At 38.5% G+C, this 288358-nt stretch overlaps 1 protein-coding gene across 3 annotated transcripts; it reads right to left on the reverse strand.

The window, feature by feature from the left end:
• Nucleotides 1-83259: 83259 nt before the first annotated feature.
• HNF4G (hepatocyte nuclear factor 4 gamma) lies at nt 83260-173498 on the reverse strand. 3 transcript variants are annotated; one of them, XM_070392118.1, is made up of 11 exons: nt 173431-173498; nt 137337-137391; nt 104416-104587; nt 100818-100912; nt 97658-97764; nt 95967-96122; nt 92664-92751; nt 91023-91175; nt 90658-90894; nt 89200-89322; nt 83260-85320 (listed from the first exon to the last, which is right to left on the reverse strand). In XM_070392118.1, exons 3-11 carry the CDS (start codon nt 104559-104561, stop codon nt 85199-85201), a joined length of 1227 nt encoding a protein of 408 aa, XP_070248219.1. In that variant the 5' UTR covers nt 104562-104587; nt 137337-137391; nt 173431-173498; the 3' UTR covers nt 83260-85198. The 3 variants fall into 3 exon arrangements, with proteins under 3 accessions (XP_070248219.1, XP_070248217.1, XP_070248218.1); XM_070392116.1 differs by lacking the exons at nt 137337-137391; nt 173431-173498 and adding an exon at nt 108397-108555; XM_070392117.1 differs by lacking the exons at nt 83260-85320; nt 137337-137391; nt 173431-173498 and adding exons at nt 90426-90552; nt 108397-108555 and having other exon boundaries at nt 89212-89322.
• Nucleotides 173499-288358: the final 114860 nt, after the last annotated feature.

The raw sequence follows: 288358 nt of genomic DNA on the forward strand, positions 1-288358 counted from the left end.
CCCTATATGACGACCTGCAATCGTTTCCCATCCCAGAACACTGCCCGTCTAACAGTGAAACACAATCAAAGTGTAAATACAACCATGAGGTAAATGATGATTGAATGAGTGGCATCTAGACAAATGGGTAACCCTAATTTTTAAGATTCCTGCCTTTCTTTCCAAAACAAATATACACACAATTATACATAAAATCTGGAACCTTTGGCCTTAGAAATGTCGATAAAAATAATATCACATATTTCTTTTTTATACGAATTATCTCTCAGTTTAAGTAAGTGACTGCATTAGTATTCAATTTTTAAGCCATCCAAGCTTATGAACATCATGATGCTTAACAATATTTAAAACTTGGTTAATGAAACAAGGATATCTTAGATTGGGTTTTAATGTATTCTAGTACTGGCTTTTTCTGGTGTTGTTAAGACTTATTCCCTAGTGTCCAAAGAATTCATAAATCCAATTATTTTCATCATCAATTTTAAATTGTCACTCTCGAAATATACCCCCAAGATGATTCCATCATTTTGGGGCTAGCATGCTAAATAAACCCATACTTAAAAATATGAAAGACGGATGAAATAAAGAAAATACATATTTTATGTATTTAAATATATGTACACATTTTCTATCACCTGCAGGGATTTTCCATTGCAATCTGATCAAAGATCACTCACCAAAGCAACACCAGTCCCCAGAGAACTTTCAGTGTTGTCTTTGAAATATGTTTTAAGCCATGAGGAAAAGTAGAACTAGGTAACAAGGAAAAAAAAGGTAGCAACCAAAACAACTTCTTTTAAATGCAAAATGCAAGGAAATGGGAGAGGTGCATGTGTTTAATTGAAAATGAATCCCCCAAATAAACATTTTTGCCTCAAGTTGATTTGAAGTTAAAGATTCACAGGATTTCCTGCCTCCCAGAAAAGTACAGCGAATCTCTCACTTGTAAAAAAATAATGCCAGTTCTGAAAAATCTGTTCAGTCCTTGTCCTTAAACTTTTTAATCACATGATGCCTGCTGCATTAGAATAAATTTAAGTAGTAGCTATCAACGTATAGTTTTGAAACTTGCTTATTGTAATTTACCTTTTTATTCAGCTTCTATTGTATATGCTATCTGGTTAAAGTTTTAATTACTGTCTTTATCGAGGTATTATATGCAAAGGGAAAACAACATTACAATTTTTATGGAGTAAAGCAATGTGTACTTTATGTCAGAGGCTGAGAGTTCCACAAAGAAATATTTCTAAATCATTTCTTTTCTCTGACAGATTCAGCAAAGCCAACTGGATTATCTAAAACTACACAGGAAGGTGTAGAGTATAGAAGAGTTTAAAAGGATTCAAATATAATATAGCAAAAACATAAGCAAAGAGAGAAGTCACTAACATGCAAATTGATGCCTAGGAATCATATGTTCCATGCCTAGTGAATAGATACAGTGATCTTTGAGTAGCTGGGATACAATGCAAAGAAGATTAAAGAAATGAAAAGGAAGAAAAGGTATAAAAATGGAGTTTCAAATACTGGGTCTCTAAAGAATTGAGAAACATATATGAAATAGTTATTATTGAAGTTGATAAAATTTGAAACAATTCTGGTAAGCGGTCAAATTTGGCACTATAACATTACTGGCATATTTGTAACAATTTTAACATTTTTATTCTAGTAATACATTTGATTTTTAAGGTATTTCAGCATCTCCCTCCCCCCCCCCCCAAAAAAAAATGATGTCACTGCAAATATCTACTGCTTAAAGGGAAAGTCTTCTAAGAATAACAGTGCTCCTAGTAAAGCAAACCCCATTTCAGGGAGAAGTCTGCACGAAGCTGCCTGCCTCCAGCACTAAGTAAACTGCCCTCCGGCACTGTGTTCCTGCCTCTGAGTCAGTCCTTATAGAGGAGTATCTGGAATCCTATTTCAACCAATAAAACTGAGAAACTAAGACTTCTCCCATCCAATTGGAGATGCCCAGCACCCTATTAGCATCTTCACTGACTAAATAAGGTGGCCCCATTCTGACCAATCAAGACAGTGCCTTTTGAACCAATCAAACTGTGAGGATTTGAAGTCCTCATTTGCATGAGGACAAACCAACTAGGAACTAGCTTGGGCACTTTTGCCTGCATAAAAGTCAACTCCCCTCTCACTGGAGAGAGCACGTTACTCAGAAGACTGTGTCCCCTGGTTGAAGCTGAAACACCACCGGTGGTTCATCTGATCAGAGAAAGGCAGAGCAGGACAGAGCAGAGCAGACACGAGCTCGTAGAGCAGAGCAGAGCTCTTTAGCCCAAGGGCCACCTCACAGCCATGCTGTTCCACAGCCACGCTACTTCATAATCGAGCTGTGACACTACTGAGCTGCTCTCACAGCCCTGCTGTACTCACAGTCCTGCTGTATCACAGTTGAGCTGTTTGCATTGAACACTAGTAAAGTTTTCTCCTTTATTCCACCCCAAATTGGGGATTTCTGTTGGCACTGAAATGGTGCTAAAGACCACTGGTTGATGGGATGTAAGTCTGCTCTGCTTGTTAATGCATCCCCATGCTTCCTTCTCAAGCTTGGGCCTAACAGGAGCATTTCAGGAGAGACGGTCAAACTAACCTTGGCATCTCCCATTGGAGAAAGACTCTAGGTGCATTTTTGTCTCTAGAGCAGAAGGCCAGTGCCCTTTTTCTGGGCCCTGGGCCTGGGAGAGCCCCTCACTCATCTTTCTTCATAGCGCCACTAACAGTGCGGCAGCTTAATGTGGTGCAAAGCACAGAGGCTTAGCAGGTCCGTAAATGTGGGTTCTGCCGTTAACTGCTTTTATAACCAGCAACAGGTCACTTTCTATTACCTGCCTTTAGTTTCTTTATTTTTAAATTAAGATTTTAAGGTTCCTCTGAGTTTAAAAATAATATAACCTTCAATATAACATTGGCATAGCTGCTGCTGTCTTTTTCAGTCTTTATTTCCTTAGCTGGTACCAAGGGTGACATTGGTAACTAGAGCTTCTATCCATCCCAGGTTTCTCTTGACCTCTGCCAACACCTTGACTCATCTGTGTTTTTTGTGTGTTTTTTTTAAATATATTTTATTGATTTTTTACAGAGAGGAAGGGAGAGGGATAGAGAGTTAGAAACATCGATGAGAGAGGAACATCGATCAGCTGCCTCCTGCACACTCCCCATTGGGAATGTGCCCGCAACCAAGGTACATGCCCTTGACCAGAATCGAACCTGGGACCCTTGAGTCTGCAGGCCGACGCTCTATCCACTGAGCCAAACTGGTCAGGGCTCATCTGTGTTTTTTTACTTGATGGTGTGACCCACATTTTTATTTCCAAAGGTTCGGAAGCCTCATTCATTCTTTCATTTGTTATTGAATTAGCACCTTTTCTGTTCATGTTAATCAGCAAATAATAGAAATGTTCAATATTCTATTAAAATTAATCAATAGAATAATCTGATTCTAAATAACTAGAAACTTACCTAGTGATTTAAGTAGGTCAATTACTTAGTAATTTGGACTTAGACCGACTTAGAAACACTTTTCTCTTTTTGATTTATAGGCATGAACTGCTACAAATGGCCAGGAGGCAGCCTCCGCTTCCGATTTAATGGCATTACGGCCATTGCCTGGGTGGAAGCACCCTCCTTTGGAAACAAGGGTCTCTGTTAAGATTTAACTTTTAAGTGGATCAAAAGTGATATTAACTGTTAAGTGGATCAGAGGTGATAGTAAGTACAAGAATCTATAAGAATTAGCCACCTATCTCTTATCACAGTTTTATCAAGGGCATTTAACAAAGTGTTTTGTCCAATCAGATATCTAAGTTATTTTCAGGTTGAATTTATCAATGGGTAATCATATAAAACCTACTTGGGAGGTTCAGACTACTATTTCACAAAAACACATCATTAGAAACAATTCCATTTAGATAACATTTTGATGCCAAACTTTATTTTTTGTTTTGATGATGAAGTATCTTGCTTGAATTCCATTAATAACAAGGAATTCCTGGGCCAGTTACTTGGTAATAAAATAATCTCTCTGACAATAATCACATAACTTTTAAACCTAGCATTTTCAAATAATCCCTTGAGAAAGAATAAAAGAGTTTTTGGAAAATATTTCTACTCTTTATATTTTGGGGAGTTAATATTTATATGTCTTCTGGCACATCCTTTCTCTAATGCTCCCTGATATATTTGGAGATTTTCCCACTAAGAAAGACCCTTATGTCATACTCTTAAATTCCATACTTCATTGCCTCCCATTGTAGAAATTATTTAAATGGAATGAGGAAGCAGAGAAATTATGATTGTAAACTAAGTATAGAAGTAGGAGAGATATTTCCTTAGAGCAGTTCCTGATATTCCACAAGGACTTAAACTTCACTTTTCTTAGCTTCCCTTACCTATTCCTCTCCCCTGGAACGATACACTTTCTACCTTATTTCTCAACATGTCTATCTCCTTCAGTAAACTTTATCCTTAAAGAAGGGACACGATGATTTGTTCTTCAGATGTTTATTTTAGCACTACATACAAGGTAGATGGTAACGAAATGTTTACCCATGAAGTAAGCAATGGTTATGAGTCAATGAAAGGGAGATACAGCCACAACAAAAGTGCTCATTCTGATGGAATCCAATCATGACGATCATGAATCAGAATAATCTACTGGATAATATTCTAATTATTCATAATCTACCCCCCTTCCTGAGAATCAAAAACTGGATTCATGGGCCTTTTAAGCGATTTTATGTTTTAGCGTCACACATCTAAGACCTTAGTTGGAAACATACTGTCTGGTGCCGTTTGACTCTAATGTGAGAGGGACTCAACTGGTTATTGCATTCCTTTTCCAAGCATAGTCCAACACAAAAGGGCCTGTCTTGCCATTGATGGAAAATCTGTTTTTCTTTGCAGCAACAGGGTCAAACATCAATACAACTGATGGTATGACCATACATTTTTGAGGAACTGAAAATACGGTAGATTAAAAGTAAAAAGAAAAAAAAAATGAAGGCAAATGTTTGAATTAAAAACCTCCAAAATTCCAAATAATTTATTAAAATCTTTATATAAGTGATCTAATATTATTAGAAATGCTATTTTCCTCATGCTTCAAATATTCAAATAAGCACATAAATAGCAGGCACCATATTATTTCCACTCATCTTTTAGAAGACATGGAATTGTATCTATTTCTTCAGATATTTCAGAGAATTTCTTTCATCTTTTAGTTTATGAATGTAAAATCTAGACTGCACACTGCAATTATGAATAACGTCCCAATGTATTGCCTATCACCTGTGTGTGTATGTGTTCTGTTTAATGAGAGATAAACTGTATTGCAGTAGAGCCCCGTGGTTGACTACTCCAAGTCAATCCCCCTTCTCTGTAGACTTGATTTGGTCCAGGAATCTGCCCCATCCATGGAGTCACGTCCTCAGGGAATGTCCTCATTCTCAATCTTGTGTTAATTAACACTACGGTGTCCGGTGAATTTCCCGCCAAAATATAAGATGGCGCGGGCAATTATTTAGGTTTCCCGCGCAAAATCAGAGTTAGTTTAAAATGCCTATATCTTTTGAAGTATGGGTTCGATTGAAATGAAATTTTCGGTTTCTTGTGTAAAAAATGAAAATTTATTCAATCACAGACATTTTTTTATCTATTCAGTACATAAATAATTCGATATATATAAACTAAATACGAAAAACCCAAAAAATACTTATTACCTAAAAATATACACATATTTTTAAAGTTTAAAATAAAATTTTCATAATAAATCAAAACAAATAGAAATTAATAGTTTTTTAGCGTATGATATTTTTCAAAACACGCCCCTTTATGTAGAGGTATGTTGCAAAATTTGCACATGTAGCGTGTCTCACTGCGCAATTTATGAACGGAACATACGCGACACCTTCTCAAAATGTTTTTCTTTTTTCCACTTCCGACAATTGCCTGTAACGTATGCTTTCTCATGTCCATCGATAGCCTGCATGGTGGATCAGATGTAGGTGGTTTAGCCCGCATTCCAGAAGTAGACGGTACTGGTTGAAGGTCTGGAACAATGTCCATGTCCTCTGGAATATCATCCGTCAACCAGTGGATAGCTGTTTGTTTCAAAAACATTTTAAAACCCATTTTTCTTTGCCTCACTGATTTGTAAACTGCATAAGAATTAAATAATGCGCAATTTATCATATACATTGCCAACCTTTTTGTCCATTTGACCGTCCTCCGCAATATCGAATAATATGAAAGGTATTGGTCGGCCCGGTCAACACCTTTCATATGTTTATTGTAGTCAATGAGTGCATTCGGTTTGACAATTTTCTTTTTTGATGTTCTGTCAATATTCTGACTTTCTTCCATCTCCGCAGAATGAATCGAAGAAATCAGGTATACAGGCTTTTTTGATTGCCACACTTGTAACAATATATCATTTTTTCTTATAAATTTTGTTTCACCTTTTTTCAAAGAAATTGTTTGAAAATCTTTAGGTATACCTCGATTTTTCCGGATTGTTCCACATATTCTGAATTAGTTTTTCATAAGTGCTTCACAATTTGCGACGCTATTATAATAATTGTCCATATATATATGGTACCACGAATCAGTGTATGGAGACACTACTGTTTGTATCGTTTCCAATAATCGCTTTCCTTCGCCGCAATAAATTTCCATGTTACAGATATATCCTGTATCACTTTCGCACAACAAACGAACCAATATTCCATATTTAACGATCTTGCCAGCATTATATACCCTAAAGAATAATCTTCCCCTCCAAGGTACGATCCCTTCATCTAGTGATAATTGCTGATGAGGTTTGTAAATATTTATAAATTTAGGCACAAAATAATCTAGTACTGGTCTCACTTTGCAAAGTCTATCTGATTCATTTACGATATCCGCATTATTATTGAAGTGCCAAGCTTTCCATATCTGTCGGAACCTGTCTCTCGTCATCGTTTTACCAAAATATGGCGTCTCCGTCCATGGCTCTGTGGTCCAATAGTCATCTCTTCTATCTTTGCGCACCTGTCCCATGAGAACAATTAACCCTAAAAACTTCTTCATCTCTTGAGGGGTTATATCTTTCCACTTTAGGCTTTTTTTTGAAAGTTTGAAATTATTCCTATTTTGATTATAATACCTGTTTGACTCCTCTACAAGAAATTCAAAAAAATCATCTCCGATAAATAATTTCACGGCATCTTCTATATTATTTATAACAGCATCTGTGTTTAATCCTTGATGCCCTAAAAAATCTTCTAAGACCGGTGGATTATCAACATGCGACCATTCTTCTCTCCCACCTTCTATATCTGACTCTGAGTCAGAGCTGGAGCTCGAAATTCTTCATCGCCTCAATGTCCTGGGACGCACCATTACTTCATCATCACTAGAATCTTCATCACTTGTACTCACATTTTCAAGATCGCTATCACAAGAATAATTGGACAACTTGTCTGCACAAAACTCATCATCACTATAGTCTGAATGCTGCGACATTCTAGGTTAAAGCAAATAAAAATAATACTAACTGAAAATAGCGGTACTCCGATAGATATCTGATATAAAAAAATAATTATTATGCGAACACTTTGCGGAACGATTTTATTTTATTTGGTTAAAAAATTCTATATGAATGTCTTTATCACAATATATTTAAATATTTAAACACGTAATAATATTCACAAAACTCAAAACTAAAGACGTCCGGACACAAGAAGTATTTCTCAATAACTATTCTCTTTGCATGGTGAGATATCCAGGGATATCGGTTATAAAATGAGAAAACAATACATTGGTACCCTAACGGTATTGTACTCGACCAGCGCCATAAAGTGTTCTCTACTTACAAGGGATTTTTATGATACCTATTATCCCAATGGGTATGAAACGGTTCGCATACGCAGGTAGGTATCTTTGTGAACGGCAAACAAACAAATATTTGGTAATACGCAGTTACAATCGGCCCGAGTTTACACGTTTCCCGCACTCCACCGCAAATCTATATGAACCGAGTTAAGACGGCTCCCGCGGAGTACGCGCAATTCACGCGAGCCGACTTAACTCATTTCCCGCAATCCAAGTGTTAACAATGACTGGGACTCCATGCTAATTGTGATTGTCCCCTTTGCCTTATCGGAGATTAGTTTAGTCACAGGAATTTAATGAGATTTTGGTCAATGAGGCAGGAGGAAAAATAATCTAGAGCAGTGGTTCTCAACCTTCCTAATTCCTCGGCCCTTTAATACAGTTCCTCATGTTGTGGTGACCCCCAACCATAAAATTATTTTCGTTGCTACTTCACAACTGTAATTTTGCTACTGTTATGAATCGTCATGTAAATATCTGATATGCAGGATGTATTTAGGCGACCCCTGTGAAAGGGTCGTTTGACCCCCAAAGGGGTGGCGACCCACAGGTTGAGAACCGCTGATCTAGAGGCTTCTGGGAGAGTCTTCCATTCTCTTAAACAGAGATAAGAAGGAAGAAGTGGTCCTTTCCCTCCAATGAGAATTTTTGTGTTCAAATGTGGACCTGAAGACAAAACTGACACACTGAAGAGAGCAAAGCAAAAAGTTAAAAACAACAAACAGAAAAATGAAACCACGTGTGGGTGAGTCACTAAATTAACTGAACCAGGAGCTGCCTCAATTTGTTACCTTTTTCTTACAGTTTATGAGATATTTTTTGTTGTGATTTTCCCTGATCACAGACAAAACTGAAATCTCCCCCACATGAAATCTCTCTTTATATATTTTTTTCTCTAATGTTATCTACCAACTAAAAATATGATATTTAGGGCTGACTGTGAGAAGAAAAGATACAATGTCCTGAATTTATTTAAATTGTAGACTATCAGTCCTGTTATCAAATATTTCAAAACCAGTTTCCTCTTATTCTGATTAATGTGAATTTTAATATATCCACTTAAGGAATCATAAAATTACATTTTAAAATACTTGATGTGTGCCATAAAACTACAAAGCATATTTGTTTTATTCTTATATACAAAAAAATAATTTTATCACATTTTTAGTAGTCTTTGTAACATATTTTTATGTAGTCAATACTCATAAGGTTCTAATATGTAATATTATCAGAGTTTCTTTTTCTGTTTTTGATACAAAAATCTTCTGGTTTTTGTATCAAAGTTTAATTTACTAAAATATAATAAATATACATCTAACTTTAACCCCAACTGATGAAAATTAGATAGGCTGTTTGACATTTTTAGCACTAGGCTTCACAAGTTTTAGATTTAAAATGTAAAAATGTACATACTTAAGAAAAATCCATTTATCATCTCCTATATAATGAATATGCTTTACTTTAAAGAGATAGGTATATGTAATTTTAATGTCAACCCCAGAATCACCAAAAAGTACCCTGGCAATCAGTGGAAAGGTTTAATAGGTTTTCTGTCTTGTTCTTAATTTGCTGAAATTACAAAATCAATACTTTCAGTTGTAGCTGCAGTTACCTGTTTTACTGCTTTAAGATAAAGTCTACAAGAAAGTAACCTTCACTTTCAATTTGTAGCTCAGGATGTCAGGGTGTTCTCGGCCACTAGTTAAATAGCCTGTTCTCTGCCATCCTATATAAGATATTCCAAATGTGTGGTGTTCCACTCCCAAGGAGATACATACTAAAAGGAACTGTGATTAATACAGAACAAGCAGAAATTCAGAGTTTTATACTTCCCCTCTTTCTTTTCTCTTCACAACATACTTATGTCCTTTTATTTCTTATAAATATGTATGCATGTTTTATTTTGATTTCAGAGAGGAAGGGAGAGGGAGAGATAGAAGCATCAATGATGACAGAGAATCATTGATCGGCTGCCTACTGTACACCCCACATTGGGGATGGAGCCCACAACCTGGGAATGTTCCCTGACTGGGAATCAAACTGTGACCTCCTGGTTTATAGGTTGATGCTCAACCATTGAGCCATGCTGGCTGGGCCCTCTTATTTCTTTAGCTTGACCTCATCTGAAGTCTTACTATAACCTACAACTCTGCATCTCAGATTGGCATCAAATGTCCACAACACTCCACCCAAATAAGAAATAGTCTCATTCTGTCTGAACTTTGTCTTACCTCTAAGATTCTTGTTATAAGAGCACACCCCAGCCTCTTTTAGGATAAGGAAATTCTCCCAGGTAGACTCGGGTTAACACAAAGTAGACAAGTAAGTACATTTCTATGATTTTAGTTTGGGGAAAAATATGATAAATCTAAGAGTCGCTTTAAAATGTCAAAGATATTAGAAGAGAAAAGGGGATTTTGAGTATGAGAGCTATACATATTTTTCATTGTGATAAGTAACAATAAACACGGGCAAAATCGCTACTGAGACTTCAGTTTTATAATTGTTATTACATAGTCTTCCATGTGTACACTGTTGTTCATAGTAAGGAAAACACTCTATGTGCAAGAAAAGGCATGAAAACGTGGGTTTCTTAATGGAAACAATTCTTTTTCAGTCCCAAAATTCAGTGTTCTGCTCCAGGAAATTAGCAGACAAGGAAAAAATTCCAGATAGAAGCAAAGATTCCTTCAACTTTGCTTCTATGATCCCTTAGATGTTTTACTATCAATATTTTCTTTGGCTGCAAAGACATGAAGTTTTGGTGTATGATCACCTTATGACCACTATGTCTGAGCTACAACAGAAATAATCACATTCTATTTTAATTTATCTGTTTACATGCCTGTCTATTTCAACAGCCTATAGCTTTTTGAGGGAAATAATTTCTTATTCACCTAGCACAAAACCTATTAACATAAGGCACTCAGTATGTTCTCTAGAATACAAGAAAAAATTAAATAAAACTCGAATTGGAATTATAATAAATTGTTGATAAGCTGAACATATGAGAAGTAATGTCAATGTTAAGATTGCTATGTCTAAAGATCCCAACAATGCTATGACAGGAAAAAGAAAAATGCCCAAGCCAAAAAAAAATCTGCAATGTATAAAGAAGTAAATGTTATACTTACAAATAGAAATTAATATTTACTAACTATAATTAAAAGCTTTAGCCAACTCTTTCAGAAATGAGCACATTTGGAAGACAGAATAAATGTTTGAATTAAAATTGTAGGAGAAAATGCTTACATAACCTGAGGAGTATACAAAGCCTTCTGAAGTAACATAGAAAAGAGAATCTTTAAAAAGGAATACTGTTGATTGCATATTTTAAATTTCTCTATACTAAAAGATAGCATTAAAAGTTTAGACTCACCATTAAAAAAACCCTCCTTTTTAAAGAACATAATTATTCCTTACAACACAAATACTTTAGCAAATAGTCACAAATTCTCATAAAGAAGTTTACAGATGTCCACTGAAGTTTTATTTATAATAGTGATAAAATAAAATGTCCATTAATATGAAAACAGCTAATTTGATTATGATTTGTCTACATTACAGATAATAAGCTTCTTTTAGGAGGAGGCAGAGCTATGAACACTAAAAGGAAAAATCTCCAAATTATGCTCTCAAGTAAAAAAGTTTCAAAATAATAAATGTAAAGGAGTACATTTATTTGTCAACAAAGATTTATATGCATTTCTCTTCCAATCTCTATCTCCTTACCCCTATATATTTATTACATTTGTGTAGTCTACATTCTAGAAAAAATCTGAATACACACACATACTAATCCTATCTAATAATAGACAAACATGGTAATTAACTGTACCTTCGACAGGCTTCCCATTGGCTAAACAGGGTGATATGCAAATTAACTGCTAACCAAGATGGCGGCCGGCAGCCAGGCAGCTGAAGCAAACAGGAGGCTTGCTTGCTCCAGTGATGGAGGAAGCCAAGGTTCCCCGCCTGCCGCTGCCAGCCTCTGAGCTGCACTCTAAGAAACAATGTTGCAATTATAGAAGCTAAACAAACCCCAGAAACCTGCTTTCAGCCAGCCGGCCTCAGAGCTGGAGCTGCAACAGTGTTTCAATTATAGAAGCCAAACAAACCCAGATACCTGCTTTCAGCAGCTGAGGTCTCAGAGCTGGAGCTGAGCCTCAGGAGCTAAAGCCAGCTCTCAGTTCCAGTGACAGCCATAGAAGGTAAATAAATCCCAGAATTAAAAAAGAAAAAAGAAAAAAAGGAGAGGTTGGGAGCTTCAGTCACCCGCCAGCCTGAAAACAGCCCTCAGCCCCTCACCCAAACTGGCCAGGCACCCCAGTGGGGACTCCCACCCTGAAGGGGGTGTGGCCAGATGCAAACAGCCATCATCCCCTCATCCAGGCTGGCCAGGCACCCAAGCGGGACCCCCACCCTGATCCGGGATACCCTTCAGGGCAAACCAGCCGGCTCCCACCCGTGCACCAGGCCTCTATCCTATATAGTAAAAGGGTAATATGCAAACTGACCCTAACAGCAGAAGGACTGGGAATGACTAGTCACTATGACACACACTGACCACCAGGGGGCAGACGCTCAATGCAGGAGCTGCCCTCTGGTGGTCAGGTTGCTCTCACATGGGAGGAGCTCTGCTCAGCCACAAGCCAGGCTGATGTCTGCCAGTACAGCGGTGGTGGTGGGAGCCTCTCCTGCCTCCTCAGCAGCGCTAAGAATGTCCGACTGCAGTTTAGGCCTGCTCCCCGCTGGCAAGTGGACATCCCCTGAGGGCTGCTGGGCTGCCAGAGGGATGTCTGATTGCCATCTTAGGCCAAATCCCCTGGGAAGCAGGCCTAAGCCAGCAGGTGGTCATCCCCTGAGGGGTCCCAGACTGCGAGAGGGCACAGGCCGGGCTCAGGGACCCCCCCCCCCCTCCGAGTGCACAAATTTTTGTGCACCGGGCCTCTAGTTAGTTAATATTTAACAGCAGTTATAACTGCAGCAATGAGTTGAATCTGGGAAGAAGGAAAACTAACCTTTATATTTTTATTATATAAATTTTAAATAAAAAATATCTACAAATTATTCTGCAAATGAAGGCAAATACCAAGACTCACATCTCCCCACCTGCTAAAACAGCATTCAGTGGAGAAGACTACCAAGACCAGGTGAGTAGCAGGTAAGTAGGTCCCCAATTCCCTTTTATTCTTACACAACACATACAGCTCCATTAAGGCTGTCCATCAGACTCCAGGTGAGGCAACCTAATTCTTGGGGTGTGTAACTTGCTAGTTTTAGGATTAAAGAAACCCTAGCCCTGGACCTGGTCACTCAAGGGCTGGAATAAAATAGAAATATAATCTTGCAGATTCTTCATTCCAGCACTAGCCTGGGAGTTAATCGATTGCAATTTGGGATACCACTGGCCCCTTCTTGTTCTGCTTAAAGGCTGTTGCAGCTAATGACAGAGCAAACTGGCTTCTGAGTTTGCTTATCAACATCCCTGCTTTGGGAAGCAGCAGCTCCTTCCCTGGTATGATTAAGGGGTATAAACCTTGAGGTGGGTCAAGGTTGACTCCCTTACACACTGAAATGTAACTAGTTTCTATGGTTTTGGTACCCAGTCATATTCTTTTGTTAAAACTAATCTGCAGGAAATTAATCTTGAACAATTGCATCACTTTTCACATCTATGACTTAGTAATTAACAATTATAAAAATATGATTTAAAGATAAGAAAAAATAAATACCTGTTGAATTTAGGGATGGCAATCCTGGAGAAGGTAGTAGTGTTTGAGGTCACAGATTGAAGTCCTGAGAGAAGAGACTGTATAATGAGTGTACAAAACTATTTGAGAACTATGACTTTGAAGGAGAGGTAAGAAGCGGAGGATTAACTGCAAGATAGGTGAGTGCATGAGAACAGATCCTGAAAGACAATTTAAACTGTGTGTGGTACGGGTGGTGGAGAAGCTGCAGGGTGCTTGAGTGAGAGTAAACTGAGAAGAGATGAGATACATGGAAGAGATGACATGACAAAGAGTGGGGAAGGAGCACAAACCTAGCATGTAGCTGGAAGGACTGTCCCCGGATGGGAGAATGAGTCCCCTTTTCACTGGAGCAGGAGGAAAGGGCAGAAGCTAGCATTTTCGTAGACATTTATGATGAAAAGTCAAGGGAGGTCCTACCTGACAGCTTCCATTTGATCTAAAAAGTCAAAAGGAATTAAATGTTTTCTCTGAGAATCAAAGGGAGAATACTGTGAAAGAAGAAGATATTTGAAACAGTTGCCATGGAAGAGTTGGATCTTCCCAGCAATGTGACATGTGAAAACAACTTGCACTATTGTGTTAGTTCCCCAATAGCGCTAAGCAGACTGAATGCAGATGTGGAAAAGATAGATATGCGAATTGATTCACTATTGGAAAATTTTCCAGTTTTATGTGAAGGGGAAATCATGAGCTAATTCTCTCCAAAGGGCCCAGGACATACAAAATCCTCAACATATCTTAGCTATTATAGCAATCTATGGATTCTAGATGCCCAAACAATCTAAAAACCAGTGTGGTGGGAGTACAAGCTAGAAGCTTAGAAAGTGGGATGTGTGGTTTCAAGTAAGGGCAGAGTGAGTTTGTCATCAGATAGATAGCAAAGTCAAGCGGGGCTGAAAAACATTGATGAGGTGCATTCTCAGCTCTCCTAGAATTTCACTGTGGTGCCCACCAGTGGTTTTGGTGTGACTAGTTTCTATTCTTCTAGGTCTTGGGAACTGGGGACAGAGGATAGCAATTTGCAGAGCAGTGAGCAGATCCCCATAGTCCTGGCATTCTGGGATTGTTTGGGGGCTCTGGGTGTGGAGAGGCAGCGTTCTATTTGCACTCTCGTAATTTTTATGATCTGTACTCTAACTTTGGTTACTTCCAAGAACATTCGATAGAGAGGAGTTATGCCAGAATATGACTGTCATTTCAAGAGGTAGCGCCTTGTCTCTGAAGAGATACAAATACCTGCCTTCTGCCCTCAAAGAATTTTAGGCCTAGTCACCTGATGTAATAGCCTTACAAGTAAAACAACTTTATTAGCGTTAATAAATTATTTTTCTGTATTCTCAAGGCATTTTATTTGCACATCCATTACTAAGTTGTAATGGTATCAGTTTGGGGGGCCATACTTCAAAACATCTCTACTGTAAAATAAGTTCATCATAGATGGGACCATGTCTTTTCATATTTACGTATTTAAATTTAATGAAGGACTAGATAAAATTATGGCTCTATGAGATATGTGTGCTTGACAAAGAAGGGCTACAAGGGGAAAAAGTGCTTTAAATTTAAAGGTGTTGAAGCAAAATAGGCTGAATTATTCTGTCAAAAATGTACAGGTATGTAGATATGACAAAATTCAGTGTGTCCTTCAGGCATATAAAACTAGAATCTCTAAGCACATAGTCCAGGCAAACCCTAAAGTTTTGATGGACATCTTTAAAGACTGAAAGTAGTTGCATAAACTGACAAAATTTGTTTTGGACTTGGAGATGACAACACTAAAAATAGATAGAATATAGCTTGGTTTATTGTGCTACTGAATTCCAGAGGAAAAACAAGTTGCAATGACAAAATTTATTTTAATGTCACTTTAATTGTAACTTTAATGGAACCCAAGAATTGACTTGCCTTAAATTTAGACTCTGACTAAATAAGTGCACTGGCACAGAGCGGCCAGGGTGAGGCGGGGTGGGACTCCCGCCCCCAGCCACTCAGCACCTGTGCACAGGTGCGCTGCCCACAGGCCCGCCATCTTTGTTGGGTTAATTTGCATATTCATCCTGATTGGCTGGTGAGTGTAGCAGAGGGGATGGTCAATTTGCATGTTTCTCTTTTATTAGATAGGATTTCCTTTACTCCACTGGATTATGGAAAATTGGTGCAGATACATCCTCTGCTCCATGCAGTCAGTTCTCCTTACTGTTTCTAAATAGGCATGTTGTTTTTTCCAATTTGTTTCAGACACCAAAATTGGGCAATTGCTGTTTAATATTTATAATCTATAACAGTGGTTCTCAACCTTCCTAATGCCGCGACCCTTTAATACAGTTCCTCATGTTGTGGTGACCCCCAATTTCATTGTTACAAATTGAACTAATTAAAGCATAGTGATTAATCACAAAAACATATGTAATTATATATGTGTTTTCCGATGGTCTTAGGCGACCCCTGTGAAAGGGTCGTTCGACCCCTAAAGGGGTCGCGACCCACAGGTTGAGAACCTCTGATCTATAAAGTTAAAATGTATTTGTGAACACGCTGCAAGCATTTGGAATTAAGGTAAGTGTTAAGGTGCAATGAAAAGGTGAAACACGTTGGGTCATAATCTCCTTTCAAGGAGTTCATAGGCCCCCTAGCTGGTATGGGTCAGTTGATTGGACATTGCCCTGTGCAATGACAGGTCACTGATTCAATTCCAGGTCAGGGCACATGCCTGAGTTGTGGGCTAGATCCCTGGTCAAGGTGCGGTGGGAGGTAGCCAATTGATGTTTCTCTCTCACATCGATGTTTGTCTCTCCCTTTCTCTCTCTCAAATCAGTTTTTAAAAAATTCATAGTCTAGTTGGGGAAAGAAAACATGCAAAGTAAATAATTTTATAATTTGCAACCCAAGACAGTGACGGAAAGATTATCAACAGGTCCAGCACAGTAATCTATTCAATAAATTAAAGAATAGCAGTCCAGACAGTTAGATAAGCACAGCTGATAAGTAGGCTGGGAAGAGAATGTTCTAATGCAGCGGTCCTCAAACTACGGCCCCCGGGCCACATGCGGCCCGCCGAAAACATTCATCCCGCCCGCCAGGTGTTTTTGCCGCCGCTGCCAGTCCTGCTTAGCAGCCGACTCGTCCCGGGCCCTCAGTGCGCATGTGTGGAATGTCTGAGGGACAGTGAACTGGCCCCCCGTTTAAAAAGTTTGAGGACCTCTGTTCTAATGCATGCAATACTGCAAGGTTGGTAATAAGACAGGTGAGCAAAGGAATCACACTGAGTAAAGTTTTTACTAAAGAAAATAATAAGAAAGAGCATGGGCAAGGCTAGAAAGAAGGCAGGGGGCAAATGTGGGATTTAAATGATCCAGGGCCATAAATAACAGGCTGAGTCATTTAGAAACTAGTAATACCTTGAAAGTGAATAGTAATATGTTCATTTGTCTAGTGACGGGGAGCAGAAAATGAACAGGAAGAAGAATTGAGAGGCTATTGCAGCAGGTCCTATTGTGCAATGATAACTTCCAGGATCAACAAAGTCACAGCGGGGAGAGAAAGAAGAGCTATTGTGAACAAATAGTAGACACTAATTTAATTTAACTACTAGGAAAGAGGAAGAAAAGGGGGAGTCAAAGATGATGCTGAGGCTTTTGCATTGTGAAGGTTAGTGCTCTTCAATGGCAGTTTCGGAGAATCATTTTGGTCTACAGAGACATGAATTCAGTCTTAAATGAAGACACTCAGTGATACATATGCATGCTACTCTGAAGTGAAGTCTGAAGATTTAGAGGGGAGCAGTGTCTAGAGCAGTGATGGCGAACCTTTTGAGCTCGGCGTGTCAGCATTTTGAAAAACCCTAACTTAACTCTGGTGCCGTGTCACATATAGAAATTTTTTGATATTTGCAACCATAGTAAAACAAAGATTTATATTTTTGATATTTATTTTATACATTTAAATGCCATTTAACAAAGAAAAATCAACCAAAAAAATGAGTTCAGAGGTGACACGCGTGTCATAGGTTCGCCATCACTGGTCTAGAGGTACACAGTTTGTGCGGACAGCACAGGCGTGCTGTGTGAAACTACAAGATGACAAGCTGGAAACTCTGAGAGGAGGCATGTAGAAAGATGAGTGCTAATGTTGCCATCAGGGACAAGCAATACTTCATACATGTTATCTGACAATGAGGAAGCAACATGCCAGGCTGACCGCTCAGTAGTTTACCTGACAGAATCCTGATCCCGGCGAGAACACACACTGCTCCCGGAGAAGACCACGGGCGACCTACCCTAGCATCTATGACGTTGCCACATTAGTATCAGTACACATTCCAGCAGTGAATTTGGGGCTTCGGATGAAAACGTGATTGTTTACCAAACTTAAAAAGATCATGTGTGCTTTCATATCTGAGGCAGATGAACTCATATCATAACCATAGTTGTGAACTATGTAATTGAAATATGTATTATATTGATTTCCAAAGAAAAGCTACATTTTTGTAAATATATCATGACAATGGTATTAATATTCCGATATGCTAACTTGAATCATGTGAAAATTGAAGACCACAAATCATCAAATACTGGCAATTTTATATATTCCACCTATAATTTATATTCTACCTCTAACAGATTTATGAATTTTTAAATTAAATTTTAAAATGTTCTAATCATCCAGTAGTAATTTTCTGGTTTTATTTTTTTTTTTACTTACAAGTATTCTTTTTTCAACTCTTTAAATTTCATTTAAAATATTACCTAAAACAGATTACATTTGATTTGTAAAAATACGAAAAAGTCAGACAATGACTATTCTACTATTGAACAAAATGGTCAATGAAGATCTGGTAATTATTTGACAACTTGGACAAAATACACAATTTACTGAGTAGTAAAAACAAAGAGATACAACTTTGTCCACTTAACGTTGTGTCTACATTGATTCTGTTAACAAGATAATTGCCAAACTCTATTTTACTTTGTACTCTGTGGACACAAAGCCAGTTTACTTAAATGTATTGAAATGCTTAGCAAAGGACACAAAAATTACTTCTAAAATATCGATCTATTTTTAGAGTAGATTGGACAGTTCAGCATCAGGACACCTTGAAGCTCAGTACAAAAGAGATTTTCTTTTTGCAAGGCCAACACTATCATAATGTACTTGCTAAATGCATGCATTTGATATAAGAAAATTATGGTAATGTGACATTCCCACTACATGATGGAATACTCTTTTAGATAGTGAAACATATTAATAACACACATGATAGAGTTCTTTTGGGTTCTTGACATTTAGAACCAAATTTTTCAAAGGTTGTCCTTATTATATATGTAGACAGTAAGTATAAACCACACCACACAAATAAACAAATGCCTCCTACTCTTTGCTCCAGTAGACTTTTGCACAAATTAACAGGTACCATAATTTCCCAGTTCCTTGAACTACAAAGTCTTTAAAGGAAACTAAATGAAACATTTCTTGAGAAATAACTTGCACTGACACAACCTTTTGCGATAAGTCCTCCCTTTTGATAAAAGTGTTTGGGACGAAGGGAAGGTTCAAGAGCTACTCAAAATACAATACAATGCTATCTAATGCTTAAAAATGTGCAAAATAACATTTACTAGGAATCTGCATGCTGTATATATTTACATTTTTTGTGTGCATTTACACAGACTTAGCTAACACACACACACACACACACACACACACACACACACATACACATACATGCCGGTATGGGTATATATACACATATATGTCTTTGTGACTAGAATTCAGTGACGTACTAAGGAAGTCATCCCAGAAGTTTTTGTGTCACCAATCTGATCTGTTCGAGATAGTTATGAATTCTGTGAACCCACTCCCCACAAATGAGCTCCTGCAGCATTGTGCATGCCGTTTCAGGGGTTCAGCCCAGCTCCGGAGCCTAACCACAGAATTCTGCAGGGCTGCCTTCAACTCTATGAGTCAGCAAACTTGCTGTCTTTGCAGATTTTTATTAGATGGTATTGTTACTTTTTTAAGGTAAAAACGTCTCATGCAAATAATTTTTATGGGCCCATCATTAATATTTATTAGGAAGTACCACGAGGCAATTATAGTACAATAACACAGAACCCCCATTCAGAAGTTGGGCCGCCCAGATATCTGAATCTCATCCCCCCAGTATTGGGTTCGTTGGTAAGTCTCTTGACTTCTCTGTTCCTCAGTTACCTCATCTTCCAACCATAAATAAAAACAATCAGCCCCGCCAGTGTGGCTCTGTGGTTGAGTGGCCACCTATGGACCAGGAGGTCAGAGTTCGATTCCCTGTCAGGGCACATGCCTGGAGTGTAGGCTCGATCCCCAGTAGAAGGTGTGCAGGAGACCTGATTGATGATTCTCACTTATCATTGATGTTCCCATCTCTCTCTCTCCCTCTCTCTTTCACTCTGAAATCATATATTTTTTAAAAAATCATAAAACATATATAAGTGTCCATAAAATACTTTAGATTGAAAATATCAAATTTAAACAGCTACAATTATTTTCTAAGATCTATCTCTAAGGTATCCACCTAGCCACTGCTCTGTGTCTTCTTTGGCCATCTTCTAAACTATCATTTTTCATATTTTATTCTATCCCATTGCCATAATTTATAGACTATTAAAAATTTCCCTTGTAGTGACTGGAAAATTGGGCACTGTTTGTTTGCTTTGCTTTGCTCTGTCATGGATCATGCCTCCAGGAAGTGAACATCGTGAACCAAGTACAACCAGGATAGTAGCTGGCATTACTGTAAGGGATAGTCAACTGCAAAATGTGGCAAGGTGAATTAGAGGTCACATGCCCACTATTATATATTATTTTCCCTATACAAAAAGGTAAATATATTTTTATTATTAAAAACATAAGAAGCTCTCAGTCATAAAACTGTGACACTTGAATGTTTTTTCTGCTGCTTAAATGTAACAAATCATTAGAAATTTTAATAAGGCCTAATGCCAACATTTGATGAAAACGTGTCACTGGCTACTGGTTTTTGATAACTGGCTTACTATTATACGAATTTAGACAAAAGCTACCTTAATAAATCTATTAACTTGACTTTGTTGTAGATTCCACATGATTAACCAGTACAATATGAAATAGAAAGATTCCGTAGCGAAACAATTTGGCTTAAACCATACACATCTAGGAACACAGTACAATAAAAATCAATTTAAAAACTGGCTCAAATTTTCATTAAAAAAAGAATTTTGGTAATTCAGTAGATCAATGACACAGGAGCGCAAATATTTGTCCAGAGAACGGTATAATAAGAAGAGAACTGAACTGGCAGATCAGATATCACAGCCAGTCATGTTCCTTTTCTAGAAAAGGGTTTTCATTTCTCTGAAGCTCAGTTGAGCACCTTCTACTATAAGGTAATATAATTTGGCTAGATATGGAGAGCAAATAGAGTCCAATGTCAACGTTTACCAATGAATGATCACTCCTGGGAGTCCTGTGCTGAGACTCTTTGTTAGACTCCGTTTCCGACTGGTTACAGGGAGAAGGATGCCCCGACAAAGGAGGGCAGCTGTAGCCACATGTCGCCTTTCTACTACTACAGGATTATATAGATAAATAAGATTATTTTAGCTCTAAAAAGTATTAATTGCTTATGGTTGCTATTAAAATTATTAATAATAATATTCTCTGGTGCATCTTTTTTAAAAAATAAATTTTCGTACCTAGCGATGACATCTACTAAAATGTATTTGACCTAATAAAGGAATAAGTGCAATATAATTGTTTTTTAAATAGAAATCTTGTTTTTGCCCCAAACCCAAATTATCCAGTGTGACTTGGTTTCTATCATATGAAAAAGGTCTTATGCTTGGAAAATTGTTTGCACTACACGGTTGACACCTGAGTCTCCCTAAATAGCAGCCTGAACATGGGTTGTGAACAGACTAGAAATGATGCTGATCCAGAAGCTTCTTGAAAACAGAGCCTACATCTTAGTTAACCTTGTGTCCCTGCCTGGAGTATGACATAGACGCTATGCAAGAAACATGGACAAAATTACACGGTTCAACTGTATGCTGTGGGCAGTCAGTACAACATTCTGTGCAAACATTCATTGAGTACTCATGGAATCTAGTGCTGAGCGATGTTCAGTGCTGGTTTGAGAGTTTTTATTTTTTTCTTCAATAGACATTCACCCTTTAAGGTTATTTTTATGGTCAAAAACACATTTACTTATTTGTATTTTATTTTATTGTTGGCAGTATTACAGATGTCTTCCATTTTCTGCCTTTTTGCCCAACCCCTGCCCCACCCCAGGCATTCTCCATGCTATTGTCTGTGTCCTTGGGTTATGCGTATATGCAGATGTTCTTTGATTAATCTCATCCTGTCCCCTCCCACCCTCACACCCTCCAATAGGAGCTGTTATTTGGTTTCGAGCATCCATACATACCTCTGGACCTATTTTGTTTGTCAGCTTATTTTGTTCATTAGCTTTCACATATAAGTGACATCGTGTGATATTTGTCTTCCTCTAACTGGTTTATTTCACTTAGCATAATAGTCTCCAGGTCCATCCATGCTGTCTCACAGGGTAAGAGCTCCTTCATTACATCAAAAACTCACTGATGAAGTGCCTTACCACTGTTGTGACCTCGTTTCTGGCTGCAGAGCAAAGGGAGAGAAACCTCTGGCCTCCAGGTCAGTTTGCACCCTTTCATAGAGGAGGCCACAGATTGGATTCCCCAGTGAGCACGCTCAAGTGCAAGAGGGTGATCAGCGGATGTCCAAAGAATGAGCTCCATGAAAGGGAAAGTGTAAAAGCAGCAGGGGCCAAGTTGGAAACTGAACTGAGACGCAGCCTCCATGGTCTGAAGATGCTGTTGTCTGTGGGATGCTCTGGAGCTGGGATGAACCTTACGAGTTGTCTCAAGATGAGGCTAAGGTGCCCCCATGTTTTTCACTGGGAAGGTGGCGCTGGGCCAGAAGCTTCTGCTCAGCAGCTGAGACTTGCCTCAGGGAGCATTTGCAGCAGGGAAGGAAGCAGGTCCTTCATTTCTGATGGGGGTTTGCATCCTGCATCACACTCTCCTCCACAGAGCTGTGGTTCTCTCTTAAGATAGCAGCAATTGTCTAAGCACAAGACAGCACCATCATGAAGACCACTGCATCATATGCTTAGCCATAATTTCTGAGAATTCTGAGAGAAGGAATGTCAGCCATCAGTTGGTGAACCATTAATTAATTCGCAAGGCACAGTGCCCACTGTGGCTTGTATTGGGCCACAGCTCCAAGGTAGTGGGAGGTACAGGGGCCAAATCTAGCCTACCCCTGACTTTGCAAGCCTTGTCCTGGTGATGGTTGTGTCTGCCCAGAGGAAGAAATTGTCTTATTGCAATCTGCCTGCCCAGGGTCAACATTTCCAGCTTTTAAAGAGGTGCTGTGTGTTTTAGTAAGAGGCTTTGTCTTTATTGCTGTTCTTACTTCCACATAAAAATTGTGAGCACATATATAGCCTGTTTTATTCCTTTCTTTTTCACTTTCAGATGTTAACAATGACTATGTTGGCTGTGGTGAAAGAATTCCATTTCTGAACTCTAAGTCTAATGGGTTGCACATTATCCAGAATCACTATGTTAATATACACACACCACATGATGGGCTCTAACTTATACACTACACAAAACATTGCCAAAAGAAACATGGCAATATCAAGTCAATTTTAGTCATCAACTTAAGCATTCGGAATGGCTGGTTTTTAGAACACCTGAAAATTTCTAATCCTAAAGTCCATAGGATTAGGAATTGATAAAGCAAAATTTTGTAGAAAAAATATTAAGTGGTTTCATTTTATTTGTACTGAAAAGTTAATATGTTCATAAATTATAGGAAATGTGTAAGTCTTTAATCATATTAATTGTCATAAAATTTAATCGGCACTTCTACTATTTGACATACTGCTGGTTGAATAAATAAAAGTAATTCTAAGTAATAATGATAACAAAATATCCCCAGATTTTTAAAGTTTGACATCTGTGTTCTCATTTGTTTACATACATGAAATTATATTTAGAGACAACCCATTTCGACTGCTCTTCAATTCCAATCAGAGTATTTAGGTAACAGTGCCACCTATTGCTGTAAAGTTAAAGTAACTGTATTTGTTCTTCCCTTAGTGTTTAGTACTACAATTCTTATTTTTCTGTTTGTTATCCTGTTTTCATTTCAATTTTAAAGCAATAGATAATTTCAATTAATTTAAATATATGAACTCTTCCAGGAAAACTACAGTTATAAAGAGAGATTCATTTGAAAGTTTAAATATATAATAGGTCACGATGCATTATAAAAAATAATTTAGGATTGATACTTTTTCTGTGTTTGAAAATCATCATTATAGTAAAGTATGGCAGAAACATATAGTTTCATTAAATTTTGTATCACTATCAAGCACAAATAATGATCTTTGATTTCAACTCTGACAAAATACAGGAAAATATATCTAAAATAGATCATTGAAAAAAGGAAATTGAGTTGTCATTGTTGTGGTAAAAAATGTGAATTTCTATTCAGAAAATAGTTCATAGCATTAATTTGGACTTATATTACAATATGTAAACTGTAATAGTTTGGACATTTTATTTCATTGTTTCTATATTATAATAACAAAGTTCAAAATTCACAGCAAATACACATTCATGTAATTAATATCAATCACCTATTTCCAATATCATGTATATAAATATATTTTAATATAACTACAATTTCAATATGTGTAAAAATAAAATCTTTATTTGCTTAACTACTGCTGAAAGACTCTGTGCTCACTTAACTATATGGTGATATTTTATACTTCTTTGCTTGTATTAAAAATAACTGGTTAGGGAATTGTAAATGATGAGACTATCAAAAAATGTAAAGGAAAGATCTTGAATCTTCCAGTAGCAAATTCATCAATGTAAATAAAGAAAAGCAGAATTTTCTTTATCTCTCCAAATGGGTTGTGGTATGAAGTGGTATTTGTGGAATCTGAAATTTAAAGATACTCTAGATAAGCAAAAGAATGGTTGATGTTTAATATATGCTTCTCAGTCTTTAGGGAATATCATAAATCACATGTTTCTAAAACCTAATTATGTGGATTATATGGCTTTCAAAATTATACTTCCTGTCATTTGTGTATAATTTTTGTAATTTAAACACAAAAATTATTTCAATCTTTAAATTATATCTTTTAATTTTTATATTCCATTAAACTATTTTGTTAATGTATATATTTGTCTGAAAAACAGTAATATTCTTGAATCATCTCAAATTGCACCTTTTAAATTCAAAATAAACTTTATGAATGCTACATAAAGTCTGAATATGCTGAAATATTGAATTGGTTTAATATCACTGAGTGACTGAGTGCCTGTACAGTTATGTATATGTTAAGAAGATATTCAAATTTAGTGAAAATATATCCAATTACATATCTAGGAGAGCAGGAAATATATTTTTATTTTCTGGATTCTTAAATAATTTAAGCTATGGGTAAAATGTAATCAAGCATCTTCAAAGTCAGACATTTTGTTCACAAGAGCTAGCACATTTATTGGCAAATAGTAGTTGTTAAATAACTAAAGGCTAAATTAATAAATACTGTCACCATTTGGTCTTCTAAGGATCATTTTTTTCCTCAATTTCAAAACAAGTTGTCTTTTTTTCAATATCTCTTATGTATAATTGCTCTTACTAGTATTTGATTCAACTGATTATCTTAAACACAATTCCATTCAAATATAGATTGTTTTCAGAAATATGTTAACTCTACCTTACAAAACAATATATTCTGAGGTCAAGGAAAAACTTTTGGAAGATACTTTACTGTTTAAAAATCCTTGTATTACACAATATTTTTTTAAAAGACTTTGAAAATTATTGTCAATTAATGTCTTCACAAACTTTTTAAAATTCCGCACCTTTCGAATATTTACTTATGTTTCAACTAGGAAAATATAAACAAACAGCATAAAATATAAAGGATGGGCTAGGGGGACCGTGAAAATGTCCCAAACGATTATTTTGAATCATCCAAATCTAACTCTGTAATATAAGGCGGCAAGAAACACGCTTATGTAAAACATTTGTTATTGTTCATAAAAGAACACTGGTAATATATATTAAAAACAAAACCATGCTTGCACTACCCTGTGAAGACTAAACTTGGCAATTCTTGGAGTCTGCATGGTTTGGTTTATTTTGTACTGCTGGAATTAAAACAAGTATTTTACATAAAGGTTGTCAAAAGTATTGAACTTAAATTTGGGGGTCACGGTCCTTTATGTCATCAGGGCATAATTCAACCTGGGATAAGAATGAGGAGGGGTGGCTAATTATGTCTGATGTTTAATTATTTGTCTTAGCTTCCCCACGTAACTTTATGAGAATTCAGACTAGAAAGGCAGAAATAAGATGGTTCTAACCCAACACTTAACATCCTCATTGCTTTATGTCTTGGCTTCACTAGCTCCTTGCTGTAAATAAGCATCACAAAACCAATGGAGCTGTAGTCTCTGCATTTCCTTCTCCTCATAACCATTTTCAATTCACTTTTTTTCTTGCATGTCATCATTTTAATGTAAATCTTTTTCTTTTCAATAAAATGAAATGATTAAGTAATTCTGCCTGTGCGTGATTAAAGATGACGGATAAGCTTGGGTGGATAAATATCAAGGCTCCTAACAGAATTGGTGCACCTCACATGTCAGAATCCTCCCAGCTTGCTCACGGGTAATGACAGGAAAAATTAGCATGTCTGTGGACAGCCCAGGGAAAATCCGAAGATAAGAAAACGATATCATTTTTTCTTACTAAAATTTAAATCATTTTCTTTTTTTTTTCTTTTGCTGTAATTAATCTCTAGCAAAAAGAGTGGAAATTAAATTATAGGTAAGTCCTAACCACAATGCAGGCTCATATAAAACTAAAAAGTCATTTTTAATAATGGCTTAGTAAGTACATTGGTATAAGCAAATATAAGATCGAGAGAAAAATATTAGTGCAAGGACATTTACAGAATCATTAATGATAAGAAACATTGGTTACTCTAATAGCTACATTTTGGTCTTTTTGTCATAATGATTTAAGGGGTAAACACAAATAAAAGTAATGATATTTACCACTTTATTTTTCACAAGTCCTTTATCTTTCATCTTTTCACAGTTTATTCAGATCTAAATACCAGAAAGAAACCACTACAAGAGAGCACGTATTACACTGTCATTGCTTCTAGATATAGGAACTAAAATGATGCTAAAAATTCGGTTCTGGGCCTCGGATTAATTCAAAGTTTTTATATGTAAGGCCAAAAACCAAGGTGATTTTTTTATTTTTAACATTTTGAAGGACTCTTTCAAATTTTCCTCAGTCAGTCTTAGTTTTATAAAATGAAAATCTTTGGTGTAAACAGGGGCAGTGATAACAGTAAAGCACCTAACATTTGCTTAGCCCACCAGGACCACACTACAGCGCTTCCTGATCTAGGTTATGGAGACATCTGTATGGTGGGAGCCCTGTGTTCCTTTTTTGACTTAAGAAACCACTATTCTCTGATTTTATTTATTTATTTAGTTAGTTAGTTAGATGATTGATAGATAGATTGATAGATAGATAGATAGATAGATAGATTGCTCTGGATGGCAAAATTTGGGCCACAAAATGCTAATTTCTAACCTAACACCATGACAGCAATCCCAGCCATCACAGGGTGGAATAAAGAGAGCAATCTAACATCCAGGGGTATGAGTTTCTCATCAGTGGCTGGCAGACTGCCGTGCAGGCTTACAGTAATCCCATTGGACAGCCCTGGTTGATGAAGCCTGGGAACAGGCAGCCACAATGTAGGGAGTTCACAATTGCAAGCATTTGTCCGTAATTTAAAGCTATAGAAGTATAGAATGTGCATGTGAACAACAAGCTATAATTTCACTGGAGTAACATTTACACAGTTTTTAACCCATTAACTTCTTCTTCGCTAATGCACTGACTTTGTTGTTGTTTTTTGTGTGTTTTTTTTAAATGCCTCTCTAAAAGGCCACGTGCAAACACCTAACACAAGCTTATCGGTTAAGCCAGGAAAACCTGCCACAAGAATAAAAGCTTTTTGTTTGGAAACAGCATCGGTGAGTGGCATTTCTAAATCTCAAGCTTGGCAGTTTTTTGATAGTTTCCTCTTCTGCGGTGCTTGGAATACTTGAAATTCATGTTTAGCATATCACAAGCATATCTAGGCTGGTATTTAGTTTCCTGGGTTTTTTTTTTGTTTCTTCCTCATGTGTGCTGGGTCTGTGTACTAGTCCAGCCTGAGATGTTAGCAAATGCAATTCTTCGAATAACTCCTATTTTATCATTCACAGGGCACTGTGTGAGCGTGTGTGTGCCTGTGTGCGGGGGAGTGGGTTCCCCCTGCTCTTTAATGGAAATGATGCAGACCTTTGTAACTTATGCCTCATTTGTTTCTCTTATTACCTTAAAATTGGGCATCGCTTCAAGAAAAAGAAACAATGTGTTTTGTTATATAAAAAATATAGAATGATAGTTCTTAACTGTACAAAGCATTCTCCTTTCACGAGTGCCAGTGGTTAGATTATCTAATAGGTCTATTAAATGGAAGAGTTTGCCATCGCCTCAAGCTCAGCATTGGAAAGTTGGCATTGCTCACTCTTTCTTCTACACACTCGACCTGTTTCCTCTTTCCTTTCATACTTTCTTCGTAATATCCTCATATTGCACATATTATCCTCAGACTACATTTCTCTTGTTCTCCTAGCTAAAACAACAAGAAAAAAGGCATTTACATATTGTGATATTATCGGAAATATCCATCCTACACCCAGTGTTTAATGAGCATCTGTTTTTATCTCTATATCAATGGCTACTTCTTCCCATCAATGTTCCTTACTCTCACCCTTTAAAACCACAGGGAAGTCCTATGATAACTCATATTACAATCTTTAATACTTTGGTCTTCTGGTCCCAGTTACTTTCTTACTCAATAAATTGATTGAAGGCTACAGGAATTTTGCTTGCCTACTAATCCAATCATTTTAAGGACATCACACCTCCCATTTCAAATCAAGGTCATTACCTACTATTGTTGAAGAAGCAACAAACAGAAAGAAGATTCGTTAATTCTCTTAAAAAACAGATATTGGGACAAAGATCACATTCTCTACCATCTTTCGTTACAATATACATGTTCAAGAAGCCAAAAGGCACACTAGCTTTGAACCACAGCATGCCTGGTACCCATAGACCAGCCCTCTTTCCTGAGCCAGCTTCCTCTAGTTGTGAGCCTGCCGCAGGTACACTGTAGTTACTACAAAATGTCTGAGGTGTCTGAAGAACAGTTTCTTCTTCAAATTTGATCTAGAATTCTCAAGAATAGTCAAGTGTTATTGCCAGGTGGTCCTAAATGTGGTGTTTCTATTCACCTAGCTCAGTGGTCGGCAAACTGCGGCTCGGCAAACTGTGGCTCGCGAGCCACATGTGGCTCTTTGGCCCCTTCAGTGTGGCTCTTCCACAAAATACCGACTTCTGCCCATGGGCCACGAAGTTTCAATCGCACTGTACGTGTGCGCCCGCACTTGGTATTTTGTGGAAGAGCCACACTCAAGGGGCCAAAGAGCCGCATGTGGCTCGCGAGCCGCGGTTTGCCGACCACGAACCTAGTTAATCTCAAAAGTACCCATTCAGATTCAGAGGTAAGCCTGTATTTCTCCAAAGATCTGTTCATTATACTAAAGATAATCAATAAATAATTGCACATTATCAAATTCAAGTCAGACTATTTGTCATAGCATTCAAGGCCTCAGCCTCTCGTTCTAACCTTTGAAAAGTTTTCATCGTAAGAGAAAACACATGGAAAACCACTCGGACTCAAATGATATTGCCTAGTGAAATAGTATAAGGCAAGACACTCAACCCCACGCAGGTTAATACATAGACCTTTGTCTGCCACCCCAGAATACCCTCCACACTCCTTCCCCAGGGGAGCCCACTCTTTGCATGTGTGTATGGTCTCACCCGCTATGTGTGTGCGCAGCCCTCGTCACTATAATACTATCCTGACAAAATTTTGACTCATATCTTTTAAGTCTTAAAGAATCTGTATTCCCCTTCTCTATCCCTTTCGTTTCTATACAACTTTTGAGGTGAAGAAAATGCAACGGACAGTATCTTAAAGAACCTACAAACATGTGACCTGAGTTTGTCAGTCTAGACTTGTTGACTGCATACTCATGAAGCAATTTTACATGTTCCTCTGTCCTTTGGACTTCCTGAAAATTGGCAGTTGTATCCAGAGATTCAATCAAGCTCAGGACTGATTGTTTTGAGGGTGTGTTCTTTCATGGGGAGGCACAGAATGCCTTCCCTCTCTTTGTGATGTTTGCAGCTGGAATGAAAATGCGTAGGTCCATTCATTCATTAAGACTTGCAGAAAAAGAAAATTTGCCCAGCAGCCGGCATGACTCACTCAGTGGTTGAGTGTCAACCTATGAACCAGGAGGTTACAATTCGATTCCCAGTTGTGGCACATGCCTGGGTTGCGGACTCAATCCCCAGTGTGAGGCTTGTGGGAAGCAGCCAATCAATGATTCTCTCTCATCATTGATGTTTCTATCTCTCTCTCCCTCTCCCTTCCTCTCTGAAATCAATAAGATATATATTTGCAAAATGGTAATATTCTAATTCTACTACTTTGTTTTTGCTTATTAGGTGGGATGATTTCACAAGGAGCTTTGTAGGATAGAGTTAATGTGCAGCTGACCTTGAAAAGCTCTGTCTCCAGGGTGGCTTGGATGTCTGTCTTTGACCCCTGACCAAGATAAGTGTGATGAAATATACAATGCTGGTGACCCCCAAGCCCCAGAGCAAGTTTGTTTAGTGATAGTCTTCCACTGACATAGCTGGTTAGAGAGCCTGGGTGATTATGTGAACAGAGGGGCACAGAAGGCCTTCTGGAAATTTCTACATTGATTTCTTCTGAAGCAAAAATTCATTGCACAGATTAATTCAAAGACGGAGTGCAGCTGTCTGCAAGTGAGAACCACGGGGAGCCTGAACATTGCCGGACCCCCTATGCCTGCCTTCACCCCCTCTCTTTTGATGTGCCATCCTCTCTTCTTTGACTTTAGATATTGGCCTGAAATGAGCATGTTCTGTTGAGTCTTATGAGTCTTTTCAAATATCAAAAACTAAGAAATATTTCCAGAGGCAACTCTCCTCACCTACTAATTTTTCTTAATCTAATGGTTTACTTCATATAGACAAGACAGGATAATGTTTACTTCTAGCCTCTGATTTAACCAGTTTTCAAGATTATAAATCGGTTCCCTGTTATTCCCCTTATGTTTCTTTAATTTTTTTTACTTGTTTGTTTAAACATATTTAACAAGTTTAGATCAATTTTGATGTTTATCCTTTGTGAAGGTCTAATTGCCCCATTTGTCTCAGTCACCACTGTCACTATGCCTGAGTCACCTTTTACACACACCCCCTCCCCAACTTGGTATCATCCATTGCTCCAAAGGCATAGCCTGCATCCGGGGATGCTCACTGCTGCTGGGTCAGGCACTGTGTCTAGGCCTTTCTAGTTCTACACTAACATTTTGTGTTCAATAGAAGATCTTACCACTGATTGGAATTGAATCCTTATTTTATGTGAAATTGCTTATGTAAACATGTGTATAATTTAAGACTTTCTATTATTTCACTCATTTGCATAGAGCTTTCTTACACATGTGAATATATAGTAAGGTAAGGATACCTTTGTTAACTCTTATTTTGAAGTTTACTTGAACATTTTGTAAAACAATGTATTTTAAACATAAGTGGGTCATAAACCAGTTAAGGTCCTGGGAATTAATTTGTTAGAAGTCACCAACATTTCATAGCTAATAAACAATATAGAAAATATTAAACTTTATTAAACATATTGGGGCAATTATTATATGAAACTTTTATTGCTCTTGTTTGTGTGTGTGTGTGTGTGTGCACGTGCGCGTGCATGTGCGGATTGAGGCACAATTCTAAATATGCTTCATACCGTAGGTTACAATAAAAAGGAAAGTCACTACCATAACCTAAATTCTTTCTGATAATATTAGAATAATTTTTTCAAGTTGCAATCTCCCCAGCAAATTTTTCCATGGGGATATTTACTAGCATTATATTAAGCAGCAACATCTTTACTTTCCATTTTAAAAGGTAATTTTATCCAAAGCAGTCTGCAAGATTAATCCATTCCCATTACATTTTAGTATTTTTCAATGTGTTAAAGAAATCTAATTTGGGACTAATATGGATTTGTCTTCTGTAATTTCCTCTCTGCATATCTCTGAATTTTATTCACTACTTGGGAATGTAACATTTACTCATATATAATTTACAACATCTCTTTGCATCCAGAAAACCTTATTCCATTGGCATGTAGGTGAGAGCTATTTTCCATGTCAAATGGTTGTGCAGCAAGCCCAATCCTGGCCCATTTTTATCCTAAAGTTGGAAAAGCAATTGATATATCACCAAGATGTACAGGTAGCAAAGAAACATTTGTCTACACTAAGAAATTGAAGGAGTAAAGATTTTACATGATACCTAGTGTTATATGAGCTTGCGATAGGAAAACAATGATGAGATTACAACCTTTTATAGGCAAAGTGAGCATTCATAAATTAATTGCCCAAATGTAGTAGATGACAGATAAATAATCTGTGTATATCTCCATACAGATCATTCTTGATCGTACCCTAATAGCACATATGTTCATACTGGCATGTGACTTGTGCCCAGTATTACACTAACAGCTCTACGTGGGCTATCTCATTTAAACCTATACTGTGAGTTTACATCTTCCTGATACAATGATGAAACTGACACACATTTAAAAACTCACCCAAGAACAAAACACTAGTATGTGGCAGATCCAGGCCTGGAAGTTGGAGGTGCTCATTCTTAAGCACCACAACATGGGCAGAAAATGAGCTCTGATGGGCTCTATTGTTTTGTAAACCAAGACACAGAGAGAAGTGTTGTCCAAGTCCAGAGTCCCTTGCGGCACATGAGATCCTCCCTGGGTGGAGGGTCCTGATTCCCCCTGTCCATCCAGCCATTACCCCGGCTCTCTTCACCCTCAGCCGTGGGCAAACTACGGCCCGCGGGCCGGATCCGGCCCGTCTGAAATGAATAAAACTAAAAAAAAAAAAAGACCGTACCCTTTTATGTAATGATGTTTACTTTGAATTTATATTAGTTCACACAAACACTCCATCCATGCTTTTGTTCCGGCCCTCCGGTCCAGTTTAAGAACCCATTGTGGCCCTTGAGTCAAAAAGTTTGCCCATCTCTGCCCTAGATACTCTAACTCCCCTCTCCCCCACACTCCTTTTCTTGAATCACCATTTTTCATTCATTTAACTTTTTGAAAGAATAAATGATTCCTCTAATTGAACTTCATATACAGAACAAAGCAAGACAAGTTGAATGTTTTCATTTTTCACTTTGGGGAAAAAAAAGAAGCTTTTAGTCAAATCAACTTACGAAACAGCTTGGATTGCGAGATAATGCTGCTCCTATAAGTAATTGCTTATGTGCTTGTCCTATTCATAGTGGAAGAGCTATGATTTATGAACATTTTTATTTAAAGTATAATCTTGGATTTATTCCAAATAATTGTCATCTTTGAAATGTTGTCAACCTGGGCTAGCCACAGGGATGCCAGAATTAAAGTATTATATCAGCTCACCACATGGTCCGCCCGTCGGGCTCAAGTAGGTTTTTATCTGCCTCTCTTTTATCACATATTTCCTTACTTCCCATTTATATTTAATCCATCGACTTCCAGGATTTCTTTTGTACCAGAGAGCATGTAGAACACAGGAGAGAATGAGGAGACATACACTTAGCAGAAGCTTCCTTCTTGGACGTCTCTCTCCCTCTCTGGCTGAAACTCCATTAGGCAAAAGTGTCCCTGGTATTAATCTAAGATGATTAACTGTGAAGTGAACACAGAGGCCAGCGTGGGGTGGAGCCATCTGAGGGTGGGAAGACGCTTTAGAGCAACAGGATCAAGAAGAACATGCGTTTAAGAGGCAAACTTTCAAATAAGATGAGGCACAGGAAATCATGTTAGCTACAGCTGCAAACCAAATGGAAAAATATATTTGCCAGTGTAGAGATTATTGCTGGCTTTGTGTAGAGCCCAGAGAGCAATGTCAGTATATCCCAGTGTTTCTCTCTCTTTCCCCCTCTCTCACTCTCTCTTTCTCTCTCTCTCTTTCTCTCTCTCTCTCTCTCTCTCTTCTTTTTATTTTAAATATATTTTTATTGATTTTAGAAAGAGGAAGGGAGAGGAGGAGAGATAGAAACATCAATGATGAGAGAGAAACATCCATCAGCTGCCTCCTGTATGCCCGCTACTAGGGATCGAGCCTACAACCTGGGCATATGCCCTAGACCAAAACTGAACCCAGGACCCTTCAGTTCACAGGCCGACACTCTATCCACTGAGCCAAATTGGCTAGGGCTCTCTCTTCTTTTTTAATTGTGATAATCTGACCTCTTTTCTCCTACACCCCTCCACATCTTATTCCTATAAGTGGCCCAACTTGCCATTATTATTCTGCTTACCAAATATATCAGGTGCACCCCTAAATAACCCAGCCTCCCCTGCCATTACATTAGGCCATGAGACTGATTTCAGCCAGTACTAATTGATCACAGGTGACTTGTTTCACTTTCAGCCCAACATTAAAAGCTAGTGTGCCTCCTCCCTGGGGAGGGCATAGCATCACATGTGGGGCCAGGACCCCTGAGTCACCTGGGATTGGAGAGCAGCTCCACTGACTGGCATCAGACTTCCCATGAATCATTATTAAATAATTATTATCTAATTATTATTTCATTATTAAAGAAGTATTACCCTATTATTATATCATTATTATCCTATAGCATAATCTAGTTTATACATTTTAAACTAATGTATACATTGATATGCATTACTAATATACTCATTGAGTGAAAAGAATACAAAAGCTATACATTATGAGACTGAGATTTTACTGCTACTCATTCTCTAACCCTTCAATGTGTAGAGTTTCTACAGTATTTTATTTTATTTTTATTTTTAAAATATATTTTATTGATTTTTTACAGAGAGGAAGGGAGCTGGATAGAGAATTAGAAACATTGATGAGAGAGAAACATCGATCAGCTTCCTCCTGCACACTCCCTACTGGGGATGTGCCCACAACCAAGGTACATGTCCTTGACCGGAATTGAACCTGGGACCCTTGAGTCTGCAGGCCGACGCTCTATCCACTGAGCCAAATCGGTTAGGGCTCTACAGTATTTTAATCATCCCCAGAAGTAGTAAATAAGATAAATGAGATCCCTGTTCTCAGAAAAAGGGGTCAGACAAAAAATTAAGTAAACAACGAATTTAGGTAATTCAGAGATTGATAAGCCCTATCAGAGACAACAGCAATATTGTGTGAGAAGGGTGACTGGGGAGACTATTCCGTGGAATAGTTAAGGAAGCCCTTGCTGTGTTGTAGTTAGCACACGGATGGAATAAAGGAGCTGGTTCAAATATTCCAGGGAGAGGTCCTTGGGTGTAAATGATCTTAATACATCAAGGAAAAGAAAATCCAAGCTGATTGAATCATCACAGCACAGGGAACCTGGAGAGACAAGTATTACATGAGGCCAAGGAATGATACCCGGCAAATGGGGTCTCTGGGAAGGATTTGCCGTTTTATTCTAAATTCTGTGAGAATATATTGGAGAAATTTAAGTAGGAAAATCTCTTAATCATGTCTACATTTTTACAAGTTGATTCTGGGCATGGTACAGAAATGGATATATGTTTAATGCAGAAATGACCAGACCCACCAATAAACTGGATGTTCCAGGTGAAGAAATAAACAGCAACGGCGCCCAGGGCCCAGACTTGCACAACTGGGCGCACAGTGATACCTGTGGCTACGATGAAGGAAGCTGGAGGAGAAACTTGCCTTCAGATGGGTTTATGATGCTGATTACACATCCAAGAAGAGTTGCTCAGTAGGCGATTAGATATAAAATACTAGAGCCCTTGGGAAAGCTAGAGTGATATAAAATTTGGAAACATTTTTACACAAATTTCACTTCATGACACTGGATGGGTTAAGGTCACTAAGGGCAAATCACAGGAGAAGTCATCTGAAGATAGTCCTATTTCAGCGTTCGGTTATTCAGAGCCTTAATTTCTCAATCTCTTACTCCCCTTCAAAGCAGATTAGTCCAACTTGCTAACAGCTTTGTCTTGAGGGGACCCATAAGGAGTGATTCTAGAAAAAATTTTCCAGTATGGTGGTAAGCCATTGGGAGAAATCAAATCAGTAAGAGAGCACTTTTGAAAAAAAAATCTATAAAATCACACTGTTTAGGTGGTTGCTTATTCTATCTGCCGCCCTAACTTAATTATCAAATAGTCATCTAACTCAGAGAATTCTCCTCATAGGGCTCTACACAGGAAAAATAAGGGCAAAGTACTTCCTTTAATATATACTGGAAATACAGTCATAAATTTGAAATAAATTATCACCCTGCCACAAATCTTGATTGGTTTTCCACGAATAGCCCACTAGTGAAATATTCACTTGGTTGGTCAAGGAAGTGATGAGGGGGCCACAGGAGTGAGTAATTGTTTCATGAGTGGTCTGACCTAGTTTCTTACAAGGCTTGGGAACATCACTCAAATTTCCTGTGTGTGTTTTGAAGCAAGTGCTTTGAAATGGCCAGCAGCAGAAGTTCCATTTGCCATCTTTGTGGCCTCTTTCCACAGGCAAACCACAGCCATTGCTCACCGGGTAGCACAGGTATAGTTTTTATCGGTAACAAAAGAGACATAAGGGACAGGTGCAAAGGATGTCTCCATGAGTAATGATGTGCAGCTCTTGCAAAAGCACCGATGAATTCCAGAATGCCAGCAAAAGGCCTTCTCTACAGTACAGAGACCACTCTACCCGAACCGGAGGAAGAGGTTAAATACCGGGCCTGCATCACAGTCTTAATGAGCACGCTCATGAAAGATCTTAACAAGGAGGAATTATCTGGGGAGGAGAAAAATTCTTCACTCCCTCTGTTTTGGTGATTCCCTGCGTACAATTAGTACATCTCATACTGAGTGAGAGTAGACAAACAGGATGGGCACCGATTGGTTTGACTTGGCAGGAGCTTAGTGCCACAGAGTTCACGTTGCTTACGTTGGTTGGCTGTATAGTTACAGTGGCTATGATAAATTTGAGGAGGGGTAAAATCAAAGAGGGAAGGGAGAAAATGAAATATTATAAAGGGAGAGAGTACTCTCCACCTGATAGGAAGCCTTGGTTCCAGTGATCCAGCACCCTTGGTTGCATATCACATGTGGCATTTTTTTTTACACACTGTCCCTTCTCCAAAGCTTCTCTCATCCCCAAACATGCCCAATTTACTTACTGATTAACTTTCAGGATATCTACCATGTTCCTCCTTCATTTTCCAGTTATATTCCTGACACTCTTCATTCCCCTCTATTTTTCCAGCATGAATTAAACTGGTTAAGAATTGGGTGATTTTTGGCCCTAGCTGGTTTGGCTCTGTGGATGAGAGAGCATCAGCCTGCAGACTGAAGGATCCTAGGTTCAATTCCAGTCCAGGGAGCATGGCCAGGTTGTGGGCTCGATCCCCAGTTGGGGGCATGCAGGAGGCAGCGGATCGATGATTCTCTCTCACCATTGATGTTTCTCTCTCTCTCCCTCTCCCTTCCTCCCTCAATAAAAATATATTTTAAAAAAGAAAAGAACTGGGTGATATTTGCATACATCAAAGTTTATGTTTGTTACCAGTGGAAATTCTGGGGTTAGCCTGAGGAATATGGTATATCCAGTCATCATACCTTGAATTTATGTTTAGATTTTTGCTTAACTTTGCTTGAACTTGCATATATTAAGCAGCTTCAGATAGTCATCCAATTGATTTAATTATTTATTAACTATTTATTGAGCATTTATTCTATACAGGGCTCCCCTTATGATATACTAGATATAAAGAAGTAGCAAGACAGACAGAGTCTATGCCCTCAACATGTGGTCGATCATAGAAGCAGGCATTACATTAAAAAATTTACAATGAAATTTGATGCCAGTTATGTACAGATTGATTCTGGAGCTCATTATAACTATCATCAGGAGTACCAAATAAATCATGTCCCATTTTAATCTGTGGGAGATCTGAGCCAGGACTCTTCCCAGACCTTCTCCTGAATTCTGATTCACACTGGGCTACTTCCAAATAAATTAGTCTGATCAAACTCTTTGTCTTCGCGGCAACCAACCGAGGCATTTTTCCTGGCACACCTAACATGTGCATCCTTTGTTCCCTGTCCATGTAAATCCTGAATGCATAACCTCAGACAAGGTAGAAATATCACAAATGAGAACCGTCCACTTAATCACAGGCAGAAAAGTAGTTCCGCCTCAAATGCTCATTTGCACTTTGTTGAGAAAGATTTTGGAGTCACATTTGACATCAGCAAGAAAAGGGGCCGATAAAAATATTTGTGACATGAACATAAAAGGAGGAGGAATGACTCCCACCTATTTGTCACCCCTGTGCTAGGTTGAGCTCACCCCCTGTTGACTAGACAGAAACAAGAGCACCTTTCTAAGACTGAATTCCCTACAGGCTAGACAGTGTCCTATTCATTCTTCATGTATTTAGGGGCTTAATCATTATAAATGAGAGAACAATTTTATATAGCCTCCTTCCACTGAGAAAAATTTTTTGCAATTTAAATCCATCTCACATTATTGAGACAAATGGAAGAGAATTTGGTGAGGATTTTCTTGGAAAATGACCCTCACCTCACTCTTCATTACTACATGATCAAACTGTGCCTTACTAATTCATATGATGTTCTTCACATACTCATGTTGATGTTATTATTTTCTAAATTCATACCCCATCCAGAAAGAATGGAACTGCCACATACAAGAAAGTTATATCAAATTGGCAAGGTATGACATAACATGCAAGTAAAAGGGGATATTTTAGCCTGGCCATGTGACTCATTTGGTTGGAGCATTGTCCGAAAACCAAAAAGATCAAGGGTTCTATTATCAGTCAAAGCACGTACCCATGTTATGAGTTTGATCCCCGGTTGGGGCTAGTTACAGGAAGCATCCAATCAATGTTTCTCCCTCACTCTCTCCCTTCCTCTCTCCAAACTCAATGAAAACATATCTTCTGGGGAGGATTAAAAACAAACAAACAAATGAAAGAGGGATATTTTCCCACTATTTTTACTATATTTTTCAAAAAATTGAAGTACATATAGGATAAAAATTCATGGAGTAGAGAGAAAGGAGAAAAAATACATTTGTGTTCTAATAGACCATGTGTAACTCCTTATAAAATCACCAAATTCAGAATAGTTTTCTCTCCAGTAAGAAATATTTTATTGGTAGGGATGTATAATAATTGAATTTTTCATCTGAACAAAATGGCAAATGGTTGTGATGTTTGTTCTCAGAGGATTTTTCCTTTGTTTCTTAAAGAAAAGGTGTTTTTACAATTTTCTTTTTACCAGCACATTTCCTGGGTCTTTCTCCCCTAGCGTACTGTTTGTTTTGAGCAACTTGTCATTTCACATGCTTATTTGGCACTTCCCTAAGTGCTTATAAAAAGCCTTTCAAATAATCATTCAACCAGATTAAAATTTTAGAAGAGAATCCTATTGGTGCTTTTGTCAGGCAATAGGGTGGGCGACATTCAAAGAAAATTGTTGATGTTGTCTATGCCACTTACATTGATTCATGGTGAAAAATGTTTCTCAGTTTATTGCCTCCATCCGAACAGCAAATCTATGTAGAAAAATCTGATCAAAGCACAGTCTTTAATAATGCAGCATGCCTCCCTATTGACATTCTTAAGTTGTGTTGACTTTTACAACACCGGTAATGGTCGGAGAGGCCTAACATTAATAAGTCAACTGATATTTAAAAAATATATGCTCCATCTGAGTATTTGGAAAGTCACTGGGATGCTGTCTGAGGTCAAGTATAAGGTAGAGAGAGACAGAAAAAACCTCTCCCAATAGCTTATGGAATAAATGCAAATAAACGTAGACCAGTGTTTGTCTCTGTTCTAGTAGAAACTTGCTGCTGAGTATTAGGGCTGTGCTCCAGCGACTGGGTATCCCGCAGATTGGTCATGTAGTGGCTGATTTATGAGTGGTGAGTTCCCTGATTTCAACACTCTCGAAGGTGTTCCATGAGTGTTGTCTCCTCAGTCGGTATTCTAATGACCTTTCTGCGCTGAATTGAGACAAAGCAATGCCGCTGCTAATAGGATTTGCTGCCGGGAAGCCCGTGGTGGATTGCTGACTTCACCCTGAACTCCAGGGCTACAGAACACGAAAACAACGCCATGGTGAAGGGAAGAAACGTGCACGGGGCATAAAGGGGAAATAATTTTTTTAAAAAATTGATGTGAACATTCAGAAATGGTGTAAAACATTATGTGATTTAACACACAATAATTTTGTTTGTTAAATCTGAAACCAGGCCAGTGTCTTCGGGGGTTAAATGAGCACATGGCAATACACTTGCTCGCACGCTGCTTTGCCTTCCTGAGGGTGGTATTTTACATGATAATAAACAAAATACAGGCGTGTCACAGTTGGCTAACTTCCTATCAATTATGAACTTAATTTTTACACACATTTAATACTTGCCTCATTTCAGACTTGGCTATACTGAGAAATTTTCTTTTAAAGAAAAATGGTTTGTACAGTTCACTTCCCGCCATAATCAAGGTCTTTCTAACCTGATATCTGAAGGTTATGCTTCAGTGAATAATTCAGTAGGTTAGTGAAACTCCAGCAGCAAAGAAAGTGCTAATCTTAGATGGAAGCTGTGAGGGATATTAAGAAACAATTGCAAAAAGTGACATATTTAATAGAGAAAGATTACGGAGTGCTACATCTATTTAATTTGAATTGAATAAATTTTATGAGATGCAGACTGGAAATTATGTGAAACTTCACAGTGTCACTTTAATCTAGGGAAGAGAATAAGGTCCTTAAAAAATATTTTATTGTGATTTTTCAAGACTTCTCTGTCATTGGATCTGGAAGAAACTGAAAAAAAGATTTGCCGCAGGACTTTATTCATTTGATTTAAAAAATAAAGGATAGCAGAAGGTGATTTATCAAGAGATTTTTTAAATGTGGAATTAAAAGGAAATGGTGTCATGTGAGTCCCTGAAATCAGGGAATTCCTTCTGGACTGTGTTCCTTCTCCATTCTTCAAGAGAAATTTAGGTGATATGGCTGAGACAAGTCTGAAATTATGAACAATTGCAGGTGTGAAAGTGAGAGGGGGCAGGCTGGGGCCTTGATCACTAAATAGATCCTTATATAAACCTACCTCCAACACAATTATCTTTTGCAATGTGCTCACCTGATATAATTTCTAAAAAGAAAACAAATACTTCTAATGCTTACCCTAGCGTTACTTAATTTAGGAACTTTAAAATGGCAAATTTATCAACTAATTAGCTTGAATTGCATTTCTCTGTGGGGGAGATTATCTAGTGTGAAATAGCTCAGAATCCACCCTTTCTCCCCAGAATGTGTTCCAGCAGAAGGACGAATTCACATCAGATAATCTGGGGCAAAAATACATACTTGACCTTCTTGGCTAATTCACAATATAACTTAGCATACTAAAAAAAAAAAATCTGGTGTCCCACAGGAAAACAGACTAAAATTTTTTAAATATGTGTTCACCAAAATCATAATATTAACCTCACATTTCCCTACTTTGTGTGACTTCCATAGTCTATCCTCTTCCATATGATACCTATGGACATTCTGCAAAATATGTTTGGGGAAGTTGTTCCTTATATCGCTGTGATGGACTGAAGGTCAGTGTCTTCCCACAACTCAGGTATTGAAGCCCTAACCCGCAAAGTTATGGTGTTTGGAAGTGACACTTTTGGGAGGTAATTAGATTTAAATGAAACCCAGAGAGCAGACCCCAACAATGTGGTTAGTGCCCTCGTAAGGAGAGAGACCCCAGAGTTCCCTCTCTACAAGCAAATGCCCCTGGAAAAGGCCAGCTGAGCCCACTGTGAGAAGGTGGACACCCACAAGCCAGGAAGAGCAAGCTCACCCGAACCCAACCATCCTGGCCCCCTGATCTTGGACTTCCAGCCTCCAGAACCGTGAGAAAATAAATGCCTCTTGTTTAAGCCACACTATGTTATGTTGTTATAGCAGCCCAGACAGACTGAGACAATTGCTTTATCATTTCCCATTTCATTCATATTTTATCCATATCCTATCCTTGGATCACCAAAAGTTTTTCTGTCCTTAACCCACATAGAAACATACATCTTAGTCTTTTAAAAGGTAGTGTGTGGCCTTTGAAAAATGAAAAAGCAAAACAAAACAAAACAAACAAACAAAAAAACAACAATGGCCATCTGTCTTCACCACCAAATTTTGCTGCGATGTATCCTGGAGTAATTTCCCCACTGAGCATTTGTCTTCTCACTAAACTTTGACTGTGTTGATAGGATATGATTAAGGAGGTCGAAGGATTAAATAAGTCACCGCATGTAAAAGTTTAGGCCAGCTCCTATGCCTGGTAGACACTAGTGTTTGCAAGGATATCACTGGGATGATTATGAAAGAAAGTCTAAACCAAACTAACTAGACTTCTACTAGCTTGCACATGTGTACATGCTAATTATTAGTATCCCATAGTAATACCACAACTTCACAGCCCCGTGTTAGGGGAGGGGCCTTAGGAAAGGAGTCGCTGGTTTTCTGGCCTCTTCGCTCTTAGCGCTGCCGCAGACAGAGAGGAAGCCTTGCCTGTTTAGCTACTGGGGCGGATGCTGCAGGTTCCTTTGCTCACATCCTGCGGACTTGACTCACTGCGTGTACTGCTGCCAACATCCAAGTGCCAGCCTGCTGCCTGGGGGCTGAGTGTGCCCGAGAGGGCTCTTCAACCGGCCACTTGGCTCACATGAAGCAGGATGGACATACAGGGGAAACGGATATCAAACCGCCCACCCCTTCGAGAGGTGATTCTGGAAAGTTGGGTACAAATCCCAGCTCATTGGATGGGATATTCTGAGAAGAGTGCATTTCTCAAAGTTTCCTTGAGGGACCGAACTCACTTCCTTACTTTCCTTTGGTGTTTCCTGGACTTTCCAAATAAACTGTTTGCACTTGAAACTTTGTCTCAAAATCTGCTTCTAGAAGAACCCAACCGAAGACAACGGTGACCCCTCTGAGGGGGCAGGAGGAAGTGGGTGCAGGGTGGGGGGCGCCCAAGAAGCTTCTTTGGGGATGCGAAGTTTTGATCAATCTCCTCTGATGTCTAGGCTTCACCTACAATTGTGAGTTCCAACTGACTCCATTGCCTTTTCCTAAAAACCTTAAAGGCTGAAGATCTGGAAACACTATAAACACAAACAAGAACCAAAGTGCACTTACTGAGAACTGAAGCCACACTTTTGTACTAGAAGCACAAACTGCAATACTTGACCCATGAGTCTGAAATGCTCTCATATGCCTGAATTCCCCACTGAGTCCAGAGTCCCTCTCAAATATCTTGACATTCCCTGGGAAGAATGCAAATTCTCAGTCACCTTGGCCTCCGGGACCATGCCTCAAGGTCAGCCTCTGGGACTACAACACCACCCCCTCCCCCCACTCACAACAATAAGCAGTGTTGCAAATTTATCAAAAATCAGGAGAGGGCGGAAAATGAGAAATAGATTGTATTGTAACAATGAGTACAGCCACTGTTTTGTTTTGTTTTTTATTGATTTCAGAGAGGAAGGGAGATGGGTGGGGGGAGGGGAAGGGAGGGAGATAGAGAGAGAGGGAGAGAGAGAGAGAGAAACATCAATGATGACAGATAATCACTGATCAGTTGCCTCCTGCACGCCCCCTACTGGGGATCAAGCCACCACCAGCTATGTACCCTGACAGGAATCAAACCATGACCTCCTAGTTCATAGGTCTGCGCTCAGTCACAGTGCCACACAGGCAGGGCCAATCACTGTTCTTTCATAAAACATTAGCCAACCCATTGTCAAAATATTACCTGGCTACCATATTCCCTGAACTGTTAAAACATTTTCTTCCCTACAACAGATTCCACAGTGGCCTGAGACTAAAGCCATCCCCGGAAGCACGCCGTCTGCCTGTCATGTCTGCATCCATCTTACTTTGGCCTGGGATCATCTCAAAGACCAACGTGCTTGTTGCCTAGTCCTCCGAGTTTCACTGTCTCCCCAAAGTCACTGCAGGTATTGTCTTCTCAAAGAAGAATTCTGGTGCTACCTCATTACACACATATATAATGTTTATTGTTTAAATAGATCAGTAACAGCCAAAGTAATGTGTTGGGTTTTTTTTGTACTTGTCTACTCTCACTATGCTAAAGTTAATAAATGTGGTTAAAGTAGAGTGTTCAACACAATTTTCAATGACAAACAGGTGAATACTGTTTACTAGTTATAAATGTATTTCATCTGTATTAGAAGCAACATAAGTATAATATCAAACTCAATGTTTCATAGAAATAGTTGTGTAAGAAAAGACGACTTTCAAAGATTCTAATTCAAATTAAAGTTGATATAAAACAGAAATATTATCAAGAAGTCAGTAACAATTCTGACATGGTCAACCAATATGACAATAATTGTGAACGTGGTGTTCGACTAGCTGAATACAATTTTTGAAATATTTCCCTAGGGTAATGGTGAGGTATTTAATAAAAAATGGCCAGGAAAATGTTTATCATTATTCAGGTCCTGTTTTATTTATTTCAAATTTTATTTATTGCCTGAAAATATATGCTACTCCCAATTGAACTGTTAAATTTATTTTGCAGAGCTGAGATACTCATTTCAATTAGTAGTGACTCTCCATCAATTGTTAAAATTTAATACTGACTTATTAGGGAAAGTTATATTGCTCTTGTTACTTTTATTTATTGACTCATACACACATGCACATACATGCATAGATAGATAGGTAGGCAGGTAGGTAGGTAGGTAAGTAGATAGAAGTGGAGACAGTGGTATCTTCAACTGTGGTTCTCTTTTAATGCATTTTCTTCAATATTTTCACTTTTAAAATATTGCCTTCTATGTTCTTTAATCCAAGATTCCTATTCCCTGCCTCTGAAATTTCAAAAACCGTGACTAAAAGCGTCCTTTATGCCACTGTACTGGGATTTCATTATTTGAAGAGTTTTTGTATAACTTTTCAGTTACATTTAGATCGGTCTCTAAAATTTGAGACAAGAGAGGGTGAAGGTTGTAGTAACCTTCTAGAATGCCTCTGATGATCAGTATCCATTCATTCACCAAATATGTATCCAATATTATGCTCAGGTTAACATAAATGAAAACAAACCGCAATGTACCATCAAATTAAATTTTATATTTCACTTGCCCATCTTTAGAGTAAATGCAGTCAAGTGTCCGCATTTATACTAAATATTATACTATCTTATTAGGACTACATAAACAGCCAAATTTCAAAATTTGGCCATCGGTACAATTAATTTCAAAGCAGAGACTAGAATAATTGACCAAAATATTCTTCATCTGCAGTTCTTTTCTACCTTGTCTTTGAATAATATTTTATACCTTTTTTTCCAAGATATTGTCTATATACTACCTGATTTATCCTCACAACAAACGAACCAACTGGATAGGCTATGTCATTGCACCCATCCATCAGGGAAGTAACAGATGTGGCCCTTAAACAGGCAAACATGCTTGCTTCTAAGCCAGACCCTCACCCTGATGATATCTCCCATCTCCTGCTTGGCCATGGGCAGCAGTTCTATTGAAAAAGGAGCGTCTAGGAAAGCAGTCACTCAATGATAGGCCTCAACCGCCCACCCATTACCTTAAAGCAACTGTGCCTTCACCTCTCTATCAGGTCAAGCACTCGGTCCACACATTTCCCTAATCGCTGCTATCGATTCAAAAACAAGTAGGGGAGGCTGGGGGAAGGTCAAGGGGGGGGAAAAAAGGAGACAAATGTACTACTCTTTGTAATATTTTAAGCAATAAAAAAAAAGAAGTAACCTGTTCCCCAACTAAAAAAACAGCAACAAAAAACAAAAACAAGCAAAAGAACGCCCCCTCCGCTTTTGTCCAAAATATGCGATCCAGTGGTCTGTTTAGACATCTCATGGAAAGGGCATTTGTCTTCTCAGCTACCCGCCTTTCCACTTTTGCCCTAAATCCTATAATTTTCACTTACCTTCTGTTCCATTTCCTCTCGATCCATCCATCTCCTCACTGCTGCCTTGGAGCGCACCCAGGACATTTACTATTAAAAGAAAAAAAAATTTCAACGCTGTAGATTTTATTTTTTCCTTCCACTGTATTTTCAAAAACTTACCTTTCCCCAATCTGTCTCTAGGAAACTTTCAGCAATATATATAAGTTCTTGGGGATCCGTAAAAATGGAAGGGTGTCCCATGGAAAACACCCCTTCCTCCCAAGCCCCACTAGCAGCCCTGCTCCGTTTCCCAGAGGCAAGCTCTCCAACCACTGAGCCATCTACGGGAGGCAGGCTTCACATCTTTAACCAAGTATGTTTCTAGCCTGCTTGACTTCTGCACAATTGGTTAGCACAGTGCACGTGGCTGCGGGGAGGGGGCGGAGGCAGGAGGTTTCACCTGATGGTAACATAACCTGGAGGCTATCAATCCTGGGATGAGGCCTGGGCTCATTTTTGTTGTTCTTCTGCTTGCCTGTCTGTTTCAAGAGCTTCTCCTAGTCACCGCATGGGAGTGACATGATTTTTCACCTGTTCCTGAACACTTAGGTGTCTCAAATGTTTGAGACTTCGATGGTCCCGCAATGGATAGCCTCTATATACGTCACTGCTCAGGGTAAGTACATACAGTACATGTAAGATAAATGCCCACAAACCGCTCATTTAAAAACAGAATTAAACTAGCCAACGAAACAGAAACAGACTCATAGATCCATAGAACAGACTGGCAGCTGTCAGAGGGGAGGAGAGTGGGGGTGCAGGGGGAGCTGGGTGAAAAGGTGAAGGGATTAAGGAGAAAAGCAAAACCTCATAGACACAGACAACATTATGGTAATTGCCAGGGAAAGGGGGGTGGGGGGGTTAGGAGATGGTAAAGAGGAGATAAGTGGTGACAGGTGACTTTGGGTGGTGAACACAATACAATATCCTGATGATGTATTATAGCAGCGGTTCTCAACATGTGGGTCGAGACCCCTTTGGGGGTCGAATGACCCTTTCACAGGGGTCGCCTAAGACCATCAGAAAACACATATTGTTTTTGTGATTAATCACTATGCTTTAATTATGTTCAATTTGTAACAATGAAAATACATCCTGCATATCAGATATTTACATTACGATTCATAACAGTAGCAAAAGTACAGTTATGCAGTAGCAACGAAAACAATTTTATGGTTGGGGGTCACCACAACCTGAGGAACTATATTAAAGGGTCGCGGCATTAGGAAGGTTGAGAACCACTGTATTATAGGCTCATACACCTGAAACGTATATAATTTTATTAACCAATGTCACCCAATAAGTGAAATAAACATGTTAAAAAAAAGAATTTTTGAAAACTTACAATCTTTTCTCCTCCTCCTCGCCCACTTATTTGCCTCCTTTCTGCTGACAGTACTTTTGTGCCCTTTTCGCCAAGGCCCGGCCCTCACCTCCACTAACTCAAGCTGTCTTCTCAGTTAACCCAAGTCCACCTCCTTCAGGAGCCACCCCCCAACTGTCCTCCTGCGAGGACACGTCCCTGTTTCTTTTTACCTCCGGCCTTTCATACCCTTCGCAGTGAATTCTCGGGACGCAGGGCTCCCGCTTTGTAACAGGCCCGCCGAACAAGACAGGTGTGAACTGCGGGCTCCACTTACACGCACGAGTTTCAACCAACACAGTCCAGTCGGCAATTCGTATCCCTGAGTTTCGCATCCGCAGATTCCACCTTCCCTGGGTCTTGGATTGAAAACAGTGTTTTTGCATTCGCAAATGCAGATTCTGACTTGCATGGAAAATACTGTTTGGGATCTGTGGTGGGTTGAATCCTCGGATTCCAAGGGCTGTAGGTAAGTGTTGGGGAAGTCACAAATTATAGCGAATTTTCAGCTGTGCAAGGTTCGGCGCCCCTAGCCCCTACATTGTTCAAGATTCAAGTGCATTGGTAGTAATACTTTCGTTCCCACCGAATTTCTTAGAGGATAAACTATACCTTTTGTGTTTGCTCTTAGTGGCTCTTAGCACAGACCTGTATATTTAGTTGACTCAATAAATATCTGTCACATGAATATATTATTAAATGAATGAATGAAAATGAGTGAATAAATGAGCAAATGACCGGAATCTAAATTCTGCAGAGAACCACATTTAATTCAGTCTGAGAGGACCACATGATTCCTTCTGGACCTTCCTTTGTATCCACTTGAAAATTTTTTATCTTCAAGGCCTTTGTTAAATGAGTAGTCTTAGGGCGCTTCACATCCCAAACAAACTGAGATAAAGTGCAGTCCCTTTAAGTTCAGTGTTTTCCAGATCCCTTTGACATTCAAAAGAAGATACTGTTAGGAAAATGTGATTCCACTCTCATTAATCCCCATGTACTCATTGAGAACAATGCGTGGTTTGTGGAGAAGGGTCCTCTCTATGCATCACTGCTTGAGGAAGTTTGTCTTCTTTGCAAGGCCTCTGTTGTTTTCTTTCAATTCTACGGGGTCTGGAAAAAAACCCTGGGCTTCTCATAGAGCAAACTAGAGTTTCGTGAGAGATACACAATCAAGAGAGAGCTGCTAGCATAAGGCACTGCTAATAACCACTGCTGCTCACCCCATTGCATAAGTAACAAATTTCAGGATCTTAGGTAATAGAGCTCTGACTTTATCATGAGGGCAAACAGTGGAAACCTTTATCTTGTCTCTGAATCAGAAGATTGGGCCAATTGTATAATTTATCATTAATATTGAAATTTTTTAAAAAATTTAGACATTCTCACATTTGATAGTTAAAAAAAAAACTGTGTAAAAGATTCTGGGACATTGTGGTATAGGGGGGAAAAAAGACTAATAAGTTAAAACTTACCATGAAGGGCCTCATCCTAACACTCCCTCTCTGTCATGTTGCCCAGGTCCCTTTTCTCTCTGTCCTCCATCTTCTCATTGAATAAATAACAATTTAGACTAGAAAATGTGAAGGCCCATTTAAGTCCTAATGATCTATTTAGGAGTGGGAGCTCTGGAGATAGAAAACCTGCCTCCCAGACACAGTTCCATGATTTTGTGCTAAGTGAGTCTTGGCAAGTTATTTAAGTCTCTGAGCCTCCATTGTCTTATTATTAGTATTTTACTTCGAACTAATGATGCCTAGTCAATAGACAAAGTAAGGAAAAAAATTTTAATTCAATGTCACTCCATACAAATAATAATTACAATAGTAATCTTATTTCTTTCTTAATTAGGAATAGAGACGATTCTCATTCTTATTGCGCAGTGGTGAATGAGTGTGGTGTGGCACACACTGGTCTCCATCGCCTAAGCTCTATTTTTTTTTGCATAAGGTTCAAAACTTTGGGAAACTCACGTTGAATAATAAGCTTTCAATACTCCTAAGAAAACAATAAATAAATAAATAAATAAATAAATAAAACCTTTGTCTTTTAGGGGAAGGAAACACCTCTATTAAAATAGAGGGCCAAATACCACACGGGGATATTAGGAAATGAGCCAATACTAAAAAATGTTTAAGCATATCCAGACTCAATATATTCATCATAATAATAGGTAACATTTTACATTTGAGTCCCAGACACTTTTCTAAGGACTTTGCATGCATTAACTCAGTCAATAGTAATATCATTTTAATTTTATAGGTGAGATTAATTGAGAATAGTTTAAATAATTTGCCCCAAGTCAGATTAGTGAGTCATGTAGTCATTATTTCAGATCACACAGCCAGATCACATAATCAGAGATTATGGATGTAAACTACCAAGCTCATAAAAGGTGTCTAATAACAAAAGAATGTAACTTAATAACAAGAATTCCTCCTGGCTCAGGCATCCTACAGAGTCACAGAAATAAAATTTTGTATTGAAACCTTTTCATTACTCCTGTGCAAGTGAATATAATATTTAAAAAAATGGAAAGAGAGTCTGCATGAGATGGGTGGTCAGTATGTAGCAAAAGGAAGAACTGGGAGGAAATTATTTGAAATTCATGTGATTTTTATAAGTTTGGAGCCAGAATGATTAACTGCAGCAGTGGCATCAGGGTAAATACAATAGTTAGCATTAATATATTAAAGTTATTCCTGAATATCAAAAGTATAAAGAAAAATTTACTATCTAGTTAATTTCTTTGTTGTTGTTTTTTTTTCTTTGATTACTTGCATGTCTTAAAAAGATTCCTCAAAATAGAGGGAGTTATGGGAAAGAAATTCCTATTATTAAGTCTATGTGCCTGCCCTTTGCAACAGCAATAGCATGTTGTTATTGTTTTTTTATTTCTTTATACACATGTGAAGATTGACTCTGTCTTTTTTATGATTTATGTTGCTTGGTTATAGAATGCAACATTTCCATAATCAGTAACATTCGTCTCTATTCCAATTAGGAACTAAATGAAAAGTCTAAACCCATCAAACATTATCATTGCAATAATGCTACCAACTGGAAGCAATTGGAGATTTTGAGAAACAAACTTGACTAAAATGCTTCAGGCTTAAAAAGCTTTTAGAATCTAAGGGCAATTATACCACTGATTTTCACATCAGAGGTTGGTCAAAGACTCAAATTGGAAAAGGTTGTGTTTCACAGAGAGTGATTTATTTGCTTTCCATATACAAAATGTTATTTTATTTTAAAAATAACAGGCTTCTTTAAAATGGCTGGCTGAAGTTACTGTGAGCATGGCAACAGAATCAAAGGGCCGTAGGCACAGAGGACCACAGAGATGAGAGGGGAATAATGTTCCCGCAAACCTTAAAAACCTTAAAGGCATTTATTGTGATGAAATGTAGTTAATGCGCTTAAACAATTTACCAAAGCAGAGCGATCCAGAGTTCCCTTACGTGTGAGTGTGTGTGTGTGTGTGTATTGTGTGTGTCTGCACATTTGTCTGCATGTGTGCATGTGTGTGCATGTGTGTGTGTGTGTGTGTGTGTGTGTGTTCAAACACATTTTTTATAGGAGCTGTCATTTACAAATGCCCTTTTGTGTGATTATGTCACCAGGTGGGATGTGGTCTTGTCAAAAACATCCTTGCGCATTAGGATTATATTTCTTGGGAAGTGAGATGTGCTGTCCTCCAAGCCAGCGGTCGCCAACCTTTCGCACCTCCCGGACGGGCCAGGCTGCAGTCATTATGCTTGGTGACTCAGACACTCACCTGCAGCCAGCACTTGAAACTTTGCCACCCCTGGATGTAAGACCGTCATGATAGGTCCTTTGTTTTCAATCTGGTTTGTTCTTAACTAGGGAAGAGCATCCTTCTGCCTTCTGCCTGAAGAGTTTGAAGTCCCTGGTTCCCAGGAGGCACAGGAACAAGGAAACATTGTCACTTCTTGCAAATAACTAAAAGAGGAGGGAAGATATGGCTTACATTTCTGGTAATATGTAATTAACAAGTAGTTTTCCTTAAAACAAGCACCCACACGCTTAAAACAGGCAACCAAGACAGAAACAAATGGGGTATGTTCGATACCTCTTTTAATTCTTACATTTAAAAATAAAGCCCTTAACTGTGTATGTGTATAGGCTATGGATATGCAATGTAAATTGCACCATATAAAAATATAACATATCTGTATCCATTTGTCTAGATAAAGAAAGAGAGTGAGAGAGAAAAAGAAAATGAGACGAGAACGCAGAGAGGAAGAAAAAGAGAGAAGAACCAGCTTTTTATGACAAGAGGATCTCGAGGGCCTGGGAAACACTTCATTTGCTTCGATGCTCTCTGTCTCCTGGCAGCAGAGAGTTGAGCGGAGCCTTCCTACCTGGCTTAGAGAGAAAAGACAATCTCTTCACCTCTTCTTTTCTGACCCCTTCAATTAAATCCCTGCCAGCAACCTACGCTTAGTCTCCAAGCATCTCTACAAAATGCCGGGGATTACATTGAACTATACTCAGAAATTGAGAATAATCATCCAGTTGTCTATTCCCATATAGAGAAGGAAATTATAGAAATGAAATCAACTCAATTCATAGTCTATATTTTAGAATCTAACACATTGAAGCAAAAATAAATAAATAAATGTAAATGGATTTAAAAAAATATTCAGGCAAAATATTAAATTGGAATTAAAGTATTTGTAAGACACCAATTAAAAGGTATGTGTTCAAATTGTGAAGATGAATATTCCTTTCATAGAGCATCATAAATGTTCAAGTTGTCCTAACCCTAAGAAAAATATAATTATATCTCCACCTAGTGGACATTTATGGCAAAGCGGGTGTAAGAGGTAAAATCTGAGAAATTCCCACCATCTAATAAAAAAGCAGCAAACCAGGCTTGCCATAAAAATCTTGGAAATGAACCCCATATTGGTTAATGATGTCTTGAGGGAGTCGAAGTAATTCTAGGGTACTCTTGTTTTCTTTTCTTTTTTTCATCTCGGACCGGATTATTCTCATTCTAAATGTTAGAAAATGGTCCCTGCCCCTTCTTGCCGGGTATGGTGCCTTCCCTGAGCAGTGTTAGCCCAACTTTATATTTACACATTTACTGCACATTACTGAGGGTCTTATATAGAAAAATGTAAATTTTAAATGGAATTTGGGATTGATTTATTAGATTTGACGGATTGTTTGGATAGATATTTACTCTTAAATTTTTGTTAAAAGAAAATAGCAAGCTTGATGATTATCATTGAAAGCCAAAGAGAATTCAGATAAAACAAAAGTAAAAGATATAAAGAGGTCCTTGGATTGTATTGAGTATTTGCCCCTCCGCAGTTATTTTGATGCTAATGGAAGAAAAGCTGGACACTTGGGTAATTTAATTTCTTAAAGAGAACCCTAGTATTTTTTTTTTAATCAGCACGAGCTTTTTTACTCCACTAGCAAAAGCAAATGAAAAATTTTATTTTGGCTTTCTCCCTTAAGTGTTCAAGGGAATGTTATAAATATTTAAAAGCTGTGATTTACGGCTATAAGACCTAGGAGCAGTGGACTGAGGTAATCTGCACCATGTAATATATTTAGCACAATAATGTTCATCTCTAAGATGGAGATCTGGAGGTGGGGGAGGGGGAAATGCATTTTCTGAAAGCCCAAGAATACCTGGCATTAAAATACCATGATTTCTCATCTCAAATTTACATTAAAATAAATCCTTTGATAGGAATCTAAGACCATTGATAGATTTTTATTGTTAGACCCAGACTAAGGGTGACTAAAAAAATCATACATTCATTTTTTTAAAAGAATATAGAAAATATATATAGAAAACTACTTCTTACTGTTTAGAATTAACCAGTGAGAGGTAGCAGAACCCATAGTAGACAAGAATGGAAACTTTTAATTTATGGACTAAATATGTACATCATATCTAGAAAGGTATATTAATACTAGCAAAAACAGATTCAATAATAAGAACATAATACTAACAATAATTTTGGTTGCAAGTCAGAAGTAAAGCAAAGGAACAGTAGAAAAATAAAATAAAATTCCAAAATAATCCATCAATTTTGCAGAGATTTATTTTGCTTGTGCTTTTATTGCGTTTTAAAAAATATTTCTCTTTTGTTTTTAATTACTCAGACATATGAAATATGACATTTTTCCAAACCTTTCATTTAGAAATTTTGTGATATATTAGTTATTTCATAGGTCAGGTTTTTAAAACTACAATTTAAATTGATAGTTTCAAATACAATTTAAATAAAATTTCCTATCCAATTTTATTTATTGTTAGAAGATTAAAAGTTAACTTATAGCTCTACTATTCACATCCTGTTTATTTATTTTTTTTTTTATTTCTCACAATCTTTTACTGGCCTTATATTTGGAAAAGATTTTCAATGACATTTTCATAATGTTAGCACATTTAATTTTCTGCTACCTAATTCTAGCATTTTCAAAAATTGGCATTAAAGACAATTTATGATTTAACAACAACCTTTTAAAAATAACAAAAACTTATAAAAAACCTTCCTAAAGATTCCTCTTCTAAAACATTGTGATCAGCAAGTTATCTGAAGATCAAAAAATTGAATTATGCATATTAGTATTTAGAATAATTTTTAGGCCTGAGTCACCATAACTGAGAAAGCTAATTTAGTCAGATATATGGGTCCAATATTTAATAACAGCAATAAAACTCTTTTCTATAAGTCTTTACACATGTTTTTGAAATTTTTTCCTAGGCCTTCTTCTCATTTATGAAACTAAACATAGATACCGTGCCTGCTGTTGTCCTCCTGCTAAAGGTTTAAATTTGAGAAATAATAGCTCCCTGTCTAGGCAACCCTAAAATTGTTTTAGTTACTGATGTATGGATGACTGATAAATGTCATCTCTTCTGCCTGCAGTGCATTTTGAATCTAGTCGACTGACATTTCCCTACAGCTGACCTGTGTCTGCATTTTAGATTTACATGAAACACTTAAGTTTTACAACTATAACCCTTTCGATTTCATTGTTCGTACTCTACATCCAGTACAATAAAACAATTAGATCCTCTCCCATGTTTCTTTGTCCTCACATGGATGTTTTTAATTAAACCAGCAGGGAAGATTGTAATCAAACGAAAGGCAATGGAATTTACTTCATCCCTTACCTAGTGAAACAATTATTAAATTCCCTAGCTTCATATTTCTCATACCGATAAAATTAAATCTGCAGCTTGGCTAGGCAGGGTGGAAGAAAGCAGTCCCAAGTTATCAAAGCCTATAGGTCTTCAGAGCAATAATGCAAAATATATAACTCTGTTGTCTGGGAAATTGTTAGCTTCTCGTGCAGATATCATATCAGTTTTCCTCATTTTCACTTTATTGGGAAGTGGTCCTATATTTTACACATAATAACAGAGCAGTAGCCCTTAGAAATGTGGTTATAAGGCTTAATTAGGTTATTTCTGAACAATGTTCTTAAAGGATAATGGCTTACCTTGAGTTGACCCACGATTCTACTGAAAGAGTGTTCTTTGCTTATGTTATGTGATAAACATGAAATTACCAAGAACATGAATACGAAGAAGTGTTTTTCAGACTGCATGTCTGTGGGTCTTTGTTAGACATCTCATTACCCTGATACGCTGTGACATGTGACATTTCCACTTTTCACCTTTTACACTATCTACGATGCTTGGACAAGTTTAAAAATTTATGTAAAAAACATTCGCCCTCCATTTTAAACATATGGGGAAAACAATTTACATAATTCCGAGCCAGTAATGAAACAAAGAAGGTGAGCAGCTATAGCAGCAGTAACTTCATCACATGAACGATGATCCCTGACAGCCCCCCATCCGAGGCAGGTTTCCTCTTGCCGTTTAACAGGCCGTGCCCAGGGAAGATGTGCTGCCCACGTACATACTCCGTTACCAGCCCTTACATCAAATAGGCCCGTATTTGTCACCATCACTTGGCTGTGAGATTAAGAGCAGAAAACACAGCATTTGTCTCCATCAGCTCCCTGACTCATTAGGCACTCAATGGATGTGCAATGAATTAATTAATATGATGAGAGTGAATAAATATGGTCAGAATTGAAATGCTGATATTATGTTACCACCTCCAGAGTGCATCCTTTTTAACAGAGCAATATCGAAAACATTTGTGAACCTTCTGCAGGATCCAACAAGGAAACACCCTGAAAGTCAGGAGTGAAGTTGAGCCACAGGTGAAAACACACAGGCTGAAAGAGAAGGAGGAGAAGCCAGTAAGCAGTATGTCTGGATGAGCTGCAGGAAGAAGAAAAATAAAGCCACTGAGATCTATATACTTTTACAATATTTTGGTGATGAATTTGGAGCTTTAGGTTACATTAATTGAAGGGACTTTGTGGGAATGAGACTGCAAGCCTAACTTCAGGACTCTATGATTTATTTTGTCTGGATTCAAAAATAAAGCCATGTTCTGCGAGGAATGCAGACTCTAATTTCTGAAGTGATTTATATGGGCAGATGCAGACGACTTAGCTGAAACTGGTGTTTGGTCAGGGATCCAGGAAATGGAGTGATAGCTGTGGTAAATGTGACTATAGTCAATGCAAATTTTGCAGACAATATAATTAGTAGAATGATAATGATTTTTGAAAGCAATTTACAAAGATAAATTATGCTATCGTGCACTGTTTTGGGCATGGATATGAATATAGGAAATTAAGAATAGAGTACAGGAAAAATAAAAGGAAGTTCTCTCAGAAAAAAGAAATAAAGATTATTCCCCAAAGGGGAATAATGAGTGAAATAAAACAAAATGTAGGTGACTCCATTCTTACTCTTCTTAAAAGGATTATTATTATCTTCATTAATGTCCTTAGTTACTATTTTTCATCAATTTCTTATTTATTCTCAATTAGTTAACATAAGTGGAAAGTAAGAAAAGTGAATTCCTTTAACTTACAACCAGAATGGATCATTTATAAATTAGAACGTAGATTTAATAAATTTACTCAGAATGCTCAATATATAAATGGGCACTAAAAAGTATTAGAGGCTGAGGAGAGGTATAAGTAGTGTCAATGCTTAAAAAAGAAAGTTAAGCTTGTTACGCAGGGTGGGGCAAAAGTAAGTTTACAGTTGTGAGTATGTGAAACACAGAATTAATTCTTGTATTATCATTTATTAATTGTTGTATATTTTCCATACGAACAACTGTCAGCCTACTTTTGTCCCACCCTGTATTCATCATATTGTCAGAGGTCTCTCTCTCTCTCTCTCTATTTCCCCTCATTTCTCTTTTAGCAATCCTCTTCGTTTTTTTTTCTTACACAAAGTCCCATATCAGAACCTTCTTTCCTGGTTTGATTTCTACATGTTAATGTGCTCAGCTAGTATTTGTCGCAGTCTTACCTACTCTCTTGAAACTTACCTTTGACACCACGTGCCCCGGAATAGTGACCATAGATCTGATGAAGTGACACATGGGATGCAGATAAGTTCCTTGGTAATTTGTTTGATTATTGAATTAATTGACAGAAATTTTAGGCAAGGCCAGTGCCAGTAACCAATTCCAGCATGACAGCAGGGCTGAATCTGGAGTGGCTGAAGGGCATTTCCCCAAACCTGAAAAGGGATGATTGCTTGCTTCCAGACAGCTCAGGGCATCTTAATCTACCTATTATTGCCTCCTACTGGCCAAACACCTGAACAGCCATAGGCAAATTCTTCCAATCTGACAATGGGCTCTGTAAATGAAACCTGACCCTTAGGTGTGGATATCTCTGCCTCGCCTCAGGACAATTTGTGTTAATAAAAAGCATGGGGTCCTGAGACGAGGAGATCTTAGTTTCTTTAGCTAGGCTCCTCTGACCCTCCAAGTGCCTTCCGAAATTATGCTACGTCTCTGGACTCTTTATTAAGTTACACACAGCCCTTCTCCAGGTTGCTGAGCCCTTCTTAATGCTGGAACAAGAACCCCGGCAGGCCAGCAGTGAGTTCTAATTTTTAAATTCCTTAAGTAGTATCAGGTAGGAAAATTACCAATTATTTAGGTATTGAAATTAAACACCTGCCAACACAGCGCTATGTAAATTCAGGTAGGCCATGATTCACAATCACCTGGAAAATAGAGATATTAATAGTTCTGAATTCACACAAGGGTTTGAGAGTCAAATGGAAAAAAAATACACATCAAGTACTTTGTACCGTATGTGGGAAATAGAAGCCAAGAAATAAATATTACCTACTATTGTTGGTGTAATTTATCCCAAGTAATCATTAAAACAATTCATATCCTTTGTTTAATGGCTTAATTTAACGTATTCTGTATTCAAATATTACAGAATATGAAATAAAGCCATTTAAAATGACATCATCTTTAAAGTATCTTCAAACTTTGGAGTGTAATGACTCTGTGATTCATACAACTATGAATTAAACTTTTGAATATGTGTGCAGTCGAATACAGTCTTAAATACAGTATTATTGTTGTATTTTTATAGATTCGTATTTTGTAGATTTATTTTAGAGTATGATTCCATTTTATTAAATTTATTGTATATTTTTAATAGCAAACTGGTGGAACTCAAAAGCAGTGAGAGTCCAGTGTCAGTTTCCTTACTTTGACTTGAATAGCCAATAAAATAAGCATGGGGGTGACTGTTTTATTGATGTTGAGAAAGAGAAACTGAAATCACCACGGAAACATATGGAGGTTGAGGACGTCCCCATCACCACAGATGGCGTGATTGTTAAAGATCATTTCTTTGGGGATATGCTGGCTGTCGATCCCATCAGTGACGATGCCTTCATTACCTGGTGGCCCTGACTGCATGCTTTGCCACGAACCACAACAATCTGATGACTGTAATGCTTTTGCTCTTTCAAATCTCAGATTTTTTTTTTCTTAAATCGCCAAAGGCAGTCATGCCAGACAGGCTGTCTGATTATTTGGTTTAAAAATCAAACTAAACTCTTAAGTCCAGTTATCATCTTTTTGACAGATTTTGAAACAGACCACCAGAGCTACACTACAAACTGCCGGAAAAAAAAACAACTTTGTGTTTCAATTCCATGTCTTCCCCAAGGCCTGGTTACCATTTGGTATTCTTAACTTACTTATTGAATTTTCACTCAAGCAGTCTGGGCTTCTGAGATTGTCAAGCTCTTTTGTTAGAAAGAAAAGCTCATCTACCGCAGAGCAGGGCAAACATGGCTTAAACCAAATCATGTCCATTCATTCATCCCCACCCCTTCCGTGAACACAACTGTCACTGCACTCAGAGTGATCAGTTTCTGCAGAGGTCTCGGTGCAATGAGTACAGAGGAAGGAGGGCTGGGGTTGAATTGTATGTCCAATTATACATATTGATTTGAAACAAGATATTTCAAAATCAATAAAATTTTTGAAATATCTTGTTTCAAATCAATATGTATAATTGCAAAATATTCTTACAGGTTGTGTTAATAAGTGGTAGTCGTTTTCTAAACAGAGACACTTTTTAGAATACATTTTTTTCTTAAGAAAATGAATGACAGCAGTGATTTTATTTTACACATTCTTGACATATTTCATTTTCAGGGCATTATTTATAGTTACTTATATTCCCTGCACGATGAAAACTTTATGGAACTACCAATTATGAATGGCTGCAGAAGTTCAAGTAATTTATAAATTAAGAAGAGTCTTGATATAAATGAGAGAAAACAAGCCAAGATTCCATGTATGTGGCATTTGCTTAAAAATGAGCGAGTTTTTTAAAAAAGTAAAACAGAAAATCAGGTAGGTTTTTAGAAGCACATTCTAGAATAATCTGCCCATTTTACAGATATGAGGAAAGAGGACCAAAAGAGGGTAAGTAACTCACTCATAGTCATATCTCTAGCATCAAAGCCACAAAAGGTGAAGGGACTAAGAAGTACAGAGTGGTAGTTACAGATGTAAGTTAGAGCACCGGGAATGCAGTCAATAATACTGTGATAACTATGAATGGGGCCAGGCGGGTGCTTGAAGCAGCGGGGGCCCACTCTCAAGTACATAATTCTCTATCTGCTGTGCTGTACATCTGAAACTAACACAGAGGGAATACTGAACGTAAACAGCAATTGAAACAAATAAGAGAGAGCCACAGCTATCTTGACGCCCAGTTCTGTATGGCTTGCCATGTGCTCATGCTCTGAGCTTTGGTGCCAATGAATAATTTGTGAATTCCAATTTTGTCCACAAACACTGACGTATGCACGAATCACGCTTTTCTAAGATTCTCCCTGTATTTTGAAATTTCTTGCCAAACATAGAAAGGCAATGTAAAACAGATCTTGAATCTGAAAATTTCTTTCTCTGAGATAGAAAGATTACTGTAGAAACAAATTAATGTGCAAGTATGCTTTTCTTTTGTTTTAAGAAAATTTTGTGATAAACGAGGAAAGGAAGATGTCTTGTACTTTCAGAATGGGAAGTTGGATTTTGGTAGACATGACCTGCCTCTTCATCTTGACCTCAAATTCACACCAGGCTGCTGGCAGCTTCATAACATAACATTTTTAATATATTTGCATATGTGAATACATGCATAGCGGGACACCTACAAAAAGTGCCAAAACAAAACAGAAGGAGAGCCCTGACCGGTTTGGCTCAGTGGATAGAGCATCGGCCTGCGGACTGAAAGGTCCCAGGTTCTATTCCGGTCAAGGGCATGTACCTTGGTTTCAGGCACATCCCCAGTGGGAGGTGTGCAGGAGGCAGCTGATCGATGTTTCTCTCTCATTGATGTTTCTAACTCTCTATCCCTCTCCCTTCCTCTCTGTAAAAAATCAATAAAATATGTTTTAAAAAATAGAAGGAGAAAAAGATTGGTCACAGGAAGTTTCATCTTTGTTCTGTAGGTAATTCATTCCTCATAGCATTTCTTTGTTAATTCCTGACTTCAAAGTTGTTTTTTTAAAGATCGTGAACTCAATACCTTTATTGTTCTCTTTCCCTCTTAGTGTTTAGACATCTCTTTAAAAATCCACAACTTCACACTGTGGCCCCTGGCAATAAATGCAGTAATAGGAAAAACAAATTATCTGGGTGCTCTGTGGTTACACATTAATATTCCCTGTCATTTTTATGCAAGTGCATGGATGATGTACTGTGTTGAGTATCTGATAGTCAATGATAATCTGACTAGTCTAATTAAAATGAATCAGTCCAAATAAACATTATGGAACATATAGTAATTTTAAATGCAAATTGAATAAGGAGATTGCTTTTATACCATTTGCTAAGGTATATATTATTATTTTGAATTTTTTTTTTTTAAAAAGCTTTTGCTATGTTGTGATGGTTTGGTGTGAATTAGTTACAGCAGTAGCCCTTTTATAAAATTCTCCAGAATCTCCTTGACTAGTTTTGGCCATTCTGTCAGGAAATGAATGCAAAAGACAGAGCAGAGGAAGAGCATTTTCTTGATATTTTATTCCAGGTCCCGCAGGCTAATTTGAAAATTTCAAAGTCCAACATTTCCTGTCTGCCACATGTTCGTAGAACTATGGCATATACGGCATATATCCTAATTCCAGAAATTTGGGATCAAAATTAATTTTCTTTCATCCGTCTTTCTTAAAACATAGCAATAAAATACAGTGATAACATAGTGTCATGCACGTTTTAAACTTATAACAAAATTCGGTTTTTATCAGTTTCTCCTCATTTGTCATGATCTCGCCGGTCAGATTGTTGAACAATGTCATGACACTATTAAATCACTTAGTTGTGTTTGCCACATAAAACCAATATCCGAAATGCCCAGGAACTCAAGCTTGGATAATATAACTGGTTTCAAAGAGCTTCGCTGTGTAAAATGTGCTTTCTCCTCTGTAGTTGCTCTCAGCCTTGTTCTCTCTCTCTTCCTCGCTCTTTGGATCAGCAACAGGGGCACTGCAACAGTTTCAGACAGCAACCGTTTGAAAAAGTAAACTATTTTTCATTATACCTGGGCAGTGTCTATAACTCCTGATTATTTAAACCCCTAACCTTTTGACACAAACGTGTCTCCTGCTCATGACCATGTGGAAGGCGATATAATTCTCCTCACTCTCCTCTCCTCCTTTATTCCAACAGGGCCTGAGAGCCGGGCGGCGGCAGCTCTGCTCCCTGACTAGGCTACGGCAGAGTCTGGAACCTGCTCCATGGCGTGCGTTCCCTGCAGCAGTTCCCATTTATTTCACTTGAAAAGACAAAATGCACGCTCGAAAGTTGTGCCAAATATGAAGCCTAAAACAAGAAGAAGCTGACATGCTTTGAAAAATGCAAAGCAAAAGCAAACATTGGGAAATTCTCTGCAGAGGCACGTGCTGGTTGGATGCAGCCGGAACGTGGGGGAGGAATACCTAAGGGGGCAGAGGACCTTTCCATCCTTTAGAAAAAGAGCTGGGATGAGGTCGGACTGTTTTGCACTGAGGAGAGTTGTGTTCAGGCAGCAGCCAGGGCGGCAAGACAGACAACAGTGAATTCCCGACACCTGGCGACTGTGCTTGAGGGGATGATTGACAGCAAGGTGGGCACACAGCTCTAGAGAAAGCAGCAATATGGCTACCAGGCAGTATTTTCGAACATGTGCAACAAGAAGTGCAAAGCTGTAAGGCTCACTAAAAGAACTTGTATAAATCTGGGTTTGTCATGGGAGTTCGTGGAATTAATAGCAGGGTTTTTTTCTGCAGAGATTGGATAAGGGTAGGTGAGGATGGAACAGCTAGCTGAGATGGTGGGTCATATATTGAGCGGGAACAAAAGCTTTTCACTTGTTTAGATACCAAAATTACTGTCTTGGTTCCTTATACGGGCCGAGGATAGTCACAGGAGGCTGCCTGTGTAATGGTTGGCTGACTTCTTCCACCTGCACATGGAGCTCGTTTGTCCTTCCCAGGTTCTGTCCAGAAACATGCCTTGCATTTAGTTCACTTCACTTTAAGCTCCTTTCATTAGCTCATAAGCTTGAGATGATGGTCCGGGTCCTCAAGGGTCAACCTTCTCGACATTAGCCAAAAGGCTTATGTATATCCACACATGGTTTGGGACCATAAAACGTTTGTAATAGAAAATGGAAAAATGTGCCCTGACTGGTTTGGCTCAGTGGATAGAGCGTTGGCCTACAGACTGAAGGGTCCCAGGTTCGATTCCGGTCAGGGGCATGTACCTTGGTGGCGGGCACATCTCCAGTGGGAGGTGTGCGGGAGGTGGCTGATCTATGTTTCTCTCTCATCGAAGTTTCTGACTCTCTGTCCCTCTCCCTTTCTCTCTGTAAAAAATCAATAAAATATATTTTTTTAAAAAAGAAAGAAAGAAAATGGGAAAAATGGAATAGGAATTCGCGTCCCCCCTCCCCGCCCCACAAAGAACATCAATTTTGACCATCACCCATGGGCAAGATGACTTTGTGGAAGTCCAGGAGTCAAGTAGAGAAGTTCCAAGAAAACCACTGGAGCAAAATATCTGAGATTGGACTAATTGATAAGATTAAAAGGAACAGTTTCGCTTTACCTATGTCACCCACCCCCAGCCTCCCCCCCACCCCAATACAGCAGAACCTAATACCAAGAGTGGTCTCCCAACAAAGAAGAGTGCAGGATCTGATTGTTTTACTGGTGAATTCTGCCAAACATTTAAAGGAGCATTAATGCCAAGCATTCCAAAAAGTTGAATAGGAGGGAACAATAGTAAATTCATTTTATGAGGCCGGCATTTTTCTTATACCAAAGCCAGACAAGGATACCACAAGAAGAAAAAATAGAAGCCAATATCGCTGATGAACATAAATGCAAAAATCCTCAACAAAATACTAGCAAACAGAATATAACAGCACATTAAAATGATCATACACAATGATCAAGTGGGATTTATCAAGTAGGATTCATCCTTGGACTGCAAGCACTGTTCAACATACACAAATCAACCAATGTGAGACACCAACATTAATAAAATGAGGGATAAATCATATGTCATCTCAATTGATGCAGAAAACGCATTTGACAAAATTCAACATCCTCCCCTGTTAAAAACTCTCACCAAATTAAGTAGAGGAGGAATATATTCTCAATACTATAAAGACAATATTTAACAATCCCATAACTAATGTCCTACTAAGATCAGAAAAAAAGACAAGGGTACCCACTCTTGCCACTTCTATTCAACATTTTACTGGGACACCTAATTCAATCAATTAGTCAAGAAAAAGAAGTAAAGGTATCTAAATTGGAAAGAAAGAAGTAAAATAGTCTCTGTTTGCATATGACATGAATTTATACATAGAAAACCCAAAAGATTCTACCAGAAAAACTGTCAAAACTAATAAGTAAATTCAGGAAAGTTACAGGACACAAACTATATTACAAAGCTCTAGTAATCAAAACAGTGTGGTACTAGCATAACAACAAACACACAGACTAATAGAACAGACTAGAGAGTCCAGATATAAACCCATATATACAGTTAACTAAGTTTTGACAAGGGCACTAAGAACACAATAGGAAAGGAAAGTCTCTTCAAATGGTGTTGAAAACTGGATAGCCACATGCAAAAGAATAAAACTGGACCCTTGTCTGATTCACTCACAAAAATTAACTTGAAATGGATTAAAGCTTAAATGTAAGACCTGAACCATAAAACCCCTAAAAGGAATCATAGGGAAGATGCTCCTTGCCAGTCTTGGCAGTGAATTTTTGGACATGACACCAAAAACACAGGCAACAAAATAAAAAATGAATAAGTGGACCTACATCAAACAAGAAGTTGTCTGCACAGCAAAGGAAATAATCAACAAAATGAAAAGGCAATCTATGGTATAGAAGAAAAATATTTGCAAATCACATATCTGATAAGACATTAATATCCAAAACATATTAGGAAATTAACAGCAACACAAAACAACACCAAAACACAAATCCTAGTTAAAAATGGCCAAAGAACCTAAATAGACACCCTATATAATAAAAGACTAATATGCAAATTGTCCCCTTGGGCAGTCATTGACTTGGAGTTTGACCGCTTTCTATGATGTGTGCTGACCACCAGGGGGCGGCACGGGACATGGCGGGCATTGGCAACATGACACTGGCAGCAGGCGGCAGTGGAGGCGCTGCCGGCCCCAATGGGCCCTGATGACACCAGGACCGCGGCGGGATAGTGGAGCAGGCGAGTGGGTGGCACCAGGCCAAGTCGGGTTGCCAGGTGGGGCTGTGGGGCTGCAAGGATGAGGGCACAAGCTGGGGCTGCGATGCTGGGGGTGCAAGCTAGGGCCCAATCTCCGCAGGCTACCCCCAGGGACCCCACCTATTCACAAATTTCGTGCACCAGGACTCTAGTTTTTTCATAAAAGATATACAAATGATCAACAGGTACATGAAAACATTCTCCACATCACGAATTATCAGGGAAATGCAAATTAAACTACAAGGAGGTATCACCCCACAATGAATAACAAGTGCTGGCAAGGATGTGGAGAAAAGGAAACCTTTGTATACTAGTGGGTGGTAATGTAGAATGGTGCAGCCACTACAGAAAACAATATGGAGTTTTCTCAAAAAATTAAAATTAAACTACCATATGATCAGCAATTTCTGGGTATATATATCCAAATAAACAAAATCAGTGTACTGAGGAGATATCTGCACCCTATGTTCAGTGGAGCATCATTCACAATAACCAAGATATGGAAACAACCTTGATAAATGATTAGATAATGAAGAGAAAATTATATATACTAGAAGCCCAGTGCATGAATTCAAGCATGGGTGGGGTCCCTCAGCCTGGCTGGTGATCAGGGCCGATCAGGGCCATCTTGCCCAGTCTGTGGGGAGGGATTGTGGGAGGTTGGCCAGCCAGGGGAAGGGAGAGCACTGACCACCAGGGGGCAGTTCCTGCATTTAGCGTCTGCCCCCTGGTGGTCAGTGCGCATCATAGCGACCGGTCAACTGGTCGTTTGGTTGTCCCGAAGTAACAGTCATTTCAGCTTTTATATATATAGAAATACTTATTTCTATATATATTGCATTTTATTATTGCATGTAATATTGTATATTATTCATCCATGAAAAAGAAGGAAATCCTGCCATTTGCAACAACATGGATGAACCTAGAGCAGTGGTTCTCAACCTGTGGTTCGCGACTCCTTTGGCGGTTGAACGACCCTTTCACAGGGGTCGCCTAAGACCATCCTGCATATCAGATATTTACATTACGATTCATAACAGTAGCAACATTAAGTTATGAAGTAGCAACGAAAACAATTTTTTGTTTAGGTCACAACATGAGGAACTGTATTTAAAGGGTCAGAAGGTTGAGAACCACTGACCTAGAGAATATCATGCTAACTGAAATTAGCCAGATAGAGAAAGACAAAAACTGTATGATCTCATTTATATGTGGAACCTAAAAAAAAAAGAAAAGTAGAACTCATAGAAATAGAGAGTACAAGGGTGGTTACCAGGAGCTGGGGGTGGGGGTGGGGGTGGGGGGTGGGGAGGTGTAGGAGATGGCAGATGCTACCCAAAGGGTTCAAGCCTTCAGTTACCAAATGAATATTCCCTGGGGATCTAGGCACCACACAGTGACTATAGTTAATGATAGTGTGTGGTACATATACTTGACATTTGCTGAGAGTACACAGTAAGCCACACACAAAAAGAGGTAAGTATGGGAGGTGATGGATGTGCTAAGGAACCTGATTGTGGTCATTTCACAAAGGATATATAAGTAAAATTTTCACATTATGCCCTTTAAGTATGTGCAATTTTGTCAATTATGCCTCAATAAAGCTAAAAATGAAAACTATCTGATTAACATTCCCATGCAAAGCATTTGGGGAAAAGAGGGGGGGGATAAAGCAATGGGAGAACACAGAAGAGTAGCAGTTATTGGGCACAACGCTTCAGAGTCCAGGAAAAGTTATCTTTATAGATATTTTTGAAAAGCAAAGATTGGGATGTTTAGTCACAAATAAGAGCCTTTTAGCTAGTTGTATTGTGATTATCTTACATAACAGGCAGAAACAATTTAAAATATTATGTACTGAAATACCCCTTAGTTAGCCTATTAATCACACACTGAATCTAAACATTTTCATCATTGACACCCTGCCAACAGAATAACACAACAATTATTCTAACATGCAAATTAACTTCCCATTTCTTCTAATTGATTTTGTTTCCACCTACAAATTTTAGTTAAGCTCTCAGTAAGTCACTGAATATTCCTAGTACATTTACTCCTCCAAGGATATGCAGCTACTAAGAGGAAATTTTTTGTTGGCTTGGATTTTGTTTTTATTTTATTTTGTTTTCAGCAAAGGTTGGGAACATCTGTGAGTTATATTTAGGGAGTTAAGCACCTCTTTTGCAAGCTAATATGAAAAACAACATTTACATCTCCAAGGTTCCAGGAAGACTATACCTAACTCAGAAATACATGGCATGTTAGAGTGTCCAAGGCTTAAATGACTAACTTAAAATGCTCTGTGTTTCTCAAGGAGTATTCTAAAAGTTCCAAATATTTATTACATTTCTTTGGTTGGTGCTCACCATGATGTTCTTCAAGAGATGTTTTAATAAGATCTAATGATTGTGAATGGACAGAAATCTTTACAATGGAAAATCAGAATCAAATCCAGTAGCGCTTACCCATTAAGATTGGAGACTGAGTTAACTCTTCTATTTCTCATGCTTGAATTGTTACCATACTTGTTTTCATTGATATGCCCATTAATTTACTGAACTGCTTCAAAAGACACAGTAACACTATTCTAGAGTTGATGCATATCTCAAGTCCCCAAATAAATATTTTATGGAGTAGGATTGAAAATAATTTTCTAATATGCAATTTTCCATTGTCTGTATTTTCTTATTAGGCAGTATTACGCATTCGCTTTCCTTCTCTTTGTGAAGGTCTGTTCACTCTCCCTCCCCATCTTACCTTATCTCCCTCTCATAAAATAATCACGATTACCATTTATAAACGAACAAAACTGAATTCATTTCTAAATATCAACCTGTTCCTTTAAGTCCTCGTGCCTTTTTCTGTGCTAGGATCAGTTGACATAATCTGCATTTTGATGGAACTAAAATTTAACTCTACCTTTCATCCTATTGTTATCATTCCCTCTAGTTACTTAATTATTACTCTCTAGTTTAAATTAGGGGTTTTAAATCTATTTTCAAAACTTTGATCACATGAATTTTGTACAAAATTCGGGGGTGGGTATGGTCATGTGTAGGTTATTATGGGTCCATTGATTTCATGGGATTTTCAGAATTTTTAGTTGGTTAATCTTTTATAAATATCTTAAATAACAGGGGCAATTAGCAAAATTATGAACTAAAATGTCCCTTTATTAGCCGTCTGATAACACACTGAATCTAACAATTTTATCATATACGTGTACTCAGAACCCCCACAAATGATTAACTTAACATGCAAATTAGCTTCATGTTTCTTTTTATTGATACTTTTTGTTTTAAAAAGTTGAAAATCACAGGTTAATACTCAATGCAACAAGTATTACTAAGAATGATATTGAGCACATAAGAAATAATTGAGAATATGAATAGTGAAGATGACAGTGAACAGAAGGAAACAAATATTTCTCTACTTGATTTTGCTGAAAACTTTTTAACGATTTATACACCACCATATAAGCTTTTTTTGGTCCACATATGAACTATTAATGGTTGCCACATTTTTTAAAAATACGACAATCTCGTGGAGAATGTTATTTTTTCCATTAGAACTCAAGCCATTAAATCCATTATCCATTTTTGTTTCCTTGTCAACGCGATCTGTCTCTTTGCTTTGCCCCTATTAACGCCATATTGAAAAATTGAATCTATTCCTTAAGTTAGTCTCTAATCTCTTTTATTATTTGAAAGAGAGTTTAGTGCTTGGAAACTTGCTCAGGGAAATAGAAATCCCTTCCTAAAATTTTCCACAGCACAAACATCAGTAGTGCAAGGGTGTACACCAGTGAGCCCCTGGCGTGCTTTTGAAGAATTGTGGAGCAAAATGACTGAGGTCAATACAAGGCCTCTCAGAGGCTCAGCTAATTCACGTGTTACAGTTGATGCTGATCCCTTAGACTACAAGGAAAAGCCATTGCTGTCTAAGACCCACCGCACGCACAATTACGGTATCTGGGAGGTTGTTTGTCTGTTCTATTCACTTTCTAGACCCGAAGAGAAAAAGCTTAATAAACTCAATGAGAGTTTCAGATACCTTAAAACACATTTCCTTTTTAGTCCAAGGTAGATTCCGTCTTCCCATATTAAATCATGTTAGTTATTGCTTGACAACATTAATGAACATCATTATACATAATTTTTACATATTGGATAAACTAGAATAATTTGAATGCTCAATATGGAACATGTATTGTGGATGAGGTAATCGAAATAACAATTGAAGTTTCCCCCACAGCTGTATGGGAAGACTAATGAGCAAATTTCAGTCACCTCAGCCGCCTTGAATTCTGTTCTGTCTCCTGAACTCAACTCAGGGAAAGCACATGTGTCTGTTTCAAATTCCTCTCCCCACACCACTGCCTACAGACTTAGACTGTCCCCAAGGAAGGAGTCAAGGAGATTGTAGGACTCACATCATTTTCCCCCTAAGGAATCTGCTCTGAAACCAGTCGTTTCATTTATTTTGTCCAGTTTTCTGTCTTACTGTGGGAGAGTAAGTCCATTTTCTCAGAGTCCCTCGTGACAAGATGTGGCAACCCCTTCATTCATTTAAGAAGTACAGCAGGTCCTGGAATAATTAAAATGTTGATGAGATGGCTAGGAACTTATCTGTATCAATGAGCCCTTTGGTGAAATTGGTTTTATTATATATCATTTTACTTAAATTTGCAGAATCTATCAGCAACGTTAAGTGAGGACTTTCTATATAAACCTTCTAGTTACATATAGCTCACATACACAAAGGTGTGCAAACCATAAACACAAAGACTAATTTTCATAAAAGAAAATGTACCAGATATAGCATCCAGATAAAACATATCAGCGCCAAGCCTGGCCTGCACCTCTCCAACCACTGTAGCCACTATTTGTCCTTGAACACCACTGATGACCTGTGCTTGTTTTTATTTTATTTATTTGTTTGTTTATTTAAAATATATTTATATTGATTTCAGAGAGGAAGGAAGAGGAAAGAGAGAGAGAAACATCAATGATGAGAGAGGATCATTGATCAGCTGACTGCTGCACGTTCCTTATTGGAGATCGAGCCAGCAACTCGGGCATATGCCCTTGACCGGAATCAAACCTGGGACCCTTCAGTCCGCAGGCCGATGCTCTATCCACTGAGCCAAACGAGCTAGGGCTGTGCTTGTTTTTAAACTGACGTGCAGTACATGCTCTTTTACACCTGAGTTCTTTTGCTCGGCATATTTTTGTGATTAACTGTGATGCTGCATGTGGCTCATTCACCTTATTGTTGCAGGATATTCTACTCTGTTCTGTTGTGTATCTACATCACAGCTGGGCAGTCTGTGCTTTGGAGCTCTCATAAAGGTCCCCGTGCCACTATAACCATTCCTCAAGGGTTTGTTTCCACAGCATCTGTAGCCATGGTGTTAGGAATGGACCTAGAAATTAAATTGTTGGGTCACAAGGTAGATATTTATTTAACACAACTATATACTGGAAAATAATTTTACAAAGTAAATTGTTTACAAGTTCATTAACAGTGTATACTATTTCCTCAAAAACACCCTCAAAATTTGATCCACACCCTCAAACACACCAAGTATTTCCCGTCTGTTTCATTGAGCTACCTGGGTCGGTGTGCATGGGTACTGCAGGGTGGTTTTAAATTCCTTTTCCTGGTGCCTGCTCAAGTTGACACCTTCCCATGTTTCCTGGCCAGGTGGGTATTCCCTTCTGTGAGATCTTGTGTAAGTCTTTTGCACATTTTATAGTGGCTTGCTTCCTGTTTTTGAATATTGATTTGTTGGAATTCCGTATATATTCTTCTTTGAATCATTTGGAAGGTATATGGATGGCAGATATTCCATTCTATAGCTTGTTCCCCCCCCCCCCACACACACACACTATTTTAATGTTCTTTTGATGAAAATATTTTTTTTTATTTTAACTCAGTGTAAGTTGCTCTTTTTCTCCTACTAGTTGGATTTTATATCTTTTTTTTTAAAGTTTTGCTTAAACTAAATCATTATTGTTACTCTCATTTTATTTTCCTAAAAAAGTTTTGTTGCTTTACCTTAAACATTCTGATTTTGATTTTTCATGCGGGTGAAGTCAGGCTCTTGATTCACGTCGTTCACATGAATATCCAATTACACAACACAAGTTATTGAAGACATCATTTCCTCACCATTCTGAATGTTACCTTGTGATAATATACATGCTTTAGTCTGTTTCTAGACTCTATTCTGTCCATTGTTTTATTTTTCCATCTTTTCAGCCATCTCTGCACTCTTAATTTTTTGACCTTTAAAATGGGTTGGTATCCTGGTGGTAGTATAATCCCCAAAAGTAAGAAGCTTAGTTGTACCAAATCCAAGCAAATTAGACTTCAAGGCAACAAGCATTGGGAGAGGTGAACAAGGTATTTTCCAAAGATGAAAGGTGGGCAGCTGGGAAAGGCATTTGGCAGAGAAAGGTCTCTCATTTTGTGCTTTAAGTTTGTCTTGCTTGTTGTTGATCTTTTGCATTCTTGAGAGCATGTTCGGAGGTTCTAGCAGGGGAGTGTAACTACTCTTATACCCTTGACCCTTGACCAAAGACCGGTCCTCTCCTCTGGGGGGAAGTTCCTCTTCTTTGACCAAACTCGCAGCCTGGGGAGGGATGCGCATGGATCAGTAAGGGAGGAGGCGGACACTCACCTAGCCAGCCAGATCAGCCCTGGCTTCAATGGGGTGACAGATGTCACAGCCAGATCACCCTCACAGCCCGTTTGCATTTTTTTTAAAATATATTTTATTGATTTTTTACAGAGAGGAAGGGAGAGAGATAGAGAGTTAGGAAGATCGATGAGAGAGAAACATCGACCAGCTTCCTCCTGCACATCTCCCACTGGGGATGTGCCCGCAACCCAGGTACATGCCCTTGACCGGAATCGAACCCGGGACCCTTGAGTCCGCAGGCCGACGCTCTATCCACTGAGCCAAACAGGTTTCGGCACGTTTGCATTTTTGTATAAATTTTAGATTCATCTTATCCAGTGCCAGAAAAATATTTTGTGGGGATTTTTATTAGAATTGAATTGAGCCTAAACATATTTTGGGGGAAACTGATTTCAATATTTATAATATTGAATCTTCTTGTTAGTGTACTCAGTATAGGTTAAGTTTTTCATTTCTATTTATATTTTATGGTTTTCTATATGTGAATACAAATTAATCCATGTGTAGGAAAGCACCCAAATCTTGGGTAATACCATAACCCAAGTGATATTATTTTTACAATCACTTGCATCAGCAAATAAATTGTTAACTTGTAAAATGGATTATATATGGTAAGCTTTGTCTTCTATGAACTTTGAGACAGTTTTAAGTTTTTAAATTGATATGACAATATGAAACCCCATTTACTCATGTGTGTGGTTTCAAGCTGACAGGCTTAACTTCTCTCTACCCTTCCTTGAAAGATGCAAAATTACAAGTTTGTTGAAGTCATTGTTTGGAGGTCAGTAATGGGGCTGGAGGGTTAGCACAGGAGTGAGGAATCTCACAAAGCTGTAACACCGTATTTTGATGTGCAAAAGTAAAAAGAAGGTTTTGTCACATAGTGATGTTGAAAGTGTGATGAATACGTGGCTGTTTTTGCACCGTCTGCTTTCAGTCGCCTTCCCTTTATGTGACTCACGGGAACAGACGGAGCTGAGCACTGGTACAAAGCTTAAATATTAACTGGGCCGCACGATTGTTTCAGTGGATCTAATTGGCCAACAGGGATTATGGAAGAAAATGTTCAGAAAGTTGAATGTGATCAATCCAGGTCTCTATTTGGAGATCACTTCTGTTCCTTAAACTCTTCCCCTACTCCACACTATCCAAGACCCAGACCACTTCTCTCTGTCACTTTGCTTTTTGTGTATAGATATTGCCTCAGTGTTTTGCAGTACCATCTATGCAGTTGCTAGGTAAATGATGATATATGGCTATATAATTATATTTATAAAATTATGTAAATAAAATAATATAAATATATAGCTATGTATATAATCATATATGACTTAAGGATAACTCCGATATTCTGTGTCATAAATAAAACCTTAATTGAACCCTATAACCCACAGGTTTCTGATTGCACATTCCCAAGCCCAAAGTCCAATCCGACAAATGAGTTATAACTAACTACCAAGAAATACTGTTGAAAGTTTCTATATAAACAAATTAGTGCTCCTATTTTTACTGTAAAATTGCCAATTCACCCTAAAGATGGTCCTGTTTATACACTAAGTAAACTAAGGAAAATATCTGCTTGGTAAAGGAAAAATGCTTTTCATGTATTGGTGTAGATGTTTTCAAAATCTATTACAAGGTTGAATTGCCATGGTGATTATCTAGGTTTTCTAATCGGTTTACCTAATTAGACATCCAGTTCCTACTCTGGCCTCCTCTCACCTATCTCAGATCACTCCCCTTCCTGTTCTTGGTTCTTACTATGACTTATATTTTCACTCTCAGATTGGGAAATCTCCTCTTAGGAATTAGATTGTAATTAGAATTTTTCAGCATAATGTAATACAAGTAAAAGTATTGACATCTCACTTGGTCAGACTCTTGCTATGAAAGGTTTAGCCTCAAGCACAAAGTAAGAGATGATTACAAATGTATGTACCTTGGAGTCTCATGAAGGTTCTTATTTGAGAGGTTGGCAACATCTCACTGGAGCTACAGAAGAGCTAGGTCACCAGGACCTAGTGTAGGTCATTAGGGTCCCAGGGTAAGACTCTGTACCTCAGTTCTTGGTGAAAATACAGATGGATCTGGAAGTGAACACTGGACTTCAAAAAAGAGAAAATTGTCAATTGAAGAAACAGTCATGGAAAATCAAAAGGATAATATTAAGCAAATTTTAAATTACCTGAAAAATATTTCTACTAGACAGTAACGTCAGGAATTATATTTAGAATACAGTTTTAAGAATAAATTTTCTTTCTTTTGTTAAAATATTTTTATGGAAAAACCTTCAAACTATTCTTTTGAAAATTTTAGTTTTCTTTTTCTTCTCTTTTTAAATTTAATTATAGTTGGTATGCAATCTTATATTAGTTACATTAGTTTCTGTTGTATAATATATGATTTTGACATTTTTATACCTTACAATGTATATAATCACATAGTCAGAATTCTATTGGCTTTATTTTTATTATTTCATTTGCTTTTCCTTTCCTATTTCTTGTAATTTTTATGAATGATATATATCTTTGTCTTTACCACTCGTTGCTTCTCTCCCTCCTCCTCCTCCTCCTCCTCTTTGTCTTTCTCTTTTTTCTCATCCTTTCCTTCTCTTCCTCTTCCTTTCCTTTTTTGACTAGTATTGCATACAATCTATATAGCAGTATAGGGAGAATTAAAATTCTAACACTATTGAATATTCCAGTTTTCAACTTGGTATATTTTCCTCTCTACTTTTTCTCAGAAAATATTTTGTAGCACTCATTATAGAGGTCTTGCATGACTTTTTTTTCTTTTCTCTCTTTATTGATTAAGGTATTACATATGTGTCCTTATACCCCCCATTCCTCCTCACACCCCACATTCATGCCCTCACCCCCCTGTTGTCTGTGTCCATTGGTTAGGCTTATATGCATGCATACAAGTCCTTTGGTTGATCTCTCCCCCTTACCCCCACCCTCCCCTACCTTCCCTCTGAGGTTTGACGTTCTGATTGATGCTTCTCTGTCTCTGGATCTATTTTTGTTCATCAGTTTATGTTGTTCACTATATTCCACAAATGAGTGAGATCATATGATATTTATCTTTCTCTGATTGGCTTATTTCACTTAGCATAATGCTCTCCAGTTCAGAAAACTTCCTTGATGTGGGGAAGAAAAAAGTCACACAAGCACAGAGAGTCCCAAACAAGATGAACCCGAAAAAACTCACACCAAGACACATAGTAATTATAATGGCAAATGTTCAGGACAAAGAGAGAATCTTAAAGGCTGCAAGAGAGGAACAGAAAGTTATGTACAAGGGATCTCCCATTAGATTATCAAGTGATTTCTCAACAGAAACACATCAGGCCATAAAGGAATAGAAGGAAATTTATCAAGTGATGCAATGCAAGGGGCTGAATCCAAGAATACTCTATCCAGCAAGGCTATCATTCTTGTACGACTTTTGTTTGATTTATGTTTCATTAAGTTTTGATGCTATCATAAATCATATTTTTATTTCATTTCCCAACTGTTACTTGATTATTATATAAAAGTAAATTTTTTGTCTATATTTAGACACCTGTGAATAATGACAGTTTTCTTTCTTTACCATCTTCATGTCATTTATTATGGACTAGAGGCCCGGTGCATGACATTCATGCCATGGGGGAGTGGTGGTCCCTCAGCCTGGCCTGCACCCCTCTCACAGTCCAGGACCACTCGAGGGATGTCTGACTGCTGGCTTAGGCCCGCACCTCGGGGAGCAGGCCTAAGCTGGTAGTTGGACATCCCCCGAGGGGTCCTTAGCGCTCCTGCCACTGCCACTGTGCTTGCCAGCCACGTGCCTGGCTTCTGGCTGAGCAGCACTCCCGCTGTGGGAGCATACTGATCACTAGGGGGCAGCTCCTGTGTTGAGCATCTGCCCCCTGGTGGTCAGTGTGCATCATAGTAACTGGTTGTTCTGCCATTCGGTTGATTTGCATATTAGCCTTTTATTCTAGGATTTAACTTCCAATGCAATTTTGAATAGAAGTGGTGAGTGGATATTTTTAACTAGCTTCTTCTTTCAAGAGGAGAGTGACTGATATTTTATCTTTTTAGATTGAACAAGTATTACTTTTTCTGAGATTTTAAGAATAAATTTTATTAGTTTTTTTTCTGTACGATTGAGATTATCAAAGGAATTCCTTCTTTATTCTGTTAATGTGCTTAATTACATTTAATGAATGTTGAAACAACCTTGCATTCCTGGGATAAATTGCAAATAAACAAATAAAATAACAAAATAATAGTTATAAATAATAAACTAGTTGAGACACATTTTTAAAGGCATTTATTGTAGTGATGGGAGAAAAGATAACTCTGAAAAGGTGGCATAAGAGCTGAGAGTGGTCTGTTAGCAACATGTTAACATGAGAAAAGTATTCTGAATAGAGAAAACAGCATGGTCAAAAGCCCTAAGTTCCACTATCCAAAATGATGATGATGACGATAATGATGATGATGATGATGATGATGATGATGATGATGCCAGACCAGTCTAGTGAGTCAAGAGGGTCCAATGTTAAGTGATTAGGTTAGAGAGACAAAATGTATACATTAAATAGGGTCTGGGGGCATATAACGGAATTTAAATTTTATTCAGAGAGTAATGGGAAGCTATTAAAGCAGTGGTTCTCAACTTTCCTAATTCCGCGACCCTTTAATACAGTTTCTTATGTTGTGGTGACCCCCAACCATAAAATTATTTTCGTTGCTACCTCATAACTGTAATTTTGCTACTGTTATGAATCGTCATGTAAATATCTGATATGCAGGATGTATTTTCATTGTTACAAATTGAACATAATTAAAGCATAGTGATTAATCACAAAAACAATATGTAATTATATATGTGTTTTCAGATGGTCTTAGGCGACCCCTGTGAAAGGGTCATTCGACCCCCAAAGGGTTCGCGACCCACATGTTGAGAACCGCTGTATTAAAGAGTTTTTAAAAAGGAGGTGGGGCATGATCATTTATATTTGATTATGACATGCGAATACAAATTTCCAACAGAACTCCTTTTCTCATTCTACTTTAACATCTTAGTCCAGTTTTATGGTTTACCAAGGCATCTTTCTGAGCCAAATAATTTAAAAAATGACTACCTCTTTCAAACGATATTTTTAAAAAACCAAAATATTTTCACTTGCATGAACAGTAATTTCATTGATTAAAATGTAAATTTAAGTAAATATCTTCTTTTTATACTTACTACTACTGAAATGCCATGCTTTTTTAGCTGGGAAAATATAGAAGTTGAAGAATCACTTTGCAGTTTTTCCAAAGTTTTCCTAAGAAAGACTATGTATGCTGTGTGTCTGCTTTTATCTGAATCCACTTGGGAGTCAGGAAATGGTCACGGCCCCAGAGTGAATTGCTGTAAATACTTGGCCAGATCTCAAAAGCCATGTGTGACAAGCACTTTGAGCTTGCTGTGATTACAGAAAATTCTCAACCTTTAGGAATTAGCTTAGAGTGATTCTCATTTATAGCACTCTTGCAATTCCACCTGTGTAATTATTTACGGGACTTAGAGCAGCAAGAGCACAGGCTATGTCACTCAGACTGTCTGGATCTTAAGTATTGCCACATAAAACCTGAACCCCCGAGCTCTGCCTCAGGGTCACTCCCACTACCTGTTTCAGGTGCATCACCAATTCCAGGATGAGAGTTAACCATTTCTTTGCATATCTATCATTCCCTTTTCAGCCAGGTATTTTTTAAATAGTAATAAAAGTATGTATTAAAGATATATATATATATATATATATATATATATATATATATATATATATATATAATTTATAAATTTAAAACACTTTTTGGTATATAATATATAGATGTTTGTTTGTCATTTTATATTTCAATAATGATGTTTCCAGTCATATTTATAAAATGTTGGTCAGTAGGTCCTTGGGGAGTATAGGTAGCTAACTGCAATGCTTTATCAGAATATAAAAATAGCATTGTCATCTTAGAGTACCATCTAAAGAAGTAATAAGCAATATGTTTAAAAATTCCTATGTATATTCAAGTTATAATCAATACCAGATTATGTGGATTACTTTTAGAAGGTGGAATGTAACCCGAGAATTTATTTAACTGTTTAAAAAGCCTGGCAGGCATGGCTCAGTGGTTGAGCATTGACCTGTGAACCAGGAGGTCATGGTTTGATTCCTGGCCGGGGCACATTCCTGGGTTGCGGGCTCGATCCCCAGTGTGGAGTGTGCAGGAGGCAGCTGATCAATGATTCTCTCTCACCATTGATGTTTTTATCTCCCTCTCCCTCTTCCTAACCAATAAAAATAAAAAGTATATAGATATATTCATCTAAGCTCTTAAAAGTCATCTGACAGCATTAAGATGATTTATTATAAACTAGGGGCCCAGTGCATGAATTCATGCACCTTGAAAGAAACTGTGGGCCATGAGGCTGCAGTGGGTACAGGGGTGGGTCTTGGCCCATCCTCTGCGCCCCCACCTGGCCCCTCCCAACACAGCCCCAGGTCCCTTGTCTGCCGGCAGCCCCACTCCCACCGCTGCTGCTCCCATGCGCTGATGGTGCCGGCCCTGCTTGCACCCGCTGACGGTGCGGAGCGATTGGGGCCAGCACTGTCAGTGGGTGCAAGCAGCGGCTGCTGCCCCGATCACCTCTCAGGAGCAGGGGGAGGTGGAGAAGCCCTGAGGGGATATCGGGGCTAGCAGCCCCTGCTTGCACCTGCTGATGACACCAAGTGATCGGGGCTGGCACCGGGTGCCAGTAGCGGGTGTGAGTGGCAGCTCTGGCGCTGACAGTGGGTGCGAGTGCTCGATGGGACTGTGGTGCGCAGGAGCAAAGAATTTTCAGTAACCACCAGAGGCTCGCCCCAATGACCGTGACTGGCGCCCCACCTTGGTCTGTCGGCCCCGCTCACCTGCTCCACCATCCCTCCATGGCCTATGCCAGTCATGTTCCATGCTCTGTTGCCTGCTGCCAACACCCGCCATGTTCCACGTGCACCCCTGGTGGTCAGTGCATGTCATAGCGACCAGTTGTTTGGTTGTTCTGCCTTTTGGTCTATTTGCATAATAGGGTTTTATATATATAGATAACCTGAAAAAGACTCATTATTTTTCAAAAAGACATCTTAAAGAGAAATTTCTCCAAAATATGTTCTAAGAAACTAGGGGAAGAGATACATATGTTAAAATATAATTGATACAACAATCTAATATCTACATTAGATCATGACTTTGAAATAACATCACAATACTTAATATCAGAAATCATTGATTTTTAAAAAATGTATTAGTTAGAGAGAGAGGAAAAGAGAGAGAAGCTTGATTTGTTGTTCCACTTATTTATTCATTCATTGGTTGACTCCTGCATGTGCCAGACTAGGGATCAAACCTGCAACCATGGTATATCAGGACAATGCCCCAGCCAGCTGAGCTATCCAGTCAGGGCAGTAATCATTGATTGTTTAAAATCTGTTCTCTCAGGCCTCACTGTTTATACCTTTGATAACAGTTGCTGGTTTTCTTAGTGTTTACTAAGCCCAAGATCCCATTATAAGCACCAGATTCCAATATGAGAATGACTTGAGTGAATTACATTCTGATAAAACCCTTTAATGACTTGATGCCACTTTTCCCATATAAAAATATAATACATTTTGTGCTGCAGAGTATCTTTTAAAACAAAGTTTATACTTTAAAACATAAAAAAATAAGTTGATAAAGTATGTCTTAAAGACATCTATGAGAAAAGAGTTAATAATACTATAGATAGGGATTAAATGATAATGTTTTCCTTACTAAAAATAATTGTCTCTTACAATTTTTATTTTAAAAAATATGATAAACTGTCTTGTTCAAATAGTTACCATTATCTAAATATAATCCATTGACGCTGTAACCCGTTTGGCTCAGTGGATAGAGCATTGGCCTGCGGACTGAAAGGTCCCAGGTTCGATTCTGGTCAAGGGCATGTACCTTGGTTGTGGGCACCTCTCCAGTAGGAGATGTGCAGGAGGCAGCTGATCGATGTTTCTCTCATCGATGTTTCTAACTCTCTATCCCTCTCCCTTCCTCTCTGTAAAAAATCAACAAAATATATTAAAATATATATATTTTAAATATAATCCATTGAATAAGTATATTATTTTAATCTTCAGCACATTTCCTTCTTGAGCTTTATAACAAAGAAATTCATAGTTGTGACTAATCTCTTATCTGATTGAGAAATCACTATTGATCACCTATTAATTGCTAGGAATTGTATCAACTCTTGGGAATTCAAAAATGTACCCAATGTGGTACTTACTCTCCTGGGGTTCACTCTAATTAGCAATAATAAAAGTATTGCAATAAATTCTATAAATGGAGCACATACAACTAACAGAGACACATGAAGAAGTCCTTAATTTTACCTGAGAAGGTTGTAAAAGTGTCCATGGAAGGGTGAAGGTGATATGTTAACTCAAGTAGGAGCACTAGAAGACAGAAGAAAAGAAAATGCCCACCAAAAGAAATAGTCTGTGGAAAGGGGGAAGCTAGAAATTTGTCAACTGGTCTCTGACATTACAAAGTCCTTAACTACAATAACACTTTCTAACTAAAAATCAGATCTAGCCAGCTTTTTTACTTAGTCACTTATTTCCAAACATCTGTAATTCAACTCCATCAACCCATTTAATGCCTTTTTCTCCTTAACCCACCAGTCTTCCATGCCTTAATTTCTTTGCAAATAAATTAAACTCTCAGAAATGTTTCATATCTTCAGTGTTTCAATGTAAACATTTTTGATTAGTTTACTATATTTTAGAAATTTGAATACTGATGGTATTATAATCTACTAGAGGATTCGTGAACTGGTGGGGTCCCTCACACCAGTGCATGATCGGGGCTGGGGAGGGGCCACGGGAGGGCTCCAGGGCGTGTCCGACCTGTCTTGCCCAGTCCTGATAGGCCAGACCCCAGCAACAAGCTAACCTACCGGCGCAAAGTGTCTGCCCCGTGGTGGTCAGTGTGCATCATAGCGACTGGTCGAACGGTTGAACAGAGGGTCGGACATTTATCATATTAGGCTTTTATTATATAGGATATTTCATAAATCTGATTTTAAAAATTTTATTTTTATTGATATTATAGTCCTTATGGTTGGTTAATTTCATCTTACAATTGCATATGATAATACATAAATATAAATGAATTTTACATGTTGTTTCAGGTTGAGATACCTAGGAATCACACTCCCAAGATTATCATATAGGACATTTATTAGGAATTATTAGGGAATGCTCTAAGGACCTACACCCAAAAAAGAGGATGGAGGCAAACGTTGGTAGAGAAAGAAGTTAAGCTGTGATGCAGACTCAACACAGACCGCAGTCAATCCCATCGTGAGCGCTGAAAATGGGATGGCTCTTCCAAGTTGTCCTGAGTTGGGGGAAGACGGCCAAGCCTGTGCTCTTTGGATGTAAGCTGCATCCAGGAAGGGGCCTGGCGATGGATGAGGAGGCTTTCAAATGAAGTAAATTCCCAGAGATGTCTGCTGGCTGGGAGTCCTTAGCCAGTTGCACCCCAGCAATGGGTGGAGGAAGTCCTTCAATCTCGAGTGATGACTACAATGTAAGCCTTGTGCCTCCCACTCAGATGCAAATCTTCCTATAAATGTAGGTAGCAGCTTCTCCAAGATTCTGGTGAACTGCTTTTTGGGGACAAAATTAAGAGGAAGGTAAGTGGGACAGATGGATGGTCCACCAAGGAAGCTGGACTTGAGGCCATAGAAAATATTTACCTCTTTCTTCTAGAATCTAAGCTAGAGTCTCCTCTGAACTTCAGCTGAACCTCTGCAGTCTCAGTGGCTCACCTGGTGATGCAGACCTTCACCCATCCCTGGGCTCTGAGCCTTCAGCCATCGAGCTCTTTGCAAGTATTTAAATAACTTCGAAGTCAGTAAAATATTGGTTTATTAAGAAATTGGTCGCCGAAACCGGTTTGGCTCAGTGGATAGAGCGTCGGCCTGCGGACTGAAAGGTCCCAGGTTCGATTCCGGTCGGGGGCATGTACCTGGGTTGCGGGCACATCCCCAGAAGGAGATGTGCAGGAGGCAGCTGATCGATGTTTCTCTCTCATCGATGTTTCTAACTCTCTATCTCTCTCCCTTCCTGTCTGTAAAAAATCAATAAAATATTTAAAAAAAAAAAAAAAGAAAAGAAATTGGGAGACTGTCGTGGGAGTTGAGTGTATACATGTAAGGTTTAAAACTAAAAACAATACTGGAAAAATGTGATATAAACATATACTTTCAAACTATAGAGAAAAAATACGAGCAGCTGCATAGCATAATACTCTCCACGTCCCGCCATACTGAGCAAAATATGCCTTCAGAGAAAGTAAGTATCACATGATCCCACTCATGTGGAATCTAATGAACAAAATAAACTGAAGAACAAAATAGATCCAGAGACATGGAAGCATGGAACAGACTGATGAATCTCAGAGGGAAATTGGGGGAGAGGGGAGAGATTAACTGGGGAACTTATACGCATATATGCGTAGCACATGGGCACAGACAATAGTGTGGTGAAGGCCTGGGAGGGGTGGAGGTGGTCAATGGGGAAAAAGGGGGGGTGACATCTGTAATACTTTCAACAATAAAGATAAGCTTTTAAAAAATAAAAGTAAATAGCCCTAACTGGTTTGGCTCAATGGATAGAGCATCAGCCTGCGGACTCAAGGGTCCCAGGTTCGATTCCGGTCAAGGGCATGTACCTTGGTTGCGGGCACATCCCCAGTAGGAGGTGTGCAGGAGGCAGCTGATCGATGTTTCTCTCTCATCGATGTTTCTAATTCTCTATCCCTCTCCCTTCCTCTTTGTAAAAAATCAATAAAATATATTAAAAAAATATAAATACATAAAAATAAATAGAGCAGCTGCAACATTTGAATGTTGCTACTGAAGGTCAGAAGGTAGGGAAGAAGGGAATGGTGGGGTGGAGGACTGCACTATAAACTTCAAGCATAATTGTGTTTTTAAATGATGTACTCATATTCCCCTGATAAAAGTAGAACTAAAATAAAAATTAGTAGACTATAAAAACGACTGGTCCTCATAATACAAGAACATTTACAAAGAAGCTTTAACTATGACTACAGAAAAACAGAAGTGAAAAATTGAGTTTAAAAATTTACATGCCAAGTATACCCATACAAGGTTGAAACTAGCTGGGGCCATATATTTCATTACTGTGACAAAACTATAAAGCAAGCAAAACTACATAATTAACGAACAAATGTGAGGATGGTCCCTTTAATCAGTGTCTAATTCTACGATGATTTGGAAATGTGCTAATTAATTTTGCTCTGGCATCTAAACACCAGTATTATGGAACTCTATGTAAATTTAACTAAATGCCCATACAAAAGATATTAGCATTATCTCTACAATTATAAAATCATTTTTAAACAATAATGAAGCACCCCATTTCAGTTTTTTTATCTCAATTTTTATTTCGAAACTTCAGTGAAACAACATGGTATCACAGTTTTGAAATATTTTAATCTCACTATAATTTAACATTTTAAAAAATCTAGTAATTTTTGATTTTCAACAATAAAATTTATAAAAATAATTTTACATTTATAAAATGAATCATTATTTCACAATAAATTATTCCATCTTATTACATGAAAAAAGTATTGTGCTATATAAAAGGAATAACTTTATCAATATTTTGAAAATATCAGTTCCTCTCATCCAGCACTGTTGGCAGTTAAGTATACAAAAATATATTACAAAGTCCCTGACCACAGTTATTAAAACAAAATTGTTGGCAATAATTTGTAAAACATAACTGTTTAGTAAATACATGCAGATAAGTTAAAGGGTTTACTAATATGACTTTGTTTTATATTTTCAAGTTTTTTAATATATTCTAAGAGAACAACACAAAAAAGTAAGCAGAAATCTACAAATAATATCTGTATTTATAACAATCAAAAACATTCTTATTCATCACATAGAGATACCAAAGTAAATATTCAAACAATGTAAGAAAACTTTCCTCTTCTCTTTCTCTCTAAGATTTCCCAGTGACATGAAGATACCAGCTCTTGAAAGAATTTATTGATTCTATTTAACCAACGATAGCTTCTAAGGAATCATTTTCTATTTTAAGAGTTCAATTTCACTTTAAGAGCCAATGGGTTAGTTAACATTTTTATTTGTAGGGTAACTGGGGGTTATACCATCATAAGCTTAGAAACTTTGAAAGGTCCTGAAATTATCATGTAAGTCAGTCTTTCAGCTTGGGATACTTCTTTGTATCATTGATAATTATTCAAATGTTTGTTGCCTGCTTCAGACAGAGAGAGGAGGCTGGGGAGAGAGAGAGAAAGGTCATGGGTTTACAGACAACCCCTCATTTATTGTTTTTTAAGAAGCTCCAGCTTTAGATGATATCAAATAGTTTAGGGCTCCAATGAAGTGTGCTTCTCGGTCCAGAGTTAGGCATTCAGTATATCCCTGGGTTGCTGGATTGTCGAAAACCTAATAAATTAGTCATTTTGCTTCTGTTTTCACGATAACCTATCTGGTGTATCTTTTATTTTCTTTAATTTATTTAAAATATTATTTTAGGGGTAAGACTTTTATTCAAAGTACAAAAGTGGTTTCTTATCAAACTGCCAAAATTTGGCACTCAATACTTGCATGTAAATATGTGTCCTAAGTAACATGACTGATAGTATTCCATCAATAGTCAATTACATATATTTAAAAACAATAGCAAGAAGCTCACATTTTTTCATCCCACACCAAAGATTTATTCTCATGAAAGTCAACCAGACCCTGGCTTAAATGAAGCTCTCCTACTCTCCAGGTTTATGAATGTTGGTTACATTATTTAATCCCTAGGCTAAAGGTTTCTTTATAACTGAAAGATAATAAAACCTCTTTTTCAGGGTTGTTGTGAGGACTAAATGAGGCAACACGTGTGTGATAGGTGGATGGTTAATTTGTCTCCCAATATTAGTCTCCCAGAGCTGTAGTTTTGGTTGGCACAAGGCTTTCTTCCTCCTCTCCCAGTCTCCCTGGGAATTGGATGTGGGTATGTGCCAAGTCCTAGTCAATGGATGACGACTTCCAGATATTTTTTAGGATGGAGAACTAAATGTCTCTCTTGATGGAGCCACTGTTTTAGGGATTTCTTTTTTACAGTTTAACCTGTAACCTATCTGCTCAAACTAACACCTTTTATCTTAACATACATCTTCAAATACAGTCAGATCTGAAAGAATACACAGTCATCCTTGGAATGGCTATTTATATTTCTCTAAACTGAAAATAGGTATATTTAACTGTGGCCCAAAGACACTTCTTAGCCACAGGATGTCCATGAGGAATTGTTCTTCAAAGAACTATGCCCGATTTACAGTAACTGCTTTATTGTTTTCTAATTTGCAAGTTTAAAATTTATTATTTATTAAAAACGTGGTTCATTGTATATTCATCTGGGATTTCTGATATAATAATATTCTCAGTCAAAAAAGAACACTTAGTTCTGCATAACATCAACCTAAAGCAATTATTTACAGATTTAAATTAATATGACGGCAACAAATAGAAATGGTACATAAGATTCAATGGCTTAAGGCCCGGTGCTAGGGGAGCTGGGAAAACCATATGGTATAAATGTATGGAAACTCAGATATACAATGGTTGCAACTGAAGGTTTCAGACAATAGCAAAAACAAACAAAATGAGTATAAAAACAAGAAAATAGGTTACCATCTTACAACAGCACCATGAAGAAGCCTTGGCTAAGAGTTTGCCAAAAGCATATCCTGAGATTTTCAAGACTGGTAATTTTTCACATTGAAGCAGTGCTGTTCAGAAGTAAACATATCCTTACAATGGCTTTTGTTTGGAGAGAGGCTGGTGTGAAATGACTGAAGCTTGGTTTGCGGCAATTTTGTATTGTTCTTGTCCAGAGCCTTGTGGTGGGGAAGGGAGTGGGGTTTCAGGAGTTGCTAAAAAAGAATCAGAGAATTGTATGTGATGGCAACAGTCACCCTGATCCATCATCCCATTAAGTTCTGCATGATACCAATACACATTATTTTACTTTTCGTGTGTTTTTAAAGATCACACATAAAGTAGTGCTTTATATAACACTAGAGGCCCGATGCACGGAAATTCGTGCAAGAGTAGGCCTTCCTTCCTCAGGCTGCCGGCACTGGCTTCCCTCCTCTGGCCGCCAGCAGGCACCCGGGACCCGGGCTGGCTTCCCTCTGGCCCCAGCTTCATCAGGAAGGACATCCGGAAGACGACCAGTCTAATTAGCATAATGCCCTTTTATTATTATAGATTATCAGCTCACTGACATACCACTGAAGGTGCTCCCCTACCCTACCTCACCAAATAGATTTATATTGGACCAGATCATTCTTGAAAACCTTAAAGAATCCTTTTAAGGTTTGGTCTGTCTTTCTTAATAGCATTTGTGAGCATCTGATTCTCCCACACACCCAGCAGAAAAAAGTTAATGAAAAGAACGAACAGAATGCTAGTGTTTTTTTCAAATCTTAGATTTCAAGTGTTATAATTTTGTAATAAAAGTGCACATGAAATAAAATATGTTTGATTTGGCTTCCACTAACTCAACCTCATTAGATGACATCTTAAAATGAAGATAAGATACTTTTCAAGTGCTTTGAAATCTATGTTGTAGTTAAAGGCATCTGAAAAATACTGGCTGTCACACCAAGATTATTCTACTATAATTGCTCTTGTTTGTCACTGCCTCCTGTCAATGCAAAGAGCAAACCTAGTTATTTCACTGTTTAGAATAGTATTTCCTTCCACTGCAAACTTTTTTCATATTATAAAATGATCTAGGAGCTATTCTGTAATTTTTAAAAACTTAAAAGTATTTTAGTACTCATTATTATTTCATATATTCAACAGTGTAGAAAATATTTGATGATCAGACTGAAGCATTGCAAACTTTATAGATTTCTTTTCTCCAAAACAGTTACTTAAAATTTTGAAAAAAATTCTATACAAATACGAGGACAGACTCTTTTTGCTTGGTTTTCTTTACTATAATAACTTTGGTATTATTAACTATGGATTAGCAATTACTTAGGAACAACAGTTTGAAATAGTTTAATTGACAGAAGAAAAAACAAATCGCTTTAAACATTTATTTTGGGATACTTAGGGTGGATCTGAAACTGCAGAGGCCTGCTCTAAAACACCAAGAAAATATGCACAAATTAAGTTTTCCTGTATGTTTTGTTTTGGATTAAAACTATTCTAAATGAGCACAAGCAAAGCAAAGCTTTCCTTTAAATGAGTCTTATAAATATTGTCGAAAGAGGGGAAAAAATGAAAAAATGTGATGACGAGATTCTAAAAATATTAGAGGCAACAGCATGCTTTCAAACTATTAGAAAACTGGCAATTAAAAAGTAAAGAATTCAACCGCCAGCAGAATTGTTCAACCTTCGCGCCAGCTGATGCCTATAATGCTTAATGTGTTGTTAATGTTCTGAGTTTATGAATAACTGAACTTGGAGAGACACAACTCCGAGTATTTTGGTGTGATACTGAGCTTGCCTCTCTTGGCTCTTGACCACCTGTTACATGAAAATGGTAACATCTGCTTTGCAAGGATGGTCCCCAAATTATCACTTCCAGGTACACTGGGACCCGCAGGTTAAATGTGCCACCCTATCTCCAAAAATGGTATTTTTTCTAACAATTTCATTTCCGCCTCTGTCATATACTCAAAGATCTTTTGTTTTAGACGCAATTACATAGGTCTACCAATGCTTGTATACTACAGGGGAGATGTGAGAACACACATTTTTGTGGCCTCTACTTTTTTGGCCACTAGGTCGCAGTCGGGTGGTACTCACTGAGTTGTTACATTTCCTTGAACACTGAGGTAAAACAGCATTATAACGAGATATGAGTGGCTGCTGTCAATTCAGCGGGTCATACAGGTATGCATGATCATGGCATCACCGTAACTCAAGGCATCTCAGTGAGGTAGCTGGCTTAGTGTTCAGAGGAGATGGATCACAGGTAAATCTGGGATAATTACTATCAATTCAGTGGTAACTCTTGATATTTGGTCAAATAGGGATTATTATCTCCAGGATAGCTTATAGAAATAGAATCGTGTTAAATCTGCAATGATATCAGATTAAGTGAGCCACTCACAATCATTAGTATTTATATAATTATTTTAGTTTCAAAGTGTTTGCCCAAGCAGCCCTCACTGTGCACAATTCTGATATGCACGAGTCTCAGTCAGCACAGCTGATGGCACCAGTCCTGCAAAAAGCATGGCCAAGTGTCGTTAGCCTGGTAACTCCCAATGAATTGTGAGTACCGCATGACCAGGAACTTCACTGCTAATGTGTCTCCAATAATCACCTAAGTAACAGATGTCCTGTCATCAGTGACCTAGGGCATCACGTCTTTCATTCTGTCCGTATTTTATTCACATTGGCACATATTTTATTCAATTCACACACTGACAACAGAGTGTGTACTTGAGTTCCCTCCTTGCCTCCCAGTGATAAATCCACGTGACATTTTGCAAAAATAGACAATTGAAAGAGAATTGGCTAAAAAAAACCCCACACATACAACACGACTCAAGTGCAGCAAAGAAACAAAAAGTGATAATCATGGAATCAAAATTGCAATTGCACATAGTGGAGTGACAGAAGATAGCTGACCGTGGGAATGTGGGCAGGGCTGCTGTTTGAGACCCTAAATATGCTTTTAGGACCTTAGTTAGGGACACTCATCAGCGTTCAGCTTAAGTGAGGTGACTGGTTGTGTTGGAAAGGACAACGATGCCCCAGGGGAAATGAAACTGGCAAAAAACTTCACATTAAACGGATTCTCGGACATATTTCAGGACACAGAAAATGAAAAGGATCCAGCACAGGAAACATAGTCAGTAACATTATAATAACTGTGTATGGTGCCAGGTGGGGACTGAAAACATCAGGGGGAACACTTTGTAAAGTATATGATTGTCCAACCACTATGCTGCACACCTGGAACTAATGTAAAATAATATTAAACATAAACTGTAATTTTAAAAAAATAATAAAAGGAGGGGGAAAAAGAAAATGCAAAGGATAAAATGTTAGAAGCTGATCCAAACTTCAAAAGAGTAACACTCATTAAAGCACATAAAAATCCTCACTTGCTCTTACAAGTTGCAGGAGGAGGAAGCAAAAATACTGTATAAACTATGCTTCTTAAAATTTTTACAAAGAAGTAAAACTTTAATTTTCAGTGTTTCTAATGTTTTACATTACGGTGCACAAAATAAATATTAGGATTTCTATACTTTTCAACTTCCCTATATTTATTTTTTAAATTTACTTTGTTTTTCAAACTTCCCTATATTTTTCTAATGTATAGTTAAAAGGGTTCTTAATGTTTTGACAGAAATTTTTGTTCATTTGTAACTGAGGTATAATTGACATATAACATGATATGACAGACATTTTTAAAGGTCACAAGTAACCATAATTTTCCAGTGATTATTCGGGTTTCTATGCATGGCCCCAGCCTGCATAATTATTTCTATAAGCCTGCAGACCAGCAGAGCTGGGACTGCCCATATATTCTTTTCTGCTCCCAAACCCATGAAGCAGAAAGACTGAGGTACTGTTTCTCCATTTTAGGGAGCAAACTCATGCCTGGAGGATACGTGACTTGCTGAATGTCACGGTCTCCCACAGTGGAGCCCTGGAGAGGATAACACACAAATCTTGCAGTTCTGGGTACTCATAGATTCTTTCCCCCAATTCCTCTTTTTCTCAAGTAATTAAGTTTAGGACAATTTATGGTTGAAAAGAAGCCCACATACTTACAGATCTGGTCTGTATGAACCAGTGTTGACATGGGGCCTAAAAGTATGGTTTGTCCAGTTAATGGATCCTGAGACAAATGTGGATGCATCGGATGATGGAGATGGCTGACGTCATTGGAAGCACCTACAGAAGATAAAAAGATGGTGATATTTAATCAGAAATGGCGAGTTTACCTTGGAACAAATGTTTTGATTGACAACTTGAACATTGCTATTTTTGCAAAGTGCTTTTGGGGAGTTCAAAAATAAATTAATAGAACCACTGCTGTATTAAGGACAATGTCAGCTTTCACTGTACACTGGCTAGATGAATGCTGTATCATATTATGTTGTCTATTAATAATGGACCTTGTATGCTGTTTCCTGGAATCATTAGGGTGGTTGCCTGTTGTTAAGGCAATTCCAAGAATCACTTACCTCAAGTTTATAGTATTTGGGGTCACCCTAATAGCATAAACAACTTTTATTTCAGGAAGACATCATTAGGGACACATTAAGCACCAGAAAACTAAAAATAAAATAAAGCGATGTTATCAGGAAATTTAATCTAGATCAAAATGCTTTCCTAACTTTCCTAACTATTCCTGGCATTTACTGCAGTAATGAAATCTCATTTTTCCCTTCTCATTGTCTTGTGTCAATTAATTATTTCAGAAGCAAAGTGTTCATATATATAGGGTGTCCCAAAATTCACGCAAGATTTGAATTTTGCGTGAGCATTAACAACAACAACAACAACAAATAAAAGCCTAATTTTACTTGGTTTATTGAATCAGATTCTAATATCTGTTGCCCTTTGATTTCAATCCCTTCAATTTGATAAGCATTACCAAGTACCAATTGTGGCCCAGGAACAGGGACAATGAAGACCAATGAAGACCACGGCTTTGCGTATGTGCCAGCAAAGCCGTGGAGGCCATTTACCCGATGTGCTATTCCATACATAACCCTATACTGTATACTTTATGAATCAATAAAAAATTTACAATTTTTAATTACAAACCTGTGTTTTCTATCAAAATTACTTCTTGCATGAATTTTGGGACACTATACACACACACACACACACACACACACTCACATATATATGTGTATATATATGCATATACACATATTTTGGGTTAGTTTGCAATTCTGATATCTTTGAGTTTTTAAAGGAGTAAAGGCATAGAAAAATACAATGATACTTCAAGGACTACTACAAATAGGAAATATAGTTCTATTCACCACATTTGAAGGACCTGAAATTTGAGGTTATTGGGACCGTGAGGAGTTAGATGGTGGAGGCTAGTAAGAATGGGGGTTTCGTTGTGTTCATGTATTTTGTCCCCATCCAATGGGTATTGCAGACTTTCTAAATGAAAAAAGAAATTGAGTTCATTCTGTCACGGACAGAAAATAAAAGGGACAAACTTACTCGAAGTACAAGGTGGGATCCTAACAAGTAAAAGAGACTCACCACCCAGTAGCATCTCCTGGAGCAGGTTGTCGATCTTCACCATCCCGAAGAGCTTCACGAACTGGATCTGCTCGATCATCTGCCAGGTGATGCTCTGCAGCGTGGGCAGCAGCAGGAGCAGCTCCCCGAACCGCCCGCGGGAGTCGTACTGCCGGTCGTTGATATAGTCCTCCAGGCTCAGCTGTACCTGGAACCGCATGTTCTTAATCTTCATGGGGTCACTGAGCCCTTTTGCATCTGGTAAAGGAATAGAGAGGGCAGCCTGAAGATTGGATCTTAACAACGTGCGACGACAAATAGTCCAATATTAAAAAGTAGTCTTATCTTCATTATAATTATTGTTTCATGGGTCTTTGGGAACAAACCTGGATCAAAAAATACAATGGCCTTCAAACAAGCGTACTCATTGTCATCGATCTGGATTTCCTGAAACGGCCGGACCAGCTCGTCTAGGACCCGGTTGGCCACGCGGCTGATCTCGACCTCACAGCTGTTGCGCTGAATAATGTAGTTGTTTCCTGGGGGGGAAAAATAATAAAGTCATTCTGCCCCCAAATTATCAGATACTGTTTAAATTTTTACAAACCAATATTTTAAATGGCCTTCCCTTGCATTAATAATAATAGTACTTCATTTCTCAGTAGTGTTAAGTTAGAAAAACTTAAGAACACTTAAAGGATCAATAGCATTGATAATATGATCACATGCATTTTAATAGCCTCAGTCACTGTTGATAACACTAAAGTACAGGCTAATAAACAAGCTAATAATTGACAAGAGAGAAGCAAAGTATAATGATTAGCTTTCCGCTATGTCAGTTTTCTACCAGTGTCTTACTCATTAATCAGCTTAATTCAAAGCCCAAAGAATCTTTCTGGCTTAGAGTGGATTAAAAACACCATCCTTTAGTGGGGTTGGTATATGTAGGTATGACTACGATTGAGACACTTTTTAACAAACCTAAGTAGATATATTTTATTCCAATTGATAATGAGAAAGGTACTGTAGGGTCCTCTAAATGCAACAGAGCATTTAATAGAATTTGACAGCATGGTCTCTACAGTCACATTATGTGGTTTAGAATCCTGGCTCTATCCCTCACTAACCTTGAAACCTCAGCTTAACTTTCTCCACCTGAAAAATGGTACCTATCCCTTAGGGTTATTGTGAGGATTAAATGAGATAGTGCTGACCTACATATCAAAAAGTACGTACAGAATGCATATGACATAATAAGTGCTTGATAAATATTAAATATTATTATATTACATTCAATTTACTCATGTTTGGGGACAAAAATATCTATCACATAAATAGAATAAACAATTTAGTAATCATTTCATACTAGCCAGGAAAAGGTAAAGATAAAAAGCATGAGAGAGATCTTAACTCTTTCTATAGGAAATCTATGTAAGTTAAATAGGGTGGGCGGTTGGAGACTTAATGAGGACAAAAGCTTTTCCTTTGTGTCATATCTTCTCCACTCACCTTCCCTTCCACCCGCCTCCCTACTTCTGCTTCTCTGGCAATGTTATTGAATCATCAGAAATTTTCAGACACTGTCACCAAATTATTTTTAACTTGGGATGTTGCACATATCATGGGCAATGATATCATAGGAGATACACATGCTCATTAAAAATGTACCCAATAGCATATATTACAATTACCTATATTACAGTTACTAAGTAGAGAGACTCCCTAAAATGGTCACACAAGTCATTAATTCTTTATCCTGATGATTTAATTAGACTCAAGAATCTGTTCATTGAGCAACAGCTTTCTTTTACTTTTTATCTTATTACACCCTGAACGCACGCTGAACTTCCCTGCAATCAAAGCAGGAAAAACGGGACCCGGGTGAGGATATCAATTAGACCCAGTCTGTGAAAGGGGAGCACCATCTGTCAGTGTCTCAGAATGCTTGGGACACACAGAATAGATCCTGTGTAAGAATGAAGCAGGCATAATTTTTTCTTAAATTAAAAAAAAAAAACCCAACTTACCCAAAAGCAAAATATCTTTATATATCATGGATCTCTTTGTAGCTCCGAGCAGTAAATGCTCCCCTGCATGAGCTCTCAGCAGGGCCACCTTAATGAAAAATTCCAAGTTGAACAATTAATGATAAAATATGATGATTAACAGATGGTATCACATGAGTCTGGGATTAACTTAGAGTTCTTTAAGCCTAAGACTTTTTATTTATTTATTTAACAAACTATAATATTCATAGATAGTTGCCATCAGTAACCCTTCTATGTTTCTATTTGAGAATATCATAGAGTTTAACTTTTCAAAATTTCTAAAACTAATGAGTCAATGTCATTAGTCAGCAAACACACAAACAAACAAAAAGACTCAACAGAACAACTAAGTGTTCTGGAATGAAGTAAAATCAAACCAAGCAGTGTTCAAACTCTGGCTTGGCCACGTACTACCTGTTTGATCTTGGGTAAACCAACCAGTTGTTTGGGACTCATTTGTTTTCATCTACCCAGTAGAAGTAGTGAACAAAATTTCAAATTCTAGACATGAGGATTACATGAGAAAATACATGTAAAACACAATCTCTTACATATAATAAACTGAATAGACAAGAGCGAAGTGAGGGCCTGTGACATGGTGAAATGAGAATGGTGAGTCGGACTGCTAACACACTCAAGACTGAACCCATAATTCCTTGCACTAAGCTCTGAACTGAGTTTCATGCATATACTTCATTGCCTACTGACTATCACCACTAGAGATAACAGGAAGCGTTTCTAATTTAACACTTCAAAGTAATGCTTCTCCAACATCTTCATCCTTGTCCAACATGCTTGTTCACGATAAAAACAGGACTCCAGTTTGATTCTTCTCTAATGGCCCAGCAAATCCTATACCACCCAGGCCAAAGCCTTTGCTTTTCTTGCCCTGGCCTTCACAATATACTCCAAGAACCTAACAGGTATTCTTGCTTCCTTCCTGGTTCCTCCATCCTAAGTTCCTCCATTCTAAGTCCTTCTTGACAGCGCTACCAAGATGAGATTCGTAAAATAATCATCACTTAATATCACTCCTCTGCTGAAACCGCCTCACTGGTTTCTTATTGTCCTTAGAATAATATCCAAACTGCTTAACCAAGGCCTCACAGGTTATAGCTCAATGCTTTGTCCCCCATGCACCCTGCAACATTTCTGCCTCCCTCAGAGTCTGTGAAGATACTCTTTCTGTACCGGAATGCTATCTTTCTCCTTGATCTTGGTATGATTGGCTTCTTGTCATCCGGGTCTCAGGAAAAATCTTCTCTGATCCCCAATTTAAAGTATCTGCTACCACTTGACCCCGAGTCATTGTCCAACAATTCATCCCATTTCATTTTATAGGCTTTATCCCCACCTAGAATCAACTTACTCATAATCTGTATGTCTTTTATTGTCTGTCTCTCCCAAATAGAAGGTAAACTTTATGAGAAAAATGATGCAATCTGAATTTTTACTTGCTGAATGCTCACAGTTGCTAAAACTGAACACTAGTCCTAATACATGCGTTTGGGTGAATTTACTGAGTGAATTGATATAGTATTCAGTTTTAAAAACTGTTAAATGGAGGTTATAAAACTTATGACACAGAGCTCCTGAGAGCATTAAGCAAAAGAATCTAATGTATAAGGCAACTGAAAGCTAATTCCCCAGTGTCTTATCCACGATAGACATTGGCAAGCCATGGCTATTAATGCTATATTGTTAATATTAAAGTCTGAGCTCGTAAAGAAAAATTGTTTTTTGACAGGTTACTGGAATTCAATTTCTCAACTTTTTTAATCACTATCTTCATATTTAAGTCAGCAACTTTTAAAGAGGAGTGATAGTAAACATATAAAACTGATAAATAACATAACCCTACTTATATGGCTTGGGGTGAGACAAGGAGGTTTTAGCAATTTAGCATTATTCACTGTGAAACAACCTTCCGAGCCAAGCTATCTTTATGATATGTCAATAACCATGACTCATAACAGGAAGGCAGTTACAGAACATTTTGAGAATGATTTCAGATTTCACAAGATTTTTTTTTTTTCGTCACCAAGCGAAATGCTCTCCTAGAAATGTAACTAAACTTCCTATGATTACTTTTTTTCTGGTTGTATAAATATTTTGTCCTTTGAATTTTAAACAATTGCACCTTTCCCTTTTATTGTTTTTGTTTTTGTGTGTCCGTGATAAAGAACACTGGTCAGAGAATGTAAGATACAAGGGATAAACTACATATCCTGGCTTATTCAATGTTCAGGAATTGGAAATTTTCAAATTGTTTTCATCTACAAGATATTATATACTGTTTAGATGGAAGAGTTCAAAATGAATCTGAAACTAGTAATCTAATTTTCATAGACTAATTAAGAAACTAAAGCTTTTAGCTAATAATTAAAATGTCTTAATGTACGTATGACAAAGCATGAAAATATATATGTATTAGGAAAAATCATTATATCTGAATTTTCTCGATTGCTCTGTAGATTTCAGATCATGATTCTACAGATTTTTTTGCTAGACATACAATTTTTATACAGTAACGCTAGAATAAAATTGTCAATATACAAGGCAAAATTTTATATGTTAATTGTACAATATGTCCACAAAGATACCAATACACCTGTATGGTTTCCTCTAGGAGTGGCCTGGAATTTCTGAGAAATTTCACGGGTTCCTTCACTAAACACCCAGACACAATAGTGCACCATTAACCTCCCAGGCATTTTCTCTGCAATCCTTTGTCTCACAATGGCAGTTACTTGCTATCTCTCTCAAGTTTTTAAAAAAATGTATGTTTTTAATTGATTTTTTACTTTTTAGAGAGAGAAAGGGGGAGGGATAGAAAGACAGACACATCAATGCAAGATAAACATCCACTGGCTACCTCTTGTATGCCTTCTACTGGGGATCAAGCCAGCAACCCGGGCATGCACCCTGACCGGGAATCAAACCAGGGACGTCTTGGTTCATGGCTTGACTTTCCACCACTGAGCCACACCAGCTGGGCTCACGTAAGCCTTTTACACTCCAAGAAGGGATTAACTGTCCTGCTCAACTTTATCAAATCAATAAATATGCAAGACCTAAAACAGGAGTTAAACAGCTGTGCCTCTGATGGAACAAGGAGGTGAATGGATAAGAAAACCAATCTTTTTCTCATGAGATAACTTCACCTTTGTCAAATAGGGTAAATATATTATAAACATAATTAAAAGAACACAAAAAAACTGGGCAAAGTTAAAAAAAACAGGTGTGTGGTTTTTTTTTAAGCATTCAGAATTTAACTTCTACCTGATCATCCAGCGGTAACTCGCAGAAGGCAGGGATATATTTTGCCCATTCAACCAAGACCAAGAGCTGCTGTTTCATAGATTCACAGACATCACCAATGTTTGCAATTTTCTTCACATTTATGTCTGTGCTCACACCAGGGCTTGAGGCTGACATCTAGCATGAACAAGAACATTATGTTAACTTCTCATTTAAAACAAGACATAACCAATACTCCTCTTTTTTCTATGAATGCCATTGAAGTGGCGCTATCATTGTCACAGTCTCTTGAAATACGCTAAATATTTTTAAATTGAGAACTGAAATACCTTTCAGTACAAGTTTAATTGAAAACATTCCCTGCATAGCACATACTGTGGGAGCACTATCTTATTTTATTGGACACAATTGTAGAAAAAGTTACCCAACTTTTTGAGAGTGCCATAAGCTAAACTGACTATACAAAGAAATAACAGAGTATTTATATGAAATATGCTCTGTGGTTTCCTTTTTCATTAAAAAGTGGTATTTCCATTAAAAAATCCATCTTTAATTTGTTGAAAATATTTACAGTGGATAAAGTTTAACCAACTGGGAGAAAGGATTTAGATGAGAAAGAAGAAGTTTTATGTTCTGCACTAAATAGAAACCAGTAGAAATAAAGTCAAGAAACCAACCTTTGACTTAGCATCATTAAAAAGCTTAATCTAATAATAATTTTTACAACTCTATATGATTTTGAACTCTATAAAAATATAAGTGGCGTCAAAATGCCCTTCTGCAAGTTCTTATGAACTTTTCTGCACTTTCTGAATGTGTGTGTACGTGTCTTTCTGTAGTGCGTGTGTCCTTCCTCACACCTCCTTGTAAGCCATTCTCTAAGCACTTTATAGGCCATCAGGTAATCTGCAAGCAATGCTGATGATAACGGTGAGGTTAACCTCATCATATTACCCTTGTGTTATCAAAAACGAAAGTAGCTGCACTGACTCATTATAGAGCTGGATTAATAGTTAGCTATTTCATAATTTGCTTTATAATAGAAAAAATATCACTAACATTTCTAATAGAAGCAATGTTAAAATAAACTGTCTGAAAGGGTTTGTTTAGTTGATTCTTCAGCCACTGTTACTTATGTAGATAACTAATGTCCTAGAACTGATATTCTCACGCTAGAAACTTCAACTTTCTCTTGCGCTTTTCAAAATCTGGCTCTTTCCTTAAACACCTATTTCCAAAGCAGGTGCCAAGGTGAGTTCTTGAGTCTAGAAACTGTTTGTAAGGAAGGAAGCTCTGATGATCCGTCTCAACCAAACTCCCCAAAAGTTGTGATAACTGATTTTACACATTCAACCAACAAAACGAGATTCTCCCCCCAGAGCCAAGCCCTGTGCACACATGAAGTATTTCAAATGAACTTTGTAAACAAATGTATATTCTACAACCTTCCACTGAAATACATTTCATCGTCCCATTCATAAATTGGAACTGGTCCAGAAAACATCACAGTGAAGTCAACAGTTCGACCAATATTTTCAAAGTAAAACTCTTGAATTTGCATACACGTGATTTAGGTTAGTAATGAGCACATTTGAAAAAAGTTAGATTATTTCAGCATTACACCTAAACAGCCATTTGATTCTATAAGCAGGGTGGGATGCTGGTCCATTTGATTCTATAAGCAGGGTGGGACGCTGGTGCGAGGTGGGTACCTGGCGAGACCGCATTTCTGCCTGTGCCAGCGTGTTAATGGAGGGGATGTTGGTGCCATCAAAAGTGCTTCTTCGGGTGCTGATTCGATCACGTTCATTCTGCACAGCTAGGGGAGAAAAATCACAATGTCTATTGGTCGCTTCTCTTCACTACGTGTCACAAAATAAAGTATGGAAAGTGAGAAGGGATGTTTCTAAAAGACCTGGAAATGTAGAGAAGTGTGACTGAAGACACTTCTCATTCTGTGTCACTTTTGAAGACAGAGCCAGGCTTGTCACTTGAGCTCAAAAAATATTGCCTGTTGGGATTTCATGACGGCATGCATGTTAGAAAGTGTTGGGTCAGCCAGTTCAGGCGTGCTGTATTTCGGTAAGATGGTTTTCCAAACTCTTAGAGTTAATAAAACCGTGAGGTAACTGGAGGAAGAGTATCTATCGCCCATGAGATTGACCAGGTCAAAGAGAAGAGTGTATTCACTATCAGAGATATGAGTCAAGTTGAAACCTCCATTTTCTTATTCTTCTAAGCCATGAGCAAAAATGGAAAGAAAATTTAGTTTAGTTGTGGTGATTTTAAGATTGCAATCGTATGATCTCTTAGGAAACAATGTTCTTGGGAAAGTTTACAACATGAATCAAGCCAAAGGCACAGCAGGTAGCACGTCTCTCCTGAGAAGACTGAGGCTGGAAACGCAGCATTTGGGAAGGTGAAACAACCCCCCTATTATAGAAAAGACTTCGAAGAGGGAGCTAGATCAACCTTTTTTCAGTAGAGGAAGAAAGAAAAATGTGTATCCCCAAATTCCTCATTGAAAACTAAAATTCGCAATAAAATTTCCTAAAACTAATAAGGATGAATAGAGGGGGTTTGACTTGTGTATTTGTCACACAAAGAGGAACAGAGGTCACATGTTAAAAGTTGGATTTCAAAACTTAGGAGGTAAAATTATCTCTGTTAACCAAAACAAGTCCGGTAGCCCCTAAATTATTTAAGTTAATGCTCTGCCCTGTTCTGCTGGGAGGATGAAACATTGAACTATCATCATTTTTAATGCAGTTATTTTTTTTTATTTAAAAAACTAATTTCTGCCCAGCCAATGTGACTCAGTGGTTGAGTGTCCACTCATGACCCAAGGGGTCACCAGTTCGATTCCTGGTCTGGGGCATGCCTGGGTTGAGGGCTCAATCCCTATGTTTCTCTTTCATGGATGTTTCTATCTCTTTATTTCTCTCCCTTCCTCTCTCTCTAAAATTATAATTATAATAAACAACTTTATGTTTTAAAAATTCATGAATTTCTATGCTAAAATCTACTATCTATCCAAACATACTATTAACTATCAACTTATTAATTTGGAAGAGAAAACACTGAACTTTTTGCCTTTAAGAGTGAGTAGATTTTAAGTTGGAATAAATCAATATTTTATTTTAAAATCTTACTTACTGGTAGCTTATCCTTCTCTTTTTTCATTTCTTTCTTTCTTTTTTCTTTTTTTTTTTTTTTTTTTTTTTTTTTTTTGCAGAAATTATCATTGACTTTCAGCCTAAACTAATGAAATACATTTAGGGAGATAAAAATAAAAATGTAAGTTATGCTTTTATGAATTGAACTTACATTATCAATCTTTAAAAAAAAATGCTAAAATATTTCATGGACATTTGTAACCTTCCTACTGCTAAAGTTTTCAACAGAAAACCATATTTATATATATTTCCACCTTAAACTGGATATGATGCTATCATTGTAAATAAGGGAAATATAACCACGCTAAAATCCAAACGTTACTTCCTAATGTATTTAGAAAATACTAATGTATTATTCTGTGAATAGTAGATGATATAATTTCACTATTTTTGAAAATAATTCATATAAAAAAGGGTAAAACTCTTAAAGGAAATAAAGGATGGTGATCTGCAAGTGGAGATGGGTGAAAATGATGGGAAAAGTATATAATCAACCCATAAACTATCTGATATGTGACTAGATATAAACCATTTTTAAAAATAGTTTATTGATTTTTAGAAAAAAGGGAAAGGAGAAGAGAGAAACATTGATGTGGATCGATGCCTCCTGCACACCCCCTACCAGGGACGGAGCCTGCAACCTGGGCATGTGCCCTGACCTGGAATAGAACCAATAACGTTTTGGTATAGAGGACGATGCCCAACCAATTTAGTCACACTGGTCAGGGCAGGCATAAGTCATTTTTAAATAGGAAAGTGCCTCTCCTTTAACTCTGGGAACTTTCATTTGCCTTCTTTTTTGAGACTAGCAACCTGAACAAAACTATTGAAACTTTGGTCTCTTTAAAATATTCAGTGTCAAAAGAAAAAAACAGCTATGTTCAAGACAGGTTTGATAGATCTTACATTTCTAAAGAATAGTGATTTCATTCCATTAATTTCTTTATAGTTTATGAAATAGTTCTGAAAACTATCTCTGTGTATATGACCGGCACAGGAATGTGGAAAAAACTGATATGCATAAATCTTATAGTGACTTTTGCTTGCCAAACGTTTAAATGTGTTCAATACCTTTCTAAATTAACCTTAGTTAGGCTGTAGGATAATATAACCAGATTATTTAATATATTCAAAATGAAATTGTTCACACTAAAATAGAGTATCCACTCTGTTTCTGTTCCTCAATAGAAGACAAGCTCTGCGAGGGGGAGAAATATTCTATTATGCTAACTACTGAAACCTCAGCACCCAGAACAGTGTTGGGGAAGTAGCAGTGCTCAATAAATATTTGTTAAATAAATACATGAATGCATGCACAGTCCTTGTTCAGTTAATGTTTATAAAATAAAGGTATTCAATCTTATTAACAGTAAAAATGTGCTTAAAAATACAGTTATAATTTCAACTGATTAATAGATATTGGCCATCTATTTTTTGAACAAGATGTTGGAATGTTACTTAGACAACAGTTTTGTTGACAGGTGTAACACAGCAGTAAAAAAAATGGCATCTGGTTTAGTCATCAGATAGAAACTGGGTGTTAGTTCCTTGGGTAAATCCTTAAACTCAAGGAACCACAGATTCTTCATTAAGAAAAATCAGAACTCATGTGAAAATGTTATTATGATGAAATGAGAATGTGTGTATAACACTCTTCATTGATAATGTTAAGTATCATTATTATGTTATATGTTACCTTCTTTCTTCATTCCTGCTCTAAAACACTTTCTTAATCGACAATATCTGCATTGATTTCTTTTGTCCTTGTCAACAACACATTGCCGACTGAACCTATAATATTAAAAAAAAAGATGTATTAATTTTTCAGATAATTATTTATGGAAAGAAGCAAAGAAACAAACAAATAGACTTTAAATAAGTATGCCCAAATTTGGCCCAATAGAAAGAATGTATAAGAACAATTAACTGAACGCTCATATATAATTCAAAAACAAAACAAAACAAAACAAAAAAAGAACAATAAACTGACTTTTCCAGATTGTGAACATTTGTAGCTTTCCTCCTGCTATCATTTCTAACATAAAACCATGATCAGCACATACATGGGAATACAAGCCTCACCTCCCATGTAGCCTTTAGAATAAAATAAAACTGAATGACAGTGCGCATGGTCATTTCTATCATGAGTCATGAAAGCCAAACCTAGTTTAAACATCTTTGACATATAAATCTCAATTGCCTGTTGCTAAAGGTTTTCGGTGTAATGGAGACTATATCAGAACTTCATTCCTTTGCACTTTCATGTTTTTCTCATTGTAAATATTTTTCAACTTATTTTAAATGTGCTTCACATCCAATTAAAGTTTACTCTAAATAGATGCCCAATTACATGTCAAGAACAGCACTGAGTAGTCTCTGCACAATTAGATATCACCTGACATCCACTAAAATGGCTCTAATTAGGAAAAAAAATAAGACAATACCAGTATTGATGAGGATGCATAAAAACTGAACTTTCCCACATCACTGGTCATCATATATAATGCTGCAGCTGCTTAGGGAGAAAGTTTGGCAGTTTTTTAAAAAGTTAAACATAGAGTTATCTTATGATCCAGCAATTCCACTCCTAGATATCAACCCAAAAGAAAGAAATCATATGTTCACACACACACTTGTACACAAGTGTCCACAGCAGCATTATCCTAATATCTAAAAGGTGAGGACAACCCTAATGCCCATCAGTTGATGAATAGATACCTAAAATGTGGTTCCCACACACAATGGATATGATCAATAACAATGAACAGGAATGGAGTTCCAAAAAAAGCTAGGACTTGGCTGAACCTTGAAAACACTATTTTAAATGAAAGAAGTCAGACACAAAAGGCCACACAGTATATAATTTTACTTATATCAAATGTCCAGAAGAGGCAAATGTGTAGACACAGAAAGTAGACTACTGTGTGCCTCATATTGGTGGAGAGGAAGTTGGTGGGAAAGGGTAAGAGGTTTCTTTATAGGATGATGAAAATGTAGTGATCGATTGTAGTGATGATTGCAGCTCTGTGGACATACTAAAAAAAAACTGAATTGTACACTTAAAAAAGAAAAGGAGTACCATTTCTGGAATTAGACCTGAAGCTTGATTCCCAGGTCTACCATTCTTGATAGGATTTGGCAATGTAACTGAACACCCACTCACACACACCCCAGTTAATTTGCAATTGTAAGATAGGGAGGGCCTGCTGTAAGAGATTGTTATGTGAATGTACTTTAAAGACTTTGGGACAAATATTAAACAAATAGTAAGCAATAACATTTCTTTAAAATTCTGGCTTAATATTATCCATATGTATATCTCTGATTACTTGTGGTTGATTAGTAACGATGAGAATAAAATAATATATTTTGTGACCTATATAAAATATTTCTTCTAGAAAAATATGAATGGCTACTAAATATGAAATGAGTATAAAGCCTATTATCGATGAACTGAGCTGGAAGAGAGACATACTTCCTGGATGAGGAAAAAAATCATTGTTCATTTGAGAATACATAGCTGAGGAGACTCAGGAGAGAGGGCCAGGTTACCAACAATCACAGCAGGAGAACACATTCAATTAACATTAAACTAATGCAAAATGGAATACATATGTATTAAGCACCTACTGTGTATAAGATCCTGGTGTAGGGATTAAACAGAGAAATGTTATCTATCTCTTCCACTCAAGGAAACTATAACCTAGTAGGGTACACATACAAGTTTACAGACAACCATAATAAATAACCTAATGTGAGAAGTATTGAGGCAGTAATTTAAAGTGCTTGAAAGGGCAAATCCAACTTCAGTGTTTTGGAAGAGTTAGAGAGAAAATGAAATTAGTAAATCTAAGAGAACGGATAAATTTAAAACCAGCAAAATGTGAGTTTTAAAAAAAACTTTATGATCCTAAATTTGTATCAATATAACAATTTTCCAAATGGAGAATTGTAGCATTTGCTTAAGAGCAAAATATGTAAAGAAGGCCAAGGTGGTAGCAATACTCATGAAGGGAAAGTGTGAGTCAACTCTACATGTTGGTGGAATCTCTTCTGAATTTCTAAAAGTTGCTATGGTAACACTCCTTTCCTACTTTTCTCAGATAGGAAGCATGGACATCTTGAAAGCCCTTTATGCTACTGATAAACTCTGATTCTTAAAAGTTTTTGATGGATTTTGTTGTTTGGATTGTTATTTTTCATATCTATGGATTTCACCTTTGACAGAACACATGACTCAAAAAAGTACTGTTTACCTGTTATTTTGTATTTATTTTTGTTGATGACTTTGGAAATCTACATTGGTCTACATTTTATCTTTGGAGTTTTGCTGTTTATAAAAGCAAGATCTATCTAAATATTATTTTTTGTTTACCAAAAAGGTGTTAAAGTGAATGATTTACATTTTTTTACATACTAAGGTTTCCTGGAAAAATTACTAGAAAACACTAGTTAAATATTTGGAGAGTTATGTATTAACTTTTCCACACCCTTAGAAATCAAATGGCATCACACTGGAAAAGAATTAACTTCTTCCCAGGCACAATCTGCACTCAAGAACTGTCATTCTGAACACTCATTGTGACATATCTAACCCTCAACTGTGCTATGACATTGACTAGATATTCAAACAGAAAAGCCAGCCTACTAGAAATGTGGGACACATAACATATAGTTTTAGATAAAATGTTAAATTCAATGGCAAAATTGTGGCACAAGAAATAGATTTAAAATTTTAGAACTGAAAATATAAATTCATCCATTAACTTAAAAAAGCTAAAAAATGCTACCAAAGTCATCCGTACTTTTCTAATTTTGTTTGAAAAAATTCAAGATACAATGATGCTTAAAAGAATACCAATACTTGAAAAAGGATGAAAACTGTGAAGCCATTGAAATGCAGATTTAAGTATGCCTATTGGCATATGAACATGTGGTAAAACAATAAAGAAATACCAGGAAAAGACAGGAAACTTCTGACAACAGTCACCTCTGGGAGAGAGGGGAGAAAGAGAAAGGCGTCCACTGGGCTCCAACTATATTGGTCTAAGTTGAGTGATAAGTATGTGGAATTTTTTATATACGTTGTCATAACTCTGGACATTTCATAAAAGAGAACCACCTTGGTGAACGCGCGTCCTGCTCACACACCCACACATCCTCATTCTTAAAGCAGCTTACAGACTGTGCTCCGAGGGCTACAGAAATAGAAAAGCTCTGAATTGTGTTCCCTTCTTGCATGCCTTTTGAAACACCTCTGCAGATGCCTTTGCTAAAAGGAGCGTTTCAGGTACCTGCACGAATACACGTGGCTCTTGCGAATGCTGCGTCTGAAGAAGCCCTTGCACCCGTCACAGCTGGACGCTCCGTAGTGCTTCCCTGTGGCTCTGTCCCCGCATATGGCACACAGACAGTTGACCCCGTTGTCTGCGGTATTCATACTTGTCGTCTCTGGGGCAGAACTATCTGTTCAAAAAAAGAGGGTGGAGTAGAGTTTGAGTCAGTACTGAGTCTTTCTAGTTAAATCACCCAACTAAATATTCAGAGGCTTGAAACAGTCCACTCTGGGCTTCTTGGAGGCCCCACAAACTGCTTCCTTTGAACCAATGGCTGATTCTGCCAGTCTTCATCCGTTCTCCCCTCTGACTATTAAACATTGGGACACTACAGGGCTCAGTCCCCCAACCACACTCTTTCTCAAGGGCAGCTTATCTAGTACCACAACATTACATATTATCTGTATGATTAACAACCCCAAATTTTATCTCCAGCCCCTATGTCTCCCACAGGCATCAGGCTGAAATGCCCAAATACTTATTTAACAACTTTACTTTGACATTTAAGAGGAATTTTAAGTTAATGTATAAAAACAGAACACCTTGATTTTCCTTCTAGAACATGTTATTCTTTCAGTTTTCCATACAGGTCTATAGTACCATCCAGAACCTAAGGCCAATACCTACGAGTCTTCAATGGATTCTCTCCTTATCACTCATACCCAATCCAATAGTAAAGTCTGTATTTAAAATACTTAGAGAATCCATAACTTTTCTCCTTTTTACAATGGCCACCCTTATCCAATTGACCATAATCTTTCCCCTGGGTCATTGCAATAGCCTCTGTCCAAGTTCTCTCCTTTCATCCTTGCTCCCTACTGTTCATTACTCCAAAGCCCCACAGCGCTCCTGGTATAAGAAAGCCACATCTTACCAGCCTTCTGCATCCAACCCTTAGATACAGGTAAGTAACACCGTGGCTTCTGAAGCTCCGTGGATAGAGCCCCTTCCCACCTCTCCCATTCCACCATCTAGTACTATCTATTTTTCACCCTGTTCACTGACCACCAGCAAGGTGGCCTTTTTACTCCTTGAAGTCTTTTTCTATCTCAGAGCCTTTACATTTGCTATTCCTTCAGCCTGGAAGGAGAGTTCTTCATCACAAGTATCTTCCAACCGGTTTTCCAGTTTCTGTTCTACTCGCTCATTTTCTGTGAAATATTCTCTGAACTTCCCAGAGTCACTTCCCATCTTCCCTTCAAGTAGAACCTAGAACTCTAATTATTTAAAAAATAATAATAATAACTGATTTATTGTCTCAAATTATATTCTGTAATGGTCTGCCCATTTATTATCCATCTCTGTCTGTAGAATACAAACTTTGTGATGGCGGAGCATTTATCTGTCTCATCCACCCTCACTGTCTTCTAGCTCTAAGAACTGTGCCTGGCATAAAGTGGGATCTACTATATAGTTATGAAGAAAGAGGCTTTAAAAATCCACAGATGATTTTACTTAAGTATTTAAATGAGTTAATGTTGTTGACTACATCTTAAAAAATCTGTATGTACTCGCCCTGGTCTATGTGGCTCAGTTAGTTGGACATTGTCCCAGTCAGGACACATGCATGCGTTGCGGGCTCAATCCTGTGAGGGTGTGTATAGGAGGCAGGCAATCAATGTTTCTCTCTTCCTCTCTCTCTCCCTTCCTCTCCCTCTAAATAACAACAAAAAATGTATTTTTTTTAAAAACCACTCCATGGGGCTTAAAAAATCTGTATGTACTTAAAAGATACTGAATATCTAAGGTAATATTTTTAATTTATATAACTGTATAATATTAATATAACAATTCATTACTACATCTCCAAAATAACAAAAGATAAAATGAATGGTTGTCATGTCCCAAGTACATTCTGTAACAACATAAATTTTCCATTTACTAATATTTCTGAGTAGACAGACATAATCTATACATATAAAAGCCTAAGCTGTTACGACAGAATGACCAAATGACCAGTCGCTATGATGCGCACTGACCACCAGGGGGCAGACACTCAATGCAGGAGCTGCTCCCAGACTGCAGGCCCCAATCGCCAATGGGGCCTGCTGGCCAACATTCTGGTCCCTCCCCCCGGCCGGGCCCCCAGGCTGGGATGGGGATCCCGGGGTGGGTGGTGGTGGACGCGGCCCTTTCCCAGGGAGGCTGAGGGCCGGCTCACTCCTTGGGGCCGGTGGCCAACCTCCCAGGTCCCTCCCACCGGCTGGCAGGTCCTGATCACCAGATAGGGGCTGGGCCCTGGGCTGGGACAGGGAACCGGGGGTGGGTGGTGGGCCAACGCAGGTGGCGAGGGAAGGAGCAGGGAGGCGGGGAGGTAGGGAACTGTGCAGTGGCGGTGCATGGGCGGCGAGAGAAGGAGGAGGCAAGGAACCTGATTGATCCTGATCGCAGGCCAGGCCTAGGGACCCCACCCGTGCACGAATTTCGTGCACTGGGTTTCTAGTCATATGTAATTTCATCAAGTTAAAAAAATAATAAGAATATGCTTAAGGTTAACCATGTGACTTTTAGTACTCAAATGTAAGAATTTTTCTTTTTGTAACATAAAAAAAATAGATACTAGAAATAGGCAGCTAGAAGTATTTTAGAATTGACAGCATTCTATGATTATATGAAAATACGAAAAAATTCAACACTTATCATTGTCTTAGAGACACACATCCAAGGCCTCCACAAGCCCGGGCTGTGTGAGGGCTGCCAGGCTTTCAATGGGCGAGTGATAACCCCAAGTGAACTGTAACTGAGTGACTCGAGAGCGGCTGTGGGTGGAGCCGTAAAGCTGTAAGCTCCTTCAGCAGCTTTAAGTTTAATGTCATACTCATATGTTATTAACATTATTAGAAAAAAACAAGTCCAAAAACATTTTGAAAAGTCAATTATTTTAGTAAATACTTATGATATGCCTATCTCTACTATTAGCAATCGATAGTCTTTTTTTTAAAATCATGATTCTACTGAAATAAATAATACTCTGTTAAATATCTCTCATCAAATCTAAACATAAGGAACCAAAACAGTGACTTTCTAAGATTTGCACTATTGGTTCATTTTAACTCTCTTTGTGCTAAAATTTCAGAATTCATCTTCTGACAATATGTAATACTTGTTCCACCAATAATACAACATAGAAGAAAATTAAGATAATCTGAGTATGTTACATTCTCAATTCTGAACTAAACACACAGACACACACATACACACACACATTTTCCACACTACACATAATTACTAGGTTTTAAGAGTTCTATCAATTATAACTGATCTTAGACAATATTTTTACTTAAAAAATAAATTTAAAGTCAATGGTAAGCTGTATTATAAAAAGACCTGAACCCTAAACAACTCATGTCTTATTTAAAGTTAAAATGTTACAGTAGATGCATACCAAGAGCTTTTGAGGCTAAACATTAGCTTGTCAAGTGGGGTTATAATATAAACCTTTATTTCTTTTCATATTTGTGTGCAATGCAAAAACTTGGTAGTAATTTTCAATGCAGTTTCTCACTGGCAGCAATGAGAACTGGAATAATGAAGTAGGGGGCAACTAGGAAAACTGTCCAGTGTTCTACGGAAACTCTGTCCTATTTGTCATCTAAATATTGCCTAGAAAATATACTTTACAGCCAATCTGCCAATGTTACTTATTACTGTGATTTACAGTAAACAAAATAACTCTTTTTACCTAACTGGGCCATGACAGAATTCTGAGGTTACTTTATTAAGCATAGCTAGGCTTTTTCTATCGCAAACATAGAATGGGCAGAGCATTATTAATTTAAAATTTGTGATGAAGTCCAGAGGCTCAGATGTATGGCTTTAAAATGTGAGTCCCAATGTATCTCGCATTAAAGCCTGGGACTACCACCCTGGGAAGCTCACTCTGACTTCTCCCACTATACTTACTTAAAAATATATATTTATAAGCAGATGAGAACTCACCATTTGAATTATACAGAATCTGCATGGTTTCAAACTCCAAGGTTGTATACGTTGGGTCCAAAACTTCACTGTAATTTGCCATATCCATGTCCAGGATCGGTTCCGATACCCTCATCATTGACTTAGAGACACACATCCAAGGCCTCCACAAGCCCGGGCTGTGTGAGGGCTGCCAGGCTTTCAATCGGGGAGTGATAACCCCAAGTTAACTGTAACTGAGTGACTCAAGAGCGGCTGTGGGCGGAGCCGTAAAGCTGTAAGCTCCTTCAGCAGGCCAGCTCGGCTCCTGGCTTCTGCTTTATGGCATACGAAAGCAATTTCCTGTGATAATCTTGGAATGTTGCATGAAATCACCTTACCTGAAGTGCTTAGTGGACTAACTTGATTTCCTAGATTGATTTCCAGTAGATAATAAATGATGTCATTAAGAGGATTCAACATAGAAAAGAGAATTGAGTGTCAGGTTTTAAATTGTAATTGAACCAAGATTTATCTTATTGAAGGGGCTGAAATCACATACTACATGTTCCCAAAGATGGGACTTTACCGCTGTAAATGTGATAAGTCACAACGCTAAGCTAACACTTAACATAAGCTCTTAACAATTTCAAGTGTTCTTAACCATACAGTAAAGCTAACTTTGTTTATGTTGTAATAAAACAAGCTTGTAATTTGAAATGACAGGGATTTAAGATATATTTCAGTAGGAACCTGGGCATAACCTTAATAAGGCCTTTAACATATTCTCTCTAACTATCAATGTATGAGTCTGTGTCCCTTGGGTGTTTGCAAACCTCCCAAGGGCAGAAGCATTGAATAAATAATTGGGACATGAATAAGGTTCCATTTCTTTAGACTTCTGATGCCTATTATATTCTAGGTATTAACCTGAATGAAGCCTTCCCTCACCAGTGTGGATCTACACAATCTCATCACCAACCCTCTATATCTAACTTCCGTATAGCACCCGATATCTTTTAAGTGTATATGTGACAAAGAGCATTTAGAAGATAGTATTCAATGACTATATTTTACTTCTGAGAATACACTTATTAATTTTATCTTCTAAGAAAAGGTTCCACCCACGGTTACACTATGAAGTCAGAATTTCATTTCTACATTTGTTAAAGATTACTCTAAGGTACTATTTCTTAGTCAATTTTTTAAAACCATAAAACTTGTAAATAAATTAGTAAAGAAATTATTGTGTTTTTCACCTGGGCAGGCTAGGCTGGCCTTTTAAACTCAAAACCACATGAAGAATTGTGAAGACAATGGCAGAGTCACTTTAGCTGCAAGTCACTGAATCAAACAGTGATCCCGAAATAGCCCCCTGGCCTTCATATTCTGTAGTCTCTTAATAGTGAGAATAATATTTGCAGGATACATTTTATGGGCTGATTTTCTTTAGTGAAGGCTAACTGTACTAGTAGTTATTCAGTTTTTGGAGCAGTAGACAGCAAGAAAATCCTGTGGCTTTCATGTGCATGAAGTGGTTCTCATTTCTGGTGAACTTACACAAAAGTGTTTCCATTGTGAACCAAAGGATTGAATTGTGTGCACTCTCTTGTCTAGGTAATAACTCACTAGTGCTGAGAGATGTCACCAATGGGAGTGTTGCAACAGAAGGAAAGGAAGAAAAATGTAAGGCAGAGAGCCCAGCCCGTGTGGCTAGATCAGTGGTTCCCAAACTTATTTGGCTTACCGCCCCCTTTCCAGAAAAAATATTACTCAGCCCCTGGAAATTAATTTTTTTAAAATTTTAATAGCAGTTACTCATCACCCCCAAATGCACCTGTGGCCACCACCGCCCCCCTGGATCGCTGCAGAGCCCCCCTGGATCGCTGCAGCGCCCACTTTGGGAATCACTGGGCTAGATGGTTGAATGTTAACCTGTGAACTGGGAGATGGGTCACCAATCGGTCTTGGCAAGGCTTGTAACTTGATCCCCGGTAGGGAGGGGCATGGGAAGGCAGTTGATCAATGATTCTCTCTCATTATTGATGTTCCTATTTCTCCCTCTCCCTTCCTCTCTAAACTCAATAAAATATAATTAAAAATATATATAAGGCAGAGAACCATTCATTTTTTCCTTTTTATTGAACTTATTGGGGTTGACACTGGTTAACAAAATTATACCGGTTTCAGGTACACAATTCCACAACACATCACCTGTACACTGTATTGTGTATTCACCATCCCATCAAGTTGCCTTTGAGAACAATCTATAATAATAAAAGTTTAATATGCTAATTAGACCGGACAGCCAAATGACCTCTGGATGTCATTCTGGATGTCCTTCTGGACAAAGATGCGGCAGCGGGGGCTGAGGCAGAGGCAATTAGGGGCGATCAGGCAGGCGGGCAGAATGGTTAGGGGCAGTCAGGCAGGCAGGTGAGTGGTTAGGGGCAATCAGGCAGGCAGGTGAGCAATTAGGAGCAGGCAGGCGAGTGATTAGGGGTGATGAGGTAAGCAGGTAAGTGTTTAGGAGCAATCAGGCAGGCAGGCAGAGTGGTTAAGGGTGATGAGGCAGGCAGGCAGAGTGGTTAGGGGCAATCAGGCAGGCAGGTGAGCAGTTAGGGGCAGGCAGGCGAGCGGTTAGGGAGGATGAGGTAGACAGGCGAGTGGTTAGGGGCAATCAGGCAGGCAGGCAGAGGCAGTTAGGGGCAATCAGGCAGGCAGACAGAGTGGTTAGGGGCGATCAGGCAGGCAGGCAGGCAGAAGTGTTTAGGGGCAATCAGGCAGGCAGGCAGAGGCAGTTAGGGGCAATCAGGCAGGCAGACAGAGTGGTTAGGGGCGATCAGGCAGGCAGGCAGAGTGGTTAGGGGCAATCAGGCAGGCAGATGAGCAGTTGGGGCAGGCAGGTGAGTGGTTAGGGACGATGAGGTAGGCAAGTGAGTGGTTAAGGGCAATCAGGCAGGCAGGCAGAGGTGGTTAGGGGCGATCAAGCAGGCAGCGAGTGGTTAGGGGCTATGAGGCAGGCAGGCAGAGTGGTTAGGGGAGATGAGGCAGGCAGGTGAGGGTTAGGGGCGATGAGGCAGGCAGGCAGAGTGGTTAAGGGTGATCAGAAAGGCAGGAAGGCCAGCGGTTAGTAGTCAGCAGTCCTGGATTGTGAGAGGAATGTCCGACTGCCATGGGATCAGGCCTAAACAAACAGTTGGACATCCCCCGAGGGGTCCCGGATTGCGAGAGGGTGCAGGCCGGGCTGAGTAACCCCCCTCCCCCCATGCATGAATTTCATGTACTGGGCCTCTAGTCTATATATATATAAAAGGCTAATATGCAAAGTGTCCCCTCGGGAATTCAACCAGGAGAATGGGGGCTCGATCACTCACTATGATGTGCGCTGACCACCAGGGGGTGGCACGAAATATGGCAGGTGACCAGCAGCGGTGGGGTGCTGAGGGAGTGAGGGAAGGAGGAGACAGGGATGGGGGGCAGTGGGGGGGGGCGGGGAACCATGCGGTGTCAGTGAGCAAGTGGTGAGGGAAGGAGGAGGCAGGGAGGTGGGGAACCTGACCGGTCCTGATCACCGGCCAGTCCTAGGGTCCCTACCCGTGCAGGATTTTCATGCACCAGGCTTCTAGTTCATTTATAAGATTGCAAAACACTAAGAAAAAATGTGGATGCACTAACCCCTCCTTATCTGTGGGTCATTTATTCTAGGAACCACCCCCCCTCAGCCCCCGCCAGTGGATGCCTGAAACTGTGGATAGTGTTGAACCCTATATAATACTATGTTCTTTCCTATACATATATACCTACGATCAAGTTTAATTTATAAATTGGGCCCAGTCAGAGATGAACAATAACTAATAATAAAATAGAATAATTATAACAATATACTATAGTAGTTATGTGAATGGCAATGGGCCCATCATCAAATAAAATGAGGGTTACTCAAAGACAAGCAATCGGATACCATGGCAGTCAATCTGATCACCAGGACAGTTACTACACGACTAACGAGATGCTGGGCAAAGGGACAGAGCAGGAAGGCAGGATCAAAACAGCATGGTTTAAAACATGATTTTTTTTTTTACTTCTTGAATTTTCCTTTTTATATTTTCAGACTGAGAGTAACTAAAACCGTGAAAAGCAAAGCCATGGGTGAGGGGGAGGGGGCTGTGTAAAGCTCAGGAGAACAATGCTGTCACAGTGCTATTGTTCCACCTCATCCCATGCCCATGGGCAGGATCACTATGGGCACGGCATTCCACTCACGGTTCATCTTGGCACAGCGGCCACATGTAGCCACTAGCAATTAATCAGAGCTGCCTTTTAAGATGAAACCTGCTTGCCATTCATGTTACTGTTATTATTGTCTTCATTTTATAGAGTAAAAACTGGAGAATTTCCAGAAAATACTAAAGATCCAAATAGCAGGCATATCTCCTCAAGTGGAAAGCTTGTCTTTTTAATGATATTGGGATCTGGACACACACACAGAATCCAGTCAGCTTCCATCTAGTAAAGGAAAGATTCTCTTTGCCCCCAGCCTGCCCCCCACCACCCCCCGCCCACATCAATAAATTACAAAGTACAGAAGTCCTCTTTTTCTTAAATTCTAGGATTTGTAATTTTCCTTAACTGGTTAAGCCAATAATATAATTAAAATAGAGAATCACAAAAATACATTTCATAGTGTATTTGGCTTCAATATATATAATTGCTACCTTTTGTTTGAATAAGAATCCACTATTTGGGATTCTTTATTAATTGTTTAATAAATCCCATACGCTACCTTGATTCTAGTCTGTTTTCTTTAGTGGATAACAAAGTCTAAGCTATCTGTAAAGCAATCTGAATGTTGAAACCTACTAGAATTTTATGCTTTTTTCAAAATATTTTATGTATTCTAATCAACTTGTTTTTATCTACTTCCAAAGTATTTCTCATGGTTTTCATAGGAGAAAAGTATCTTTTTTTACACTCATATTTCATTGGATTATGCAATATTTAACTAAATTACAAAATAACAGGAACAAATGCATTAACATGCTAGGTGACAAATACTAGTGACCCTAGATCACTATGTGAAGCTGCTGAGATGTTGGGGGACACTGCAGCCATATTCACAATAGCCAAGATGGAAACAACACAGAAGTCCATCAGTGGATGAATGGATAAGAAAATGGGCTGTAATATGTTCAGCCTTAAAAAGGAGTGCACTACCATATTACCACAACATGAATGAATCCTAAAAACATAATGCTAAGTGAAATAGGCCAGTCACAGAAAGACCAAAACTGTGCGTAAGTCCACTAATCTGAGAAATCCAAAGTAGTCAAACTCATAGATTCAAAAAAAAGAACAGTCATTGCCAGGAGCCAGGGGGAGGGAGAAATGGGGATACATCAACCAAAGGGTATAAAGTTTCAGTTAAGCAAGAAGAAGAAACCAGGAGATCTGCTGTACAACGTTGCAACAGTTAACAATAATGTGTTGTACACCTGGAAACGTGTTGGAAGAGCACAGCTGTTAAATGCTCTTACCCAAAGAAAATCGAATAAAAGGATTGATGGAGAAATAAACTACATCATGGGAAAGTGTTCAACCTTTTTAGTAATCAGAGAAATGTAAAATAAAACAGTTAATGCTCTTAAGAAAAGAAAAGGTGCCTGCTACTTAAGGAAGTTAGCCTACCTTGGTGTGCTCCGCAAAGGAAGTTGAGACCCCCAGTTAAACCAGAGTTGGCTTTGTGGAGATTGTCAGAGTTTCTCTAGTATTAATTTTTAACATGAGATAACTTGTCTTTATACATTAATTTATATCTCTTCTTGTGCCCAATCTCTACTTCTAAAATTAATGAGGCTAAATTTAGAATATTTTTATTAGCTTAAACAAGAGTAGGGAGAAGAATGGAAAAAAAAGGGAGATGGAGAAAAAGAAAATGTCACAGAGAAACAATTTTAGCCATAGTGACTTTTGAATTATGCATCATAACCAAAGCAAATATCACCCCAAAAAAGATGCTCTCTTTAGTATTTTTTGGTGTATTCCATTCAATGGTGATTGCAGAATTTTCATAATTTAGTAACTCTGATTTTTGGAAGCATGTCTGTGATGCAACTAAACAAAATAAAATTATACAATTTGACTGTATAAACCATAGGTACATGAAACAGTTTAGGTATGTGTTTACATATTTTCATGTTAAATTTCAGTTATTTTCAGGCAAACAACAGGTTGATCTCACCCAGGGAGCTTTCCATTATTGCTTCAAGTACTTTTTATAAGTAAATTCACTAAGACTACATTAGGCTAAAAGCTTAACTAGTTATTAGGAAAACTATATTAATTTTATGCATAGGTGATATAGAACCAATTACCCTTAAATAAATGGGACTTACATTATTAAACCTTACATTTAACATAAAGTATGAGTGCTTTTAATTTTATTTCTAAAGGTTTAATTGGGGAAAAACATCATATATTCATGCTAATTCTTTTAAAAATATTTTATATATTTTTATTGATGTTAGAGACAGAGAGGAAGGGAGAGGGAAAGAGAGGAACATTTATGAGAGAGAAACATCGATTGGCTGCCTCCTGCTGGCCCCCACCTGGGTATCAAGTCCACAAGCCAGCCACGTACCCTGACGGGGAATCCAACCAGCAATCTCTCAGTGCACTGGACGATGCCTAACCAACTGAGCCATGCTGGCCAGGCCTCATGCTAATTCTTAAGACAGTAATTTATAATAAGTAACGTATACACTGAGAGGCCAGATTATTATGACCACCTGATGTTTGTAGGCAAAATAGCTATAATTTCACGCTGAAGTTGCTAGAGGGCCAGACCATTATAAATAGGGAAGCAGGTTGTTTACCACGACAGTAGAAGTGATTTTTTTCTGAAGATATGGATAAACAACGCGATTTAACAGTTTTTGAACATGGGAGATACACACACACACACACACTGAGTGGCCAGCTTATTATGACCACCCCATTAGTACTTTGTTGGGCCACCTTTTGCCTTCAATGCTGCAACGATTCTTCTTGGCATTGACTCCATGAGATGTTGAAAGGTGATGCAAGGAATCTGACACCATCCCTGATGAATAGCACTGTCCAGTTCTGTGAGATTTGATGGTTGTGGAACCAGCTGCCTGATGGCTCTTTAACTTCGTCCCACAAATGCTCAATTGGACTGAGATCTGGTGATTGTGGGGGCCACCTAAGCAAGGTAAAGTCTTCTTCATGTTCTTGAAACCACCCTGCAAAATACAAGCACCGTGGCATGGTGCATTGTCTTGTTGGAAGAAGCCATCTCCATTGGGATATGCCATGAACATGACAGGATGAAGCTAATCAGCAACGATACTTAGGTATGTTGTGCTATTCAGATGTTGTTCCACATGAATTAAAGGGCCCAAATCATTCCAGGAAAAAATGCCCCAAACCATAACACTGCCCCACCAGCTTGAAGGGTTGTACTCATGCATGTGGGGTGCATGCTTTCATGCTGTTTCCACCAAATTCTCACTCTGCCATCTGCAACTGGAAACCTGATTCATTGGACCACATGACTTTTTTCCAATGCTCAACAAAGTACTGATGGGGTGGTCATAATAATCTGGCCACTCACGTTCAAATATATCCCACATTCAAAGGCTGTTAAATCGTGTTGTTTACCCATATCTTAAGAAAAAAAATCACTTCTACTGTCGTGGTAAACAACCTGCTTCCCTATTTATAATGGTCTGGTCCTCTAGCAACTTCTGCTCAAAATTATAGCTAATTTGCCTACAAACGTCAGGTGGTTATAATAATCTGGCCACTCAGAGTATATTCTAAAGTGAAATATATAAACTTAATCTGTGCCCCCAAATATAACATCTATATATATAAAAGGCTAATATGCAAAAGTGTCCCCTCGGGAGTTCGACGGGGAGAATGGGAGTTCAATCTATGGTGCACACTGACCACCAGGGGGTGGCGCAGAACATGGTGGGCAACCAGCGGCAGCGGCAGGGCACTGAGGGAGAGAGGGAAGGAGGAGGCGGGAAGGCAGAGAGGCAGGGGAACCTGATTGGCCCTGATCACCGGCCAGGCCTAGGGACCCTACCCATGCATGAATTTCGTGCACCAGGCCTCTAGTATATGATAAACTAAGATCTATTAAAAATCTCTCTTAACAGAGATCACTAAATAGAGGTCACTGTGCAGGAAGCTGAGTAGAATATTAGAGTTCTTTGGCATGATCTCATAGTTTGTGAGCTAAGATGGACCTTCTTAGTCCTAATCAGGTCACATACCTCAGAAAGAAAGACAATATTACTTACAGATAAAAGGTTGATTTTAAATAACACAACTAATGTTCTTGAGAAATGTTTCTCTTAGACAATGGTTCTCTAAACTGGCATGTGAAATATGGCATTTAAGTTTATTCAGAGCAACATAATGAAAGATGAAAACAACAGAGTGTTTTAAAAAACAACTCAATTTACTATTGACTATGCAATATAATAGCAGAAACATTTCTATCTTATCTGCAAGACTATTAAACCAGTTAAATTGTTCTAAACTTTATATTTGACTTAATCATTCCTTCATAGCGTGCTTGAAAATAGAAAACAGGCTAATAAAAATCAAGGTTATTTTCAAGAAAATAATTTGAAATGTTAATATCAATATTAAAACATTCTATTTTTCAGTTATAGTTAATAATTTTTTTCTGTAAACTTATTTCTTTGAGATTACTTTTCATTAGCAAACACAAACACTAATTTCAAAAGCGCATTTGTAGTTTCTCTTATTTCCATATTTCACCTTTTCAAGTGCAAAGGTACACACATGTGATCACTAAAGTTCAAATGAAAAAGAATGACAATCCAAATCAACCCAGCATATGTTTCAGTGTTAGCAGGGAACTATTAAGTGGAGAACTCCAACAAATCAAATGGTTTATTAATTCTAAGCAAAGCCTCCTTTCATTTCTAAAATTAAAAAAAAAACAACTCAAATTTTTAAAAAAATCATTATTTCCCTTATTGCCACTGTCTTAAGCTAACCAGTATTCCTCTGAAAAAGAAATCTCTTATCCTCTCCATTCTACTTTAGATGAAGGAAAATAAGCATATAAAAAAATTAAAACAAACACAAATAGGCATCTCAATCTTCAAAGCAAGTTGATATTACTGACATGGAAAGAAAGATGTTTGAAATTGGCTGTAATAATCGGACTCTATTTTCAAAGAACTTCACAGATCCTTTCTTAAAGCCCAGATTACATATCATTTTTAGGTAAACAAAAATAAATTTTGCTTGTCTTTTTCCTCCGTTCTTCTAGCTGATGACCATGCAGTAACCAGCAGAACCTCTGAGTCACCAGGTCATTTAAACCAGTCATTCCCAACATTTAAGAAGTCTCTTCTTAGTTTTGAAACATACTCCTATCCTATAATTGCTGACCATTCTTAAGTTAAACTGAACATTCATAGACTTGTTTGCATATGTTTAAAATCCCCCTTAAATAGTTATAATTATTCCATAGTTTATCACTCATTCATATTGTTTTTCAATTAATGTTAAGGCCAAGACAACAATTTAAATCTTTATTTTAGACCCATCTTTAATCTGATCAATGCAAACAAACAACTCAATCACTACTAAAAAAATGCGATTTTATAATAAAATCTAAACGAGTTGGATAGAAATACACAGCATCTTGCCAAATAGTGGAATTAGTTGAGCTATATGTTACTATTCTTTATAATATTTATCATTTGGCTCATGTTCATATGTGTTTATTTGCTAATAAAGCATCAGATTATTAAAACTAGTTCTACAAATAAATGTAAAATGAAAAACTAAAAAAGATTTGAAACTGTATTATAACTAAATCAGATGCTCTTTGGATAGATAAAAGGAGGATTGCACAGCTGAGATTTAAATGTAATCAAGAAAATACTCTGACTAAAGCTAAGAGGTGATCTGAGAAATCTGCATATATTAATTTACCTTCAGGGTCAGTTGCCGTGTGACTCTAAACAGACTCTCCTTTTCAGAAGATAAGGAGCTGATTAGCATTAAATTATTAACAGGAATATAGATAACTTGGTAGGGAAAAAACAAGTCTGGATATAAGGAACATGTTAGCATTCAACAGCTATTATTTCTGCATTTCCTTTTACAATGGGCATTATCTTTGTTGCCGCTGCAAGCTCAGCAAAAGTTAGTGGAATATTTAAGATTGTGGAGGCACTCTGATACCAAAGTTGCTGCACTGCGCAAAATGCAGGCAAGGAGGTTTTCAGTTTGGGCCAATGCTATACCAAGTATGTTCTGAAGAGGTATAATGTTTAATAAATGTTAGCCCAAGCTGGTTTGGCTCAGTGGATAGAGCATGGGCCTGTGGACGGAAGGGTCCTGGGTTCGATTCTGGCTAAGGGCACGTAGCTGGGCTACAGGCTCCTCTCCACCCTGGCCCTGGTCAGGGCTCATACAGCAGGCAATCAATGTGTTTCTCTCATATTGATATTTCTCTCTGTCTTTCCCTTTCTTTTCTACTCTCTCTAAAAATAAATGGAAAAATATCCTCAGGTGAGGATTAAAAAAAAAATGAAGCAGTTAATATGTTGACTGACAGACTGGAACATTGAAACATATGTATTATGACTGTTAAACTTTACTATCTGAAATATCTGGGAGCTAATACATATATATGTACCACATGCATACATACATGCATTCATACACACATGAGTTGCTATTTCTTCATTTCAAAAATGTAGTAGTAGATTATATAGACAGTCATACACTCAAGAACTGCTCTATGTCCCTCCTAAAGGTTTTTTATATACATAGGGAGAACAATATATTAATGTGATATTATCAAACTAAATATTTGCACTCCATTTAATAAAGATAGGTATATGATGGCCTCAAATGAAATGATAAACATGTTATATCCTTTTAGATAAATTTATTTTTGAAAAACACACTGATTGGTTTTTCAAAAATACCATAATAAAATGTTACTATAATTTTATATCCCTAATTTTTATTAATCCTTTCCCCCCTAGAATGCTTTTCTGTCACACACAGTAAAACTTTTCCACAATAATATAAGTGGGGACCAAAAACTTCAATCTCATTACTGTGAAGTTAATAAAATGACCCATGTCGGCCAATAGAATTAGTTGGCTTAAAGGTGAATGTCAGGGGGCTCAACCATGTTCTCAGGTTTTATACATAAAATGTAACTCATTTATCCACAGAAAACCACAAGGCTTTCTTTTATGATTTCCCTAATTTTATCTTGGTAAAATTATTCTTATAGTATATATACATAATATAAAAATCTTGATAATCATAGCAAATTCAGTCTACTTTTATCAATTCAATAATCAAGTCATATTGGTTCATCCTAAGTAAACATTTCTTACTTGTCCCTACCTATTCATTCCCATAATTTTCCTAATACAGATGAAATCACTCCCTGTGTGGGCCATTGTCCCAGTCCTTTCACTTACTGCTTCCTCCTGTTCATCCATACCATCATGTGCACTCTGTTCTGTATGCAGGCTACTGCTCCTAAAATACTATTTTCTAGTGCTATCATTCAGATATAATGACTGTGACAACATAAAAAGCATACAGTTTGTAGACATAAATACATAGGGAAGGTTTTCAAAACTACTCATGATACAAAATGATCAAACATTTTTCATGATGACCATTTTAACCAGTCTCATCTTGTAATTTCTTGAGTCTTCGCTCCCACTGAAGAAGAGGTTGGGCATGTAATTATGGAATGTTTTAAACTGTTGACTTGGGTTTCCTTTTACTACGTCTACCAAATTCACAGCAATTCCTTCCAGTTATAATCTTACCTAGCTATTCATATTCCTTACTGTATCTAGGTTTTATAATGTATATACTGTGTATATATGTACACCATAAATTTTTATTTAATAAGTATATTAAAAGAAAGTCAACCCATGTGAAATGTGTGTCCACCATAGGTTTTTCAGAAATACTCAGATTTTTGTGTTCAAATTTTAATCTGTGGATATATGGGAGTGTATAGCTGTGAAACTTTATCAAGCTATACACTTAAGATATGTGTAATTTTCTTTATCTATATTACTAGAGGCCCGGTGCACAAAAATTTGTGCACTCGGGGGGCGGGGGGAGGGGGGTCCCCCAGCCAGGCCTGTGCCCTCTCGCAGTTTGGGACCCCTCGGGAAATAACGACCTGCTGGCTTAGGCATGCTCCCGGGCCAGGCGGCAGAGGGCAGGCCCAATCCCTAAGTGCAGCCCCTGGTCAGGCTCAGAGCAGGGCCGATTGGGGAGTTGGGGCGCCGCCCCATCATGCACAGAGCAGGGCGGATTGGGAGGTTACAATGCCACCCTCAGTCACGCTCAGGCTAGGGCCGATTGGGGGGTTGGGGCACTGCCCCCTGTCACACTCAAGGCAGGGTCGATGGGGAGGTTGTGGTGCCACCCCCTGTCACGCACAGAGCAGGGCCAATTAGGGGGTTGGGGTGCTGCCTCCTGTCACTCACAGAGCAGGGCCCATCGGGGGGTTGGGGCTCCGTACCCTGTCACACACAGAGCAGGGTCGATCAGGGGGTTGGGGAGCTCCCCCCGTCACACACAGAGCAGGGTCAATCAGGGGGTTGAGGAGCTCCCCGCTGTCACTCACAGAGTAGGGCCGATAGGGGAGTTGGGGCATCGCCCCCTGTCACACACAGAGTAGGGCAGGGCGCTGCACCCTGTCACACTCAGGGCAGGGCCAATGGGGAGGTTATGGCTCTACCCTGTCACACACAGATCAAGACCCATGGAGGGGGGTTGGGGCGCCACCCTCTATCACACACAGAGCAGGGCCCATGGGGGGGGGGGGCGCCGCACCCTGTCACACACAGAGCAGGGCCGATCAGGGGGTTGGTGTGCTGCACCCTGTCAAACACAGAGCCGCAGGGCAATCAGGGGATTGGGGAGCTCCCCCCTATCAGGCACAGAGCAGGACTGATCAGGGGGTTGGGGCGCCTTCCCCTTTCACGAACAGAGCAGGGCGGATAGGGAGGTTGTGGCCCCGCCCTCTGTCACACACAGAGCCGCAGGGCGATCAGGGGGTTTGGGCACTGCCCCCTGTCAGCTGATCCCAGTGCCAGGAGCCTCGCTGCTCTGCTGATCCCGGTGCCGTGAGGCATATTACCCTTTTACTATACAGAATAGAGGCCTGGTGCATGGGTGGGGGCTGGCTGGTTTGCCCTGAAGGGTGTCCTGGATCAGGGTGGGGGTCCCCACTGGGGTGCCTGGCCAGTCTGGGTGAGGGGCTGAGGGCTGTTTTCCGGCTGGCGAGTGACTAAAGCTTCCAACCGCTCCTTGTTTTCTTTTCTTTTCTTTTTTTTATTCTGGGCCAGCTTTAGCTCTGAGGCCTTGCTGCTGAAAACATCGATACAATGTTTCGGTCCGGCTGGGTTTCAGTCTGGCTGGTTTCTGGGGTTTTGTTTAGCTTCTTATTTGCAACATAGTACATAGTTGCTTAGACTTGCAACTGAGAGGCCGGCAAGTGAGGCGGGGAACATTGGAGTCCGCAGCAAGCAAGCCTCATGCTCGCTTCAGTGCCTGGCTGCTGGCGCCATCTTGGCTGACAGTTAATTTGCATATACTCACTGATTAGCCAATGAAAAGGGTAGCGGTCGTACGCTAATTACCATGTTTCTCTTTTATTAGTGTAGATACTTCAATAAAGAGTCAAAAATTTAATCTGCTAAAAGATTGTATCTTAAGGAAATATCACTATTACTAAGAATTCAAGGCAGCCCATATAAAGTGTCTCCCATTAAATGTTTCATTATACAACATACATCAGTACACTAAGAATATTCTTAGAGCCCAGCCAGTGTGCCTCAGTGGTTGAGTATCAAACCAAGAGGTCACCAGTTCAATTCCTGGTCAGGGCACGTGCCTGAGTTGCTGACCTGATCCCCAGTAGGAGGGTGCAGGAGGCAGCTGGTCAATGTTTCTCCTTCATCTACGTCTCTATCTTTTTTTAAAAAAATTCTTTATTGTTTAAAGTATTACATAAGTCTCCTTTTCCCCCATTGACCTCTCCCCAGCCGCCCCCACCTCCCAGCACATGCCCTCACCCCCCTACTGTCTGTGTCCATTGGTTATGCTCATATGCATACATACAAGTCCTTTGGTTGATCTCTTTATGTCTCTATCTTTCTATCCCTCCCTCTAAAATCTATAAAACCACATTTAAAAAAAAAAAGAATATTCTTAGAGAAGTGACAATTATTGATATTTCTAAGAAAAATGATACAGAATTATTTTTCTGATCATTATAATCAATGTAAATGTTAATGAAGTGTCTTGGTAAGTTTTTTACTAAATGTAAGGCTCTCTTCAAGATTATGGGCTTTGGGGAGGTTTTAAGAAATGAGTTCCAGGGTTCAGTAGTCCCATGTGTACACTTATGTAGCACTACTTAGTATAGAAGCTCCCTCACATGTTCAACATACACACACAGGTACCTCCTCACATCTTCAACTACTGCTCATCCCTAGGGTTCAAAATATTGAAACAATTAGTTTAGTATATATCTAGTAGTAGGTCAAAAAAAAGGGAAATAAATGATTTAAATTTTTTCTATAAGAAGTAGCCATCTCAGCAATGGAGTTAGAGGCTACTTAGAGAGCCTATCAGATAATGATAGAAATATAATGTCCCAATTCCTTGGTTCTAAAAGGCAGAATTAGCATCTGGAAAAAGCATGAGATAGAAGATTGATCATCCCGGGGATTCAAGGAGGTTCCTATTTCTTTGAATAATTTATAGAAAGCTGAGATTCAACACAGTTTTTTCTGGTTCCAAAAGCTTTGCTTTTCCTTTTGTGCCATCTGTGTTGTGGTACGCTTCAGTTCCCTTTGTCCAGCTACTTAGACAAGTAACCAAACTCCAGTGAAAGCTTTTCCCCCTCTGTGGGCCTGGCATATTCCCAGCTTTACATTAACTTATATGGCAGATCACTCTTGAAATATCACTTCATCTAGATTAGGTGGCATATTAGGAAAACCTTCTAACTATAGCAGCGGTTTTTCCGTGAGGGATGACTTTCCCTAGGGGACACTTGAAAATATCTGGAGATGTGTTTTTATTTTGACAACTGAGAAAGAGGGGTGATACTGGTATCTATCTAGTGGGTACAGGTCAGGACCACTGCCAACATCTTGCAATGACAGAGCACCCACTAAGACCAAAGAATTATCTAGGTCAAATGTCAATAATGCTGAGGTGGAGAAACCTAGGCCATGTGTCCTCACTTAAAATTCAACATATTTTAAATGAGAATCAATAGTGATTATGTATTTAAGTATTTTGAAAATTACCAAGATCAACTGTGATAATAGGCTTCATCAAGCCTTTTGGAAATTACATAGAACTGTCTAATCATTACGTGTTTATTTAAACACTAGAAGCCCGGTGCACAAAAATTTGTGCACTGCCGCGGGGGGGGGGGGGGGGGGTGGAGGGGAGGGGTCCCTCAGCCCAACCTGTGCCCTCTCACAGTCTGGGACCCCTTGGGAGATAACCACCTGCTGGCTTAGGCCCACTCCCCTGGTGGCAGATGGCAGGCCCGATCCCGCGGTGCCTGCCCCGTCTCCCCTGGTCACAGATGGCAGGCCCGGATCCTGTGCTGGGTCTGGCGACGGCTCGGGATCACACTGCCGCCCGCCCTGCCCCGCACACGGCAGGCCCGGATCCCGTGCTGGGGCGGGCAGCAGCTCGGGATCTCCCTGCCGCCCACCCCACCCATCCCGCCCCACACACAGCAGGCCCGGATCCCACTCTGGGGTGGGTCTGCTGCCCACCCCGGGTGGGGCAGCGCAGTGGGATCTGCCTGCAGTATGCAAATTTAATGGCCATCTTTGTTGGTTTAATTTGCATACTCTTCTGATTGGCTGATGAGTATAGTGAAGGTACGGCCAATTAGCATCTTTGTCTTTTATTAGTGTAGATGTATTTATTTAAAGTTATTATAAAATAAAGGTTTGTATAAATATATTCTGGTATACACTAAACTATTCAGACATAACCTCTTATACATCATATGAACCCACTATCCCATGAGTAAGGCAGTAATATGTGTATAACAAGTTGTTTAATTGATGAACTAATACAGAAGCATAGAAGTTGTAATTCCTGGGCAGAATCTTTTACATGGAAGTCTGACAAATACAGCTTTTATAGCTTTCAAAGTTAATTAATCACTAAGTATTGGCAAGGGAGATATGAAACAGCATGAGATATGGAGTGAACTATAACTTTAAATAGATATGCAACAGACATTTTAAAAGATAATTTTCATCCAAAAGGTCATGATTTTTATTTAGTATCATTGAAAACACACTGTTAATACACTCTTTGAATTTTCTGTTTGGTGTCTCTTCAAGTGAACTTTCAATCCTACAATCACTTCTACTCAGTTCTTTCAGTGAGATCTTTGCTGTTTCAGTTCTTATGCTCTTAAGTTTGGCAATCTCATCCTCCTGGTTGCAATTATGTACATAGGAATAAAATTCACATATATACACACATATATAGACATACAGAATCTATAGGTATAGATGGGAATAGCAATAGGGAAAGAGAGACAGAGACAAAGAGAGAGATGTATAATGAAAACTATAAGATATGTATGAAAGAAACTGAAGACACAAATAAATGAAAATATATTTTATGCCCATGGATTGGAAAAATTAATAGGGTTAAAATATTCATACTATTCAAAGCAATATATAGGTTCAATGCAATCCCTATAAAAATTCCAATAGCATTTTTCACAGAAATAGAACAAACAATTCTAAAATTTCTATGGAACCACAAAAGACCTCGAATAGCCCTAGCCAATTAGGCTCAGATTGAGCATCAGCCTGAGGACTGAGGGTTCCCAGGTTCAATTCCGAGTCGGGGCACATGCTTGGGTTGTGGGCTCGATCCCCAGTGGGGCGCATGCAGGAAGCAGCTGATGAATGATTCTCTTTCATCATTGATATTTCTCTCTCTCCCTCCCTCACCCTTTCTCTCTGAAATCAATAAAAATATATTTTAAAAAAAGACCTCGAATAGCCAAAGCAATCCTGAGAAAAAAGAAAATGCTAGAGATTTCATACTCCCTTATTTCAAAGTATATTACAAATGTATAGTAACTAAAACAGTATAATATTGGCATAAAAACAGACATATAGATCAAAAGAATGGAATAGAAAAACACATAAATATACAGTCAACTAATTTAGGACCAAGTAGCCAAAACATACAGCGGAAACGGACAGTTTCTTAACAAGCCTGTTCTAGTTCAATCAGGAAATCTAATTTGAATTAGAAAGCAGGTCAAAGGGAATGATAATCTAGTAATCAAGATATCTGCTACCTTGCAGGAATTAAGGGATATGAAAATGAGGTGGCTTGTTAATTATTTTCTCTGATTATGTTACCTATTTTTATCCATGTACATTTAAATATTAATCAGAGATACACTATAGTACAGCATTATTGAAAAGAATAAAATGAGAGTTCAAGATAAACAGCTACTTCAAATGCAGGATAAGAGTTCCCTACTTACTAAACTTTGTATTTAATAATTACCAAAGCTGCTTGTAAATTTTTTTAAAGATAGATTTCATTCTTGCTATCTTATAAACTGAACTTTTATGTTTATGGAATTAGTTTAGTATTTGTTTCAACTTTCAAACTCAGATTCTTAGAAAAATCACTAAATCCTCTATTTTCAGACCTATTATTATATAACTTTGAGCCTGGCTCTACAGTTTCTAAGAGACCAGAACAATGTATGCTGTGGTAGAAAAAACGGTACAATTGTCTATAATATATGCCTGATCTTAAATATTTACATAATCATTTCTAAAAGAACATTCAGATGTTTAAAATGTAAAATATCTCATTTTCACTAGGAGAGAAAAATTAGTAAAATGGACCAATTTTAAAAATGCAATTCTACCTCCAAGAATGTTAAACTCTGGGGATGTCTTTTCCTAATTAAGAAAATAATTAAAATGCACTGTGTTAGTTATTACAGACAGACTGTCAAGGGTCATTCCACTTCAATCACTGAGTCCTAAGCAGAGTTAATTATTCAAAGTCCATGTATCTACAAAATATTTAAAATGTAACTGAGAGTTAAATGGATTCATCACATTCTCCCTCAGACCATTTTTAAACTACATGAAAAAGTGGCAAGAACCCTCAAATATGTACATTCGCAAGGCCTGTATCTTTACTTTTTGTAAATAATATTCTGGAGCTGCAACAGCACTCTCTCTAGCATCAGGTGCATTTGCATCTGTTTTCAAGTGACAAGACAGTGAAGCCGATCAGAGAGGCTGCAAGGAAAAACAAACAACGTTCTTGCGCATTTCACTTTAACTTTGTCCATATTTCGGTGAGTGAGTATCATTTGAGTACACTGTGGTTTGGGGGTTCCAGACTTTTGAAACCTTGGTACTGTTTTGCTTTGTGCTGGGAGAAAAGTTATAGACTGGGATAGAGAAGCCAACTCATCGTTGACCATGAACAACCTCAAATTCATTTGGAAATCCCAAAGGTGTATTTGGAAGCAAGAAATGCATCCTATGAATCAGAAAGGCGTAGCCGGCATGAAGCCCAGAGACATCTCAGGCTAGCGCCTCATTTGCAGTTGAGGAGACGAAGAGGTTAAAGTGACCTGTCAAAAGTTCACCAACAAGATAGCAGGAGAATCAGGTTTAGAAATCAGTAACTACATCAAATTTAACCAGTCAAAGCAGTACCTGCACTCCACAGCTCACCTATTTTTAGAAAGTGTCAGCATAGATAAACAGAGATCTTCTCTCTAAACCCTAAGAGACTACTGATAAAATCCCCTGAAAAGAAAATTCCTCAGTGACTGTCATAGTAAGTGTTTAAGAGTTGAGTGTATCCCAGATCCTAGTAGAAATTTCTAAAACCACTACGTTAGTGAGTGGACTTAAGAAATATCCACCCTCCTTTCTACGCATGAACCACCAAATGAAATAGGTGTAATTCAAAATCACAACATGATAGAAGTCGACAGTCTCGAACTAGCTTCCACAGTTCATAACTCACTTTATTAGAACCGAGGGTTAGGTACATATAAGCTATGAGGCCATTTTAATTTGTAATAAAAACATCAAGAACCTAATAAACAAATCATCATCAGTAAAATAAAATTACACAATCTAGACAAAGGGAAATATAAATGGAAAACGAACATACGGGAAATGTCCAAATTTGGTAATAATCAAAGGACATTAATCTCAAAATATAACTTTATGCCTAGTAAATTAGCTTATTTTGTAAATAACATTATTTGCTGCAAATAACCAATAACATTCATATGAAGTTGTTAACTATGCAAACTGCCCTCCTCCAAAATGTATGTGTATATGTAGGTGGATATGGATCTATCAAGAGCTATTAAAATGCTTATACCTTTGGCCTAGTAACACCAGTTCTAAGAATGTGTCTCTCTTAGATTTAATAACCAGAGCTACACCTGGTATTTTAAAAGCAGAAATACTACTGTTTAATATAAAGAAAGGGTAAGGTTATATTTTGTTTTCTTTCCTGATCATGCCCAGAATTTTATTGGCTTTTAGGATTATGGAGGCAATTTAGGCTTGTGAAGTCTGAAAATAGTCTACAGTGATTTTTATGTCCTCAGATCATCTCCAACTTCAGTTTTACTGACTTGAAACTAGTTCCCTTCCGGAGCCAAGGGTTATAGCTTGTGATGATGTGATTTTTCTCATACGTGGCTCCCTCCCACAGGCACGCCCAGGGTTGTCAGCAGTTCTCTGCACTGTGGCTGTAACTCCACCCATTTCTGTCTCATTCAAAAACTCAGTTCTTATTTCAATCAAGTGTAAGAGTTCTTACAGGCACAGCACTGATTCAGTTCTAACATAAAACAAACAGTCCTCAAACTTTGGTGGAGTATTGTAAGAAGCAAGTTAGTCACAATACACACGATGACTGCAACACATCAGCTTCTCCTGGCACCATGGAGAGGAAGCTCTGATCAAGATCAGTACCCATTGCTCAGTTGGTGGGAGCACTGTCCAGTATATCACAACATCACATCGATGTTTTTCTCTCTCTCTCTTTCTCTCTCTCTCTCTCTCAAAATCAAGAAAACCATATTCTTGGGTGAGCATTAATAAAAAAAATTCAGTAGCCGCTGCTACATATGTATGTACAATGGAATATTGCTCGGCCATAAAAAAGAATGAAATCTGACCATTTACGACAGCATGGATGGACATAGAGGGTATTATGCTAAGTGAAATAAGTCAGTCAGAGAAAAACAAATACTAATGATTTCACTTATATTTGGAATCTAAACAACAATATAAGTGAACAAACAAAGCAGAGTCAGAGTTGCAGAGAACGAACTGATGGTTGTCAGAGGGGAGGGGGATTAGGATGCTGAGTGAAAAAAGTGAAGCAACTGAGAAGAGCAAATTGGCAGGAGTGTAAAAACAGTCACAGGGATATAAAGTACAGCAAAAGGAGTATCATCAATACTACTGTTATAACTATGTCTGGTGCCAGGTGGGTACTGGGAATATCTGGGCCGCACTTTGTAAAGTGTATGATTCTCTAACCACTATCCTGTACACCTGAAACCAATGCAAACCAGGGGGAGGCATCTGGAATACTCTCAACCATAAAGATTTAAAATAAAAATAATATTGAATGTAAACTGCAACTGAAAAAAGATCAGCAGGCACTGACAGAATGTCTTAACAGCAGCTCTAATTGGAAGCCAAGAACTCCATACATTACTGTTACTATTATTAATAAAAATAATATATTGCATTTAATGGATGATTACTCTTTGCCAGGCCCTGAGTTACTTTTCATTTCAACTTATTTAATACTTAGGCTGGCTCTTAGGTGACCACCATTTTCATCGTTATTTTACAGAGAGAAAACTGCGGCTTAGAGGGTTTATGGAATTGACCACATGAAACCAAACACAAACATAGGGCTATCCAGTGTCAAACTCTGTACTCTTAACCAAGCTTTTGTTTACCCTAGGAAACAATATATGTTGGCACAAAGCCATGGCCAAGAAAATCCACACTCCCCAGGAGCAAACCTTGCTTGGAGAGGATGGCAGTGAAAAGACCTTGAAGCGAAAAGCCGTAACGGCCCCACCGTCCACAATGGCTTATTGGTCCTGTGCCATCTCCTGGCACGGACCTGGCACAGCATTCTGTCTGCATATAGCTGGCTTCCTCTGCTTATAAATCTTCATAATGGATCTAAAGCTTTGTCTTCTAATGGATCTGTATTTCCCGTTTCATTGAGAATTACAGTGATCTTAAAAATATGTTTTCATGCTCTTTAGATTTCTATCATTAGAAACAACTGCCCACATGATCCTATGGTTCTAATGTACAATTATTAAATGTCTATTTTCTTCATTCTCCACATGTATCTATTGGTATTATATACAAATATAATCATAAAACTATAAATCCTTTAGCAAAAATTATATATTAATAATGTCATAACCATTATAAATATCTAATATGTGCATTTATTCTTCCAATAACTCTTTGGTTAGATATTATTACTACTGTAACGTTATTATTATTATTTCTTTTTATAGTAGGAAAAATACTGTTATTTACAAGGACCTAGTTATTTTCCTCAAGTCAAAGAGTTCATAAAAATCCATACTCTTCAGACATAATCAAATGAATTTTAAGGAATGGAGGAGACAAGTAGCTTCTTGGATTTCCAAACTATAAAGGGCACTAAAATAACTCCATCCCTAATTCACAAAGTGTATACAGGTCCGGAGCCTAATGGTGTAGAAAGCCAGGGAGATGGGGAGGGAGAAACTCCTATTATTAAACACAGATCTCTTTCTGTGGAATATTCACGTGTGTGTGTGTAGTTTCAATCAGCTAAAAGTAGGCAGTCACAATTTCAAAGTGCTTGTTTACTGCACACAAAGTACATTTTCATTATTTAAATTATAAACATTAAAAAACTCAGGGTTCACAAAATGAAAGAAAAATCTAAGAGATGAGAATAATTCAGAAAAAAAGCATTTGTAATTTTTTTCAGAACAATGATCCCACTACATCAGTACAACTGAATCAAATATGTACCTCTGCTCTGATAAAGAACATTTTAACAGAAGCTGCTTCCTCCATCATTAAATAATGTCCTTCAAATACTTTCACTTTTTAGTATGAGAATGTGCTAATTGACTGTGTCTAGTGCTCAGTCTGGAATATGAATATATATATATATATATATATATACACATATATATACATATATATACATATATATACATATATATATCTCCAGCGACTGACTGAGCAGGCAGGCAGTTAGGAGCAAGGGGTCCTGGATTGCGAGAGGTTTCAGGCCGGGCTGAGGGACCCTCCTCTCCCCCCATGCATTAATTTCGTGCATTGGGCCTATAGTATATATACTGATAATATTTTGTATGAATAAAGCAGAAATAAGAATGACAAAAGACAATTTCAATAAGCTCAGAGCAAATCATATTTTCAAAATAAAGTAGGAAGGAAAGGAGCTCCATGAGAAGGCTGTGGTCAGCAAACACATTGAGACTTTTCAATATATATGAGACCTGAGCAATCACAAGCACGTCAGGCAAGAAAAAAAGAGGTCTTTACAAGGTGTCCAAGCAATAAATAATTTACAGAGCAATTTAGAAATCTCAGCAGTCACCACTTACAAGGCTGTGGTGGGGAACGGAGTCTATATTTGTAGAGAAGAATAGAATCAATATAAGGAGTAAGCTGTCAGTTTTTCCTATAGTGTCAATATCTCAGACTGGCTGCTTCCACTGGTGCTTCTGTGGAAACAATTTCCAAAAGTATACTACCGAGTGACATGCAGCATGGATTAAATGATTTACTTTAATCCCCTAACTGCACGTTGGCAGACCAATAGCCCAAAAGGAATATTAGAGGGCCTGAGGACAAAGCAACCTATAATAACAGTGTGATTTTGGAATGGTTTATACTTAAGAAAACCCTAGTGCCACAGCAAGCTCCCTCCAGAATAACAAGTAAATATAAGAAGGAGCCACGACAGATTTATACTATCTGGCTACCAGAATGGTCATTCACAACAATATTGAGAGATCTGATTAAATAGAATCATTGGTCAACTTCCCGTTTGTAAGTCATCAGCTAAAATGGGAATTGGATCTTGGAACAGCAATGAGCAGTTTTAAGTCCCTTTTTGTTTGGAACTATGTGATAAAGATCTAGTAAAACATTTCTGCAAGTGTGTCTTGTGAAACTCAAACATAGCTTTAGCACTAAATAATTAGGCATAATTTATCTGATTAAGTCAGAAGGTTATACTATTAAATTGACTGTAAGCATAGAGAAATGGGCAGGTTCAGAGACAAGGGTAGCAGAAAGTCACCTCTAGCTATTGAGGAAGGTTGAACAAGGCTGAATCACCAACTCCATTGCGATGTGACTTTTGATCATTTAAATGGGAAGATGGGTTCAATTTGGTTCTACTTCCTTCCAGAAATACCAATTCTATCATTATTAAAAACATCAATCATTGCTCAGGCCTTACAGCAGATTAAGAATTTGTGAGATACTGAGGGGTGTGGGAACATCTGTCCTTAAATTGGAAGGCACTGTACTGTTGGGATAAGGAACTATGATGTACATATAAGAATAAGTTTATTTTTCTAGTTCAAATTCTATTCACTTACTGGCTCTATAACTTTGGACAATCTTTTTGCTCTAAGATGCAGTTTCCTTATCCATAAAATACAATAAAGATGGTCCTTACTTCATACTTTTTTGGGGGATCTCAAGATTACATGAAAGGTTCTCAGCACAGTGCCTTCCATTCGTTCATTCATTTCTTCAACAAATGTTTACTGAGTTCATTCTGTGTCCCAGTCCCTGGGCCAGGCATTGAGCAAACAAGATTGACACAGTTACTGCTCAATGAAGCTTCTAGTCTACTGAGAAAGACAGACATTCAAAAGATACCCAAGGTGATGAATTATAATCGTTACAGGTACTATGAAGAAAAATGAGAGTGTTGTGAAAACATATCATTGGGGGACATTTTTGGTCTGAAGTGACCTTGAAGATCAGCAAATGCTTTCTTGAGAAAGTAACATTTAGTTTGGAACCTGAGGGAGGAGTAGCCAAGTAAAGAGGTGGAGCAAGAGAATTCCAGAAAGGGCCCTGAGATGGCAGGGGTGGGGGATGTCTGGCTCATGGGCCATATAAGGGCCGTGAAGTCATTTGGTCTGGCCCTGCCAAGGCAACATCAGGCGGGACTCAACATTTAATAAATCTAGGAGCTTTTTTTCATAGCAACATAAATTTATATTAAGTGAATTCTATTAAGTGAATGATGTTATAAATATCCAAATGGCCCTTGGCAGAAAAAAGGTTCCCTACCCCTGGCTTAAAGCTTTGTGCATTGGAGTATTCAAGCTCCTGACTCAGAGACAGTTTCCATAATTGTGATCATATGGATTATATATTGTATATCCTCTTCTTTTCACTTACCATTAATTTTTACATGTTATTAAAAATTTCAATTGTTATGGCTACTTAATGCTCATAATGAAAATAAATAATAATATACTTAATCATGCTATTTAACCATTTGATATGCTTCTAATAATTTCTATTTTAAGAAATGCTGAGATAAAAATTCTTAAGTATACTTGAGACTACTTTCTCATAATGTTATATTGGGTCAAAGAAAAAAATATTGTTAATCTCCCAAATTTTCATTTTATCCAAAGAGTAAAAATTTACATTCTGAAAAGTGGCTATCCACTTGGCTTCATTAACTTGAATCTTTCTTAACTTTATTTTTGAAACTTTCATAATTCATATGAAAGTGTCATCTGTATAAAAAATTGTACTAAGAGATTGGCTATTCGTCAATGCTGGGCATTATCACTGGCCAAGTATACTAACACAGGGAGCATAGTTCTAAGCAACTACAATGAATAATACTTATTAAGCTCTTATAATTAGCCTGTTTAATCCTGCAGTGGATATTAAGATCAATTTTAAGGGAAATATCTGCTAACACCTAGTTTTAAAAATAGTATCGACTGTCTACTTAAATGCTAACATGTTCCTTAGAGAGTAGACCTATCATTAAATAAGAGCACTTTTATTTTTTTTCTCTCCCTTCCCCTCACTAATAAGAGCACCTTTAGATCAATGATACTGAACTTCAGTGAAAAGTGACACAGACTGTACATTTTTTAGGGAGCAGGTAAAATGAGTCAACCGAACAATTTACACTGTAAGGCCACTGGCTGAGAAGCAGGGGGCAGTGTAACAAAGGCAGAGGGAAGAGAGGCAGCGCTGCTGAGTCCCTGTGGGCAGGAGCCAGAGCCTTCTTCCCTGGGCGCAGTAGGTGGCCGGTTCTTTTTTAAGGACAGAACATCTGACTTGTAAACAGGACAGCTGAAAAGGAGAGGTGCTGAGTGGTGCAAAGAGCTCTGAGCCATCCAAACCACTTACAGGATCCCATCTGTGTTGGAAAAGAAAGTAAACTTCTCTTGACTGACTTCAGATAAAATTAGGGACGTTTTTTTTTTTTGTCTGATTCATTTGAAATAAATGGATACATATTTTAAATCAACACTCTTTTTTAGAAATATAATCAAAGTTTTGGTTTATTTTAGTAAAGTGCACCAGGAGTTTGGTTTCATTCTGCTTGGACATAGGTTCTAGTTAGAACATTTACATACTCAGAAAATAGGAGTTTCTCTCTTGCGTGAATGGCCACTGAATGCTTTTCTGCTCCCTGTACACGTGTTTCCAAATCTGGTCTAGAAATTAACTGTTCTTCCCCTTCTGAACATATAAAGAGACTTGAAGGATTTGATTCTAAATATACAGGATCCAACAGACAACAGTACTTCTTTCTCCATAGTGTGATTTTTAATAAATATTTTAGCACTAAAAATCCATGGTTAAAAAAACTAAGCTAAGAATCCTTTCAAATGGGTGGGGGCTGGGTGGAGGTGTACAAAGGGGGGTGTTGGGAGACATGTGTAATAGTGTCAACAATAAAGTTTAAAAGAAAAAAATTTAAAGGTAGGCTTTGACCTCAGGGAACACATGCATGCATCAACTGGAACGGTTTCCTTTTTAATTTTAGGATAATCTATAAAAAGAAAATATTTAAGATACTTGAAGCTACACTGGCAAATGTTTCTGGTTCACTCTACAAACCCCAGTGTAGGTGCTGTCAGTAAAATTGACAAGATGTTGATAAAACAAGTAGATTGAAGGATAGTCTAATTAATTCTAATGTTAAATAGGAAGTCTTTCCTTTTATTTTGAAAGATAAGCCACATTATCAACCCCTACATTAAATGAAACTTTTATGCTAATACAAAATAATATTGAATGTAAACTGTAATTGAAAATTAAATGCAAAAAAACCTTTTATGCTTAATTTTCAGGCTAAATCTACTCTCGACTATTAGAAGTAGTAATGCTTTGGTGGGGGCACTTACTCCTCTCTCCTGGTGGGTCCTGTGAACCAACTCTCTGCCCAGTCCCAGAGGAGGGAAGCCACTTCTGATGGTTGGCACATTTGGGAACCCTGAACTGGACCATCCGGGCCCTCTTTCCTTGGGGAACATGTTGCCAGAAAGTCCCCACAAAAGATTACCCAAAAAGCAATTCCTACTTCCCAAATTCTGAATAAAATATGGCATGAATAAAATTACAATATATGTAAAAACACCTTTTCAAAATTGCGCTTCATTGCGTTATCTCGTCACAGATGCTAACACAGTATAACCATGTTAGTTTTGCCAGTAAGTTCAGCCTAGCAAGTCTAATAAGCCTGATAATGAAGTTGACAGTGAGACATACACTCAAACTCAGAAGTTCAAATTTGCATTAGAAATCGAAAGAAAATTAGAAAGTCGCAGACGAATTGCCAGTTATATTCATTTAACATATAGATCTAGGTCCTTCTCTGTAGTACAAATTGTATTTCTATGGTTTATTGTAAATGAAAAATGAGACTGGGAATTGGGCATTTTCTTTTTGGCACTTTAAAATAAAAACAATAAATGAATAAATTTAAGAAAACCTCACTGAAGCTGTAGGTTTCCAGTGCTCATCAATATAACTCACCCATGAGCCATTAGCGTGTCATAAAGTTAGAAAGCTCAATAAAATAATCATAACCTCACATGTTTATTTAGTTCTGAAGCTTAAATGATGGACCTTTGTACCTCGCCATGCCTGGAGACAGTTTTATTAAACACACACACACACACACACACACACACACACACACACAAATACACACTTAGTTCATGTTCTCTCAATTATGTAAACTCACATATGACACGTGTTAATGGGCCATCTATAATGCCATCATAGCTTTCCTTTAATAAACAGCAAAGGGGCATTACTTAGTTTCCTTTTGAAATAAGTAACTTCAGCAATGACTTTTTAATTTAAATTATAATTATTTATAATTCTTAACTTCTGATTTTCCTCTGAAAGGCAGATAGACCCAAACCAAAAAGAAAGGCTCAACTGATGTGAATATACTTCAACTTTTTAATTATTTTTCTAGCTTTCATTTTAGCAAGTTTTTAGGGGCATTTGGATTTGAGGCAAATCAGTTTTCATTCAATACTCATCTTTCTAACGTACATGAAATATGGGAAATGCTCAAAGCTATATAAAATCTCAAGTAACATTAGTATAATGGACAAATTTACCCTTCCTTCCAAGGTCATCTCCTTAGAATTTTGCTGTCTTCTTTAGGTTCATTTCTAGTCTGTGTCCAGGGGCCTTTTTTTTTTCAGTCTCCCTAATTGACCATGGAGATTCTCACAACTTCCTGACCCTGTGCTGCCTCCTTTGCATCAACCTCTTTCTGGATCCCCAGTTTCAGTCCAATTTATCCACTCCTGACAGATTAATCTTCCTAATCATTCTAAAGTGTAGTTTGGTTAAATCCTTTCAGAGTGGAGGATGGAGACAGCAGAAGGCAAAGAGGATTCCCAATGGTTCTGCGATAGCTGAAGAAACCAATGGATTTCGTTTCCTCTGGATAAACTTTATCTTGATTTCTTTATTCTTGTCACCTCTGATTTAGCAAAACTGTTAAGTCACTATTCTCCACAAAGCCTTCACATGCCTACCTGAGACTCTAGTATCCCCTTGTCTAAAAACCATGGCTTAAGGTGAGACATACATTTTAAATTGTGACCAAGTGCACACATAAGTGTAATTGTACATGTGTGTTTTATGTCGATGTCACCTGTAAATCTAAACAATTTTCATGACATAATGACACTGTAACTTTTTATATGTAAATCATGATCCACTAAACTTATTTCATCACCCAATAGGGAAGTGCAACCCACTATTCAAACAGCCTAATTCTCTAAATCCTTGATCTTCTTCTAAATGTGATTCATGATATGTTTCATTAAGTCATTCACTCATTCATTCATTTGTTCGTTCATTCATTCAAAGAGGTGGGTAATAATCCCCTGATGGAAGTCAGGCATTTCTGTATGTGCCAGGGATAAAATGACAATGAGCAAACGGTAAGTCCCTGCCCGAAGGAATCTGCAGTATCCATCCTCAAAAGACAATGATTCTCCTTGTTCCTCCCTTCTTGAAGTATTTACTTACTCCAACCATTTCAGAGCTACATCATGCTACTTTATATTTACTCATCTTTCACATCAAAATTCCATCTCCATGAATAAACTGTAATATCCTTTAAGAGAGAAATCTTAAATTTGACATATTTGCACTCTGTACCTTCACTTAGTAAGGGGAACAATTGGGCAAAAGCAAAAAACAGCTGCATTCCAGCCTTAGCTCACCACTTACCCGCTGTGCAAGTCTGGGCCAGTCAATCAACTTCTCTCAAATTCAGGGTCCTCATCTGTAAAAGAGGAGGTTGGGCTACATCAGTGGTTTTCAAATTCTACCACACCAAGGTTTCAGGATTCATTGGAGGTTCCAGAGCATGGCAGTAAGTAATCTTCACTCACAAAATGGGGGCGGAGGCTTGGATCCCCATCTCCTGCCTCATTGGAGCTTAGAATTTTGTTCAAAATAGTCGGAGTGCTATTTTTTTAATTTTTAAATCTCAAGATTGTGCAATCATGTGCCCCACCTTCTCTGCCATGCAAGGTTGAGATGGAGGAAGAAGAAGAAGGTGGGAGGAAAGAGATGGTTAAGAGGGAAGGAGGGAAAAAGAGAAAGTACTTGTGGTAGCGTATACTACACTGGTATGTTTCAGGAACTATGTTAGGGTAAGCATATATGTTACCTTATTTTTTCCATGCAACAACTTCACAAGATATGAATCATTAGGCCATTTTACACATGAGGAAAATGAAGTTCAGAAAGGTCAGGTAACTTGATGTAAGTGCCCAATTAAGAAGCAGTGAGGCCAAAATCTGTTCTCTTTCCATTATCCAGTTACCTTAGAAGAAGCTAACAGGGACATGGCATGTGGTGTGTTTTCCTTTCCCTCATATTTCACATGACTTTATCCTAACAACTTTGAGAGGAAGACATCAGCATTATTCTGATTTTGCCAATTAGGAAACCAAATTTCAGAAACCTGAAATTGACCAGCCCAATGTCAAAGTAATTTAATGGGGCAAAGACCTAATTAAATATCTGAATTCACATTCTGTGCTCTTTCCATACACCAAAATGCCTTCTTTAAAAGGAAGAAAGAGAAACGGGGGGGAAATAAGAGAGAAGGAGGCAGAAAGGGTGGGACAGGTGGAGAATTATAACAATTCCACTGCTTATTGAAGAAGGTTAGTGAGTTACATGAGCTCATTGAATGGAAAGCACCTTGAAAAATCTGAAACACCCTGTCAAAGGAAGTCGTTGTTATTAACTATTAAACAGTGTGCTCTGAGGATAACATCTTATATTTTTATAAAATTCCATGTGGTGACTGCAAACATAAGAGGGCTATATAATGAATTAATTGCTTAGACAGCCTACAGGAAATCACACAAAAGGAGGACAATCTGACACTCTTGAGATTATGATACAAGAGTCGGTTACATATGCCTGCTCTCTGTTCATGATATACAGCCCCTACTGGCAGTAGAATAATTCAAATTTTCAATTTTTCTTGGATTTCATCACAAACTCAATCAAAAGCATGAAAGTCAGTATTTCAATACCCTTGCACCATGTGAAAATAATAGCATGCTCTACTACCTGAACTCTTAAAGCATTTTTTATTTTGATTGTCTTCCCATTATACTGAAAGATTGTAGGGACTTTATCAGGACGAGCATCCAAACAAACTAGAACATTATTAAGGTTCCAGCAGTGCAGTAACTCACGGAGTGTATGAGTGATTAAAAGCAATACAGTTGTGACAAGGACCATGAGGAGATCAGACAAAGAAGTTACATGTCTTTAAAAGAAGAAATTAAAAAAAAAAAAAAAGAACTAGAATGATTTAACTCCTTGTATCTTTTACCAGCGCTAAACCTGTGGCATGATTTGATCAATATTCACAGCGTATATGGCTAGATTCCTTATGGCAAATACCTTCCCAAGGTCAAAACAGTGGAAAATAGGATTAACACGGAATTACAGCATAACTATCGCCTTGTCACAAGGCCAGGATTCCAAAAGATGATACTTAACATAACAAGAGGCGCTGACATTAGTAAAACGCTGCCCCTTCCGGAATTTATCATTGATTCTAGTTACACTTTTTTTTTGGTTCGTTGAATTATTTAGACTTAGAAATGTGTTCCCATTTCATTTAATATTCACAAAACTGTGAGTTAAATGCTTGCTATTTGCAGACATTGCACCATTCACTGGAAATGGTGTGAACAAAGAACAGAGGCTCCAGAAGGAAGGAATGATGTAGGGCGAGAGACAAACAGCTGAATTGATTATCATAAAAGAATGCAATATCAATAATGCCTATGCCGTATTGTTAAATGAAGCAAACAAGCTTAACACTAGAAGTACCCCAATATTAACTATATTCTCTGAAGCAAAGAAGAACAGACTTTCTTTTCTTTTTAAAATCATATATGACATCTGGTTTTCATAAGGATTTTAAAAATTTTTATAATCAAAAGTAAAGAATCTGCCCTAACTGGTTTGGCTCAGTGGAGAGAGTGTCGGCCTGTGGACTCAAAGGTCCCAGGTTTGATTCCAGTCAAGGGCATATTTTTTGGTTATGGGCACATCCCCAGCAGGGGGTGTGCAGGAGGCAGCTGATTGATGTTTCTCTCTCATCGATGTTTCTAACTCTCTATCCCTTTCCCTTCCTCCCTATAAAAAATCAATAAAATATTTTTTTTTAAAAAGAATCTGAGAAGGAAATTCTCTCACGGATATTTGAGTAGAATGCTGGGAGAAGCCCGGGAGAGGACCCTGCATGTGAGCCAGACCAAGCCTGAGAGCACAGTGACATCTGCACTGACTGTGCAGGGTGACTAGGGTGCAGGTGACTAGGGAGTCACTGAGTGGAGAAGACAGGGGGTGAGGGCTAAGGTAGTGAGACGATTGTCTAGAAAAGTTTTGAAGTCATCATTCCGCTAGTTTGAGTGGTGGGTGGGGAGAGGAGACAGAAGCTGGATGTTCCCTGGGCGGGAAAACAGAGACCAACGTGTAAAGGGCTTTAGATGCCATCCTATAGACACCTGGGTTTCATCCCGTAGCCAGTGGGGATGCTACTAGCTCCAGAGGTCTGTGAAGTAAAACTCTGGGTTAAAAACAAAAGCTTCTAATAGAATAAAATGGAGTGAGGGATTTGAAAGGTACATTGAGTTGGAATGGACGGACCTCTTCACCTATTGGATATAGGGATGAGGAAGAAGGAAAACTTGAGGATAACACAGAGCGATCTCATGATGGGAAATTAAGGGGCTGAGGATTAGGGTAAACCGAGAATGAATGACATCACTGGTGCATAGTGTAAATAAGGTGCCTGAGGAATATTCATTTAACTTTTTTTTATTGATTTCAGAGAAAAAAGGAGGGAGAGAGAGAGATAGAAACCTCAATGTTAAGAGAGAATCATTGATTGGCTGCCTCCTGCATGCCCCCCACTGGGGATCGAGCCTGCAACCCAGGCATGTGCCCTTGACCGGAATTGAACCTGGGACCCTTCAGTCTGCAGGCCAACGCTTTACCCACTGAGCAAAACCAGCTAGGACCATTTAACATTTTGAAATACAGGTCCTGTATTCATGAGAGACACTGAGGTCCTTTCACCTCTGATTTTCGCTTCTATGACACTAATTATATGACTCTAATGAGTAAATGAGTAACCTTTATAAGTGAAACTCTAAAAAAAACCACAACACTTGAAGTTTCTCATAATGGCAAAACAAACAAACAAAACTTTATGCACATCAAGACTACTCAAATTTATATACTTTCCTTCAGATATAAATTGGATTACTGTTCCAATGATTCAGTGTCTTGTTCTAGGTTAGACATCCACACCCCGTGCCATGTACTTTTATGGTGCTTCCCACTGTGGGTGCACTACACTTCCCCATCCCACTCAGGTCGTGTTTTACCATAAAATTGCTTTTACTAGTAGAAATTTCATGGACATGATGTAACAGAAATTTTGTTTGCATGGCGTGGTTTGTTCTCTAGTGCACCTGTGATCTGCCACACACACACACACACACACACACACACACACACACACACACCTACCTGTCCACTGGTCCTTCAGCTTGTACCTCAGACCTGAAAGCCAATCAGAAGCCTGTAGTGTAGCCCTAGTCCAGCAGAGCCTGGCCTGGATCAGCCATATTATACCCTTAGGAATTTAAAAATAAATACAACATCACTGAGCCACTGAGCATTTCATGGTGTGGGATTTTTGTTGTTGTTGTTATGCAGCATTTTTGTAGCAATAGTTGACTAATATTGCTTCCGCTTTACCTTGGAGTAAAAAAACAAAGGTATTTGTTTTTCCTTCAAACTGTGGTCTTCTATAAAATTATAATCTACTTGTTAGGCTACATATATGTAATGCTGTCATGCAAAATGCCCCAATTTGAAGATATCAATCAACAGAAAAATATATCATGTTCATGAATTATGTAAATCAACGTTTTCACTTCTTTGAAAATTAATCAATAAAATTACAGCATTTTCAATGAAAATCAAAGCATGACTTATAATAAATATTAATAAGCTCATTCTAACCATTTATACAGTATTCAAAAGAATAAGAATAGCCAAGACAATCTTGAAGACAGTATCTTATTTGCTTTTATGCATGTACAATATTCATTATACTTTTAAAAAATTAAGAGAAATAAAATTAATAGAAACAATTATAGAACTAGAAAGAGGTTAAACACATAATAACCAAAACATCAAATGCATCAGAAGCCTAAAGAGTCAGCAATGAAAATATTTCTTATGTAAAGAGCAAAAGTAGAAAGAGAATAAAAAATATGAAATAGAAGACAAAACTCAAATAAAAGGAATATAGGAGGTCCCACTAATAGAAAGTGAGAATGAGAAAATGAAAACAAAAAAACTGGAAAGACGTAATCATCAAAGAAAAAGCTAGAAAATATCCCCAAACTAAAGCACAGAATATCAATTTCAAAACTGAACAGGCCATGGGGATCCCAAGACAATGAGTGAAAAAGGCCCACACTCACATTCTTTTGAAATTTTGGGACACTATGAATTGTGAGATTTTCAAAAACATGTGGAATTCCACAAGGAAAGTTTCCAGGGAGGAAAAGAAACCTGAGGATGAGAGATGAGGATAGAGTAACAACAAATATGGAGCAAGAAGCAAAAAGAAACACAATTTCAAGTCAAGATAAAAAACAAACCTGTATGAAAAAGTCAAGGCCCAGATATAAAGCAAGCGTAAATTGAAAAGATTTTAAGCCACTGAGCTAAAAAATACACCAAAAAAGATAATTCATTTGAACACGGTAAACTTTTTCCCAAATATGTCTGAGGTTTCAAACCTCGGGTGGATCTATGTCCAAAAACACACAGCACACTACGTGACTCACCTTCGGACAATATTTGTGAAGGGCTAACATGGTTTACACGTTTTCAACTTTTAGAGTCAACACATTTAAAAAGGAAGACTTGTTAGTGGTTATAGAAAAAATGTAAATATAAACAAGCTTGCCAACACAGAAGTGAAAGTTTAGCTTACAAAGTAAGCCACAGGGGGAAGGAAATGTTGAGGAAATGAGTAGGAATATTAAAAGTGAAGAGTATAAACTTGTTGACAAAGAGAAATGAATACCAGAGGGGGAAAAGAACAGAATATTGGACGGCAGTATACCATTTGTTAAATAAAAAAGACCTTTGGAGTGTTTAACAGTTCCAGAAAATAACAGTTTTTGCAAGTTTATTATCAGAGCATTGGTGACATCTGAGTGGACCATGTACTATGTTACCTGCCTTCTCTTTGTTGTTTTCTAAAAGTGAGAGAAGAAGCATTTGTTGATTCCTACCAGGTGTGTTGATATATGTTTCCATTTGTCCTGAGGAATAAAATTTGGTATAGTTTCCCACCATATCAACGCTAAAGAAATGGCACTAAGAGATTTATCTGACATTAGTAAATGATGGAGCAAGAGTTTTTCTAGATTCAAAACTACTTCTATTAAATCACGCCACTATAATCATTTTAGTGATCATTAATCTCACTGAGTATATTTTGAGTCTAATAAATTATATTATCAAAATATTAATTTACAACTGCACTATGTTTACCTATATCTTCTTTAGCTTCTGTGGTAAGAGAAATAATGGCCTTCCAGAGATGCCCTAAGTCTTGGAAGCTGTGAATATGCTACTTTTAATGGCAAAAGTTGACTCTGTAGATATGATGTAGGTAAAGGTCTTAAAATAAGATTATCCTGGATAATCTAGGGGGCCAAATCAAAAGGATCTTAAAAGATGGACCAGAGAGTCAGAAGAGTCAGAACAGGAGACGTGAAGACAGAAACAGAGGTCAGACTGATGGGGTTGCTAGTTTGAAAGATGGAAGATAGAAGGAGGGGCCATGAACCAAGGAACTGAGGAAGATACTAGAAGTTGGAAAAGGCAAGAGAAGAAATTCTCTCCCAAGTCTCCAGAGGAACGCAGCTGTGCTGACACCTTGAATTTAGCCCAGTGAGACCTCCTTGGGACGTCTGACCTTGAGAGTTTTAAGACAATGAGTCTGTGTTATTTCAAGGCAGACAGTTTGTGGTTTGTTACAGCAGAAACAGGAATCTAATGCAGGGTCTGCTAAGAGAATCAGAAAGGTCTGGGCGTCAGTCTCATCTCCGCTATGTAATTTTGGGCAAGATTCCTAACCTCTATGGACTGCTGATTTCTTTATGTGCAAATTTGAAATTATAAAGACATCTATTCAAGAAAATGTGATGATTATTAGTCTACAGTTAAGAATTCTTTAAGCAAGCATGTCAAACCTGCAGCCAGTGGGCCGCATGCCTCGTTTTTGGGTCCGTGTTAGCCTTTGTAAATAAATGAGACACGTGGCCCTCGGGCTGCGAGTTTGACATGCTTGCTTTAGAGGGTAGATAGTAGCTACTAATTATAGGAGAAAAATAAAACTTGTAAGAAAGAATGATTAAGATTGTTTTTTTGCGTCCAAACCCCCAAAGTTCATCAGCCTGGGATTCTTCATAACATACTGGCTACAAGTTGAAATACTGAGGTAAACAGCTCCAATATTGAAGCCACTTCATGATTTGAGCTTATTCACTCACTCCTTTAATATCCAGCCTCTCTGGAGAAGAGGCAATATCCTTGACTGGCTATACATTTATGAGTGTAGTTGCTTTTATGGCTCTGAATGTAATAGAACCTAAGTAAATACTGATAAGTTCTCTATTCTTCTGAGATGTTTCCACCCACAGAATATTGTCCCATCATTGGAAATCCCCACAGTTTTGATAAGAAAGAAGGCAAGATCTCTTTTATATATAACACTTGTCAATTAGAATCAGAACAGCATTCATCATTTTAGTTGGAAAACCTATGTGTTTTTTTTAAAACGCATTTGAAGTCTGTATAATGAAATTTCACTCTTATTGTCTTTGGAGCACCTTCAATGGGTTTGGGAGGTTAATGTTGGCTTTCAGGTTTATTTATTTTTCAAGCATCCTTTAACATGGTTTACATTTACAGATTAAGTGGTAAACTCAAAGGAAATAAGTATTTTCTGTCACCACACTCTCCCCACATAAACAGACTAGATTTGAAAGTCATGTCCATGTTCAAGACTATCTTCATTAACTAGACTTGTGGGGAATGAGATTAACTCTTTTAAATCACTTAGTTACCTATCATTTTCAGGAATTTTCTGTGTAGATCGTGTATATAGAGATTTTTCCCCCTCAGATGCAAAGTATTGATTTAAGCTTTCTGTGTACAGGACCACAATATGGCATGAGTTAATTAGTATTCAGGAGTCCTCACAACTAGGCAAAGTCTCACTAAAAAACCATGATCACTCTACAGAGTATAAGCTGTGACTAAGAAAATATGCTTTACTACGTGACTCTCCCTACCCATGGTGTATAGTTTTTCAATGATAGGTGTATCCTTTCAAGACATGACCTACGTCATTGTAAGATGATTCTTTAGGGAACCATCATTGATACCAACCAAAAGAAGAGCTCAGGGCTCTTACACAGTTATTTTGCTCTGGTCTAAGTAAACTTTTGCTTCGGGTGCTTATCTAGCATCTGAGGGTGAATTTCAGACATCATCAAACAGCAAGGTCATTAACGCACACAAATATAAATGAGTTCACAGCCCACAAGTGGGAGCTCTTCATTCTGAAAACAGGTGCCTGTCCATGCTAACAGCACATCACCAGTGTCTGGGTCACTGTGTATGGATATAATGTTTGTGTCCCCCCCTCAAATTCTTATGTCAAAACCTTAATCCCAATGTGATAGTATTTGGACGTGAGGCCTTGGGAGGTAAATAATTCATGAAGGTGGAGCCCTCATGAATGGGATCAGTGCCCTTATAAGGAGAGGCCAGAAGATACAGGACAGGTCAGCAACCCAGAAAGGGCTCTCGCCAGAGCCCCACCATGCTGGCGCCATGATCTTGGACTTCCAGTCTCCAGAACTGTGAGAAATGAATTGTTTAAGCCACGCAGTCTATGGTAATTTGTTAGAGCTGCCCAAACTAAGACAAAGGTATGAATGAATATGTATATGATTAAATGCATAAATGAACAATCATCTCCTGAATGAATATATCTATGAATTAGCTACTTGATTTTTACACCAGAATGTGGCAGAGTTTATTTCTCTTTACTAAAATGAAGCCAAAGTACACAGTGCATTTGTAGATACCATTACACAAGCAACACGATGGAGTCAAGGCTGGAATAAATACTTTATTATCCAGAATCTCATCACCCAACAAATCAACTATCTTCTTTGTGCTCCTATTGATTTTCTGATCAGATTTGATATAGTTTGTGTGTTTAGCACAGATAAATCAGAATATTTTTTTATATAATGAGAAAAATTCAGGCACAAGTTTAAAATTCTGTACATAAATTAGGCTTCATATTCTTGACAGGCCAAAAGGGCTCTCTCCTTCCTAAGAACTTGTGATACTTTAGGAGTATCATACTGACAAGGGATACAGCCATAGACTGCTGCAAGATATGTTTGGTATTATTATTTAGCCTGAATTCTGTTCAATTTTATAGGTATTGTTTATTTAGCTCCTATGAAATGCATTCCTACTAGGGAATATAAATTAAGTCCCCTTATATAATTCACTCTGTCTAGAAAGGTGTGAAAGATACACACATAAATGGATGGATGGATGGATAGATAGATAGATGATAATAGACAGATATTTGTTGACTGATTATAAATGAATATCCTGTAAAATAAAAGCATAATATGCTAAGTGTCCAACCGTTCATTCGACTGTTCGACCAATCGCTATAACACGCACTGACCACCGGGGGCGTTCACTCCAACCAGTAGGTTAGCTTGCTGCTGGGGTCCAGCTGATCAGGACTGGGTGATATGGACTGGACATGCCCTGGAGCCCTCCTGCAGTCCCTCCCCGCCCCGATTGTGCACCAGTGAGGTTCCTCGGCCTGGCCTGCGCCCTCTCGCAATCTGGGACCCCTTGGGGGATGTCGGAGAGCTGGTTTCAGCCCGATCCCCGCAGGCCAGGCAGAGGGACCCCACCGGTGCACAAATTTGTGCACTGGGCCTCTACTAGTCATTATAAAAGAACAAAAAATAAATGGAAAAAATGTGTAATATTTTATATTGTTGTGTTTTGAATATAATTACAATAGCGTCTTCATAACCTTTACCACCTGAAATAAACAGCACTACTTTCCCTTAAAAATATACACTTTAAGATAACCAGCATTTTTGGTTAATATATACATTAAACAGTAGTTAAAAATACCAGAAAGTCATTAGAAAAATGAAATGGAGCAAGAAGGATTATCATTATTCTCTTTAGCTTTCACTTTTGATTTTAAAAAACATGCGTGAAATGAAAACTGTGTTCTTAACTCTGACCCAGTTACGATGCTGAAGCACCTGAACTCTGCCCCGAGTGCCAACCTGGAAGTGCAGGTTATTGCCTCTTCCCACGAGGGTGTACATTCAATGCCCTAAATGCGCTGCATGTACCAGACATTCAGGAAACAATGAAATGAAGAAGACACTACCCCTGCCTTCAAGGAGCTTACAAGATAGTAGATATACGTGTGTGTGTTATATTTTTTGAATTGTCAAAGTCAGAACAGGTTTTTTGTTTTTCAGTAGAAATCATGACTATTTGATCCCTGCTTTCTTTGGGAAAAGGAAGTCTTTGAAAATCAGTCTACATCTCTTTGTTCTTAGGGTTTCCCTCATTTTAAAAAAAATACATTTTATTGATTTTTTTACAGAGAGGAAGGGAGAGGGATAGTTAGAAACATTGATGAGAGAGAAACATTGATCAGCTGCCTCCTGCACATCCCCCAAATGGGGATGTGCCCGCAACCAAGGTACATGCCCTTGACTGGAATCGAACCTGGAACCCTTCAGTCCACAGGCCGACGCTCTATCCACTGAGCCAAACCGGCTAGGGCAGGGTTTCCCTCATTTTGACAACTATTTCTCCTTGAAATGTAGATAAAGGTTAGCTCATTAAAGGTAAACAAACAGTGTCCTTTTTCCCTGATTATTTTCTTCCTTCCTCATCTCCTCAGTCAAGTTTTACATTTTCCTCCCATCCTTAATCCAAGACTTGGTTTTTAACCCTGTCTTGTTATTAATTCAGGGATCTAACATCATAGGAGCTGCTACTATTATTTTATATTTTGAATCCTAACCACCTCCCAGTGTGTAGGTGAGTCTTAAAGTACTAGTATAACAACTCCTTATGTTTTCCTTAAAATTAGCATCACTCTCTAATTTTTCCTCTATTGCAAATGGCTATCATTTCACTCCTAGGAATATAAATATATATATATATATATATATATATATATATATATATTTATATGTATGCATGTGTGTATGTATTTTTTTTAATATTTTTTTTATTGATTTCAGAGAGGAAGAGAGAGGGATAGAGAGATAGAAACCAATGATGAGAGAGAATCATTGATCGGCTGCCTCCTGCACGCCTCCTACTGGGGATCGAGCCCGCAGCCCGGGCATGTGCCCTTGACTGGAATCGAACCCGGGCCCCTTCAGTCCGCAGGCCGACGCTCTAGCACTGAGCCAAACCAGCCAGGGCATGTGTATGTATTTTTTAAAGTATAACTGGTCCTTCCTTTTATATACTGCATTTATCATGAACCCATTTTGAAAATTCCTCAGGAAGGAGAACCTAATTTCTGTAGCAGTAATAGCAAGTTTTTATTTTCATAAAAATGTCAACAATCTAATGAGTAGCTCTACCTTACCATGCTTACTCCTCTGTCACTTAGTCATCCCATCTGAGGCTCTTGAACCCAGCCTAGAGGTGATGCCAGGCTCCCCATGAAGCTGCTCAGGGGCCATGGCTCACCTCTGTAGCTCACACCTCACTTCAACCACCAACTGAATTCCAACAACTCTTCCCAATAAATCAGGCTCAGACCCATCAGATCTTAGATCCTGCCACCTCACTTCCAAAAATGGCTCCATCCTACCCTATGGCAATGTTCCAATGAGGAAATATCCCTTTGCTGAGCAAGACCTGCGCAGCCATCAACCCCACCACTACCACCTTCTCAACCCAGACTTTCCACATGCTTTTCAGAGGTGTTCTCTAAAGCATGGAGCAGGAGACCCACCTCCTAGATTCAGTGCAACACGTTAGGCTCCAGGAAAGGTTCAACCTCTCTAAGATATCAGCTCTCTCCTCCAATTATTCAAATAATGACTTTAGAGTCACAGAGACCCAGGTTTTTAATTCTGGCTCTGCTACTTGTTGTCTCATCCTGAACTTCAGTTTCTTCATTTAAATAACGGTCCTAGAAAGATTTACCTTAGGGGTATAGAGAGGGATAGGCTTAAGGTACATATCTTAGGGTAGGCACCAACCTCCCATCTAGCTTAAGGCCAAGATAGTTTTTAGAAGGTGATGAGATGAAATCTGTCTTCATACAGAAAATATGCAAACTGCTAATATTTTAAAAGAAGCAAAAGTAACTTCTAGACGAAATTGTGTTAATAGTGCATTCTAGCAGAAAATATAGAGGAAATTATCACTTTTATGAGCTCTTGCAATTATCTCACTAATTCAATGACATCGTGGATGTGTCTGCAAAATCAAACATAGAACTGAAATAGTTTATCAAGATAAATGTTAGTAGAAGATTTTCTTTAATTACTTGCACATTTCATTTTGCTTTAAGCTGAATTATCCAGAAAATTATAGTTCTCCATGTTCATGCATAACGGGAAACACCAGGTTGTAGCAATTGATTTAATTGTTCTCTGGAGCATAAATTACCTGAACGTTACTCATCACATTGATTGTCATTGTTGAAAATGTGTATAACTAAAGATACCAACATTTTATGAAACATTTTAGTTATTATTCACTTCCTATCCATTTAGAAGCAATGTGATTACCTAAAAATAAATAGATAAAATATCTCTAAGTAGAGACAGATGGGAGAGCTTTATGAAATATAACACTTAGGTTTAAAAAGTTCATAAATTTTATGTTCTCAAAAACTGCAGTGTTCTCAAGAAGAGCATGGTAATGTGGTAGTCATTTCTTAGGAAGTCAATCACCCAGAAACTTGGTTAGTATTTTATTGCTTTGAGGGCTGAGCTATATAATTTGGAAGATGAGTTGTTTGGTTTTTGATGGAATAGAAAAATGCATTTAAGGAACCTGTTATTTGCACAAAAGCAATGGGTGTGGGAGCAACTGGGAGAGAAGGACTCAATACCTACATCTCATTTTTTCATATATGATTGACATTGTTATGCCATTCCCTCCACAATGCTAACATTTATAGTAATATAGATACGTTAGGAGTTTTCTACATAATTAGATTCTTAATAGCAGCATTTTCTTAAACAATACCTTTCATTTAGTCAAAAAAATAGGTGTTTAATGGTGCTACAGAGCCAGTACTTTTTCTAAGCACTGGAGACAAAACAGTTAATAAAAAGGACAAAGTCCCTGCCTTTACGGACCTCATTCTCATGAGCAAGAGGAACACTGTAAAAATCTATATCAAAATGTCAGTGACTGCTAAGTAAGTACAAGGAACAGAAATGCAGGAAGATGAGATGATAGCATGATTAGGGCTACTTTAGATAAACTGATCAGAGAAGACCTCTCTAAGAATTCACCACTCAGGAAGAGGGCTAAGCAAATAACTGGAAAGAAAGGGACTTCTGTGCAGAGCACAACACTGAAGCAGTAACAATCTGTGTGTATTCTGGGATCTTCAGGTAGGCTGATGTGATTGGATAACAAAAGAGTACACAGTTGGAGTTCGTAGGCCGTACCAGAAAGTGTACTAAACATTTTATACCTATCTAATCCTCAGTAGCATCCTTTGTGACATGCATTATTTCCTTCATTTTGCAAGGTAAAACATAAGTGATCAGAAATAGGAAATAACTTGCCCACAGTTGAGGTAGAGCAGGGACCTAGTTCCACGTGGCCCAAATCAATGTTATTAGCTCCTGTACTATTCTGTTTCTAGCAGGAATACAGCCACAACTTCCTATCCTGGACCAACGTGTCTGGCTGCAGATATAAGAACAGCCCAGTCAAGGGAATAGAGAGCTCAAGTTGAAGTGACCTGGCATTACTGCTACCCAGGTGGGTGATGAGGAGCAATCATTTAACCTCTTAACATTTAACTTATATAATCATCATTTCCTCATTAATTCATTCTGAACATATCTATTGAGGAAGGCCGATTATAGACTAGGCACGTGGTCGGCAAACTGCAGCTCGCGAGCCACATGCGGCTTTTTAACCCCCTGAGTGTGGATCTTCTACCAAATACCACGTGCGGGCGTGCACATACAGTGCGATTGAAACTTCGTGGCCCATGCGCAGAAGTCGGTTTTCGGCCTGGGTGAGTCTATTTTGAAGAAGTACTGTTGATATTTGGCTCCGTTGACTAATGAGTTTGCCGACCACTGGACTAGGCAATGTGAACCATAATTATAATGTATGATCATCGAGTGTGCCTTCAAGAATTCCTCAATCAAGTGGAAAGCAAACCAATGAAGGGCATATCCTTCAAGATAATATTAAGTCCAATAAATAGGTAGAAAACATGCAATGGAAACATCAAGCCAAGAACAATGCTGCCTGTCCATCAGTTTTCTGTAAAATGAAGGAATTAAGCTATATGATCACCCTGGCCTTCCTAATATAATGTTATTCCAACCATCAATCATTGAGTAACATTCCATGCAGCCCGTCAGAAAGCAATAGTAATATTTTTTGGCAGGCATTGGCTATACTGGGTTCGTCTTTCTCTCCTTCCTGTAACAATCCCTGTAATTCTAAATTATTTTTCTAATAATAAGTCAGATGCTCAGAAATCTTCACAGGTCATGAATTTCTTGATTAATAACAATAATAATGGATGGAAAGAATTTAACCTAAGTATATAAGCATTGGCTATTACTCAAAAATGAAATGTGTGCATACAAAGAGTAAGTGCAAGCATATTCCACTTTCCTTTAACATTTTCTGAATAAACTCAGGTTTTCAGAGTATAATGTTAGAGGAAATAAACTTGGAAGAGCTCAAACTTATATAACTAAAAACATGCACTTTCAGTAACATCTCCTGTAGATACCTTGCATCCACATAATTAACTTTTGAGGGTTTGCATAAGCCCAGGAATAAGAAAGGAGCTTGACTTCTGATAAGTTATGTGCTGAGGCTCACATAATAAAACTCTAGATAAGAGACAAAGTTGTAGGAGTAACTCTCTGAACTAGAGGGTGAACAAAGCTAAACTCAGAAACTCCATCTTGAAGAAGCTTTATCTTTCTCTCTAAAGTATGACATTCCTCTTAAGGAACTAAAATCTCATTTCTCTATTAGAGTGCTGGTAAAACAAAGAAAACATGCAGAATCCTAAGAAATGGATAAGCAAAATAGAGACAGACTCATAGATAGAGAGCAGGCAGACAACTCCAGTAACAGGGGTGTTGGGGGAGAGGGGATTTTGAGGGGCAGAAGTATTGAGCAAAAAAGAAAAAAGAAATACCTCATGGACACAGACAACGGTGTGATGATTGGGGTGGTGGTGGAGGACAGAGGGGTGGAAGAGCGTATAGGGGAGATATATGATGATGAGGGAAAAAGAATATTGCAGAGAGAAAAAATGAAAAGCAGTATTTTAGATAAATTAGTCAGTAAAATGTTGAATTTCAGGTTGGAGCTATGACGTAAAGGAACTCATCAGTGTTCCAAATGGAAAAAGGAAAGTCAGTTCCTACAGCCTCCACCCTCTTCAAAACAGCATAATCCTATATAATAAAAGCCCAGTGACCGAAACGGCGGCATGACCAGAATGACCAGAGACCAGAAGGACCACGGCCCCTCACCCCAGCTGACTGCCCCCCATTGAGTGGTTAGGGGCAATCAGGGAGGCAGGCAGAGTGGTTAGGGGCGATCAGGCAGGCAGGCAGAGGCAGTTAGGGGTGATCAGGCAGGCAGGCAGAGGTGGTTAGGGGTGATCAGGCAGGCAGGCAGAGGCAGTTAGGGGTGATCAGGCAGGCAGGCAGAGTGGTTAGGGGTGATCAGGCAGGCAGAGTGTTTAGGTAGGATCAGGCAGGCAGACGTGGTTAGGGGCAGGCAGAGGCAGTTAGGGGCAATCAGACAGGCAGAGGAGGTTAGGGGATCTCAGGCAGGCAGGCAGAGGTGGTTAGGGGCAATCAGGTAGGCAGACAGAATGGTTAGGGGTGATCAGGCAGGCAGGTGAGCAGTCAGGGGCCAGCGGTTCTGGATTGCGAGAGGGATGTCCGACTGCTGGTTTAAGTCCAATGCACAGGGATCCCTGCAGGATTGGGCCTAAACCAGCAGTCGAACATGCGCCAAGGGGTCCCGAATTTTGAGAGGATGCAGGCCAGTCTGAGGACCCCCCCACATCGTGAACAAATTTCATGCATCGTGCCTCTAATATATAACATAAAGGTGAAACTTAATGCTGTTACCATTCTAATAGAGGGAATCACTAAAATCAAATACTGTTCTAACACCAATGCTATGTTAAAAGGAGTTTGTTATTACTTCCTAATTGTTGAATCACAAATCTTCCATTTGAATATTAAAAGTAAATTTTACTGGTTATAATTAAATCTTGTTATGGTGACCAGGAGTCCAAGTTTGCACAAGGGAGTGTCAGTTTTTGACTGTTGCAAAAGCGTAATTAAAACTAGCGTCCATTTAGGCCTCAAAAGTTTCCTGGTTCCGGACATTAAATTGTTTGCAATGCAACCACTTTTATCAAAACTTAAAATAGTGTGATAAATAATAACTAAATTAATTATCAGAGAGAAAAAAGGAAAAGAAAATTCACAACTTTCGAAGTAGTGTTTGGTGAGCCACTGTGAATGCTTTTGGTGCCACACTGATTGACTCTGTCTTCAACTGAAATTGGAACTCAATTAAATAAGCTGGAATGTTATTAGTCCTATGCTAGAGACTAAAACAAATAGGACTTCAGAGATAAGCCTTTTCCTGGTAGAAATTAAAACTAAAATGAAAATAAGGTGGCCTACCAATTGGCATATAGCACCAAAAGCTAGTGAAGTAGAAATATAAAAGCAGCCACATGAAAGACATATATATGCTAGGAAAACACACTAATTTAAGTGAGAAACATGTCCATAAATAGAATGCATTTCATCTAAATTTAATTTACTTGATCTGATCAGTTTTCTAAAAATATTTATTTTTTAGTAACCATAGTTATTAGTACTAAAAAATTATATGACTGGTAAAAGTTATTTTTAATTAATAATTTTATTTCAATGTAAACAAAATGTATGTCTATTATCAAAAATTTTGTAAAATGTAGAAAAGTATAAACAATAAAATAACCTATAGTTTTATCACCCAAATTATTCCTTTAATCTTTTATTATATTAAATACCACATACACATATATATGTATTTACAGATTCATTATCCATGAATGCATACATACACATATCATACATTCATGTATATAAATATCTGCTACATACAGATTATTCTCTAATTGGAGTTTTTTAAACTTTTTTCTTTATTTTGACACTATATTATGCCCTGTACCTTCTGCTATATCATTATTATTTCAAAACACTCTTCTAATGGCTCCATGGCAAACTGTAATGATTGACTACATCATTAATTATGTTCAAAGAGAAAAACAATCCTAAAGGTGGATTCATTAAGTCAGATGGTATGAATTTCTTTACAGATGTTGACCCACAATGTCAGTGCACTCTCCGCTAATGTAGGAGTGCACAGAGCGGACGGGGCTCAGATACTCACTAACCGCAGGCTTTCGTCTTTGAATGTTTCAAACTTCAGAGACTCCTTTGGAAAATAGTGACAATAAATGTACTCATCTCTTGACTATAAGATTGCAATGATTATTATTGTAAACACTAGAGGCCTGGTGCACGAAATTCATGCATGGGAGGGGGTGTCCCTCAGTCTGGCCTGAACCCTCTCTAATCTGGGACCCCTTGGGAGATGTCTGACTCCCACTAATAATCCGGGACCACTGGTTCCTAACAGCTCACCTGCCTGCCGGCCTGATCCCTCTAACTGCTCTTCCCTGCCAGCCTGATCCCCCTAACTGTCCTCCCCCACCAGCCTGATCTCCCTAACTGCTCTCCCCTGCTGGCCTGATCTCCCTAACTGCTCTCCCCTGCCAGCCTGATCACCCCTAACTGCCTCTGCCTTGGCCCCGCCACCATGGCTTTGTCCGGAAGGACGTCTGGTCTAATTAGCATATTACTCTTTTATTAGTATAGACTAGAGGCCCGGTGCACAAAAATTTGTGCACTCGGGGGGTGAGGGGGGGTCCCTCAGCCCGGCCTGTGCCCTCTCGCAGTCTGGGACCGCTCAGGAGATAACGACCTGCTGGCTTAGGCCTGCTCCTGGGTGGCAGAGGGCAGGCCCAATCCCTAGGTGCATGCCCTGGTCGGGCTCAGAGCAAGGCCGATTGGGGAGTTGGGGCGCTGCCCCCTGTCACACTCAAGGCAGGGTCGATGGGGAGGTTGCGGCGCCACCCCCTGTCATGCACAGAGCAGGGCCCATCAGGGGGGTTGGGGCTCCATACCCTGTCACGCACAGAGCAGGGCCCATCAGGGGGTTGGGCGCTGCCCCCTGTCATGCACAGAGCAGGGCCCATTAGGGGGTTGGGGAGCTCCCCCCTGTCACGCACAGAGTAGGGCCAATAGGGGAGTTAGGGCACCGCCCCCTGTAACACACAGAGCAGGGCGGATCAGGGGGTTGGGGCGCCACCCTCTATCACCCACAGAGCAGGGCCCATCAGGGGGTTGGGGCTCCGTACCCTGTCACACACAGAGCAGGGCCAATCAGGGGGCTGGGGCTCCATACCCTGTCACACACAGAGCAGGGTCGATCAGGGGGTTGGGGAGCTCCCCCCTGTCACACACAGAGCTGCAGGGCGATCAGGGGGTTTGGGCACTGCCCCCTGTCACGCTGATCCCAGTGCCGGGAGGACTCGCGGTTCCGCTGATCCCGGGAGGCATATTACCCTTTTACTATACAGAATAGAGGCCTGGTGCACGGGTGGGGGCTGGCTGGTTTGCCCTGAAGGGTGTCCTGGATCAGGGTGGGGGTCCCCACTGGGGCGCCTGGCCAGTCTGGATGAGGGCCTGAGGGCCCTTTTCAGGCTGGCGGGTGACTGAAGCTCCCAACCTCTCCTTTTTTTCTTTTTTCTTTTTTATTCTGGGCCAGCTTTAGCTCTGAGGCCTCGGCTGCTGAAAGCCGGTTTTTGGCCTTTGTTTTTCCTTCTGTATTTGATACAATGTTGCGGTCCGGCTGGCTGAACCTGGCTGACTGAAAGCCGGTTTCTGGGGTTTTGTTTAGCTTCTTATTTGCAACATAGTACATAGTTGCTTAGAGTTGCAGCTGAGAGGCCGGCAAGTGAGGCGGGGAATGTTGGAGTTCGCCATCACTGGAGCAAGCAAGCCTCCCTGTTCGCTTCAGTGCATGGCTGCCAGCCGCCATCTTGGCTGACAGTTAATTTGCATAAGGATATGCTGATTAGCCAATGGGAAGGGTAGCGGTCGTACGCTAATTACCATGTTTCTTTTTTATTAGTGTAGATTACTGCTACAACTAGTAATGGTGCAATGCCAACTCTGAGTATTATTTCTGTTCTTTGATATTATTTATATCATTTATTGTAAAACTGTAAAATAATGTTGAATTTATTTGATTACCAGTTTGGCAGAGACCACTAGTAGTTCCACAGAAAGATTTGTAATTGGGCACTATTTGGAAGTGGAGACCACATTTCCCAGCCACCCCACAGCTGGGTGTAGCCATGTGGCTAAGTTTTCACTAATGGGATGTGATCAAAGTGATGCTTGCCACTTAAGTGTCTAGGCCAGGGGTCCTCAAACTACGGCCCACGCAGGCCACATGCGGCCCGCCGAAAACATTTATCCGGCCCGCTGGGTGTTTTTGCCGCCACTGCCTGTTGCTTAGCAGCTGACTAGTTTTTTTTTAAACTATAGTCCGGCCCTCCAACGGTCTGAGGGACAGTGAACTGGCCCCCCGTTTAAAAAGTTTGAGGACTCCTGGTCTAGGCCTTAAAATACAGTGCATGAAATCCACTACTCTCGCCTTCCTGCAATCTGGAATGCAAATGTGCCTGTGATTTAGCATCAAGGAGGCAAGGCAAGACAATGCCCTATGGCAAGGGTCATATAACTATCGAGCTGCATGTTTTTGTAAATAAAGTTTTATTGGAACATGGTCATGCCTTTTTGTTCCTGTGTTGTCTATGGCCACTTTCACCCTACCATTGCAAAGCTGAGTTATTTTTTTTTTTTTTAATTTTTATTTTTCGCTGAAAGTATTACAAAGGGTATTACATAAGTGTCCTTTTTCCCCCCCGCCCTTGACAAGCCCCTGCCCTCCCTAACCCCCCAGTGTCTTATGTCCATTAGTTATGGTTATATGGATGCATACAAGTCCTTCGGTTGATCTCTTACTCCCCTCCCTCCTGTCCCCCAACCCTCCCTGGCCTTCCCACTGCAGTTTGACAATCAGTTTGAGGCAGCTCTGCCACTGTATTTATTATTGTTCAAAAGTTTGTAAAGGTCTTAATTATCCATGAATGAGTGAGATCATGTGGTATTTTTCCTTCATTAACTGGCTTGTTTCACTTAGCATAATGCTCTCCAGTTCCATCCATGCTGTTGCAAATGGTAAGAGTTCCTTCTTTTTAACAGCAGCATAGTATTCCATCGTGTAGATGTACCACAGTTTTCTAATCCATTCATCTACTGATGGGCACTTAGGCTGTTTCCAGATCTTACAAAGCTGAGTTATTGCAACAGACACCATATGGTCCCCAAATTCTACAATATTTACTATTTGAGCCTTTATACATTCACAAAAAAAAAATTGCCCAATGCTGCTCTAGGAGATGGCAAAGCAATAACATAGAAACAACCTGAGCCCTAGCCAGTTTGGCTCAGTGGATAGAGCATCGACCTGTGGACTCAAGGGTCCCAGGTTCGATTCTGGTCAAGGATATGTACCTTGGTTGTAGGCACATCCCCAGTAGGGGGTGTGCAGGAAGCAACTGATCAATGTTTCTCTCTCATTGATGTTTCTAACTTTCTATCCTTATCCCTTCCTCTCTGTAAAAAAATCAATAAAATATATTTAAAAAAAAAGAAACAACCTGAGTCCCCAAATGACCATGGTAAATATAAATATTCAACCTACACCAGACAATTTTTTGAATTTACAGAGTTCTTTGTATGTTAGTAGTATTTACAGAAAATAATGTTGAGGGGTTGTTTGATTTTTATGTTATGTTTCTATATAGTTTTTATAATATTTATCTTCTAGCAAACTTATCATTACCTCCTCTTACAGTTCCTTACATTGTTTTATGAAGTTTTCCTTATCACAAGATCAGATAGATATTTGTTCTTTTTGTGTTTTTTATTATGCTTATATTTCACTCATAATTTTTCATTTTCAATGGCATCCAGCCAGCATCACTTTTTGAATAGTTTCTCCATAGATGTATTATAATAACTTACATATTAGAGCCATATATTCAATTTATATCATGTAATCGTGTGTTATACATTTATAAACATTCAGATGTTTCCGAGCTTTTGTATTGTTCCATTGCTGTATCCTTTTCTTAAATCAGAATCATAGCATTTTAATTATTGTAGTTGTAGGAATTCAATTATATTCAGTGTGGAAAGTCACCCTTATTTATCTATACTTTCAGTTTCTAACATTGGGCAGAGGGTGAAGAGGGGAATGCTTTTTGAAATCTAATTTTGTCATGTGGTAAATATAAAATAAATTATAATTGGTTTTACTTGTCACATCCACCGAAAGATGAACAGATGTTCACAACACAGATTAAAAACACACAAATACACTACACTACTTATACCATATGCTCTCATTCTGAAAAGTGAGCTTGCAAAATATCCAATTTAACAGAATTATTCATTAGAGTGAGGCTGAGACTAATAATTTTTGTCTACTAACGTATAACATTAGGCTTTTAATGTGTTTTCTCATATAGTTTCTGCAATAATTCTGAGTTTTTCATACTACTGCTATTTTCACTTTAGTTACTAGAAAACTGGATAAAGTAATTAAGTGCTTCAATTAAAATCATGAGGTCACTAAGCATCAGAGTCTGAGATTGGCCACCTGCTCTCTGGTTTTCTGCCACCGTGATCTGAGCATTTGTGCTACGAGGGGTCTGGCCGACTCAATTAATGTGGACACTTGATTACATTTTTTTTTATCCCAAAACACTTTAAGAACAAAGTTTTTAGACTGTCATGATCAAATCCCTACACTGAAACTCAGTATAAAGTAATGACTTACTGTCCCTCCTAGGCCTCAGAATATTTATGGGTGTTGATTTTTGAATTTTATTTATCGTTTTTCTAATGGGAACCAAACCAGGTATATATATTCAGGTGGACTCAAAGCTTTATAATCCTGAGTCTTCCCATTCGGTAATGTCTTCCTATTCACATCTTTATATAGGCCTTTCAGAAAAGTCCTATTTTTTAAAGTCATGCATATTTATAATTTTAGTAATTTTATTACAAAACCTGATTTATTTATATGTAAATCTAAATATTTATACATACATGCATATATAATAAGATATAATATCTGTTCAGTTTAATAATAATTAAATGAAGGGCCTGGGTCCCTTTCTTGATTGAACACCCACTCTAGGTGGTAAATTAATACCCTGTGCTAATAATTTCTTACATTTCTTTTGAACTTTAACACATATCTATGAATTAATAACAAGGAAGCACCAATTTAGTTGTCTGTTTGGGTCTTTATATAAGTGAAAATGTTACCATAATATATTCTTCTTTGACTTGATATTTTGTGTTTTGTTTTGTTTTTTTACTGAACATTTTGTTTGAGATTTCTCTGTTGATGGACAGTGGAGTGATTTATTACTTTCTCTGCTTTTTAGTAAATCATCACATGAACACACCGCAATGCATTATCCATTCTACTGTTGATAGACATTTTGGGGTGTTTCCAATTTTTGCTTTCACAAACTTTGCTGCTATAAATATTCCAGAGCATGTTTCCAGGTACACATATCAACACGTGGTTTGCGGATCCAAGCCAGTTCATGAATTGTGTTACAAGTCCATGATGGGGTAAGACAGAAAGGGAAGGTAATCATTTAGAAGCTTTAATAGTAATTGGACCTGCTGTACTATCCAAGCTCATCATCAGTGAACTCATCTCATTTAACAGGGTTTTACCAGTTTGACAGCTCAGGTGGTGAGTCACAACATAACAAAAAGCACAAAGGAGTCATGAGTGCTAGGACCACGTGACAGTTTTAAGATTTGATTGGCAACTGTAATTCAAAAGTGAATATTGGAGAAAACATGAGTACACACATATTGTATAAATATCTGTGCATTATGATCACTGAGTACATCATTTCACCTCCTTCTGCAGTCTTATGGTACCACATGCTTCTCATTCAGTGAGCCTAGAGTAATTGTGATTGTTGAATGAATTAATGTCTACCTTTAGCAGAAAGCTCCAAGAATACAAGGATATTACTTAACATACTGTTATCTCTAAGGAACAGTTTATTTTCTTTTTAATTGTGAGATATGTCAGAAAAGGAGTATGTCAGGTAGAGATGAAATATTAATTATAAGTGAAACACTGAGTAACATTACCCAAGTGAAGAAAGAACACTGCCAGTCTACGAGAGCCCCTGTGCGTGTTTCTCCAATCGCATACCCAACTGCCAGGTATATGCCAACATAATTAAGCATTAACATGAGATTTTGATCATTATTCCCACTCTTCCTTCTATAGAATGTAACGAATAAAACTAACATTCATGATCACTTTGTAAAGCATATGACTGTCTAACCACTATGCTGTACACCCTCAACATGGTTAAATCTTAGAAACATATAAAGCAATGTTTTATTTGCCGTACTACTGATGACACTGGTGTTGACTGTTGATGTCTGTTGCCTGTATTGCTGTATATGACTCATACATGTCCAAGAGCTCGTCTACAGCACATAGAAGAAAAGAAATATGGGCTTGAAGTGCTACACAAACTTCAGAGTTCATGAAAATTAGTAAATACAAGTTATTTCATATGCTATACTATGCATTGACAGGAGTACTATATAAATTTTATTTTCTACACTTTTCTCAAAATAACCCTGCTATTATTTAAATCAAACATTCAAGACATTTTACCTATTTCATTAATATATTAACCCATTCAGCATGTATTTATTGAGGCACCCACTATGTGTCAGGTACTATACTAGAGGTTAAATTATTCTTAGTTTTTTATGTCCTGCTTCTTAGAGGCTCAGCACTCACTGGTCTTCAGAAAACAAGCTTCATCCTGATACTAAGAACGAGAGTGAGAGCAGAAGTGAAAAGATGCCTGCAAATAGCCAGTAAGAAGTATGTTGTAAATTGTAGATAAAAAGCGCCCTAAAATAATCACATTATTATGGTCTCACTTCTCATGTAAGAGCAAATACCTTTAAATATTAACTCCAAAACTTTTTTTTTAAAGTAAAATCACTTAAATAACAACATGGAAAAGAATACACAGATCTGAAATATTTAAATCTGATTTTTGTCTTCTTTTCCAAATAAATCATTGCATGTCTCTCCCACCCCATCATGACCCCAGGCCTGGAAATGCCTTCACATGATGGAGCTTTAACAAGTGACTGAAATACTCCTGGGCATTGAAGAAACATCAACACGGTTCGATCAGTGCCAGGAAGCTGCACAGACTCAGCCAATCATGATCACTTCCCATCTACTTTTCACTTCAGGTCCTTTTATCTTTCAATAAATAAGAATTGCAACCATGGAAACATTGTCTGATCTGCATCTCAACGATATTATTACGCCTCAAACCGTGGCTCTAATTTGGGTGACTGGAGAGAAAATATTTACTGCTGACACACCCTAACAAATAAAAGCTGCTTAATGACGATGCATGAATGCCAGTGCGGAAGGAATTTTTGGTGCCCACTTCCTGGTTCAGAGGTATAAGAGAGGACATAAAAGAATCATTTGAATCATTTAGAGAACATTTGGCCATACAAAGAGCAGAAGACAGAATTCACAAGAATAGATTAAGTTATTTTAAATGTATTGTTGTCAGAACCGAAATAAAAAGTAAGTTTTCAAAATCATGCTCACTGATAAACAGTAAAGCTCAGGATGTGTGTGTGGGGGAGGGGAGGGTCCTGTGTGCTGTGCTCACCTATGAACTCTAGTTAAACCCAGTTTCACTGGGTTCATTAACATAAACAAATACTTACCTGTCAGTGGATAGTGAGTGTTCAGACTTAGGGAGTGTGAAGCGGTCACACAGGGCAATGGGGAACATGAAGGGACTAGTGAGAACGTGATTCTGGGCAGACACAATGAATGGCATGAGCAAAATCCTTGAAGAATAAAAACAAAGGTATTTGTAGTCATAGTTGAATATCAATATCTCAATAAAAATTTTCTTTATTACTAATAAATTCATTTAGGAATATGTTTATGTGAATTAATAGTTATTCAGTTTCATTTGCAATTATTCACACTGAAAGGAGGAACTTTTTAAGTTTTGCCATAAATGAGTTTGTACATTCAACCAGGTTACCACTTTACTAATTTTTCATTCTCTCCCCTTTTGTATGATGAGTATAATATTCTTACCACTTTACATGTCTAGTAGAAATATGTCTACTAGTACCTTAAATAGACTTTAAAACTTAAAGAAAATACTTCCTAAACATACGCATCCTCTATGACCCAGTAATTCCACTCTTGGGAATATACCCACCACAAATGAGGGTATACAATCAACAAAAGACTAAAAAATGATCAAGGCAGCTTTATTGGTAATAGCCCCAAACTGGAAGCAACTCAAGTGTCTGTCAGCAGTAGACTTGGTAAATTAACAAATACATATTCATCCAATGTCATTCTATAGACCAGTGATGGCGAACCTATGACACACGTGTCAGAGGTGACACATGAACTCATTTTTTTGGTTGATTTTTCTTTGTTAAATGGCATTTAAATATATAAAATAAATTTCAAAAATATAAATCTTTGTTTTACTATGGTTGCAAATATCAAAAAATTTCTATATGTGACACGGCACCAGAGTTAAGTTAGGGTTTTTCAAAATGCTGACACGCTGAGCTCAAAAGTTTCGCCATCACTGCTATAGACCAACGAAAAAGGACAAGCTACTAATATACACAGCAACACAGTAAAATAAGCAAATGTAATCTATGTCTGAGTAGGAGCCTAATGGTAGTTTTTAGTGAACTGGAAATACTCTATTTTAGGTGGCAATGGTTATATTTTACGTATGTATAAATTTGAGTATATTGTTAATATTAGCTACAACTCAATAAAAAAAGTTTTAATTCAATAATCAGTGAAAAAACCCTAATACGAATTAATCATGGTGAATAAAATAACAAAGACATGCCCACAAACACACATATGTGAGACTGGGCAAAAAATGTGCAAAAAAAAGGAAATGCGTGTATGCTGAATTATGGGCAACTTAAATTTTTATTTAAGAAAATTCTTCAAATGTCATTATGATTATGCTCTGATCATTAAGAATAGGTCTAAATACACTGAGAGTTTTTAAGAACTAATTAATGTACAAAGGAAACCATCAACAAAACAACAAGAAGACCCACTACATGGGAGAACATATTTGCCAATGATATCACCAATAAGGGTTTAATCTCCAACATTTACAGGGAACTCATGAAACTTAACAATAGGAAGATAAACAATCCAATCAAAAAATGGGCAAGGGACCTGGATAGACACTTTTCGAAAGAGGACATACGGAAGGCCAAAAGACATATGAAAACATGCTCAAAGTCACTAATTATGCGAGAGATGCAAATCAAAATGACAATGCAGTATCATCTCACACCTGTCAGAATGGCTATCATCAACAAATCAACAAACAACAAGTGTTGGAGAGGATGTGGAGAAAAAGGAACCCTTCTGCACTGCTGGTGGGAATGTAGACTGGTGCAGCCACTGTGGAGAACAGTATGGAGTTTCCTCAAAAAACTAAAAATGGAACTCCCATTTGACCCAGTCATCCCACTTCTAGGAATATATCCCAAGAAACCAGAAACACCAATCAGAAAGGATACATGCACCCCTATGTTCATAGCAGCACAATTCACCATAGCTAAGATCTGGAAACAGCCTAAGTGCCCAACAGCAGATGAGTGGATTAGAAAACTGTGGTACATCTACACAATGGAATACTATGCTGCGGTAAAATAGAAGGAACTCTTGCCTTTTGCAACAGCATGGATGGAACTGGAGAGCATTATGCTAAGTGAAATAAGCCAGTCAGAGAAAGATAAATACCACATGATCTCACTCATTTGTGGATTATAATGAACAACATAAACTGATAAACAGGGACAGAAGCAAAGACAGAGAAACAGCGATCAGGCTATCACTCCCCAGAGGGAAAGTAGGGGAGGGAGGGGAGAAGGGGAAGAGATCAAACAAAGGACTTGTATGCATGCATATAAGCCAAACCAATGGACATGGACAACAGGGGGATGAGAACATGAGTGGGGGGGAGGGTTAATGGGGGAGATAAGGACACATCTGTAATACCTTAACTAATAAAGAATTTTTTAGAAAGAACTAATTAATGTAAAACGTTATTAAAGGGCAGATCTACGGAAAAAGAACAGAGATTATATTTTTAGATAAAGTGAGTGGCTTAGGAGAGACATGGAGGAAACAAGAGTTCTGAATGATGCAAAGTGGAAAAGTTCTAGGCAAAAAAATCAAGTGGCTGTGTAGTTGGATATAAATTTGTAGAACAGCAGGAGATCAAGGGAGAGTGGATCCTGCCTTACAGGAACAAATGAAGGCTGGATCTCAGAGAGAATAAAATGGAGCAGTTAAGAGTTTCAGAACATCACTCCTGCTACTGACTGGCTGTGTAACCTGTGTCTGGAAAGAACACTAATCATAGAGCCATTGGGTTGTGAGGAGGCCTAATGAGGTACTGGAGGTTATGCATGGAAAGCAATGCCTGCCAATAACAAGTGCTCAGTCAATATTAGATAACACAACAAGAAAATTAAAGCCTGTAAAGAAAATAAAAAGATTTATTTCACTGGATTTCCACCCTCTCCCCAATTTAATAGGCTTTGTAAAAAAGTCAAACTCATTGTTTTATCAAAGCTATACTGCTACACTTAGCTTAGTCATGATTTTTGCATCACTCAGAAATTTAACATTCATTTTACCCAGCATTCACACAAAAATGTGTCATGAAATATTAGTTTTCAAGTGATCTGTAGAATAAGAAATGTGTCATTCATTCTTTTCTTCTTTATTAACTATTGAGGACCCCAACTCCCTCCCTTCTCTTGCTCCCCTGGCCTTCTGTTTTAACCCTTTTACAATGTGCACCCCAGCTTCTGCTGCTGAGACCTCCTAGCTGGCTGGGGTGGGTAGGGGGTGTGATTATCTGGGATCTGCAATACACATGGAGGAAGGCACGTTTAGAAATCAGAGGAAACTCCTGAAACTGTCTCTGTAGAAATGACATGTAAACCGAGAACCAAAGGATGAAGATACTCATGTGATGTTTATGTGTGGGAGGTGGGGGTGTTTGAAAGGAGGTCAGATGCAAAGGAGAAAGGCCTTCAGATGAAAAATACTTGGCTTTTGGGGGACACTGAGAAAACCTGGATGTGGCCAGAACCTATGGAGTAAAGGAGAGTTAGAGGTAAGAGTGAGGAAGACGGGGAGGCCAGAACACCGAATGCCTCGGAGTATGGCCTTTATTTCTGCACTGTGGGAAGCCGTGGGCCGGGTTTAAGCAGGGAGATGACATGTTCTTATTCATGGTTTAAGAAGATCAACCCTGAAGGAAATGATATGGAAACTGAGGGAGCAGTGAATAGACTGGGGCGGATGTCTGCCTATGCAATCACCATGGCTCCCGTGATGACACTGAGCAGGAGAGGGCAGGGAAAGTGGGAAAAGCGGGGCTCATTGGAGGTCATACTGACAGGTCTGCCATTCGCTGACAAATTCGATCAGGTGTGAGGAGGAGACATTCTACTCCTAGGTAATTACAGTGGGGCCTTGACTTACAAGTGTCCCGACTAACGAGTTTTTTGAGACACCAGCAGTCTCTCAGGCAGATTTTTTGCATTGAGTTGATAGAGTAATTTGAGTTAATGAGCTCCTTAATGAGTAAGTCAAGGCCCCACTGTATATAAAACAAATGACAGCACAAAGACTTTGTAAAAGACTGTTCAAACAGCTCTATTTGTTAAAAGCCAAAATTTGCAAACAATCCAAATGTTCAACAGGTCAATGAATTAACAAACTGCAGCACATCCATACAATGTCATGGTAGTCAGGGGGGGAAAAGGAATTGATTGGCCCAACAGAATGAATGAATCTCAGAGGGATTCACAATAGAATAGTGTATGGTCCCATGGATATAAAAATTCCAGAAAATACAAACTAATTTGCAGAAAGGAGATCAGAGGATGTCTCAGGAGCCAGAGGGGGGTTTACAAAGGAGCATGAGCACACCTGCAGAGCTGGCTGTACCGCTGTCTTGATGGTGGTGACTGTTTCATGAGTACATACATGTGTCAAAACTTGTTAAATTGTGCACTTCAGATATGTGCAGTTTATTGTATGCCAATTGTACTTCCTAGATCTGTTTTGTTAAAAAGGAATATAGGCGAATGATACATACAACAAGATGGCTAAATCTCAACATGATTATACTAAATTTAAAAAGCAAGGCACAAAAGGCTGCACACTATATGATTCTATTTATATGTTAGTTTAGACAAGGCAACATTAGGGACAGAAGTCACATCAGTGGTTGCCTGGGGAAACGAGGAAGGGCTGACTGCTTAAAGGGCATAAGGCAATTTGAGGGGGAAGGGGCAAAAAATGTTCTATATCTTCACTGTGACAGTGGTTACACGAAGGCATACACTTGTCAAACTCACTGAGGTGTATACTATAAAAAATAATGGATTTTAACTAATGTAAATTACATCTCAATATAATTATCCGAGTAATTATATTCAATATTAATAAATTATATCCCTCTTAAATTAAAAATAAAAAATTCCTATGTCATCCCTTGTGTAACCTACTCCAAAAAAGTTGGTATGGCTTTTGCTAGGTTCCTGTAATCTTTCTCCAGTATCCCATGTTTGCTCTTATCACAGTGAGTAGAAATATTGTCTTTCATATCCCCAACCAGACATGAAAATCTTAGGAGAGAACGGTTCTAGTCACTGTTTTATCCCAATACAGAATGTAGTGCTTGGAAATGAGGTTCTCAACACACTTATTTTATTGGTATTTCACCTTTTTTCTCCATTACAATTACTCATTTATTCAGTGAACACATCCTCATTAAGCTTGAATTAAAGGCCCAATTTAAAAAGTGGTTCAGAATAACAGAGTTCCTACCCTCAGATGTCTAACAGTCAAGTCTGGGAGAATGACTGTCAAACATCCAACCACAGTGTGTGATGAACTTGGTAATTATGACAGGGAAAGTACAAGATACACTAAATTGTTATATTGGGTCAGTAGATTAGAAAAGATTTTGAAGGTGGTATTTAAGCAAAGATAAAGGGAAGTTGGCTAGAATGATGGGGGGGAAATGATGGGGATGGTGCCTGTTTCAAATGATTGAAACATCACTTTTGAAGATACAGAGAACAGTGCATTTGTGAAACTAAAATACTTATTCCAGCTGAAGTTTTAAGTCTGGGACCTCAAAAAGAGAGAGATGAGGCTTGGAGTGGAAGTCACATGGACTGCAGACTAAGGGTATTAAGGCATTAAAAAATTAACAAATGGGTTTTTTCAATATGTTTTTTTTTTTTATTTGAGAGAGAGAGGAAGGGATAGGGAGAGAGAAAGAAACATTGATGTGAGAGAGAAACATAGACTGGTTGCCTCCCATTTGCACCCCAACCGGGGATTGAACCAACAACCTGACAGAGAATTGAACCAGAAACCTTTAGGTGCACAGGATGATGCTCAAACAACTGAGCCACACTAGCCATGGCTTAACAACTTGTTTTTTTAAAAAAACAAAATGACCAAATTGGCTTTCTCTCTGTCACTCTAACTGCCACCTGGGGACCTGAATGGAGGCCAGGAAGATAAGGAAGAGGGAGCAGTTGGTTGTTGCAAAAACTTAGGTTAGAAATAATAATTACTTTGCTGAAAATTAGCCCAAGCTATGGAAACAATAGTCTTCCTACTTACCTAACAACCTCAGTTAAGTGACCGAATAAAGTTTAGTTTTGCCATACAGACTAAGTTTTAAAGCATGAACAAGTTGTAAGAATAGTTAAAAAACTATAAATTCCTAATAAGCATAATAAAATCAAAGTGTCCTGTACAATCCTAAAGAATATGGACTTAAGGTCAGCTTCAATCCCCTGCTTTCTCTCCTCTTCCACACTCTATAGTTCTTACAGTTTAAACACCTTTGAAGCATCACTGGATTCTATCCTATCCTGTTTGCATCTTCACTGTGGCCAGGGGACTCTTGTGAAAGCTTCCTACTGTTGCCCTGCCTCTTGTCTCTCCCTCTTTAATCTGTCCTCCAAAATGTTTCAATTAACCTGGAGCAAAAAAAGGGAGAGGGCTTTCATAACTCAATCTACTTGCAGACTTTTGATGGCTCCCCATTGCCTCAGTGGTTGCCAACTGGTGGTCCATGGACCACTGGTGGTCTGTGAGGTCCGAAAGGTTAGTGACCGCTGGCCTAGATAACAGAGCCCAAATCTTTGTCACCCACATTCAAGATTGTCAGAATCTGGCCCAGTGTTCCTTCCCCATTTCATCTCTTGTTGCTCCATCTATTACACATGTAATATCCTCTGCCCCAAACATCTTTCTGATTCTTCTCTATTCAGCAAGTCCTAATCAGGAAGTCATTAACTCCTTCGTAAAATCTCTCCAGACTCTTCAAACTATGCTTTGTGCTTCCATTTCCCATAGTATTTCTATCTATGGCACCAATGCCGAAGTTATCACATATGGTATAGAAGGTGATGTGTGTTTTTCTTCCAAGTAAATTATTTGTGTTTGAGGGTGGAGATGCTGTTTATTTATATTTGTGTTCCGGGCACCTGGTACAGTGCACATAAGTTCATTCCTGCTAAACTAATATACACCAACTGTTTACAACCTGTAACCATGACCCAAGGTAGTCAAGGGCACAAGCAAAGCATACTCAGTATGGAACTAGAAAAGAAAAATACTCAAAGATTCAAAACACTGAAAATAACTAAACTGCCAGGCCCAAATGATGTTTTCAGCCGGCACTTTTAAGTGATGGGGATACAATACCTAGATGTCCATGTGGACATTTTGTTATCATAGATAAATGTGATTCTTCTAGATTGAAATAGAGTGTATAGAAAGGTCAAACATTCAACAAATAACATGCTTGGTTTAAATAATACAAGAATTAATTAATCCATTAATTATACTCTGAGAGTGAGGACTATTATTCTCATTTTACAACTTTTTTAACTGAGCACAGGCATTGAGAACTCGCTTAGGACACAGCTGGGAGAAGGCAGAGCTGAGATTCACACAGTGGTGTGGATGCCTGCAAAGCCCAGGTTCTAACCACTGGACTACATGCAGGGCGATCCTTTTCTACACTGCCTCACTAACAGCCCCATGAACTCAGGGACCGTGTCTCTTACTCACCATTGTATCTCCAAGGCCTATTAGAGGCTGTGGCCAGGTTTCTAGGGATTCATAAACTCCTGAAGCCATGTACAATTTGAGTATGTAAGTACAATTTCTCCAGAGAGAGTGTCAATAAAAGCAGGTGACACATTAAGAACTTACTATGAATCAAGCAGTGTTTAGATGCTTTATCTCATTCTATAACAACTACAACAGCAATACCAAATACTTATTGGGTACTTACTAAATGCCAGGCATTGTTCAAAAGGTCTTCATGTATTAACATATTTAATAATCATACTAAGTCTATGAGATAGGTATTACAATCATTTACTTCAAAAATGAGGAAATTGGGCCTCAAAAAAGTTAACTTGCCCAAGTCCCCTATCCTCTGCCCTCCCTTTAGTAAATAGCTTAACAGGAATATAAACCTCCCTATATGACAATAAAGCCTTCTCTCTTGGCTTATATGCCATGAGTTGGTCATCCTCAAAAACCTTCACGTACCTCCAAATGTTAAAAGACTCATGTGTGCACACACACACGCATGTACACACACACACACACACACACACACACACGAACTCCTTATAGCTTTTCCAGAAAAATGTCTTGATAAAACCAAAGATATTCACAGCAACACAACACCACAGGCTCTGAGCTAAGTCTCCCATGTGGAGAACATACTGGGCCATCCAGTACTAAATATAAGGTAGCAAGGATAGGCAGTAAATAAGGCCGGTCTTTGTTCTTAAAGATGTATCCATAATGAATGGGCAAGACAGTGTTGAGTTCCAAAGGTACTTACGTGAGCATCCGAATGTGTATACCTGTAAGGGTGCTGTGGGCCCTTACAGATCTGCTGTGACCTAGAAAAGTGCCCTCCCCCTGGAATGCCCAGCCAAGAGCAAGGGAACATGGCATGGCCTGTGGGTCCTGCCAAGGTTCAGGTTTGTATTTCCCCCTCTGGTGGGCACCCCTGTGCAGTGAGCAACCAATGACCAGATGGAGCAGCCTGGTTACTCTCATAGCCTAGCGCCACCATGCCTGGATTTGAATCTCCACATTTACCCTTTGTAGATGTGTGACCTTACTCAACTTTTAAAATTTCTGCTTCATTTTTCCCATCTGAAACGGGGGAGAATATTAGCATGAACTGCACAGGGTTGTTTAAAGAAACTAAAAGAAAAAAATGCTTATAAGTGACTTAGAATATTATTAGCACATATTAAGGATTCAATAAGTATTAGCTAAAAATATGTATTACAAATATTCCTAAATCGTTTGTTCAGCTCTAAGAGTAAACCATATTTGAAGCCTTCCTGTCTGTGCATGAGCTGATCAATACTAACAGGTGAGAGTTCCCAAGGGGAGGGTGGAAGAAGTGATTCCACAAGGATGCATCTTGGTGCTCTCTGTTGTTTTGTTTGCACCTACAACTTGTTAAGGATCGAAAGCTATGATATCTCATTGGAGACCATGCCTTCATTCCCAGAGAACGGAATCCTTGTTAATAAAGTTGGCAAACGTGTAAGTCAAGAGCCACAAAATCACACCACCAACTAGTAGGCACACTATAGTCTCGTGTTTGCAACATAGACATCTCACTTAGCATGCACCAGTACCTCTAGCCCTTCAGTAAATGGATAGATAACAACGAATGCAGTGGTATCTTTTAGAAGCTCAAAATAAGGTCGTATTTTGAAATGCAGTTAATTCCCTTTCTACTTTATTATATTTTTAAAGCAAAATTCTCAGACTCTGCAAATCAGGCGTTCCAGGACTGGTCCATATAATTTCTAAATATTAAACTACAACAATGAGAAATCAATTTTTCAGCCATCAGATGGGCAACATCTTCCATCATTCTTATCCAGTGTGGGTAAGAGCCTGGTCAATATCCGGTGGGAAGTGAGGAAGGCTCTCTGCAGTAGTTAGCAAATTTAAAGTAAACAGCCCCTGGAGCCAGCAATCCTCTCAGAATCAACATTCTGCAGCACTCGTGCAGAGATAATGAACACAAATATTCGTGGCAGCACTGTTTATAATAGTAAGAAATTGGAAAACCCAAGCGAATATTCTGGGGATACTGGCTGGCTACACAGAGTACATGCACTAGGGAAAAAAAATTCTTCATATATTGACAGATAAATATTTGAAAACTATTAAAGAAAAATAAGTCTCAGAACCATTATTCATTTTTTTTAAATAATGAAGGAAAAATTCCTGTTTATACAGAAGGAGGGACATAAACCCAGCCAGCAATGGTAGTTACACATACAGAGTAAAACAGGAAAGGGGTTCACTTTGTATTTTACAATAATTTTCATGATGCTTTATAAGCAAGTAGTACTTTCAAATTCATAGAAGTAATAAGAATTTTCAAAAGAAACAGAGAACTCAAAAATAAAGTTATTATTTACATGCAGGCATTTAGAAAAATCTTAGTAGTCCCCTAAGTTAATCTGCACTGTCTTATAATCACACTTGCAGAATAAACGCTTATGATTTGTTAATAGACACACTTTAGTAAAAGGGTTGCACTACCTTCATAACGCACACTGAGAAAAATTCTGTATTTGTAGTCTTATAAATGGAGCTTAGGAGGAATGGGAGAAAAGTGAAAAATGAGATCTTACCACTGCTACTGGCCACCTCCCTCTCCTCCCCTCTCCCCCAAATGGTACCAGAGGGGAGCCCAACCCTACACTTGGCCTCTGACTTCAAAGGCACAATGAAGAATGATAGCAGGTGCACAGAAGAGGAAAACAGAGAAGGTGTGTCCAGAGAGGGTGGGAACAGGAGGATTTTGATGGGAAAATGGTGATAGCTGGAGAGGAAGAATATTTTAACCATGAATAAACCCTTGTGCAGAGAGGAGAAACGTAAAATGAGTGGAAAATCAGGAAGAAGTAACAAAACCAAACAGGAATGTTCCTCTCAGTGAGGTGTTCAGTTCTCAGAGTCTCCCAGGAGTTGAGAGCTTCCGCAGGCTGCACTCTCCAACTCTCGGCCTCCTGTGAAGGCCGACTAGACACCGTCTGCATGCTGGAGAGGGGCCTTCAATGGTGTTGAGCAAGCCTTAGGAACAGGGCACATCAGGTGTGAAACACCTATGATATCCAAAGCCAAGGTCTTATCACGTGCTGGCTCAGCCCGTTAGACATGAAGTAACAATCGCTTAACTAGTGCATTGTCTAAACAAGCTTGCAAAGAACATTTCTTCCCAAAGGAAGCTAAACGGTTTAAATAAATATATAAGTGTGTGTATATATATATATATATATATATATATGTAAATATATGTATTTATGTATGCGTAGGTAAATATATTTATATGTACATGTAGATATATGTAAATGTACCTGCAGGTAAATGTACATGTAGGTAAATGTGTGTGTGTGTATGTATATATATATAGTTTTTCCTATAACAGCCCAGCAGGGTCACCAGAAGACGCCCACTCCCCAAATGTCTCTCCAGAGAACCCACAGAAGCTGAGCCTGGAGCCAAAGCCTTGGGGTGATGCTCCAGGACCAAGCCCCTCCCCACCAACCTGCACGGTCCACAGGCATCCAGGAGCCCGAGCCTAGGCCCAGGCCACACAGACTCCATCCGCCAAAGCCCCCAGGGGCCTGGCAGCCACGTGACCCTCTGCAGACACCAGAGCGCTCTCTCCAACAAATCCCACTTTCCTTCATGGTCCTGGCAGGGCTGGCGGCCGGCGCGTGCCCGAGGCTGCCTGCGCCCCTGGCGGCCTCTGCTCCAGCCCCTTCCCCTTCCCGCTCCGCGGGCTGCGGGCGGCCTCGGGGTATCTGTTTCCAACCTGCCTGGCCCCGGGGGCCTCCAGCCTGGCCCCTCCTCCTCCCGAAGCCTGCGGGGCTCGGGGATTCGCGGAGGGCGGGGGGCGCGGGGTCACACTTACCTGCGCGGAGCAGTGGCGTCGCGGTCAGCAGCGCGGCGGCCGCCGCATCTCCGGCCGCAGGTCCCCCGCCCGCCCCGCAGCCGCGTCGGGGCCGCACTTTTCCGAGTCGGGGAAGTTGGCCGCGGGCGGGGGTGGGGGTGGGGGTGGGGCCGCGCGCGGGGGGAGAGGCGCCCGGGGACGCGGCGGTTGTTTGTTTGTTTGTGTGTGGCCCCCGGGCTCCCGCCCAGACTGTAGACCATATGGCGGGAGGATATGAGGTTCGCTGGGTGGCGACCAGACAGCGGCCCGGCTCCCACCAGCCGATCGATCCCCTGAGCAAACGGAGACGTGGGTGGGGATGTTAAACAGTAACCAGCGGCCTCGGGGAGAACTGAAAGCGGCGAGGCCGCGCTCCTCTCCCCGGGCCGAGCGCCGGGCGACCGGCGGGCGGGCCACCGAGTCCCCGCCGGACCTCCCTCCCGGAGGCCGCCGGGCCGCCAGCGCCACGCCACGTGCCTGACGCCCACCGCCAGCGCGGAGCGCACCGCGGCCGGCCCATCGGGGCCGGAGTCACCGCTCCCCCGCCGCCCGCGCCTGGGGAGCCCCGCCAGGTGCCGCCTGTGGCCTGTGGCCCTGCGAGGCCTCGGCAGACCCGGCATTGTGCCCCCCGGCTACCCCCCACCCCAGGCGCGTCTTGGCTGGAGCGGCGTGTACCCGGAGCAGCGCCGAGGCGGGGGGAGCCTCCCCCCTCCCCCCCCCCAGAACGCAGGTTTAACTCCGGGCCAATGAGGGCCAGCCAAGGGCCGGAAGTGTGATGAAAGGGAATTAAACAGGTTCCTAGAGACAGCCGTGCGGCCACGGCACCAGGGGAAAACGCAAGCGTTTCGAAACTGCACCTGAGCCGCTGGGGTTCGCTCCGGCCCTGGCGCTGGGGACCGCCTTGCTCGGCCTGAGTCCGGGAGGAGGGGGAGAGGAGTCCCACATCCCGGGCGGCGCGGCCACCTGTGGCTTCGGTCCTTAGCGCCTCTTCGCTGCGCACCGACGGGAAGCTCCCGTCCCCTCCCTCCCCTGCCCGCGCCTTCCCAGCTGGGCGCTGGGAGGAATGATGCTCAGACCCGCGGGCCACCTGGGCCAGGCTTGTGTTAACCGCGCGCTATCGCCGGAGCGGTGGCGCTTAGAAACATCTTAACAATTTAACGTGGTGGTTTCAGGAATGAATGACTTCAGGTCAAACAAGTAATTATCCGCATGAGATAAATAGTCATTTAATCCGTAAGATTTTTCTGTTCCGACCTGGGGGTTGGCGGTTATTTTAAGACCTTAATAACCATGCCAGGGACATCAAAGGGCCAGGGTTTGTTGCCTTGTTGTTGTTTTTTTCCCTTTTAGATCGAGTTTACTAAACTTGGTTTCCTCGTTCTGAATCTCTTGCCGAAAGATTCTTTTAAAAACAAGTAGTAGGTTGTTTTAGAAATCAGAACAAAGGGGAGAGGTCCTATAGTATTTTCTTTGGGTCAACCTTCTTGAGCAAAACACATTCTTTGGGTCTCCATTGCGCAAACGGTGTCAGGAAAGCGGCCTCTGTCCCCCTGGAACCCCTTCAGAGGAGGCTGAGGCGGAAAAGTAACAATTAGCGGGTCCTGTTCAGGATGCAAATCTTCCGCAGGTGCGCTGTTTATAGATCACCTGCCGACAGTCGCTTTAAAAATATTCCCAGCGACGCGGATAGTGAAGGCTGCCTCATTATATGCCAAAATATTAAATATTTAGTTCCCATAAAACGCTGAAAGTCTGGAGACAGAAATTCTCCATCCCCCATTCACGGAAGTTCTAATGCCATTGGACACTTGTTTCCACCAGAGAAACCCTATTTTAGTTCAACAGTTTTATTTCTCTGTGAATTCTGGATGTTCGGTGGGTTTGGGTATCAGCTCAACATCGATGTGGTGGATGCGCTGTTCACCAAGGAAATGCCCGTCCCATGTCCTGTGTTCAAAGGTATTTTGGCGCCATATGTAGACGCTCTGCCAGAGGATTTTATCAGCGCAAGGATTCTGACTAATGATAGCAGCCCCTTCGTGGACGGATAACCCGTTCTGCTGAGGCTTAGTGGCCATCTGAAGGGAGCACTGATTTGCCTAACTTAGAAAACTCTCGGAGAGTGTGTGGACGGGTGCCAGTCCTCTCGCATAGGCGGCAGAAGGGAGTGGTTTCGGGTGACAGAATAAATAAACAAATAAGCGGCAAGAACCGGAGCTGGGCTCCGGGCAGTTTCTACTAGACCAACCAAGTTCAGTTTACCAAGCTTTAGCGCATCCTTTATATGCTCCTGAAACTAATTGATTAGGATTCTTCGTGGCATGGGTGTATGATGCGCTCGATGAGAGCTGTTCCTGATGCATTGGGAGGGGGAGAGGGAGCGTTACGAGAAGGAGAGAGATCAGGATCATTTTTTAGGGAAAGAGCCTCAGGCACAAAGCTCTGTTTCAATAGTTAGTGCTTAGGAAGAAATTATATGCACATCTATTGATGCCACATCTGATCTTTGAACCTAAACAAAATTCGGCATTAAAAACCCCTTTACTTCCCTTTTCTGTTAAATGTCTTATGTAGCCTATGCTTCTCCTTTCTGCCTCCATCACCTATTTGACACCATTTTTTTCTCCTTCTTAGCGCCACCAGACCGTCTAGACCAGCAGTTCTCAACCTGTGGGTCGAGACCCTTTCACAAGGGGTCGCCTAAGACCATCGGAAAACACATATATAATTACATATTGTTTCTGTGATTAATCACTATGCTTTAATTATGTTCAATTTGTAACAATGAACATACATCCTGCATATCAGATATTTATATTGATTCACAACAGTAGCAAAATTACAGTTATTAAGTAGCAACGAAAATAATTTTATGGTTGGGGGGTCACCACAACATGAGGAACTGTCTTAAAGGGTCGCGGCATGAGGAAGGTTGAGAACCACTGGTCTAGATGAACACTGGGTTTTCCCACCAGTGGCTCTGACACTATTCATTAAAAACGGTGGCGCTGGGCAGAGCGCTCAGGTGGGGCGGGCGCAGGACTTGAAGGGAAAAGGTCTTCCTGGTACCAGCATGGAGACCCTATATCCGAGGTCGCCCTGTACATAACACCATCACACACTGCGACCGGGACGTGCCCTCTTCCTGCCGCGGCGCTCCACCTCAGCTGACCGAGTTAAGGCCAGGGTCCTAGGCGCGGCCGTGGCGCCCACAGTGGACCCGGCTACCTGTGGGCGCGGGCGTAACCCAGGGGGACTACCGCTCACCCTGACGCACCTTTGCGCGCAGGAGAAAAAGAGAAAAACCTCATACAGTTCTTCACCCGCCGGTGGTCCTTTCTGGTTTGGATAAAGCCAATGACCCCTTCCAAACCGCTGGTTTGTAAAGGACCTCATGCGGGGAGGGACCACGGGTGCGCAGGTGAAATCAAAAGTCGGGAGCCGTGCTAAGTGCACCCCCCAAGCACGACAGTTGGGCCTGTGGTTGACCCTGGGGGCGAAAGGGCGGGTAAAGCAGCCTCCACCAGAATTTCAAACACTCCCTGGAGGCCACTGAATGTTTAATGCATCAGAAGGGAGGCCGGGATTCCGGTCACCAGGACTGGGAGGGGGAAGGGCTCAGTCAGCAGGGTGGTTGTGGGGGTTGGGGGGGGGGGGCGAGAACAGCCTGAAGCTATCCAGGCCCGGGGTGCAAGGGCCTTTCCCACCCCGCGCCGCCAATCACTACCCCCGCACCCACGTCTCTTTCTAGTGTAGCCCAGTCCTTTCGGTCCCTAGCGCAGCCCAAAGAGGGGACACAGATTATCAGGGGATAGAGCTGCAGGCTTCGACCCCTGGGAAGGGGGACAGCCGCAGCTGCTGCATCTCCTCTGACTCCGTGCAAGGCCTCCAGCCAGGTCTGCCCCCCACCCCAGGGCTCTGATACCCCGTCTGCTACTTGATTTGTCGGCCCTTCAACATGGTCGAACGCATCAGTAGAGCAGGCAGATCGAATACGCAGGAGGGATTGACTAAGGTCCCTCCAGCATCAACAACCCTGTAGTCTCTAAAAAGCAACCTCCAGACCTTGCCTGGCCCTTCTGGGGAGTCAGGCGCTTAAAAACACTTGGGAAAAGCCGCAGGCATGGCCTCCAGGACTGGGCACCCTGCTTGGCCACACATTGACACAGATAAAAATTAGTCTTTATTTTATTCTCAAGTCACAGATCAGGAGCTCCCAGAGGAAACCCATGTGAATAAGGCCACAGGAATGTCCCCAGACTACAGAGCCTGGTAATATACATGTAAAGCCTAGATTTCAGATTGAGCGTCTAAATGGAAACTGCTTTGCATATGTTATGCATCTGGCTGAGACTGTGAAAATGGTACATTCAACACTTCTCCATGTCAACGTTAGGTTTCTGGGCCAAAAAAGCAAACTGCTAGGCTGGATCTCTTTTCCCCACCCCCTCTGTTTGTAGACTTCCTGCTGGAGTATTGATTGCCAAGGTCTCTGCAAGATTTGCAAACTTTTACAGTCGTTTATGGTGCATGCAATAAAAAAAAAGGCGATATGAGCATGCTCGTTCAAGGTGTAATGCAAAGATGTATTCGGTGCCCTTGGCAACTATCAGTGGGACCTGTTTGTCTTTGCAGAACACGCCCTTCTCTGCAATGAACCCCTCTGTAACTAAGACTGACCCTTTACATTTCCAGGGCTTTGGCCCCTCAGTGGGAAGGCACACATGTTCAAAGCAGAAATTTTGGTTATTTCAAACCAGGAGAAAAAATTCCTAATCAAAACTACAGAGCAAAAAAGAAAAAATAATTTTTTTAAAGTTTCTTACTTCCCTACTATGTCCTATCATAAAGAGAAACAAAAAAGGAAATTGAGTTCCAAGTTATAGTGTAATCTCTCACTGCCCCTTACATAACAGAGGTCCACAGGACCTTCCCACTGTGAGAAAATAAAATGATTGAGATTATACAGAGACAGCACACCATTTTAGAGCATATGGCCCAAAGGGGAAAGAAAAAAAGCTTTAATGTTTTACATGAAAATAGTTGGCTAGTTAAGTACAGATTTGTTGCTAGATTTTAGTTTTACAATTTTTCAATAAAGAAAATAAATACGCAAGAGGGCTGTTGTTTTTACTCTGTAATTGTAGACTGAACCTAAAAGCCTTATTAGTAATCCTATCCTCCTTTACCAGTTTTACCGGTTCCTTTTTTTAAGGTTATGTGTAGGAGACTGAGGAGGAGAAAGAAAGAGACTCATTCTAAATTTCCTACTTTGAACCAAATCGGTTTTCTCATCTAGTGTTGCCAATAGAAGAGCTGACACCTAGTTTCTGGAAGGTATTCAGAATCCTACACCTGCCATCTAGTGGGCATAAGAGGAAGTGATGGTTCTAGACATCCTGGACTCAGTCTCTAGCTGTTTTTATATTTACTAGTATAATCCAGGACAAGTCTAAAAGATGAAAAAAAAAATGTAACTTCAAAGTTAAAGAAAAGGAAATAAACAAGTGGATCAGGGACTTCATACATAATTATTCAATTGCACCCCAATTTCCTTTTGTTTTGAGTAATCATTAAGGTTATTGATCTTTGCTGAAATAATCAATTTACTATCATACTCACTTTTCTTCTGCATCTCCTCCTCACATAGATTTTATGTTGTTTGTCTTCTTTGGGATTAAGCTTATTATAAGTTTAAGATATAGTTAATATTCATATTAAGAATTTAAAAGGAAACTATTAAATATCCCCTTCCTTTTTGGACTCTTAAAATATCCACAAAAGCCTTTCCACTTTGCAAGAGAGAGAGGAAGAGAGAGAGAAAATAAAAAGGGAAAAAAAGAAAGAAAAGAGAGAAGATGAAGTTAATTATACACTTGCTCTTGATGCCTTGTTACAAGTAATTATGCTCCTTCAAAAAATGACTTCATAAAATATCAAAACACAGTAGGTTAAAATCTAGTTGGTTATGGCAACATAAACTGTGTTTCCTTGAGGTTTACAATGAGCATGTGTAGAAGGTTTGCTGAGTGAGAAAGTCATTAAAAGATCTTGACCATATTTTAATAGCTGGGTGACTTTTGGGGGAATACTCACAACGTGCCAGGGACTGTTTTATGGGCCTTTAATCAGTTGACACATTGAGTACTTACAAAACCCTAGAAGATTTATATTATTTGTACCATTTTATAAGTGAGGAAGCTGAAGATCAGAATTATGAAGCTGAGAAAAGAGGCAAAAAGAGACCATTGTCATGGGATGAAACCGACATGGAGATACATCCACAAGAAACATTTGTTTTAATTTTTAAATCTGGTCTGAAAAATATTAGATATCCATATGAAAAGCAAAAAAAATCAGTTAATTACTCCCACTGTAAAATCAACTGCTAAGAAAAACATATGGTCATAAGTAAATGGCATATTCCTTTACCTCATCTGTCTAGTACAGTTTTAGACAGATACCATTGCAAACTTTTACCATAGACTTGCCCCAAATTCAATGTCCACTTGTACTTTAATTTCAAGTAATGGAGTCACCAATGCTAAGCTAAACCATTCTTGAAAAGCCCTCCAACATACTACCAAACATTTACCCCTGAACTGAACTGGCCCTAAGCAAAACATGTATACACTGTGAACCTATTTTTCTCTTCTCTCATTATGCAAAATATTCCCCTCTTTTTAGGACAGCTACTTTATAAATGTGAGCTAGTTGGAGAATTAAGAATGTGAAATCATCACAATGAAATGTATTCAGATCCTCTCCACACCACTGTATCATGAGAACCAGCTTGCACATTTAGAAGCATATTGATAATTTCAGAAACTGTAGGGTGACCCTAGGTGAGCTGTGTTTTTTGTTTGTTTCAATCCACATGTGAAATATTATAATTAAGTAGCACTGTATCATGTAGATATGAATTTAAGAGTAGTGAGTGCTTTCAAAAGCTGACTGCAGCTGGCTCAGGACTCCTGCTATGGTTTAATCTTTACAAGTGATGTCCCTAGTTGTGTCTTCCTGATCTCTCACACACCTTCAATCGAGATCAGACCTCGGATCAAAGCTCCAGACTATGGCAGTCAGGCCCTTTGTGTATCCGTGTCTCTGCTGTGTATCCGTGAGGATCTAAGTGCACCTCCCCTCTCAGGAAGAAATATTGACACTCTCACAGGAAGAGGAGATTCAAGTCCCCTTTAAGGTTAATCCCTCCACCTGTGTTCTTGATCCCACCCTTCCTGCCTAGACCCGCCTTGTTCTATCAATTATTTCTTTTTCTTGTATCTTCATATTCTCCCTTTCCAATGGCTTCTTTCCTGAAGGCTATAAATATGTTCAATTCCTACCAATAAACTAAAAGAAAAAAAGTTGTTTAAAGAAATAGAGTTTGCTCTTTCTACTCCATCCCCTTTTGGTATTTCCCTATATTTTATTTATTTAGTTTAGTTATTTATTGTATTATTTCTGTCATTTGCAGCCTAGTCAGGGTGACTTATGGTCCCTTTAGCAACACCTTCATTCACTCCTCCCCCACCTTCTCCTGGCCTTCCTTGGCTCCACTCCACTGCTCTTCAGAAGGGCCTTCCTTAGTGGCCTCCTGGCCGGTAATCCAACAAGCACAGGTTCGGTTGTTGTATTAAGTTCACCAGGGTCTATTTCCAACCCTCTTAAACATTATTTTATCTGTATTTCTTACGACTTGGCTCCAACCTTCTAGAACAATTACTATTTCCTAAGACTTTCCTCTTGGACTCCTTTCTTCTCACTCTACATACTCTTCCAGGGTGACCCCAGGCACTCTAATGATGTTCCCTACCACGGAATTGGCTGTTGATTCTTCAAATTATATTCAAACCCAGAACTTTCTCCTAAGAATCAGAATTCTAGGAGCTTTGAGTTCCAGTTAACTTTTAAATAGTGTCTTTTTCTTTTCATGTGCACTTCAAGCTCAATGTTTCCAAAAGTCTCCTAAGTTATCTTTCTCCCAAACGTGCTGTTCTTTCTGGACTAATGGCACCATTATTCACCCAGGTGCCTAAGCCAGCAACATAGATGCCATCAGCAACTCCTCATGTTCCGTTACCCAGAGTTAGTATTTCAGCTATCCTTGCCCTGTGGTTTAAAGCAGCAGTTGCCAAACTTTCGGACTTCACAGACCACCGGTTGGCGACCACCAGTTTAAAGGGCTTTATTTTTCTCACATAACTAAAAATCTGCAGGTGAGCTGGTGGGAATGCGGACTGGTGCAGCCACTGTGGAGAACAGTATGGAGTTTCCTCAAAAAACTAAAAATGAAATTCCTATTTGACCCAGGGATCCCACTTCTAGGAATATATTCCAAGAAGCTAGAAACACCAATCAGAAAGGATATATGTACCCCTATGTTCATAGCAGCACAATTCACAATAGCTAAGATTTGGAAAAAGCCTAAGTGCCCATCAGTAGATGAGTGGGGGTTAATGGGAGGATGAGAACACATATATAATACCTTAATCAATAAAGAAATTAAAGATTAAAAATAAAATAAAAAAATTACAACTAACTAACTAACTAAATAAATAAAAATCTGCAGGTGAGTCATTCTCACCTGGTAGGGAAGCTAAACACTACAGTTAGGGCTCAAGCTTTTTCTGTCTTCCTGTTTCTCCATCTTTAGTGCAGGATTCTCCTACTCTTGGTTTTTAATATGCATTTTTTATCTGCATTCCAGGTAGGAAGGAGAAGGAAGAGCAAAGGACCTAAGCATCGTGCCCACTATCAGAATGGTCTAAGCATCGTGCCCACTATCAGAAGGTTTAAGCATCGTGCCCATTATCAGAATAGTCTAAGCATCGTGCCCACTATCAGAATGGTCTAAGCATCGTGTCCACTATCAGAATGGTCTAAACATCGTGCCCACTATCAGAATGGTCTAAGCATTGTGTCCACTATCAGAATGGTCTAAGTATTGTGCCCACTCTCAACATGGCCTTCCTTTAGATTGCTTCACTCTCAAACGCCAACCAGCCATTCACGTTATGCCTCCTTGGCCAGAATTGATCACCAAGCTACTGCTTCCAGCTACACATCACAAGAAGGTATCTTTCTGAGGCAGATTTCCCAGTAAAATATATTTGGGGCCTTGTAAATAAATATGTATTAGTCCATTGGATTTCACTCTGTAACAAGCTGCCTCAGAATGTGGTGGTTTAAGACAACAATAACTACTGTGTCTCACAGTTCTTTGGGGGTCGGGTGGGGCAGTTCTGAGAGGCTCAGCTGAGGCTGGGTGACCTGCAGTGGTCTTATGCTCATGTTAGGACCTCAGCTGAGATGGCTGAGCAGCCCTCTCTCTCCATTTGACCTCTTGTCCTTCAGGCGGAAAGGGCTTCTTCCTTTGGTGGTCTCAGGGTCCCCAGAAGCAAAAGAAGGCAAGCCCCAACGTTCTAATACTTTTTAAACATCTAGTCATATGTTTGTGAACGTCCCATCAGTCAAACCATCCACAGGACCAAGTGAAGATTCAAGGGGTGGCGAGAAATTCTATTTCCTTATAGTTTTCAGTGTTCTGGTCTTTCACCTCCTTGGTTAAATGTATTCCTAGGTTTTTTATTTCCTTTGGTGCAATTATAAATGAGATAATTTCCTTAATTTTTCTTTCTGCTAGTTCATTGTTCGTGTATAGAAATACAACAGACTTTTGTATATTGATTTAGTATCTTGCAACTTTACTGTATTCATTTATTACTTCTAATAGTTTTTTTAGTGGAGCTTTTAGGATTTTCCAAATATAAAATCATGTTGTCCTCAAAAAGAGACAGTTTTACTTCTTCCTTTTTGACTTAAATGCCTTTTACTCTTTTGTTTGCCTAATGGTTATGACTAGGACGGCCAATATTATGTAGAATAATAGTGGCTTATTCTTGTCTTCTTAGTCTTAGAAGGAAAAGTTCAGTTTTTTTTACCATTGGGTATGCTATTAGCTATGGGCTTGTCATACATGGCCTTTATGATATTGAGGTGCTTTCCTTCTGTATCCATTTTATTAAGAGTTTTTTTAAATATCATATATGGATGTTGTATCTTGTCAAATGTGTTTTCTGCATCCACTGATATGATCATATGATTTTTATCCTTCATTAAGCTAACGTGATATATCATGTAGATTGATTTGCGGATGTTGAATCATCCTTTCATACCTATAATAAATCCCACTTGATCGTGGTATATATTCTTTTAATGTATTATTGAGTTTCATTTGCTAATATGTTCTTAAAAATATGTCCTCTTTAATTTTACAGAAGAGTTTGAGAAGGATAAATTTAAATCTTCTTTGAATGTTTGGTCTTAGGCTTTTGTTCATTGGGAGGTTTTTATTACTGATTCCATCTCCTTACTAATAATTGGTATAGTCAAATTTGCTATTTCTTCATGATTCAGTCTTGGAAGGTTGTATGTTTCTAGAAACAAATTCATTTCTTCTAGATTGTCCAATTTGTTGGCATATATAATTGTTCATAATAGTCTCTTATGATCCTTAGTATTTCTTAGGTATTAATTATAATGTCTTATTTCTGCTTTTATTTATTTAATCCCTGTCCCTTTTTTTCTCAGTGATCCTAGCTAAAGGTTTATCTTTTATTTATCTTTAAAAAAATTCCATAGTTTCACTGATCTTTTCTATTGTCTTTTTAGTCTCTATGTTCATTTATTTCCACTCTGATCTTTATTATTTCCTTCCATCTACTGCCTTTGGGCTTTGTTTGCTCTTTTTCTAGGTCCTTAGGTTGCCACCCTGCTCTTTTTCTAGGTCCTTAGGTTGCCACAGGGGCCTGTTGGGACTCTCTCTGGGAATGGATGTACTAGTGGGCACCCTTTTTGCACACTTCATCCACCTTGCTAGCGCTGGCAGGTGCACCCCTTCCCCATGCTCTTTCACAGCCCCACTAAAGCCAGTGGGTACATGCAGTCTACACAGGGGACACCCTTTGAGCACCTGGCTTTGGTGGCCAGAGTAGCTTGTGTTTGGGGGCCGATAGGACTAGAACAATCAGAGAGACAGCTCTTGGCAGGCTACCACCCCCAGGGCATGACACAGACAGCAGACTGAAACACACTTCTAATGAAATGTTTCAATGAAGTATTTGGTAAACTCTTGTTTATATTAACTTGGAAGTCAGATTATACACCTAGTTACATGAGTTGCCAGGAACCATATTGGCTATGTTTGGCAAAATGATATAGGAAAAAAACACCACATGATTATAGAAGTGATTTAGCTGATTAACATGTAAAAGTGAATAGAAAAATTTGGGAGACTTGTAGAGTTGGAAAATTCAAATATTTCTTAGCTATAAGAGTAAAAGATAAACCTAGATCACTTGGTTCTTTGGCAAGTGAGAAGGTCACCATCCTGGTTGGTAAGTGTAGTAGAGAGAATCCCTGGAAGCGACATGTGTATTTCTAGGCCAGGACACTTAATTGCCAGATATATTTTCCCAACTAAAATGGTGGCAGCCCTGTTCCTTCAACTTGGGTTCTGAAGTGAGGACATCACAGAACAGCTAGGTAACACAAAAAGTATCCTGCATCTGCAAGACATTAACCCGTGGCATTTTAAGTCACTCGAAGTTTATTATCTAAACATAATTCAGCACAGAGCTTCTCCAACCAAGGGTTCATCGGAATTACCCAGAAGATTTGTTCCTACACAGATTGGGAGCCACACCTTTTGAGTTTCTGATTCAGTAAGTCTGGGGTTGGTACCCAAGAATCTGCATTTCTAACAAGTTCCCAGCTAATGCTAATGCTGTGGGTCCACTGACCACACTTTGAGAACCTGATCTAACCAATGCTGACACAGCCCAGTATTAACTTGAATATTCTTTTGCAGACGTATAACTATGAGCATGAGACAATTTAAGAACAAGCATCATGGAGGTCACTTTTCTATGCAATGAGTATTCTATTCAGCTCCTAAACAACTGGAAAATTGCTTTTCCCATCAATGGAGAGGGAAAATAATCTCATATGTACTCTACAGAGTAGACAATATACTGAGTCAGCAGTCAAGACACACTCAATGAAAGACAGAATACTTTGGGAGCAGGCAAATAGAAAAACAAGCATTAGTAGCTGTGTCGGTTAGCATTTAGAGAACAGATCTAACTGTATTAGTTTAAGCAGGAATTGGTTTAGTACATAGTATTAAATAACTTATAAAATGTTAGGAAAGGTGAAGAACAAATTTTAGGGACTGTGTCATTCTGTTCATTACTGTGTCTGTACTCTCCACAGGTAACTTGTATCTAATACATATTTTCTGATTGCATAATGCCAAGCATTCATGGCTCTGATTCTTATCACTCTGCTCATTGTGCCTCATTATCAGCAAATGTGTGTTATATTTCAACATAACCAAAAACTTCTCAGCACAAAATAATTTTGACAGTTTACTCTTATGCTCACTCTACTAGGATAGCTGTGTAGGTGAAAGGTAAGATATGCACTCCGCTTGGTGTTCTGAGAATTAAATTTCTCAAGAGATGAGTTTAGAGATGCTATGGATGACTTTATAGAGCAATCAATTCCCAGTGCTAACTGAAGCCAGCCTTCAGAGAACCACCAAATAAACCTTGCTTTAAAATTGGTCTATTTTTATTGAACTGTACCCTCCAAATACATTAATTCTATCATATGTCAGTTATACCTCAATGATGTCGATTAAAAAAGTATTTTAAAAAAGTAGGCCCAAACCAGTGTGGGCTCTGTGGTTGAGCATTGACCCAGGAACCAAGAGGTCACCTATTCGATTACCAGTCAGGGTACATGCCAGGTTGTGGCCTCGATCCCCAGTAGGGGAGGCATGCGGGAGGGAGCTGATCAATGTGTCTCTCTCACTGATGTTTTTCTATCTCTTTCTCTTAAAATAAATAAAAACATTTTTTTAACAATAGGGACTTTTTGCTTTTCCAGGGTTTTGTGAAAATGTTAATATAAAACACATACTAAGATCCTGAAAAATAAGTGGAAGTAAAGAACTATTCAAATATTAGTAACGGAGATTTACTTTCATCCAACAAATTTGTTTAATGAGATTTTTTTCTGTTATGGAAACCCAGTCCATGTAACCTAATCTATTTCTTCCCTCTGTACTTCTTACATATCATATGATACTTTATTATAGGAAAACAAAGTCAAATTTAAGCTAAAGTTTAGGAGTAAAAGAGCTATTTTTGTAGCTGGACATTCATTTTTCTTTTTTAAATTCTAGCAACCAGGTATTTGAGACCTGAATGATTAAGAGGGAAAGTACAAAGAAAGGTCCATTTTAAAGCAGCACTAGACCAGTACACATGGAAAAACATACTTTGCCCGAGTCCTCTTTATTTATGTGAGTAAACCTGTTCATGAAAATGTCACATCCTACCAAGAGACTGTTCTTATATCAGGCAGTATTCAGTGTCTTCCATTCTCTGTTAACATCGGTAGAGCACAAATTGGTAATTGTGTGGTAACTATGCAATTAACTTATGTCACCACTGTACCTTTTCATTAGCACCACTAAAGTAGTATTACCCTCTCAGTGACCTCAGCGTAAGTGATAACATCCTTACCTGTTAAAATGAGGAAATAAATTAATGAATTTAGTGTTGTGAAGGGTGATGGAGTGACAAGCCTTGGAGACAGAAGCCCTTTTATCTATCACATGGCACAAACCGTGAAAATGCAAACCTCTCTAAGCTGCCTCATTAGTCCATCTCACCTCTTTTCTCCAAGAACAGAAGATTTCTTACTAGTGTTTTCTTAAAAAATATACTTCATTGATTTCCCACCCTCCCTCCATAGGATAGAGAGCCAGAAACATTGATGAGAGAGAAACATCGATCAGCCGCCTCCTGCACATGTCCTACTGGGGATGTGCCTGCAACCAAGGTACATGCCCTTGACCGGAATCGAACCCGGGACCCTTCAGTCCGCAGGCCGACGCTCCATCCACTGAGCCAAACCAGTGCTGGCACTTACTTACTCTTTTACTTGCTAAGATGAGTTGCCAAGTTACCTATTGTGTTCTTGTATTTTTCCCACGAGGGCTAATGGCTGTGAGAGCCCTCCCAATGTCACTGCTTCATTTCACGTGCCCTGCTTCTGGACAGGACCCATGCTGACTAACGAATGCACCTGGTGTACCTGTTCTTATAGCACAGCTTTGGGAATCCTATGGGTTCTCCTCTATTAAGTGTCTACTTGGGGCATAAGTAAAAACTGTTAAACATTAAATGCTTTTACAGAAACTCTTCTTTTCAATATTGGTCAGGTTATTGCTCTTTAGGTTCATGGTCTCATGAACAAAATAAACTGAAGAACAAAAAAGATCCAAAGACATTGGAGCAGGGGTCCTCAAACTTTTTAAACAGGGGGCCAGTTCACTGTCCCTCAGACCTTTGGAGGGCCGGACTATAGTTTTAAAAAAAAAAACTATGAACAAATTTCTATGCACACTGCATATATCTTATTTTGAAGTAAAAAAACCAAAATGGTAACAAATACAATATTTATATTTGCATGTGGCCCGCGGGCCGTAGTTTGAGGACCCCTGCATTGGAGCATGCAACAGGCTGACATATTTCAGAGGGAAGGCGAGGGGGCAGGAAGAAATTAACCAATGAACTTATAATCATATGTGCATAGGCCATGGACAGATAATAGTGCAGGGGTTATCTGGGGAGGGGGTGGAGTGGGTGGAGGGGACCAATGGGGGGAAGGGGAGAACATCTGTAATACTTTCAACAATAAAGAAAAATTTTAAAAAAAATTTAAATAAAATTGAAACTTTAAAAAAATAAGATTCTATATTCAATAGTGTAGCCTTTCTTGAACTATGAGACACTGGAGGAGGAAATGAGCTGAGCATGATGGGGACCTTACTGATTGAAAGCATGGGATTTGGGTCCAGGTGCTCACATTACTGTTCACTGAGAGCATATAAGAAAGACCGAGGTATTAGGAAAGGCTTCACTGAGGAAATATTCTTTTTATCTGTGATATGAAAGAGAATGAAGAGTTATCTAGGCACAAAGAAGAACGTTTAGACACAGAGACTAAGAACCTGGCATGTAAAAAGGCCCTATCATGAGAGACAGTTCAACACACCCATGGGTTCTCAGTGTGAATGTGTGTGTGTGTGTGTGTGTGTGTGTGTAAGAAGTGGGGGAGGTGGGGAATGCAAGGCACAGTAGAAGGACTTTAATAAAATTTGTGCTTTTGACAAACTACTACCATTGCAGTGTAGTTTATAGAGAAAATAAGAAACTATCCATGGATCAGTTAAAAGGCTATTGCAAGATTTTAGGCAAGAAATGAGAGTAGTCTTTATTAGGGTGCTGGCAGTGGAGATGGAAAGAGGGGTGCAGATTCAGGGGCTATTTAAGAGCCAGAGTGATGGATATGATTATTGGGAAGTGAAGAGATGGAAGGTCACGGATGACCGCAGGTTTTGGCTTCTGGAACTAGCAGCTTGATTCATAATTGCTTAAGCCTGGAAGCAACCATGATGCCCTTCAGTGGGTGAGCTAACTAATAAACCATTATACATCCAGGCAATAGAATAGTATTTCGCTTTAAAAAGCTATCAACTATCATGCCATGAATGATTAAATGAAAAAAGCCAATTTGAACAGGCTGCATACTATATGATTCTAACTGTTCTGGAAAAGACAAAACTGTAGAGACAGTAAAAAGATCAGTGGTTGCCGGTGGTTGAGGGCTGGGAGCTGGGGGATGAATCAGTGGAGCACAGGGGACTTTCAGGGCAGGGAAATACTCAGTTCGACACCATAATGATGGGTTCTTGTCATTACACATTTGTTGGGACTCATGGGACATACAACACCAAGGTGAACCCTAATGTAAACTATGGACTCTGAGTGATTATGATGTGTCAATGCAGGTTCATCAATTGTGACAATGTACCACTCCGGTGGGGGATGTTGATAACGGGGGGGGGGGGGGGGGGATGCGTGTGGGGAGGGGGAAGGGGAACAGAGGGTATACAGGAAATCTCTGTACCTTTCTCTCAAGTTTTCTATGAACCTAAAACTACTCTAAAAATATAAAATCTTTAAAAAGTGTTACCTTTTTTTTTTTTCTTGGCTTGAGGAGATCAAATTTGCACTTAAGCGTGGAATTAAAGAAACCAGTTAAAAAACCACGAGTTTTCATGAGAACTTATTCACATCAACATTTCTAAAGGGAGATGTTGGAGTTGCAAAATAAGTGCTGTTGAGTGTTTAATGTTTGCCTTGGTTATCAGATTCATCATCTCAATTTGCATCCTCGCCTGACTAAAGCTTTGTATATTGCTCCTTTCAGCTTTATTGACTGAAAAACTCACTGTTCATAAAATTGGCAATGAAGTCATACAGGATAAAAATATTACACATTTAAAAATCAATTCTAAGCCGGGTTTTCACCAGGGTAATACGTGTAGACAAGCCTCCATATTTAAGTGAACATCACATTAAATCTCATCTGCAATGATGCTGCAAAAGCCCAGCAAAACACTCTGTTACCAACAAAATGATTGCGTTATGCAAATGCACTGCTAACCTCATATACCTGCTTTTTGAACAACACTTATTTAAATATATTGAGAATATTATTTGCCTTTTGGGAAAAATATGCCACATGGATTATTTTTCATAGCTTTTAATTTTGTTTTCTTACCTTCTTTTCTTTTATTATGTAGACATGTAGCATAAATAATCCTCTGGTAAATTTATATATTTGTTTTGTCTCTACCTACAGAACTTCACTAAGAATATCTATGGATTTTTTTTTTCATTTCATCATGGTCATATTAAATTATAAACTTGTTTTTATTTCACTGCTTAAAAGAGATACATTGAAAATAAACTCTTTTTCTAAAAGACTTATTCAGAATATTTATAAAATTATGTAGATGAGATATAGTATATAAAAGCAATAATACGCACATTTTTCCTACAATTATCTTTCTTTAGAATGATATGATCTTTCTCTGATTTCTTATACTTTAGTGAAGTTTAACAATGTTAATGTATGCTTATATATTACTAGAGCCCTGTTGCATGAAAAGATTCGTGCAATAGGCCTTCCCTTCCCCTGGCTGCCGGCACTAGTTTTCCTCCGGCACCCGGCACCCAGGCCTTCGCTCCGGCCGGAGCCGCCTTTAGCGCCTTAGCTGCTGAACAGCTGCTCCATTTTGCGCCTATGTATGCAAATTAACCGCCATCTTTGTTGGCGGTTAATTTGCATATCTCGCTGATTAGCCAATGGGAGGCATAGCGAAGGTACAGTCAATTACCCTGTTTGTCTATTATTAGGTTAGAATACTCATGTACTTTTTTGTTACTTATAAAATTGAGATATGCTTTCATGTGATTACAAACTTGGCACTTATTAGTATATATGTATTTATATATGCATATTGGTTGAAAGGTCCTATATATAAATATGAATAATATATAGAGATATTTATAAAAAGATAATCCATAATTATCCAACTTTAAGTGCATAGTCTATGTAGGGCTGATATTTTAGAAGAGCTATTATCTTGAAAATGTAATGATGACCTAACTTACAATAATTAGCAAAAGACAATAGTATATTTTACTAGTATTAGAATGGGAAAAACTATATGCTTTAAAGAAAAATATAAAAACAAATATAAATTTCATAATAAATTAAAACATTTTAGATAATCTTTACAACCATACAAATATTAATTTAGTATAAGAATTATTTATTCTCTCTATTCAAATATTGATGGGCATATTCAGATGTATTTCTCTAAGTAGCCACCAGATGGCTACCTGGGCCCTTTCTTGATTTTGAATTTTAGTGTTTGGGATTTTTCCCCTTACAAAACTAAAGATGTAAGCTATTCTTTGCATAATATTTATGGAATTTTAAAATAATTGAAGTGTGATGATATAATGGATATGAATACAATGATGTATGTAATTTTTTCTTTTGATTTTAGTATAAAAGTTGAAGACCAGTGTGATGAATTTTAAAGAACCCCTAAATCACAGAGCTTTTAAATATTTAGCTATCTTCAAGTCCAAACTCTTAATTTTATAGGTTAAGAACTTGATACCTAAAAGATATGCACTTCTTCATCTCTTGGGCTTTATTTTCACATGCAAACTGAAGTCTAATTCAAATGTAGGATTGAGGAAAGACATCAAAAATACTGTAACACTATAAGGAAAAAATAAGAGGTTTATTTCTTTAAATTATTCATGACCTTATATAAGTCTAAATGCTGAAATTTTCACTTTGCTTTCAATCTGTCAGTTCACTTATAGGGGAAAATTGGCAAAATAGAAGACTGAAACATTTTTTAAATGATTAAATCTTAGCATATTTTGCTCTGGAATACAATTTTTTATTTTTTCAAAGCAATGGCTTTATGCTAACATATAAAGAACTAAAATAAGCCCTAGCCGGTTTGGCTCAGTGGATAGAGTGTCGGCCTGCAGACTGAGAAGTCCCAGGTTCAATTCCAGTCAAGGGCACAGGCCCAGGTTGCAGGCTCGATCCCCAGTAGGGGGCGTGCAGGAGGCAGCTGATCAATGATTCTCTCATCATTGATGTTTCTAACTCTCTCTTCTTCACCTTCCCTCTCTGAAATCAATTTAAAAACTATTAAAAGAAGAAAGAAGCACACGAAACTAAAAACACACACAAAAAGAACTAAAATAAGAGTCTGGAAACTCAGTTAAGTATTAGTATTCATCATAATCATTTCTTAGAAGGCGTTGTATAATGTACATTAATTTAGCATATTTTTACTTTCCAAGAATAACATTCATTTTGATGTAATTTTTCTCAACTATGTCCTATTTTCATTAGTTTGATTTGGTTTTAGTTTTGTGTATATCTTTACATTATCATAAGATTTTATTTAACATTAACCAATGATTAATTCAGCTAATTGACCTTCATTCTCCTTTTTTTTGTGGGGGAGCACAGTTGTACATGCTCACAATTACGAGATTTCACTCAGAATGAACAAGTCACCTTGTTTCTCAATAAATGCTTCTGTTAGCAGGGCACAGTTATTACCAACTTTCTATAGGCCCACGGGAAAGAACAGAAGCAGAGCTTGGCGGGGAAAGGGTGCCAAACATGCCTGGGTAACGCCCCTTCACAGGGTCAGACGTGGTGCAGTGGGGTGTGATTAATTTTCTACAACTGATCTCATCTTGCTCTTAAGCACCCTTTCTCACAGATGAAAAAACAGCAAAACTACATTAAACCTTAACCTTGGTAGGCTAATTATTAGTATTTATTCCTGTTCTTAGTGTCTTTTCAATGGTCATTTCAAATTTCTTCCCATCTGGAGGTATCTTCTCTCTTCCTTCTCTTTACCAAGATGTGATATAATGCACAACAAAGGGTCCTTGTCCTCCTGGTTGGGGAGGAAAAGTTTTGGGGTTGAGCAGTCTCCAGGGCAACATCCCTGGTGCCTCTATGTCCCTGGGTATCCTGAATGGTGTCTGCCAGGCTTCTCCTCATTTCTCTGTCCCCTCTCTAAGCCCCCAGGAACTTCTACTGTGTGTCACAAAGACTATGAGGAACTGGCCCACACTGCTTGAAATCTCTACTGACACCCTGCTTTGGCTGCCCATGATGTTATGACAGCCCAATGATACAGTCTCCTCTCAGCTTTCCCAAAACAGCCAAGCACACACACAAAAGGCTTTGAGTTCAGTTTCTCCATCACTTTCCAGTGTTTTAGTCCCTCTCATTAGGGTTGAGTTGAGTGGTTGAATGAAGGAAAAGTTGTTTATGTATCTTGAAGGCATCTCTTCCAAATCTCCCCACCCCAAGAATTGCCCTTGTCCCTTTGGTTTGCAGGGGCTTTTCTTATATTATTACATCCTCTTTTCTATGGCTTTTATAGGAAAACCCTATACTCTGAATCGCAAGCTTTGCTCAATGTTTGTGAACTGAAAAGGATTCTTTCTTTAAAAAAAAAAAATTTGTACTGATTTTGAGAGAGAAAGGAGAGGGAGAGAGATAGAGAAACATCAATGCGAGAGCAAAACATCAATCAGTTGCCTCCTGCATGCCCCTATTGGGGATCAATCTCTGAACAAGAATGAAACCAGCAACTCTTGGGTGCATGGGCTGACCTACAACCAACTGAGCCACTACAGCCAAGGTCTCTCACCTCCCCTCCCCTCCCCTCCCCTCCCCTCCCCCTCCCCTCCTCTCCCCTTCCTTCCTTCCTCCCTTCTTTCCTTCCTTCCTTCCTTCCTTCCTTCCTTCCTTCCTTCCTTCCTTCCTTCCTTCCTTCCTTCCATTCTCTCTTTGCTTTCTTCTTTCTTTCTTTCTTTCTTTCTTTCTTTCTTTCTTTCTTTCTTTCTTTTCTTTCTTTCTTTTTTCTTTTCTTTCCCTCTCCCTCCCACCCTCCCTCCTCCCTCCCTCCCTCCTCCCTCCTTCCCTCCCTCTGCCCTCCCTCCCTTCTTTCTTCTCTCTCTCTCTCTCTCTTCCTTTCCCTTCCTTTTCTTTCTCTTTCTCATAAAAGATTTTATCTTTCAACAAAACCTAATGCTCAAAACTTTCATTTCTCTATGAAAGTATATTTAACAAATTTGGGACTCAAAGTTGAGAATTAAACACCTTATTTTAGTCTCTGCCCCCTTTACCATTGTGAAATATGGAATTAAAGAATTAAATAGGGTACAGGGAAAACTAGAATGTATAGAGGAAAATAAAATAATGATTCAATGCATCAAATATACTATTACCATTTAATTATTAAGATTTAGTGGTAAAAACTCTCATGCTTAGTCAATGTATTCCTGATATTTCTCCATTATTCTCAGTAATGGCCCAGAAATAGCATGAATTTTGTATTTAATTGCCATTGTATTTTGATACCTTCCCACTGCGCAGACCATGGGAAAATACAAATCTGTCTCATGTCAAAGCTCATTCACTTATTCACTCATATGCTCATTCATTCATTCATTCATTCATCAGCTGCCAGATGAATATAAAAAAGAACTATAACAGCAATAACAACACAACTTCACTTTTAGTACCACACACTGGTGTTTAAAGAAGTCTTCAAGACATTAAAATGCAAAACCAGAGCATCAGTTTATGGTTAATTTTTTCATGGTGCAGTAAACTTGAGAGAATTCTCTGGGAAAGAAACTGGTTTGGTTGCACTTGTTATTGCTCTTGTAATTAGAAAAAAAAAGAGAACATAAGATAGCATGATTTTGACCTCCCCTTGGCCTAGCATTTGGCACCTCTAATTAAAAAATGAATGTACCCAATATCTTACAGAATAAAGCCCTTTTATAACAAATAACCTTTTGATGGAGAAACCACACTGTTTGTGCACTAAAAAGTCATTTTCGGGCTTATCTTGAGTTAATGCCAGGGTAAACAGAAGCGGAAGCTGCTTGCCCGTCTTTTCTCTTTACCAAGGAATCAAAGCAGATCTATTTCGGCATCCTGCTCTCACAAATATTCTACTGTAAATTTTATGCCATTTGCAAGGACAAAATCCCAACCAGTGACATTTTGGAACAAAAATGAAAATTCTGGATCTATGGTTGTGTGGTGACTAGATTTTAACAATCTGTGCAGAAGAAGCCTTATTGTGAGGGAAGCCAATTTTAATACTGAAATGTTCCAAAGAGTTGTCAACAGTTCATTTAAGGAAACATTAAGGAAACATCTTACTCTTGAAATTTAATTTTGACCCAGTTAATAAAAGTCAGAAAGCCAGAGTATTTATGTTTTAGTGAAGGAAGATTTTTTTGAAACCTGAGTTTATCTCCATAACTTAATGTATAGAACCTTGGCTATATTAAAGGTAGGTTTGTTTGGATAGGAATTTCAGACTGGGTAGTTCTCAGAAATATTACCATGACAAGTTAATAGATAGAAGGAATTTTAAAAATTACACACAAAAATCAGTTCTAAAAGTGAAGACTTTAATGTTTTAACCATTGATAATTTATTGTGATAATTAAATGCCAAAAATGGGCAATTTATAGCTGCATTTCTTGCCACAATACTTCAAAAACACCAATGAGTACTTACAGATTAATAAGCTCAAGAGATCTTAAGCAGCTTTTCATATTGTTCTTTGTTTAATAATATCATATAATATCCCCATGCCTTTTAAAATTTACAAAATCATTTCATGAATTTTATCTTATTTGGTCTTTTTCTGATGCTGTAGGCTGACGGGCCTTTTAAGGAAATCATGGGAATTAAGAACCTTTAAGAAAGTTCTATAACTAAACCCTGGATACACTCAAATGCAGGATTTCTGATTTCAATTTTTTTGGTAAAATTTAATTTTCCCTTTGGTATAAACATATCACTCTTCTTTACAATTGTGTCTTCTTTCTTCTTACTCAATATTTACAACATCCAGATGTTGACTCGGTTTGATTAGGTTAGTTATTTTTAATGCATCTCTTCTTCTTAGCCCTTAAGCTCCCATTAAGTTCCAATGAGCTCTCCCATAATGGCATCTCTAGGCATGGAAAGAAAACTCTAGAAGATAGGAAATGTATCTAGAAGATTGCTGGCTTCTGTTCTGCATGTAAGGAACTTAGAAGTCACCACTCCATCCTAAAGTAAAAAGCTGAATAGAGTGAAATATTGCCAATTCTTCTTGATCCATAAGAGAATGGAGGACACCTTGCATACTGTGGCTCTCGTACTGGAGACACAGACAACTGAGCACAGGGAGTCATAGCTTCCCAGAGGAGAGACTCACCAGAAGGAATCGCTGTTTGAACCAGTGTCCGGGTAAGAAACTCCAAACTGTAACTAGCAAATTGCTAGAGGCTCCAGGTAGACAACAGCTCTCTCTGATCATTAAAAACTTCTAAGGGACCTGGTCATGAGATCGCTCATACTTCTGTGGGTTTTTAGCTTCAGGAGCCTGACCAGGTCCTCAAAGTAATTATCAGAGAAAAATCCCCTCACTCTTCGGGCAGGAGGAGGAGAAAAGGAATCATTGGGATGTATGCCAAAGCACTTGGTTCTTATCAATGCTAATTAGCTGGAGCCTAACCCACTGAAGTATTGTCAGAGCCTAGCCAACGTGGGGGAAGAAATAATCCCAACTCCAGCCCACCCTAGCTAGCCTATTTTACTTAAAATGGGGGATAGAAAACCAGAGCAACACGTGTGAAGTTTATTGTCTAGATGCCGTGGTCGGCAAACTGTGGCTCGTGAGCCACATGCAGCTCTTTGGCCCCTTGAGTGTGGCTCTTCCTAAGCCTTAGGAGTACCCTAATTAAGTTAATAACAATGTACCTACCTATATAGTTTAAATTTAAAAAATTTGGCTCTCAAAAGGAATTTCAATCGTCGTACTGTTGATATTTGGCTCTGTTGACTAATGAGTTTGCCGACCACTGGTAGAGGCGTAGACTCTAAAAGATTAAGACCTAATCATAGGACTATAGAATGTTTTCCCTCCCTGATATCTCACCACCACATTCCTAAAGGCCAATTTATCACAATCTTGTACCCAGTACATCACTTGTGTCTATCAAGAAAAGAACTACAAGGTATACTAAAGGCAAAAAAACAACATAATTTGAAGATGCAGAATAAGCATCAAAACCAAATATGACAGGTATGTTGAAATGATCAGACAGGAATATAAAACAATTATAATGTATTATAGATCAAATAGAAAGCATGCAAGAACAGATGGGCAGTGTGGACAGAGAGATAAAAACCTTAAAAAAAAGTAAATGCTAGAGATAAAAAAACATGTAACAAAAATGAAGAATGCCTTGATTGGCATTTCAGTAGGTTTGACACGGCTGAGGAAAGAATCTCTGAGCTTGAGGCTCTCTCAATATAAACCCCCAAGACTGAAAAGCAAAGGGAACAAAAGCTGAAAAATAAAACAGAACAGAGTATTCAAGAACTGAGGGACAACCACAAAAGATGTAATATACACAAATGGGAACACTGGAAGAGAAGAAAGAAAGAAACAGAAGGAATATTTGAAGCAATGACTAAGAATGTTCCCAAATTAATATTAGGCATCAAGTCACAAATCTGCAGGAAAACCAAGCAGAATGAATGCCAAGTAAATGATACCTTGGCAGATCACTTTCAAACTATAGAAAAATCGAAGATAAGAAAAAAATCCTTAAAGAAGCCAAAGAAAACAATCTTCTCTCTCAAGAGGAACATAGATAAGGATTACATGTGACTTCTCAGAAATCATTCAAGCAAGAAGGGAGTGGAGTGAAATACTTCAAGTGTTGAGAGATAAAAGCCACCAACTTAGAACCTGTACCCTGTGAAATTATCCTCTCAAAGAAAGGAGATTAAAGACTTTCTCAGACAAACAAAAAATGAAGGGAATTTGTTACAAGTAGACCTTGCAAGAAATGTTTTTTTTAATTCTTTAGAAAGAAAAACAATAGTATAGGTGAGAAATTCAAATCTACATAAAGAAAAGAACATCAGAGAAGGAAAAAGTAAAATAAAAACTTATTATTTTTATAATTCTTTTATTCTTAATTGATCTAACAACAGTTTGTTAAAAATAATAGCAACAATCATTTCTATTATATATGTATGCTTATGTGCACATCTAATGTATAAATGCATGTTTACATTCAGCAGATATGTGAGTGAAATGACAGCAATGTTACAAGAGGCAGGAAGCAGGAATTAAGGATTATTTTATCCTTATAAAGTACTCACTATTCCTGTGAAGTGGTATCATGTTATGAAAGTAGACTTGAATTAGTTGTAAATGTATATTGCAATCTCTAGGGGAACCAATAAAAACATTAAAAAAGAATTACTGATATAGGATTAGAGAAAAAAATGGGATCATATAAAATGCTCAATAAAAACCACAAATGACAGACAAAAAGTAGAAGTCCAAAACAGGAACAAAGAACAAGGGCAACAAATAGAAACAGTAACAAACGTGGTAAATATTGATCCAATTATATCAATAATCACTTTGAATGTCAATATTCCAAATGCACCAGTTACAAGACAGAGACCATCAGTTTGGATCAAAAAGCAAGACCCAATGGCACATTGTTTACAGGAAACCCTCTTTAAATATAAAGGCATGTAGATTAAAAGTAAATTGATTTAAACAAATATACCACGCTAACCCTAATCAAAACAAAGTCAGAATAGGTATATTAACCTCAGACAGAACAAACTTCAAAGCAAAGAAAATTACCAGGGATAAAGAAGGGCTTTAAGTAATTATAAAAAAGTTCAATTTTCCAAGAAGATATTATAATCCTTAATGTATATAGTTAAAACAATAGAGCATCAAGATGAGGAAAAATCTGATAAAACAGAAAGAAGAAAAATAGATGACTGCACTATCATAGATAAATCCATATCATATCCTCTATCAGAAATGAGTAGATGTAGGAGTCAGAAAAAATGAGTAAGGACATAGTTGAACTCAACACCATCAATCAGTTGGATGTAATTGATATGTATAGACTACTTCAGCCAACAGCAGGAGAATTTGCGTTCCTCTCAAACTCACATCTAATATTCACTAGATAACCTATATTCTGGGCCATAAAAAAACATAACAATAACAAATTTTAAAGAACTAGGAAACATACAATGTCTACTGTTAGACCACAATGGAATTAAACTAGAAATTAATAACAGAAAGATAACTGAAAATACCAACATGTCTGGAGTTTAACCAACACATAGACAATAAAATTAGGCAAATACACCCCATAGGACTTGATTTAGGATTAATGCTTATGAAAGCTGTTAAACAAGAGATGGCATGTGATGATTTGCTGGCATTTGGATACGCATAGAGAAGGGAGAAACCACTGAAGACAAGTAAGATTACAGGCCATCAGCATATACACTGCTAAGGCTGCCCCGACTAGTACCTTCACCTGCTGCAGACATTCCTAGTAAAGCCCAGCATGCTCACCTCTACACTGAGACAGTCCTCGCCAGTATCAATCAATCATGGCTGGTACAGGGGTGAAGTCAATTTGCCACTGTTAGGAGAATATCTGGAAAGGAAATTTGGAATAAAAATAGAGCTGCTTAGTTAAAAGTTTTTATGATAAAAGTGAGGGGAGAGGGTGTGAGAAGATACATAGGGAGTCCCAAATGGCGCATTCAGATTTTCTACTTATATTTTTATCAATGAACTCTTATTTTTTCTTTAATTACCTCAATATTTGATACAATAATGCTGGCATTATTGTTTTTAGAACTTATTAATATATCTGCAGTCTCCACTCAGTTTTCTTTATTGAACATTAAAGGTAAATACTAATTATTTTGCAGACATTTATTGAGAGCCATGCAGTACACATAGGGCTTTGTTCTCATGAAGCTAATGATATAGCACAGAGCAGAATCCACTAAATGGGAAGGTTTATAACAGAGAACATACAAAGTATTCTACTCTTTCCAAACTTCATAAGATTTTTTTATCCTGACATACATTTATTTCTTTATTTCTTTATTTATTTAATATTTATTTATTTACTAGAGGCCTGTAGCACGAAGAGATTCGTGCAATAGGCCTTCCCTTCTCCTGGCTGCCAGCACCGGTTTTCCTCCAGCACCCGGGACCCAGGCCTTTGCTCCGGCCGGAGCCGCCTTCTGTCTTCGCTGCTCCGGCTGGAGCCACTTTCAGTCTTCCATCTTCGCTGCTCCAGCTCGCCTTCAGTCTTCACTCCACCGCTTGGAGCCTATGCATGCAAATTAACCTCCATCTTTGTTGGGTTAATTTGCATATTCTCTTGATTGGCTGGTTAGTGTAGTGAAGGTACGGTCAATTTACATGTTTGTCTATTATTAGGTAAGATGGCTCCCAAAAGCTTTTAAAATCACTATGATTTTTCTGATTTTTTGGACATTTCTCTAGTCCCAAAATATATAACCATATCTTATATTGAAAGGTAAAGCCATTTTAAAAAATCTTTTGAGAGTTCTTAAATTTTGGAACACAAGAGCTCCTTATCCTTATGTAAAAAAGTACTAGAATGCTTTATTCCCATTGAGTTCTCTTGATAGGGTGATGATTCCAGAACTTATAAAATACAGTGTGGCTCAGCTATCTTACATGGGCTTAGGATGTGGGAGAACTTCAGGAAGTAATAATAAGATTGCAAGTGACCTAACCAAGCAAAACCATGCATGTTCCTTCAAAAATCTCATATGGCAATACACCGCCTCTTCCCATCCTACTTCATGAGTTGCCTGTGGTTACAGGATAAACTCTGGGGCATTTCTAAATGTAGAATAAAAAAATTACCTTTAAGACATAGAAATGAGATTGGGCATTACTGCCTTATTTTCAATGAGCCACCCATATTTCAGAACCATGATTTAATTTTCATATATTACTAGACAGAGCAGCCAGTACCTTTAGAAATATGAATGTAAGTGAAATCTATGTGTAAACATGGGTAGCAACTGTTTCAGTACCCTGCACATCTTTTTATGAAATTGCATTTCAGAATATATTGAATGTTAAAAACCTGATGCCTTATTATCATGATGAGACAAGAATAGAAAATGGCAGAGGACTACAGGCAATTTATTTTCATGACAAGCCTGCAATATCATGAAGAACTGTGAACATCAACCATTCTCATTGCCATCTCATGACTATAATCTTGTCCTCTAAGGATGTCACCTGGGCTCAGTTATGCTAAATGATTTATTTTGTATTTCTAGATAGTCTTGACCAGTCTAGTTATCAGATCCAACCATTTCTAAAGTAAATGGATATTATTCTTGTCTATTCTATTGAAGAAAATTATGACAACACAGAATGCTAGGTTTAAATATTTATGAACTATCCATTCAACTTGAAGAAAATTCAATTGATTTTGTTAAAAGTATAGTTTTTGTGTTCACATTTTCATTTGTATATAAATAAGTAATTACAAGAGAAGATGTTATTTTAAATCCTTTTTAAAAAATGAACTGGACATTAGTGATGCTTGTGTGTAAATGTGTGTATTGGGGTGGGGTGCCTGTGGCATAATTAAAGCTCTCATAACCTCAAGTGCTTAAATTTTATTTGCTGACATGACAACATCAGGCCAAATAAGTGTTTAAAAAATCTCAAATAACCCCACATAAGAGACTTAAATACATTTTATAATTCAGAATACATACATAATTATTAGTACATATATTCGAGAGGAATTATAGAAAAATCTTCCATTTTAACAAGGTAAAGAGTAATCTTAGATTTCAGTAAACCTATTATTATAATGTACTGGGTAAAAATATTGACCTTGACCTAATAATGCATATTTTTTTGCTGTGCTATGTCCTTTAAGAAATATAATTTTTGCCGAACCGGTTTGGCTCAGTGGATAGAGTGTCGGCCTGCGGACTCAAGGGTCCCGGGTTCGATTCCCGTCAAGGGCATGTACCTTGGTTGCGGGCACATCCCCAGTGGGGGGCGTGTAGGAGGCAGCTGATTGATCTCTCTCATCGATGTTTCTAACTCTCTGTCCCTCTTCCTTCTTCTCTGTAGAAAAATCAATAAAATATATTTTTAAAAAAAGAAATACAATTTTAATATTATATGGAGATAAATACTGCTATTATACCTATGCATTTCTAGATTCCTTTTATTATAATTTACTAGGGGCAAATAATGAATGAACTATGATTTCATTCATTTCTGTTTGGTTAATTTACTTGCTGTCTGCTGTCTCCAACTCAAATGGTTCTGCTCACTTCAGACATATGTCCTACCAAATAAAATATATTTATAGGATTCTTAATGTACACAATGAAGAATTCCAAAAGTGGACACGTTTAAATAACTAGAGGACAGCACTTGATACTCTGGAGCATAGATTGTAATCTTTTCCTTTGGAACACAGACTACAGTACTTTTACTGTCTGATGTAAGGATGGAGATGCTCTCCCTAGAAAAATCTACATTTAAATCTCTATCCTAAATTTTCATGGGGTTTATAGATCTCCTGAAACTAAGCTATTTCCTGGTTATATCCTACAGAAATGATGTTGGACTAACTCTATAACTAAAGGTAAGTTCATTAAAATAACCATGCCTATGTTTCCTCATCTGTTATGAACTGGACATTTTTAGTTCCTATCTTTTGATATTGTTGTAAGGATTAAAGTATTAGTATATGCTATGTATCAAGTTCAATGTTTGGCTCAAAATAGCACTACATACACGCTTGCTCTTATTGTGGTTGCAGTCAAATGCTTTAGGTTGGCCAAAGGGAAATGTAAGCCTAACTTTTGTTAAACCTTACTTCACGAGAATATTGAATTTAGGGTAGGTCTTGAGACATGTTTGGATTGACAGAGAGGAGAGCCAAGTGCTTTAAAAAACTGTGAATACACTTTTAGAAGTAGGACAATTGTGTGGCATGGACCCCTAAAGCACATTTAAAAGCGGAAGGCTCTGTGAGTGGAGCCCAGGGCAGCCAGCAGAAGTGAGATGACCCAGAGAGCGGAGGGCTCCTGACACCATGCTAAGGAAGCTGGGCTGGATTAAGTCAAGGAGGATTCGTTTCTATTGCCCACCTTCCTGTCTTCAGCCCCTTTATTTATATTGTGCACACGTCAAACAAACTAATAGTGAGAAGCAGAATACTTAGGCTCAAACAGGTTAAACATAGCGAACAGTAAATGGCAAAGAAAAAAATAAAAGAATATTTCCAAAGCAGCATCCATGGGCTCATGGAAAATTTTGCTAAAAATGATGACATGACACCGAAGAAGTGGTGAATTAAAGAAAAATAAACAAATAAAAGATCAAAAGTAGAAAAATGATTTGGCCTCAAAGGTGCAAATCTGGCATAAAGAGTAGCAGTGTGAAGGGCCCAGGCACAGACCCTAACGCTTGTGGAACGCATGACCTTCGCACGCGTTTCACGGTCATGAGTTACGATTTTGAAAAACATGAATGTCTGTTTCTCTGTTCCCTTTGAGAGGACCTTCATCTTGGCAAGCCAGAAGTGTTTGTCCACCTACCTGGTAGAGGGAAGTAGAAAAGGAGAAAATAAGAAAAATTTCTTATTTTGCTGCAGAAAGAATGAAGTTATGTGCAGCTTTTGCTCCACAAGATAGGATTCTCTAGCCAAAAGGAGGATTTTGTCATGGTGCCTTTTCTCTCCTGACCCGGTTGGCACATCATTAGGGAGGCCAGAGGGAGCAGCTCCTAGAGTTCCCCACAGCTGGACTACTTCCGAGGGAGTTCAGAGGGTGTGACAGAAAGAGGAAGAGGTGAAGGCAGAAGAGAAAGAAGCCCCACATGCATTTCTGGCCTTAGGAGTGGCAAGAAAGATAAGTGGGGGAGGATGGAGGCTATTGCTCCTGTTTAACCTGGGATTTTGACAGAGACATGTGCTGGGCACGGACACGGACACCGGGTGGGCAGAGACTTTGTCCTGACCTAGCTTCTTGTTTGGGTCCCTAAGGGGCACACGTCAAGCTTCTCCCAGCACATGTCAGTGGACTATGAGGCTGTTCATTTCCTGGAGGACAGTGGAATAGTAGGAAGAAAGCACAATTACTTAGAGACTAAATAAAAGTTAGTATATTAATTATCTGCATATTTGAATATTGATATGCGTTAAACTTATTCCATTAGACATATTTTATGTGCTTATTTTAAAATATGAAGTTGAGAAATGCCAAGGAAGAAATATTCAATGACACCTGTTAAAGCATGTAGGGAGCGGCTCCAGGGTCAAGACTTGGGCTGACCTGTGGCAGGGCCACAAACAAGTCCCAGCCTGGAGGGCAGAGCTAGCCTAGCATTATTAAGCCTGACCTTGTAGCCCTCCCTAATTCCTTCCTAAGTAGCTAATGGGCTATGGAAGGTGCAAGCAAGTGTTGCCAAAACAAGAACATTTGTATACATGTTAATCTACTCTTGTTGTAATCAGACTATAAAATAAAGCATTGGCTTGCAGGCTGGGTCTTTTGTGTCCTCATCCAGGCACAGGAGATCCACCAATGCTGCCTTACCCAGAACACAGGCCAAGGTGATCAGGTATCACCTGGGGGAGGAAGCCAATCAATATTGAGGATGATTACATATTTAGAGTGGGGGCTCCTTCTAAACTGACTCAGCAGGGGTCTTGTTTGAGCTGAATTTTACAAGAAGTGCACACATGCGCCTAGGAGAGGGCTCGGGGACTGACTAAAGTTTGGTCAAGCCAAGAATCTTTGTCAGAATCTGTACTTATATAGATTACAATTATGAAGTTACTACACTGTGTTCCCTTCCAACACACAGAAATACAACGAAGTTCTGAAAGATAAATACCTTCTGTTGGAAGAATTTCCTTTTAGGGATAATGTGCTTAAGCATCAAGCTTGTCATAATAACAAAACGTATTTCATTGTTTTCATTTTAAACTTATTCTATTTCAGTTGTATTAATTATTTTCCTGTAGTCACAACAAAACTGAAGACAAAGAATACTGTTCTACAGTTTTATTTTCTCCGGATTGTGGGATCTGCTATTCCAGGAAACAATTTATTCAAATAAAATTTTCTCTGAGTATTTATAATATAGGTAAAGCCTGAAAAATAATCTGTAGAAAACAATGACATCAAATAATTTAAACATGTGGAATTTTCCACAAAAAAATACTAGTTCAAGATATTGGAGGGGTTGGAGGAGACATCTGAAGTAGAGTATAGATTTTAACTAGAAAGACTGCATAGTAAGCTCCCAAATTCATAACCAATGATGATACTGACTAAAAATCTGATTTTGTAAATCTATGGAAATAAAATAAAGACATGATTTGGAATTGGGGAGAATTCCAGGATGGAATGAAGGCTGTTCACACTTCTTTTTCATGGCATTGCTTTCCACATAGTAGGTACTTAAAAAACAAATGTTTGCTGAATGAATCAATTATCCTTCCGAACACCTGGAATCAGTTAGCCTAATCCATTTACCTGGAATGCACAGTGCATTCTTCCAGAGCTGAGGATCTGTCGGCAGCACATTTGAATAATCCAGCCGTTTCATTTCCTCCATCTCATTTCCCTTCACCCTCAATCTTGGCTTTCCTGTAAACGCCTTCAACTGTGCTGACAATTTCAACTCTGCTCCTTGCAGTGTCCAGGCCCAGACCCACTGCCCCGGGGCATTGCCCTGAAGTAGCTCGAACATTCAGTTCTGGAGTTCGGATTTTAAAATATCTGCCAACAGTACACCAACAGCACAATGGGCCTCTGGATTTTTCCTTCTTTTTTATTGAAGCGATTATTTTTCATGCACCGGTTACATTTTTTTAAAGCATGTGCACTCTTTTCAAAACTGGATCTTCAATGGAATTGTTTCATTGGATGCGACTCAGAAGGAAACCAGTGACAAGATTGCCACATTTTCCAATTCAGGTTAACTGTAGCTCCCGTTGTTCTCAGGAAGAGCTCCTAATATAGCTCCTGTGAATTATTGCACTGACATTTTAATTAGAGATGTGTCTTCCCTCAGCTCCTCCGTGCATTAATTGAAGACAGTCTACAGTTTAGGGTAAAAAAAAACACAAAAAACAAAAAACTAGTTCTGAATTCCAGCACTCTTCTATAAAAGCTGTGGCTTGGGCAAGTCACCAGACCTCTCCAAGGTTTGCTTTCCTTCTCTTTACAACGAGAGCAACACAATTAAATGAGGCCTTGTGTCCAGCAGACTTCAATTATCTATGGAGGCCAGTTTCACTCGCTCCTTCACATTCTTGCTTCCAACTGAGAGAAGCCAGGTTGCTTTCTGTCACTTTTTAAGATAGATAGATAGATAGATAGATAGATAGATAGATAGATAGATAGATAGATAGATTTCAGAGAGGAAAGGAGAGGGAATGAGAGAGAGAAACATCAGTGATGAGAAAGAATCATCCATTGGCTTCCTCCTGTGCACCCCACACTGGGGATCGAGCCTGAAACCCAGGCATGTGCCCAGCCAGGAATAGAACCCTGACCTCCTGGGTTCATAGGTCAACGTTCAACCACTGGGTCTCACTGGCTGGGCTCTGTTGTTTTCTTTAGTTAGCAGGCTCGCACGGGTCTACAGTTCAATTGACCCTAGTGTCGCAGACCAGGTTCCCCGGTGACCACATCTGAAGCAAGGATGCAGGACTGATGCTGTCATGGGCGATAGGACACAAAATTAGAAGAGTAAGAGCGAGTGCCAGGAGCAGTCATGCAGGGACAGATGTGAAGTCATGAGAAGTGACACATTGCCATACTGGCCACTGTTTCATGATGGGCTGCTTGGCAGGCGGGCATTAATGGGTGGGCTGCACAGACATATCGCCTCCGAGTAGTCCATGGGAGGAAGAGCCAGGGGAGACGCTACCTGCAGGACTGCAGGAACGCCTGCTTTCCCACTGGTCGAAGTTCAACCATGGGGAGTTGTCACCTGGCCTCTTCTGGGCTGCGGGAGTTGGCTTCTTTGGAGGCCCTCTGAAGGCCAGATCTGATCTAGGTGGCATTGCGTTTCTTTCTTGTCTCGAAGTAGGACAGGGACTGGGCAACTGGGTGACAGGTGACTTTGATGGGAAAGTGTGCAGCACCCCAAAAGCAAAAACTGGTTGATCTCAGGGAGGCCCAGCATGTCTCTGAGAAAATAGGTATGAATCAAAGGAATTGCTCAATTAAAATTTGTTCTGTGAGCATTCTATGTAAAGATATTTTCACTAATTTTAAACGAGATACAACACTCAAGAGAGACCCAAGGTCATGGGTTCATAACTTGTCAGCGACGGTTCCAACTAAGGGGCGAGGAAGTTGCCTGTGCTCAGTGCCTTTCGCTCTTGGCTTCCTGGTGGGGGGTTCCGTGTCATCTCCTCGGTTCCCACGGGGGCTCGGTCTGCAAGTTCTGTTCCCTCTGCTTCCACCAGAATGATGAGGAGAAGATGATTGTCTGTGGACACGGTGCAGCTTCTGAAAATAGCTGTGGCAGGTCCCACTCTGAGCACTTAGCTCAGCATGCCGGTGGCATCGGCAGTAAATTGCTGACGGACATTTCTTGCATCCTCATAGCAGCATTGCTACCTCCTCTGAGAGACTAAGAAAAGACTAAGCCTTTGTCTGTGGCTGCATCAACTGCTGGCCCTTCAGGGATGATTCCCTTCTACTGTGTTTTGTGGGAATGTTTCATTGTTCCCACAGAAAAGCCAAGAATGAATGCACTTTTTCTTCTTCATTTTACAAAGTGTCGGCTCAAGGCTGGGCAGGAGGTGACAGTTGTGAAAGCTAAGTATTGTGATAGAAGGGGAATAAAATAGGTTTCTGAAACTAAGAGGCAGACACAAACCTGGTTCTAGAATTGACTGTCTGGCTGTGAGGACAATACTTGACCTTCCTGGATTTCTGGGTTCTCACCTGTAAGAGATAGTAATAACCCTTGTGGGCTATTGTAACAGAATTGAAAAGGTTTATAAGTTGCTTAGCATATGGTAAGCTCCCCCTGCATGGTACTTAATATCAAAACCAGAAAGCTCAGAGTTAGATGTGCAATTCTCTCATTTTTCATTTGGGAAAATGAAACCTGGCAAAGCTAAATGAGTATCCCCAATGTTGTATGATTACTTAATTCTGCTTCTCTTTACAAAATTGAATGTGCTTTCACCCTAAAACAGTGCCGCCTTTATTAGGAGTACTACCAAGATCATATTTCTGACCTGGGGAATGACTACATTTTTCATTGTCATAAGAGCAAATTTGGGTAATCTTATTTTATATGGGGGGTTTATATTAGCATCTTCTTTTGGATAGAGAAAAATTTTGTACAAAAGCAAATGCATTAGCAATCCATAATTTAGTTAAGGACCATATAACTAAGTTCAAAACAACTTGATTTCTTTGGTGTACACTCCGAACTTTCCTCCAGCGATCAGGGATAGTATATTTAAATGGGATTTAACAGTACTTAGTTGATATGCTATTTAATTTATCGCATTGTGCGCCTACACAATTTCATCATCTACTGCAAAAGCAAGTCTACTGGTTAAGTGCCTTGGTTTCAGCTACTGCTGTAGCACTAGAATGTCATTTTCTCATTATTCATGCATCTATTTCATTTTCTGCCATGATAATTTTGAAATAAAAGGCCATTCCTTACTTTCCTGTGTGTAAATGTATATTTATGTAATGTCCAAAATAATCAAGATGAAATGCTGCTTAGTATAAAAGTCCTTTCATGTTCAGAAGAAATGGTTCTGTAAAATCAAGGTCCCCACTAAAAGCATAGCTCTGCATGTGTGATGCCCTAATGGCTTTCTTGAAAATACTCTGACAGTCATTTTTGTTAAAAAACCACCCTGCAAAAACCAACTTCATTTCTGAAAAAAACAGCAGTGGTTCTGAGGTACAGATCTTATGGTGAATGAAGCTTTTTGGCATAGGTTTCTGTGGGCGGTAAACTACTCACAGTGGAATTCTGGTGCGTCTGTACGTCAGGATCTTCTTACACTAACGGGCCACTGGAACTTTGAGGAAATCGAATTCTGGTTCCTTTCCTCCCTATTCATACATAGTCGTTGCCTAAGAATAATGGGGTATTTCACCTTGTCATCCTTGGAAGACTGTTATGTGGAATTCATGTTTCCTTTGTATTTCTGTTTCATCAGTTCCATTCTCTTTGCCCAGTAACTTCAAAATCTTCTTCCCCGCATCCCCTTTCAACGCTTCATCAAACCAGGACCTTGGTCTCGCAAGTATTCCTTCACCTGCCCGAATGCTCCCTTTTCCCTTCAAGAGGGAATTTTCTTGTTTTCTCACCTTTGATATAACTGTGTATCAGAGCAGAGAACATTACAACTGCACCTGGTAGGTGTGGCAGGAATAGGAGTAGAGACAGATAAAGTGAAATTAACAGCATAATCTGGGGGACTGTCAGTCTCCTGTCTGGCATGAAGGGGCCAGGAAATGATCACTGTCCTGACAACAAGTAAAAAGCTGAGCCCTAGCTGGTTGGGCTCAGTGGCTAGAGCATCAGCCTGTGGACTGAGGGGTCCCGGGTTTGATTCTGGTCAAGGGCACACGCCCAGGTTTCCGTCTCAATCTCCAGTGGGGGTGGGGGTGGGGTGTGTGTGCAGGAGGCAGTTTATCGATGATTCTCTCTCATCACTGATGTTTCCATCTCTCTCTCCCTCTCCCTTTCTCTCTGAAATCTATAAAAATATATATTTTTTAAAAAGTTGGAAAAAAAACACTGAAAAACCAATAACTCTTCTTAGGTCTGATCAAGGAGTGAGGTCACAGGGCCAACTGGGAACTGGGACACAGACAAGAGGGACTGGGGCACAGACAGGAGAGACTGGGCACAGACAGGAGGGACTGGGCACACACAGTAGGGACTGGGCACAGACAGGAGGGACTGGGGCACAGGCAGGAGGGACTGGGCACACACAGTAGGGACTGGGCACAGACAGGAGGGACTGGGGCACAGGCAGGAGGGACTGGGCACACACAGGAGGGAGTGGGCACAGACAGGAGGGACTGGGGCACAGGCAGGAGGGACCGGGCACACACAGGAGGGACCGGGCACAGACAGGAGGGACTGGGCACAGACAGGAGGGAGTGGGGCATAGACAGAGGGACTGGGCACAGACAGGAGAGACTGGGCACAGACAGGAGGGACTGGGCACAGACAGTAGGGACTGGGCACAGACAGGAGGGACTGGGCACACACAGTAGGGACTGGGCACAGACAGGAGGGACTGGGCACACACAGTAGGGACTGGGCACAGACAGGAGGGACTGGGCACACACAGGAGGGACCGGGCACAGACAGGAGGGACTGGGCACAGACAGGAGGGACTGAGGCACAGACAGGAGGGACCGGGCACACACAGGAGGGACTGGGCACAGACAGGAGGGACTGCGCACACACAGCAGGGACTGGGCACAGACAGGAGGGACTGGGGCACAGACAGAGGGACTGGGCACAGACAGGAGGGACTGGGGCACAGGCAGCAGGGACTGGGCACAGACAGGAGGGACTGGGCACACACAGTAGGGACTGGGCACAGACAGGATGATACAGAGAATCCAACTTCAGAGCAGAAACCCTCAGAGCAAAAACCTCCAAAGGAACCCTGCTGGGCTCAGGAGCCTGGCTCTGGCTCTGCTGAGTCATCTGGAAGAATGATTATTGGGTTAAGAGTAACAGACCATGTGAATGAATGCATTTAAAAAGAATGCCACCCTCACAAGCTGCCATTCAGTAATAAAGAAATTATCTGAATCCCCAGTGACTGGGAATCTAGTATTCCCAGACGTTTCCCTCATGGTACAGCTTTCTATTCCTAATTTTAATATATAATGTGAAAGAAAATAAAATTATTTTTAAAAAGTGAATATGTTATTCACAAAGATAAATGCTAAAGTAAAAAAAATGGTGGAAAATAAGGTTAACATTTGAAGGATAAGATAGATACAATACACACTATATTTTAAAATTTATCTTAATCCTATAAACAAATGGGAAGTAAATGGCGATTTTCCTTCTCTTTGTGTATTTTTTAAAAAAGAATAGAAGAAATTCATTCTTGTTATCAAGTTAAAGAACATAGAAGTATATGTAATAAAGTATGAAACATTCCTTTCACTTTCCTCACAACTCTAATTAAGACAGAAGTAGTGAATTGGTTTGTTTGAATTATTCCAGAACTTTTGCATATAAAACAATATATAATTTATTTGGTATATACACAGAATAATACACATTACTCTGCAATTATTTTTTTTAATTTGAACAGAATTTCAGCAACATATTTTAATATCTGTATAAATGGGTCTTCTATATCCTTTTAAATATATGTATATTTAGTAGACCTTAACAATATATTACCTATCTATTTTAGAGAGAGGAAGGGAGAGGGAGAAAGAGGTAGAAACAATCCATGACTAGAGAAACATCCATCTACTGCCTCCCACACGCCCCATACTGGGGATCGAGCCTGCAACCTGGGCATGTGCCTTGACCTGGAATCAAGCTATCACCTCCTTGTCCATAGGTCCATGTTCAACCACTGAGCACATCAGCTGGTCTATCTCATTTTAATTTTATTAATTATTTTTTTAAAGATATATTCTTACTGATTTTAGAGATGACGGGAGAAGGAGAGTGAGAATCATCACTGATGAGAGAGAATCATTGATCAGCTGCGTCCTGCCACACCCCACACTGGGGATCAAACCCACAACGCAGGCATGTGCCCTGACCAGGAATCAAACCTCTTGGTTCATGGGCTAAAGCTCAAGCACTGAGACACACCGGCCAGGCTATATCCTTTTTAAATGCAGAGTGATAGATACTTCACAGGGAAAAGAGACCATAATTTTTTAATGCTCATTTAAGTAGATGCCGCTATTCTGCATAATTTTTTATTTTAAATTCTGAAGTGATAATATATTAAACTTATTTATAAAGCTCCCATACATTTTTAACCTTTTACATAACCAGAGTAAAAAAAATCATAGTCAGGAAATTAAATAAGTATCACTAGTAACCAATGAAGAAACTTCACTCAAAATTGAACTTGAAGCTGAGTTAGTGGAATGCCACCAGTGGCCGCTTTCCTGACCCGGGAAAACACACTGTTCAGCTGACATGTCAGCCTCCTCCATCCCAGGAAGCTCTGTAATTCCCTTGTCTTTCATGCCTTAAACACTTTTGAAGATTACTGGTCACTTCTTGTGCAGAATGTTCCTCAACCTAGGTTTATGGTGTTTCTTCATAATTTAAGTTATGCATTTTTTGCAAGAATACCCCAGAAGGGATTTTGAATGCTACTAAATGCATGGTCTGTAGGTATATGATGTCTATATCAACCATTGCTGGGGACTTTAAATTGGGCATTTGGTTAAACTGGAGTTTTTAAAATAGTTTTTAAGAGGTTTTACCACTGTCAAATTACTATTTTCCGTTTGTGATTATTAAGTAACTAAGAGAGACTACTTTGAGAATATGAAATATCTGTGTTCTCATCCAATTTTTGCCCACTAATTTTAGCACCTGTTAGTGATTCTTATCTGCACCAATTATTACTGATTTATTTGCTAATTAATAAGTTTCTATTACTATCATTCTCTATTAATTGAAATTCTATTATGCATACATCAGAAGAACTAAAATTTGAAAACATATGAAACTCTCTATAAAGGACTGGTGAGGATGTGGAGTAACTATGGAAGGAATTTAACTTAGACCACTTGTGAAGAATATTTGAAAATATCTTTCAAATTAAACGTATTTATGCCTCTGACCCAGCAATTTCACTCAAGTTTGACATAGGGTTATAGGACTGCAAGCATCTGTATACCAAATGCATGTATAAAATTTTTATAGTTGGATTCTTTGTCATAGCTGCAAACTAGAAATAACCCAAATAGACGTTAACAATTAAAATATAAATGTTTTCATGCAATTATACAGTCCAGTTCTATATAGCAGTGAAGGCAAATAGGCCACTGACACATGCAACAACATGGTTAAACTCCTAAAACTGCACAAAAGAGTGCATACTGTGTAGTTTTATTTATGTAATTTTAAAAAGGCAGGGCAAACTATAGTGTTAAAAGGCAGAATAGGTCTCGCAGGTGTGGCTTAATTGGTTGAGCTGTGTGCCCTACACAGAAAGGCCGCAGGTTCGATTTCAGTCAGGGCACATACTCAGGCTGCGGGCTTAATCCCCGGTCGGGGTCATTGCAGTAGGCAACTGATTGATGTTTTTTCATTCTTTCCCTCCCTCCTGCTTCCTCTCTTTCTAAAATACAAACATACGAACAATTTATAAAATCAAAATAATGGTTCCCTTGGGGAGGTAGTTACTCAGAGGGGGCCTGGCAGAGATTTGTTGGTGCCAGTAATGTCCCATTTCTTGATATCGGTAGCATTTACATAGGTGTGTGCATTTATACAATTTCAAGATTTGCATGTTTTACTGTGTATATGTTATATAATATTTTTAAATTTAAAAAAATAATTAAAAATATTTGAGTAATACAAATTAACAGCTTGAGCTCATACATATTTATAACACCATTTCCAATAATTGCAGAATATACTTTTAAAAAAATCACATAATAGCCAACTTTCAAAATGCCCTCCAATGACCCTTACTTCCTGATAGTCACACCCCTAGGTAGCTCCTCTCATTTATAACAAGGCTGTCAAATGTAACCAATAATAAAATAAGGAGAAAAATTCAGATTTTTGTTAGTTTCTTGCTAATGCCCTTCTCTGTTCTAGGATCCCATATAGGACTACTAAAACATTTATTTTAAATTAATCTGTTGCTATTGCTGGATTCTTAGTTCTTTTAAAATAAAACACGATTCTGAGGCCAACTCCCAGGCAAGAACCAACCAGCCTGACTTTACGTAGATTATACTAAGGCATGGCAATTGGATCCGCTTTGTGATTCTCTTGCTTTATGGTCAAACTAAAAATCCATTACATTTAGATTTTAACTAATTTTCCTAGAAGACAACAAATTTCATTAAAGGTGTTGGGATGTACCTAAAGCTGTTGAATTTGAACAAAGAAGTCAGAAAATACCCCAGAAAGGCCACCTCCATTGACCTCTGAGCCACTCTACTTTGTTCTTCCTGTTGTTGCTCAAGGATTTTGGATCCATCTCCCTCTCTCTCTCTCTCTCTCTCTCTCCTTTAAAATTATCACTGAAAGACATGTTTTTATTGATTTGAGAGAGAAAAGAAGGGTGAGAGAGGGAGAGAGAGAAACATCAATGTGAAAGAGAAACATCAACTGGTTGTCTCCCGTATGCACCCCGACCAGGATTTGAACTTACAACCTTTTGGTGTATGGGTGGATGCTCCAACCAACTGATCCACCCGACCAGGGCTAGATCTCTCAAGTATGAGGGCAACTTCTGTTGCTCTCATATTTTTGATGAATAATGTGAGATGCTCATGAATATCAAATACCCTGGTCTGAGTACTAAAACTATGAAGAACCTGAAAACTGTCTTGGCACAGTGACTGGTGACTCATCTCTGTGCCTGCCTTAGCAGTGGGGAAGCAGTCCTGACATTCGTGATGTGTTAAACAGCCTTCAGCACAACAGACTGGCTGGATTGTTCAATTAGTTTTTCAGCAGTGGTCCAATTCTCCTGTGGTCATGTAGCCAGAGCCTAGGAAAACATTTCCCTGTGGATGGATGTTCAGGGTAATAGAACATTTAAAAATAAAAACAATAAATTTCCACAGACTTTTTGTTTCAACGGTCTTCAGATATTGAGTTACTTTTGATTCTAATAGAATATTTTGGAATATAACAGAAATTATGCTGCTTGGAAATCAAAATGTTGGGTATAACATAAGAGCTATTCTATTCTATTCTATTCTATTCTATTCTATTCTATTCTATTCTATTCTATTCATTCAAATATATATTGAGCTCCCATTATGGGCAGAATAGAGTATCTGCCCTCATGAAGCAAGCTTTCTGGTGAGGGGGTCTTTGTTCAAATAGAAGAGCATCAGAACTTTGAAAGAGCATGGACACCCTTCTTGATTTCAATTTAAGTAATTATGGTCATTCCCAGTACATCACAGGTTTTACTTAAAAACACACAATAAATTCAATACTCTTATATATATTTTATTCTTTTTTTAAAAATATATTTTATTGATTTTTTACAGAGAGGAAGGGAGAGAGACAGAGAGTTGGAAACATCGATGAGAGAGACATCGATCAGCTGCCTCCTGCACATCTCCTACCGGGGATGTGCCCGCAACCCAGGTACATGCCCTTGACCGGAATCGAACCTGGGACCTTTCAGTCCGCAGGCCGACACTCTATCCACTGAGCCAAACCGGTTTCGGCTATATATTTTATTCTTGTTGCAGCCATTTATACTCTCAACATTTACAAAAACTTTTCTTGTGGCAATTAGCTACTTCATAGTCTTATCACTTTAGCTGCTATTAATAACCAAAGGATGAGTCACAATTACAATATAGGGGAATTTAATGAGCAAGTCAATGTTTACCCTAAAGAGAAATATTACATCCTGGCCACATGTCTTTCTAAACTCAAAAGACAGTGAGAAAATATTAGGTGACATTACAGAGTCACACAGCAGAGAAGCAGATGAGTACATATGTTCAACAGTCATAACCAAATCAAGCCAAATCCTGCATATCTCTGCTGGCTATGCCATTTAGATTCCACTATTGATTTAAAAAAAAGTGTTTATAAAAGCAATGTGGGTCTGAATTACAAGTTGAATATGTTTTTGAAGAGCATGTTTTTGTTTTTCTCTGTGTATAAAATTTTATTTATGGAAAAATGTGGCTGATGGCTAAATAGTATAAATATACTACTGCGGAAATGGTTGAATCCAGAATAACCAACAGGTAAGAATATGCTGATTTCAAAAATTTAGAGTTTTCATAATGAGTTTTTTAAATGTGTAATTTATTTAATACTGCTTCCTATCAACAATTCTTAATTTTATCCCTCTTAATATTGTATATGTAATCTGTAAAATGACAAATTACATTTTATTTCTTAAATTTTATTTTAAAATAGTTGAAATGACATGAGAAAAATAAATATGTTAGTAGCACATTTAAAATACCAGAGATCTCAGATTTTAGTGTCCCAAAATATCTGAATTAATTTAATACAAAAGCAAATGAAAGGACACCTGATAAAGATCCCAGAGATTTATATGGATGCAAACCAAGTCCCCTGTTCATTTTGTGGCACACCAACGTTATGTTAATCTGCTCACATGTTTGCATCCACACAGGCCTCAGAAACTCAAGCACTTCCATAATGTTTGTAAATAATTTAAACTCTTGGAAAACAACCCCTCAGCATATAATCACAGAAGTTGTATACTTTAATGAATGTGTTTCTTACTCTCAAAAACAAGTGATTTTGGTCTTGGCTGGGTAGCTCAGTTGGTTAGAGCATGGTCCCCATGTGTCAAGGTTGTGAGTTCGATCTCAGGTTAGTGTACATACAAGAATCAACCAATGAATGCTTAAAAAAGTGGAATAAAAAAGTCTCTCTCTCTCTCTTTCTCTCTCTCTCATAAATAAATAATAACAAACAAACAAAAGCCTACTGATTTTGACAGGCTGGAGTCTCAGCATTGTCCCTTGAATTTTACAGAATCACTAGGTTGCCTCACAAGGTGAACTGAGGAGAGAGTGGAGGGAATCCTAAGCCCACTGGCCTTGCTTCTACCAGATGCCCTCAGAGCACTGCCACATCTCAATTCAGAAACAATGCTGGCTGACCAATACAAATCTCCTTGCTCTAACTCTGCCCTTGCCCTGGGAGATGCTGCTGTGGGAAGGCACCAGGTGAATGGTCCCAGCAGGGTCCCATGAAGCAGGAGCAGGACAGGTCTTCTGGGCCCTGGTGATTCTCTCTCTGGGGTCCTCGTGCTGTGTTGCGGAGCATCTGGCCCTTCACCTCTGACCAGATGGTATAACCTGACTCCACAACTTCCTCATTCATTCACAGGCATTCTGCAACTTCCTCTTTCCCCTGAAACAAACATTTCACCTTCACTTTTCTGCTTTTCCTCCAGTCCCAGAGAAGAATTATTATTTATTTATTTTTTTAATCTAAACTATGCTACTTATGCTCATAATCAATTACCTCCTTTTTCTTCAAGAATCTGCTCCCAAAACTATCAAATTCTTATTTGGTGTTACACCAACGGTAGCCTCAAATTTTCTTCTTAAAAAAGTACTTACTTTCTCTTTCCCTGTCTTTCTGTACATTCAGGAAATAATATCTTTGACAAAAAAAAAGAGGTTAAATTCATTTCCTTAACACCCACACTCCTCAAGCTTTGTAAATATCGTTTCTGTATCCTGTTAAAACTACCTCCTACTGCTCACCAGTGACCACCAAACGCACCAGACTCTTTGGTTTTTGCTTCTATGCTTCATTGCCTTTCTTTGGCAGCTATTAGTATCATTTTTTTCAGCACCCCAGCAATGCCTTATTCAAGCCTAATTCATTCATTCATTCAACAATGTTTTCTGAGACCTGGCATGTGACTGACCCTGTCCAGGTGCTGTGGACATACAGCAAACAGAAGAGACCAAAAATCTTCTTTCAGGAAGCAGATGTCATAAGTGACATAGTATATTAGAAAGTGATAAGGTCTGTGTAGGGAAATAAAGAGACAGAGAGCGAAAGCAAATGGGTTTGCAGTCTACAATGTTCTTAACGCTGGGTAAGAAAAGCCTGTTTGAGAAGGTGCCATTTATTTGAGCAAAGGTTCAAAGGAAGTGAGGGGTGAGCTGCATGGTAATCTGGGGAAAGGGCTCTTCAAGGAAGGCAGAAGCCAATGCCAAACTCTAGACAAGAATAGAGAAGCACACGTGGCAGACACAGAGTGAACCCGGAAGAGGAAGCAGGACAGGAGGTCAGAAAAGTAGAAAGAGTTGGGCAGATGGTTTATTAGAGGTGCTGGCTGCACAGACAGGGGCTCACCTGGAGGGAACAATCAGATTCTGTCCTGAATGATGAATATGGGTGCTCTGGACAGAGAGGACACCATGTGCAGTGTGTCCACATGTCATGTCAGGTAACTGGTAAGTCGTTTAAGGGAACTGGAGCCAGGGCCCTTGTGAGGAAGAGAAGGAGAGGAAGGAAGGAGGCAGATCATGAAGGGACACGAGCACAAGGCCAACCTGGTTGAACTTCAGTCCATGGCCAATGAGGACTCATCGCAGGCCTCAGACAAGGAGAATGGTGTCTGTGATGTGGAGAAAGAGGTCTGAACCAGATGTGAAAGCTCTGCAAAGGGCAAAGAGTTTACTGACTTCTTGGACTTCCTAAGTGCCCTTCCCCAGCCCCCACCACAGTTCTGATCACCACACACCCGGGACAGTGTGCTACAGTCATTTAGCCTATCTGTTTTCCCCCTGCTCCCTTGTGTTGGTTATCAAGCTATTGTCTCTCACTGCCTTCTATATTCTGGTTTGTGATTTGGGAGCTGGAACACAGCAAACTGTATTTTTATCTGCCAGCTGTCTCCTATTAGGTCTGGACAATGAGGAGAGATGGGAGACTGGAGGGGGACCCAGGGAAACCCACTTCCTTTCCACTGGTGTCCCTTCCAGTGTCACCTCAGGAATGACTCTCCATGCATCCGGGGCAGCAGCAGTTGGTTCCAGTGGTAATAAGTTACAATTTCCTTTCTGTTTGTTTGTTTTATATCCTAACTAGCTAGATCAGAGATACTAGCACAGCCACGTGGTGCCCAGCTCCTCAGAAGTGTAGGTGCAGCTCCATTATTTCCTCTCCCAAGTTCCTGAGGGACCAGCATGGCCTGGACGGAACAGCTGCTGTCCTTGGAAGATGTGGGTCTCAGCCCTGTGGGAACCCTGCTCCAAGCTCCCAGAGGCTAATGGCTAACTGTCCCCTTTGATCCCATTGGCCCTACAGAGGAAGGCTGCCTTGGAAATCACTTTCTCTGTTATTTCAGTTTTGTTTGTGTTTCGCCTTTAGTCCTCCAGTACTAACGTAACCAATTTCCTATGTTCAATTCTCTCCATTTAAATAGCTGTTGTGATCACTGCTTTCTTGATGAGGCCCTGAGTGACACATTCTTTATTTTCCTTCTTTTTCCGAACTTTCAACTGAAAACACTTCACAGGCCTTTGTTCCTATTGAATCTTTAAGACATTCCTTTGTTTTATTTTTTTGGACTCAAATAAAAACTCACTGCCAACTAAACAAGGGGTCTGAGAGTTTGCAATGTTCAAGGCATTGTGTTAGACACCATAGATTAGTGACCAAACGGTGGTTTTCTCTCTCTACAGATAGATATGTAGATATACCATAAATATATAGATGAAGATTAGTTATAGATATATAGATATAGATAGATACAGATATAGATATAGATATGGGCGTACATATATATATATATACATGTAAGTATAGACACAGAGAAAGATATAGTTATATATAGATGTAGATATAGATATGGGTATATATATACAAATACATGTAAATATAGATACAGAGAAAGATATAATTATATATAGATATAGATATAGATATAGATATAGATATAGATATATAGATATAGTTATAGATACAGAGATAGAGATACAGATATAGATCTGAGCTAAGCAATAATAGATCTCCTATATAACATAAGCTCTTGTATTCTATTTTGTCAAACACATTTATATCTTTTCAACAATTGGAGATTTTATTAAACACTGTTCTTCTGGGTATATTGGTCTTGTTTAGTCATGGGATTGAAATAATGTCATGTTTTTATTTTGCATAAAGAGTACACTGGTATAGCAAACACTGGCTCAATTACCACCATTTTCTTCACATCAGTGTGCTGTAGAACCCACAACTTTCAACATCCTTCCTCCATATTTTCTCCTCTTGACTAGGCTGTTTGGAGGGGAGGAAGACGGGAGGTGAGTTGGTAGGAGATTGTTAACTTGTGTAAACAAAGCAACAGCAGTTTAAAATTTGGATGAGAAAAATTTGCAGGCCCAGAAGGCAAAAAGAGAAGAGGCTAAAACTGAGGAGTCAGCAACGTTATAAAGAAGGAATGTTGGCACTAGTTAGAAGCTTGGAAAATCAAACACCAGTTTAAAGGCAGTTGGTACACTGGGCCTCTTAGGAAGTGGAGAAGACACATTTTACATCCTTTGTTTGAGATGAATGAATTCTCAAGCTGCTCGATTTCAATGAACTGAAAGGTACATTATTTGTGGAATATATTTAAGAATTCCTAAGGGTGCTAGAGCAACAGGAACTGGCATAATTTATTATATTCCAGCTGACAGAGTGAAGAATAAAGACAATTCTGTATAAGGGTCAGATGAAAAAGGAAGTCAAGTGTAAAAGAAATCGGATCTTATTTTTTCCTGATCTCTAGCCAAACATTCAGTTAAGAGGTGAATTTTTTTTCCCAGCAAAGAAATGTTTCTTGCCAGGAATGTGGAGGTAAGCTATCTTATTCCAGGCCAAACTGGGAATGAATTATGAAAGCGGAACTTATATCTTTTGGAAAACCAGATCAACTGAAGATCTGATGCAAAATATTAAAAAGAGTTGAATTCAGGAAGATCTGGATTCTAACTTAATCTCAGAAGAAATTCAAGAACTTTGTGGTTTTCTTTTTCTTTTGAATCAAAATTTATAGCTCTTATGTTTGTAGTAAAAAAATAATGCATTCCCAAGTTTGCATATGTTTTGTGGAGCGTTTAAATCATTATTTTGTTTAAACAACAGCAGATGGTACGTTTCAGTTATGGCAGTTCTGTTATCAGGTGGGGGACAAAGTTTGAACATTTCTGCAGCATCATCAACAATCGCATTGGCTTGCAAGTCAACACTGTCCCACCAAAAAATTATCAATGATGAAGTCAAGCACAATGGTGCTATTCATTCATGCTAACAATAACAATTGCAGAAAAAGTATGATCTATTCATAATTTTGATGCATCGCTATTCAGTTATTTTTATCATTTTAAAATGGAATAAATAAAGAAAAAAATCCAGCTATGTTCAAAGAAGAACATAATCACTGTCATTTGGCACTGTCTACTTATAATAGACAATCATTTGTAATTGGCCAGCATTGGATGCTCTTGAAACAATAAAGCATTTCTGGTAAGGGAGTATAAGCTAAGGTAAGTATTTAAAAAATGCATAAAAATGTTTACAGTGGAATTTATAAAAGTAAATAATGTGGAGTGTTGTTTGACTAGTGCAATGTGTAAAAAATAATTATTACTTCCTTTCCCAACATTTTGTGAACTAAGGATGCCTAATATCAGTCTATTGCTAGATTATTATTATTATTATTTTTTTTTAAATATATTTTATTGATTTTTTGCAGAGAGGAAGGGAGAGAGATAGAGAGTTAGAAACATCGATGAGAGAGAAACATCGACCAGCTGCCTCCTGCACATCTCCTACTGCGGATGTGCCTGCAACCCAGGTACATGCCCTTGACCGGAATCGAACCTGGGACCTTTCAGTCCGCAGGCCGACGCTCTATCCACTGAGCCAAACCGGTTTCGGCTATTTTTTAAAATATATTTTTATTGATTTCAGAGAGGAAAGGAGAGGAAGAGAGAGATAGAAACATCAATGATGAGAATCATTTATTGGCTGCCTCCTGCACAACCCCCACTGGGGATGGAGTGCAACTAGGGCATGTGTCCTGACTGGGAATCAAACTGTGACCTCCTGGTTCATAGACTAATGCTCAACCACTGAGCCATCCTGGCTGGGTTATTTTTAATAAAAAGTGCTACACTATATTTTATGAAGTTATTGTCTGGATCTAGGTTTTAATTAGGAAGAATGGGTGTTAGCTTATAAACCAATCTTCTTTAGTATACGTTTTAGATTAATTTTTCAGTGTAGAAATCTTTCATCTATATGGCAGAAGACCCTGTAGTGTACTTCCCTCAAAACTATGGGCTAATCAACATTTTCTAAGTGCTTTCTGTGGAAAGTAATGCAAATACAGATGAAATGCCATTAGAACTATTTCTCAATCTCAAGAATATGTTGTTGTAGTATAATTTTGTTTTAAAAATTATACTGTTAAAAACCACAATGGCATACCTTGAGTCCAGAAAGGGAAAATAAAAGGTGGGTCATTCTACAAGTTTTCTTCCGCTGGGTATTTTGGAAGTTTATGTTGGTTTTTCAGGTTAGAGTATCCATGATGTTTGAGGTGAAAGTTTGAATAGAAAGAAAGGTACTAAGAAACTTCTCTCTTATTAAGAGAGATTATGACAGAGATAGAAACCATTCAGCAATATTTAGCCAAAAATACCACATGTAAAATACTGTAAAATTGAGAATTAATTTATAGCCCACAGCTAGTATATACAAAAGTACTCTAATAAGAAAAGTGATTAGTGGCACAAAAAGGAAGCCAATGAATTAGTATAAGAATTCAGAAACCAACAAGAGTTTGTATTTCCTGAGAGAAATAAGAAAGGAATGGCAATGAGGAATATGGTTGATAGACAACATCTAAGTGATCCATGTCTACTAATATTCACATGCTTATGTCATCTTCTCCCTGAAGTGACTCTCTACTCTGGATAGAATACAAAGGTGATTGGATGTCACTTCTGAGATTGCTATAAAATGATATTGGCCTCCATCAACTGGTCTCTCTTGCTCTCTCACTTGCTCTGATGAAGCAAGCCGCCAGCCGTGCTGGGAGCTGCCCTGTGCAGTGGCAGAGAGCTGAGGGCACCCTCCAATCGAAAGCCAGTGAGAACCTCAGGCCCTCTGTCAACAGTCCACAGGGGACTAAACCCTGCCAACAACCACACAAGTGAGTTCGGAAGTGAAATCTCTCCCCGGCTGGGCCTTGAGATACCCACAGGGGTAGTTGACTCTCTGATTGAAGTTCAGACATGGAGACAGAAGCATCCAGTTCAATTATACCCGGACTCCAGGTGCAAAGAAATTGTGAGAAAATAAATGTTGTCTTAAGCTGCTAAATTTTAGAGTAATTTGTCACACAACCATAAGTGACTACTACAAGAAGAGCCAGGAAAAAGGAAAAAACTCCAGGTAAATAAATTTAAGCAGAAGAAGGGAGATGAATGTGCATTCCTAGTGGAAGGAATAGCATAAGAGATGCACAGAGCTAGGAAATGCCATAGTGTGTTTGAAAAAAGCAATTACTTGAGTTTTCTGGAGTATGTTCATGAAGGTTTTGCAGCATGTCTCAACAGTCTGGCAAGTCAATTTAGAGTGTATTTAATTGAATTAGATACATGAGGGCACAGAATAATACTCTAGGAAGTTGTGCTGAGAGTAATGTGTAAGATGAACTAAAAGGGAAAGACAAAATCTTCTGTTGGAAGATTATGTAATAGGACAGGAACAAAAGTAATGAGTAAGAATAATGGAATAAAATGTGAGAGATGCATTTGTTTTCAACCTTCCTAATGCCGTGACACTTTAATACAGTTCCTCAGGTTGTGGTGACCCCCAACCATAAAATTATTTTCGTTGCTACATCATAACTGTAATTTTGCTACTGTTATGAATTGTAATGTAATTATATATGTGTTTCCGATGGTCTTAGGCGACCCTGTGAAAGGGTTGTTCAACCCCCAAAGGGGTCGCGACCCACAGGTTGAGAACTACTGAATTAAGGTAATGGGAGGATTGACCATATTTTTTATTTTTGTATTTTATCCACTAATTTTAGTTGGGAGTCATGGGAAAGAGATGAGATACTTGTAAGGATTTAATTATAGAATATTGGGAAAGTAGTGAAGTAATATTAGAACTACAATATGAATTCAGGAGGAAGCATAATTAAGAATGAAAAAGAGAAGTCTTGTGTTGTTGTTTTTTCATGCAAGGCAAGATAGCAATAAAATATTATGTCGATAAAGCAGGGGGACTGGTGGCCAATTTTAGAATACAATTTGCATGTGGGTTATATTTAAAGATGTGTGAAGATCAAAGTCAGAGTCCAGAGAGAACCTTGGAAAAAAATCCACATTTAGGACCTGAATAAAAATAGATAAGAGAGTCTGAGAACATAGGCCATTAGTAGAAGAAAGTGATGCGGATAAATTCTTACACAAATAGGAGATCAAAACCCAGTGTTTCCGGCTCAGCAAAGCTATCATTTAGAATCAAAGGACATATAAAGAGCTTTCCAGACAAGAAAACACTAGAGTTCATCACCATAAAACCAGTATTACATAAAATGTTAAAGGATCTTCTTTAAGGAGAAGAAGAAGAAGAAAAAAAGATGAAATATAAAATGGCAATAAGTATATATTTCTCAACAACTGAATAATAATAAAAAAGAAGCAGAACAGAAACATACTCATAGATACAGAGAACATTTTGATGTTTGTCAGATGGGAGGGCAGTTGGGAGGATGGGTGAAAAAGGTGAAGGGATTAAGAAATACAAATTGGTTGTTACAGAATAGTCATGGGGATGTAAAGTACAGCATAGGGAATATGTAAAAAATAAAATTCTCGATCACTCAAAAACAGATTTTAGAAAGCCGCCATATAATTTCTACCTTTTGAGAAATTGCACATGGGATATAGTTAATTTTTGTTGTGCCTTCAAAAAAAAGTAAAACCCCCACAATTAAACCCAAGTAATTAAATTAAATTACTTGAAACATGCTGTTTTTTAAAAAGGAAGTATCTTTGCAAGATAATTACAAAGAGTTTAGCGAACTTCTTTGTGGAAAATAAATTTTTTTAAATGCCAGCTATTTATTTATTTACTTACTTAAGAAATCTGTATTTCCTTCATCCATATGCAAAGGATCATTCAAGGTGTAGGGGCATCACAGTAAATAAGATAAATACAATTGTCACCCACAGGGAGCTTATATTTTGACAGGTACTTCAAATTTCTGGTAGAATTCTGACACTTTCATAAAAGGGAATGCTTAAATATACAGCCACCTGTGAAGAAGGCCATGCAACTAGCTGTAGCAAATACAATGTCACATCTTACTACCATATAAGAACTGCTTTAATGAAGTATATTTGTGGGGGAGAGAGACTAGGGATTGTTGTGTGTGTGTGTGTGTGTTTTAAAAATATATTTTTATTGATTTCAGAGAGGAAAGGAAAGAGAGAGAGAGAGAGAGAGAAACATCAACGATGAGAATCATTGATCGGCTGCCTCCTGCATGCCCTCCACTGGGGATTGAGCTCGCAACCTGGGCATGTGCCCTTTACCGGAATCTAACCTGGGATCCTTCAGTCTGCAGGCCGATGCTCTATCCACTGAGCCAAACCAGGTAGGGCAGGCTGGGGGTTGTTTTTAAATCCACTTTGGTATTATTCACTTGATAGCTGCTCCTCTGAGTTGTTAGTGTCTGTCTATCACTTTCTATTCCACTTCTTACTTCATTCATTGCTGGTTTTGGCCTGGAGCTCATTTTCCCCTTAATTCCATGAAGATATCACATCCCATTCATGGGATCTGGCCTCAACCCTGGTTCAATTCTCTTCTTCCCCTCTCCCCACCAGGCAGTCTATAGGACCCAGGAATATTCAGCAGTACATTCCTACACATAAAACTTACTAAGTCAAGAATAGTACCTTGATTTTGGTGAGGTCCAATAGTCAGAGATAGGACGCTGATCTGAGCAGGCCAAACCAGAGTAGTCTTTAGCACTCCAAGTTAAGAACTGTCAAGGTTTGTTATTGACACTCATAGTATATGCAAACACTAGAGGTGTGATGGTAGCGGCCCAAGTTTAATTCCAGTTGTAATCTTCCCATCTGTTTATAAGCAAAACAAAGTCTGGGACAGTTATCTGTTTGGTGAACTATCCAAGCATTTACAACAAAATGTAGCACAAGGAAACAATCAAGAAATACTGTTGAATGAGTAAATATGTGAGTATATTTCTTGTATATCACAGTTAATTTGTGGTGTGATCACTGTTTGGTTAACTTGGTTCATTAGAAAGGTGATTTAAAAATATAGGTCTTACATTTCATATATAGACTGTTGTGTTTTATTCAATGCTATAGCTCTAAACTCAACCTTTCAACAGAGTCTTACTGAACACATACTACCATGTCCAGAATTGAGGAAGCTTCCATAGGCCTGAATATGATACACTTCTCAATGAATACATGCTTGAAGGGACAAAGAAGGCAAGGAGTCAAGTAAAAGAGTAGATTTAGCAGGATTAATACTCCACTACAACAGGGGAAAATGTTCAAATCAATGAGTCAGAAATTCCATCTTTCTTCAATTCAATGACAGGTCATTATCTTTTATAGGTAATTCTACCTAAGTGGTAAACATCTGCACTTCATAATGATCAGCATTAAATGAAGCAGAGCACTGGAAAATTTCCAGCAAATTGGGAAACTGGGAAGGATAGTCAGCACATTTTTGACTACTTTGGCTCAATGAGGAAATTTCTTCCCATCCCTACTCTGTATTTCCTACTTATAGGTAGGAATTGCTGTAGAGATACAACCTTAGATAGTGATAATGTCATTACTGTTTACTCTTGCTGCTGCCCCCTACTTTTTTGAAAAAAATAACAGTGATGATAGGAAAGTCTCTATGAACTTCTTCTTCTCTCTCTCTCTCTCTCTCTCTCTCTCTCTCTCTCTTTCTCTCTCTCTCTCTCGTAATCACCTTTCCCCATCTGAAACAAATTAACTCCTAGGAAGGAGATGTTCCCAGAGCTTTCAGTGATGTGTTTCCAAGGAAACAGCTTCTTTTGTCCCCATGAATCCTGCAGTTCAGACAGTAGATTGCTTTGTATCTTCAGACAAGAGTCCGGAAAAACCAACGAGTTTACATGTACTTTAGAGTGTTAACATCAAACTAATGATCCACTGAAATGAGTACTAGATCAACACTTTTCTAAAAAGTCTCAGTCCACTGTAAGGGTGTGTGAAAAATGCTATGGGTGGAGTTTTAAAACATGATTTCACTATGTTGTGTATAATCATAAAATGGCTTCACAAGAGGAGCCTCCTCAAGTCTGTGGAATAAAGCTTCCTTCAGTCTTGCGGAGCCCTCTACTGGAAAGCTCTGTGTATCAAAGAAGGCATTTTGTTTTCCAAAATCCATCAAAGTGTGAATTATATTAGTCAATAGTGTTTAACTTCTACTTATGAATTTATCTGTATTTCAACCGTTTCAAGTTACTCTAAACAGTTCCTCTTCATTTGTTTCCTATTTGGAAAAAACAGAGTTGTTAAAGGTACTTGATCTAGATTTCTCCATGTTTGGCATAAATCATTCTTCCTATTTAATCCTTTCAGCTTGAAAAATTGAGTAAACTTTTTTAAACTGGGAAGGCTTCAAAAACAAGCAAAATTCAAACTCTTTATGTGCCTCATTGTTGTGAATCATGCTGTTACACTTTTAAAATCCTTATATGAATATTATATTTTAAAATATATTTTAAAAGATACAGAAGTAGGAAAGATAATAGTATCTAAGGTGGCACAATGAAACTTCAGCACTGCATTGCTTTCGGCAGGAGAAATTACAATATTTGCCACGCAAAGAGCAGAGCCAAGGGCAAGTTCAAATTTAGTGTAAAGATAATGTCAAACAAAGAGCAATTTCTTGAGTGTGAAAAGTTTAGAACGACAACATTAAAAAATGTATCATCAGGGATAGGTTACCATAGGTTACCCCATATTAATTATGTACTCAAAATTAACTGTACTGACATTTAATATGATAAATAAAATGATATTTAAGTCATATTCACATAAAATATAGGAATATGAATTGCTGTTACTTATTATTTATGGTTTCAGTTTTCCCCCCAGTTAAAATGAACTTAAGGATCTATTAGAAGAGTTTTAGAATACAGAAAGGATTCTGTAAATGTTTCATTGTGTTTAGAAGATGGATATCCCACTGACTGTGATGCTGTGCTGTCTCTATGAATGTAAGTAGAGTCTGTCACCGCCAAGAGCAATGTAGGATCTAGCCCCTCTAGGTATAGTGAGAAACGCTGAATTAGGGTGTTCATATAACCAATGGTCCAAACCAGGAAGTGTTTGAGAGTCAAAGGTAATACAGTATGCGATGGTAATAGCACAAATCAAAACCGTCTTGGGCCACCTGGGGTCTATAAGCACACAATGCATGACTCAAATACGTCTGCTGCATGAAGCCTTCGTTATTTTGGGCTGAGATGGATATGCCTAGGAGATAATATTGGAAGTAATGACTGTGCTAGGTTCAACAATATTTTTCTATTTTTGCATTAAACGGTTTATATTTAAGCCTGATAGCTAGGGCACTGTATTTTGAAACCTGAGTATACCAGTGGGCTGTAATAATCCTGCTCACTATAAGCACTGATGCTTACCTAAAGTATTCTTCATTGGCCTTGAGAGAATAGCATATATTAAGAGCATTGCTTTGAGGTCATACATACTGGATTTGAATCCTACCTCCATGATTTAATGTCTGGCACTGAAGCCCAATTTTCTCCATGTGTAAAGTGTACATACTATAAAACTTATGACTAAAGGTTGTTATGAGGTTTTAATGAGATAGTAACTGCAAATAATGGTAAAAATCCTAGATATATCATAAGGGTTCCAAATATGAATGCTATTATTATTTATTAATAGAAGCAACTGTATCTGTTATTCATTAGTACTTCTAAATTTTCCAATAGTTTTCATATTCATGGCTTGATATTTCCCTTTATGATTCTGATTTATACTATTTATGTATATTTTCTAAGTGATGGCATTAACATTCACAGAGTTTATGTGATTTAGCCAATCTGGGGCCTTATTGCAAGATGTAAAAATCTCAGGCAGCTATTTAAGAAAAGGAAGAGTGGAGAAGGTAAGTCAACCAGTTTGGTTAGATGCACAACTAGACTAAAATTCTTTCAAAGGTGTTTGACTATTTAAATCCATCTTTGGAGAAGGGATTGTAGCCTCTCTTGGAAAGAAGATGATTTATTTTTTATCCTTGTTAATCCTCATCTGAGGATACTTTCCCATTGATTTTTAGAGAGAGTGGAAGGGAGGTGGAGAGACAGACAGAGAAATGTCGATGTGAGACAAACACATTTATTGGTTGCCTTCTGCACGTGCTCTAACCAGGGCCAGGGATAGAGACTGCAAGCGAGGTATGTGCCCTTGAGGGGAATCGAACCTGGGACCCCTCAGTTTGCAGGCTGATGCTCTAACCACGGAACAACCGGCTAGGGCAGGATGAAGATTTCTTAAATGACTAATTCTTTCAGCTACATACTTGAACTAGAATTAGATTTCCCCACCTGAGGTATGTAGCATCCACTCACTGAAAGTTTCCATGGAACTTTGAGGAAAGTCTGAAGCCTGCAGGTTTTGAGGTGCTGTTGTTGCACCTATTCCACTTGCACTTACATCTGTCTGGGAGCATTATCATTATGACCAAATAAATCTTCTGGTCCTGATGCTGTGGCAAACTACTAGTCAGGATGCAATACTGCCCATCTTCCTTTCATTTCCATAACTGAGGTCCTAAGTTTGTCATTTTCTCTCTCCTAACTTACATCTTTTCATCATTACAGCACAGTGGCTAAGAATATTCGCAAGTGTGAGACTTTCTCACTTGAAACATTAGTTTTTACCTCTCACCTGCATAAGTTTGGCAAGTTGCTTAACTCTCTGTTCTGTTGTCTATAAATAAGCAAAACAGTATATATCCCAGGATCAGTGGTCGGCAAACTGCGGCTCAGCAAACCGCAGCTCGCGAGCCACATGCGGCTCTCTGGCCCCTTGAGTGTGGCTCTTCCACAAAATACCAGCTCTTCCACAAAATACCGACTTCTGCGCATGGGCCATGAAGTTTCAATCACACTATACGTGCACGCCCGCACGTGGTATTTTGTGGAAGAGCCACACTCAAGGGGCCAAAGAGCCGCATGTGGCTCTCGAGCCGCTGTTTGCCGACCATGGTCCCAGGTGTTCTTGTGATGATTAAAAATGAGGTAATATTACAGGTAAGATGCTTGGAAGTGATATGAATCTTCTGAAAAGGTCTCTCTGTCTTTATTACCAGATTCCTCCAGTTTAGGATTTAAACTGTTAATGGTCTTCATAAAAAGTATATGTAATCACCTGTGCCAGGTCTGCTGCTAAGAGTAGTGGGGTGAGGACAAGATAAAATGAGGCCTCATATATCTTATATCTAAACATTTAAAAGTGATAGCTAAATGTAACAAATCTATACTAATAAAAGGGTAATATGCTAATTAGACCAGGTCAACTGGACATCTTCTGGTTGACCTGCCTTCCGTCTGGACAAAGCCATGGTGGTGGGAGCTGAGGAAGGGGCTGTTAGGGGCGATTAGGCCGGCAGGAGAGGACAGTTAGAGGTGATCAGACAGGCAGGTAGATGAGCAGTTAGGAACCAGTGGTCCCAGATTGTGACAGGGATGTCTGAGGGGTCCAGGATTGGAGAGGGTGCAGGCGGGACTGAGGGACACGCCCCCCATGCACAAATTTCATGCACCAGACCTCTAGTTGGTAAATAAAATCAATAATATCCTCCTACCTTAATTTTTTTTCTTAACAGTAAAATCATAATATATTGCAAAGCTATGTTTTATTCAACTGTTTGACAAATTATCAGATAAATAAATAATTATTAGTGATCATGTCTAGGTTTTCTGATGTTGGGGTGATAATAATTGCATAAATGGTAAAATAAAGGTATGTATGTAATAAATGCTTATTTTTTCAATAAATTTTGTTTCTTGACTTCATTTTAGCAAAATCACACATTATATTGTTATTATCAATATTTGTATTCTATTGATAACAATACTAAATTAGAAAGCTTTTCTTGAATTGCAGTAGCTCCAATATAGCTTTTTATTAATGGGAATTTGGAGAAACTTTTCTCTGCTGAGACAAGGGCAATTGGAACTATCAATAAATTCTTAAAGAAATATTTAAATCAGAAAGGAACAAATTTCAAATGTAATATTCAAACTCTAAAATGGTGCTACACATGATAAATTATTGAAGTAAAGATAAAATATTTTAATTTTATTATATGAATCAATATTAATCAATAACCTCTTATCATTTCTTTTAAAGCAACATCTAGACCCACAAATAATATAAAGACTTGTCACACTTATTCATCTTTTATGATGTATCCTTCTTATATAATTTTCAGTTATTAAATTATTTAAAATGCAAAATACTCCTCAGTTGTCATGCGTAACTATTGCATCTTCCACACCATTTTGTGAGTGCCTCCATACCTTGAATTGAAATACAATAAGAAGCAATAAAATGGATGCTTGAAACAACTAGAAAGTAATAAAGTAGATTCAAGAATCCATTATATTTATGATATCTAAAGGGAAGTATTTGACAAGTTGATGAAAATTTGCCTTTTTTCTTACGTTAATATTTCTGCAGCTCAAATTCTGCCCATTGCCCAAATTAGTGTCTGTCTGTAGTATCAACAGTGGTACAACCCATAATCCTGCAGGGCTTTCGTTTTGAGATTATGCGGGGAAATTATGTAGAGAGGCATTTCTCTGGAGTGTGAATGGATTTAGTCATGAGGGTGGACGTTCAGGATTGTGGGTCACAGTGTGCTAGCCCTGAAAGCCATATTACAGACAATAGAGGTTAGGGAGATTAGCCATTCTAGTTTGCCTGGGACTGCGGGCCATTCCTGGGATGCAGACTTTTTTGTGCTAAAACGGAGAAAGTCTCAGTCACACCAGGATAAGCTGATCATGTTCTAGGGGACTATCTGTCTTTTAATAGAATTTGTGTGTATGTTTGTGATATGCATGGCTCTAGGTCAAGGATTTCTCTTGCCCATGTCCAAGGGCGGTAGTGTCTATGTCATCCCTTTCCCTAAACTACTTTGAACTTTCTTCATTGACATTATAATAAAACCCCCAAACTAAGATATTAGACAAGACTTCTTGTTCTTTCCTTTCTAGAGTTCTCTGCCATTGCTCCTTTAATCTACACCTTTGCTAAACTTCTCATACTTCCCAAATCACCCATGTAGTCTCATGTTTCCATACCTCTGAACATGGTCTTCTTGTCTTTAGGGACTGCCCTTTTCCCCAATTTATTGCCTGGGCCATTTCTACTTATTCTTACAATCACATCTCAAATATGATCTTTTCCAGGAAACAACATCTCATCTTTCTCTGGTCTCAGTATAACATAGCACTTAAGAGTATGGGTTCCGAAGTCAGCCCGCCCATGTCAGAATCTAACCCTACTACTTACTAGCTATGTAATTCTGAGCAAATAATTTAACTTCCCTGTGTCTCAATCCTCTTATGTGTAAAAGAAAATTGGAATACTACCTACTCAAATATTAAATAAATGTTAACTCATTATAACTCCCAGCCACTGTGATTGACAAATACTAGATGATCAATACATGTTTCTGATTGCCTGGGAGGAGTTTCTGCTTTCTAGGAGACTCTGAAATCAAGATGGAATAGCGCCGAGGGAATGATCTGGCTTTCAGGTTTTGCTGCAGCGGTTCCAGTGATCAGGCCTTGGTGTCCAGATGGCCGGACTCTAGAAATGGTCAGATCCAGGTATTCCCATTTGGAATTTGGAGCAGCACAACTTTAGGGAATTCAGAAATAGTCTTAGGGAGGACAGAGAAACAACGGCAGAGGAGAGAGTCCCATGATTATTCAGAAATGTTGACTGCCTACTGTTTTCCAGAAACTATGCGAGGGTGGGGTTGTGATCAGAATTCCAGACCTGAACGGAAACTTGTACTACTCACTCCGGAGGGGTTCAGGGTTGGAGAAGCAGGGAGTGGAAGTGCACACACCCTGGCTACACGAACTGGTCATAGTGTTTCCTGGACCTTATTTGCAAGGAGATAGACAAATTGAACAAAGTGGGAGCCCAGCAGATGTCTATGAGTCACTGAATTGGGGAATAAAAATATGCCTTTGGCTGTTAGAATGCTCCCTACCTCAGCCAAGACTGTCGCTTACCCTGGATCGGGCTGCCCATAGGTGGCAGGGCATGGTGAGCCCAGATGCATGGCACTAGGTGAGACAAAGTCTCTGGAAATGAAGAGAGACCTTTTAAGCAGCTGTGTCAGAGCTTCAATCTACTAGGAGGTCTGAATTCTGAATCTTGTGCTTTCACCATTTTTTAAGAACATACCAGGCACCATCTTTAATGGAATAAATGTGTTCTACAGAGTAAAAGTGGAGTAAATTGTGTTTCTACCAAATCCCTTTTCAGCAATTTTTATTATAAACGTGGTGACATGTTTCCACCAGCATAGAAAGGGAGGACATTTCAGCATCAACATGTCAAAATACAATGTAAACAAACAGTTACTTCGGTTTAACCTTACAGAGTCCTGTCAGGCGGGGCAGGTAGCTATATATATTTGCCTCCATGTTCTCTGTGTAAAAAGGAAAATGAAGCACGTTGGGGTCAAGTAATTTGTCAAAGGTCACCTAGCAAGTTAGTGAAACTAACACTCTTCCAATATGTTTTCCACCAGACCATGTTAGACCTAAAAGGCCATGGAGACACACTTGTTTCCAAGTCTGAATTGCATTTTGGAGTGTGGAACCAGGTGACTAATGGAGAAAGAGTGTTTGGATACTGTGTTGTTGAGCTTGGAAGAAACAGTCCTATTTAAGCCAATGACTGAAACTGAGGGAATAACCTGGTGGAGGACTTAATGTTCCCAAGCCAAGTGTTGCCTGCCTGTGTCAAGATCCAGGCAGTTTTACCCCGGCACTAAAGAGGGAAACATCTGTGACAGTGGAGCAGCTCCAATGCGAGGGAGATGAGAAAAAAGGTGGCTGATTGTAACACTGACAATATCCACCTAATTTCATAAAAATGCGCTATTGCACAAGAACAATTTGCCAGCTTATAAAGCCTGCTGGACGAACCAGGTGGCATTGTTGGATGCAAATCTCGCTTTCCACTTTGCACAGTAGATGAAAAGTCCCTTTCAGTTTTGTGGTTTATGGAAATGTTTAATTAGCTTTATTGACACTCCATCATCCAACCTGTAAAGGTTGGAACTCCAAACATTGTAAACTTACAGAGGGATATTTCATATTATATAATATATATATATAATATTTATATTTAATCCAGATTAAATATAAATATATATTTATATCTTTATGAAGCATGAGAATGGATAACACCTTTCTATTTTCACCTCTTGATCCAAGGGCATTTTTCTAATCTGTTTGCTGCGATCAGCATGTAAGCCTATTTTAGGAGGACTTCTTTGTTGAGTAACACAAGAATCTTATGTAATAGATCTGTGTAAAGGGGTGGAGGTCATGAGAAAGTCACATCTCTTTCCTTGCTTGATGTCCTGTTCCTCACTCATACCTGCGCTGCTGTCTGCCTCATGAGCCTCAACTGATTTGATATTGTTCTTTGCTACATTCCTTCCCAGGAGATGTTATATACTGTCAGGGGACCTGGTCCGTGACCCATGTCAGAGTGTGGCACTTGAACTCCAGTAAAGAAAAGTAAGATGAATTCTGAGCTTCTTCTGAGTTAGATTTTCATGGTTACTTTTTTGTTAATAAGTTTGAAATAAAGTACCATGATATTTTAGTCTTTTACAAAGATGTACATTTGCACATTAAGTAAAGGAAATGAACTCTAAACTTAAAATTACTTCGGTATTTTCATGATTATCTGCCTCCATTTTCATTCAAGATTGAGAGATGATTTGGTTCATTTGTAGTTGTGGTCCAATTTAGAAAATTATACTTTTTACTGAACCTCAAGTCAACTAGTAGGATCCATCAAAAGGGATTATGCATATAGATGAAAAGGAAATGAGATTAGATGTGAATTTTTCATTAATGCACACAGCCGATTGTGACATATTTTGACATGTCATTAATGTAATGTATAATATGCACAGGCTAACACAAACACATGTTTGCACAAGCATATGCATGTAAGAATATGCAAATACTGGGGATAGTGGGCTGGGAATCTGGAAGGAGAGCAGCTCTTTGGGATTAGTTGTAGTTGATTCGTATCCCTCTTCCCACCCAGTAAGAACAAGACCTTTTTGATGCTGTGCTCGTTTCAAAACATAAAAGAGCTCAGAACAAATGTTTCCCTAAACAGAAGCATGCAATTTATTATGCACATTCTTTCACAACAGTGGTAGAAGCCCATAGCATAAAGGAATAAAACAGCGGCAAGTACTGACATTTTTGGACCTGGCCAGACCTTGTCTCTATGAGACAGTGACTGGCAATGGGGTGCTCCCATTAAGGACTCGAGGGACTAAGGGAAGCTCCCTTGATTTTTATTAGATTCTGTTTTCTTGGCTACATGAATCTTGCCTTGTTCTGACACCCTCCACACACTGTATACATCTAAACTGAGATGCACGGGTCAGCATTTACAGGCATGTTCCTTGTAACAAAGAGTAAATGAGACAGCACCAAAGAATCTCACCACAAACAGCACAATCAAGTTTCTCCCACCTCCTCGCTTTTGTACCAGAGAAGGCTGCGTGCATGCCTGTACTCCAGGTATCTGGTGGCTAAACACCGAAAGAGAAATCACATTCATTTTCCTCATCTTTACCACCTATCATTTGCCAATCAATTAATAACAAACAAAAATGACCCTCCAACAGACTATCAATTTTAGATCATCAGTAAGATATATATTTTCAGTATAAAGTTAATGTAAACAAAGAGCTTATGCTTTCATTTATGTATATATATTAAATGTAACACACATATATAAATGTCACACACATATATATCTATATCTTTATCTATATCTACATCTATATACCTATATATGTTTATGTATGTATATATGTCTGCTTGTTTTATTGATTTTAGAGAGAGGGGGTGGGAGAAAAAGAGAAACAATGATGTGAGAAATATTGATTGGTTGCCTCCCATACATACATACATGCCCCCACCAGGGATTGAACCCACAACTTTTGGTGCACAGGACAATGCTCCAACAAAGTGAGCCACCTGGCCAGGGCTATTTATATATTCAAGATAGGTGTTCACTATAGTACTAAAATTTCTAGAGTGATTCACCTTATAAGACATTTTCACTCCCATCAAAACTATGAGATCACTTTTACTATCATCACTTTGCAGATGAGAACATCAAAGCTCTGGAAGTTGACTGATTTGCCATAAGCTAGTAACTACTGAAAGTGACAACAGTGGGAATTGAACTCAGGTACACTGATGCCACATTCCATATGCCCTCAAATACAGCAGGCTTACTCATATATCTCTACTCAAGGCACACAAGCTGTGTTCATAATGTGTGTTACTGATGATATAATTTCTGCTAGGAGACAGAGACAACCAAAATAGTGGTTTAAAGGATGGGTGAAAACTTAGTTGCATGGACACACCTGCCTGCAAGACAGATTTAGAAATATGGCCTTCATTTTGGGAGCCACATCCCACAGACAAAATTAGATTAATAACAATAAAAAAAGAATAGATGCATTTTCTGCAATAAAATGGGAATTAATTTCAGATCCTTTTAATGGTGCCTTAGAGTCTCCATTTGTGTGTTTAATACTGTTTCCAATATAAGGTCTTAAAACTAAGGCAGAAAGATAATCAGATTTTCAAACTCCATTTAAGAATTGAATTGTTTTAATCAATAATTTTAACACAGGAGTTTTTAATCCCTTGGAGTGCACTTTAATAGATTTTCACCTGTATATTGCACGAGTTTAATTGGTAGAGGGTTATTTATAACATCTATTTTAATTTTTACAATGTTTCATTGAAATTCATGAGTATTTGAAATTTAAGTAAATAACTTTGGTGCTGTTAAACATATTGGTGGGAAAAGACCAAAATTGATCATGGCAATTTTGTGTTCCACAAGTGTGTAGATAAACTGGTATCAGAAAAAGTACAGAAAATGACTCTTTGTTCGTTTAATTCAAATATCTAAATGGGTTCTGCTCATGGAATAGTCCTCAATCACCAGGAAACCTTTATGGTTGGAAAGGAATGCCTTGCCAATGGGCCAGAACCAGGTTGAACGGACATGCATTCTTTCTGGATTCCTGCATTTTTCTTTTCAATGAAAATACAAAGAGGCACAATAGCATCTTGATGCCAAAATGTTGAGCCCTTTCACATTTCTCCATCTCAAATTTGTCTTCACATGATATTAGTTAGAAAACAGATTGACTTTTCAGGTAATAAATTCCCCTGAACCACACTTTTTCTGGTTTTCATTTAGGCACAGGTCAGTTTTCTGTGCATGTGTGTTTGCTTTTGCTATTGGTGTCAGTCCAATATTTTACTTTTAAGCATCAGTTAGGCATGAAACTACAAGGATTTTTCTGAGCTCCACGGTCCCTGGGCTAGAGTCTGAGGGAGCAAGTTCATTGGGGCTTAAAATTGTTGTTAAAATTTAAATCAATTTTTTTTTTAATTCTAGTTTTCTTTTCTTACAAATTAGCAGTTACCACAATTACAGCAGAATATATATATAATTTAATTTCCTCTGGTGATTCTCACTCGTTCCTAATGCATCTGGTTCAATTATTTATGGTGGGGTGATATCGGATATAATTGTCATATAGATTGAATATTATAGAGGGGGTGGGTGCAGGCATCCTTTGCTTTGTAAACCAAGCTTTAAATTTAGGGGATATTGCTGGAGTGTTTTGCTTTAATATAAGTTTATTTGAGGCCATGTGTCCTTTTTCAGGCTCACCTAATTTCTAGAGTAGTCAAGCTGAGAGAAAAGGGGTAGCTTGGCTTGGCCTGGTCGCTAGTTGGATGGAACAGGGAGAAGGTGACAGGAAGAGAAAACTGTAAGAACGCCAGGTCCCTAACACCTTTGGAATTGGTGTTTCCAGAATTGTCTGGTTATATTTTTAGCCACTGTGTGAATGTCTATCTTATTGACCACACTAATATTTAAATGTAAACACAAAACTACTCTAAGGTTCTCTCTCTCTCTCTCTCTGTCTCTCTCTGTGTCTCTCTCTCTCTCTCTTTCTCTCTGTCTCTCTCTCTCTCATATTCTGAATGCAGCTGCAGAGCTTTGGTTTAAAATCTGACAACCCTCTGCTCAGAACTCTGCAACTACTCCCCACCATACTCAGTTAAAAAGCAAACATTCCAGTGATGGCCCAAGAGCTTTCTCTCCCTCTCCCCAGCTGGACCTCACCACCTCTTGGCCTCATCACCCACTCCCTTCCCTTCACTGATTCATCTGCAGCCACATTCACCTGTCTGCTATTATAGGAACACACCAGGCACCTCTCCTTCTTCAGGCACTCTTGTGTTAGTTCTTCACAGCTTAAAAAGCTGCTTATTTCACTCTTCATCCTCTTCTTCAAGTTTTTGCTCAACTATCCCCTTCATAAAAGGGTGGCTTTTCCTGACCAACTCTTTAACTTTCTCTTCACCGGACCCCTGACAACCCCTTTACCTTTATTCTTTAAATAACACTCCCATTCCCTAAAATGCTAGTAAACTTATTTAGTACATTCATTTTTATTGTGTTTCCTTCCTGCAATGTACGCTCCATGAGGATAAGAATCTTTGCTTTGTCCTCTATATATCAAAAGGGCATTAAATGCTGCCTGACCCATTGTGGTCACTCAATATAAATGTATTGAATGAACAAACATGACACAAATACTCTCATTTCTCTCTCTTTCTGTTTATTTCTGTCTTTTCTCTCTCTCTCTCTCTCTCTCTCTCTCTCTCTCTCTCTCTCACACACACACACACACACACACACACACACACTAACTCAAAACATAGTGATCCATCCATTCACTATCTCAGATCCTGATGAAGTAGATCTGCTAGATCTAGCAAACAGACATTAGCTCTACAACAGACCCTCTCTATACTAGAGAGAGTCTATTGTGCAAATACATGAAGACCAACCAAAAGAGAAGAAGCAAAGGCCATCATCACTTAGGCGTTTGACAGATTCAACAGCAGGCAGAGGTATAAAATTAAAGAAAGGCTTCAGGTATATCCTGAGTGGTAGGTATTGGCAGAGAGAACAGGTAGGTGTTGGTAGATGTGTTAACTAGAAGCTGGGCATCTTATGTGATTGTGTTAGGGTATGTAATTGCTTTCTCTGGTTGGTAATAAGTTGAAATCCGGGGGGAAATTATGGAAGCTTTTAGTTATTAATCAAGTCTAGTCTTTTTGGCCTGATTTTTATCAGACTCTTGGATTGTTACTAGAGATTGCATTCTGACTTCCAAGTTTGACGTATAGATAACAGGTTGGGTTCCTGGGCAGGTTACTCTATGTAATGGATTGGTTTCCTGGTTTATGGCTGCAGGTTGTGTGGGTCAGAGTTCTATCTGCTCTGGCCACTGTCCATTCAGTTGCACTATATACAAAGCAAATGAACTGACAGAGCAGTTTTTAAAATGGGTAAACAGTACATTTCTACACATCTATTAGTGAAATCAAATTAATGGGCTCTAAATAATCTTTTTAAACAATCCTTGTCACTTCTTCAAATTCTGTTGACTACCAGAATCTCAATGAAGTACTTATAGACTAAAAAAATTAAAAATGCAAATGTAATTCTTTTTGGTCCCCACTGAGATTCTTCTCCTTTGGTTATAAAAATCTGTGGGGGTAAACCCTCAGATTATTTGGGAATAATGTAATGATTCATTGGTCATGTAAGCCCTGAACTAAGGTCAGTATTCACCAGGTTCCGCCATCCATTCCTACTCTGCTCCAATCTGGTATCCCTATTGCAACTCTCAATACATGTAAAATCTAGAGCAAAGGCACATCTTATTAAATCACTGCCTCATTCAGTCACTTCTCTGATTTATTACTGCTCAGAGGATAATGCAGGAGATCACTGACATGGCCAACAAGACCCCAAAGGGCTTAGCCTTACCTCCCTCTTCAGCTTCTCCTCATCTCAAACCCTCATTTTGTGCTCTGATCACTCTGGGACCAGCCCCTTTGACTAGCCACGGTTGCTCTCACCACATAATATTTTCCTGCACTTTCTCAATTCCTAAAACTTTTCCTCCTATCACCCTGCCATCATTTTGATGAGTTAACTTATTCTCATGCTATAGATGTCAGCTCAGGCCCAACTCTTTCGCTAGCTTACATCTGTCTATTTATCATTATCATAGCATCACATATATTTTCATCTTAAGACATCAGTTATTAATAAGAATCAAACAAATATATGCTATGTCTGTCTTCTCAACTAGATTAAAGCTTTAGAAAGAATGGAAACATCATGTTTTCAACACAGTTTTGAATTAGGTGCCTAATACAGTCCCTGTCACATAAAACATCTTCAATAAATGTTTGTCAAATGAAGGAATCAATTAATGGGTGTTAAAAATGCACATGAGATTAAAATAGGACCATTGATCTGAAGGAGCTCACAGTCTAGATAGGAGTTAAAATAAATCAGACATAAATAATACAAAGTAATCTACAAAGTACTATGAAATAATCAGAGGGAACAATAACTGCAAGAATAAGGTCAGCTTCTCAAACAAGGTACTCTTTAAGTATAGGTTTAGAGTAGGGCTTTTCCAGATGTTGAGGAAGATGGGAAAATCAATGACACTCTCTTATCTATGCTCCCTGCAACATAAACCTTATACATAAAATATTTATTTGTAATTTTTGGATCAGAAACTGTTCTTGATTACCCATAATAGTGTTCCTGTGTTCACTGGGGATGATGATTTATGGCTGAGTCATAAACTATATCAAATATTTTGAAAAGAAATAATGACATTTCTTTTGAAAAGGATTAAGAAGCTATTTCTTTTACTATTCTTGGTATAAATTAAAAAGGGGGAAAGGAAAAAAATCTTTTCATAATGCTAATAAATCAAGTTATTCAAAGCTATTCTTTGATGAATAGAGAAATATTGAACTAGGCAGAGTGAGATCTGAAAACTAAGAAGAAGTTTGGTTAGGAGACAGGGCTCTATTAGGAAGTTTTTCCTACAGCGTTCAGTCACCTTTGCTGTTCACAGTTAAAGAGGAAAAAACAACACTCTGTAAGTCACTACTGAAAATATAAACTTTCCTTATTTCCAAAATGTTTCTTCTTTGAAGAACTGTATATTTAAAAGCCAACATTCGCATACTCTTAAACAGTCTTGCTTTTACAAATGGTGCCATTTATAAGATTCACTTGCTCCAAATGTTAAATATATATCTAAAGCTTTCAGGAATCCATACATGTTAGGTAATTCTGTACTGAACTACAAGCCTTTAACACGTGGTGTCTCTTTTTATGTGGTACAGCATATAAAAGTATAACAGTTCCTGATCCACACATTTGCTGCTGGGGATGGGGGCGGGCTGCGGGGAGGTAGCAGGGAAATCTTTTAACATTGCAATGATGCTCTAGAGTCTAGTGGTCGGCAAACTCATTAGTCAGCAGAGCCAAATATGAACAGTACAATGATTGAAATTTCTTTTGAGAGCTAAATTTTTTAAGCTTAAACTATATAGGTAGGTAGATTGTTATTAACTTAATTAGGGTACTCCTAAGGCTTAGGAAGAGCCACCCTCAAGGGGCCAAAGAGCTGCATGTGGCTCATGAGCCGCAGTTTGCCTACCATGGCTCTAGTCTAGACCCATTTACACCTGAAGAGAAATACAATATAATGAGTTGCCTTTAAATCTTTACCTATAGGGAAATTATAATATATTCTTAATCACATCCGAATATCTAACAATTTTCCCAGTAGTTCTAACTGATGAAATTCAGTTGAGTCTGCACAGGGAGAGGAGTATTTGAGACCTCACTAGGAAAAACGGGGCAGGTTGTTGAGACAGTGATAACCTGAACAGAACTGACATTTGAAGATTTTTCATAAATTTACATCACTTACTATTATTGTCATGGAAATGAAGAAGGGATGAAGACAATGCCTTTTGAGTCAGAGAAACCAGCAGTACTCTATCTGATGCACTAATAATCAAGAGTGGGGACATTGAAATAGCCTTAGCCCAGTGGGTTTGCTTCTTTTTTCCCTTTAATTCTTAGTCAAATATTGACCTTAACCAACTTTTGATATGTTGATAAATGTCATTCTATCACAGAGAGTATAAAGAAACCTTGCCATTTAATTTTGATATAAGTTTCGACTAGGCCATATATTAAACAAATGACAATATAGCAGAAAGGCTTTCTGTAGGGATACATTTTTTAATAAAAGCTTAATTCCCCTGGTATTGCTTTTCGGTCTGTCTCAGAGCCAACTTAGGAGCCTGTGTGTGTACTCTCACATTCACTATGCAATTGATTGATTACTATATTGTAAGCAAGATATATCTGTATCTAAATCTCAATCTATCTATAAAATGTTTTAATTGCCACATTCATCTCTACTGTTCCAATTGTTGATTGGACACTCAGTGAAACTAAGTAGAATCATTAAATTTTACATTTTCCCGTATCTTGTATTATTGACTTGTGGGAAGGTTACTTTTAAAAACAGACATTCATCCAAACAAGTGTCATTCTTAATATTTAATTGCTATGACTTATGTCTATTTGCCGAGTATATGACCTATTTTTTTTTTAAGGAACTCATTGAGTAAGAACACCCACACAGCTGGTTGGCCTAACTTGACTTCCTGCCCAGGTCCACAGTCAAACTTTTCTTACAGTTCTCTATGAACATAAGGTGTCAAAATAGGGCAATCGGCTGCAATTACCCCAGCATGCCATTTCCTAAATTAATATAAGTCATTCAAATTCTATTTGCTTTGATGACTAATAACTACCTACAATAGTCCCCTTGTTAACTTCTCATCCTTTCTTTTTCGCTTTTATATTCCACTAAAGGCCTAGTGCATGAATTCGTGATCAGGGTTGATCAGGGCCATCTCGCTCAGTACCGATCAGGGCCAGGCCGATCAGGATCAGGCTGATCAGGGCCTGCTGGCCAGGAAAGGAGCAGGGGTAAGGACCGTGGGAGGTTGACTGGCCTCGATTGGGGTGGATCAGGGCTGGCTGGCCAGTGGGAGGGACTGGCCGGGGGAGTGGGGGATGGTGGGAGGTTGGCCAGCTGCAGGAGGTTGGCTGTGGGAGCACACTGACCACCAGGGGGCAGCTCCTGCATTGAGCGCCTGCCCCCTGTTGGTCAGTTCACATCATAGCGACTGATCAACCAGTCATCCTGGTCATTCCGGTCATTCAGGCTTAAGTGTTGCTTAGGCTTTTATATATAGAGATAGTGCCAGCTATGATGTCAGAGACAGAGTTGAAATACAGGGGGCTCCTTTTCTTATGCCTAGATACATATTTGGCCTATTTACATTAAAAAATAATGGAATGATAGAGAATACAAGGGAAATTATTTTCTTAGGTGTGATGATATACTTTTGTGAGTCATTAAAACATTTTTGTTAAGACACATTAATTATGTATATTACAGTATTCTTTAAATTTAATTTTAAAAAAATTAAATGTGCACATAGTTTAAATATATAATAATTCTAAAAAGCTTATTAGGAAAAATAGGCTTATATTCTGAACTATGCTTTCAGTTCATTGACTGTTACCCAAGAATCTATAAAAATCTATATCACATTTTTATGATCTAACTCTTCTGAATCCACAAGAAACACAATTTTTAATTCCATCCATCCATTGAGCAGATGTATCTTTACCTACTTTATTAAAGTATGACCCATTACCCATAACAATGCCTTCCACCTGAGTGCTGTCCTTCTAGCAGGGACCATGGTTTGTAAACCATGCTGCGTGTCAGGCATCATCCTCTGAGACCTGATTCCAGGGAACAATAACTCCCTAGGGGATCTAATGAAGGCCAAAGGCATGGAAGCACCTTTTTTATTCTGTGTGTCTCCCAAGCTCATTTCTATTTAATGAATACCTATTGGATTTTCCTCCCTGTTAGAATGTTGTTTTTGCATGATGTATGTACCATGATGGGCATTTTAGACCTCAAAATAATTTTGCATTCTTCTGTAACAAAAGCCAGCTTCACTAAAGCACAATAATAGGCTAAAAATTACTTGTCAAAGAGACTATAACTGGGAATTGTTTTTGAAAAATTTCTACTTTTTTATATTAAACTAGGGGCCCAGTGCATGAATTCATGCACCTTGGAAGGAACTGTGGGCCGAGAGGCTGAGGTGGGCACAGGGGTGGGTCTTGGCCCACACTCTGCACCCCCACCCGGCCCCTCCTGCTGCAGCCCCTGGTCCCCCGTCTGCTGGCAGCCCCACTCCTGCCGCTGCTGCTCCCACACACTGAAGGTGCCAGCCCTGCTCGCACCCATTGATGGCATGGAGTGATTGGGGCCAGAGCCGTCAGTGATTGCGAGCGGCTGCTGCTTCCCTGATCTCCCCTCAGGAGCAGGAGGAGGTGGAGAAGCCCTCAGGGGTGATTGGGACTGGCGCCAGGCATCGGCAGCTCTGGCGCCAGCTGCGGGTGCAAGCGGGGCCGGTGCCAGCAGCGGGTGAGAGCGGAACCGTCGCCGGCAATGGGTGCAAGTGGCATCTGCCAGCCCTGATCACCCCTCAGGAGTGGGGGGAGGGGGGGAGAAGCCCTGAGGGGCGATCGGGGCCAGCAGCCTCCGCTCACACCCGCTGATGGTGCTGAGCGATTGGAGGGGGCGCCAGCACTGGCAACGGGTGTGAGCGGGGCCAGCACCAGCAGCAGGTGCAAGTGCTAGGTGGGACCTCGGCAGGTGGCAGCAAAGAATTTTCAGTAACCATCACAGGCTCGCCCCGATGACAACAACCAGTGCCCTGCCTTGGTCTGGTGCCCCCGCTCACTTGCTCTACCATCCCACTGTGGCCAACGCCTGCCATGTTCCGTGCTCTGCTGCCTACTGCCGTGTGCTCTGCCGCCTACTGCCGATGCCCGCCATGTTCTGTGCACGCCCACTGGTGGTCAGTGCACATCATAGCGACCGGTTGTTCGGTTGTTCCGCTGTTTGGTCCATTTGCATATTAGCCTTTTATTTTATAGGATTTATTGGGGTGACATTGGTTAATAAAATTATATAGGTTTCAAATGTACAATTCTATGATACATCATCTATACTATGTTGAATTGTGTGCCCACCACCCAAAGTCAAATCTTCTGTCACCAAATATTTGACTTCCTTTTACCACCTCCCCGCTTCCCCTTTCCCTCTGGTAACCACCATACTGTTGTCTGTGTCTGTGAGTTTTTGTTTGCTTGCTTATTTGTTGCTTTCAGTTTTATATCCCACATGAGTAAAATCATTCACTTAGCATGATACTCTCAAGATCTATCCATATCATCACACATGACAGCTGAAAATTTCATCTTTTCTTATGGTTGAGTAGTATTCCATTGTATATATATGTACCACATCTTCTTTATTCAATTATCTACCAAAAGACACACTCACTGGTTACCACAGGAGGTATGAACAGGCCTTCGGCCACTGCCTCAGTGAGTATGGTGGGAGTTGCTGACACTTCTTTCATTGGAACATCACTGAGGTCATATGACCCTAAAGTATCCATTGAGTAATGGCCCTTTAACACTTCAACTCTGAACTATTGTTCCAAGCCCCATGCAAATTCCAGCCCCAGGACAGCCTGGAATGTGTAGAAACATTTGCTCCTAAGTATCTTTGGTTAGGGAAGATAAAACCTTGTGATTTGTCAGCTGCCTGGAAATTGCCAGAATTGTTCAGCCTGGTCTAATTATTTTGTCTCAGTTTCCCTTATTCCACTTGTCAAGTAATTTCCCTAGCTTCTCACTGTCCTGCCTCCGAGGTACTCTGGACCAGTTTGTCTACTTTGTTTATTAAAAATGGTTTGTATCTATTCCACCTGTTTAAAAGCAGCCTGATTTTGTCCCTTGACCAGTGGAGTATGAAAGAGCAACCAGTGAACTTGTGTTGGCTCTGCTGAATCCTGAATTCCCACACTTACCTTGGTGGTCATGAGCCTCGTATGACGCACGCCCTTGTCTGAGAAAACAGCCTGGAAGCTATGCCTAGACATCTTCGTTCTTTCTTACATTTGTCTAAGCTTTTTAAAAATCTCCTGCCACATCCTTTTGCCTTTATGAAAGCTTTATATGAGCGCACCATGTAGCATTTCATGAGTGCTTTTCATTATCTGACCCTGTGTTTCAGGGTGCCCCGGGCAGGATACTTGAAGTGACCCTGGTGTATAATTAAATGATGGATAAGGCTTTGTGGGGAAGAAAGGAAGATGAGGAAATAGGTTCTGATGCCAAGCTAGCACCCCCCAGGCTAGTTCCCCCCAGGCTAGCCTACCACTGCGTGACACTATGACCACTGACAGGAGGATAAACAGATCCACTCCAAGTGGGTAGATCTGGAGCTGAGGGAAATACCTCAATGGATGAAAAAAGAAAGTCAGACCAAAGGGAAGTCAGTCAAGAATTCTGTGCCTTGGCTGCTTTCGGCTGCTTTGGCAAAACTGAGAGTAACTAAGAAAAAGCATGAGGCTGATGGTCTTCCAAGTTACCAGTGCTGAATCTGTCTGTAACGGAACGGACATGATAAAAGCAGGGAGCAGAACAAATGTTTTGATCAGAAGTTAGCCTGTCTAACCCATAATCCTAAAGACTCTACATAGGCCTTGGGGATGGATACTAGGTAGAAAAAGGTGGGGATTAAGATACACCCCAGCCTTGGCCGGTTTGGCTCAGTGGATAGAGCATCGGCCTGAGGACTGAAGGGTCCCAGGTTCGATTCCGGTCAAGGGCATGTACCTTGGTTGCGGGCACATTCCCAGTGGTGGGTGTGCAGGAGGCAGCTGATCGGTATTTCTCTCTCATCGATGTTTCTAACTCTCTGGCCCTCTCCCTTCTTCTCTGTGGAAAATCAATAAAATATATTTTAAAAAAAGATACACTCCAAACATGGGACCCTTCTAAGAGTTCAGGAGAAGTGTGCATATTCTAATCCTTTAATGCAAGCATGTCAAACTCAAAGGCTAACATGGGCCAAATAAATGAGGCATGCAGCTCATGGGCCGTGAGTTGAACATGCTTGCTTAATGCGTTGAGCTGGTGGAAGGCAGGGTAATGTAAAAATAAGTTGAGGGGGGAATAGTATAATTCCACCCCTATATGCTAAATGTAATAATTCTAAGGATACTAGAATGTTGAATATGCAAGCGCCTTTAGATTGATTATATCATGATCAAGTATGCTCCAACTTTAAGCCTTTTACCCAAGAAATGACTGATGTGATAAATGGGGCTCACATGTTTGGGATTCTTGTGCGATCCTGCTGTTGGAGGTAAAAGCACTTGAGAAAATCTATCACAGACCCGCTGACTCCACCCCTCCCACAGGGTGAAGTGATAGGAAAAAAGATTAGGTATATTTGGGGAAACAAAGGAACACTGAAGTGAAAAGGGATGAGAAAAACCTCAGGACAATTCAAAAGGGTGGGTGGGAGTGTTCAGATGGTGAAGTTAAATGCCATTCAATAGGAAGTGATAGATGGACTCACTCCGAACATCTAATAGCTTGCTAGAGCGTATGTGGTACAGCTGCTCCACAGATTCCAAAAACGATAAAAATATTTGTTCAGTTTATCCTAGTCATGATGAATTTTTTATAACCAGCACTGATTAAAACAATGTGAGTTAAAGTGAGTTAAAGAAGATATGTCAGGCTGGCCCCAGGGTGGAGAGGGAGGAGGCCTCCGTGGCCAGGTTTCCAGGGCATTGGCATTGGGGTGGGTGAAATGTCATGGGCATGACAAAGAGTTTTTATTGGAATTGTTCTAGACTGGCTTATAGTATACTGTCATACCTAAACCTGCTAATAAAAAGTAAAAAGGCTGCATAATAAATAATTTATAGGGATGTGGTAAATTGTCAATGACTTAAAATTTAAAATATGGCTTCCACTAGAAATTTATGAGCAAAGTTTTATTTGTTAACGGTCGTGTATCAAGTCTACAAGAATGTATTGTTGGAATGTGTGTGATGTCTTGAATGGGAGGGAGGGGAAGCTCTTCCTCTAGTCAAACAATTGGGGAAATCGGAGTTGTAAAAATCTGTTCTATATCCTGTTTGTAGTTGGACGTGCTAGATGGAAATTCTTAGAATGACTTTACCAATCATGACCTGGGTATGCTAAATGACAGCACACATAATTACAGCAACATAGCATACTCAAGAAAAAGAATCCACAGCGTGTTTTCCCTGTGGGAGCAGGCCTGCCCCTTTCCCTTCCCCATCTTCTTCGCCCACAGGCGTGCATCTCCTAAACTCTAAGAGACCCAAAGAGACTTGCAACCAGGGGAGTGGTGGGCGGCGGCAGCTCAACTCAGGCTAACCCCTGAACTTGTCAACAAGTCCCCCTTTTCTCTGACTTTTCCTCTCTTATTGTTTCTTCTATCTTAAACATTTCCTTTGTTTCACTGTCCCCATCTTTTAAAAAAATAGAAACATCAGTGATGAGAGAGAATCATTGACTGGCTGCCTTCTGCATGTCCCCTACTGGGGATCGAGTCCGAAACCTGGGCATGTGCCCTGACCAGGAATTGAACTGTGACCTCCTTGGTTCATAGGTCGATGCTCACCCACTCCAGTTGGACCACTGTCCCCAGCTTTAATAAACAGAATCTCAAAAGCCATCTGGACTCATGTTGTGAAATCTTTCCTACACAAAGTCAAGAACCCACCCGCTACCGACAGTCCCTGGGCAGACTCGCCCTAGACCCAGACTCCATCTGGTAACACCTCCTGGCAAGTTTTGGACTTTAAACAACACATTATAAGTTACTACCAAGTATGTTTAATCCCTATCTAGGCCAAGTGTCAGCATCCTGGCTTCCCTGGACAGAAGAAGAGAGATACCACACAGATCGGCTTTTAATTTTTTCAACAAGTTTCAGAGGTTGTGTGTCAAAAATGTCTAGTACTAGTACATAAAAAAAGGAAAAGATTTTTCAATTATGTAATGTTTAGAAATCCATATTAGACTATTATATACAATAAGCATACCACTTAAAATGTACATATATCTTAATGATGGCTTTAAAACAAATGATTTGATTAACTAGATTCTATTAGAAACCCTTTTGGTGATTGCCTTGTAGGGTCAAAATCATTCTTTACATACTTAAGGCATTTAAGTAATAGGAAAAATGTTCATAAATAAACACTAATGTAAAGTGCTTGGAGATGAAACATATATTCCTCAAGCATCTAATAAATGCAAATGTCAAAATGGAGAAAGAAAACAATAACAACAACAACCCCAAACCCCAAAGAAATGAGCTAGCAAGCCAGGAGAAGACATGGAGGAAGCGTGAGTGCATATTTCTCAGTTAAGCCAATCAGAAAGGGCTACCTACTGTGTGGTTCCAACTGCATGACATTCTAGAAACAGCAAAACCATGTAGAGAGTAAAAGGATCAGTGGTTGCCAGAATTAGAGGGGAGGCAGAAATTAATAGAGCACAGAGGATATTCAGGGCAGTGCAACCATTCTGTATGATACTGTATCTGTGGATGCATGTCATTATACGTTATTAAAAACCAGAGAATGCACAACACCGAGAATGAACCCTAATGTAAACTTTGGACTATGGGGTAATGATATTTGAATGTAGGTTTATAAACTATAACAAAGGGACCACTCTGATGGGGGATGTTGATAGTGGGGAAGGCTGTGTGTGTGTGGAGTCGGGGGGTCTATGGGAACTCTGTACTCCATTTTACTGTGAACCTAAAACTGCTCTAAAAATAAATTCTATTTAAAAGAAAATAAAAAGGATGGATGGAAAAGTATATACCAGGCACATTATAACTACAAGTAGTCTGTTATTACCAAGCAAAATAGGGATACTAGAATCTTTACTCAGGAATTCTCTATCTAAGGCTGCAGCCTAAGGTTCCTCCCTGAGTCCAAGTCTTCTGTCCTGCCCTGTAGATCTTACATTCTAGGTTTCACCATTAAGTGTTATATAAATTGAGAGACTGCTGCCTATCCTATGGATTTTATACTCACCAGGATCCTGTGATCATGTGAGCCAATTCCATATATATATCTAGATATATAGATATATATAGAGATATGTTTTGAGGAAAATTTACTCTGAATTTTATTTGCATTTATTCCATGTGGCTTTTAATGTTACAGTAACAAAATTTTATGTGGTTTGAAACTGAATGTACTCCAGAATTACATAGGATAAGTTTACCTATATTTTAAGAGGTTGTAATTTGCATTTGAACTATTGCAGTTAAGATCACGTGAGAATCAATGGGATATTAAAGATGTGATGTTAGTTAAATTAAAATTAATATATGATGTGAAATGCATTCTTGACAAAACCACTGACATTTATGGCAGGATGTAAAGATATTCTTTGTGGCCACTAGAGGGCACACAACATCTGCCACATTTTTCTGTAAACCAAGAATTATTGTCAAGTCACAAATTGTCTAAGAAATAAGAAAATGAAGCCCCATTTATATTTAAGTCATTATCATTGAAATATGAATATTTAAAATTAATTTAAAAGTGTGAATTCACTTAAAAGTCACTTTTCTGCCAATTTTCAATATTTAGAAGTTGTTTTTTCCTCCAAGACCAGGTTTTTAAATATAGCAATGTGTTTAACTCTAAATCAATAAGAGATAAGTAAAACCACATTTTAAGTTTTCTGAAAGTAGGAACCAATTTAAGCTAGAATCCTACTACTTTTATTGAGTCACATTTTAAGAACGTATATATTTTTTCATTATAAAATTCAAAGATTTATATTAAAAGCAATTTTAGGTAATTTACAAGGTACACAGTGTAATTTCATAGACATCACTTTGCTAGACAAATGTGGCAATGATATCAGTCAGATCATATTCTCCAGAAGTCCAGGGCCAGGGGACAGCTCGTGGTATATTAGAGGTAAGGCCCATCTAGTTCAAAGTCAGAGATTTTCAAGTTGAATTTAAAAAGTAAAACCCGCCCTAGCCAGCTTGGCTCAGTGGATAGAGCATCAGCCTGCGGACTGAAGGGTCCCAGGTTCGATTCTGGCCAAGGGCACATGCCTGGGTTGCGAGCTTGATCCCCAGTGCGGGGTGTGCCGGAGGCAGCCGATCAATGATTCTCTCTCATCATTGATGTTTCTATCTCTCTCTCCTTCTCCCTTCCTCTCTGAAATCAATAAAGAAATATTAAAAAAAATAAAAAATAAAAAGTAAAACCCAATTATATACTTTATATAAAACTTCTTTAAACATGAAGATATCAAAAAATTAAAAGTAAAAACTTACAGAAAAATACATCATACCAACTATTTAAAATAAAGCTGGAGTGGTTACACTATATCAGAAAATAAACAAACTCTCCAAAAATTCATCTGGAATAAAAAAAGATCCCAAATAGCTGCAGCAATCTTGAAAAAGAAGAACAAAGTTGGAGGGATCACAATACCAGATACCAACTTATACTACAAAGCCACTGTTCTCAAAACTGCCTGGTATTGGCACAAGAACAGACATACTAGTATAGAACAATGGAACAGAACAGAGAACCCAGAAATAGACCCAAACCACTATGCTCAATTAATATTTGACAAAGGAGGCAAGACCATACAATGGAGTCAAGACAGTCTCTTCAATAAATGGTGTTGGGGAAACTGGACAGATACATGCAAAAAAAAAATGAAACTAGACCACCAACTTATACAATACACAAAAATAAACTCAAAATGGATAAAGGACTTCAATGTAATATGGGAAAACATAAAAAAAACCTAGAAGAAGCCATAGGCAGCAAAATAGCAGACATTTGTCACCGAAATATCTTTACTGATATAGCTCCTAGGGCAATGGAAACTAAGGAGAAAATAAACAAATGGGACTACATCCAAATAAAAATCTTCTGCACAGCAAAAGAAACCATCAACAAAACAACAATAAAGCCCACTACATGGGAGAACATATTTGCCAATGTTATTTATGATAAGGGTTTAATCTCCAAAATTTATAGGAAACGCATACAACTCAACAAAAGGAAGATAAACAATCCAATAAAAAAATAGGCAATGGACCTAAACAGACACTTTTCAAAAGAAGACATACAGAAGGCCAAGAGACATATAAAAACATGCTCAAAGTCACTAATATCTGAGGGATGCAAATCAAAACAACAATGAGGTGTCATCTCACACCTGTCAGAATGGCTATCATCAACAAATCACCAAAGACAAGTCCTGGCGAGGATGCGGAGAAAAAGGAATCCTCTTGCACTGCTGGTGGGAATGCAGACTGGTGCAGCCACTGTGGAGAACAGTATGGAGTTTCCTCAAAAAACTAAAATGGAACTTCCATTTGACCCAGTAATACCACTTCTAGGAATATATCCCAAGAAACTAGAAACACCAATCAGAAAGGATATATGCACCCCTATGTTCATAGCAGCACAATTTAGCTAAGATTTGGAAACAGCCTAAGTGTCCATCAGCAGATAAGTGGATTAGAAAACGGTGGTACATCTACACAATGGAATACTATGCTGCTATTAAAAAGAAGGAATTCTTACCATTTGCAACAGCATGGATGGAACTGGAGAGCATTATACTAAGTGAAATAAGCTAGTCAGAGAAAGATAAATATCACATGATCTCACTCATTTATGGAATATAATGAACAGCATAAACTGATGAACAAAAATAGAACCAGAGTCATAGAAGCATCGAACAGACTGTCCAACCTATGAGGGAAGGCAGGGGGTGAGGAGGTAAGAGATCAACCAAAGGATTTGTATGCTAGCATATGAGCATAACCAATGGACACAGACACAGACAGAAGGGGTGGGGGGGGGGGCGGCGGGGGAGGGGGCATGTCCTGGGGGGTGGGGGAAGCCAGGGAGAGATCAATGGGGGGAAAAGGAGACTACATAAGAATTTAAATTAAAAAAAAGATTTTAGATAAAACAATATTACTAGGAATGCACTAGGCAATTTCATAATGATGGGTTAATTCTTCATGAGGACATAATAATCCTAAATTTTACATACAAATAACAGTTTGAAAACATATAAATAATAAACTGACTCAACTGCAAGGAGAAATAGACAAATTCACAGGAATAGTCATATATTTCAACACCCTTTTCACAAATAGTTGATACAGAAAATAGTAAAATTAAATAGTTTCAAGTGTACATCAAAAACATAACAATATGGTCCATATGTATTGAGACTATAAACAAGTCTCACTCAATAAATATAAAAGAATTCATGTCACACAAAATATACTATCTACCCACAGGGTGAATAAATTAGATAGCAGTAACAGCCATAAACAAGGAAAATTGCCTAATTTTGGAAACTAAGGAACAATTCATAGTTAATCCAGTGCAATGAGGCCAGAAAAGAAAAGCATCCAAATTGGAAAGAAAGCTCTAAAACTGTCTTTATTTGCAGACATGATTGTCAGTGTACAAAATCATAAAAGCTTCTAGAAGTAACACCTGAGTTTCTCAGAGTGGCAGGATAAATAATAAACAAATAAAATTAACTTGTATTTCATTAGAATATCAGAGAACGATTAGAAACTGAAATTTTAGTAAATTCTAATTATAACAACAAAAATATAAAATATTAGAGATAAATCTGACAAAGCATGGAAAGATCTATACACTAAAATTTAGCAAACTTTAATGAAATAACTTAAAAGATCTAAATAAATGGAAACATATGCTACTCTTATAAAACAGAAGACTCAAAATGTTTAGGATAATTTTTCTCATGCTGACCTATAGATCAATGCAATCCCATTCAGAATATCAACAGGCATTTTACAGAAATTGACAAGCTGCTTCTAAAATTCACATGGAAATGCAAAGAACCTAGAAGAGACAAACGACTTTGAAAAAAGAAGGATAAAGTTGGAGGAGTTTCACTACCTGACTTCATTAGTATGTCCCATAATCAAGACAAAGTGATACTGGCATAACATAACGATAGACAAGTAGATCAATGAAACAGAATAAAGAATCCAGAAATAGTTCTACCTACATATGATCAGTTGGTTTTTGTTCTTGTTTTACAAAGTTGCATAGGCAGTCAGTGGAAAAAAAGGTACTCTTTTCTACAAACTTTTCTGGAACTATGAATACCCATATCCACAAAAATAAATAAATAAATTAATTAATTAATTAAAAATAAAAACCATTGATCTGTTCCTTGTACCACATAGAAACATTAGTTCAAAATGTACCAATGATTTAAATGAAAAACTTAAAACCATAAGACAGCTTAAGAGAAGATCTTTGTGGCCTTGAATTAGGCATAGATTTCCTAAATATAATGTCAAGTGAATAATTCATAGCGAACAAAATGTGGAACATTAATCTTCATGAAAAATAAAAGTTTCTGCTTTCCAAAAGACATGGTTAGGAGAATGAAAAAACAAATAATGGATGGAAGAAAATATTTACCAAACACATTCTATCTAATAAAAACAGAAAATGCAAATTGACCATCATACCATCACAAAGATGATGGCACCCAGTCCCCTCAGCCCCATCGGAGTCTCTCAGTCCTTTCAGCCCAGCTGCGGGGGAGGGAGAGGCAGGCACACGGTATGGCCAGACCTGCCCTCAGCCCCCCGGCCACCCAGGGCCTCCCGAGGCTCAGGTAACCAGGGCCGGCTGAGGCTTGCGCTGCCGGCAGTGGCAGCAGCAGAGGTGTGATGGGGGTGTCGCCTTCCTCTGATGGCCGGGTTGCCTCCCGCCCCTGAGGGCTCCCAGACTGTGAGCAGGCTGGGCTGAGGGACTCCCCCCCTCCAGTGCATGAATTTTCATGCACTGGGCCTCTAGTATCTGATAAAGGGCCAGTATCCCAAACATGTAAAGATCTCTCAAAATGCAATAGCAAAGAAAACAACGCAATTTTTAAAAATATGCAAATGATTTAAACAGATACATTACTAGAGAAGATATATCAATGCAATGAAAAATTGAAAAGATGCTCAACAGTATTAGTTGAACACATGAAAAAATGCTCAACATCATTAGGCATCATTGAAACAAAATCCAACTCTCAATGTGATACCTTATTTAAAGCAGGTTTTCTCAATCTGGGCCCTGACATTTTGGTCAGGAGAAGAGTTTATGGTTGGGGTTTGTGTTATATATTTATAGGGTTCAGCAGCATCTTTGCCCTCTAGACTGTCCAGAAGCACAACCCCCCCCACCCCACCACCACCACCACCAAACCCCTCCAACTTTTTCCAGGCACTGATGCAACAACCCTGCAGGACAAAATCATCCAAGGATAAGAATCATTGTCTTATATGTGGCAACCACCTCAGGTATGTCTTCACCCTATTACTCTTGTTCCACTTTCTCCTGCCCCCCAGGACCACTCTAGTTAGTTCCTAAAAGCCAAATCTGATATGTCCATCTGCTCTTTAAAGACTTCTGGTTCTCAACCGCCTCTTAGGAAAAATCCACATTCCCTACAAGGCCCGTGGTTTTTGTTCGTTTGCTCATTTACTTACCTCTCTTCACCTTCTCTTTCCTCGAGTTCTCATAGGCAGACTCTGGGTTGCACCAAGTCAGGGCTCCCTGCCAAATACGCCACATCCTTTTGCGCGTTCGCTGGTCAGAGCAATTGGCCATAGAATGAGCTCCTGTCACATTATCTGCTCTCATGAAGGAGAAATCTCTTCGCCTGAAATCCTGCAATACGCAAAGTACATCTTCGCTGTGAAAACCTTACTTACACAACAAAGCAACGTTATATTCGGGTTCGTAGAGTGTAACTACCAGACTACAGGTGAGCAAAAAAGAACGCTTTATTTATTGTTAGCACGAAAGGTCTAAGTGAAAGTATGTGTGCTCTCTCTGGCCCTGAGCAGAAGTCTTATACACCATATGCACGTCAGGGGGCGCTAGGATTAGTTCATTGTTCTCAGGACTCACAAACAGAAGTCAGTCAGGAAAAGTGTGTCTGGTAGGGCCGCATTTTTAAAAACCACAGCAATTTAGTGCCTAAGCTTGCTATTCTTTGTTACATAAGAGCTGTGGAAGTTTGTTAACTTTTTAAGATAGTAGCTTAATAAACTGGGTTTCCACGGCACATATTTCTCAAACCTTAATTACAGACTTTGTGTTTTTTATCGTTTAACAATATTTTGATATAATTTGTAACAACGAATATTTAAATAATAAATTTATCAGCTTGAATTGTTTTCCTTCTCCACCTCAGAAGGAAAAACAAAATGATCAGCACCCACACACATACACACTTAAAACTAGAGTAACAGTGCACACAGACTACATTGGATAGAGTTTTGCTGCAAAATTAAGACAATTCCAAGAAGTGTTTGCAGGGTTGATATTTTTTCTTCACAAAACAGTCAATAATAGCAAAGCAATTTAGATGAACTTCTTTGTATTTTTATTTCACATCTTCCCTATACATTCTTATTTCCCCAATTCAGTTATGAATCTTCAAAAGCAAAGCCAGTGTCTAATTTACCTATTTTTATCCTCAGTGTAGGTTAACCATATGTATGGTGGTCACGTATGGTTGTGCTATACGTGCACTGCCCAAAAGGGGGTGACCAGTGGTTGAAACCCAACGTCTGTCCCCTAGTGAAGAGGTTTAACCTCTAGAGAAAAATCTTACCACCTATCTGAACTGTAAAAAGATGCTCATAGACTGGCTTGGATGCTGCTTTAACATCTACTCGAGCTCATCATAGATACTCAACTAAAGACTGTTTAAATTCAGATGGCTCTCAGACAAATGGCAGGTTCAAGGCGATGTCCAAGCCAGCCATCTCAGAAGTAACTGGTGGAAAAGTTAAAGCAGAGATAGAAACAAGGATTATTCTGTACGGTCAGGCGAGGAGAGAGTTGGCTCAGAAGGAGAAACCAGATGAACAGTCAGGGAGCGTCACAGAGGCACTTCTGTGCAGAGAGGTGACTGATGATAGTAATAATAACCCAAATGAATCAGCTGCTTTCTGTTGAACTTTCATCCTTAATAAAATAAAGAGAAAAAACACACACCTGATTTCAAAGAGTTATAAATAAGTTTGTAAGTACTTTTATAGGAATATAGTGACATCGATTAATGAAAAGCAACCTGCGAGAAGAAAAAGGTAAACTCACACACATAAACACACGCACACACTTATTTTTCAGTTAGAGAAAGTAAAGATAAAATAGATGCAAAAAAAGTTCATTAACCCCAAACTTAAAGAAGGAAATAATACAAATGTATGTTTTGGCAAAGTTCAAATTTTAGTGCAATCTGATAATGGCCAAGTATTTTATTCACTTGCCAAGTCAACTGGCTAAGAATCAAAATAAATTTTCATTTGGAAATTGGAAAGTCTATATAGTGAGGCTTCCTCTAACCAAACTTCATTTAGGTCATTGAATAAAGTTTTATAAACATGAATAGTCTAATAGTATTTTGACAAACTCTGGGAAGACTGAGGAAATACGAGGTCAGCCAAATTCTAGAGAGGATTATTGCTCTTTTTTTTTTTTTACAGTATTATATGGTGTTTCTTAAATAAGTTTTGCATGGAGCATCTTATTTTATATTCCATGAATTTTAGGTTACATTCCATATAGACTCCATTTTGAGTGGCTACTTATATATATTACTTTCATATTTGATCATAAGAATGGCTACCAGATACCTAGATGTCTGTTACTTATGTATCAGTTAAGGTCCTAGAAGAAATAAATGTCACATATATGTTTGAGGAGATTTTCTTAAAGTGACTACTTGTAAGGCAGGGGTAGACTTTATGGAAAACACATGAAGGGCTAAAAGGACTGGGAGCCATTGTAATGAATGTAAGATAAGGGTGGGAAGGCTTAGGAGTACTGGTTAAGGGAGGACTCTAGTTGAGGGAGCTGTCTGACTCTGGCTGTGACTCTCAGTTGCAGACCATGGCCAGCCTGCGGTGACACTGCTGAGATGACACCTGATACCCATATTAACGCCAATATTCTCTGTCCACACCACACTCAGATGCACCTCAGAACAGGCAGTTGAAGAGGACACCCCATGAGGTCAGGCCATCTGAGAGGAGTAACTAATGATGCCTCCATTGGCCAGCTTCTCCATCCTGGTATTAATCTAATCAAGGACCAGGAAGGAGAGATCAGATAAGTCATGACAGTGGATGGCTCTTATTATCTTTCCGCTTTCCTTTTTGTGGAGTAGCCTGTTTAGGCGGTTTTGTTTTGTTTTGTATTGACTGAATAGCTTAATAATGCTCATTTTAGCTCATTCTAATTTGTACTGAAAGTAGTGATGTTTTTTTATAAGCAACCCCCCCCCCCCCCACAATTCCTAAAGGAAACTCAGAGAATAGAGGGACAAAAACATTACTTTTAAAAGGCAAAAACAAAATAAATATAAAGAAAAAAGTAAAGTAATGAAAAGGTATTGAGGGCAGTTACTAGAACTCTGAACTAAGGAGACATAATGTGACTGAATGAAAAGTTAACTCTCTAGCTAAAACAAAAACTGGATAACCTTTTTATTTAATGAAATGTGGTTTATTTTCTACATGTGGTTTCTACTATCTGACAGGTATTTCTTTTCATGATTTACTATCATAATATTTGTGATTTTCCATTATTTTTGACAGTCCTTACTGCTTTACCTAAACTGCATATGGCTTTCATGGACTGTCTTGTATGGATTTTTTTAAAGCATCATTAAAATCTTGGTTTCTAACAGATCCAGAGACTGAGAAGCATCGATCAGATGCTCAAACCTCAGAGGGAAGGTAGAAAAGCGTGGGGATAGGGGGAGAGATCAACCAAAGGACTTGTATGCATGCATATAAGCCTAACCAATGGACACAAGCAGGGGGGAGAGGGCATGAGTGGTGGGGGGGAGGTGGAGGGGCCATAGGGGGATAAGAACACATATGTAATACCTTAATCAATAAAGAAATTTAAAAAAAAATCTTGGCTTCTGTTTGCCAATGAAAAAATTAAGACTACTAAATTACCTGAAATATTTTATGATTGCAATATGTTGAAGTAAAGGTTATTCGTACTAATAAAATAATTTAAAATTTTAATTAACAATCAGTACTATATAGATAAGATTACATATTCATATGAAAATATGCTCTAAGAGGTAATGTATGAATCAGATTCAAAACATATAATTTAGTAGCCTAAGTCGCCTATGCTGTTTACTTGGCAAGTTAACCACAGGGTAATATCAGAAAAAAATTGCAGCTACACTAGTAATAATGTTGAGTTTAACTGGTCAAGAGGAATGCATTGATAATATTAGGGAAACTATAAGAGTATTAACAGAAGTCACACCATCTTTCCTGAGAAAATTTTAAATCAAATTCACATAAAAGGTTGTTTCTTCTAGGTCTACTTTCTAATAGTGAATGCACTTTGAAAAACAAATAACCAAAGCCCTTTTACTCTGTTTAAATTGTGGTGTTTATTATTCAAAAGTAGAAAGATTTAATTTATTTTTCAGTCCAGGAAAAAGAATCACACCCTGAGTGTCAATCATCAAAATTTATGCAGTTTTCAAAACATTGAAAAACAAATCCAGGCTCTTAGTTGAATTAAGTTTGGCATATACACTATAAATACTCCGTGGCCAACAAGATTGTTTATAAAGTAGTGGAAAGCTTAAAGAGCATCGTAGTACTAGTTTAGAATTATAAACAAAAATTTATAACAAATCCAGGGATTTCATGAAATGCCTACATTTCCCAGGAACATATTTTCAGGTAATTAGATGCCAATTAGTAGTTACCGCACTGAGAAAGTTTTGTGGTTTTTTTTAATCAATGTTAGGGGATGAGATAAAACATTTGAATTTTAATGAGAAAAAAATAGTCACTAGAAGGCGCCCTCTCTGAATTTTTCTTCTCAGTATGAGATACCTAAATTTTATGGATTAAATTATGAAAGGTAAGCCCCAACCCTGCTGGTGTGGCTCAGTTGGTTGAGCATCCTCTTGTGCACCCAAAGGTGGCTGGTTGGATTCCAACTCAGGGCATGTGCTCTGGTTTCGGGCTGGATCCCAGGTAGGGGTGCATGTGGGAGGCAGCCGACGGATGTTTCTTTCTTTCTTTTTTTAAAAATATATTTTATTGAGTTTTTTACAGAGAGGAAGGGAGAGGGATAGAGAGTTAGAAACATCGATGAGAGAGAAACATCGATCACCCGCCTCCTGCACATCTCCTACTGGGGATGTGCCCGCAAACCAAGGTACATGCCCTTGACCAGAACTGAACCTGGGAACTTTCAGTCCGCAGGCTGACACTCTATCCACTGAGTCAAACTAGTCAGGGCGGATGTTTCTTTTTACATTAATGTTTCTCTCTCTCTCTCTCTCTCTCTCTCTCTCCCTTTCTCTCTCACTAAAAATCAGTAAAGTCCTACTCTTTTCATAACCACTTTGAAAGAGCAAGCACTTCCCACAAATGTAATGGAGCCTTGACATAATTATTGTTTATTTATCTACTCCACCAGTGTGTGAGCTCCGTGAGTGCAAATATATATGTCCCCCACTACCCCCGTAGCAACTAAAACCAGATGTAGTCCATGATAGATTTAAAATAAATATATGTTAAATTAATTAATACATCTGATAGTAAGGCGAAATCCCACAGTATTACCATTCCTGATTTTGAGAATATATCTAGTTAGAAAAAAGTTGAGATATTTTTTATCTTTAGAAGATCCCCAAATGCTAAATACATATACCATTGTCAGGTTAATGAAGAAAATATTTCTATAGTGCTTTCCTTGAACAGATTTAATTATGGTTTCCATCAACATCAGTCGTCCACCAGAACCAGTCATATCATAATTTTTTTAAAATATTCTTTTATTTATTTCAGAGAGCGGAAGAGAGAGGGAGATAGAAACATCAATGATGAGAGAGAATCACTGATCAGCTGTCTCCTACAAGCCCCCTACTGGGGATCAAGCCTGCAACCCGAGCATGTGTCCTGACCAGGAATCGAACTGTGATCTCCTGGTTCTTAGGTTGATGTTCAACCACTGAGCTACACCAGCTGGGCAACACAGTCTTAACATTTAGTATCACTGCTTGAATCAATTTCCTTCATTTCCAGAAATCTCATTTTTTGAGTGTTTCTTCTTAAACATTGACCTAAGCTATTCTTTACACATACCCACAGACAGAGGAGTTCCTCCCTCAGTGGCAGTGAGAGAAGATGAGTGTTAAGATGTGAAGAAAATAATCACACTACCTGTCAAAGGGTCCCCAACTTCAGGGGGATGGCCTGGAGATGGTTACTAACAATCAAGAAATGCAGAAATGTCATAAACTGAAAGGGTGATTATGAATGAGCTTGGCAATAATTCCATAGAATGGGTTTGGAGAGAGAATCGCGGAAATGTATGTGAGTCACAATAGACAAAACTTGGTCAGATTGGGGGGCGGGGAGGGGGGTAGAATGGGGGTGTCTCCCCTGGTTTCCAAGAGAACTTTAGAAAAAGTTTCCTGCCATGGCTGCAAAATTGCCTTCCCCGAAAGGACTCATTAATCTAGGCAATGCTTACTTGCTTGTTCAATGGACACTGGTGACAGCACTATATCTGACATGGCCTCTCCCAGGTGGCATTTTAAGCATTGAGCTTCCAACTCCGATCCCTCTCATTTGGATGGGCAAACCTTTGACAAAGCAGTAAGTGTTTTGAAGTAGAATGGGTGGGAACAAAATGTTTCTCTCTCAGAGTATTACATTGATAAGTCACAAATACTTTTGGGTGCCTATAGCAATGAGAATTTCCCCTTAACTTTGAAATGCTTTCATTTAATAGTCAACACCAACATCATTTCCACTGTTTCTTTTATATCTAAGTTAACACATGCCCTCGAGACTCCCACCAGCGCCACAAGGGATCTTGTAAGGACTGATGTGAAACTGTAATGTTGAACTCTAATGAATGAGGTATACTATATAGACACATATTGCTAATACTTATCATCTAAACCAAGATTTGCTAGTATGTTAAAATGACAGCTTTCACTGAACGTTTTAATTACTTTTCAGTGGATCATTATGTAATTCCATGAAAATGAGTTATTCAGGGCCTCTTAATTATCTAAAAATTATTTATAGTTTTACTTTATGATTACATTTTTAGAGTTACAGGTAATTAAGATAATTGAGTTTCTGAAAACAGCATTAGGGAGATCCACCATGAACTAAAGACATGGACTTTAGTAAATGTGAACTTGTGATAATTATTTTAATCAAAATTGCACAGTGGCTCAGTGGTTGAGTGCTGACCTATGAACCAGGAGGTCACAGTTCAATTCCTGGTCAAGGCACATGCCAGGGCTGCGGGATCGAATGCCAGTAGGGGTGCATGCAGGTGGCAACCTCTCAATGTTTCTCTCTTCCTCTCTGAAATCAACTAAAAAAATATATTTTTTAAAAAAGTGCACAGCATCTAAAACATATTCTCTATAATAAAATATCCCTAAGTCATAGAAGAAAAAATCATTTTCCTCCTAAATCTTCACCAGTCTGTGTCCGAATGAAAACTGGCTGAAACACTTCACTGACAGCGGAGCTTGCTCAGGCCTCAGTGGAGAACCAGCTGACCTGGGCTGACTCTGTGCCCCAGCTCAGCCATGTAGCTCTCTCCCGAATACATCTGCCTCCTTGACCAGAGGACCAGCTGCATTTTCCTCTCCTGATAGCAGAAGTTCAGGGGAACAAGCCCATTCATGCTATTGCTTTTTTGTTGTTGGCCTTTAGCCATGTTACATTCACTCATATCCATTGGCCAAACCCAAAGGGGGAGAAACTGAGGTAACTGGGGTACCCTTTCAAGGGAAGACTTGCAAAATTACATAACAAAGGGTTTGAATACAGAGAGTGGTAAAAAGTGAAGACACAATGATTCAATCTGCCACAGGCACCTTTTTAATTTTATCGATAATTTGGTTTTCAATTGTTCTTCAGTAATAGAACTGGTTCAGTAATTGGTGTGTTGGTTAAGACTGGAGAACAATGATGTATCCTTCACTTATGCTACTCCTACTGTTCTTCGAAATGGGATCATTGTAGTAGATATGTATTCTGGCCATGTACAATAGGAGAATCTAATATTAGAAAGTATAATAAGCATGAAAATAGTAGGTTGAAGAAAATGATTTCTAGAGTTCCTGAATATATAGGAGGACTGAAAACCAACCTTTGGCTTTGCACAGAAAAGCAAATGAAAAGATCTGAACTGCCCTGGAAAAACAGTTCTTATAACTCAAGGGTTGAAAGATTTCTTTCCCTGTGGACCAAGGTTTCAGCGGATCAATTAATAGAGCATGTTCTTCTCTTATGCTGCCATGTGCAGAAAGAAAAATGTGTTGATTATGCCATTTCAGAGTACTGTATACACAGAGTCAACTTTATGGGCCAGTCTAACCTACACTGCAGGACTCAGAAACTGGGAACCAGAAAAGAATCGGTCTCTGTCCACTTGGCAGCATGAACTATGATGAAGGCCAGTGGTTGGCAGACAGGATTGGAGCCCCGAGTGGCTCTCGCTTCACAGCTTCTGATCAAAGGCACGAAGCTCCCTACACTCAGTAAAGTCTGAGAATCAAATTACTGTATGACATACGCTCTGAAATTTACCAAGGGCTCAGAGCAATGTCATCTTTCCCTTCCAGGCATGTTTAGGTTTTACAATACTGGGGAAGGAGGAAAATGCCATTAATATCATCAAATCAACCATAATGGGTTCTCTTTCAGCACAGGGCTAATTTTCCTTTTGGCTTCTTCCCCTACAGAATGATTTTTCTGTGTGGAGCCTCTGTTAGGCTAATGGCAGACTTCTTGTGTAGTGAAGCAAGAAGTCAGCCCCTTAATATTATTATTAACCTGGATTCCTTTAATTTTGTGATTTTCAGAATATTATGAAAAGGTGTATCATTCTTTGAACATTTTCTATGTATTCAAATGGTTTATTAGTTCTAAAATACATAATTAAGTAAAAAAAAAATAGCTCCTTTCCAATGTGATGTGATACGTTGCTGAGTATATCACTGTGCCTTGGAGCTGAAAATGAACTTGGAGATATTAAATCCAACTTTACAGTAGGGTAGGAATCTCTTCCATGATATCCCTGAAAGAATGCCATCCCCTTTCTTTCTGATGGAGAACTTTCAGTGAATGAAACTCTAAAAGATGCAGAGCAAAAAGAGTGTCGATTTGATTCCCCGGTCAGGGTTGTGGGCTCAATCCCCAATAAGGGGCGTGCAATAAGCAGCTGATCAATGATTCTCTCTCATTATTGATGTTTCTATTCCTTTTCCCCTTTCCCTTCCTCTTTCTGAAATCATTAAAAATATATAAAAAATAAGACCCTGAATAAGAAATTTAAATCATTTTCATTGCCATTTTTAAAACTTGACTTTAATTTCACTGTGTATTTGTATCTCCTCCTCCAGCTTATAATTTTGAAGAAAGGAGAGAAGATGTGAGAAGTGACTACTCAGCTGTAGTTACGGTGTTGAAGAAAGAATTTGGTTTTCTGGAGCACAGCCCGTGATAGCATAAGAACGCCTGGCAAGATGCAGGTTGTGTTTGGCCGGAGAGTCACTGTCCCTATCAAGTAACATTAAAACTACATTTGCCAGAGAAAGAGAAAGAACCAAGGAAAACTGCGAAACTGGTGGGACCCCGCGAGCAGCGTGACAATGGAACTGTGCGTGGTTTGTCGGACAATAAAGAGTTAACCCACAGCTCTGGGCCTCTTCTTCAGGCCATGAGACTCACATGACCAGTCTTCACACTTCATTTAGGTTAAAGAATCAGGAAAATCCTCAAGCTTTGCTGGTGGACATGTTTGCTATTTCCTGTCTAAGTGTGAGATGTAAGAACTCGCCAGTGGGGCCCCAACTTGAACATGCCGCAGACGTATAAAAAGGAAGCAGACATTTTCCTGGGCTTTTCTCTCTTAGTAAGTAATAGATTGTCAAGTGGGCTGGAGAGGGGAGTCCCTAAAAATCTGATTCTACCATAAATAACAGCCATACCAGTAAATGCAGACTATGAACAATAATAGAAAAATAGCTGAAGACCTGGAGCAGAGGGTGGTTAGGTGCTGAGAGGAGGAGGTAGATTATATATATATAATTTTTAAAAAGGCTCTGGAGAATGAACAAAAGTAGGCTGTTTGTGGAGAGGCGGCAAAACTTGGAGCAACAGTGAGTTTCTCTTTTATTTTTCATGTACTTTGACCTGCTGTAATGTCATGGGACTCGGATTCTGATAGGAAATGTCACCATTTTTCTGGAACCAGAAGAAAGACTCCTATAGCAACAACAGAGTCTGAAAATGGAGAGGAAAGCTCCAGAAAAGAGAACCAGAGGTCCCTAATTTCATGCTCAAATTCACCATAAGTCCAGGCTGTGCCCTGAACCACTTCTGTATGGGGCAAACTACCAGCAGGTGACAACTAAGGCTTGAAGATGGAGCTGGTATCTGAGCTGCTGCCCAGATTTGTGTCTGACCAAGTTAATTGCAGGATGAAAACAAACATATCAACATGTTGGAGCTTATAATTAGGAATCCACATTACATCCTATTTACAAAGTTCAAGACAGACAAGAAAATTACTTAGCACAAATTGAAACAGGAAAACGGGACCCGACCTCAAGGGAAAAGACAATCCAGAGATGCCAACGGAAAGAAAGAGGGATGCTAAAATTTATATGACAAATACCTCAAAATGGCGATTTTAACTCTGCTCAGTGAGGTAAAAGCAAATGTGCTCATTGTGAATGAAAAGGCAGAAAGTTTCAGCAAAGACATGTGAATTATTAAAAATAAGAAACTATAAATTTTAGATTTAAATATACTCTTCAATAGTAAATTCACTGGATAGTCTCAGCAAAATGGGACTGATGGGGGGAAGAGTAAATGAAGACAGAATAATCAAAATTACACAACTGGGAGAACAGAGATTGAACACAATAAATCAGCATATACTCAGAGATCTGTGGGAAAATTTCCAAAACCCAATTAGAAGTGCAATGTTGTATAAGAAAATAAATAAAAACAAGTAAGCAGAAAAATATATTGAAAAAAATAATGTCTGAAAACTTCTAAAATTGAATGGAAGACATGCATTTATATTCATTGAACTCGGTGAACCAAACTGGATAAAAATCAAAGAAAACCATCACTAGGTTCACCATAATAAAACCTTGAGAGCAGTCAAAGAAAAAATGACATTAATGACACAGAGAGGAACTAAAAAACTGAATACCAGCCACCTTCCCGTCAAAAGCCATTAAGGCTGGGAATAAGTGCGTCAACCTCTTTAAAGTGCTGAAATAAAGTAAATAGTAATCAAAGTTCTAGACCCACCGAAAGCATTAAGAATAAAGTCATGCTTTTTAAATTAATTGAATGTTTGTGTTTTGGTCTACTTTTATTTATTTATTTATTTGTTTGTTTGTTTGTTTGTTTGTTTTAAATATATTTTATTGATTTTTTACAGAGAGGAAGGGAGAGGGACAGAGAGCTAGAAACATCGATGAGAGAGAAACATCGATCAGCTGCCTCCTGCACACCCCCCCTACTGGGGATGCGCCAGCAACCCAGGCACATGCCCTTGACGGGAATCGAACCTGGGACCCTTCAATCCGCAGGCCGACGCTCTATCCACGGAGCCAAACGGGTTTCGGCTGGTCTACTTTTAAACTGTTTGGGTTCAATGATCCACCGACGTATGCTGACACCAATATTGCACAGATGATTGCAGCAGCTTTAATAGTAAGTTTTGAAATAGGATAGTATAAGTCCTTCAGATTGGTTGTAATTTCCCCCCCCCCCCCCAAGATTGGTAAAACTGCCATAATCTTGTGTGATCTCCCTTCACATACTGCAATATGAAGAGTTCCCCCAGCCAGAAATCCGGGGCCATTGTAGGGCTAACTTGTTTTGGCCCTTCTATCAGAGATCTAGTTCCTATGCTATTGTTGTCCACTGTCTGAAACAATTTTATTCTGTATTTTTTTTCAATTTGCCACTTACTTACAGTAGCCGCTAATATCAGTCTGAATTACCTCATTATGGCCAGACATGGAGTTTATTTGCTGACATATTGTTAATAATCTAAAAATAGTATTCCACATATTCACCAATACTAAATGACCGTACAATTTTGGGGCTCAGCTATTCATTTGTGTTTGTAATGTGGATACAGAGTAATCACCTTCTCCAAATGTTTCACACTTAATTATTTTAGATTGTTCTAAAATCAAAATGGTAATAATGGTCCCAAAGTACATTTGCATTTTTCTGAACCTTTTTTTACAATTATAAGGAAAAGGCATTTTTTTCAGGTATAAGCAATGTATACTTTTATATGGAATAAACTAGTTTCTTAAACAGTTTTTAACCTCATGAAAATGCCACCATTCACTGCATTATGTGTTATTAATGACAAAATGTAGAGATAAACTTCATATGCAAAAGAAATTTTGTGCCAAGCCAAATGAAATCAAAATGACTTGGTGTACTGTACAAATAAAGATTTTCATGGTTCAGATAGATGTCAACAGTGGGAGAACTGAGTTAATCATAGTCCAGGTGCAATACACTCATGACAAAAGAATCTATAGCAGTCAGTGTCATATATCAATTTTTGGTAGTTAATTCTGTTTTTCTGTTAAATAGCATATGATCTTTTACATTAAATATTATTATTCAAATGTTATAAATTTTGAATTTTGTTGACCTTAATTGTGTCCTAGAGCAAAATTTGTGCATATTAATGAGTAGGTAGTTATAATATTCTGTACATATTATAAACAAAAATATTCTATCCAGTACTGGGTATCCAAAGATGTTTTCTTTTCAAGGTCTTTGTTTGCTTGTTTTTGTTGCTGTTGAAGTTTTAAAAACTCTGATTTATAACAACAATAAGGAGAAAGTGAAGTCTTTTTTTAAAGAACTCTACTCCTAACTTTATTTAAAAGAAAAATGTTCTTGGGCACAAACTTTTTGAAGGAAGTTAACTAACTGTGTTTGTTTAATATAACTAGACTGCCTATTCAAACCCTGAACTGTTAAATAGAAATCCAGATGGTAGAGGGAAAAATATTAATTTTCAAAGTCAACACAGTTACTAGGAGTTATAGTTTTACAGTAAGTTCTATTAGTCATAACTGTGTCTGAGTTCTCTAATGAATTTAAATCTGTTGACTAGTTGGCTATGATTTCAATCATGGGACATTTTTTAATGAAGTAATGATTATACTTCACACATTTCTGTCAGAGGGTAACAAATCAGTCAATGAGAGGCCATTTAACCGCATGAAGACTTAGGTTATTAAGTATAAATACCACAAATTTGAAATTAGTCTGTATTTTAAAATAGCTAGAAATAAAACCTGATGCCTCTCCCTTATAGCATCAAACTCCTTGGACTGCAAGTACAGTACATCCAATTTGATCTAACTTAAACAAATAGAGGATTCTTTGGCTCATGGAGCCACAAAAAGAGCAAAGAGAAATGGGTCCATGGACTCATTCACAGTAAAATTCTCAATGTCTCCCATCTTTGGTTCTCTCACTGGGTTAAATTTAATATCCCCTCCTCATAGGATTATACAAGTTCTAAGTCCATATCCTCAAACTTCTGACGAGGGAGGAAATGACTCTTCCTTCTCTCAACTCCAATTCGAAAATTCCCAAGAAGGAGTGTGAATGCTCAACCTGACTCTTTTTTCCCCCCATTTTATCATAGTTTATTTTTTTATTCTTTATTGTTGAAAATATTGTTCCTTCTCGTATCCATTACAAGGCTGGAGGCTGGAGGTATTATGAATGTAACCATATTATTCCATGGCTCACAACTCCACTAGTCGCCATGAATATGAAAGCAAATTATTTAAGGAATGGTGGCTTCAGATATTTTGAAGTGGGATGTTTAATGGTGGGAAGGAGAGTAATGTCGCAAAAGTGAGGGAGTGTTTTTCAAAGGAGAAGAGAGGACACTGAGAAAGGAAACAATTAATACGTGTTGCAATCAACCTTTGGCTCCCAGAACATACTACAGACCCTTCTCACAACACTACGCTTTACCTACTCCCCTGGCCCTTTTCACAATTCCAGTGAGGTCATTGCTTTAACAAAGCCCATTGATAGTGGTTTATCCTAATAATGGTGGGTTATTTTTCTCCCCGCAAGTGAGGACTCCAGAGTTAAACAATTCAGTGCTAATATATCGTCTCCATGATGCCATCCATGTCCTAGGATCCTCTGTATGTCTTTACCATCTGTAACGTGTGGCTTTCATTCTAATGTGTTTGTAAATTGAATCTCTTGAATCTGTAAAATGGCTTCTACAACTGTAGCCTCACAGCCACAATGCTATTAGGAAAAAGTGGAAGGAGGAAACCTATATAAGAAAAGCACAGTTTTTGTGAAAATAGCTATCAAATTTCAGATTACATATTGTTTTGCCCCAAACTATAACAACTAGCTGATGAGGTCTACAAAGAAAGACTGAAATGGTTTTCTAGCTGGGAAGATTGCTGCCGTATAGCAAATGCTAGTTTTATTAATACAGAAAAAGTCTGGCAACTGAAATTTGCACCTAGCTGTGCCCTTTAGCTCCAAGGTTGAGATTACTTAATGACTTTCACTCATTTCAACTATTGCACTTGGCTGTGACTCTACAAACCTGTGTGATTAAAGGCAACTGTAATCACTCTTAACACACTTGAAGTGCCTGAAATAAAATGATGTTGAAGATAAAAAAAGAAAAAATAACTTTTCATTTCAGGAAAAGAAAGAAGGGGAACCAATATCAGTAGTTAGCAATCCAAGACCTTGCATCCCAGGGGACAGGGCTAATAAGTACTAATTCCATGTGATTGGAGTACCTTCCTGGTCCATCACTGCTGGCCACAGATCCAGCCCATTACAGGAGGTTACCTCCTCAAGCTGTCTCTGCAACTGTGACTTGACTTGCATATGTCTCTGCTTATGTGACTTGCATAAAATGAGCAGCACACTTCCTGTTTTGTGGGTTGCAGGGTAGTGAGAGGGAAGAGAGAGGTGTGGAGGGTATCAGGGGAATAAACGGTGATGAACATAGACTTGACTTGGGGTGATGAACACAATATAGTATACAGATGATGTATTATAGAATTGTACACTTGAAACCTATACACTTTATTAACCAATGTTACCCCAATAAATTCAATTTTTTTTTAAAAAAAGTTGCTTCTGGGCGTAAGCAAAACATGGTCTACTCTCCTCCCTTTTGATATCAGGCTCAATAAAAACCCATGAGTCCTTTAAGATAACTACCCAACTGTGATTTTTATTTGGAGGGAATACATTGGTAACCAACACTAGGAATAGTATCAGATTACTAGAGGCACAGTGCACGACATTCGTGCACTGGGCGGTGGGGGTCCCTCAGCCCGGCCTTCACCCTCTCCTAGTCTGGAACCTCTCGGGGAATGTCCACTTGCTGGCTTAGGTGGACATCCCCCGAGGGATCCTTAATGCTGCTGCTGAGATGGGAGAGGCACTCGCCAGCCGTGAGCCTGGCTTCTGGCTGAGCAGCACTCCTCTGTGGGAGCACACTGACCACCAGGGAGCAGCTCCTGTGTTAAGCATCTGCCCCCTGGTGGTCAGTGTAAGTCATAGTGACCGGTCATTCCACTATTTGGTTGATTTGCATATTAGCCTTTTATTATATAGGATAATTTTAAAACCTGAGCCCAGTATTCACTTTCTCTCTTAGCAATAGGCCTGCCTAATCCTTTAGAGTTTATCTTTATGGAATTTTGCCTTGGCCTCTGTCTCTGAATTATAAATAATAGTCTGGGATTAGAAGACTATGCTCATCTTCCCTGGAATGTGGCCCCAGACACCAAGCTACATCTCCATTATATAATTGCATTGAAATACCTTTTGTCAGACAATGACACAACATGGGTTCTTGTGAAAGGTCTGAGATTGTCAGATGTCCCTGGTTCTTTAGGCTCATCTGCAGTTTCATCATCATCATCACCACCACCATCATCATCCTCTTTTCTTCTTCTTCCCTTCCTTTCTTTCACTGCTTCTTCCCTCCTTCCCTCCCTTTCTTACTCTCATTCTCTCATTTACTCCTGTTCTCTTTATCCTCCTCACAACAATTTACACACTTGAGAGATGTCCAGAATTTAATCCAAAATCACAATAATTAATTAGCAAGGAGTACTTTTCCCACTGGTACCAGAAATTTAAACCAGAAACTTCTGAATCTCTTAGAGAAATTCTGTATGAATGCAACATCAAACTTGTTCACATTTCCAAAGTGTGCCCTAGCCTGTCTAAAGCATGCCCTAAGAGTTTCCTGGATTGGGCTGCGGGTATGAGTTTACTTCCTCAGTGACCGTGTTTCGTGAGCAAAATTTGGCTAATCTTTTATAGCAGTGTTTTGGCTGTTTTTACTCTTCTATCTATAGTCCACCTACTGCATTTCTGTTTTCCATTCTTGAGTTTTTTTAAGACCTTAAAATTGTCATTGCCCATTGAGAAGTACTTTAAAAATATTCTTCCTCATTTGACACAGCTTTTTGAACCATTGCATTCATCAGTTTTATCTAAAAGGTTTGACATACAAAATCCACCAGATTTTTTTTTTAACTCACTTGGGCTATATTTAAATACCTGTGCCAGGCTGCATCCCATAGGTAGACATGTCATTTAATACTCAGAGGGCCAAAACAGACAATCTGGTTGAAAACAGTTCTTCAATGCTTATCCTAAGTGAAATTTAAAAGATAATATGAAACCTTCTAGCCTGACTGAAAATATAGGTATGAATATATTCTTAAATAGTTTGTTACCCAAAGCTAATTTTCTTCAAAAGAATCCAAGTGTAATGTTTTATAATTAAGGAAGCTTTCCTCACATTATAAGTCAGTTTGCTTTCCTAGGGCAAATTTGATCCTATTCTGGATATCATTATGGGAAGTCTAATATGTAAAGAACAGGACAATGAACATAGTGTAAGAAAGTAAAATATTTCATAAACTAACAATGGTTATTCCTTTTGGCAAGACTTTCAAATTTTTAAATGTCCCTTATGGCTACTACATGTGCATATAAATAAATATGTTTCACACTGAACTTTCCCTTCAAGTTTTCCAGCTTCCCTCTGTCAGAAACCCACACAAGGAAAATGGTAAAAATATTTCTCTGCTCTCTAAACAGAGTGCTACCTGTCTTCTTCAATCTCCTCACAAGAGTTGCTTCAAAATTTTGCTTATGTTTCACCTTAAAATGTATTACATTGATGTCATAAATAGCATTATGATAATTTTCCTTTTCTGTGCTTCATTTTGTTGGCTTTGGTATTAATAATTGGTTTGTTTCTTCTCTCTCTCTCTCTCTCTCTCTCTCTCGCCCTCTCCCTCTCTCTCTCCCTCTTCTTCTCCCCCTCTCTCTCTCTTTTAGTTAATGCCTTAAAAATAACTTTATTATCATCCCATTGACATTCTGGGAGAGAACAACATAAATGCATGAGCTCATCTTGCCAATCTGAAATGCTTGTTTCTAAGCATGGGAGACACAACAATTAAAAATACTTCTAAACTCCCAATTAGAATGCATAATAAAATTTAATCTGAGATACTAATTACTACTGTCTTTTATTTCATTTGTAGGCCCATAATGATAGTTTAGGCACACATTAAAATATCGTCCTTCATGGTTATGTAACAGGCTGCATTGGACGGGTGTGAATTAGTCATGCTACTGATGAGGGGTGAGGCAAATCACTTCCCTCATATATTATTTTACATCCATATTCCGTTACGGTGTGGGATACCTGCTGATCAAAAAGTAAGTGCACCTTCCCACCATGATATCCAGGAATATGCCAGGAAGGCCAATGGAGGTCACATTTAAAGAAGAGACATGAATCTCTGAGAGAAAGCTCTCCATAAACTACACTCAGTATTATTCTAGCACATGGCTGGTAAGTGTCTGAATGAGACCCGAGTCCATCTGCTGTGGGTGATACATGTCCGTGTGGATCAGGTATAAAGGCAGCATTGCTTCCTCCAGGATATGGAAAACTGGTTGAATAGACATAACGCGGGAAGAACAATCCCTTTGCTAGATCTCAGGAGGGACAATGCTTGATACTCACCATTGGGGGAGTTCAGACATTGCAAACAGTGATTTTAATTTGTACTGAGTAACCGAAGTATAGTTTTATTACTACATAGAGGGAAAACACGACTGCTTTTCTGTTTTTTTGCTTAGAATAGTTTTTGTATGAAAGTGTACATGGAGGCAATCAAATAGAGTGGTTGAAATACAGATTTAATATCAAACAGCCTAGAGCTTGAGACACAATTCTCCCAAGTGGGAGATATATATATCTTGTAAGACATTTTTCTCATTGGTACAGTAAGCTTAATGTTAATATCTACATCTTAAATATATTGTTAAGAAGTGCTATCACATAGTAAATGTTCACTAAATTTCCGTTATTGTTTTGTTATTATTATTGTTCAAGTATATTTGATAAGGCAAAGGTACACTACACATGGATTCAGGGTCCCTTCAGGAGCAAGATTTTCTGGATATGTTTCCAAATATTTTTCAGAGCAAACAAATAACCAGAATATGGAATTTGCATACATTGCCACTGCAATTCCTTCTATTCTGGTGAATCTACAAGGTCTATAAAAATTCGGGTGAATGCAGTAAAAAAGAACAGCCTGCTCCTGCTCCAGGCCTCCCTGTGTGCGCCTGGCACCCAGATCTGGATTAAACATTCCTGGTACTGAAGGCATCTAGGGATCTGGGGGCCCCTTGAGCTAACTGTGAGAAAATTCCCTTGATAAATTGAGCCTGTGGATTTTTTTTAAGTAACACCTCTTTAATCTTAAAACATTTAAAACAGTACTGAGCTGATGCCATGCCTGTCAAACCAGTTCGGGAGAGTCTACAAAATAAGCTAATGAGAGAGATGGATCTGTGGGGAGAGAGCTAAAGTACAATAGTAAATTCTAAACTTAAGAGGTCCAAAGCAGCAAGCGTTCTCCTGGGCAGATGTCAGTAATTTGGACAAAGGCTTGAAGACTAGAAATGAATCAGCCAACCCGGCCTGGGCTACACCAGGGTGGACAACTTTTTCTGTCAAGGAACAGGTCATAAGTATTTTAGGCTTTGCAGGCCAAGAGGCAAAATCAATAATGTAATGTAAGTACTTTAATAACAAGAGAAAACAAATTCCACAATAATTGTATTGACAAAATTCAAAATATAAAAATAATAATTGAGTACAGCTTCTTTTTTTGAAATAGAAGTCTATTAATGAAAAAAATGCAATTTTTTCTTGAGGGGATAACATTTTGCTAAATTAGGATTCAAAGTCAGTGTCCCTATTATCAAGTTGATTGTAAATGATGATTAGAGTGATGAATTTTGCTCATTTGTATACTGAGTTTTGTCTCCTCAAAATTCATATCTTGAAGCCATAACCCCCAATGTGACTCTATTTGGAGATAGGGCCAATAAGGATGTAATACAAGTTACAGTGATACCATAAGAGTAAGGTCGTAATCTATTAGAACTAGTGTCCTTACAAGAAGAGGGAGAAACATCAGGGATGAATGAGCACATAGGAAGAACTATGTGAGGGCACAGCAAGGAGGCAGCTGTCTGCAAGGGAGGAGAGTCCTCATCAGTATTATGTGAAAACTTTTAGTTCCCACACAATGGGCAAGTAACTTACATAACCAGATCTCAATGAAATTAAAATTTTAAGACTCCAGTCAAATCTGGATTTTAGCAGTGTCTTATTTATACCACTGAGAGGACCAATAGTATAGGGCAGTGATTCCCAAAGTGGGCGCTACCGCCCCCTGGTGGGCGCTGCAGCGATCCAGGGGGGGGCGGTGATGGCCACAGGTGCATTTGTTTTAACTTTTTTTGTATTACCTTTCTATTCTGAGTTCAATAAATAGTTTCATAATTTCAAACTTCAATGTTTCTAATTTACACCGTTCTTTACTATATTTTACGAAAAAGGTAGAAACATTAATACATATATCTTTCTGTTTAATTGCTATTAAAATTTTTTAAAAATTAATTTCCAGGGGGCGCTGAGTAATATTTTTTTTCTGGAAAGGGGGCGGTAGGCCAAATAAGTTTGGGAACCACTGGTATAGGGCATCCATACAGTTCTCAATCCCTTTTGTGTGGTCCTTGTATACTTTGCAAATAAGTGATATATAGATTGTCTTAACTTCTTTCAAATATAAAGAAGTCCTTGCCAGACCTTGAAGAAATTTGCCTAAAAATGGGTTCAGGGAAGATGTCCCCATTCACATTACTGCAAGTGATTATGGTTAAATTGTCTATATGGCAGGAAAATATTGGCACTACAGAACTATAGGATTCATATGTCTCTCTGACCCAACTGGAAAGTTAGTAGAAGAGAGGATGAAGAACCAAAATTCAGAGGGAAGAACTGATTGGGGGAAAGAGGCAAAAGCACAAGAAAAAGTGTTATGCTCAATAGCCATATTTATCACCATCACAAAGACCACTCCTTATATTGACACTGATCCATTATTACCTCTAATCTACAGAGCCCTGTCAATTTTGCCAGTAATGCCCTGGAATTCTACTGCCTGGGATCACGTTTCCATTGAGTTGCCATGTCTCTTTTAGCCTTCTTCATTCATTCTGAAACAATTCTCAACTTTTTCTTGACTTTCATGATTTTGACCTGAGAAGACTCCAGGTCCGTTATTTTCTAGAATTTGGATTTATCGGATGTGTTCTTGTGGTTAGATTCACATTTTGAGCGTTTTGGTGGCAACTTTACCAAAGTGACACCCTGTCCTTCACACTGCGTACTATCGGCAGTGTGCACTACCTACAAGGCCCATTCTTATTTCCCCCTTTACATACGTGGTATTCTTGTCTTCAACAGGCAACCTGTGGGTACCATTTCAATGTGGGGGACTCCGGGTGACTTTGCAGGTACAGAGGACCCAGATGCCCAAGGTCTCCTGAGCCTTGGACATTAGTAAAAACTCTGGTTCCAACTAGATTTTTTTTTTGCATTTGATCTGTCTTGTCTGAATGTAAACACCTCATGTGAGTGCTACTGCTGCTCACTGTGGATGCTTTCTGTGTTCCTCCTCAGTGCCCACACACTTTGCTGGGTGCCTCTGCAGCCACACCTCGCACAGGTGCTCCTCGCACTCCTGAGGCTTCAATACCCCAAACTAGGGAGCTCCGACATAGCCATTCCCATTCCCAAGTAGATGTTCTTTCCAACATGACTGGATGACAACATTCTGTACTGGGTTTCTCCCTCTATTTGTGGGAATACCTACCTTACTCAGCCCTCCTGAGTATTTACTGGTCTGAAATTTTCAAGAAGGAAGGAGGGAAGGAAGAAAGGGAGCAATGACAGAGTATTTCAAATTATATTTCTGTTGAAATGTTTTAAATAAATATAGAAATCAAGTTATATATTTATTTCATTATGTAAATATATAAACAATACCGTCCACATGTTTTCTTTTGCAACAAATGCACTTGGGATTGGGGAAGAAGTCCTTTTTAAAAGAACTCTATAAGAATAAGAAATGCTAAAAGATAGAGGTCCTTGAAGACTATTCAAAATACAAAATACTTACACCAGATAAGGATTTACATATCTATTTCTCCCATTGACACTTCACTCTCAAGTGATAAAATTACACTTTCCAGATGAGAGTGATTTGAGATGTTCCAAAAATAATCCTCCACATCTTGGTGAAACAATTTTCTTTCAACTGCTAAAGCAAAGTCCTCCCCAGCTCCTAACCTGCAATTCTCTGACTTAGAGATGCTTCTTTGGTTCAGGTAATAATTACTAAAAAAAAAGATAATTGAATTAAGAAGTCATTTTTCAATTACCTAAGTAACTTGAAAGGAAGATAAGTCAACTCCATAATTCTCTTTTGCAACATTAGAAACTATTTCCAATTCATCATAGTGACCCTGGTCTGGATCCTCAGCTACATGGTCCCGGGGAATGAAATGACAGAGGAATGTTTGAGAACTGACCCAGAGAAGATTAAGCTCAGGGGCAGTTACTGAATGTCAGGAGACATGGGCTGGTCAGAGGACTGGGGAGAAACACAGGAAACAGAGCAAGCCAAACTTTTCTTATAGCAATTTTATATCTTTTGGACCATAACTTTCATTATTAGAGTTTTAAAGTTTCTGAACTTAAGCTTCCCAATATTGTCATCAAGTACACTTCTATTGGTCTACTTCATCAAAAAATTTTAGCCAATTTAGTCAATATCATAATTCACATTCATTGGTCAGTAAGGTTAACTTATCTCCCAAATACTCCTGGAAACTTTCCAAAACAAACTGAAGAACTCTCAGAAAGTTCTCTGAAGAGAAAGGCTTTGTATCATGATTTCAAAAATTCTGCTTCCAAAATATCGATTTTTCTTGAAATTTAATTGATCTAATTTGTTCAATCCTTGATCATTATTATTCTTTATTGTCAATAGTTTTACTAGCATATTTCTCAGGTTGATGATTCCAGCTAATTTTCCCATTTTCTCAGTGAGCCTTTTAAATATATAGATTCAGGGTATTTTTAGAAATTTTCCTTCCATCACAATTATAAATATTAATTTAGTGTCAATGTGCTATTTTACTCGTAGTCTTGAGCGACTCCAATTATACATATATTAGAGGCCTGGTGCATGAATTCATGCACGGGTAAGGTCCAGCCAGCCTGCCCCAATGGGGGCCCATTGGGCTGGGCCAGTGTCGGGGAGGGGCTGCAGGAGGTTGGCTGGGCCGGTTGGGGCAGAGGGCCCATCAGGGCCAGATCAGGCTGGTTGGCTGCTACAGTGTGTATCATAGCCACCGGTCATTCTGGTCGTTCTGGTTGTTCTGCTGTTCTGGTCGCTGGGCTTTTATATATACAGATTACATCTTCTTCGCCTGTGTTCTATTTCTACCAGGTTCTTATTGGCTCTTTTCACTTTAACTTTTTTATTCTTGGTTGCTCTCTTGCCTTTCCTAAATTAGTATTAGATTTTTCATTTTATTCTCTCCTGGGCATCATGTATTTGCTTTAATTTCTGAGGTAATTTTTCAATCTCTTCCATTTCTTTAATGAACTTAATCAATCTTGATTTCTTTTTCTCTTTTTCTGCTCTTAATTTTTAAATTTCTAATTCAAGGTGTGTTTTTTCAATCCCTAAATGCTTGTTGGAGTATTTGTAACTTAGTCTAAAGTGTTCTCTTACAGGTTTTTTGTTTTTGTTGTTGTTATATGTTTTTTCTTTATTATTTTTTGAGATATAGAGAGTTTTATCAAAGTTTATTGAATTCCATTTTTCTGATTTTTATAATAATTCTGTATAGATTTATTGAGTTTTCTTTTATTCATTGTTGTGCACTATAGGTTCTTTACAGAATGTCCAGTTCAATGGCATCTTGTTGGTCAGTATATCCAAAAACACACACAAATCCAGGCCTTTAGTGGGTCTTGTTATTTCTATTTTTGTGGTTGAGCTATAGGTCATGTGTCTCTGACATCTGGTTCTCTTTGTCTGGTAAGATCCTAAATTTTCCCATTTATTACCCAACTGTCCTTCAAATTCCCCTCTCTTCTCTTTTCCCTGCAGCTTTTCTTGGCCTATCCTTGTTCACTGCAAAGACTGGAAGTAGTGCTAACATGTGAAGACTATTTCCTGGGATTAGATTTCTTTTTTAATTTACTGTTATTTTGAAGTTTGGTCATTCTTTCTTTGTCTTCAAGTCATGCTTAAGACATTTTTTTGGTATAGTTGTTCTGCTGTTATCATGGTTGTGTCATTGCTTTTCTTGTTATAGTTTTTAATTGTTTGAGGAGGATGTATTGAAAGATGCAAACTTAGACAGTCATCTTTGTCTTCTTCTACCTGGAAGTTTTTTTTTTCATTTACATTTTTATTTTTACTTGGCTTATGCCTTTAACCCATGTTATTTAGACTGAATTATGTGCATTGAGTAAGTATGTTATCTAACTGTTTTCTATTACTAGCTTCTCCCAAAATCAATACAAACATTATAGTAACCAGAATGAAATCAGCATTGTTTTAACACACTATAACCCATATAGTGAAACTTGAAACAAATAGTATCCAGTCCTGAAGCTGGAGATTTCCATTCCATCAAATACAAGGTAAATGTGCTGTGCAATCAAGGAGAGCACCAAGTCCTGGCCCTGCTGTACCAGCTATGTACCCACAGACAAAGGAGTTCAGTTTTCTGAATGTCAACTGAGCAGTTCTTACTAGTAATAAATTGTTTGAATACATTAAAACATTTAAATGAAACAGCATTATATTATCCCAAATGAGGTAGGTGTAGGTCATTACAGCATAAATTATTACCCATTTTAAAAATTGCTAGTTTCTTGTTTTCTGGCAAGAAAACAGTGAGCCATTTTAGAGACTTGGCAAAGCCAAGTATATTTTAGCACAGTTTCAAGATAAAAACAACTTGTCATGTCAATAGCTGAAGCAAAGAAGTTAATGAGATGTAGTTTAGTACCAATATATCCTATTTTGCCACGCAGTGCAGCTTAAAAACAAAAGTAGTGAGAGGCTTAACTGCACATTTCACCTGACCTGTGACAAATTATAGTGACTGTTGGAAATAATCCTTATCTAAATAATAAACAATGGTGTATTTTACAAGTCGTTCTCACTTGCACTTAGCTTGTTCTTTCTAGTATCCTCATCAAGAAAAACAAACATAATTTCCTTTTCTTCCTAATGTCTATAAGATACTGATGTTGTTTGAAAATCACATGATGAGTTGTTACCACAGATGCTCAGAGGCCTTCTGCATGCCCGGCCCCAGCGCCCATCTTCAATACCACCACAACCTCCATCTCCCTTTTTGTCTTTCTCCACTTTTCCAAATGGACTAGTTATTCTTTATTTCTACATTAGTGGTTGCACCAATCAATCTATCTTTTGGGAATTTCTCTTTCCCCAAACTTGAAGTGAAATGAGGATGCTGTTGCCCTTGTTTATTATTTTCTTTGTTGCCACTGAAAATAAACAAGCCAGTGGATTTTATAGCTAATCACTAAAAGAAAAAAAAACAAGCTACCACAAAATTAAATAGACATAAGTTGCCAAAATTATAAATTTCCTACTTCATGGTTGCTGGAAAATAATTAATTTTCCTTTCTAAAATTGAAACTTGAGGCTCTTAACTCAACTCTGCCTATTAGTTTTTATTCTTGAGATACAGCTCATCAAACAGATGGATCTTCCTTCTATTCCTGTCATATTCCTATTAAATATCCTGCCTTCAGATATGAAAATATTCAATGTTCTGGGTAACCCATTCCCTAAAGCCCCATGTCCAAAGACTGAAACACCTGGAAGAAAGTAATCTTGGGAGCCACATTTTCATGAACATCTCCACAAAAATGATAACATGGAAAGATACACCTCCTAGCACTGAAGAATAAGAAAAATATGTTCCTTCTTCTGCACTGATATTTGGAACACAGTTGATTTTTCTATCATTTTTATCCCTTTCCCAAACTTGGTATGGGAGGTAAGAATCCTGCCTTGTATCCCTTCGGGTGACAAGAACCTGTTTCTTGCCTCATTCCATCAGTCTGTTTCTAGGCCCAATACTAGAAAACATTCGCATGCTGTGTCTGCCCCTTCACAGGTGGTTCCTCTGCCCTGTATCTCGGGCTTTGCTTTATCCTCTTCCCTTAGATTGGAGAGTTCTTTGGATGTTTTCCTGTCTGTGTCACCTAGAGAAATAATATGGCCTAAAACAAAGACGAATACAAAAACATTACCACAAATAGTCCAGCATGCAATTAAAGAAAGGTTGGCCTTGTGAAGAAACTCAGAGAGAGCATAAATAATGTGTGAGATACATTCACAGGAAATTGTAGTATTTGTGTTGCCAAAGTCAGCATATACGGATGGGATGCTTCACGAGTTGGCTTTTGGCCCGTGCACTTGAGAAATGACACCATTAGACCTACTTAGTCCTCAATGGTTATAGCAAACAGACATCAGGACACCAACAAGGTATTCCGATGAGTTTCCTAAATCACACTGAACGTTAGATTTTCATGTATGTAATTTCAAAATGGTTTATCTCATCTGCCTCCTAGGCCAGTGAGATTAAGCAAATACTTCTGAGATTTTGCAAGGAACTATTGAAGCTGACAAATGCAGTATGGAATTTCACAAGCCGCCCTTTCTAGCAGAGAAAGCTGAGTGTGCAGAACTTGAGGCATCAGGAAATAAAAACACCTGGTTACAATTTATCGCCATTTTCTTTGGCTAGACTGACCTCCTTGTCTTGTGATCTTTTATTGCTCTTGACTTCCTTCATTAACTCTCTCAAACACATGACTGCATCATGTTTTCAAAGTTCGCGAAAGTTCAGTAGATAGGGGATTTCAAAACATGCTGTGGTTTATAGATCAGAAGCTCTCTGTTGCCAGACCCCTGAGTTAGCATCAACATTTGTCTTGTGTGAATTTGGATGCATTTGTTCCCTTCTCTCTCCCCATTGTTGCTTCGTAAGGTTTCAGGGAAAGGCATGTTAAGAATTGTTTTCTATTAGGGAAAACCCTGTGGCCTATTGGCCTTGCTGTAGAAAAATCATCGGTAAAGGAGACCTTCGCATCTATAATTGTCATAGTTGGTTGACCAGAAAATCTGGCCTCAAGCTACACCTCCCCACAAACTGTTTGAAGCTTTCTTTCCAAGCCCAACATCCCTGGAGTTTCTGTTGAAATGAATAGGTTCATTGAAATGCATCTGTATATATAATATTATAGAGAAAGAAACTTTTCTTTCAGTATTTGTCCATTTTCCCTCTTACAATGTCACTTTTAGTAATGATGATTACAGTACTTTCACAAGTTACTGAAGAAAACTCGTCTGTGTTAAAGATTTAAATCATTGACCTTGGCCAAGAAAAGTCTCTTAGGAATTAGATCCATTTATCCAACTTCTTACCGATCCTTCACTTTCAGGTCCCATAGGCATCTAAAACTCAACATTTCAAAAACTCAACCTACCATCTTTTCCCAGCCTTTTCAGTCCCTCCCTTACCTTTCTTCTTTGTTTTTGGACATCTAGTGATTATTATAACTATGCATGCAGTCAACTGAAACAAGAACTTTGAGCTTTATCCTAGACTACTCTATCTCACTCACACCAAAATTCTTCCACTGTGAAATCAAATTGAGTTTATCGTCCAAATATATCTTAAATCTATCCACTTCTCTCAAAAATACTAGTTCCTTTGAACAAACCACTACCATATCTCATATCTAAATTTGATTCCTTTCCTTAAACGTTATACATTCTCTAATCTATTATTCACATTAGGTCACTGTCTCTTAAAAATAATGAACTTGTCACTTAAGTAATTAAAAGCATATAAATATTATTGCCTCTTCTAGGAATAAGTAAAAATTAAGTGGGATATCTTATAAGGTCTTAAATGATTTGGTGTCAGATTTTTCTCTAGATTCCTTTATTACCATTTTTAATTTTAAAAGCTCATATCCTTCAAGTCATCGTGAATTTATAAACTCTGTGCTATTTACTAGTAGCTCCATAAACTACTCTTAAATTTTTAAAATTTTGGTATTGTATAGTGAGAAATTATTCATTTTAATAGTTGGCACTTATATCTCAAACAAGATCACACAATATTTCATAACAGCAAACCACTGAGTATCAAATGTACTAAAAAGGTAAAAAAAATATTGTCACTAAAAGTCCAGAGGAAATGAAAAATAATAATAATCGACTGTATAAAATACTTAATTGGCATGACAAAATTCCAGAAATTAAATTAACATACAACTGACAAACTGGGATATGATATTTTTAACACATCTCACAGATACAGGGCTAAATAATTCTATTATATAAATAATTCTTAAAAATTGACAGAGAAATGCCCGGCCAGTGTGGCTCAGTGGTTGAATGTCGACCTATGAACCAGGAGGTCACTTGATGTTTCTATCACTCTCTCCCTCTCCCTTCCTCTCTAATCTATAAAAATATATTTCTTTTTTTTTTAATATTTTATTGATTTTTTACAGAGAGGAAGGAAGAGAGATAGATAGTTAGAAACATCGATGGGAGAGAGACATCGATCAGCTGCCTCCTGCACATCTCCCACTGGGGATGTGCCCGCAACCCAGGTACATGCCCTTGACCGGAATCGAACCTGGGACCTTTCAGTCCGCAGGCCGATGCTCTATCCACTGAGCCAAACCGGTTTTGGCTATAAAAATATATTTCAAAAAATTGACAGATAAATTACAAAAGCCTGAAAGCATAATAGGCAAAAACCCCCACAAATGAATAATTTTCAAAAAAAGTTGAAAATATTATCCTTAAACATATAAAAGCATATTCAACATCACACATAAATATAGTAAAACAATTTAAAACATCAGTGAGATACTATTTTCATTTACCAAACTGGGAAAAAATTAAAATGTAAAACAACACGTCTATTGGTGGGAATAAAGAAACAGATTCCCATATATTGCTGGTGGGAACACAAATTTATACAAACTTTCTGGAGGAGAATTTGGCCAAATCTACCCACAGCCCCCCAAAAAATACATACCTGTTTACTTATTGATTCAGTAATTCAAATTTTAGGAATTTATGTGAATATACATCTTCAATAACACTAAAGTACACATAATATGCTCAAGGATGTTCATTGAAACATTATTTTTTATTACAAAATACTGGAAACAGTATAAATGTCCATATATAGAGTGACTGAATAAATTCTGGTACATCTATGTTATATTTGAGAGAACACTATGCAAGTGCAATACTGAATGAGGAAAACTGATATAAAGTATACTTTCCTAGGACTACCTAGTTCATCTCCCACTAATAATTACATTCTTTCAAAGATTTTTTTTTATTCTTGATTTTGTTCGACATAGTACTGGAAATGCTAGCCATAGCAATTAGACAAGAAGGAGAAATAAAAAGCATCCAATTGGAAAAGAAGACGTAAAACTGTCATTATTCACAGATGATATGATACTGTACATAGAAAACCATAAAGACTCCATCATCAAAAAATTATTAGACTTAATAAACGTATTCGGCAATGTAGCAGGATACAAAATTAACGCCAAGAAATCTATGGCATTTTTGTACACCAATAGTGAACTTACAGAAAGAGAGATTAAAAAAACAATCCCATTTACCACTGTACCAAAAAAATTAAGATACCTAGGAATAAACTTAACTAAGGAGGTAAAAGACCTGTACTAGGAAAACTACAGGACATTGAAAAAAGAGATAGAGGAAGACATAAACAGATGGAAGGACAAACCGTGTTCATGGTTTGGTAGAATCAACATCATGAAAATTTCCATACTACCCAAAGCAATCTATAGATTCAATGCACTCCCTATTAAAATACCAATAGCATATTTCACAGACCTAGAACAAACTCTCCAAAAATTCATCTGGAATAAAAAAAAAGCCACCAAATAGCTGCAGCGATCCTGAGAAAGAACAAAGTAGGAGGGATCACAATAACAGATATCAAGCTGTATTACAAAGTCACTGTTCTCAAAACTGCCTGGTACTGGCACAAGAACAGACATATAGATCAATGGAATAGAATAGAGAGCCCAGAAATCGACCCAAACCACTATGCTCAATTAATATTTGTCAAAGGACGCAAGACCATACAATGGAGTCAAGACAGTCTCTTCGATAAATGGTTTTGGGAAAATTGGACAGATATATGCAAAAAAAATGAAACTAGACCACCAACTTACACCATACACAAAAATAAACTCAAAATGGATAAAGGACTTTAATGTAATATGGGAAACCATAAAAATATTAGGGGAATCCACAGGCAGTAAAATCTCAGACATATGCCAAAGCAATATCTTCACCGATACAGCTCCTAGGGCAATGGAAACTAAAGAGAAAATAAACAAATGGGACTACATCAAAATAAAAAGCTTCTGTACAGCAAAAGAAACCATCAACAAAACAACAAGAAAGCCCACTGCAAGGGAGAACATATTTGCCAATGTTATCACCAATAAGGATTTAATCTCCAACATGTACAAGGAACTCATACAACTTAACAAAAGAAAGATAAACAATCCAATCAAAAAATGGGTAACAGATCTAAATAGATACTTTTCGACATAAGGAAGGCCAAGAGACATATGAAAACATGCTCAAAGCCACTAATCATCTAAGAGATGCAAATCAAAACAAGAATGAGGTGTCATCTCACACTTGTCAGAATGGCTATCATCAACAAATCAACAAATGACGAGTGCTGGCAAAGATGTGGAGAAAAAAGAACCCTCGTGCACTGCTGGTGGGAATGCAGACTGGTGCAGCCACTATGGAAGACAGTATGGAGTTTCCTCAAAAAACTAAAAATGGAACTCCCATTTGACCCAGTGATCCCACTTCTAGGAATATATCCCAAGAAACTAGAAACACCAATCATATCATATAGGATACATGCACCCCTATGTTCTTAGCAGCACAATTTACCATAGCTAAGATTTGGAAACAGCCTAAGTGCCCATCAGCAGATGAGTGGATTAAAAAACAGTGGCATATACAATGGAATACTATGCTGCGGTAAAAAAAGAAGGAATTCTTACCATTTGCAATAGCATGGATGGAACTGGAGAGCATTATGCTAAGCGAAATAAGCCAGTCAGAGAAAGATAAATATCACATGATCTCACTCATCTGTGAAATATAATGAACAACATAAACTGATGAACAAAAACAGATCCAGAGACAGAGGAGCATCGATCAGACCGTCAAACCTCAGAGGGAAGGTAGGGGAGGGTGGGGGTAAGAGAGAGAGATCAACCAAAGGACTTGTATGCATACATATAAGCCTAACCAATGGACACCAGGGGAATGAGGGCAGGAGCTGGGGGTGGTAGTGGAGGGCAATGGGAGTATAAGGACACATATGTAATACCTTAATCAATAAAGAAAATTTTTTAAAAAAAATTAAGAGTAAATTTAAATTGTAAAAAATTCCAATTAATAATACTCTGCAACGAAGGGTTAAACATTATTTACAGTAAATAGAATGAGAAAGTATATACAAAATTTTAAAAAGAAAGGAAGGCTAGCCCTGGCTGGTGTGAGTCAGTGGTTAGAGAGTTGGTCCATAGATCTCAGGGTTGTACCTGGGTTGCAGGTTTGATCCCCAGCCCCAGTTGGGACACGTGTGGGAGGCAAAGAAAGGACGGCTATTATTTGAAAGCAGAAGTGATGTCATACATAATCTATACAAATTTATATCTAGGGAGGTATAATATTCTTACATTCACTATTATAGACTGTACTGTAAGGGACCCACTCCATTTTACACAAAAGGAAGCTGAATTCTCGATAAGCCAAGTGCTCACGTTCACACAGGTGGGACTGGCAGAGCTGGAAATAAACCCAGATTTCTTGTCTGTACTGGTGTGATGACTAATTTTTTGCACTTTCCCTGTTATTGACAGGGTTTGAGTGCAGGACAGGGAAATTCTTTCTTGAGGGAGTGTGGCTTAGTGGTTTGGAGAACAGGACAGGGACTAAGGAGACCTGTGTCCTAGATCCAGTGCTGTTACTCACTATGTAACTTTGGGGAAACCTATTCCAGCTCTAATTCCAAATGTGCAGATACTTTCCCAAACTTTCATTTATTAAGACAAAAAAATAATCTAAAAATTTAATGTTAAAGCACCAATTTTCAAGTCAAAGCAGCTGTACCTTTCCCATAAATACACCTTCGATAAATGCTTTGTTTTTCAAAATGAATTTGAAACTGACTATCAAATTTGCAGATATGGCCTGGCTGGCATAGCTCAGTGGTTGAGAACCAACCTATGAACCAGGAGGTCACAGTTTGTTTCCAGGTCAGGGCACATGCCCGGGTTGTGGGCTCCATCCCCAGTGTGGGCATGCAGGAGGCAGCCAATCAATGAATCTCTCATTGTTGATGTTTCTCTCTCTCTCTCTCTCTCTCTCTCTCTCTCTCTCTCTCTCTCTCTCCCTCTCCCTTCCTCTCTGAAGTCAATAAAAATATATATTTAAAAAACTTGAAGATATGCAAAAAAAGCTGAGAAGAAAATAAAGTGGTATAAATTCTCCAAAGAATAATATAACAATACACCTTTAAAACTTGTTGCTAATGGTATACACTGATAGAAAAGCTCCAAAGAAAATAATCAAATAAGTGCCAAAAAGTACAAATACAAGGATAATCCCATCTTGACTCTTTGTAAATAAAACAATTCAACAACCTTAAACTCCCAAAATAGTGGACTGATTAAATATATTGTATCTACAGAATAGAATAAAATATCAACATTTAAATATAACAATATTTATCAAACTTTATTAAGAAACACGCAATCTTGGAATATATTCTATGGAAAATAAATGTGCAAAAATCTATTAAATTAAATAAAATTAGCTGTCATTAATCCTCAGATATGTAAATAATTTAACAACCAGTGTGTTTCACAACGTAGAAGGATACAAGAGATATCCTATGGAATGCTTAAAATTTAACTTGACCCTATTTTTATAGATAATCTATTAGGATTTTATGGAACGAGGGTTAACAGAATAATTTATGAGAAATCCTATTACAGAATATTTAATGTTATGCAAATACTCAAAATATAGCTAATTAAAACTTATATAATAAAAATGTATGTACATTATATAAAAACTATATGGATGTGTGTGAATTACATGCCAAAAATTAATAATATTGGGTTGAAGAATAAAAAGTTAATATTTTTCTCACGTTTAATTTTCAAATTTTCTACAATGTAAATAAATTACCTACTTTATTCAAAATATTTCTTTCATGTTACCAACTGTTGGCATTGGTGTCTTTCTGCCCTCTGCTTCTGTAGCTTTCCATCCCCATGTTTTTCTTTAAAGACTCCTTGTTCTAAAATCAACCATTTGGTATTATTTTAGATGCCAACTGAAAGAATTCTGTTAGTGTTTCTTCCTTCCTAACATCCTCTCCTCTGTTTCTGCAAGGGAACCCTGTACATGTGGGTGACTGCATTTCGCCTCCAAACTTCCACATACGGAGTCTCACCTCTCCACCCCATGTTGTTTCCATAGCATGCTTCCAGATACGTCTGCCAAAATCATCTCTGAAATGCAATGCTTTGCCCACATCATGTCCTTTTCCACATCCTTCCAAGAGAGT

The sequence above is a fragment of the Myotis yumanensis genome, unplaced genomic scaffold (genome assembly GCF_028538775.1).
Source record: "Myotis yumanensis isolate MYYU_CA2020_CCGP unplaced genomic scaffold, mMyoYum1.0.hap1 SCAF_15, whole genome shotgun sequence".
NCBI classification, from domain to species: Eukaryota; Metazoa; Chordata; class Mammalia; order Chiroptera; family Vespertilionidae; genus Myotis; species Myotis yumanensis.

Bases quoted from the DNA above. Each gene is read 5' to 3' on its own strand.
- HNF4G (XM_070392116.1), bottom strand. From the start codon at position 108,532: ATGTGTGTCTCTAAGTCAATGATGAGGGTATCGGAACCGATCCTGGAC. The intron at 97,765-100,817 runs GTAACATATAAC...TTTCTCCCCTAG, and splicing joins AGCAGGAATGAAGAAAGAAG to CTGTGCAGAATGAACGTGAT. The intron at 89,323-90,657 runs GTGAGTCTCTTT...TATCTTCTGTAG, and splicing joins CCAGGAGATGCTACTGGGTG to GTGCTTCCAATGACGTCAGC.